Genomic DNA, 287,650 nt, shown 5'->3' with positions numbered 1-287,650 from the left:
ATGATCCATGTCTTCAGCTGACTGAAAACTGAGCAAATAAAGCTGAACAACAGGATTCGGACACTGTTTACACACCGAACACAGACGATGAAGCTGGAATGGGTTTGACCTTCTCTTCTCACCCTTCATGAAGGTCTGCTCTCTCTGGACTCTCATTCATCTCTGTTGGGGAACACTGTTTGTATGCAAATGATCTGAGCTCGTATAATGGCCTTCCATCTGTCATCACTCGAGCAAAACTTCCCAGCGCAAGAAGAGTGTGAGGCTGTGTTACAGTGATTGCAACACAATCAAGGGCTGTTTCAGACCAATCAGAAGCACCAAAAAGTTGGTGTAGAAAGTGTTTTTGGGTGGTTGCCAGTTCAGTACATTGATATTTAGTTGCTAATGTGTTCTGAGTGAAATTACTGCATTGCTTTTTTTTTTTTTTGATTTAGTATAATAAGGTTCAGATCACTAACATTATAATCAGTGAAACAGCAAAAGTGGCCACCATGAAACTAGAAACGAGTTACAGTTACAGACTTGTCGTCACAGATGGAGGTTTGCGTGCGTTTCCTGACGTGTGCATCCACTTCTGATCCCGAGGAAACAAGGAGAGGCATGTTGTATCCAAGCAACAGCACGGTTGCCAGGTGACAGACACAGGTCCTGAGAGCAGAAAGGGTGTGTTTCTGTTTCAGCTCACCTCTGTGTGTTTAAATAACCCACTGATTCAATGAGATCGCTGGTGAAGTCAGAGATCCAGCATCACTCTTATAATGAGCCTCCCATGATGCTCTGCTCTGATCTGACTCAGCTACACGCACAAGATCACATGTGCTGTTGAGTTTGACATCATTTATGATACAATTACTAGTTTCCAGACATATTTGTATTCGTTTTTTAATGTACTGAAACAGTTTCTCTTTCCGCACATTTTCAATTAAAGTTTTGGACTGTGTGGCATTTAATACTAATGGTAACATTTATTGTAATGACGTATTAGTTTTTCATATCTCTTTTTTTCACTCTGTAAAATAATTTTAATCATGTTTTTAAGGAGTTAAATGTTATTGGTATATATGAAGTGAATGATATATTATGAACAAACCTCACAGTTAAAAACCTTCAGAATATAAATAAGTTTTGGTGAATGTAAGTGGAGAAACAAAGTCAGGACGTAAAATAGCCCCAAACTGACCAGTGCTTAAAATCTATTTTTAGTTATTACTTACAGTCATAAATATAGGCAAATGTAAACTATTGTTCTAAAACCCAATGAGACGCTTTCTGTTTGAGTTTGATGTGGAGTGTTGTACTGCCCTCTGGTGCTCAGTGCTGGAACTGCCCCATGCGGCTTTGGCTTTGGCTGCTGTTTGTGTTTCTTTATTGGAGAAAAGAGATCACTTTGCCCCAATATGCCACTTATTATACTACAGTTGAGTTTTCTTTTATTAAACTTGTTTCCTGTGTAAATGGATGGATGACATGCAATATTTGTGCTTTAAAAATGTTGCCACACCACAGAAACCAAAAATTTAGGATTAAATTAGCTTGTAATTTCTATGCATCTGTAATGAAATGTCAAAAAGTAGAGAGAAGATGCCATAAGAGAAATGCCAAATTCATATTGATGTTTTTGATAACAGTCTGCTGCAAAACAAAAAAAGCATGAAAGTTTTTCATATGCACAATATCTTTTTAGCTGGATTTCAGTAGTAAATCCATGACATTATATAGATTATAAACCCTTTTTACATTTCTGTGTTTTTCAGAAGCGCAAATTGTCAATGTTTGGTAAACTTCTATAATCATGAAAAGGGTTATAGTCAACTAAACGCTAAAAAGAAATGAAAATTAAACATATACATTTTTATTTTTATTTCAGCTAGTTCCAAAGGCAACATTTCTTGATTTAGCTAAAATGACAAACTGAAACTATACAGAAATATAAGAAACCTTGTCTAAACTACTTTAACTTGAACTAAAATGAAAATGGAATGTATAAAAATAAAAATACTGATAAAAACTGTATTCGAATAAGTTTCGAATACAGAAACGACCACAAATTGAATTTGTTTTTAGAGGTTTCTGAAGTGAATCTTTGTAATGGAGACTTTAAGAAACAGACAGGAGTTCCATTTAAACTTTTAATGATTTTTTTGCCATGCTACAAAAATAGAGTTGGCACCGATGGCAGGGATGTAATGGTGTACATATCACAAAATACACAATATTCTGTCTTTTTTCAAAAAAATACAAACATTTTACTAAACTGATATCAATACCCAATATATCAAATGCAAATATCAAAACTAGTTTCAGTACAACGTCCATAATGGTGAAATACTCGCTTAGGAATGTAACCGCGCGCGCACACACACACACACGCACACACACACGCACCTGAAAGATCCCGACAATCATTCAATTCCTCAGATTTGGCAAATGATCTTGATTTTTACACATTTATTTTCTTTCTAAACCTACTAAGTGTTGTTTTGTACATGTGAATGTTCCTATATTTGCACACTCTCTCAAAAAGGTAGAAAGTAACATGATAATAATGCAACTTGAGCATACGATAAACTTTACAATAGAAACTTTACATAAAGCGGCCGTCTAGATCAGTCCGTCTGCTCATTAACAGATTTGTGTTTTGTTTGGAAACCCCTCTGAACATCGGAGCGCGTGCAGACGAGCGATACAATCACATTTGGCGCTCTGCAAACATCCTCCAGCTCCTTCTGAAAGCATGTGAGGATCTGAATGTTTCTGTTATCCATCTTTACAACACTGATGTGTGTTTGTGAAACGTCTCGCATCACATTAGTGTTTGACAGGGACGCACTGATTCAGTTCATCTGATACATGGCCAATATTATGAATATACACTGTAAAGAAGATTTTTTTGGAGTCGTAAAGGACAGAATATTAGAGTATGTTTAACAAACAAATACTATTTTAGGCTTTCTACTACAATTTCATGTTTAATTTGCCATTTCTTTGTAATTCAGAAATGTATACATTTTCTGAGTGAAAACTATTTTCTGTTTTTGTTTCTATGCCCAGATTTTTAGTATAAACTATAAACTATATATATATATATATATATATATATATATATATATATATATATATATATATATATAAAAATGTTTGTACACCATTTGTTTCAGAGTAGTTTTTTTGTGTTCAAAAAATTAATAAAGATGCTTGTTAAAAGATTTTAAAGAAACTTATTTCTTGGCCATTTTTTTTCAGTGTTTTTTTTTTTCAAATGACAAGGAACCTCAAATTAAAGTATTATCCTTTTCATGTAAAATTCGATTTCTTTCATGTGTAATAACACTATAGTTAAGTATATTTGCAACCTGTTATAAAAAAAATATTTCTTAAACCGTGTAGGCTATTTATTTTTTTATTACTTTTATTTTTGGGAAATCGGTTTAAGTTGAGGGAAAAATAAGCCCTGATTTTATCCTCTTCCAGTACAGGCTGATAATATTGTCCATTACCAATACAGTCGGATATGCACAGTGCATCATTAATATTTCTACACCTGAAAACCCTTTTAAAGCACCAAACGCTTATCAGATATCAGGGTTTCTTAGCAACTGAGAGGCGTGTGAAAGAAAAGAGCTGCTCTGAGACGTGTGTTTGGTCGACAGACGCGAGCGTACGGCTGAAAACACTCCTCTGGGCTCACGCTAGCAGAAGGGCTGTGGAGGGACAGCGAGCGTTTAAAGTGACTGCAGTGTACCATGTGATTCTAGAATACCGTAGTGAGCATCTTTTATTGCTCTCAAGTGCAAAACGAGTGACTTACATCGACGCAGTAACCACAAGAATCTCGAACACTTCAAACATCACAGCATTGGTGAATGAGGTCTGCTGAACCATCGCAGTGTTTCCTCATCTGTACCTGTTTGACTTGACCATCTCAGACCTGCGCTTTTATATCTCCTATATACGAGCGAATCTCACAAAACGTGTCCCTTCTAGGTCATATTTCACCCCAAATAATAATAAATTAAAAAAAAATATGAACATATTTTCCATAACAAAACTGAAGCTTGTTAGTGTTTGAAAAACTTGAGATTGTAAAATGGACAATTTTTGAAAATCATTTTTTTTAATCACCAAGGCTGCATAAAAAAACTGTAAAAAGAGCAATATTATGAAATATTATTACTATTTTAAATAACTATTTACTGTGTGATTATATGTTAAAAAGTATTTTATTTCTGTGATCAAAGCTGTATTTTCAGCATCATTACTGCAGTCTTCAGTGTCACATGATCTTCAGAAATCATTTTAATATACTGATTTGCTGTAAAATAAACATTTCTGATTATTATCAGTGTTGAAAACAGTTGTGCTGCTCAATAATTTTTGGAAACTGACATACTACCATTAATAAGTTTGTAGTGGGTAAACAAATTTATAGTACTAAAAATAGTAATAATTTTTTATTATTAACTTGCACTTTTTTTTATAATGTTAGCTAAATAATTAGATTTCAAATAAATGCTGTTCTTTTGAACTTTCTATTCATTATAGAATTGTGATAAAGAAAATGTTTTACGGTTTCCACAAAAATATTAAGCAACAAAAACATACTGATAATAACCGAGCAGCAAATCAGTATATTGGAATGATTTCTGAAGATCCTGTGACACTGAAGACTGTAGTAATGATGCTGAAAATACACAGCAATAAATTACATTAGAACAGATATTCACACTTACTCAAAATTGTAATATTATTTCAAAATGTTCCCTCTATTTTTGTTCAAATAAAGCAGCTTTGGTAAGAATGGTGAAAAAGTGTGCATGCATAAAACAGGCTTCATTTGGAATATAATGATTTATGTGTCTATATTCAGTAGTGAAATGTGACCAAGACGTGTTTTGGAGAGACACACTGTGTTCTGGCTGCTCGGGTCACATGGGCAGGTCGGTACTGTTGTGTCGTGTTTTCCTGGATGTGCCGTCGTCCCGCGGCTGGGCTTTCTGCAGGCTGGACATGGCTGCGGTGCGCTCAATGTCGATGACGGCGTACAGCTCCGTCCGGCGCGTGGGGGTGGGCGGCAGGGGCGTGGAGGGTGTTTTGGGGGTGTGCGGCCCGCTGGAGTCTGACACTTTGTCCATCTCCACCTCGATGTAGTTGAGCTGGCCGAGCCTGCGGAGGTCGAAGTTGAATACGGTGGGCTGAGTGCTGTGGAGTTTGTGTGCGCTGAGCGGCACCGTGACATTCTCCGTGTTCACATAGTTGTGATCGAATGAGTGGAAGCCATTCAGAGACGGAGATTTGAGTTCCTCCACGTCCTCGCTGTTGGGTTTGCGGGTCTCCCAGACGGGCGGCAGCGCCGGGAGGTTCTCGTAGTTGAGCAGCGCGGTCCGCCGCTGGGCTGAGTTGTTAGCGTTGTGGGCGTCTGGGAGCGGAACGGGAGGTCTGTTGCGTCTCGCTCCAGATCCTCCGTTATGAGTCTCATGCGGCGTCTCCTTGCGCTCGTCGCTGTCGTAGCCCGTGTCGCAGTCTGTGCCGCCGTTTACAGTTTTTGCGGGAGAAGCGGCGTTAGTGCTTGGGCCCACCGCTACTGTGTCCTGCTCGCCCAGCTCTTGCTGTCTCTCCTTGAGCAGCATCTGTCTCTGGACAGGCGTGGGGCCTAAAACAAACTTTACAGCCTCCAGCTCTAGAAGCACGTGTGGCTCCAGCTCATTGGGCGATGCTGGGGCTGCACTCTCTGGATTGGACGTCCGGAGCTCTAGAGGGGCGTGGCTACCGCCCCGAGAGGTCCGCTCCTCTTGTAGACCCGTCGTGTTGACATAAGTGTGCACCTGCGCAGAAATCGATCATCAGATACAGAAAAGATTTTTATTGATTCTTATTAAATATGAGCAGCACTTGTCTGCACAAAATTTGCTGCCAAAACAGCATTAAATTATCCATTTATAAATGACACAATAAAATAAATACTTCAATCAATCAATCAATAATAAATTCATATTATACTTAAAATAAAAAAAATACTTAACTCATGAAAAACACAAAGTAATACTCAATACTTACATATATAAAATATACAATAATTTATTTTAATATTATTTAATATTATAAAATCTAAAACGATAACATTATAATTAAAATTATAAAAAATGTATAATGTTTTATTATATCTAACTAATGTAGTTCAGTGTGTGTGTTGCGTACCGTCTCGTCGAGCAGCAGTGGGTGTGTGGACTCCTCCCCTACTGAGGGTAAACGAGTGCTGCCCACCGAAGGGTGACGGCTGGACGGCCGCGAGGAGGCGTCGCCGAATGATGGGTAGCGGCCGATCCCATTGGCTACCGTCGGGACGGAGTAACCAGGAGCTGCAGAGAGAGCAGTGGAGGGGTCAATGAGAGCCTCCAGTCTGAGCGTGAGCTCTCGAGCGTGTGTGTGTGTGTTATTACTGGTAGGAGTGTGAGGCGTCACTGGAAGCTCGGGCTCCAGCACCGGCTCCTCCACCACACTGATGCTGTTGTTGTGCATGATGTCCTGCAGCATGTTAAAGATCTCCTCTGCCCGCGCGCACTTGAACGCAAATATCCCTGAGAGGAGAAGAGTGAAGTATGAATGTGCATGACAACCATATCTGATAGCAAGGGTGTCAAAAAGTACCAACTTTAGTACAGAAATGTAAAGATGAGACTATACCGGATTCGTTAACACTGTTGATTGGCCACTGTGTTCTCGTGCTCAACAGATAAGTCTGTGATTGGCTACAGTGATCATGGCTTCACACTCTTCATTGAGTGCGGCTCACACTGACGCACACGTGAGCCTCTATCAGTGGATCTATCAGCAGATGCCTGATATATCTGCTCACCTTGCCCGGTTTGGCAGCGCCGGCCACTCTCGAAGGAGAAGAGGTTGGAGTCGTAGCCATATCGCCGCAGGCAAAGGTAAGGCCACTTCACGGCGTCTCGTTTGCGTGTGTGCAGAATCAGCTCTTCCTCCGTCAACTCCATCACACCCGAGCCCAGCTCATTACCGTCATCATCCACGTTTATCACCTACACACACACACACATCAGCATCTGCACACCTCTGAACACAGCTTCAAATACATGGTTTGAATTTTTAAATATATATTTTTTTCAGACACATACACGACAAGTCAAATCTTTAGACTAAATTTGTGTTTTGATTCTACTTAAATGCCTTAATTTCTAAACGAGACAATACTGTATACACACACAAACACACGTTTTTAATATAATAATACGATATAAAAACTATCATGTATAATTATTATTTATTTTGTTGTTGTTGCTGTTTTATAAGAAAAGATTTGGAGGACAGATATGAGAACTTCTGTCTCTCTTTACATTTACATTTATTCATTTAGCTGACGCTTTTATCCAAAGCGACTTACAATTGCTATATATGTCAGAGGTCGCACACCTCTGGAGCAACTAGGGGTTAAGTGTCTTGCTCAGGGACACGTTGGTGTCTCACAGTGGATTCGAACCCGGGTCTCTCACACCAAAGACATGTGTCTTATCCACTGCGCCAACATCACCCCATACTGAAGAGCACAGACATTAGATCGAAAGATGCTCACCTTGAATTTGTTGTGATGGTTGTCAGGGATGATCTCTTTATCGGGACAGCTACAGCAGCTCCCCATGGCGCCTTTAACACACCATCGGACCCCTGCACAAAAAATATGAGGGACGACAATATGGAAAGAGAAACATGAGATGGGGAAGTACAGGGGGAGAGAGTAACACTTCAGAAACATCAGACAGCTGTGTGTTTGTTTAGAGATTGATATCATCTCAAAGCCAAAATATCCACCCAGCCCTAAACGTGTCCTGTTTCTGTAGACGTGTGTTTGCTCTGATGGTCCAGCAGAGAGCGCTGCAGTGATCACCTACAACTGCTCCTCTGGACACACACCGGTGTCACAGATCCACATCACACCTCCAGCGGGACAGAGAGCCACTTCCTGTGGACCAAAACACACAGAACAAACTTAGAGACTCACTTTGTTGCACATTTTAAACCACATGTTTCTACTGAATAGATCAGAGAAATTATATATATAACTTCAAGAAATAAATATTTATTTTATATTAAATATATATAAATATACATAAATATATCTAATTATTCTATTTTAAATGCATATACATCCAGTAAATAAATATATAATTCCAAGTATTAAATATATTTAACAGATGTATTATTTATATTTATTATCAATTATTTTAAGTAAATATTGTTAGCCATTTATATATTTATATTTATATTCTAGGTATTAAGTTCAGGATACACGCACACACACACATAAAAAAAAAAGATTTTAAAAAACTGAAAAAATAGAGTATATTTACAAGAAAATAAAATTTTTGCTGTTCCCTTGCAATTATTTGTAAAATTTACTAGCTATTCCTGACTGAATACCGTTTAAAGTAAACCCAATTTTTTCCCCCAGTGTAGATGATTTAAATCAAGCATATGCAAAGACTGGATTCTGACTCGAGTCCCACGGCCGCCCTGCGCACGTTCATAATTCATGCACACATTTACATGAACATCTCCAGAAAAAAGGGCAAGAACGTCCCATTGCGGCAGCTTGTTTTTGACATTTTTGCTGGTTTAAACAAAAGGATGTTTGTGGTGTTGTGCATCTGATCCTTCTGTGATCAGTAACATTAGTCTGTGGTTCAGAGGTCGAGCACTCCAGCTACATATCTAATGATAGGGAAGTGCAAATCTAATCTGTCATTACTGTATAATTAGGCTCACATGGTTCATCCGATGGATTTCTTGGGAGGTTTTCATTTATGAAATGTTGTTGCATTCAAAAACTTCTGGACTAAATGCAATGCCATCTTTAAAAAAACGCGTAAAAAGCCATAATCAGTAGTGAAAAAAAATTGCCCTGATATACCAAAACTTCTTGCATCCCTGTAAAAGTAAATGATTAGGATAAAAAAAACCTTGGCTCAACCTTTCTTTTAAATAGCAGCAAAAAAGGCAACAGATAATGTTAAATATGAATCTGCAGCTCAGTTCATTATGGCCCCTCATGAGGATGAAACGTGAATAATTCATGAGCTCCAGTAAAGCTGCTCTAGTTTACAGCTCATCTTCCTGCAGGAAACAAACGCCCGATCGCTCAGATATCAGACGTTACACATGCTAAAAATGATTTCTTACACCACACACTCGAGTCTGGACAGCATGTTACATCGTCACTCCTCTTTTATGTGAGATGATCAACGCTTCGTTTGTCTTATATATTTCATGAGCGTAGGATGTAGGGTGCAGCAATTTCACAGGAAATGTGTCCCACCTGTGCAGGTATGAGGAGGTCATGTGACCACAGCCCACATCCTGCTCACATTCCCCATCAGCTTAACTTCCATCAACCAGAACAACTCGTGCACAAATCATGTTCACTTGTGTACGAATCAAAACTTTCAAAACCCTCAGATGTGTGTGAAGCTGTGATTTCATGTGAATAACTTTTGTTAAAGCTATTAGAAAACAAAGCACACAAGTTGTATGAAATACTTTCATAATGGTCTATTTCAGAAATATATTTTAAATATAACGTATATAAACACACACACACACACACACACACTCCAAAAAAGGTTTTGATATATTATGTTATCTATTGAAGTTATTAAATATTATTACTACATTTAAAAATACTATTTAAAATAATATCGTATATATATATATATATATAAAATGCGTAAATATTTTATAAATGTCAAATTCCATTTACCATATTTTAGTAAAATTTAGTGTGTGTGAATGTTTGTCTTTTAAAAAAAACTTTTAATATGTTATAAATATATTTCAAACATATACACATATTTGAAATATAATTATTTATGTTTAATATTTATTTATTACTGTATATTATTAAATACATGCATATGTATGCATTTTGAAAAATATAAAAATAATATAAAATATTAAATCAGGATACAAGTGAGCTCAGGATACATTTAATAACAATTAATTTAATAAAGTAATTGTAGTGAATGACCAGCTCATGATGTTTGAAAATTAAGAAATTAAGACAAAAAAACATTAGTATTGTAATTTTTAGAATATTGTAATATTTTTCTTTAATGCACAATTATTTTACAATGAAATATCAAAATAGAAATAATATCAATTTTAATATTTTCATTGGAGAATATTTACAAAGGCAATACTTAAGTCTTTATACTTCAACATTTCATTCATCGAGTGTGTTATTTGCCATTACTTTGTAATTGTTTGTATAATTTACTAGCAATTCCAATTCAGGTTAGATTGATACGAGTTAACGTATTCAACTCAAAACACCCAGGATAAAACTCAGAGCGCAGACCGTCATCTCAGCCGGATTAGCAGCGATCAGTCAGCAGCTCGCAGAGATTCACTCATGTTTAGGCAATTATCATCCCAATACCCCGCTAAACCGAGCCTGGGTCATATTACAGCAGCATCTCAGCTTTGGGAGGTCGTTATCACAGCCCTAACTGTACCACTCTGATACTGAGCCGTTTGAACGCACGGGTTGAATGCAGTTATATGTTTGATGCTGAATGAAACCAGTGAGGATCACACGATGGAAAAATGTTGAGTTATTTATGTCTCTCACTGCATTTAAATTAAACTAAGCACAACTCTACTAAAGCATACACTCTTATGCCATGATGCTAGAAACATACTAAATCGACATATTAATGCAGATGTTCATTATCTGTTAACAAATCAAATCATAATCATTTGGTTTCAATAAGAACACGTATTTATATCAAGTAATACTTTGAGCATAAAAGCCTAAATCAGCTATTATTTGGGATGCTCGATTAATTGAAATAAAACCAAGTTTAAGAGCCAAATATTTATTTTTAAGTAAATATTTGCGCTGCATGTTTCAGAATGAAGCGTTGTTGTTTTTCACACGAACAGCTCATTATGTTTGTTCTTTAAAATAAAACGATCATTATCATTATTTTTCTTAAATACTCCGTTTTCTATTTTAGTGAAACATAACAATATAAATATTTCAGTTTTGCATTTTCATTTAGTACTTTATTATTAATAAGAATTTCATTTTTTATTATTAAATTAATATTTGCACTACATGAGCTGCTCATGATGTTTGAAATTAAGACTAAAGATATTAGAATTGTAATATTTTAAATTTTTTGTATTAATATTGTAGTATATTTCTTGTTCTTTAATATTCAATTATCTTACAGTGAAGCAACACAATATAATTTCTTATTTTAATATTTTTTATTTAAGGTAAGCAGTAATAGCAGTAATGATAACAATAATATTAACAGTAAAATAATATAATATAAAAAAATAAACATAAAATATAATAATTAGTAATAATAATAAATAAAAAGTTGTGAGTAAAAAATTTAAGACCAAATTGTGTAACCCTACAAATAAGCAAACTGGAGATTATTTTTCATTTTGAATTGCAATTAAAAATGTTTCCCTTAAATCGTACATTAATGTTTTAAGACAGAGCAAGAAAAGCAGGCACATTTAGCGTGAAGGGCAAGGGGTCATGAGACATACATACTACATAGTCGACAAGATGGACGACGAGTCAAACACTTTCACTAAAAACAGGGGAAGTGCTGCGGGTAAGATTGCTCTCCTCTGACTTCATCACCCTCAAACACACACACACACACACACACACCCTTCACTCGTGTGTGTGTGTGTGTCAAGCGTGAGATGACTGAAGCCACTGTGTCTCTCCCCCGCACAATGTTCACATTCCACGGGGCACAGGGTGTGGAAACTGAGGTAGATTTTTTGGTCCGCAAAATTGCCTTTCTATCTGTCTGTGTTGATCTGGGACTCACCCACTCCTCCTGCACTGCTGCTGCAGAGGCTTGTCACACATTGGCCAATCTGTGACTCACTGCCTTTGCATTCTGGGAACGGTGTGGGGTCACTGGAGCACTCAAGTCTTATTCTGCATTCGTAAAGTATTCTAATAGTATAAACAGCGTGCTGGAAAGAATGAGTCAGGAGAAGCTCTTAACCAGCACGTTAGAGCTCGTATTAACAGCCGTGTGAAGCCGTCACACGCAGTCTGCTTCTGCATCTTGCCAATTTGCTCGTTACTCGCGGTCCATTGCATAAATTGATACGTACAGCTCTGACAGGTAACTGAACTGTAGCTTCTTTATTATTTACAGCTTCACAAATTCCAGTAAAAACTACATCTATTTATATCTGCTGAATAAATAAAAGGGCATTCAGAAGAAACAAATAAGGCAACACAACTATTCGGCAGAGAAAAATCTTTTAGTGTCTAGGCCACATATGCCGCTTTCCAGGGTGTTGCTATCTGGTTCAAAGTTATTCTGAGTGGTTTTTACCATGTCTTGATTGAAATCATGATGTGGCTTTAGTGCAAAGGATGTAATCAAATCACAAAGGCTGTGATTGTATTGAATAAATATATAGACTGCATGTTTCAGAGTGAAGCTTGGCTCAGTGTTCATTTAAACATGAGCGTCTCAGTTCGCAGTAAATGCTACTTCACACAACCTTCCCAAATGTGTAATTAGAAGTAGAGCTGAAACAACGAATCGATTTAATCGATTAAAATCGATTATTAAAATAGTTGTCAACTAATTTAGTCATCGATTCGTTGCTAAATAACTTCTATTTGCCGTAAGCGGCTCATTTCGTGCATATTTCAAATCTGCGGTGACCAAAGTGTGGCAGTAATGAGCCACCGGAGGTTTTACTCAGCCAGTACAACAGGAGAAGTAGCGAATAGCCAATAGCTGGCCTTGTTTTATGTCACGTGCTTCCCGAACAGCGTCTTTGCAGCATTCAGCATGATGTGGGAGTAATTTACTTTGAGCCATCAAAAAAGAAGAGTAACCTGTAAACTCTGCACTACTGCACTGTTTAAGGGGACGTTCACATATCGTGTCTTTTGCGCGCTCAAGTTCGTTATTTCCAACACCGCACCGCATCGAGTTAAAAACATTTCAACTTTTCAGAATGCGGCAAGCGCACCGCGGGTCATGTGACAAGAACTAACCAATCAGCTTCATCCTTTCCCGTAACAACGTTAAAAGCTCAGTCAAGAGGAACAAAGGAACAGCTGATCATAGTTGTATATGGATTTCCCTTTTGAAATAAATTTAGTAGCAGAGCTACTGCAAGCGATTTTTTGAGCTGCAAATCCATTTATCCTTTGCTGAAATTTCCGCGTCTTCAAGGAGAGAGCACGTCATGGTTGCTTAGCAAAGGCAGACGCCTCAGGGGGCGCTTCTGCCCGAGCGCTTTGGAAAGGAGGAGAAAGCGGTGCGCCTAGCGTTTTCCACGCGTTTTTAGGCGCGATATGTGAACGGCCCCTAAGACTTTCATTTGTGCAGATTCTCCAGTACAATGTTGTTTGCAAATGTTTAGTCGTAAAAGCTGATAACATTGCTTTTTAACAGTTAACATTTAAAGCTTTACAAACACGTTCTGTGATAAGTTTGTCGTTTACCAGTTCATAATTCAGTCGTGCAGCCTAATTATGACTGAATGAGAGAGGTAAATGTTTAAAGATATTTGAAATGCACTTTTTTTCTAAGTATTCACTGCTCTTTTTCACACAGCAGGTTTTTTTATGTGTCCAATTTTTTTTTCTGGACAACCTTCTGATGGATTTTACTTTAAATTGTGAGTTCCATTCAGGTTTCATACCATTGGCACTTTTTTTGAAGGATTGTTTACAATTTCACAGCAAAAGCTATAAAGCTGTTTCCCAGTAAATAATAAAATACAATGCACTGCAATTTTATTGTTTTATCCTTATTCTTCGTGAAAATATGTTCTGAAAGATTCCTTAATAAGCTTTGTTCGGGATGTTAAACTACTTTAGGAGCTCTAAGGACTGCTATGGTGAAAACATTGTTTGAAATCTCCTTGTGAAATTTGCTAGAGTATGGGTCAGTGTTCTGATTGCAGAAGAGTTTGACAAAGAATTCCTAACACAATAAAACAACTCCAGGTATATTTTTGATGAGGATATGACAGTGCAAAATGGTTAAAATCTCTTAAAAATCTATGCTGAAGGATAAAGATCATTTATTAATAATTTACTTGGGGACAAAATGGAAAAAACTAAAATACAAGTACATAAACCGATTAATCGATTAATCGTAAAAATAATCAACAGATTAATCGATTATCAAAATAATCGTTAGTTGCAGCCCTAATTAGAAGCGTTAATAAACCGGTTGTCTTCAACAACAGAAAATCTTTAAGGACTCCCTGTGATGTTTTAATTTTAATTTTATTTTTCAAAATAAAAGCTACATGGTTTGACATAATTAAGATATTATTATTAGCATATAATAACTATCACTAATTATACTCATTTTTATTTAACATTATATGACAATAATAATACTTTCTGATTTGGTTTAATTTTTTATCTATTATAATTTATTTAAAGGGGTCATGGGATGCGACATGCACTTTTACAAGTTGTTTGAACTGAAATGTGTGTTGGCAGTGTGTGTACACAACCACCCTAAAATTATAAACATCCACCCAGTGGTTATTTTTTAATCTACTAAAATCTACTGTAACCCTTTTCTCAAATCAAGCTGATCTCAGCTTCTTGTCTGTGTGATTTCACACAGACCCAGGCCCCTCCCACGATAGTTTGATTGACATTATCGTCCTATCTTAGACCTGCCCTGAGTGACTGTCATCAGTCTGCCATTGTTTCACTCCCGGAGCAGATGAAGACCAGATTGACTCATAAGCGATTGATGTGTTCTGTTGTTGGATGTAATAATGAACACAGCAGTCATCATTTACTCCCGACATCTGAGCCGCTGAAGACGTAGTGGATTACATTTGTTTCTGAAGGGAATGCGCCCCTGATATACTGTAATATAGTGTAACGGCCCCAATATACTTTAAACAAAAACGAAGAAGAACTTATATGAGGTCATTTCGAACAAAATCAGGGCGAAACTAAGTTTGTTTCAGCAGTTTGAAATAGCTGACCAAAGCTAACTTTCAGAGGGAGTTCATTTTGGCTACTAAACACCTTTGAGCTTCCATTGGTGCATGATGGTTAAGCAATCGTTGGGTGTGTTCTGAAACTCCACCTTCTTTGACGTACACCCCCCGCCCAGTTCGTTTCTCATTCAACGAAATTAATGAATTCCATAATCAGTCTCATAAAGGACACATAAAGAATCATATCTACTTGTGGAAAATGGGCATCCGATAGTGTTGTCACGATACCAAAATTATTGTTTCGATACCGATATCTTGTCAAGAATTGCGATTTCGATACTTTTCCGATACTTTTCCTGAAAAAGGAAAATACACTCTCAAATATCATTGCTGTGCTTTATTTTAAAACCGGGACAACATTCTAATCATATAACACACTAATAAATGAACATATGAACAGCAGATCTATTAAACATTTGAACAAAATATGAAATATCAAAATATAAAAAATAAATTAGAGCAATGACATTCCAGGTAAGGAAAGAATAAATTTAGCAGCATTATCTCAGTTATCATAAGAAACATAAGAGTAATAAATGTATCTTGATTCTGACTTTTGAATAAAAATATGAACAGCGTTTCATAAGTTTTGATAATAGCAATTTGCATATACTCCAGAATGTTATGAAGAGTGATCAGATGAATTGCATAGTCCTTCTTTGCCATGAAAATTAACAATCCCAAAAAAACCTTTCCACTGCATTTCATTGCTGTCATTAAAGGACCTGCTGAGATCATTTCAGTAATTGTCTTGTTAACTCAGGTGAGAATGTTGACGAGCACAAGGCTGGAGATCATTATGTCAGGCTGATTGGGTTAGAATGGCAGACTTGACATGTTAAAAGGAGGGTGATGCTTAAAATCATTGTTCTTCCATTGTAAACCATGGTGACCTGCAAAAAAACGCGTGCAGCCATCATTGCGTTGCATAAAAATGGCTTCACAGGCAAGGATATTGTGGCTACTAAGATTGCACCTAAATCAACAACTTATAGGATCATCAAGAACTTCAAGGAAAGAGGTTCAGGGCGTCCAAGAAAGTCCAGCAAGCGCCAGGATCGACTCCTAAAGAGGATTCAGCTGCGGGATCGGAGTGCCACCAGTGCAGAGCTTGCTCAGGAATGGCAGCAGGCAGGTGTGAGCGCATCTGCACACACAGTGAGGCCAAGACTTTTGGAAGATGGCCTGGTGTCAAGAAGGGCAGCAAAGAAGCCACTTCTCTCCAAAAAAAAAAACATCAGGGACAGATTGATCTTCTGCAGAAAGTATAGTGAATGGACTGCTGAGGACTGGGGCAAAGTCATATTCTCAGATGAAGCCCCTTTCCGATTGTTTGGGGCATCTGGAAAAAGGCTTGTCCGGAGAAGAAAAGGTGAGCGCTACCATCAGTCCTGTGTCATGCCAACAGTAAAGCATCCTGACACCATTCATGTGTGGGGTTGCTTCTCATCCAAGGGAGTGGGCTCACTCACAATTCTGCCCAAAAACACAGCCATGAATAAAGAATGGTACCAAAACACCTTCCAACAGCAACTTCTTCCAACAATCCAACAACAGTTTGGTAAAGAACAATGCATTTTCCAGCACGATGGAGCACCGTGCCATAAGGCAAAAGTGATAACTAAGTGACTCGGGGACCAGAATGTTGAAATTTTGGGTCCATGGCCTGGAAACTCCCCAGATCTTAATCCCATTGAGAACTTGTGGTCAATCCTCAAGAGGCGGGTGGACAAACAAAAACCAACTAATTCTGACAAACTGAAGTGATTATGAAAGAATGGGTTGCTATCAGTCAGGATTTGGCCCAGAAGTTGATTGAGAGCATGCCCAGTCGAATTTGGTCTCAATCAATAAACAAATATTATGAATATTATTATTAGTCATATTAATATATAATCCCCATTTTTCTCCCAAATCGTAAAGCCCTACTTTAAACACTCTAGATCAGAATTACGTTTACATTGTATATTTGGCAGATACATTTATCCAAAGCAACTTTGCATTCAAGGTATGCATTTTATCAGTCCACGCATTCCCTGGGAATCGAACCCATGACTGTAGTGTTGCTAGCGCTGCTCTCTACCGTTGGAGCTGCAGGAATGCATTAGCATGGCGCAGGGATGTGCTGTAAGAGTCATGAGTGCAGGATTAGTATGAACTAACCCCACACCCCTGAACATGCATTCCAGCCCTGGGAAAAACACATGGCAGATTGAAATACACATACACTCCTTCCCTTCATACTGGAATGTAAACAGCATTTAACACTGGCTTTCTTGGGCTTTCTGGTTTGGAAAAATAGGATGCAGAAATGCATGCTTGCTTTAAAAGCATCTATTCCCGAAGAAGAGCTATAGATATGACAGACAGCTCGTCTCCAACTGGCAAAGAATAAGCGCCACGGGCGCACCCACTCATTAAGATAGAGATTTATTTCTACTTTAATGGCTCTGACAGCAAAACCGTCCAGACAGGCAACACACTCTGAGAGGAAAAGGGCTGTAGCTCTTGCTCGAAACACAGGAGAATAAATCAGATCTATTGATCACAGACTCAGAAATGTGATACACGACATTGTAATAGAGCCCGACCGATATGGGTTTTTTGGGGCCAACAACGATACCAATATTAGGGATACATTTATTTTATTATTATTTTTTTTTAAAGGCCGATATCGATATATTGGCCGATATCCTTTGCATATATTATATTTGTTCAACGGATCACAAATCAGCAGTTTTCATTCACTTGAGACATAACTGACTGCGTTTACATGAATGATTTTTGAGATGGGTATTTAGTCATAGTTTTATGTGTATGTGTCTGGGATTCAGTCCGGTGTTCAAGCCCCGTCTGAAACGCGTGTGCGTGTTTCATGTGTGTGCAACTGTGCGCCTAGAGAACTGTGCACGAGTAACGAAGTTCCCTTTCGCCTTTTATCTCTGGAATTGTTTAAAGTTCGCTTGTGTGTGTAAAAATGAACAAATGATTACTCATGAAAATGAAACTTATACTCTATTATGGTTAAATTTTGCAATTAATCCGTGGATCACATGCGTGCAGAACCGTGGGGCTTGGATCTGTACTACGATCCGTTTAACCACTAGTATATTATAGTAGTATATTGTAGACACTTTCCCATTCGTGTCCAAACATTTGACCGGTACTATATATAGAATACAGTATATAAATAAACAATATATACATACTTTTCTTTTTTTAATCAACGCTATTCTTTTTTTTTTATCGATGCAGAGGTGGTCTCATTCGAAAGAGGACCTCTAGACGTACACTATGATTGCGTTCCAGATGGTTCCTCGAGCTGAAGGGTTCCCCGAATTTAGTGCGGATCCTCTGTGCTGTTATGGAGATATTAATAATATAAAAGCAATCATTATAATACTTTTTGTATATCTTTTAATTTGTTCAACAGTTCTACCGGATTATTAGACAGACTTCTATCTATATAAGGCAGAACTGACAACGACAGCAAATAAGAGGGAGAATGTGAGCACTGCGTCAAAATAAAAGTCCGCCTCAAACACATCGGCCAAGCATAAAAACTTGTCGGCCGATGCAGATATTTGAAAAATGCCAAATATTGGCCGATATATCGGCACTGGCGATATATCGGTCAACCACTACAAGAGTCAAATCTAAATGTATTATTTTGGTGCAAATTAATATAACTTGCTAGAAGCCAGTCAGTTTGACAGATTACAACATGAACGTGTGCTCAACCTCAAAAGCATCAACGGATTTATGCAATATATAAAAGAAAACAACCCCCAACAACACTGAATGTGAGTTACACAACCCATCTGCAATAGTTAAAGCAGCTGAGGCATACTAAACCAACATGACTTTTTCCTGTTAAAAAATCTGCAGTTGTGCTGTTAGTGTGTGTAAGAGCAGCTGTGAGTTTGTGTGGGATGGGTGGGAGGTAGAGAGCTTTTCACCAGTGTGTACACTTATATTGTGCTCTTCTGGCATACGATACGAGCGAGAGAGGGAGAGAGAGTGTGTAAGTTCTTCCTCGCACGACCCGGTCAACCTGGTAACCCAGCGCTCCCAGTATGGCCAGCTGGTGAACGTTGAGCGACTCGCACACTTCAAACCAGCGCCAGAGTTTACTTTAACTCCCACCAGAAACACAGAGGAAGAGAGACGGCCTGTCAGAGCGGGGGAGGAATGTAGAAGATTATTTTTTAACTCTACTAACTCTGGTGAGAGCGGAAAAAAAGGAGTGTAAATGGACACACTACTACTAGGCAGACATATTTACAATATCTGAGTATTCAGAATGGTTCATGTATATAATTTCTTGAATATAGTTTATGCTTATTAAAAAAAAAAGGTTTTATATATAAAAATTATTACTTGAATTTAGTGCTGGGCAATATATATATATATATAAATCTCTCGATATTGTCAAAAGTTGTACTTGTTCGATATATATCTCGATATGTTTCCATTTAAATAATAAAAAAAACTCTAGACTAAGTGATCACTTACTGGCTTTTTTAGTGCATGCAATTCACAATTTATACTGTGATGATCTGATCATCTGCGCATGTTTGCCCGATTCCTTAAAATAAGCAATAGACCAGTAAGAAAATGTATCTATGTAACAGCGAAGCTCAGATTCGGGGATTTGAACTCTTGAAAGCTGGCAACCACAAAGTAGAGGTGTGTACATCAGTCCGCAATAACACTTTCTGTTTTTGGACGCTCGGTGCGTTCTTTTGGGAAAGTATGCTTAAATTTGAAATATCCGATATTCACGTCAAAATTATTGCGATATCATCACTAATATTTGATATTGCCCAGCACTACTAGAAATTAAATTGTGTTCCATTAAAAATCTGTGTTAATGGAAAAATAAAAATTCTAACAAATATGTGTTTTATTTCAGCTAGTTTGAGCTATCATTTCTATCTCAAAAGTACTTAAAAAATAATTAGGTCATATTAAAAAAAACTGTAATAATAACAACAGTAAATCCAATATAATAATAACTAACAATGTAAGACATCCCATCTCCTTTATTGTAATAATGTTACAAAAACAATTTCAGGTCATATTTCAGCCTAAAATAAAATTAAATATAAAATAAACTGTGCATTAAAAATAACCTTATATTAAGATAAGTTAATTTAGTTTAGGTTTGTTGCATGCGAGAGTCATCCTGTAAACAGTGTGAATAAATCTAATATTTTAAAAAAGTTAAACAGAGAAAGAAAAAAGGAAACCTATTTTAAGACTAATACATTTTTATTTCTTTGTTGCATCCTGACATTATTGTTATTACATTTTAAACAATTTTTTTATTTGTGCACTGCAGTAGTGAGAATGTGGGTAAAAAAAAAAAAGTCTTTATGCAAAACAACATTTATCACTTTGGGGTGAAATATTGTTCACATTTCATCCTGTAAACAGAGTAAATAAATGTAATACAGGCCTTAAATAGGGCTACTGTATGATGTGTTCCTGTGCCTCAGTGGTAGAGCAAAAGGTTGTTGGTTCAATTCTTAGGGAAAAAACATTACATAAAATAAATAAAAATGTATAGCCTGAATGCACTTGTAAGTCGCTTTGGATAAAAGTGTCTGCTAAATGCATAAGTGTAAATATAATGATGAAAAGGTGGAGCCTCCAGTGAAACTCTGAAATAGTGGCTATGAGCTCTTCACATAGCAAACAAGCTTAAGCTTGTGTGGGAGGTGCAAGATCAGAAAGAGAGCGGCCGACCTCACTGCATGATCCTTCTCAACAAAGGACAAGAGAACAGGGAGGAGATAGAGAAAGTCCATCTGAAATACAGAAATCAAGCACAGGTCAGCTGAGTCAGTGAGGACACAGAGGCCGGCCGATGACCCGGGAGAGTAAAGCCTGAGAGTCCAGCGGCGGATCTTAAACTCCCACTCTGTCATTCCTTAAAGAGATAGTTCACACAAAAGTCAACATTCGCTCAAATTTGAGTCTATAAATCTGGGTAACTTATGAAGATGTTTTGAAGAACCCCAAACTACACAGACCCCATTGATTTCCATTTTGCAAAATAATAATAATATAAAAAAAATTTTTTATCTGAAATAAAGTACAAAAAAAACCTACTATATTTCAGCTTTCATGGTTTTTAACTTGGTTTTTACAAAAAATAGTAACAGTAATAAATTAAATAGCATGTAATATATAAAGCAGTAATAAATAACACTAACGTGGCAATTGTCAGCATCAATAATAAAATTTTGAGTAAAGAACTCTTAAAAGGAGCTCAGATGTGCTCCTCAAACAAAGACGAGGTGCTTTTTGGATAAAAATCACAAACTCAAATCAAACTGAAGGCTAAATGCTGAATAGTTCTGGTTGTCCATCGCGTCACTGAATGATTCTGATGATGATTCAGCTCAATTCTTCCATCATGGTTATTATGATGGAGGAATGAAAGAAAAAATGCAGAGCTGTTGTGAGTGTTTTCATAAGAGCAGCAAAGCTATTTCATCGAGCCTCTGAAAAGAACTGGACGGCCTTCAGAACTTTTGCTCTATTATCTGCAATTTAACACGGCCTCAAATCAACACATTTCACATTACAGAGTGGGGAAAAAAACTTTCTGCAATTAAACGAGCAAGAACTCGATTAACAGATGATAAAACATGAAGAGAGAGCAAGTTCACCCAAAATTGAACATTTGCTAAAACATTTACTCACTCTCAGGCCATCCAACATGAGGATTCATTTTTGTTTCTTTATCAGATTTGGAGAAATGTAGCATTCCATCACTTGCTCAACAATGGACCCTCTGCAGTGAATGGGTGCCGTCAGAATGAGAGTCCAGACAGCTGATAAAAACATCACAATAATCCACAAAATTTGTGGATTATAAATTTGTCCCTTATAAATATGCAGCTTTTGGATTCACAAGTTATTAACTGATAGATTGGAGTGGTTTGGATTACTTGTAGATTATTGTGATGTTTTTATCAGCTGTTTGGACTCTCATTCTGACGGCACCCATTGGTAAGCAAGTGATGGAATGCTAACTTTCTTTAAATCTTTTCTAGTTGAAGATATATATAATCACCTTGCTTTCATTTTGGGTGAGCTATTCATTTAAATGTTTTTTTGTAACTGATTTTAAAATCTATTAGTAATTTCTAAGTAAAAAGTGATTCTGCACCATTCATCTTCAGTGTGTTTAAAAGAACAGAAACCCAACAACTGGAACAAGCCCTAAAGTTTTAAATGCACAAATGAAAGCAACTTAACACAATATGAGCACACCAAACTGCATGACGTTGGCGTAAGTGTATACTTATATTAATGCAGACAACTTAATGCATTCAAAGCATCATTTCGCTGATAAGAGTATACATGGCACAAAGTGCGTCAGAGAAACCGTCAAATGCAATTGCACGGGAAATCACAAAGGCAGCTCTGACTCACTGGGTAAACAGGAGAAACACAGTCACCCTGTCGGCACACACACAGATTTGAGGGAGCATGTGTGGAAACAGACCTGTCTTTACTCTGCTTTTTCCACCTGGATCCTGACATTCATCAGCACGAGGCAGCATTAGTGCCTTCTGCCAAAGCTTTATCCTATGGGTGGTGATGCTCTCGGTCATCACACCCACAGCTCCTTCACTTTGTGCAATCACGACTGCATCTACTGCCTTGATTCAGGTGTGGTGACCTACAGTACACCACACCCATTAGAAAAAAGCCTGATGTGTCCTCCGTTGAGAGGAATATCTCCAATTCTGAACTTCAAAGTAAATCGATACCTACTCCTACACATACATTGGTCGACTCTATCGCCAAAATAACCCAAAAGACAAGGGGAATCTGCTGCTGAATCTGTTCAACATTCAGTCACACAGAAGAAGTGAAGGAGACACACAAGTGCTGCATCACTGCTGACCGCTGCTTCCCAGAAACGACACATTATCAGACTTCAGGAGAGGATCTGGGAAACACACAAGCCTCCAGGAGCTCAGAGGATCAATGCTGCTGATGAGCGTTATGAATCACGCCATGTTAGTTATGATATGTGCTGTATGTACAGTCAAATTAAGCATGAACTGCCTTGTTTACATATCCAAAATATTGATAAAATGTGAGTAAAGGATACAAAGAGCAGTAAATGTGAATGAAGGGACTCGGTTAAGCTGTGCCAGTTATCATAATCAGGTTTGTTCATTAATAATCATACTCTTGAGGACCGTCTGAAAGTCAAACTAGGGAATCGTGTGTTTTATTTAAAAACCAAAAATCTGAAATGCCACAAAATGTAACTTTAATATAATTATAGCTAACAAGCCTGGTAAACCAATCCATTAGACCAGTACTCTTTGACATAAAATCATATTATAATTAAATGTTTTGTTTTATATTCACACAGCATTAAATCCTCATCGCTTATCAGGATAAATACACAAACTAATTTAACTTTACCTATGAAATACTGTTTACTGTGCTTATATGAACGAAGACATCAGATATTAGTAAGCTTTTATCAGGATGTTTTTATAGACTCTATTTTAACTGAACATACACACACACACACATCAAAGATGTCACTTTATTACGTCAGAGGAAAAACAACTTTTAAACTCCGTGTTTGAACCACATTAACATACCAAGCGAAGAAAATATGACAATTAATGAGACCTAAAGTCTTCGTTGATTTGGATTCTATAATAGTTTGCGAAGCTGCTATGCTAATTGCCTAGCCAGCTAACAACTAACCACAGCAGAAGATATTTGATTTATGAAATATGAGGTAAATTAGTACTTACTATAGTCATATCTCCACTGGCTGAGTTTAATAAGTGGTTAATTGTGCAGATGAGCGCAGTAAATGAGTGTTTTTCCAGTCAGATGTGTGAAATCTCTTCGCGGGACTCATCGCTCTCGAACTCCCTCAGACACCAAAAACAGCCAAACTTTTTCATCTATCCATGTCTCGCAGTCCAGAAATCGGGGAGAAAGCTGGGAAAACGCTTTGAAATGATAATCCAATGCTGATTGTGAAGTCTGAGCAGTTTTCGCAGCGCTTTCTATGGGAATAAACTTGGTATTTTGGAGGAGCAGCAACAGAAAGTCAAGGCGCTCGAGAAGAATCAGTGTAAGCTCGCGCAGCTCCGCTCTCACTCTCCTCAGGCCCGAGAGAGAGAGAGAGAGAGAAACAGAGAGAGAGCGAGCTGCCCATTACTACTGCATCCGGGTCACGTGTGTGTGTACTGTATGTGTATGAAAAACTACAGAAAAACTTTTCAAATGAGGAATGTAGAGGATTTTTAAAGAAATTCCTACTGTAAATATTGTTATGTGCTCGGAAAAATAAAAATAAACTTATTTGCCAAATACTAAAGCCAAGTAAATTTTTTAATTTTATAAAGTTATCCTGTAAATTCTCTATATATGTTTTTGCATCCAAATAAATAAATAAATCATCTTTTTAATATAGGATAATTTATTGTCACGATACATTATGTGAGATACTAAATACCGTCTGTGGCTTGAAATATCTTCCTTGTCCAATGCTGTGTTTGTGCTTTAGCAGCCTCTAGTGGAGGATAAAACTTTTTAAAGCATTTATTAAATTATTTGATTTGAAAATTTTATTTTATTAAAAAAATTGTGTTAAATTGTTAATAATAATTAAATTATTTTCAAAAATGTATATTTATAAAAAAAAAAATTATATTATACATAGATATGTGATATTTCAGAATGGGCTAATATTTAGGGATGATATTTAGTAAAGCTACTTGAAAGAATGTTTTAATAAAACAACTTTTTTAAAAAACTGGACAGTAATCAGACAATATTTCAAAAAAAAAAAAAAAAAAAAAATTATTGATACAAAACAAGTCAGTGAGAACTACAAAGGTTCCAGAGACAGTCACATATTTGCACACATTCTGACAGTTGTTCACTACTATACTTGACTTACTATGCTAAACCAGAACTGTGAACTGATCAATCCCACTAAATCACGCATGCTTGTGTTCACCGTCCCGCTACAGGACATTGGTCTGATGATGCTGAAGTCCTCAGTGGTCCTTCATCTGGTCCTCCTCCTCCAGTCTGCGGATCTCTCCCTTCAGGAAGTTGATGTTTTCTCTGGAGGCTTTCAGTCGCTCCTTCAGCTCTGTGATCTCCAGGCTCGTCGTCTTCTTTGCAGCTTCCACTTTTTCTCGTGTCCTTAACTCCAGCTCTGCAACTGAATGATTTGTTTGCACGATTAGAACTGCTGTAACTCTCGTATCTATAAAGTACGCTGTCTGATTCACAGTATTTTCACATGCTGTGAAGGTAAGCAAAGCACTCACACTCGGTCTCGTGTTTGTAGGCACCTAACGTCAGCTGTCTGGTGGTGTTCAGGAGCTGTTGCATCATGGCTGTAGGGTCTTGAAATATCTGCAGATACACAGATTTTAGGCTTTAGGATTGATTGTGTTAATACTGTAACGTCGTGTTGTGTTCTTCTGTTTAAAATCACATCACCATCTCGTCGTAGAACTCAGACACAACGGTCTTCTTCGGCATGGCGCTGGAGTCTGACTGGAAGAGCTTCAGCAGATGATACAGCGTGACCTGAAGACAAAAACTCCATCAAAACATTGCTGTTTTACAGGGTTTCAGACTGGTGCTATTCAATGCAGTTTCTGCTCTATAGCACTTTTACAATACAGTGCCATGGAAAAGTTTAGAGAAAAACTGTACTAATAATTGAACTTTACTAATAAAAGTATATATATGCATATTATATATTATATAATACACACACGCATATATATATATATATATATATATATTTGATTCAAATGACAACTGATTAAAGTACATAAAATCTGATTTAAATAATTACAAATGTATAAATGATACTATATAATAAAAATAAGATTTAATAAATTATAAATTATCCAATAAAATGTATTAAAATTAACAGAATTGGAAAAAAATAATAAATAGATATATAAACTTGGTTTAAAAAAAAACAACTGAATAAAATATTAAAATACTAAGTAAAAATTGATTGAATTAATGAAAATGGCTAAATAAAAAATAATTAATTTAAAAAATTTAATAAATTTTTATTTAAATAACATCTTACAGTTCATTACTATACAGCGTAAAAATTGTAGTGTAACATATTAAATATTTTCATAATTTAAAGCAATTTTATTTAAAACTAAATATTTTATGTTGCATTTTGTATTTATTAAATTATTATTATTTATTTTTTGTAACATAATTATTATATTTTACACAGTTTTAACAGGATCTTTATACATTAATATAGTACATAGACACATTTGATATTTTTGGACAGGGGTCCAATGAGGATGATTATGTTTTGAGGATCTGTGGCATCCAAAAGATTAAAGATCCTGCATTAATTTACACAAAGTAAAAAAAAAAAAAAAGGAATTTAATGCAATTTACCGGTCTCTCATTTGGATCGATGAAGAAGATCTTTATGATGATCTCAAACTCTCCCCATCCAGTCTCAGTAATCTCATACGGAGGCTTCGTAACCACTTTAATAATACAAAGAGTGAGTTAAAATCAGCGAGTTTTAATTTTTGATATTACACTATAAGATAAGATAAACTGAACTGCACACCTCTTAAAGGGTTCCCGTAACTTTCATGCAGTTTGAATTGTATTTTTTTGACATAAGCAGACATATCCTGGGAATATCAGCGGGGAAAAACAACAAAACAGCACTTTGTTAGTATAACACATATTCAATTTAGCATTCATATCCAACACTTATAATGAAATAAGAGTCAACCTCATTTCTGTAAGGCTTCACATAAACTGTCCACTGATGAGTGTGACCATCGTCTTCTCTTTTCTTGCCAAAATATCGTGCAACGTTTCCAAACACGATAGGTTTCACGATAGTCACTCCCTGGATTATAATAATAAACGCATAAATCCACGATCAACCCTGTTATTGTACATGAACATTAGCATTAGCATCACGATCGCTAACCTACCTTCATCCGACCCCCCGAATCTGGGCCAAATTCAGCCATCTTCTTAAACATAGTACACAGAGAGTCCAATGTTTTTGTCGTATTGGCTTCTACGAAGTCATTACAGTTTGGAACTGAACTGAATTACTGTTCGGAGCAGCCATTGAGCACAAAATACATGTTTCTCTATGAAGAAAGCCTCTGTATGTAGGACGCCGTTTTCGGTTGCAAATTAAGAGCTCCGACAAACGTTTACTTGGAAAATGTGTTTCTGTTCTGAAACAGTGGGTTTTAATGTCAGTATTGAGCTATGATAACATTATTAGAATTTGATATAGTTAACTAGCAGGTATAAAAGCTCGATTAAAATAAAAATTTTATGATACCCAGCAAATGATTTTGAAAAATAAAAATAATTTAAAGATTTAAACATAATCAGTCTCTTTTTAAGCTACTATTATAAATGTATAAATACAATATTATATAATCAATTTTAGCACAACGTGACAGGTGATAAAAATAATAATAATAATAAAAAACACACACGCTTCAAAATTCCGTTTTATTTTGAAATGCGTGAAGCTCACAGAACGTCGTCGGTTTTTTTGGGCGGGAGTTCCTGGCTTCACGTATCGGCGTCTCTTCTTCGCGCGCAGCGCGGGCACCGAGGAGGAGGGGGACACAATGGCGGACGGAGTCGACCACATCGATATTTACGCCGATGTAGAAGAGGAATTTAATCAGGTCAGGTTCACTCTGAGCATCTAAACTTGCTTAATAATAACTATTTTAAGTGTTGCACGTACAGACTGAAAATAAGCCCACAAGAAACATGCAGCGCTCTCTGGGGATTTACTGGGGCGTCTGCAAACTCTAGCAGCTAACGTTAGCTAGCTAGCGAGCAGCGTTTGTGTAACTTACACGGTTATAAAAAAGGTTAACTCGGTTACACATCTTATTTGTTGTTGGGTATCTATATAATAGTTGTATTACGTTACTATTTGTATTTTTGAGCGCAGGTTTGTGGCGAGAGTCGGAATTCATTGCGTCGCGTGCGTTCATTGTTCGCGCTCGTGGAGATCTAACGTTAGTAGGCCGCGCGCTTCAACCAGACAAATCAATGCTTTATGATTAAGATTAATACACCTGAAATTTAACGTTTTAAAGAACTCAAAGAATTGCTTGTAAGCTGATGCAGGTTTAACTCTTGCACAGACGCGACGCTGGGCCGTTCGTTTGCGTAATATGCAAATTAGCTTCGCAAGCAGGAGTTCAAAGGGAATCTGGATTTATTTGTAATTTAGAAATATTTGCGTTTAAAGTTTGCACATTTTTGTGCGTTTTAAAATATTCCTGGTACATTTATACTTTATTAATAAAGGAACCATTTTCTAAACTTTTAATCTAGTATTTGTTTTATAATGCTTTTATGAGATTGCAGAAACCGTTAGAGAATTGATTACTTGAAATAAAATTAATTGTAATTAATTAACTAACTTAATGTTCTAAATAACAAACTGAAATAAAAATGCAATAATTTAGACATTAAAAAAGAGACTAGTAAAATGACAACAAAATTACTTAAAAATAAATACAAAACAAAAACTAATATATATATATATATAGGAAACTAATCAAAATGATGAGCACGTCACAAATTTACTGAAACGAATAAAAATTAAAAAAATGTATATTATTTAAAACGAATTAAAATGGCAAAACTAGATTGCTAAAAAAAAATTAATTAAAAAGTTAAGTTATAAGTTAATGCATAAAAATAAAGCTTATTTATGTATTTTAAGTCATACATTTCTATTCATAATCATACATTAAGTGACCAACACAACAACATTACTGAAATGTAATCTTAAATGTAATCTTAAATCTTAAACTGGGGAAAGAATGAACTAGTATCTCGGTGATGGCTCATGGTTGAGATGCCTGTCCTGTGAATACTTCTGAAACATGTGTTTGTCTTTCTGCTGCCACAGGAGTCTGAATATCCTGTTCATGAGCAGATTGACCTTTATGATGTCAGCTCACCATCTGCCAACAACGGGGACGCACCTGAGGACCGAGATTACCTGGACAACCTGCCTGCGCCGGGGGGATCTGAAGGGAGCAAAGGAGCTCCACCGAATGTCGTCTTCACCTACACTGGCAAACGAATCGCTCTGTACATCGGCAACCTCACATGGGTCAGTCTTGTACCCTCCCTCTCTATTTATTTATTTATTATGGGTGGAACAGTTTCAGTACGGTATGTGCTATGTTTAGGGAAAAGTTATATTGTCAAATAAAAATAAAGAAAATGAGAATAATCTGACTACAAGCAACAGCAAAAATAAATACAATGGGGTACACAAATAAAATAAATGGTGATTTAAAAAAAATGTCTTTAGGTAAGTCTAAACATTCGTTTTTAGGTACAGACATTGAATGAAGTAATCAAATGTAAAATAGCATTGCATATTTTAATGTATAAGTTAAAGATTGATCTTTAAGTTACAAAAGCTATTCAATCACGAGCAGTGAGTGATTTCCTTGTTGCTGTATAATTAATATTATGAAAGTTCTGTCACTTTAAGAGAATGCACTGATGCATTACTTTCAGCAAGTTATGTCTGCTATAGGATATCGTTTTGACAATTTTTGTGTGAATTTTCCATTCAAACACAATACTTCAAAAAGAGCTACATATTTGTAAAATAATGCTCTGAGGCGTTGGTTTGCGTGCTTCGGATGAGTGCACGCTTATTTGCATCTGTTTTAAAGCCTTGCTGGTTAAACGTTTCATTCTCATGCTGTTCTGTTGTGTGCTTTTTCTAAACATGTGCATCTAAAAACCCTGTCAAACAGCACCTGATTACTGAACTGTTATCAATTGCGCTAATACTGTTAAAACACACAAGTAGGGCTGGACGATTAATCGAAAAGTAATCGAAACCGAAATTCAGAACCTCTAACCAACGTAATTTTCCTATGTCGGTTATTTCGTTTTTTTTAATCCTGTTAATAATTCCCCCTTAAAAGTATACTACCGCGTGTGTAGCCACATGACTGCCCCGTGCAGTCAGTGGCATAAAAGCAAAACACGGAGGTGAACACCGGTTCAACATATAGTGATGGCCTTGCGTCTTCACTTAGCTTTGTCAGTTGTATTTGTTTTATGGTTTGGACATTCAAGTGATCAGATGATCGGATGTGTATTATTATATCGAGCTACCATGTCACGTTAGGGATGTCAAAAATTGGATGTTGCATTCGAATTGTATGGGTCCGTTAAGGAGGCAGCTTTAAGGCCCTTATGAGACACATACACGCGTACATACACACACACACACACAATGCATAGACAGGGCGCCAGAATCCAGTTCTCTTAAGCGCTTGAACTAACAATAAACATCCCAAAGTGCCAGTTTTGTCGATTATCCTCATAAGAGCAATCTTAAATAATTTATATAAAGTCTAAAATGAATAAAAATAGTTGTGAGAGAATGAGGCGAGATCCATAGACAGTATATAAACAGTGAGATCCGCGTGTCTGTCTGCTCTTAAAGGGACAGCAGCCAATAAAGCTTCCTGTCAGTAAAGTTAAAGAACAAAGGGAACAGAGAAAATGACTCGCTGCTCTTGACTAAATAACTTTTGTAGCTTTAATAAGGATTAACGGTTTAATTTATAGTTTATGCAGTGCAGACTGCATATAACTTTGATAACTTTATTAAATTTCTGTATATTTCCTAACTGTTAAGACAGGAAGGGCAGGAGTAAACATGACATTTATTATGGGTTTATCTTAGCATTGTTTTAAGTTTACTTAAATTAAAAACTGTTATATTTTTGAAGCCTAATAATAAATGTAAAAAACAAATCAGTAGCTGTATTAATATCAGTAATACTGGCCTTCATTCATAAAAAGATGCCATTTAAACAAGTATTTAAAATATACTGTCTTTATGTTGTTTCTACATTAATTTGATTAACTGTGAAATTATTACATTAAAAAATATATTAAAAACGTACAAAAACATTTCTTTTTTTATTGCGATTAATTGCGATTAATCACAGAAAAAATGTGTGATTAATCTAGTTAAAGTTTTTAATCGATTGACAGCAAAAAAAAAAAAAATATATATATATATATATATATATATACATACATATATATATATATATATATGTGTGTGTATAGTATTATTAGTTTATCTAGATGTGTGTGTATAGATGGATAGATAAATATATGTATATTTATTACACGCATAATGTAATTAATATTTGTTTTCCTCTTTACAGTGGACCACTGATGAAGATTTGACCGATGCTATTCGCTCAGTAGGCATCAATGATGTGCTGGAGATCAAGTTTTTTGAGAATCGAGCAAATGGACAGTCAAAAGGGTAAGTGAAGCCTGAGTTTTGTCTCCTAGGTCTGTATAAATATACAGATCAACCCTGTTGTGATGCTCGGTTACATGGTTTTTATAGAGATCAGCATCAAACATGACCTCTCTGTGCTCCACAGGTTTGCTCTGGTCTGCGTGGGTTCAGACTCATCGTCCAGGAAGCTGATAGACCTGCTGTCCAAACGGGAGCTGCACGGACAAAACCCAATCGTCACTCCTTGCAACAAACAGTCGCTCAGCCAGTTTGAGATGCAGTCGCGAAAAAGTGAGACTCAAATTCACAGGAAATTCAACACATCTACGGATTGAACAGAGTTTTGTGAACTTGCTGCTGTGTTTGCGCTGCAGGTGTTTTATGATCAGTTTTTGTCCACTCAGGCATACAGTCCGGGCAGATGTCCGGAGAGGGGAAGGCCGGGCCTCCAGGCTCAGGATCTCGCAGTGGATTTCCTCCTGGCAAGAATCGTGGGCGCTTTCCCACCCCTCCTGGCCCAGGAGGAGACCGCTTTCCTGGATCAGGTGGACCTGGTGGACCTCCACCACACTTCCAAGGTATGAGTCTATCTTAGAGCAAGAGCAGAAATTAGCTTTTCTGTGAAGGGTCTATATTTCCCCCCCGGATGAGATTTAACAGGTGTATTGTTTTATTTTTGAATGGTCAGTTTTAATAAGTTTTTTTATTACATTTGTATTTTTTTTTGTCATATTTAAATTAATTCAGTATTGAAGAATTCTTTAGACTGTTGCTAATTAGAAATTTATCAACATTCACAAAAGCTGTCTTTAAATTGCCTAAGGTGGCACATTTACACAACAATTGCATTAAATAGACTTAAAGTATATTTAATTGTTTTATTTTTTCCCCTCAAATGTATTTTATTTTTAATCAAGTTCTGTTTTAATTGGTTTGTTCCATTTTAATAGATTCATTTTTTCATCATAAAGCATGTCTTATAAATTGAATTCATGGTCAACTTAATTTTTATCAATTGCATTAGTTGCAATTTTTTACAAATGCAAAAAAAAACAATGAAGAAAGTGTTTGATGACTGCAGCATGAGCAGATCTAAATGTAATGTCATAATCAGCATTTTATTAATCTCGTATTGCTCTAGTCTAGTTTAGTAATTTTAATTTGTGCAGGGGCATTTTTTGCCTCTGTATCTTGACTTTGTGGGGCATCTTTGTTTATTTTTTGGCATTTTGCCCTATTTTTTAGGCTTCAAATTGATGTTAATGAACTACAAAATTGGGTTTGTAAGTTGATAAAGCTAATTCATAAATCAATCATATAAATGTAAAAATAGTCAATTAATTACTTTAAAATAAAAAATAAAGTACCATATATTCCGGACTATAAGTCGCCCTTTTTTTCATAGTTTGGCTGGTCCTGCAACTTATAGTCAGGTGCGACCTATTTATCAAAATTAATTTGACATGAACCAAGAGAAGACATTACCGTCTCCAGCCGCGAGTGGGCGCTCTATGCTGCTCAGTGCTCCTGTAGTCTACTCTGAAAACATAGAGCGCCCTCTCGCGGCTGTAGACGGTAATGTTTTCTCTTGGTTCTAGATGAATGCGACTTATGTTTTTTTTCCTCATGACATATTTTTGGACTGATGCGACTTATACTCCGGTGAGACTTATAGTCCGAAAAATACGGGTACTTAAATTATTGAAAACATTAAGCTCTTACTAAAATCAATGTTAAAATGAAACGAATAAATATTAAGTGTAATTCAGAGTCAAGTCAAATGGGTTCGCCTGCTGTCTTTGATCTATGTAAATTTAGTTAATTTTCAAACCCTCCCTTTGCAGGTATGCAAGGCCCGCCGCGTCCCCCCTCAGGCCCACCTGGGCCTCCAGGACCCCCTGGCCCCCCTCTACCTGGGCAAGGTCTGCTGCCGCCCCTCGGAGGTCCTCCTAATAGAGGAGACCGTCCTCCTCCACCCGTCATGTTTCCTGGTCAGTTTGGTCAACCTCCTATGGGTCCGATGCCTCCTGGGCCTCCCCCACCTGGATACGGGCCTCCTCCAGGCCCCCTTCCACCTCAGCAGGGTCTTCCCCCTCCGGGACCCTTTCCTCTCCGTCCACCTGGGCCCTTAGGACCCCCGCTTGGCCTTGCACCTCCACCTCATATGCAGGGACCCCCGCCTGGAGGTCCACCGCCGGCCCCTCACGTCAACCCGGCCTTTTTCCCACCACCCGGAAACAACAACATGCCCTCGTCCGACAGCAGGGGCCCACCGCCGGGTGACATGTACGGCCGCCCCCCTCCATACGACAGAGACTTTGGCCCTGGTGGCAGGTAATGAACACCTCCCCTTCACTGCACTGTTAATCTCACACCTAACAAGGTCTCCGTCCACACCGGTCGAAACTGAACTGGTTAGATTATATTGTAGGGCTGCACAATTTCAAATATAATTTTTTTTTTTTTTTTGTCAAGCGCAACAAGCTCCAGGTTTAATCACTGCTAAATTTATTAAAGTAACACATTGTTTCATTAATGTCAATTATTTAAAACGCAACTTATTTTACAGTAATTTTGTTAAGCTCCATGATTGTATGGCTGCAAAATTTGGTTAAGTAGAAATACTAACAATAATAATAGTTGTAGTAAAAATAGTAGTTTGTTATTGCTAAATGAAAATGTTAATTAAATCTAAGTAAAAATGTATTTAAAATATTAACTACTTGTAGCAGTATAATTATAACTTATTATCTGTTTTTAAAACATTAATAACATGAAGTGTTTTAAGCCATCATAAAAGAAATTAAAACGGTTTTATTGCACTTTTTTTTTTCTTTTCTTTTTTTACTGTTTTTATGTGGAAACATGCTGCACATTAACTATTACAAAAATATCAATAATTGTAACTACAATAATCATTGTAACTTCATATTTTATATTTTAAATACTATAAAGCTTTGTGGTCTTTATTCTGAAGCATGCAACATGTATTTTAACTATAACAATACTGATAATTTGGCTGCGTGCGGCTCGTGCGCAAAACACGTACTAGTGGCTGTGAGTGACGGTGACTGTATATAAGCTAAATGCATCATCATTCATTCATAATGTACAAATTAGGCTTTTTAATGTGATTTAAACTTAAAAAGTAGGCTACATTAAAATAGAAAGAACACAAAGTTCTTCAATATGGAAAGCAATAAAAAAATGTAGTAACTAAAGCCTGGCTCACACTACAGGATTTTTAGCCCTGATTTCGCCCTCCCGAGAATTGGAGCAAACATCTAGTCTAGAACCTCGATCTGTCCCGATGTTCTGCACGGATTATATGGTAGTGTGAGGCGTTCACCGATCGAATCTTGCACCTCCCGATCTGCTCGCACACACATCAGGGCAACCCTGATTATTATCAAACATGTTTGAAATTTAGAATTTAAATCTGGATGATGATGGCTATATGATTACGTCAGCACTTTAACAGCCAATGCACAAAACTGCAAAACAGCTGATGTACGACTTCAATGGATAATGGAGATAGAGAAAACATTTTTTTGACATTTTATAGTAACACGACTGTCTGTATAATGTGTCGAACGCATCACAACCGTAAGGAGAATTAAAAGCGCTGGAGTGAAATCGCCGTTTTGAATCCACCGAGTGCAGAAAGCTACTAGCACGCTAAAAGAAAAATCAGTGACTATCTGCTGCGAGATCACGAGTGGTGCAACCAGATTTCAAAATCGGTTATGATTTTAAAACTCCTGTAGTGTGAGCTCGGCTGAAGTCATTTCACCAGATAATTATTTCATAATGTGGGCTTTGCAGGGCTGCAGGACACAGTGCAGATAGTCTATTCATTCCTACAACTTGTTAATTAGTTCCTAAGACTTATTAATTTGTGGCAACTATTCATGTTTCATTACTTTTGTTCCTTAACCCATGATTTAACTGAATTGAGGGAACAATTTAATACATGGAACGAATTCTTAATTCATGAAAATATTTAATGTTTTAAGGAATTGATGAAAAATGGGATGCTTTAAAGAAAATGCATAGTCTAAGTAGCATGAGTGTAAATACAAAAATGCACTTCATAATCAAACATTTAGGTGAGAAATATATATTTTTGAAAATTCCCTTTAGAAATAAAAAATAAATCCTCCTCGCAAGAGTCCCCTACAAGAGCAATTCCCCGCATTTTGAATGAAAATCCAGGCCCTGAATAAATGTCTAAAATCCTGATAGGAGTATTACTATAAATAATTGTACATGATAAAAATAAGGCTTCAAGACCAGGAAGCAGATACTGCTTTCTGTGATCGGCCTCAAAATCCATATAGGAGCACCCCTATTACAAATAATTTTGGTTTCTAAAATTCCAGTGCATCTGCTTTTTCTCTTTTAGGGACATGGATTCGTCTCGTGCTCCTCTGAGTGAAGCGGAGTTTGAGGAGATCATGAATCGTAACAGAGCGATATCCAGCAGTGCTATCTCGAGGGCAGTGTCCGACGCGAGTGCAGGTGCATACACTTAACCCATAGTACAAATCTTTGGTTTGGTTTGTCAGGTGGTAACTAAACACTCTGTTTTTGCAGCTGATTACGGCAGTGCTATAGAGACTCTGGTGACCGCCATCTCTCTGATCAAGCAGTCAAAGGTTTCTGCTGATGACCGCTGCAAAGTCCTCATCAGCTCATTGCAGGACTGCTTGCATGGAATAGAGTCCAAATCCTACGGATCTGCATTGAAGTAAAGATCTTGTGGATCTGCACCTTATTTTTGTGTTTGCTGTAGGGGATGCATCATGTTTGCATGAGTGAAATGTATTTTGAGATCACTTTTCTTCCTATTTAACCAAAGTAATGAGTGAGAGTAAAAATCTGATTGATAATTCAGATTAAAACGATGCAGTTCCACTATATTCTGTTGAATGTTTAAGTATAAAACGATGAAAATGAAATTGCTTAAAATTGTAAAATTGATGCATTGCATCATAAGTTGGTGCAGTGTGTAAAAATGAATGCAAAAATAATGCATGCAAAATTATTTAATGTAGCCTATTAATGCATTGCAAAATTTGATGCATGAAAAACATGCATTGCTTAATTATTTGGTTCAACAAAAAAATAATGGATGCAAAAATGAATGCACAAAATTGTTGCCGTACCTCAAATAGTTTTGCAATGTATAATTTAGCCTGTATTGGTGAATTATTTCATGCATGTGAAAATGATGCAATGCAAAAATAATACATCAATATAGTGTTAAATGTATTGCAAAATGTCATACATGCCAACTTATTTTATGTATGCAAAATTATTTGACGTATTACAAAATTCACCGCATGTAAAAATATTTGCATTGCAACCACTTTTATTTGGTGCATTGAAAAATTATTTCAGAAATGAAAAATTATTTGATGCAATACAAATTATTTTGATCCGTTGCAAAAGTAGTACTTGCGATTTCATATTCTCTTTAATGCTTTTCGACCTAACGCAGACGGGAACGGTCCAGGGAGAGGGACCACAGTCGCTCTCGTGAGAAGCATCGCCGCAAGTCTCGGAGCCGAGACCGACACGAGGACTATTACAGAGAGCGCAGCCGCGAGAGGGACCGTCATCGTGAGAGAGACCGCGAACGTGACCGCGAGAGAGACCGAGAACGTGAGCGGGAGTATCGCCGTTAGTTGGAGAAGGTGTGTATCCTGTTTGTCTCTGTCTTTGTTTTTCTTTCATCTTAAGGATTCAGATGTACATGCATCTCATCCTGCAGAGATCGGGATCACAGGTACGTGATCAGAAAAGGTGAGTCCCTCAACCTATAATGTAATCAAGTACTGTAATTTTTTTTTTTTCTCCCCTACAGCTAATTTTTTTTTATTTATTTTTTTTAAACAAATGTAGTGTGATCGGAGTACTCTGATCCTTAAAACTTGTGTACCTGGTCTTGAAGCCGTTTAATGTGCAATATCAGCTCCTGCAAACTTAAACTGTCCCACAGTTGATGATATCTAGTTTGTCTTTGAATGGATTTTGTGTGTATTTCAGCGTTTTATTTTTAAAAAAAAAAGTATATATGCTTTTGCATTTAAACTGCACTTATTTGTCCATTTAACTGAGATTTGCTGCTAGTTTTGAGACTATGCCAATGTCAAACAACACTTCACTCCTTATTTTGCCTAATTGACCAATTGTTTGCCAAAAAAATTAAATTCAGGATGTTTCATGCCTTTAGAATTGAGATTATGAAATATAAATTGAACATGTGACCATAAATGTATAGAAAATTGGTTGAAGTTGGTTGAGTTTGAGAAAATGAATGTATTGAAAAGAGCAAAATCGTTTCTCCAGTTGTGCGTTGACATTCCTGCAGACGGGTTTGATGTTAACAAAGGTTGTCCTAGTTCTGGTTCAGTACCTCAGTGATTTGTTGTGAAAAGCAAATGAATGGAGTCAAATTGATCTGCTTTGGCATTTAAAAACATGAAGCTTGTAGTCTGTCAGTTTGAGTTGTCATGGTGTAGACAAATTACATTTTTTATGTTGAGCACATCTGTACAGTATAATTGAAAAAGAAAAAAAACAACGCATTATGAATGTCCTTTGTCAGAACAAGCTAAATGTATTTTCACTGTCAAGGGTCATTTTATTAATCCTAGTATTTCAGTCACATTTGCAGAATTTTAATAGCTAGTCAAATTGACATGTTCTCAGTTCATATCGTTATTCGCTTATTTTCCATGTTTGTTAGTGTTACATCCTCTTAGATGCTGCAGATGTAGCAGTTCTTCACCATTTTTAATGTTTGTCTTTAAATGTAAAATAAAAGTGAAACTACAGTGTCATAGTAACACCAATTATGCATTTATTTTTTATCTGCTCCTTTAATGCTTAATGAATGAAGAACTGCTATATTGCTTTTCCAGAGCTAACATTTTTAGCATTTTTATGCTTTTTTTTTATTCTCTAGGTAAACACCCATGTTTGTGATTTTAATTATTTTAGTTTGATTTAATATGCAACAGATATTTAATATTTTCACGATCAATATTTAAATGAATGCAGCACATGCCCTCAGTTCAAACCCTGTTGGTCTGATTTTAGAAACTCATTACTGTCTAACCTGTTGCTTCATGGCTCTGCTGTGTGATGTTTTCTACAGGCTAAATTTGTACGTAAATGTAAATTTGTACATAATTTGTATGTAAATGCTGAGGACACTGTAATATCATGTGTGATGCATTGTGAGTGACCGCACATATGCTAGATTTAGATGCACAAAAAATGCTCTTCAAGTTCAACAGTTCAGTTCAACTAAAATGGCAACTCGGGTTTAGCAAATGGATTGTAAATGCACAACTGCATTGTTAGTTTTGTTAAATGTAATTCTGATAGCCTCCAAATTGTTGTTCTGGCCTCCTCCTATCGAAAAAATTGCCAATTATTCAGGTGTTGATTTTAGTTTTTCTCTCTTCTCAACTGTACAACCTAGAATTGTAGCAACACCATTCAGAGAAAGTCAGCAATGCACAATTTGCATTTTGTTTTGTTCCGCTGTTATTAATTCAGAAATCATGTTGCACTTTTAAATACGTGTTTTTAGTCTAAAGTATGCATCGGGTTCGAGATTTTGAATAGAACATTTAAGCACTGCAAACTTAAATGAATTGAAAGCATTTGCTCCATGCGTAGAGCCCTGTTCCAGGGGATTTATTGGGATTTTTGGATGTAGTGCCTATCTGTCTGGAGTTCTGCAGAAATGACTGTTCCTAGGTTATTTGTGTTTTTCTGAAGTAATGGTCCTGACATGGTAATAAATCACACCCCTCTTCCTCTGTTCACTATTGTGCTTTATAAGATTGTCACAGGATTGGACAAACTTGTGTTTCTGGGATCATTATCGTTAATTGTAATTCCAAACACAAACTACAGTGCAAGAATTTCCATGTGTTCATGTCTATCTTGCTAATTATTTCTTGTATTAAAATGGGCGGAAATACCCGTGAATGACTAAAGACACAAACTAATGTTTTAATAGGAAATCGCATCTTATGTACGTTTTATTTTTTGTCGATTTTTCCTGACTAACAGAAGGGTAAAGTATGACTAGTTGCTGAATTTCGTCCATCCCTGTGTACTGTATCTCCAGTGTCTAGTGAATCACTAGAATAAAGCAATTTGGTACAGAACTTAGAAATTTAATTTCTGTTCAGTAGAAATGATGCTTAAAATGGTAAAAAATTGTAAATAGTTGCATCTTAAAAACAATTGCTCTTTGCATTGGGGGTGGATTGAATTTGAAATGTGGATTTGATGCTTGTTCTCAAGAGGTAAAGTGGACACTATACTTTGTGCTTTAAAATTAAGATTTTAAGAGTTAGTATTTTTCCTGTTGTAGAAAAAAGAAATACAGGTTTGCATTTGCAGTTTTGTTGAGTTGAAGTTGAACAACTAGTTAAATGCTCTAAAGAATCTTAAATGATTGGATTATCGATTCATTCAGAAATTCATTAAAAGCCATCATAAAATGTGTCGTTTTTAAATATCTTTGTATTTTGGCAGTTTACTATGTGGACTTATTGTCCATTTGAATGTTGTTTTTGACACCCTGTTAGATGTGGTTTTCCATTACATATAGATATGAATTCTTCAAAATGAGTGATTTGAAGTAGATCACATCTGCTTTTATTATTTATTTTACCTGTGGAAAAACAAAACACTCAAAAGTAATTACTGTTTAACCTTGTTTGAAATCATAAGAGGTTATACATGTTTTACATTGAGAAAAATCAATCAACCAAATTCATGACATTCAGTATCATATAGGGATTTTTATGCAATTTAAATTGCATATATCCATAACCTCTTATTCTACAGATGCAACTTAAGCATGCACTTTTTATTGCAGTTTTTCAACTTTAACATAAAATTTTTTTTTCCTTTTTTTTTTAATCCTCATCTTGTTCCAAACCTGTATTATTTTCTTTAGTTTTTTGGCTAAAATGTACTTAAAAAATACAACACTACCAAATGTATTTCAAATCTCACTCATTCAGATCTTGTGTTGGTAGTACTGATGCTGATTTGATTTGGTTGATTGCTTTCTCGATGGAACTAAAAGCTATATTTTTCATATAAGGCATATTTTGCCTATTGATCAACATGGATTACAGTTTCGATACTAAAATACTATTAATTTTATCTTTGTCATTGACAAATAATAGACATCATACAAGATTAATATCCAAAATTTTAAATGAGCTGAAAATGTGTTTTAAGCCATCCAGGATGTAGATGAGTTTGTTTCTTCATCAGATTTGGAGAAATTTAGCATCACTTGCTCAACAAATGGATGCTCTGCAGTGAATGGGTGCCGTCAGAATGAGTCAAAAAGCTGATTAAAACATCAAGCTTCATAAGAAACAAATCTATAAAGATGTTTTTATAACTTTAGACTGTTGCTTCCTTATTTTAACAACTAAAGTATGAGTCCATAATAACGCTTCCTCTAGTGAAGGTCCACTGCTACTGTCCTCTCACTTTAAAATCCACCTTCACATTTGTTTTTTGTTTTTTTGGACCATTTTCACTAGTAAGCATTGCTTGATCTGTGCTTATTTCTATTCCCATTCAGACAAATTACTTTTTCATTGGAGGAATCAATATTTCAGATAAAGGACATGTTTGAAGTTACATTTCTTTACCATTGAATTGTTTTTGTTAACTGATCGACGGGAGTGGTGTGGATTTACGTCCAGTGATTTGGACTCTCATTGTGACGGCACCCATTCACTGCAGAGGATCCATTGGTGAGCAAGTGATGGAATGCTATATTTCTCCAAATCTGATGAAGAAATAAACTCCTCTATAACTTGGATATCAAATTCCACAAACTCTCAATCCTGGTTGAACTATTCCTTTAAAGTTGAGTTGTGGTGTTGAGTACAGTGTTTCATAGTTGTGCATGCCAATGTCTTTATGATTGTGTTGTCTATTTAGACTATTTATACACTGAATCCAGGGGCTTGTCTAAAATAGTTTTTTTTTTTTTTTGATTGCAGTTTATGTTGTACTTTTACCAAATTCTGTGCTTTTGTGTAACTACTACAATTAAATATTGCTTTAGACCAGGGGTCGGCAACCCTTTTGGCATAATGACATTTTTTATTTTTCTGGTTAACCACTGTGCCATCACCCCCTCCCCCCATGCATTCTGTATTTATACAGTTCATAAACATTTTTAAATGATACAATAAAAAATCAATAGGCATTTTCATGCAGGTAGTTTCTGAAGATTTAAAATTGTTTTGAACTTTCTGAACACCACTGTGTGTTTGTATGAGATGAGGCCAATGCATTAAGACAGTTTAGTTTAACTAAACTCAGCTTCATTGTTTGTAGAGAGAGACAGACGCAGATCATTTACACCCCTCTCTCTCTCTGAAAACTCCCTATAGGCAGTGTGACGGAATTGTTACCTTAATGTACATCAGTATGCAGTTTTCCCTATTGCTCGCATGCCATTGATTTATCCCTCTGCATGCCATATGTTGCCGACCCCTGCTTTAGACCATTACAGCAGTCATAACTAAGTTTGATGCTGTTGAAAATTGAAAGTTGTTTGCATGCTTGTGTATGTCGGGGACGGTCTGAGCTTGTGTAGATGTAGAGGGGAAAGCAGCTGTGTGTGTTTCTGGGTTCTGTGCCCCAAAACAAACTGCCACCTTCATTTTGACACCTTTCAGTCGAACGCAAGAGGAGGAGGAGAGACGTCGGGAGCATCATGGATTCATGTCGACAGCGTCCCTTATCGCACAGTCACGGAGAGCGCCGGACTCCAGACACACTCTGCAGAGCTAAAGTAGAGTTCTGTAAAATATTATAAACTCACTCTTAATTCCTGACCGCTCTTTTTAGTTTTTACTTTTATTTCAAATTAGCTCTGTGCTAAAGTCAGTTCAGTGAAAGAGAATTATTTGCCTGCTTGTTCGAGAAACAAAACCACTTTCTCACAGCTATGATGTTGTAAATTGTCAGTTAGCTAGGTTTGTTTTTATAGGATCAACTTTTTTTGGTTTCATGTTTCTTCCCTTTTCCCCTCATCCATATAATGTGTAAGTGTCTTTTGCCTTGATTATTAAATGGAATGTGTTGTAATAAAGTGTGTACTTGTTGCTTGTCCATACTTGATCTGATAGTTTAGGTTACGTTTAGCCAACTTTATTTATTTAGTTGTTCATAATTGTGTATTTTCAAAACTTGTCCTACTTAGATATCAGGATAACTGGTTTAAGAACCACATTTCAGGTTGACACATTTACTTTCTATAAACATTGTGCCTTTTCAAATTTTGCCTAATTTTAAGAGTTTTAATACAATATGGATTAGTTTGAGTAGTTCTGTTAATTGCTGTTCATATTCCAAATCAATTGGCAGTTCCTGCAGGGTTACATTTTCCATAACTTTTTTATTAGTTTTCTTGATTGTAATTGGAGCTATACAGTTCAAATCTGTGAAACATTCTCAATTTTGTTTTCGAGTCAAATTAATGAATTTTTTTATGGTTGGTAAATGATAAAGATATTCTGCATTTGTAATGTCTATCTGACATCCCTGCTCTTTTGTGACCCTGGAGCACAAGACCAGTCTTAAGTCGCTGGGGTATATTTGTAGCAATCGCAAAACACTGCATGGGTCATAATTATCGTTTTTTCTTTTATGCCAAAAATCATTAGGATATTAAGTAAAGATCATGTTGCATGAAGAGATTTAGTACATTTCCTACTGTAAATGTATCAAAACGTAGTTTTTGATTTGTAATATGCATTGCTAAGAATTCATCAGGACAACTTCGAAGGTGATTTTTCTCCATTTAGAATTTTTTTTATTTTATTTTTTTCCCATTCCAGATTTTTCAAATAGTTGTATCTCGGCCAAATAGTGACATATTAATAAACCATATGTCAATGGAAAGCTTATTTATTCAGCTTTCAGATTATGTACAAATCTCATTTTGAAAAATAGACACTTATGACTGGTTCTGTGGTCCAGGCTCACATATTTGTGTGTATATATATATATATATATATATAGGATTTACTGTAATTTGTCTCTCAAAAGGTCTCTTATGTTTGCCTCTGCTAGATTTAGAATTTAAAGGAATCGTTCACCTAAAAATGAAAACTTGCTAAATATATCCACCATCAAAGATGTAGATGAGTTTGTTTCTTCATCCTATGGAGAAATGTAGCATTGCCTCACTTGTTAACCAGTGGATCCTCTGCAGTGAATGGGTGCCGTCAGAATGAGACCCAACAGCCGTTAAAAATCATTTTGATTCTCACAAACATACAGCATTTGTCTTCACACAATGTTAATTGATGGACTTGAGTGGTGTGGATCATTGTGATGTTTTTATCATCTGTTTGGACTTTCATTCTGACGGCACCCGTTCACTGCAGAAGATCCATTGGTGAGCAAGTGATGCAATCAATGCTACATTTCTACACTACTACATTGTAGGTGGCCTGAGGGCATTTACATTTAAAGCAAATTTTCCTTTTCAGGTCCCTATTCCTTTAATGCAAATTTTGTTCCATAATTTCATTGTACAGAGTTTCCCATTTTAAATTTGTAGACTGCTTATGGCCGCGGTTTTTGCTAGTGATAAGCAGTGTTTACACATGCAGGTCTGTAAGGTTATCTCTGCTTACTGTAAATATTCATGCACTTTATTTTGAGACTTTGAAGACAGTTGAGAGATGTACTTCTTGGTATTTGACACGTGATCTATGCATTGGTCACTTTGCATCTGTTTGAATGAAAGATTAAGGTTCATGTAAACTGTTACTCGCCTTAACCTGTGAGCTTTTTTTTGGTGTTTTTGACGGTTTATCATTGTAATTAGAGCAAGTTCAATGTTGGAGTACCTCTAGTGGTTCTTCAAAGCACATCATCTGCTAGTGAAGTGGACTGACATTGACATTGTGGGTTCCTGTTCTCTAATAGACAACTGGACTGAGAGGTAAGTCTGTTTTGCCTTTCAAATCTTATAGAAATTGGTACACTTGTGCATTTTGTAGCTTTGTGTTTTTTGAAGCCCAGGGCATTGCAGCTTGTTTTTTTTGGATCTTGCTTTGTACCTTTGATACAGTCGAGTCCACACATAATTATTCATGATTGATGTGGCCTGCCTGGTGTAATATATTCAGATTTACTATTAAAAAAAAATATTTTTTTGCCTATCAATAAATTTTTTCACATTGGATTTGTCTTTTGTTTTGTCATGTACACGTTCTATTTTTTTAGTTGAGAATATAAAGGCCCATAGACGCTGAAATGATCATTCTAATGCTTGCGATGCCTTATTTTAAACGGTTATACTATATTAATTTTAGTGTAGTTATTGCTTCCAGTAATTATGAGAAGTCTTCAGTCAGGCAAATTCGATTTAATAAGCGATTTCAATATAATGTCAGTGAATGGATAAGTGAAGAGAATGACGTACTGTACTTATCGTATCTGATTGGCCGAATGAGGGCGCCATTGAAACACAAAGTACTTGCAATGACATGATTTAACCAGCAGAGGTGTTGTGAACTGAGTGCTTTGGCTCGTCTTATTTGTTGAAATGTTTGAATGAAATCTGATCCCTGGATATGGGTCAGGTGTACAATTAGACAGAACAAACCACTTTATTTAGGTGCTTTGCATTTAATTTTCAAAACACTTCAGATGTGATCCATGTTTCATACTGGCGCCACTTTTATATATATATATATATATATATATATATATTTGTTCAAACAGGTTTTAATTGTATTTTTTCAGATCGTGAGTGGGATGTTTAGGGAAGTAGTCCTGGGGGTTTAATGAAAATATGGGTGTGAACGTTATTACTGAGAAAATGTTTCTGCTATAATTGCACCTTGAGTACATGCACATAAACGGGTGTCCGTCCTTGCGGTCAATGCACTTTTGACTCCCATTTGCTCGTTTAGTTTATTATACGATAATGTGCAGACCTACGGACACTACACTAACATAAAGCTCTATATATTCCCAGGTAGGACCCACAACTGGGACTGCTGTAACAGGTCTGTACTAGTATGGGGGTCAGCAAGTTTGCTTCCTTAAAGTAACAGTGCAGGCATGTTCCTCTAGAAGACCATCTACAATTAAGCGCCCTCATTCTGAAGCAAACAGTTGACATTGTTTGTGTGCTGAAGAACCTTTCCAGCTGACAAAATGTTCTAAGAACACTTGTGTGTGTGTATATACAAATATATATATATATTAATCTTGGTTATATTAATGTTACAGTAACATTCCATTTCGTTTTTGCAAACATGGGAATGTTACTTATGAAGGTTTTAAAACAGGAATGTTCCAACTAGAATGTTGGAACTAACCCATAAAAAAGTTTCTTGAATGAATAATGTTAACGTGCTTAATCATTATTAAAGACCAGAGAACTTTGATAAAATGTTCTATTGGCGTTACTGGGACGTTTTCTAACATGTAAATAAAGTCTAGACTAAAGAACAGACTCAAGGAAGCCAGTTGGTAGCTTTCCGTTTGGTTAGCTTTATTTTCGAAACATGATTCTGCCTTTAAGAGATTATAGCTAAAATTATATCTTGTTGAGAAATAGAAGAATAGCTCCAGCATTATTCGGATATGTACTATATTGTCTTGTGGCCCCACAGAAACAGTTCAGTCAACTTTGTCAGTTGCTCCGTAGCGTCTGTTATTGAAGCATCGTGTCCTCTCCTCACCCATCCAGCTTGTTTTCCGTCAGGCTGTTTGGAATTCCGCTATGATTATCATGCAGGTCTTTTGCATAATGTGGTATTCCAGTTCTCACTTCATCTCAGATTGTTTGGATTGCAGACAACGTAATGGAATTAGAAAAAAAAAAACTACAACATTCGGGCAGCAGACAGATTTCAGATAAGACCAAAACACTGCTAAATACTATAGGTTACACCATTATACTGTTATTCATTGCGCTTTATGAATTATTTTTATGATACTTTATCGTTCACCAACTTCACTGCTAAGAGGGAATGCTTTCTGGCAAGTTTCAAAGATATGAAGAAATGGTCTTACGGGAACATTATAGGCCTATTAGCACATAAACTTGTCATGTATAGAACTTATGAACATTTTGGTGTTCATCAACGCATTAGGACTGTCTAACCCTTCAATATGTCTTCTGTCAGAAATAAAAGCCACTTTCGTTTTCTCAAAAACCTATGGAATTTATTCACGCAGTGGTTTCCAATAAAAAAAAACATTAATACCGACAAGTCCTGTATGAGGAAGTGCAAAGCTAAACACTTCGTTTTCGTGTAGAAAGAGTATTGAGTGGTTCTGTGTGTAGTCACACCCAGTACACACACACACACACACTCGTGTCTCCATCTGCGCTGCGCCAGAGGCGCGTTCACTGCAGCTCTGTGTAGCGCGCACGCAAGAGAGACGCGCTGCTGCGGCTCGGAACATCTTCACCGGCGTGATTCATGATCAAGGTAAGGCGAGATATAATGCTTTCTTCTGGTTTAGGAACCAAATGTACCTTAACTTTTAATCCCGGATGTACCGTTATAAAACAAAACGCGTCGCGATGTGTTGACGCATCATTGAGGAAAAGAATGTGCTCTGTGTTTAATCATGACGGTCTGGATGCGTTCACGTGCGCTTTGAAAATCGATCGAGGGTGTTTCGGATCTGTATTCTTCAAGAGTGATGGATGTAAAATCGACCCGGAGCAGTTCTCAAAGCCTACAGGAGGACGCGATTTCGTTGCGTTCCATTCGCGGTGCGTCATACTGGCATCTTTCACCGCTCCGTTTTAAGACGGTGTGTTAAGAAGTACGACTTTGATCATCGAAGCGTTTAGTTTTTGATTATTTGAAACACCCGCACGCGTTCTGTGCGCGCGACGCGGGTCTGTCGCCACCGAGATGGACGCATCATCAGCGGCCACGCCGCTCTCACTAAATAATCCCATAGGTCTTGTTTCTCACTGTGTTTCATGTCACATCAGTGTTTAAATGTCTCTGCTGCGGCGGGTAAAGCGGAGAGAACGCCTGAGCGCGCGGCGCCAAAGCTTCAGTTCAAATGTTACAGTGTAGCACAAACGATTCTTGAATTGCTGAGGTTTGGCGCGATAGAATCATTCTTGCTACATTGTTGCACTTGAACGTCAATCCTTTCCGTTTTTTTAATCTCAGAATCAAAAGAAAAACCGCTTTTTTTCAAATGTGCTCAATCATTACATTGACAAACACTTATTTTAACAAATAATTTTAGTTTAGCGGTCCCAGCTAACAAAAATATGTTCTAAGAACGTTTTGTTAACATTCCCATTAAGTTACAAAAAAGTTATTTCAAAACTTCTAATTTTTTTTCTTTCTTTTGGGGTCATTTGACCTTTAAGGGAATTTTCTGTTGTATTATTTTGCAAACATTATGGGAGTGTAAGCTACTTTTGAATGTCCTCTGAACATTCTGAAACAAGTAGCAACGTAAAAAAAACGGGAGAATAATGTTACGTTTTGAGAACATGAACTTTGAACCAATGTTATATTAAAGTTACTGGAAGAGCGTTTGTTCATGAACTTGCCAGAATATTCTTTGAACATTATAGAAATTTTATTTTTGAATGTTCTCTGAACGTTCTGAAGGTCAAGTCATCATTATTTATATATCGCTTTTTTACAATGCAGACGAAACAGTTTAATTCTAGGCTGCAACAAAGACTGCAGAGGACTCGTATTCCTGTGGTCTTGTCCCGATGGTCGTCTAGGGGACGAGTAGCATCATTTTCAACCAAAAACGGGAAACATTGTATGTGTTTGCCTGGTCGTTTACACTACTGTCAGTCGTATAGTTTTGAATGGGGAAATGCAATGCTAAATGTGGCCGCTCAATCGCAGGAAGCCCCGCCTTCTGAATGAAAGAGTCAATCGCTAATCTGTTCGATTCCACAATTTTTGGAATTGATTCCAATTCCTGATCCTGGAAATTATAGCAATTAGAAATTGAAAGGTCACGTTTTTAGAGAGGGACTCACAAAATGAAAAACAAAAGACAAACAGCAGAAAAAAAAACATAGTCCGTAAATTCCCAGCTATCAGGTTATTTATAGCTGATGATGGATTAAAAATTGTGAAACAGCAAGCGGACGAGGCACATGGAGCAGGTTAAAAACAGCACCATAGTCCACACAGATTTTGTTAGTTTGATTAGTTAATGTATGTATTTAGCTTTTTGTGTTTGAACAAACTCTATATATTCGCTTAAGGGTTGGGAAATCACCCAGTTGAAAAATGTCAATATTGTTGCGCGTCATGATGTAAACTTATCAGTTAAACGTGTTTTAAGCATTGTGGTTTAAAAACAAATGGTTTTAAAGCAGCGGGGCAGAATTCATGTTGTTAAAACGCAAGTGAAGACAGTTTTAGCCAGGCATGCACCTGTTTGTACAGCGCCTGTATTTGACATGTATTTAACATGTTGAATACACATTTAACATGCTAAATTTTTTTACGCGGTAAATACGTGTCGTTTACGTGTTTAAAGTGTTGTTGACACGTTAAAAATTCATGTGTTTTTGACCCTTTTGGCCTTCCATAGTGTGGCGCGCACCTGCTCGTGCAAACGCCTGACTAAACATGAGTTATTTTTCAAGCCTTGTGCTTAAAAGTTCAAATATACATAGTTATGTGTCAAAATCATAGACTGTATAAAAACATGGACGTTGTGCCAGTGACGACACCTGTAGACTCCTGATGAGCGTTTTTGAAGCTCAAAGTGGGCGGAGCGGCCCGTCGTCATCTTGGCAGCATGTAACTGTGCGTCACTCCCGAATAATTGAAAATGGGCAAAAAATTCACCCCCCTCACAGTTGTAATGAAGGGCAAAATTAGCTAAATAGACCAGTAATTTTTGAACCAGGCTGCAAAGGCATTTTTCTGCTGTAAAGTTGGGAATTTTAACATGGGGAGTCTATGGGATTGACTCCCTTTTGGAGCCAGCCTCTAGCGGCCAGTCGATGAATTGCAGTTTTAGTCACTTCCATGTAGGCTTCACGAGAGAGAGCAGGAGGTTGCCACTTGGTCAAAATCCCCGTCTTTGTGAGTATCCTCGTCAACACAGTCATTTGTGTCTTACATGGACGTTAATATTAAAGATAACGCATGTGTAATAGTTGGCTATGTGAAACGTTTTAAAAACGCAAGGGAAAAACTTAAGTTTTTGACTACATTGTTGTTTTATAAACGTAGCCTGAAACAAACTACAACATTTTTAAAACATTAGATGAACATCCAGCCAATACTTCAGGGGAAAACATGTGGCAAAATGTTTTTGTGCTAATGTTTTGAGAACATAGTTAACTTTAAACAAATGTTCTATTAATGCAGAGAGTTCTGAGAACATTCCCTGTTAACCACTGCTTGGGGGTGGACATGTTTTTAAAAGGTTTTGAAAGGTTAATGTACAGTAAATTACACTAGTTATTTATCATACATTAGTTGATGCCTCAAGGTACATTTGCTGCTGTAGCAACATTAAACAGAGACTGTTCGACTCTCTCACATGCCAATATATATATAGAGCTGAAGTACAGTAGAGATATGCCAGCAAGTTCATATGGTCACAGCATGTGCGTAACACTTTGCAATCTTATAGAGCTAAATATGATGTCTGGACCTTGACACTGATACTGCCACAGACAGACAGGGCCATCGGCAGACAAATAATGAGCCTCTTTTATGCAATCTGCCTGTTGCTCGTGGCATTTTTGAACCAGTTTCTCACCATCAGTTCTGCATGGAGGGAGTTTTTATACTAGGCCTGTTACTTATGCACTTGTTTGTTGATGAACTGATCTACGTGTGACCTTTAGTTTGATCCGTGCGCTCCACAGTGCGGGATCATTATGAGAGCTGAAGGCGAGGATGTTGAGATTAGGGCTGGTTTTGATGATCAGCAGGCCTTCTTGGGTCACACTGAGAGCAAATGCAGGAGCCGTGTATTTACACACACAAATCTGCGGCATTCGCTGTGAAAACAGACACGCAATTAAACAAACCAGACTTCAATCTCACATCTACACTGTAAAGATGGTCATACATAGCTTTTCATTTACACAGAACCAAAGAATAAAATCTGCGCTTGAACCAGGGTTATTATAGGTAATTAAGTAAAACTAAAATGTTTACTGAAGTAAAAACTGAAATAGTATTAGTAATATTAACAATAATACCTGAATGAACACTAGGGTTATTTGACTTAATTAAAACTAAACCCATAATTGAAATGAAATAGAAATATATATCTATACATATACACACATACATTTCAGGTATAGTTGTTGAGGCAACATTTCTCCATTTTCATTTTAGTTTAACTTGATTTAGCAAAAAAAAAAAAAAAAACTTAATGTATATAACTAAAACAAAAAATTAAGGTGAAAGTAAATTGTTTATACAATGTATATTATATATATTTATATAATTAATGTAATAATTGTATAAATAAAATATTAAAGCAAACTATTTAAATAATACTTCAACTGGGTTATTAGTTACCTAAAACTAAAATGAACCTAAAATAACGGCTACCTAAAAAAATAAACTAGATCTAAAATAAGAAACTATTTTATTTTTGCCAAGGCAACAGTTTTCATGTTTGTTATGATTTTATTTAGTTTGTCTAAAACTGAAAAAAAATACTACAGTTTATGGAGATAAAAAAAAACGCATCAAGTTCACTTGAACTAAAAATATAAAATGAAAACTAATTACAATTATTAATAAAAAGTGTAAAGATATTTAAATGATGCAAAAATAACAATTTTTTTTAACTGCAATTAAAACAAATTAAAACTATATAGAGATATTTAAAAAAAAACTAACACAAATGATCAGAAACTAATAAAGTTTATAAAAACTTAATAGAATTGACGTGATACTGAAATAAGGCTATTATTTAGTTCCTTCAGTGTAAACCTGGATGGCCTGTAGTTATTCACTGAGGATGTAAACCCAGCCCTGGTTTGATCACTGTGTTCATGCCACAGATTCTATATTTACACCGCTCACTTCTCCTGTTCTCTTTTTACTCATAATAGATTTTGTAGTCATTTTAACTGTGTATTTCCCTCTGGACTGGGCTAGAATTAATGTGACTTGGAACTGCTATTTATACTACAGGCCTAATTATCCAGAACCACGTCTGACAGAAACCCTACACCAACAATCCACTGCTGCCCTATTAAACAGGTGAATGATTGCTTGATTTATAGAAAGTAGCCATTCAGTCATTCCTTCATTCAGATAAATGTTTACTTTTTCTGAAGAAGCCGTGAGTGTTGAGAAGTTAAATCCCTGCTTCAATTATAGTTTATGGGACTTTTCACCTGCTTTCTTATATACATCATAAGTCACAAGTCATAATGGTAAAGTGCAAAACAAGGTTTATTTGTCATTTTATTTATATATCCTTAGTTTAACAATAACGGATATTTTGACACCATAACTAATTGTAATAAAAACAGATGTTCACCCAATATGGGAACAAAAAAAGAAGATAGATATCATTGGTTGATGTCTTTATTTTTATGCTTGGCAAAGCAATGTATTTTTGTGAGTGTCCTATATACCGCACAGCTTCACATCAGTTTCTTGCAGAAAACTGTTACTTAATAAAAGTGATGAATGTGCAAGTTTTCATGTAACGCAATAAATCCATAACCTCAAACAGTCCTGCTCACTCTTGTGGATGTGGGCCAGTTTCATCTTTAGTGTCTGATAGTGCTAAAATGCTTTAGGATTGATTTCTAAGAACGTGTGATTTACAGTAATCTCAGGACATGGCAGTGTGTTTGTCTGTAGCCTCAGGTGAGTGTTTCTGTGTTTGTGTGACTTTCATGCCTAGAGGCATCTTGAAGCGTTGCATTCTCTGATGTGAGGGCGCGGATGTTGTGCCGTTTCCTTTGGCATGTTGTGAAGTTGGTTCCTGTTTAGAAAGGATTTGGGACCATTCCAAAACGTACTTTAAGATTAGTCCACGAAAACTAAATGAGTACTTTCTGATTAGTGTACAAATATATCATTTTATACACTTTAAGATAATAGTGCACAAACATTTTACATACTTTATGATTAGTGCATGAAAGCTACATTTTACAGACGACTTAGTGCTCATTCTACATAATGCACGGAAATATTTTAAATACTTTTGATTAATGCACAATAACATTTGACATACTTTACTGCACAAAAGCAACATTTTACATGCATTAAGATTTATGCACGAAAACATAATTTTACATGTTAATTAGTGCACGAAAAAAACATTTTACATACTTTAAGATTAAAGCATGAAAACATTTGTACATTTTATGAGCATCAGTAAGGGTGAACCCCTCTGATAATGTTCTAATGAGATGCCATTATTGGCCGTCTCTTGATGTACATGGAGCAGTGAGTGCTGGAGTGATGCATTAGCTAATGATCTGCTCCCAGTGCTCCCAGAGGATGTTCAAATCACTCAATGTCTCTAATGTGACTAATGGCAGTAAATCAACATGCCTACTATGAGTAGTATTAGTTCAGAACCTTTTGAACTTATGAAAAAATGATATGTTTGTGTTGAAATGTATTACTTAAGATGTACTGTATATTAGACTTTAGTCAATCAAATGCATTGCTGCTTTTTGCTTACTTGCATTTTCCCTCCAATATGATGTCACATGCTGGAGCATGATAAAGTTTTCACAGTCAATCATTTTGTTGTTACATTTAAAATGCGGGTTTGATTTGTTCATTATGTGATGTATTTGCTGAAACATTGTTTCCTTTATTTTGACTTTGATCTCATGTAAAACTTTGAAAAGATTTGTCCAAGTTTAGTTTTTGATATTCTTAACCCCACTTTTTCTCAGCGTTTAGAAACATAAAACAAAATAATATTATATTAATTTCATTTTAATTTTGGCTATAGATCACATAAATGTAATGTATGGCGATTTAATTTGAAGATACCCTAAAGATTGACGTACAATTAAACATTTAATTGCATGACAAAAATGGCATCTTCTCAAACTGAAAGTGCTTTTTCATCATTCACAGTTGTCATATTGTGTTAAAACAAAAATAATACCATTTCCATATTTAAAAATGATACAGCATACACTATATTTAGACACGTATGATAATGCAATGAAACTGATCTCAGCTCAGTAACAGGTGTCACCAATCACTTTAGCTTAAGCTCAAAAGCTTCAAAAAACCTTTATTATCATTTTTTGACATTATACATGTCTTTACTGTCACTTTTGATCAATCCATCCGAACATTAACCAAGCTTCTGAATGGTTAAGTATCTCAATATATCTGAAACCCTCTTCCTGTTTGGGTATGTTGTTTCCTGTGGACTCATGTGTAGTTTCTTTTAACTGGTTTCGGCTGCACTGAGGTGTTGTTTGCTGGTGAGAGTGATTGTTCGTTGGGTTGCATCATGTTTGTTTCTTCATTCCTGGAAGCGAGGCTGAAACCGACACTTCTCAGCAGATCATGTTGCTCTCGTCCACACTTCCTGTAATTCAAGCCCAAATTAAAGCGGTGCATTGTATCTGGACTGGATCAGATCGCAGCTGGAATATAGCTTGTGTCTGACACTGTATAATAAATCCCTGGTGTAGTTGACGTCCAAGTCATAGCCGTGTTCGTGTGTGTTAAGGCTCCACGGGTCACCTGTTTGCTTTCTGGGTGGTGGTAATCCTATACTGAGGACTGTGTGTGTGTGTGTGTGTGTGTGTGTGTGTGCGTGTGTGCGTCAGAATTGAAGAGTTGGCTTCCTTTGAAATGAACAAAGTTGAATTTGAATTCAATTGGCCACACACCCATCTAGAAGGTGTATTGGAATGACAGGAAGATGAATTTAGAGCACTATTTGTATTAAAATGTATAATACAATTTCCTTTTCGGCCTCCCTGTGACATACACATTTGCCTAAGGTTCTTCAAAACAGTGCAGGAAAGAGGATGTTGTGTCACGCTTGACTCCTGAAAACCTTCAGAAACGCTCGGGAGGAACTGATCTACTTCTACAACTTCCCAAACTGAGCTCCACACATCAAATTTGATCAAAACACGAACTTCTCTGTAAAAACACAGAAGTGTGCAGAACTGTTATCTAGAACTTTTTGTGAATAAATCAATACTTTATCAAGGATGCATTCAAATAATCAAAAGTCACAATAAAGACATTTATAATGTTATAGAAGATTATTTCAAATAAATAATGTTATTTTGAACTTTCTGTGCATCAAAGAATCCAGAAAAATACGATGTATCACAGTTTCCTACAAAATTATATAATAATCAGCTATTTTCAACATATCAGTTGTAATAACATTTTATATTTTTATTGTATTTTTTTAATCAAATAAACCTCCCTTACTTCAAAACTCTCTTTCGTATATTCATTCATACATATATTTATTTTGTATTTTATATTATTTTATATTTTGTTTTATATATTATTTGTATATTTGTTTATATTTAAATAGTATATTTATTAGTATTTTTATATTGCATTTTATATCATTTATTTTATATATTTTATTTTATGTGTTTATATAATATCCTCCAGTGAAATTATGTATTTGCGTATTATTATCCAATGAAAGCAATTGACCTGAACTAACTCAAACTTAAGCAGTCCATTGGTTTTCTGATAAGAAAGTTTGCTTTCAGTTGTTGCTGCTCTATCAGACGTCAGTCTCTGAGTGTGTGTGTGTGTGTGTGTGTGTGTGTGTGTGTGTGTGTGTGTGAGTGAGACAGAGGTATTAATCCTCTCTGACCTGAGGCTGCTCGTTCCGGTCAGTCATGTTTTCAGTGTCCCGTGTGATGAGGAGATCACAGAGGACAGATGAGGATACGTCTGATTTGATTCACTTCAGTCCGGAGGAATCAACTGCACTACACTTTACTTTCTTCATTTGATTTGTTATCCAGTTTTATATATATATATAAATGTATATACATAATTAACTGATTGACTGACTGACTGTAGGATTATAAGATATATAATTTTTAGATATACTCATAAAAAATTATGGAATATAATTTTTGTTTATGAAGGAGAAAATGTAATATATCTTGCACATTTATTATTAATATTATATATAATATTAATATAGTAGTATTACATATACATTTTTAAACATACATTTTTTTTAATTGTTTTACGTTAATGACATATAATTGAATTTCTTCTTGTGTAATGTTGCGTTGTCTTGTTGATTCAGGTAATAGCGGCAGGAGATACTCTTTCTCTTCATTGATGAAACACACTGACTCCAGGACAAATGAATCCATCTAGACACACCTACTCCTGCTTTATTAGTCAAACATCACTGATCTCTCTAACGAGCGTGTGTGTGTGTGTGTGTGTGCTCTTGTTTTTGTGTCATATCAGGACACAACTCTGTATAATGACATGGGTATGACACAGGTATTACAAGGAGAGGGTGACTTATGAGAACATAACCCATGTCCCCATTTTTCAAAACGCTTATAGATCATACAGAATGAGTTGTTTTGAGAAAGTAAAAATGCACAAAGTTTCCTGTGAGGGTTAGGGTTAGGTGTAGGGTTGGTGAAGGGCCATAGAATATACAGTTTGTACAGTATAAAAACCATTACGCCTATGGGATGAACACACTTTTCACAAAAACAAACGTGTGTGTGTGTGTGTATGTGCAGTTACTTCACTGACGCATGATTTTCACCTCTAAGCACTTGTAAGAAACATCCCATCAACCTTTTGGCAACACATTCCAGTTCCCTCCGAACACTTTGCATACAGTATTGAAGCGAGGAGATCACAGCAGTGTCCAGGAGTCAGACTGTGTCCTGAGGAAGCAGTGGGCTGTGAGTGGATCAGGTGAATGGGCCGCTCATCCTCTCTCTCTCTCTCTCTCTCTGTGTGTGTGTCAGTGTTCAGGAGAAGCACTGTCGTCATGGCCTCGATCTCGAAGTGGTACGCAGGGAAGAACGTGCTGATCACCGGAGCCACGGGCTTCATGGGGAAGGTGCTGATGGAGAAGCTGCTGCGCTCCTGTCCGGACGTCAAGGCCCTCTACATCCTCGTCCGGCCCAAAGCGGGTCAGTCCATGTCCGAGCGCGTCCGGGACATGATGAAGTGTAAGGTGAGAGCTCACAGGCTCACATTTATTCACCATCCTTCTCTTTACAACTTGGAGAGAAAAATGTTTTCTGAATTGTTTGTTTCAAATATCCTTATTATTTTTAGGCATTTAGTATCAATATGACTTTTAAAAAGTGGTAGTAATCATAATATAAGATAATAATTGTAAAATAATGTTAAATCATAATGAAATGAAAGTTAAATAAAATGTATTAAATGAATATATCAAACAAAATAAACATTACTATAATATATATTTATCATTTGTAAGTCGCTTTGTTAAATGACTAAATTTAAATGTAATTATATGTGTGTCTGTGTGTGTGTGTGTGTGTGTGTGTGTGTGTGTGTGTGTGTGTGTGGCTAATATAATAGTCTAATAGTAGTATTTTGCATTTCAACTGTAAAATGACAGTAGCAATATTTAGAAAATTTTATTTTTTTTATATAAAATATTACTTTTTTTTTCCCCTAAATTTTTTAATGCCTTAATTTTCTTCATTATGAAGAAACTAGGAGCCTGAAAGCTTCTCCTTTGTCATTGACAGTCGCCTCAAAAGTGTTTCTTATTACAATTTGAAATGACATTTATTGAATCAAATCTCAGCGATTATGATTTGATAAGCCAATTCCTGATCTCAGGTTTGGTTTCTATTAATCGAGCAGCTCTTCTTTATCATCAGAACCATGTGTTTGAGACACTTTATGAGGACATCTGGAACCTTTCTACAACATTGTGCTTTTCTTCTTTTCTCGCTTTTCAGGTTTCTGTCATTAAATATCTCAGTCTTTGTGATCAGATGATCGCGTCCAAACTTCAGTTAACTGCGTGTTGATCTTTTAAGTATTTAGTTAGGTCAAAGTGTTCAGAACGGTGAAGGCATCTATTGTTTGCCTGAACTGGATCGTCTGGAACCTGCTGCAGAAGTTCATGCGCTGCGTTCCCTCGGCTGACAATGGCCATGGAAATCCCACCACAAACGCCATCCACATGAGTTATGATCTGTATTTCCATACGCGTCTGATGGAGCTGTAGGTGTGGCTTCATGACTCCACAGAGACAAGTCTTTCTTTATGTGAGGATGGTGAGTCACGTCCACCTCCTCAACTTACTCACATTCACTTAGTTTGAGCAGAACCTTCCGGAAACAGAAAACTATATAAGATTATTATAATCATTAAAAAATATTATTTTTAAAATATGCATGAATAATAATTTTCTATATTATAATTTTTATAATCAGCATCAAATATCATATATTATGTCAACAGTAATATCCTAGCAAAATGTTTATTTTTTAACGTTTTTATTATATTAATAATATGTTAAAGTGTTTTAGTTAAAAAAAAAAAATTTTTTTAGTAATTCGTTGTGTTTTTTATATAGATTTGATATTTATTTTGTTCATAGAGATTTTTCGATATTTATTTTTTTCCTAGTCAAACTAGTACATCTAGACACCCTTAATAAAACATGACAAATGTTGCCTTGTTAACTTTTTCTAGTTGGTTTTATTTCACATGTATTTTATTTCCAGTAATCACTGCTCTATGGTGGATTAAATCACTAAAGCTCATCTCATGTGAGTGCTTCAGTAGTTTGATCTGGTCTGATGTGAGATCAGTGAGAAGCTCAGCTCTTATGAGACACAGATCAGCATTTTGGGTCAGACGAACAGATTCTGTCAGCGCCGCGCAAACTCTCTGACCTCTGATATAAACCTGTGTGTGTGTGAGGACCAAATGTCCTGATTAATATTGTGAAATACTTTAATAACGCACTAGTGAGACACTTGACTGGTCCTCAGTAGTGAGAAAGACGTGTACATCAGCCAGAAGATGTTGTTGATGTGAATCTAGTGTTCTGCAGATGCTAGCAGATAGAGAATATCATTAACCTGACAGAAAATCAGTGGAAGACTATGGAGTGTCCCCACTGAGATAGCCAAGCAAACATGAGTGTGTGTGTGTGTGTGTGTGTCCAGTAAAATTAATGTGGGAGGCCATCTAGTCTTAAACAAACGTGTCTATTGTTTTGTCATTTAAATGGCCTTTCACCAGTTTCTTAAATAATTAAAGAGACAAGCGTTATATAGCTTTCATTACTTTGTCATAACATTATAGTTTAGGTAAATGAAAAATTATCATGATCAAAAATTAAAATGATCTAAAATCGAATTACTTATATATATAATATGTGTGTGTGTGTGTGTATGTCTATACATGTAGATATAAACAATAAAAATATTGATTTGATTAGTGAGGATAATTGTTTATTATATATATTATTTTGGTCAGCAGCTAAAATAATAAAAATTGTACCTGTGTCTAAATGTTTATGGACCTGACTATACTGTATATATGTGTGTGTGTGCGTTATATTATTTTTATCACTTTTTTTATGGAATTGTATTTTTTATATTTGTTCATTGTGATTTGTGTGTGAGTGCTGGACGTCCCGCTGGTGAATTATTCAGTGGGTTCAGGAAGGTGATAAAGCAGCAGATCTCTCCTTCAGTCGGTCCAGTCGACTGCGTTCTGCTCTCTGCTGTTTCTTCAAGCGTGCGTGTGTGTGTGTGTGTGTGTGTGTGTGTCTCATTCACCCGAAGCCACAGCAGTGCAGGGACTGAAGGAGTACGGTCTCTCTCTCTCTCTCTCTCCCACTCAAACACAATGGGGTTTTTTGTGCCAGAAGGCCCGGTGGAGACTGGCACAGAGCGACCGCTGTCCCACAATGCACTGTTTGCTCTTTATACAACAGAGAGAGCAAATGTTTACAGTGCTCGACCCCGGTGAACCCCTGACCTCAATACAGTGAACCTTTATCCGCGTGTCACTTCCTTTCTCTTACAGTGTAGCTTTAATCAATGAGTTTGAACTGTTTCCAAATACACCAGCCATTAAATACTATAATAGTTTTTATTAATATTTTAAATTACTTTAAAATATTTTTATATTTTCAGTTATGATATTATACAAACTTACGTTAAAATGTATTTATTAATTATTCATTACTTCATTATTAATTGCTGATTATAATTACTTAAATATTTTAAGTAATCATTTTTATTACTAATTAGGTAAAAAATTGTCGCTGTTAGAAATGTTATTGCATCAACGTAAACTTTCAAATTTCATTTAATTAGCTATTTTCACTTAATGTCTTTTTTAATTTCAGCTTTATTTCTAATCATTTGTAAAAATCTTTTTAGTAAACCATAATAAACCTGATGCTGTTTTAACTAGACTGTTATTTTTATTCTATTATAGTTGATTTTAATAGTTTGAATTACCTTTTATTTTATAGCTTCACTTTCTATTTATTTTTAGTAAATTTGTTTTATATGTTTGCCATTTTTAATGTATGTAATGTATGTAATATGTAGCTTTATTTCAATGAGCAGTTGAGTAGGTTTGAAAAGTTGTAGTTTTGATAGCAGTAATAATGCTGATGTGCTGTATTCTACTGTGTGAGTGTGTGTGTGTGTGTTTGTGTGTGTTTGTTTGTGTGTGTGTGTGTGTGTGTGTGTGTGTTGGTGTGTGTGTTTGTGTGTGTGTGTGTTTGTGTGTGTGTGTGTGTGTGTGTGTGTGTGTGTGTGTGTGTGTGTGTGTGTGTGTGTGTGTGTGAGTGTGTGAGTGTGTGTGTTTGTGAGTCTGTCTGTGTGTCTGTGTGTGTGTGTGAGTGTGTGAGTGTGTGAGTGAGTGTGTGTGTGTGTCTGTGAGAGAGAGGGTCTTCGCTCTGGCAGTTCTGCAGCAGCATATGGAGCTTCATCCCATGCCAGCATGCGGGTGTGTGTTGTGTTGTTGTTGTCCGGTGACACAAACAGCGGCAGGAAGTTTGGCTGAAGCGGCTGCGCTCGTTTTCCTTCATTGTCTGATATTGACCAGGTTCTAGTTTTGTGCATCTTGAACTTTAAACTGTTTTTCTGTCCAGCACTGACTGAACTCTCTATAAATGTGTGTTTGTTTGTGTGTGTGTGTGTGTGTGTGTGTGTGTGTGTGTTGTCTAGACCCCTCTCATGGCCCATATGTTGTCTGATCTGTCCAGTAATCTGTGTTAATGGCCGTTATGACCAGACTTATGTGTTCAGATGATATCATTAGGGCTTTATTCCTGTAATATTTGCATGTTTGAGTGTGTGGGACATGCTCCCCTGATGATTTCTCATATTAAAATGATGCACTTTCATTTGCATTTGAAAATCCTCTGGTTGTAAAAGAAAAGAGAGTTGCTTTATTTGTGCACACAAGCTTCATATTAGCCAAATAAGTTGTTATGTCTTGTTATGGTTTCTGAAGGGCGTTCATGTGCTCTCTAAATGATTAATAATTAGTTTTTATGATTTGTTTTGTATTTGTACTTTGTTTTATTAATAATTGTATTATTGTTTTATTATACTATTTACTTACTATTAGTTTTAATATTTTGAAATAGCTTGAATCCTATAGTTCCAATTTATATTTTAGTTTTAGTTTAATTTGAGTAATTATGTTTTTAACATTTTCATTTTTATTAATAATTTAATAATGTTACTATTTAGATTTTTTTTTCAGTTCTACTTTTAGTTCATTTTTAGTTTGGCAAAAAAAAGTTGGTTTGTTTTTGTTTTTTTATTTATAAATATCATTTATTTGATTAAAAACTTTTATTTTATTTCTTATCTTTATATTTTTAGTTTTTTTGTTAATTATAAAGTTTAATATTTAAAAAAGTAACTCAATAACTATAAAATATTTATGTATAATATATCTAGATTAAAATATATTTTTAAATTATTAATAAATGCATTCACTTTTTTGTATAGATTAATATTTAAAAAATGTCTTGTATAGCAACAGGACCAAGTGACATTTAGAGATTTTTTTTTTTTTTTTTTTTTTTGTATAGCGCTTTTTACAATACAAATCGTTACAAAGCAACTTTACAGAAAATTATGTTTCTACAATATTTAGTAGTAGCTAGTAGTTTGTGCACGTTTGACAGGATTTTAGAAAAATAAAAATAATAATAATAATACAAGACGTAGTCAGCTAGATGATGAACTATAAATATTATTAATTAATAGTAATTATATGATGCAGTCACACATGTAGCAATAATTGTTAGTTCTGTTTGTTGATTCAAGGTTAACATCATCTGGGGTCCTCTGAGGGTCAGCATCATCTCTTCTCAGGTCTTCTGGATCCAGACTGGAGCTTGTGTAAATCCTAGTTACATCCCGTGGCAAAACATAGAAACAAAATAGAGACATCATTAGCATAGCTGCTGATCCAACAAAGTAAAATTAGTTTAACCCAAGCTAAAGAATAAAAATGTAGATGCAACTACACTCACAATTTAAGAGATACATTATTCGAATGCTTGGCGAAAGAGATGCGTTTTTAATCTAGATTTAAACAGAGAGAGTGTGTCTGAACCCCGAACATTATCAGGAAGGCTATTCCAGAGTTTGGGAGCCAAATGTGAAAAAGCTCTACCTCCTTTAGTGGACTTTGCTATCCTAGGAACTACCAAAAGTCCAGCGTTTTGTGACCTTAGGGTGCGTGATGGGTTGTAGCGTGGTAGAAGGCTAGTTAGGTACGCAGGAGCTAAACCATTTAGGGCCTTATAGGTAAGTAATGATAATTTGTAACTGATACGGAACTTAATAGGTAGCCAGTGCAGAGACTGTAAAATTGGGGTAATATGATCATATTTTCTTGACCTGGTAAGGACTCTAGCTGCTGCATTTTGGACTACCTGTAGCTTGTTTATTGACGAAGCAGGACAACCACCTAGAAGTGCATTACAATAGTCCAGTCTAGAGGTCATGAAAGCATGAACTAGCTTTTCTGCATCAGAATCAGATAACATGTTTCGTAGCTTGGCAATGTTTCTAAGATGGAAGAATGCGGTTTTTGTAACATTGGAAATATGATTTTCAAAAGACAAATTGCTGTCCAATATAACACCCAGATTTCTGACTGTAGAGGAAGTAACAGTACATCCGTCTAGTTGCAGATTGTAATCTACAAGATTCTGTGTGGTGTTTTTTGGTCCAATAATTAATATCTCTGTCTTATCCGAATTTAATTGGAGAAAATTATTTGTCATCCAATCTTTTACATTTTTAAAACACTCTGTTAGCTTAGATAATTGGGAAGTTTCATCTGGTCTCGTTGAGATATATAGCTGAGTATCATCAGCATAACAGTGGAAGCTAATTCCGTATTTTCTAATAATATTACCAAGGGGCAACATGTATATTGAAAATAGAAGGGGACCTAGGACGGATCCTTGTGGCACTCCATATTTTACTGATGATAAATGAGATGACACCCCATTTAAGTAAACAAAATGGTAGCGATCGGACAGGTAGGATCTAAACCATCTTAGAGCCTGCCCTTGAATACCTGTATAGTTTTGTAATCGATCTATGAGTATGTCATGATCTATGGTGTCGAACGCAGCACTAAGATCAAGTAAGACTAGAAATGAGATGCAGCCTTGATCTGACGCAAGAAGCAGGTCATTTGTCATTTTAACAAGTGCAGTTTCTGTGCTATGGTGGGGCCTAAAACCTGACTGAAATTCTTCATACAGATCATTTTTATGCAGGAAGGTGCTCAATTGAGCAGACACAACTTTTTCTAAAATTTTAGACATAAATGGAAGATTTGAAATAGGCCTATAATTTGCCAGTACACTAGGATCTAGTTTTGGTTTCTTAATAAGAGGCTTGATAACCGCCAGCTTGAATGGTTTTGGGACGTGACCTAAAGATAACGACGAGTTAATGATATTGAGAAGCGGTTCTTCGGCTACAGGTAACAGCTCTTTTAGTAATTTAGTGGGTACAGGATCTAATAAACATGTTGTTGGTTTAGATACAGTGATAAGTTTATTTAGCTCTGCCTGTCCTATATTTGTAAAGCACTGCAGTTTATCTTTGGGTGCGATGGATGAAACTGAAGTGTTAGACGCTGTAGAATCTACATTCGCTATTGTATTTCTAATGTTATCTATTTTATCAGTGAAGAAATTCATAAAGTCATTACTATTTAACGTTGGTGGAATATTTGAATCAGGTGGCGTCTGGTAATTTGTTAATTTAGCCACTGTGCTAAATAAAAACCTTGGATTGTTTTGGTTATTTTCAATGAGTTTGTGTATATGCTCTGCCCTAGCAGTTTTTAGAGCCTGTCTATAGCTGGACATACTGTTTTTCCATGCAATTTTAAAAACTTCCAAGTTAGTTTTTCTCCATTTGCGTTCAAGACTGACTACGAGTTACTTTCTTGAGAGAGTGAGTATTACTGTTATACCATGGCACAGTACGTTTTTCTCTAACCTTTTTCAATTTGATGGGGGCAACAGCTTCTAATGTATTAGAGAAAATAGTGCCCATGTTGTCAGTAATTTCGTCTAATTCATGTGTATTTTTGGGTACAAATAGCAGTTGAGATAGATCAGGCAGGTTATTTGCGAATCTGTCTTTGGTGGCTGGAACAATAGTTCTGCCCAGACGGTAACGCTGAGACATAAAGTTAATATCAGTTATACGCAGCATGCACGATACAAGGAAATGGTCTGTAATATCATCACTTTGGGGTACAATATCTATAGCAGTAAGATCGATTCCATGCGATATAATTAGATCTAGTGTATGATTAAAACGATGAGTGGGCCCGGTGACATTTTGCTTGACTCCAAAGGAGTTTATTAGGTCAGTAAACGCAAGTCCTAATGTATCATTTGCATTATCAACGTGAATATTAAAATCTCCCATGATTAGCGCCTTATCAACTGTAACTAGAAGGTCTGAGAGGAAATCTGCAAATTCTTTTAGGAATTCTGTATACGGCCCTGGTGGTCTATACACAGTAGCCAGAGCAAGAGATACATTAGATTTCTTTTGCATGTCTGACAGTGTAACATTTAGCAGAAGTATTTCAAAAGAGTTAAACCTGTATCCTGTTTTCTGGGTAACATTGAAAATATCACTATATATTGTTGCGACACCTCCGCCACGACCAGTCTGACGGGGCTCATGCTTTTAACAGTAGTTTGGTGGAGTAGACTCATTTAGACCAAAATAATCATTTGGATTTGGCCAGGTTTCAGTCAAGCAGAGTACATCAAAACTATTTTCTGTGATCATTTCATTTACAATAACTGCTTTGGGTGTGAGTGATCTAATATTTATGAGCCCAAACTTTAAAAATTGTTTTTGTTCATTTACTTTACATTTTTCTGGTTTAATTACGATAAGATTTTTTCTAGATCCTACATTATATTTTGACCTCACTATTCGGGGAACAGACACAGTCTTAATAGTTTTTACAGCACAAGTACTTTTATCATTTAAGCGGGTGGAACAAAAGTCATCATAATAGTTATTAGAGAATTGTCTTACTAGTCACATGGAGCGAAGTGTCCTGGAGATGTTGTCAGAGAGCAGCTCCGCTCCGATTCTGCTGGGGTGCAAGCCATCAGCGCGAAACAGCCTAGGACGCTCCCAGAAAAGATTCCAGTTATTAACAAATAGCAGTTTCTGTTCTTTACACCATGACAACAACCATTCATTTAAAGCAAAAAGTCTACTGAACCTTTCGTGTCCTCGTCGATACGTGGGTAGTGGTCCAGACACGACGATCGTCACCGCGGGCGTCGTGCTGCGAACCGTCTCGATCAGGCTGCTGAAGTCCCTCTTCAGCATCTCCGTCTGCCGCAGCGTGGTGTCGTTAACCCCGGCGTGAAGCACGACCGCTCTGGGGCTCTCGTCGACCTTCAGGATCGCGGGTATCTGCGCAGAAACATCGAGAACACGAGCACCAGGCAAACAATGAGTGTGCACTTTACCTTCGGCTAACGTAGCACTTACGTGTCAGACGATGGAGTCTCCGATGATCACAGCGTCGCGTCCTGTCTCGCGGAGGGGAGCGAAGCGGTTCCGGATGGAGATGTCGAAGGCAGGAGGGGGAGAAGTCGTCGCCCGGGACCCGGCTCGCGTCCTCCGCTGTGGATGCACCCAGGGTCCGTGGTGTCCCGGCGTCGCAGTGAAGGACATCTGGGAAGATCGCGTCCTGGGTGCACCGGGCCTGTGAAGAGAAACACACGGAGTAGACGTGGTGGGACTGTTAGCAGCACGCTGAATACTTACCCCGGACTTGTGAGCGTCAGCCCGGGATGATTCCAGCGCGGCTCTCCGCTCTCTCAGCTGGGCCTGCCTCACCTCCAGGTCGCGAATCTGCTTTCCCACGGCCTCGAGCTCGAGCTGCACAGAGTGGAGACATTCATCCGCCATTAAAGCAAGTAACAGTGAGTACAGCAGTGGTAATGTGTGTGAATAGAGTATTAGCAATGTAAGCGCAGTTAGCTGCAACCACGCCGCTGATGCTAACGGGCTAAAAGCTAATAGCGGACCCGGGAGATCAAAATAAAACTAGTGATAGCGAGGCGCTCTGATTGTTTTTGTTGTAGAATACAATAGAGGATATATTCACACGTTATATAAACAGAAACGATGATGTATAAAATTGATTTTTGAGTTAAAAATAGTCAATGAAAAGAATATAGTGACGGAGCTCAAACGCAGTACAGCCGCCAACAACAAACAGGAAGTGACGTAATTTCCCAGTAATTGTGGAGGAAAGTGAGTTTCTACTGAAACATGAGTGAATGTGTACATCTCACACCTTGTGATAAACGTCTTGAATAAACGAATGCATGGCAAAAGCAAATAAAATGATCCGTGTCTCAACATGCAAGCAGACTTTGTAACACGCCATGCTCTTCCAGACAATTTCACAGCAATTCCTGGGAAAAAGTCAGGAAGAACTGGATTGTGACGTGTTTTTCCAGCTTTTGTCCTTCAGGAAGGTTCAGATGTGATGTTTAAATGGTTCAGTTTATTTGCATACTGAATGTGGATTGGTGCTTATTTGCATGCTGACTGCTGATTGGTCCTCCTCATTTACACTGATGACTCAACATCCTTTTAGTTCTGATATGTTGTTTAAATGTGTGCTCTCTAAATTATTACATTTATTTTTTGTTTTTGTTTTCATTTACATGAAATTTGATTAATATTTTGTTATTTTTATTTTATAAAGATGCTGTTGTTTTTTTGTATTTTTAAATAAAATGTATAGTTTTTTTATTATTAAGGTTTAATACGTTTTTTTAAGTTAATGATTTTGTTCTTGATTTAATATTTCAATGTATTTGACCTGTTTTTAAATAATAATTAATGCAATGTTTTTGTTTTACTTTTTTGTGAATTAAATTTATTTGATTGTTATTTAGTATTTTGTTATTAATAATTAGTTTTTTAATGATTACTTTGTTTTATTTTTATAAATTATATTTATTGGATTATTTTGTACGATTGTTTTATTAATTAAATTAAGCAAATTAAATTAGTTTAATTTTGTTTAAATAGTGTTTTAATTATTTTAATTTGTAATAAATTATTATTTTTTTTTTTTATAATTTTGGTTAATAATATTAACATCCCTCTTGGATGAATATGCATTGAAAAGCGTGACTGGACCGAGAGGCTCAACAGCTGTCAGCATCTGTCCGGCTCTCGGCAGGCGCCTGCTGCTGGGGTTACAGGGGGTCACATGTTACGTCCAGAACTGATTCTGATTGGCTGCGGCTGCAGGAATGTGCTACTGCCAGTCCCTGGGAATTGTGGGTAACATAAGTCAGCACACGTGTGTCAGAGAAGACGACAGTCTCTGCAAATCCTCTTTTGATATTAGATTACAGAAATCACAGCACATTCATCAGCTATGAACCTCTTCAAACATGTGTTTGGATATGGTCAAGAAATATCTTATTTATTCACTCTGCAGTTTTCTCCTTTACATAACCGCTGAAATCTTTGACATAAAATGATGATATTTGTCATTTGCATCCTGCGGTTTAGCCAACAGAAAATTACATAATGTTCTGAAAGGATGAATTCTCATGTAAACGGACCAGATCAAAAGAAATGAGATGAGAAATTGCAGAATAGTGTGGAGATTATACTTGTTTTAGAACCATATTGTAAGGTTATTTTTATGGACCGTTAAAAATGAAGTGCATTTCCAATTTTTGTAATTAGTTTATTTTATTTCTATTTATCAATGGTGATTCTCATTAGGTTTTTATATAACAATGAAATATTTGTTATATTTAAATTAACATGATTAACATGAATACTTATAATAATTAATGATATTGCAATCTTATTGTCTTGTTTTTGCTCTGCCAGGAAGTACATTATTATCATACATTATTTATCATAATCTTGATGTTTTTTTAATGTTTTATTGTGTTTTATTTTATTTTATATTTTTATTTATTTATTGTAGATATTTTCAGAGCTTATTTTCATTGAGTTTTCAAATAATGCATAATTTATTTATTTAAATTAGCTTATTTTTATTTACTACCCACTTTCCTATTTTTGGAATGTTCATTTATTGTACTTATTTAGTCTCACTGGTGGTTCTCATCATGTTCCCAAATAATACTGTGTGTTCCATTTAAATGAGTGTAGCTGTAACTTACTTCCTTCATGTGTGAAGAATGATGATTGTCATGTTTTGTGTTATGATAGTGACTCCGCATCTCTGCCGTGTTTGTCTGTGTGTGTCGCAGCTGTTCGACCGCGTGCGTGAAGATAATCCAGACTTTCATCTGAAGATCATCCCCATCAGCAGCGAGCTCACGCAGCCTGTCCTGGCCATCAGTCCAGAGGATGTACAAACACTCACTTCCTGTATCAACATCGTCTTCCACTGCGCCGCCACCATCCGCTTTGACGAGCCCCTGAAGTGAGTCACACCACATTTAATGAACATATCATCAGAGGTGTTTCCTGAGCGGTAAATCAGCATATTAGAAGGATTTCTGAAGGATCTTGTGACACTGAAGACTGCAAAATTCAGTTTTGATCACGGGAATAAATTACAGTTTAACTGATATTCACATAGAAAACATTTATTTTAAATTCTACTGTATTTTTGATCAATAAATGCAGCTCTAGTGAGTATGGAGACTTTAAACAGATTAATAAACCTTACAGAACCCACATTTTTGAACATGAGTGTGTGATGGAACTTGAAAGCCATAGCTACACTTGTAAAGGAAGAGAGGAAATGTGAGAATAACAAGAATAAGAGGAAGACATACACACACACACATACAGTATTTCTGCTGTGTAATGAGTCTCCGGCTGAGGAGCAGATGTTCTCACTGCTGGAGGAACGAGGGACTCATCGGTGAACCACTGACTTCAGAGCAGGAACGAGTGAGAGAAAGGTTTCATCACACACACACACACCTGTTCACAGCGACCTCTTGCTTCATTGTCTTAAGGAAAACAAAAACAGCATTAGTGTCCTAATGTGTTTTAAGAATGCAGTCCTCTTACTCCAGTATCAATAACATGCTATTATATTTTTTATATTAAACAAATACTGTTTTAATTTTTAAAAAATGTTTAATATTTTATAAAAACTATTTTTGTTTTAATTTTTTTTTTATATTAGTTGAAATAATTTTTTAATTTTGTCATTATTTTTTTTATATTTATATAAAATTTAATACATTTTTATTTCACTTTTACTTTTAAGTATTTCATGATAAACAAAAATAAAATAAATAAATGATGCCTTGGCAACTAATAAATGTAACTTTTATTTTATTTCAAGTAACTTTTTTTTTAAGTGAAACTTCATTACCCTGTCACAGACTTTCATTTTAGAAAATAAATAAATACATTTCTTTCTTTTAATAATTTGTATTATTTAGTTATTTTAATCAATTTATTATTTTTAAATATGATTTAATTATAATTTGTACATTTTGAAATAATGAAATAAGTATTACCTTATTACTTTTTCAGCACACTATAGTACTGTACTGAGATAAATATATATTTTTCTTTTCATTTTTTGATTTAATCTTTATATATATATATATATATATTTTAAATATTATCTATATATTTTTGGTCTATGCCAAATTATAATAATAAATCATTTGTTATTATTATCTTGTTACTTTTTCCCAGTCATTACAGTACTGTGCTGTTAGATGTATTACATGTGCATTTTATCAGGTTTTTATTGAATCTTTTTTTATTATTAATGTATTTAGTGTATTTTTATTATTTTAATCACATTTATTTAATTATTCATATGTTTTTTGGTCTAGATTGCCTGCTATGCATGTCTTATTTTCAGCATTATTTAACTCTGATGTTGTGTGTCTCACACACTGTACTGAGCCTGAAGCAGAGCAGTGATTTCTGGATGTTCTGTGTTTTGTATGGTTTATAATGTGTAATGATGTACTGTATGTGTGTCTGCGCAGGCATGCGCTGCAGCTGAACGTCATGGCCACGCAGCAGCTCCTCTCTCTGGCGCAGCAGATGCAGCACCTGCAGGCCTTCATCCACATCTCCACCGCCTACGCCAACTGCAACCGCAGACACATCGACGAGGTCATCTACCCTCTTCCAGTCGAGCCCAAGAAACTCATCGACTCTCTGGAGTGAGTGCAATATATCATCCTCATCTCTAACTCACTTCCAGAATCTACCCGGCAACCACAGCCATGAGCTCCGACAGAGCTGACACAATCCAGTGTGTATTCAAAACCAGACTTAAGCTAATGCCTTTAGAACTAAATTATGGAATGCTGAAAAATAAGCCATGAACACCAGTGTTATTTTAGTATCAAGATACTTTTAGATATTTTGATAAATATTTTGAATTAGTTTATATCTGTGTATGTGTGAAGATTTTTTTTTAATGTTTATGTCTATATAGTTTTTAGTTATTTAGATCAAGTTAAGCTCAAATAAAAACAAAGAAATGTGTTCTTGGCAACTAGCTGAAATAGTTTAATACTTTTTTCATTTAATGTTTTTAAGTAATAATTTTCACTAAATATATATATATATATATATATATATATTATTAAATATGTCCAAATATTTGGGGAATATTTTGTTTCTATTACATTTACATTATTCGTTAGGTGTATTATTTATTTAAATATGTTCTTTTGTTATTCATTTTAATCTATATTTATTGTTTAATCATTTATTTTAATCAGTATTTTTTTTTATAAATGTATTACTTCATTTAATTTATTTAAATACATTACTTATTCTACTCACTATAGTGCTAAACTTTTTAGATTATTAAAAAAAAATATTTATTATGTATTTGTAAAAATAATTTTTTTTTAGATTTTTTAAATATTTTAGTTTATTCATTTTTTTTTTTCCTCTAACCTTTACCAAGAACCCCAGTCAGTTTGAAAACACTTAGTTTGTGCCACTGGTCATTGCATGTCTGATTTTCCAGATTATTTGACTCAAAGTCAAAGTCATATCGCATCAAGCCATGAACTGACCCTGAAGCAGAGCAGTGATTTATCTGTGTGTGTGTGTGTGTGTAGGTGGATGGATGACAGTATGGTCCGTGACATCACGCCGCATCTGATTGGTGACCGGCCGAACACTTACACCTACACCAAAGCGCTGGCCGAGTGTGTGGTGCAGCAGGAGAGCGGCAGACTCAACATCGCCATCATACGGCCGTCCATCGTGGGAGCCAGCTGGCAGGAGCCGTTCCCCGTGAGTGAATTAAAATGAAAACAGAAAATGTAAAAATTAAATCTAATTAAAAATATTAACAAGAACTATGAAATTATCTAAATTATATTAAAATAACATGGTTTGGACTCTTTTTAGTCCCGAACAAAAATATAAAGTTTAAAATATAGTTTCTTTCTTTTTTTTTTTTTTGGTCATTATCTTATTGTCATATAGACTTTTATAGATGACATATGCTAAAACAGTTATGGCTTCTTCTGTATTTTACAGGGTTGGATAGACAACTTTAATGGACCGAGTGGTGTTTTCATTGCTGTAAGTATTGATTCATGGTGTGCTATTGTAGATCTGAGAGTTATAACAATCCTGAACCCCACAGAGAGCGATCTTAACCTTATAATGCTACTTTAAGTGATTTTCAAAAGCCTCTAAATGATCGACATGATCAAGACTACTGCTGATAAACTACGATCTACTACAAGCCTTAGTCATCTCACAGCCAGACAGAGGCATATGGTGCGTTTGGCGTCCTTTCTGATGAAGCGTGTGGTGTTTGTGTCCCGGTGCAGGCTGGGAAGGGCATCTTGCGCACCATGAGAGCCAGTAATGACGCGGTGGCCGATCTGATTCCTGTAGACGTGGTGATAAACCTGACGCTGGCTGCCGGGTGGTACACCGCGGTGCACAGGTCAGCTTCATCTGTCTGATTTGCTTATGCGAGACCCGCAGGTGATTAATTAAACAGAGAACATTAGCATGAAAAAAAATCTCTCTGTTGATGTATTTGCATGAGGGGGAAATGTGTGGTTGTGCTCATGCGGCACGGTGTGAGCTCCTTGTTCTGTGTTTTCATTTCAGACCGAAAAGTGCACTCGTGTACAACTGCACAACCGGAGGCATTAACCCTTTCCACTGGGGAGAGATCGGTGCGTAACATGCTTTGATATCCGGTGTGAGCGAGTTATGGTTACTGCATACTCTATACTGTATACTACACTGAAAGAAATGGTTTTCCTCATCTCACAGTGCAACGAGTTCAGGACATACACATGCATTTATGAATGTACTGTATAAAGAAATAAGGAATTAGAATAAATGGAAGATAGTATATAATAGAGAGAATACATTTTGAAAATACATATACATTTTGAGATAAATACAGAAGCTCTACAGTAGATTGTATTACATCTTCAGTTCCAGCCTCAGAAATAAAATTGATCAAATCACAAATAATTACAAAGAAATTAAAATAGCCTGTTCATTGCTAGTCAATTTCACAACTAATTACGAACCAAGGAACGTATTGAATTAAATATGCCAAACATGCGTTTATTTGAAATGTAAATATTTTTATATTATACAATCCAATCAAAAAAAAAAAGCATATTAAATAGTATGTAGCATGCAATAAATGTTTAAAACATTATTATTTTCACCGTTGCATGTGTAATTCCAAGCATCAAGGCTCCTCTCAAAAATTGTAATTAAAATAAATCATAATTGCATAACTTCAGGTTCATTGAAAATACAAAAATAGACATAAACAAACAATGTAAATGCTATTTTTAATAGAAAAAGCATATGAAATATGCAGTATGCATAGCTAAAAGTTTAAAAGAGTATTATTGTCACTGTGTTGCATGTTTAATTTTATATGTGCAGACTGATAAATCATAATTGCATAACTGCATCTTCAATTGCATTGCAAATAGAAGCTCAAGTCAAATGCATGAGTAGTTGTTTTGCATTTGTAATAAAACCCTAATAAAAGGCTAAATATAAGACCTTAAAAAAAGCACAGATAACATTTCAGGGTTATTCGTCACACTGGAAGTGGATTGAGTGAATTGCATTGTGCACATTTCAGCAGATGCACGCTACTATGTTTCAAAAATAGCCCAGAGTGCATCACTGGGATCACATCACTGTACTCTACTGTATGTGTGCTGTGTGTTGGCGCCGGAGGGCAGATCACTGGTCAGAGCAGCTAAAGCGTTTCCATGGTAAATGGCTTAGTTATCATCTTATAAACAGTATCTTTTGCTTTCCAGAGCATCACGTGATGTCCACGTTTAAGAGGAATCCTCTGGAGCAGGCTTTCCGTCGGCCAAACGCCAACATCACCTCCAATTACCTGATCTACCAGTACTGGATCCTCGTCAGTCACAAGTTCCCCGCGCTCATCTATGACCTGTTCCTCCGACTGTCTGGACAGAAACCTCAGTGAGAACTAACAACATCATACTGACATGATCTGGAAATGGCATGTATAATTATAATATATGTCAAAAGAATATATTACAAATAAAAATACACCCTTGCTGATTAAAAGTAATAATTATTTTAAATTCTCATAGACCCCTATCATTTGAATGTTAATGTAAAATATATTAGAGAAATAAAATGAAATGTCTATAGAAAGTATATTATATTATAAAAAATATGTATGTTAATAAATAAATTATATCATATTATGATTATTAACAATTATAAATAATTTAACACAATATATAATATTTTATATTTAATTATATAACAATAGAAATTGAAAAATAAGGCCAAATATATGGTAAAAATAGAATTATATTGTATTATAGAAAGAAATCTAATATGTATTGTTAATATAGAAATACAAATATGGGTAATTATTATAAGGTATTATGATTATTAATGATTTAATACATTATATACTACTTCATATTTAATTGTATAATAGAATAGAAATGGAAAATAAGAAAACAGGTAAAATTTTATATTATATTGCATATTATAGAATTAAAATATCTGTAGACATAAAGCGATATGTATTGTTAATATATAAATGCAAATATTATTATTATTGTGAATAATTATTAGAAATAAAATATCTATATAAAAAAGACATTCACAAGAAAAAAGATAAATAAGGACGTTTTGGTAACATGAATATATTATATTATATATATTATTATTATTATTATTATTATATATTCCTCTTCTCTATGGACAGGATGCAGTGTGTTTGTAGGCCATACCCCCATTATTTATTCAACGTCATGCAAAACTCTATGACCTCAGAAGACCTTGTAATGCAGAAAAAAAACTATTGTTAACTATTATATTATATAAAAACAGCTTATATATATATATATATATATATATATATATATATATATATATATATATATATATATATATATATATAGTTAATATTTTAATTATTGTATTATTAATATAAAATTTTGGTCATAATAATTCTGAATATCATTTAATACATTATATTATAGAAATAAAATCTATAAAAAAGTAGTATAATTGTCATAGAGGTGCTGAGTGTGTGATCTGTGTTCATTCAGAATGATGCGTATTTTCAACCGTCTGCACAAAGCCATCGGTCTGCTGGAGTACTTCAGCAGTCAGGACTGGGAGTGGAACTCAGAGAACATGAACATGCTGATGAACCAGCTGAGCGCCGAGGACAGGAGGGTACACACACACACACACACTCACACACACACACACACACTCTCACTCACTCTCACACACACACACACACACACACACACACACACACACACACACACACACACTCACTCTCACACACACACACACACACACAATCACTCACTCACTCACTCACTCACACACACACACACACTCTCTCTCTCTCACACACACACACACACACTCACTCACACACACACACACACACACACACACTCTCTCTCTCACACACACACACACACACTCACTCACACACACACACACACACACACACACACTCAAAGACACACACACTCACTCACTCACTCACTCTCTCACACACACACACTCACACACACACACACACACACACACACACACTCACTTACTTTTATACTTATCAAACTATATTTTCTATCCCCTAACCCTAAACCGACTTATTACAGAAAACCTGTTTGCATTCTTACACTATCGTATAAACATCATTTAGTCAGGCTGCAGGCTGGTCCTCACTTTGTCAAAAATTGCAGGGTTTTTTTTTTTCCAACTTTATTTATTGAGTTGATTTTACATTTTTTCCCAACACCAGGTGACAGATGTATAGGTAACAATAAACATTACAAAATGGGACCGAAGTGACACCTGGACCCGATCCCCTCCCCACCCCACCCCACCCCACCCCACCCCACCCCACCCCACGAACTAACCCAACACAGGCCAAAAACGAAGACAAACACACAAATCCGAGCATACCAACAGACATTCATCAGAACAGACACACACACACACACAAAAAAACAAAAAACAAAAAAGGGTAAGTAAATTAAATAAATAAGTAGGGATTCAAACCTCCAAATCAGGGGACAGATTGAGAGAATTAACCAGCCCCAGGAAAGGGCTCCACGTTCCCAGAAATGCTGAGGTAGTGCCTTTCAAAGAGGATCTAAGCTTTTCCAACCTCAGATTGTCAAGCACTTCTATAATCCAACGATCATGTGTGGGGGGGCGGGGAAGCTTCCAGTTGAGCAGAATCAGCCTTCGGGCTAGCAACGATGTAAATGCCAGGGCTCGCTTCAGCGCAACAGGGAGGTCAGTGTCTGGGGAAATGCCAAAAATGGCTGACAAAGGGCTGGGAGGGATCGTGTGTTCGTAGGCTCTACTCAAGGTGTCAAAAAAGTTAGTCCAAAAGTTGTCAGTATAGGGCAGGACCAAAACATATGCGTATGATTGGCAGGGGACTGGTTACATCTATTACAGGCGTCTCGGACATTAGGGTATATTTTGGACAATTTTGCATTTGTGTAATGAACTCTATGAAGGATCTTACATTGGATTAGACCATGACGGGCGCATATGGAAGAAGAATGAACCATAACCTGAGCATGGCCCCACTGTTCGTCCGTAATAGCCATGTTCAGGTCGCCCTCCCACGCGGCTTTGGAAAGGGCACCAGGGTTTGCAGAGGTCGATCCCAGTAACTGGTACAATACGGAAATGCATTTTTTACTATTGGGGTCTATCGCCAAAAGGGAGTCAGTCAATGTTTTTGGAAAGTGGGGAAATGTTTTCTTAACAAAATCTCTAATCTGAAAAAAGCGGAAGAGATGTGATTTTGGCAAGTTGTGAAGAGATGAGAGCTCTGTGAAGGATGCAAATATGCCATCCTTGTATAGGTCCTTAACACTAGTGATACCATTACTATGCCAGGCCCTGAATGCCAAATCTGATCTTGAGGGGGTAAAGACATGGTTTTGGAGCAGTGGTGTCAGGATGGAGGGACCCTGCAAACCTAAGCACTTCCTAATCTGACTCCAGATCTTGAGTGAGAGGGATACAATCGGGCACGAGCCTGCAGGTCCTGAAGGCAAAGGGAGTTGGGAGCATAGGACAGACCGCAACGGGAAGCGTGCGCTTGATCGCTCCAAATGTACCCAGGCAGGAGGAGAGGGGTCCCCACTCATCCAGTATAAAAGTTTTTGCATGTTAGCTGCCCAATAATATCGTCTAAAGTTAGGGAGGGCCAGGCCCCCCTCGGACTTAGGGGACTGTAAGATCGTTTTGCGGATCCTGGCAGGTTTGCCGCCCCAAAGAAATTTAGATATCACTGAATCCAGTTTGTCAAAAAAAGATTTGGAGATGAGTACAGGGATGTGCTGGAACAGATAAAGGAATTTGGGGAGGATAACCATCTTGATCAAATTTGCCCGGCCTACGAGGGAGAGTGGTAGGACCGCCCATCGGTCGAAATCACTTACAGTTTTTGTGACCAGAGGTACGAAATTTTTACGGAACAATTCAGACGCAGTCGTTGTTATATGAACCCCCAAGTAGATAAATCCGTCGTTACTCCACTTAAATGCCGATAACGAGCGTGGGAGCTGCTTTGCCAGAGAATTTATCGCCAAAAGCTCACTTTTTTGGTAGTTGAGTTTATATCCGGAGTATGTACCAAACCGTTCCAAAACATTTAAAATGACAGGGAGTGAGATGACAGGGTTAGAGATATACAGGAGCAAGTCGTCGGCATATAGTGAAACTTTATGAGTTACGCCAAATCGTGTGATGCCCTTGAAGCCTTCCTCCGCACGGAGCCAGATGGCTAGAGGTTCTATTGCTATGGCGAATAAGAGTGGAGACAGGGGACAGCCCTGTCTAGTGCCTCTCCGAAGTGGGAAAGGATGGGATAACACGTCATTAGTTTGAACAGAAGCTGTCGGGGATGAGTATAATAATCTGACCCATAAGATAAAGTTCTCACCCAGACCGAACCTATCCATTGCCGCATACAGATATCCCCACTCGACCCTGTCGAATGCCTTTTCGGCATCGAGGGACACCACAATTTCCGGGATATTATTATTTGATGAGTGAATAATGTCGAGTAGCCGTCTCGTGTTATGGAAAGACTGTCGGCCCGGCATAAACCCTGTCTGATCTGGCAAGATAATGGAGGGCATTAACCTTTGAAGACGGAGTGCAAGAATCTTTGCGAGAATTTTGAGATCTACGTTGAGAAGCGAGATTGGCCTGTAGCTGCCACAGAGCAGGGGGTCTTTCCCTTTCTTAAGAATTAGGGAGATGGTGGCTTTAGATAGGGTATCCGGAAGGCGACGCTGATGAAAAGCCTCGTTGTACATATCTTTTAGGGCTGGTGCGAGAAAAGCAGAAAAAGTTTTGTAATACTCTACAGTGAAGCCATCCTGCCCCGGGGATTTACCGCTCTGTAGGGAATAAATGGCTCCCTGAACCTCAGCAGTGGTTATAAGGGCACCTAGGTCTTTCACTGATTCTGCGTCTATTTGGGGGAAAGTCAAATCGTTAGGCATCTCGTCCGCAATAGGGGGGCAACCAGAGGTATATAGGTCAGTGTGCAACTCACCTGAGCTGGCTCTAATGGCAGGAATAAGCCTTGAGGTTGCTTCAGCTCTAGCCTGATGAGCCAGAAGCCTCCCCGCTTTATCCCCCGATTAAAAAAAACGCTGTCTAGATTTGAGCAAACGGAGCCTGGCTTTGTTATCAGATAGGAGATCAAAGTCTGTCTGAAGTCTAAGACGCTCTCTGTAAAGGATAGGGTCTGGGTTAACCGCATATTCGTCATCAATGCTCTTAATTTTCTGTAACAGGTCTAACGTTTGTGACGCTTCAACTCGTTTTGAGTTAGACACAAAGGAGATAAGCTGTCCTCGAATATAAGCCTTCAAAGCCTCCCAAATTACACCTCTGTTTGTATCTGGCAAGTCATTCAGCTCAAAAAAAAGTTATCTGGGAGTGTATAAATTGCTTATAGGAATCTTCCGCTAATAAAGAAGTGTTAAACCTCCACTGTCTGAAGGGGCTGGCGTGAGTACGAAAGTGTAAGTCAAGGGAGGTAGGAGCATGGTCCGATATTGCGATACTGTGGTAGTCACTGGACTTAATCATGGAGAGCAGTCTGTCATCTAGAAGGAAGAAATCTATGTGTGTGTAGGTGTGGTGCACATGAGAAAAGAAAGAGAATGTTTTGGTCATGGGAGAAGTGTGCCTCCATGGGTCGGAGAGGCCCAGTCGTTTGGCGAAGTCGTGTAAAATTTTGGCAGATTTGCTTACAGAGTGCGGTTTGTTTGACGATCTGTCTAGTATGGGGTCTTGATCTTGAACCAGATTAAAATCCCCGCCTATAATTATATGATGATTATCAATGTTTGGTAACGACGTGAATAGTTTGGATATGAATGAACAGTCATCCCAGTTAGGACCATAAACGCTGGCCAAGATGACGGGTGTATTTTGTAATTTGCCAGTGACGATAACAAATCAACCATTAAGGTCTGATACCACTTTACCTGGTTCAAACATGACGTTTTTACGAATCATAATGGCGGTGCCTCTGGCCCTTTCGTTAAATCTGGAGTGAAAAACATGGTCAACCTGTTGCGCAGGTGGGTCTCCTGAATAAAAAACACATCACCTTTGAGTTGTTGTAAGTGGGTCATTATCTTATCGCTCTTAGTGGGGCCACCCACCCCCCGCACATTCCATGAGATAAATCTAATTATATTGTTCATGCTTGACATATCTTATTGATATTCCTTGAGAAGGCGAAGCAGGATTTGGGGGTGAAGGAGAGAAAGAGAGAAATAAGGGAAAGAGAGAAAGAGAAAAAAAAAAGGAAAAAAGAAAGGGGGGGGGGGCACACCGGATGACAACCACATACACAAACACACACAAACAACCCTCTGGCCTGGAAAACCCCAATAACAAGCAATATTTTCAGTGTCCATTGCACAGCGGTGTGTCTATTACACTTCCGCATGAATTCCTAGTGTCCCCAACTCCCTGAGCAACAAAATAATCCAGTGACAGAACATTACCAAAACAAACCGAAACTCGTCATTCAAACAGCATCTTTCTCCATAGTCCGCCAACACGGCTTAACAAGAATGCTAATGTAAACCATAAAATCGAACTCAAACATTGACCGTGAAAGAAAATAAATAAATGGGTAAATAAAAGTAAATTAAAAAATGAGCTCTAGATTAAGAGAGAATTACATGTATATGCATACATACACACCTATGCACACATATACACACACACACAAACGTAATATGTTGCAAAAGAATGTAGCGCGTGTATACTCACACCGGTCGCGCGCACGCACATGTAAAGTTGCATTTCCACCCCCACATCTCTATAGTCACATAAGCATAGCTGGTAACATTAGCTGTTTATGGCTAAAAGTCCTGGAGCAGTCTTACCAGCTCAATAAACGATAAAGCAAGTGGGTTGTCGTGTCTTAGTCATCCAGTAAGTTAGTTAAAAGTGGACCACATCCGAGGGACCTCAATTTACAGTAGCCCTTGGAAAGGGAGTGAAGCTGGCACAGTAAACCACCAGTTGTGTAGGTCTAGCTCCGCCGTCTCAAAGCTAAGCGAGCTACGTTACCCGTCCTCCGTGGGTCCCGCGCTGCTTTGACGTTGAGAAGCGATGAAGTCCTGAGCAGCTTTCGGGGAAGGGAGGTGGCGTCGCGGCCCGGTTTCGGGCCTGATGAACAGCCTGGCCGGGAAAAGGAGAGTCGGTTTAAGGCCCAGGTCGTATAGCTGTTTCATCACGGCCCGGTATTCAGAGCATTGTTCTGCCACTTCAGGCGAGTAATCCTCGAAGATGTGGATCTGAGAGCCCCTGTAGTTTAATCTGCCCCGTAAACGTCGAGCTTCACGCACAACCAACTCCCGCTCTTGAAACTTAAGAAAGCGAATGATGACGGGCCGGGCTTTGCCGCCAGGCCCCGGCTTTGGAGCTAGGGTGCGGTGGGCTCGGTCAAGTTCAGGGGTAGAGTTCAATATTTGATCGCCGAGAATCTCCACCAAAACCTGAGAGAAAAAAGCCGTGGGGTGGGCGCCTTCGATGTTCTCTGGAAGGCCCACTATCCTTATGTTGTTTCTTCTAGAGCGGCCTTCCAGGTCAACAAGCTTAGAATGTAGCTTAGCGTTCGCTTCAGACATTGCGGTCAGCTCTGCTTCCATGGCCTTCATGTCTTGGCTCGTGGAGTCTGCAATTGTCTCCAAAGACGAGAGACGCTGTTGGTGGTCGAGTAAGGTATTCTGGAATTTATCAACCCGCTCCTCGAGTTTGGAGAACGCAGTGTTAAATTCCGCCTGGAACTTTGTCATCAGAGAAACCTCGTGTTTAGCTAGCATATCTGCTAGCGCGGGTAGCACGGTGTTCGGAGGGTCGTTCTCTCCTTTCTGGTCCCCTTTTTTCGATCTACTGGTCATTATCTCAAAGCGGCGATGCACTGTCGAATATATTTAAACGTTGGGGATCGTTTTTAACACTTTGGCTGGACTGTAATAAAAGTTATAAACGTAGAGGTTGGGAGCAGGGCAGAAACGCGACTCACTCTGTCATTTCCTACACCGGAAGTCCAAAAATTGCAGGTTTTAATATCCTTGTGGGGACACACAATGTAGAATAAACAAGTACACACACACACACTCACACTCACTCACGCTCACTCACTCTCTCACACACAATCTCTCTCTCTCTCTCTCTCTCTCTCTCTCTCTCTCACACACAATCTCTCTCTCTCTCTCTCTCTCTCTCTCTCTCTCTCTCACACACACATACACACACACACACACGCGTGTGTTTGTTTCTGTGAATTGTGGGGGCTTTCCATAGACTTCTATTACTTTTATACTTATCAAACTATATTTTCTATCCCCTAACCCTAAACCGACTTATTTCAGAAAACCTGTTTGCATTCTTACACTATCGTATAAACATCATTTAGTCAGGCTGCAGGCTGGTCCTCACTTTGTCAAAAATTGCAGGTTTTAATATCCTTGTGGGGACACACAATGTAGAATAAACAAGTACACACACACACACCTCAGAAGAAATCACACAATTTTACTGACAGTCTGTGAACTCTTCCTCGTGATCTTTCAGACCTTCAACTTTGACGTTCGCCAGCTGAACTGGCCCGAGTACATCGAGAACTACTGTATCGGCACCAAGAAGTACGTTCTGAACGAGGACATGTCTGACATCCCGGCCGCCAGACAGCACCTGAGGAAGTACGTCCATCTGATGACACCTACACACTTACTGAAGCTACACTGAGCTGAAGAATCACTCCACTGCCTCCTGCTTTACAGCTCTACAGCTTTACAACCCAAACCCCAAACTTTTGAAGGCTTGTGTGTGTTATATTAAAATAAAATATCTATAGAAAAATCTGGAAGTTAGAAAAGTAAAAGAAAATAGCATGTTTTGATAATACAGAAATATAATTATTATAAATGATTAATAATTACTATTATTATTATTATTATAAAATTTTTTTTACTGTTCTTCCTTTTATATTAAATATAGAAAAAAATGAGAAAATGAAACAAAATAGCATGTTTTGAAAATACAGAAATATTTTTTATTAATTGTTATGTGATATAAAAATAACATTATGTAAAGGTATTATTCGAAATGTATTTATTGCAACTTTTGATATATTTAATTCATCCTTGATGATTAAAACCTATATTATATTATATTATATTTTATTATATTTTATTATGCTGTTTATTTTCTTTTCTATTCTTGGGTTTCTGTAAAACATTTATAATATAATTAATAATACATTTCTATTTCTATATCTCCAAAACATACTAGTTTGTCTTGTTTTCTAATTTCTATTTCTTCTACAGATATCTTTTGTTTCTATAATATAATATAATATAGTTTTTTATTTTTTTATCTCTCCATTACCAAAGGTCTTCTGAGGTCATATGAGAGTTTTGCATGAGTGTGAATAAATAATGGTGTTGTGGCCATCCTGTCCACAGAGAAGAGGAAGCTTGATTAAACTCTCGTTGAGTTTGCAAGTTGATAGTCAGTAAGAGTGTTCGGTGTTTCATTGAATTATTGATCCTCCATTCACAGGCTGAGAAACATCCGATACACATTCAACACGGTGCTGCTGGTCTTCATCTGGCGTGTCTTCATCGCTCGCTCTCAGATGGCCAGGAACATCTGGTACTTCGTCGTGAGCTTGTGCTACAAGTTCCTGTCCTACTTCAGGGCTTCCAGCACTCTGACCCAATGACCGTAAGCAACAGGAAGTGTGTGTCCCCGTCCTCCGAGCACTTCCTCCTCCAGAGGTGTCTTCAGCCATCCACACACACAGGTGTTTCTTTAGCTTTCCTCACCGGCCGCTCGCTCCACCTGACTCCTCCATGTGCAGTTTTTAAAGGTGTCCTCTTTTATAACGACTGTCCTTAATAACGATTATATATGCAACCACACTTTTTTCACTTTTAGTGTTTCTCCTTTACATTCTCATCACCATCAAACATCAAACATGGAGATGTTGCCTTTGTGTCTTCTGATGATTTTAGCCTTCTCTTCTAAAGAAAGTGTTTAGGAGCATCAGATCTACCGCTCAAAGCTTTGCTGTTTGTGTCTTTTAACGGTTCGTTTGTGTCCTGTCTGTTCTAATACCACGTAATCCAGCCGGCAAAATCTCATACCGTGTGGTACTAAAAGCCTTCAAGAACATAGTCTTGCATTTTCACTGCATTTTCGGTTGGTGTTTTGTCTTTTTTCTTGTTTTGTTTTTTCATTTGCTGCGTTCGGAGGGAAAGGCCAGTGAACTGCAACAGATCGGATGCATTTATAACATCAGACATTGTTTTTCCATAAGAATACATCCACACGTTTAAACATGAACACCCAAAATATAGAGAAAAAAGTATATAAAAAAAAAACTGCAGCCTATTTCTAAGGAATTTAAAAATAATTACTAAAAGTTTTTAGTTTAACTTGACAATGACAATTAAGCACGTTCCCCAAAATTTAATGCATTTTTAATGAATCTCGAATTATGCTTAATGGCAATTCTCATGACTGTAATACAGTATTTTTAGTGTTGCTGTAGAAATAACTACTGTTATATTACATTTTAAATATTAAATAAATTTGATCAAATAATTGTTATATGTAATATATATATATATATATATATATATATAAAATATTCCCAAGGATACATTGTTTATATTATATATTGTTTTTATTATTGATAACATTTAGAAAACATAAAGGGACCTATTTTTTTTGGTGTGAAATATGACATAGTCGACACCATGTATGTTTGTACAGCAGTTTAGCATCAGACTCTTTTTGCGATTGTTAGATGAGGATATTTCAGTCTAATGACGGGCATAAGAGAGTTTCTTCGGTCTGTAAATATTCTAGATATATAAATATATTCTTTTTCAGATGATATACTTACCAAAAATGTACAAATGTATATTTGCGAAGGTGAATCAGATGGCTGGTTAAGAACATCTATTTCCAGAAATGACTGCGGGCTTCCCATATTTTTTAAAGAAAAGCAAAAAGTGAAGAAAAAAAAGCGTAGAGTCTCCATTTCAATGTTGTTTTATGTGTATGAACCTCTCTTTAAAGTGCTCTGAATCTAGAAACGTAAAGGGACTTTGGTCATTTCTATGCAGCACAACCCGTGCTTCTTCCTTCTAAATGTTTCTTTTCTAGTTTATCATTTGCTTTTTCATGTTTCTGAAGCATTTTTATTTCTGTTTGCTTGTTAGAAGAACCAAAACGAGTGTATTTCTAACGTTTTATGAATCTCCTACTCGAATATAAACTTGGCGGCTAATATTTCGTACGGTTTTACAGCATCGTGATCAGTCGACACTATTTGAAGATCTCATGAGTGAACATTTTTCTACACTGCCCCTGGTGGTCTATTGCCAAACTGTATTTTTGGATCACCGTTTCTAAGAAGTTTCTGCCTTCCGTCGTCCGTCTTTTGTATGTCGCACACAGTATTCATGTTCCTCGGTAAGCGCACGTCTTCCTCGGCTCGTTTAGCAGTAGTGCAGCGATTACTTTAGATGATTTGAGATGTTTTTTTCTCCTGCACGTTATGAGTCTCAGTAGAGAAAGCACACGAACACTAAAATCTCCTCTTAGAGCATTCCAGACATGAAAAACACAGCAATTTTTCTACTAGAATCGAACACCTTGGTGTCTTAACAACAGCAACCCTTCGTTTTGAGCCAAGCTGAGCTTTCAAATAAAGCTTCTACTGCCAACGTGATCTTTACAGTCTCCAGTGTTTGTGCTCTGCACTGATGTTTGTACAGATGAGGTGACTGAGCTGTATTGGGTTTGGAGTAAAATGATTTTTTAACAAAGTCCCCTACTGAAATTTTTTTCCATATCTAACACGTGCATGTTTGCTTTTTACATACGAGATTTTCACAGCAGTGAAGTAGTGGCAGACATGGATTTTGACCTTCCTCTCAACATTTGTGGCCATGTTGAGCTGTCAGACGTTGTTCGGTCGAGGTCTTTGAATGGAAAACTGTACTTTGATAAAATTGTGTGCTTGACTGTTTGTTGCAAAAGAGTTCATGAGAAAATAAACTGAAAATGACTAAGTTCCTGTATGTCTTCATCCTTTTTCCCCTCATATGACTGTGAAACAATATGAAAGGAAAATGAAATGATGTTCTTTATCTGAATTGGTTTTGTTTATGTTCCAGGTCAGTTTTACACATTAAAAAAAAATACAGTTAAGAATGTTTTTGTTGAAATCTCTATTACAAATATGCTGTTAATTTCTGTTATGATATTAAAAATCATTTTAACCCGCACATTTTTAAAGGCAGGTGCAAGGACAATTTAAAAATAAAAACTATTTAAATATATATACATATTTCATTTCACCCACACAAACATGCTATTCATGATATTAAAATTTTGTGGGAAAAAATCTTCATTTAAATTTAAAAATAAGAATAAAAAAATGTTATCTAAATGTTACAATTAGAATTAAATATTTTAAAATATATTTGAAATCTTTATAATATTCACATTGTTGACAATAGTTGTTATAATGCAGTTTTTAAAAATCATGTTCTCATGTTATTTTTTTATTTTTTGTTAATGTGCTTTAGGATTTGCAGTGAAACAATATGTACTCAGAAATTGCTAGCAGATTGCACTAATAATTACAAAGAAACAGCAACACATTAACATAAAATTAAACATAAAATAAGAATTTTTTGTCATTTACAATTTTACCCCCAAATTTTTTTTTACTGGGAATTAATTACAAGGAATTTGTTTGTGACAAGCTTCCAGTGCACAGAGACAACAACACACAGACAAAAAAAATAATCATAATAAATTGGCAAATAAATAAGTGTATAAACAATTGTGCCATAAATGATAATGGAATAGGATTGAGTAAGATGCAGGGATGTACTAGGAAGGAGGGACAACAACATTTAACTGTTCATGAGGTAGATTGCCTTGTGCCTGACTGTTCTGGTATTTGCAGCTCTGAGGCGCTGGCCAGATGGCAAAAGTTCAAAGATGGGGTAACTTGGATGTGAGGGATGCAGAGTGATTGTCTGAGCCCTTTTCCTCACTCTGGATGTGTACAGTTCTTGGAGGGTGGGCAGAGGACATAGATAACAGGATTGTAACTGTTACAGTCTTCCTCTTTCAGTAAGACAGACTAATTATTGATTGACTGCAACGTTACAATAGATTCAAATGTATAATGAGAATGTCGTTCTATTCTGTACATTGTCATTTCCAACCACTAACGTGTTGTTACAGAGTTGATTTGAGTTAAATTTTTTGATGTTTTTACATAAAACGTTAGGCCACAACTTCCGGTTACAAGAAAACTGAGTATTAAACCATTATTGGGTGCTTGAGTGTTAAACTTGTGTAAAGATGGCAGCAGAGAAAGACCGAAATTAGTCATTCAGATCGTATGCGCAATTTATATTTAATGAACTTCAAGATCAATCAGGATGGATTTCAGTTAAATATGATTCTTGATGATTGATTAATGATTTATTATCACAACCATTCATGATTACAGCAGGATACAGACAGAACTAAAACTGTTACAAAATAACTATGTGTTTAAGATAAATAATTAAATGTTCTATGTGTGTGTGCTCGAGCATGCGTTCCTCATCTCAGAGGTAAGTGGTTTAAACTCATTTTTTCATCAGAATTTTTATTGTTTTGAACTTCTCCCGCCCAAGCCTTTATGGAGCCCTAAGCAGAATTTTATTTGGGGGCCCCTCAGTGCAGTCAATATGACCAATATGTTTTTTTTTTTGCACACTATAAATCTGACACCCACAATTTTATTTTTGTTGTAGCTGTTCTGCTTGCATCATACCATTTTTTTTTTTTTTTTTTAGCAAACTCACATGAGTGGTCGGGTGTTAATTTGCACTCAAAGTCTTGCAGTGCTAAGTTGCATACTTAATTTGGTATTCTGAAAAGTTGCTAAATAAACCAGGAGACAATGCATTTACAGAACAGAATGTTATTTTAACAACTTAAATTATTAAACAGCAGCAAGTCATCTGTAAAAAAACAACTCTTAATCTATACCTATAACAATATATAAAATAATATATAATAATATTGGAATATAATAGCAAAGACCTCAAAGGTTGGCTATATAACGAGTTTATATACCAAGTATTCATATACCAAGTTTATGAAACACACACACACAACCCCAAACTGACCTTTACCCACTATTTATTTATAGTGAACAGTTTTTTAACACTTAAAATATTCTGAAGCCTATGCAGTAAAATTCACTTAAAACTAATCCCCCCCTCCCCCCCAAACATGTGTTCTGATAAACACCTTAAAAAAGCTCAGCTTTTCTGTCCATCGTAATGTTTGTTCACTCATATATGGTTTGTGGATAAATATGAAGATATAAGAAAGTTGAGAACCAAATTCATGATTGGACTCCACTCCACCCAAGATGTAGGTGCCTTTTTGTTGAACCAGTTCACCAAATCGTACTGAAGTGCTGAAATGGTACGTGGCTCGAGCAGCACAGATCTACAAGTTGCTCAATCACAACACACTTTCAGACGCCTCACAGTCACTCCGACTCGAAATTACACAAAGTAGTGAAGTTTCTGATTCCTGAGAATGTTCTATTGTGTGGTAATTGTAATTTTTCGGATGAACTATCTAGTAAATCGCTCTATAAAACCTAAAAAAGTTATTTCTTTCTGTAGCGATGGCTCGTGTTTTCATAAATCACGTCTTCTGAAGCCGGTGGTGGCGTGTCTGTGATCTCTGCTTTCATGTTGTGTTTTTTGGGCTCTGTCTCCAATGTTGAGATGTTGTTCTCTGCATCTGTGGCTTCTGCAGAACGATGTTGGACCGCAGCGTATTCACTGGTCAGCAAGGCGATGCCCCTGATCTCTTCTGACTGTGATTCAGTGTTTGTGAAGCCGATGGAGGAATAATGAAGAGATTCTGGTGCACTCTGTGTGATGGATGACAGCATGCCGTTATCATCATAAATAAACTGAGCAGCATGATCCAGAGCAATGGCCTGATGGAGAAAAAACAGCAAAATGAATGAAGATCTGCTGAACAACTGTCTGTAATGTCTTTTAGAATGAATTACTCACTGTTTGAGTCAGAGTGAGTCCAGATGTGTCATTTTGTCTGGTTTCTGAAGGTTTTTCTTTACTTTTTCTGAAAAAAAAGTTTCCAGATCATTTATATATATCAGAATATATATCAGGATTTTCAAATATTGCCATTATCTGACTGATAATGCGGGACAAAATTCATTGAGTCAAGTCAGACAATTACTGATGTTATAACACAAAGGGAAAATGTGTAACGAACACCTCGCAGATAGGCTACAAACGGGGTAAGTAATGTTTTATGTTTTGATTAAAAGATAATTAACACTAAACGCCAGCGAAACCCTAACAATTAACTTTTTTTACAATAGTGCTCTCATTATAACGTTAGTCTTTATGACAGTAGTTATTAATTTTCAGCATTTCTGTTTTGAGCTGTGCATGCTGACGATGACCAGTAGAGTGACGCATTTGATAGAAATTTTTTAATTAATGGGATTAAACTCATAATTTCATAAAGAATACACTTTATTTATACAACATAACGTAAATATTAGGACTTATATGCTATCTGCAAAAAGGGCCCGAATGCACTCCTTTTGTAGACGTGATCTTCACGCAATAACGTGCAGAAACACGGCAGCTAAACTAAAAAAAAATTCATAGCATTTTATTTTAATGGTGTTCAAGGCTTTGAATCGGCTTTTCCTAACAATCTTCCCAAAGCTGTGGTCATCCCAGTTGCTTGTGCACCTTTTCCTACCACACTTTTTCCTTCCAGTCAACTTTCTATAAATATATTTTGATACAGCACTCTATGAATAGCCAGCCCTTTCAGCAATGACCTCCTGTGACTTGTTGATGATTGTCTTCTGGACAACTGTCAAGTCAGTAGTCTTTCCCATAATTGTGGTTGCATGTTCTAAACTAGTCCAAGAGGTACCCAGTATTTATACTCAAAATTAATCAAAACTAATCAAGCTCAAAATTTAATATTCTAAGTTTAAGTTATTTTCCTGAGCTGTAAGTCATAACCATCAGAATTAAAACAAAAAACCTCTTGAAATATTTCAGTTTGTGTGCAGTTAATCTAGAATATAAGAAAGTTAGCTTTTTAAAATTAAATTACAAAAAAATAAAGACCGTTCCCATGATATTCAAATTTTTTGAGATGGACTTCATTAGTCGACTGTGAGATAGTCGAATCAGTCGAAGCGAAGCCTTGAATCAACGACTATTTGGGGTCACCACTAATATATATTATGTAATCATGTTTTCTTCTTGTGTTTAATCAGAGGACATTTGTACCCACCGTTCACAGTAGAGCTTCATGATGCACACGATCAGCATCAGTAAAACACCGACAGCAGCTCCGAGCAGCACTGATGGATAATGGAAACCTGGAAAGCAGAGTTTTATTGCTCTATTTTATTGAAGTTGGTCTATCATAGCTCAGGAGATCTCTGATATGAAATGAATATAATTACATATTGCACTTTTTAAAATTGTACCTAAGTGTCTTTAACATAGGCATGTAACTGTACTCTGTCATTAATATATTATCTGCATGTAGTTTTTTCAATAGAATAATTCACACATATTTTTCAAAAGGGTAAAGATATCATTTGTAATCATGTCAGTCAAATAAAGCTGTTGTTTTGTTTCTCACCTGTCTCTTGTGGCGGTGGGATGGTCTGAAACTGTTGACTAGCGCTGCCGTAAATGTTTTTGCTGAAACACTGTAGGACATCTGTGTCTGTGAGGGACTGATGGACGGTCAGGACACTCTTCACTCCTGTGCTTCCTAACATCTCCTCACTGATGGATGTTTCTGTAGAGTTAGCGAACACATGTCCAGATAGACGCCACTCTAGTGTAGGACAGGGATTCCCATGAGTCTCGCAGACACATGCCATTATGCTTTTTCGGCTACAAAAGCTGGAGATTTTGGGCGCAACTGAAATAGACAATATGATTGTTAGGATAAAGAAGATCTCAATGGTTTCTACAGTGTAAAACATGTTTATTATTTTATTGATAAAACACTAAACATGTCACAGTAAAACCATGTTAATGGTTTAAAGTTTCCTTACTATAAACAGTGAAAAACTATCTCAAAAAATTTAACTGCTTCATGACTTGTATGAACATCTCACTGTGGGTGAAAACAAAAGTTCATGACAACAACAGAAGAAAAACATAACCGAGTACAAATAGTTTGCTGAAGTAGGAAAGAGGAACAAGCCACAATTTTAAAGTTACAGTTAGTTCATATAAGTCTACGATAATGCCACACTGGTGAAAATGGCATTAATGTGTTGAAGAGCTCATTTTACTTACAGTAGAACTCAATTATAAAAAGTCTTTAATTTATATAAACCACCCAAAAATAAACTGTCATTTACTCACCAAACCTGACATGACTTTATTTCAAATATATATTTTGGAGAACTTCGGGATCCAAACAACACTGGACCCCATTGACGTCACATTGCATGGACGAAAAGATACTGAGACATTTCTCAAAAAAGTAAGGAAGTCATGCAAGGTCTGGAATGAGTAATCAACTTAATCAAATAACTTTGGTGTAGTTTGTTGATTAAACATAATTTAATTAGGCCTAGTTGTCGTCATGACTCAAAAGATTGATGCAAACTGTACTTTTTTTTTTTTTTTTTTTTGCCAAAAAAGTGTTTAATATGCAGATTCTAATGCTTTTGTTTGCCTCAGAAAATAATTTTAACCCCATTGTTTGGTCACTACATTTCCATTATAGAAGGGCTGCTGACAGTTTTTTGTAATTTCACTGGTTTAAGAGCAGTTTCAAAGACGTTTTATATTGGAAACCTTGCATTTCAAAATGCTGTGGCATGACTTGAACCTGTCGATCTGTTACAAAATCATTTACAAAAGGGGAACCAAATCTCCCTCTATCTTCCCATATGCATTTTCTGACTGTATATTGTCAACCTTTTTACGATTGTCAGCATATTCTTTAGTAGAGTATTTTCAGTGCTGAAATTCATATTTTGACTGTGTGAAATGATGCTTTTCTTGCATGCTTTTATTGTAAAATTGCAACTTTTTCATGCCAATTTGCATTTATTTCCACCATAAATAATGCACTTTCCATTCAAATGCAATGCAGTCTAGAGCATATAGCAAGTTGTGGCCTAATGGTTAACGATTTGGACTTTTGAGCAAGGCACAGAACCCCCCACTGCTCTGCACTGTAAATAGCTGCCCACTGCTCTGTGTGTGTGTTCAATGCTGTGTGTGTGCACTTTGGATGGGTTAAATGCAGATCACGAATTCTGAGTATGGATCACCATGCTTGACTGTATGTCACGTCACTTTCATGTTTGCTGCAGTTATTGTATGTTATCTGGGATCAGATTAAGGTTATCAGATTAAATTAATTTGAGTTCTGTCTTTTGTACTCACACTGAACATCAAGTTGAATTGTTGTGTTGCATTGGCCATGCTGGTTTTGAGCAATACAGCCATACCATGCTCCATGTGTAGGGTTTGTCACAAAGTAGGTGTGATGAATGTCCACAAGATAACTGTCCACATCATACTGGATGCCCAGCAGAGCACTTTTCAGCTGATTATAAATTACAAATTACTCTCACTGGATGTCCACAAGAGTAATGACTTCTTTTTCTCAGATTTAACATTTTTTTTAGTCCATCTATAAAATAACACTAATGGAAGTATATTAGCTATCAATTAAGACTCTTAAAGGGGTCATCCGATGACCATTTTCTGCAAGTTGGAATGATTGGGCGAAGTCGTGGCCTAATGGTTAAAGAGTTGGACTTTACCCAAACCCAAAAGGTTGCAGGTTCGAGTCTCATGCCATCAGGGATTGTAGATGGGGGGAGTGAATGTACAGCACTCTCTCCACCTTCAATACCATGACTGAGGTGCACCAAACCCCCAACTGCTCCCCGTGCACCGCAGCATAAATGCCTGCCCGCTGCTCCGGGTGTGTGTTCATGGTGTGTGTGTGCACTGTGGATGGGATAAATGCAGAGCACTAATTCCGAATATGGGTCTCGTCACTTCAACTTTCTTCACTGATTCTTTAGTGTCTTCATGAAATGTCTGCAACATACTTTTGTTGAAAAATGTCCTTAAAAAAAATTATAATGAGCTATTGCTCACCTCGCCCCTTCCTTCTAATCCGTCCTCAGTGGCTCTTATGTTGGGAGGAAATAAAGACTTTTAGTACTCACACTGGACGTCCAGCAGCTCTGATGTGTTCTGAATGCCGTGTTTGTTCTCAGCTCTACAGTAGTATCGTCCTCTGTGTGACGGGTCGGTGTTGTTGATGGTCAGGTTTGGTCCGGTCTGAACTGGATTCAGGAGTCCTTCAGTGTCTCTGTACCAGGTGTAGTTCACTGCTGGGTTTGCTTCACTGCTGCAGCTCAGAGTCACAGAACAGCCCTCCAGAACCAAACCAGCTGGATTTATCCTCACCGATGTGTTTTTAGGAGCATCTGATGGAGGAGAAAATCATTCAGACAATTACTTTATGACATACAGCACTAATTATAGTTGGTCATTGAGCATAGATTGTCCTCTCTTACACTGAACTAGTATTATCCAGGACTCTTGTGTCTTGATCGGCTGCTGTAGCTGATGTGTTGCAGTGCAGGTGAAAGTGACTCTGTGATGACGCTGAGAAACAGTGAAGTTCAGATCAGAGATGAGCTCAGTTTGGTTCTGATACTTCTGTTCTGTGACGTTCTCATTGAGAGATGAGCTCCATCTGAGAGATGGTGGACGAGACGGACAGAAGATCTTAGTAGAGCAGCGCAGAATCACTGAACTTCCCTCAATCCACTCCATCATCTTCATCACCTCCTGCTGATCCTTAAAGAGACTCAGTGTGGGTTTGGGTGGAGATCCTGAAACATGCATAGAAATGCAGTTAAATATTGCAAGATAAAATGAAGGTGCATTGCTATTGTACAGTAGTAGATTTCTTTTTTCAAAATGTGTTTTGAGTCTCTCTCTAGAAACAGCATGAACAATATGACACTCACCTAAGACGGCAATTTGAACTTGTGTGTGTTTAGGTTCTTTGTAGCTATATTGCAATAAAATGCTGGCTTCAAGTCTGAAGTAATATGACCCATTATGACTCTGATCAACATTATCGAAGCGTGTGGTGCAGTTTTTCTGTGTAGCAGTGCCAAATATTTCTCCTTTTAACAGTCCAGTGTTGGGGCTGCTGGAGTCAAACACTTGTTTTACAGCATTAAACCATTTTCTCTTTACAGTGTTAGTGAGGTACATGCTAAGCTGTGGATCGATGTCAAATGAGCAGGGTATGAAAACACAGGATCCTTGTAGAGCTTCTACTCTCTGTGGCAGACTGATACTGTAGCCACAAAAAACACCTAAAACAGATGAAGACAAACAAACAAAAAGAAGTAATCATACAAAGTTAATATGCAGGACAAATTTCTGCAGCACTTATTGCTCTTTGAACTCATGAAGGTCATGCGGAAGTGCTTTCATAATATTTCAGCTTGTTAAAAAAAGAGGAATAATCTATAAGAAAAAGACCTTGTATCAGAGATCCAGTGAGGAGGAACGTCACCAGTGTTTCCATCATTTACATGCACTCCACCTCACAGCAGAATATACAAATAAAAACATTTTAATAGAATGAAAAAATAAAAAATGTTGGACTTGTTTTTGTTGTGTTTATCCTATGCACCTATCAATCACCTACCTACGGTGTGCAATGGCAAATGTTAATTGATAGAATTAAAAAATAATTTATTGTGTCTGAATTTATAACTCTTTCTTGGAATATAAACTCTTTATATCTAAATTTCTAGATTAAAGTTTTAGATATTTTTCTAGATTTTTACATTAGAATACAGAACAATACTAAAGATTTAAAACAGGAGATGCTTATCTTGAATGTTTCAAACCTTAGCACTTCAGAATCTCAAAAGTACAGGAGTAAGAGTAAGTTTGACTGTGTTGTGTGTAAATAACTTACCAGAGAAGAGAGTTGAAGTCTGAAAATCCTCTCAGAGCTCAAGATGATGCTTCTACACTGAATGAAGGGAGAACTGTGTGTGAAAATACTTCTCCTTTAGTCTGAACTTTAGTGACAGTTGCGTGACTCTAAGAAATCTATCCAAATCAGTATGGATTCCATCCCAGTTGCTCAAAAAAAACGTTTGTTCTTTATAAATATTAACATATATACATAAAAATAGAAACATGAACACGTGTGTGTTTGTGTTTGTGTGTGTGTGTGTGTGTGTGTGTGTGTGTGTGTGTGTGTGTGTGTGTGTTTGTGTGTGTGTGTGTGTGTGTGTGTGTGTGTGTGTGTGTTAATTTACACAGAGCTGGGTAGTAACTGATTACATGAAATCTTGATTATGTAATCAGATTCCAAAAATTAGGTACTTGTGATTAGATTAAATAACATTTTTACTCGCAAAAAAAAAACTCGTAATCAGACTACAGTTACTTTTTTATGGATTACATGATTGCATATTATTTACATAGTAGCAATAATTTATTATTTATTATTTTTATTAACAATAATTAATTTATTAACAATTAATAAATTTTAATACAAACTATTACTTTTTATTATTATTATTATTATTATTATTATTACGGGAATAGGTGCTGTTTTGTACATTATCTGGAATATCTGTATTGAAACGGTCTGCATTATGGTGGCCCTTATTGGGGGTTTATTTTACTTTTTTTTTATATATAATAATGTTAACCTCTTACCCCTTTTATTTGTTACTCCACTAGAAGTTAGTAATATATGCAAAATTCCATGCAGATAATTTGTCATTTAGGGTGTGCTCACATAATGTATCTTTTTATCCACAGGTACTTCAAGAGCTGATGGTTCGAGAGTCAGACTTGTAACCTGAAGGTTATGGGTTCGAGTCTCAGTACCAGTAGGGATTGTAGGTGTAGGTGCGCTCACTTCCACCCTCAAAACCACTGAGGTGCCCTTGTACAAGACACCGAACCTCAAACTGCTGTAGTTGGGGCTGAAGCAGGGATATGTGTATGTGGGGTATGTGTTCACAGGTTGTGCTGTGTGTGTGCATTTTGATGGGATTAATGCAGAGCACAAATTCTGAGTATGAGTTAGCATACTTGACAACATGTCATAACAATGGCAGAACACTCTTAACTTCTTCATTACGAGTATTTGTTCCATAGGTCTGTGAGATGAGACTCGAACTCAAGGCTGTAATTTACCATTTAAAGACTAACAACACTGTTCTGAGTTCTTGTTTTTAACATAATAATTCACAGTTTACTAATGGTGTCATATAAGTATTAATTATGTGGTGTTATTTTCATTAAGATTATATGAAGAATTTCAACTTTGCCCAGTTTCTGCAAACTTTGGTTTGTTTCCATTTCTCAGTAAGGAGAGTTGACTGGGAGGGTGAACCCAGAAGATTTCAAAAGTCCAAAAATAAGGACCACCCTAGCCTGTAATGATGTCAGTCATATGAAAGTCTCAGGCTGAAACTGAAGACGCTTCTGCCTCCTAGTAGAGCGGATGGAAACTGCACATCAGGTCCTGTGATTACGATAAGTAACACTCACCACCAAAGTGTTATATTATGTGCTTACAAATAGTAATAGTGATTTTAGACCATATATTTTGTAAAGCGTTTTTTTTTTTTTTTTTTGTAATGGGACCTTTATTTGTAAATTCCAACTTCCAAAATTTCACAAGCATTAAAATTCTGAATATCAAACTTAACAGTTCTGAATGTCTAATCCTTTATTCATAAATGTTGAACATCCATGATTGTGTCAACTTTATATTCTGAGAGGCAAATTCTTTATTCACAAATGCTGAATGTCCTCCTTTGTAAAAGGCTTTCTATAACAAACGTGCTCTTTCAATGCCTGTCTTTATATAATGTTGTGGTAATATGAAAAAAAAATTACAAGTTCAAAAAAAATCATTTATTGTTCAGAATGACATTTAAAATCAAATAAAATATAAAACAAAAATTCTGAAAATTGAATGGATTTTTTTCATTTCATGCAAACTTGAATCCTTGGGTAAAAATCTTGAAATTTGTCAGAGAAAAAGTGATGTATTACACACATTTTTTCCATTTGAATTTCAAAAGATAAATTATTTATTTGCAAGAATGTCAAATGTTTATTTGTGAGAGTTATATACATTATGCTCAAAACTCTTTCCTTAACATAAACTCTTTCCTAGACAACACAAACAGTCTAATGCCATGTCATTTGTTCTGTAGCAAAGACAGAGTTTTTCAAAGAAAGCCTGATGACTCTGCGTGTGAAATTGGTAATTTAATTAAAGTAATTTAATCAAACATTTAAATAAGACGTTTTTCTTCCAGACGTATCAGACTGGAAGTTCCTCATGCCTGCTTCTATATCAGTTTCAGTTTAAATTTCAGTTTAGAAATGATATGGACTTATTACATAATAATAATTATTATTATTATTAGCAATTGTAGCCTACTCCTTTTGCAGAAACCTTTTAATTAAGCTAAATTACTTAATAATACACTTAATAATTAAGATTTAATGAAAAATAAAAGTAGAAATAGTAGTACATATATTTGAATAGGAAATAATTAATTACCAAGGAAAAATCTTTTTTACTGTTCTATTGAAGAAAAAAGTCACCTACATCTTGAATGGCCTGAGGGTGAGTAAATGAACTGCAAATTTTCAATTTTGAATGAACTACTGTCCTATCCAGGAGGTGATGTCCCTGATCTCTTCTGACTGTGATTCAGTGTTTGTGAAGTCGATGGAGGGATAATGAAGATATTCTTGTGCACCTGGTGCAGTGGATGACAGCATGCCGTTATCGGCATAAACAAACTGACCGGCATTATCCAGAGCAATGGCCTGATGGAGAAGACACAGCTAAATGAGTGAAGATCTGCTGAACAACTGTCTGTAATGTCTTTTAGAATGAATTACTCACTGTTTGAGTCAGAGTGTGTCCAGGTGTGTCTTGTCTGGTTTCTGAAGGGTTTTTTTTCCTTTTTCTGAAAAAAGATAATTAAAACATTAATGCTTATACAATATCTCAGTAATGTAATCATTCAGGAAATGAAACAGTATTAAGATTTAACACACACACACACTCATACCTATGTATGTATAGAATATTTATATAGTATAATCATGTTTTCTTATTCCTCAAAGGTCATCTGTACCCACCGTTCACAGTAGAGCATCACGATGCACACGATCAGCATCAGTAAAACACCGACAGCAGCTCCGAGCAGCACCGATGGATAATGGAAACCTGGAAAGGAGTGCTTTATTGCTCAGAGGTTGGTCTTCATAGTTCAGGGAGATCTCATTAAACTATCATTAAAACCATTAAACTATTTTATATGTTTCTAAGGAGGAATAAAAATAGATCCAAATGAGTCAACAGTTGTGCTAGTAGAAAATACAGAGCTATAAAATTAATGTTGATTTGATGAGAAATATTGAGTTCATGTTGAGATTTTAGATGTGTGATTACAGACTTAAGTGTCTTGGCAAATATGAACACATTTCTCAGGATTAAAGTCTGTTTGGGCTCCATTTGATCATCACTTTGGCATCACTAAGTCCTCTAAGAAGACAGCAAAACGTCCCTGAGACAAGTGATGTTTTGCTTCCACTCTTTTGGTTTCAACGCATTTCTTTGCCACAGTCCAAGGGGATGAGGATGAAGGATGCTTGGCTTCCTCATGCTTCCCTTGCCGTTTCACTGTGGGTTTTAGGGAAACAGGTAAGACCTGCTTCTCTGCATCTACTTCGGGACGCTATGCTTCCTGGGTTGGGCACTCTTCCTTCCCCCGTCACTTCACAGTGGGTACTTCGGATATCTGTAGTCCCGAAATGGGCATGGCACCGTGGCACACATTGGATGATTGTTTCTTCAGCTTGTCATTGTCTTTTCAGCCCTTGGACAGACCATGCTTTTTTTTTACTGGTAAGGTTGCCCAAGGACCAATTGTCGAGACATGCTGTTACAACAGGCAAGCTGCATATTTGGCTGGACAGGACATGGCAGATTTCACTGGCTTGTCACAGGCTGCAATAGATACTATAAAGAGAGGAGGCAGTGGACTGGAAGATCATTAGGGAAGCATGACCTGATCATCAGGTTCCCATGGTTGACATGGGCCTTCTACAAGTATTTTTATTTCAAAAAGTGAAACTTTCAAATATTCTAGATTCACTGCATGTAAAGTAAAACATTATACAAAAAATTATTAGAGCTTACAGCTCATTAAATAAAAAAAATCTCAAAATATTAGAATAATTCCAATGGACCAACACCAGCAGACCAACAGACGTCACGGTACCCCAAATTATCACTGACTTTAGAAACTTCACACTGGAGTTCAAGCAGCTTGGATTCTGTGCCTCTCCAGATTCCTCCAGACTCCGGACCTTGATTTCCTAATTCCAGGTAAGATTCTTCTGTCGTTTTTTCTGTTTCAGAAAAGGCTTTGTAACCCTTTACCTGATGACGTCTGAGCATGGTGAATCTTGATGCACTGACTCCAGCTTCATTCCACTCCCTGTGAAGCTCTCCAAAATGTTTAAATCAGCTTTGCTTGACAGTATTTCAAACTTGTGATCATCCCTGTTGCTTGTGCACCTTTCCTACCAGATTTCTTCTTTCTAATCAACTTTGCATTTAATATGCTTTGATACAGCACTCTGTGAACAGCCAGCCCTTTCAGTGATGACCTTCTGTGACTAACACTCTTTGTGGAGGGTTTCACTGATTGAAGTTGTCAGCAGTCTTCCCCATTATTGTGGTTTCAAAGAACTAGAGATACCCATAATTTATACTTTAGGGATGGTCACTACATCCCCAATGTTTACTTTATGATTTCTGTCTCGTAATGGGCGTTGGGTGGGTTATTGATGGGCATGGCATGTTATTGTCCCTCATGCCACAACCTTGAACTGAGCTGAATGCCAGGATGCTTTCTTAGTTCTTCAGCAAAAACTATATATACCGCTATTATGTATGGGGAGAGGCTTGGCAAGCAAACTATATGCGGTAGTAGTCATCGGCCATTTCTTGTTACAGTCAGAGGTGATTGGGGCTCCCAAATTAGACCCCTAACATCAGTGCCGATGTAAGGTCTCTGTTCCCTGGGTTACATAACAAAACTGAGACATTCTGTTTAAGTTTTAGTGAACTATAATAGCCATGTATTGAGTAACACTAAAGTTAAAATTTAAATCAAGTATTGACATTATTACATACTGGACATTTTAAGTGTACTTAAGTGTCTAAAACATAGTAATGCAAGTGAACATGTACATAATACATGTACATAATACATTACTTGCAAGTAGTGCTTTAAAAGATATCATTTGTAATCATGTCAGTCAAATAAAGCTGTTGTTTTGTTTCTCACCTGTCTCTTGTGGCGGTGGGATGGTCTGAAACTGTTGACTAGCGCTGCCGTAAATGTTTTCGCTGAAACACTGCAGGACATCTGTGTCTGTGAGGGACTGATGGACGGTCAGGACACTCTTCACTCCTGTGCTTCCTAACATCTCCTCACTGATGGATGTTTCTGTAGAGTTAGCGAACACATGTCCAGATAGACGCCACTCTAGTGTAGGACAGGGATTCCCATGAGCCTCGCAGACACATGCCATTACGCTTTTTCGGCTACAAAAGCTGGAGATTTTGGGCGCAACTGAAATAGAGAATATGATTGTTAGGATAAAGAAAATCTCGATGGTTTCTACAGTGAAAAGGCCTAAAATGTTTTTAACATATTTTTATTGTGAAGTTTTGGCAACTGTGACCTTTTTTTAACGATAAACTTCACAGATTGCTTCTTTTTTGCATTGTAGATAAAAATCTCAGACGAACCATGAACAGTTTTATTTTTTTGAGATCCTACACAGTCTCTGTCAAATCATTTAGACTCGTGCCCCAGTGTTTGATCATTGTATTGCTGACAGCTTCTTATAGTTTCACTTGTTTAAGTGCAGCTTCACAAGGGTTTTATATTTTAACCTTGCATAACAAAATACTGTAGCATAATATTAACATGTTGCTTTGTAACATGACTGTTTACTAAGGGGGGCTGATCACCTACCATCTTCTCATATGTATTATCTGTAAATTATGACATTTTTCACAGTGCTATGCCCATTTCAAAGCTTTGATGTACAGCTGACTGTATAGTCAATCACTTTTAACCAGTTTATCATTGTCACCATACTCAGTGATGCACACACCATGTAAGATATTACACCATATAGCATGCTGTAGTGTAGTTTATATTGTCATCATCTTTAGTTACATGTAAAGTTTAAGTCATTTTTGTGGGGTTTGCATCTCTTTAGTAGTCTTATCAGTGATGAAAGTCATATTTTGACAGTTTGAAAGTGTTTCTTGCATGCTTTTATAGTAATATTCAATCTTTTTCATGTCAATTTGCATTCACTTTCACCATAAACAATGCACTTTTCATTCAATTGCAGTGCCGTCTAGAGTTGTTATATGTTTGCTGCAAATACTGCAGTTGATGTACTATGTTTACAGTATTTATGTTATCTGGGATCATATTAAGGTTATCAGATTATATAACTTTGAGTTCTGTCTTTTGTACTCACACTGGACATCAAGTTGAATTGTTGTGTTGCATTGGCCATGCTGGTTTTGAGCAATACAGCCATACCATGCTCCATATGTAGGGTTTGTCACAATGTAGGTCTGATTATATCCAGTCTGGAGGAGCTCAAATTGAGATACGGTTTCTCTGAACCAGGTGTAGTTGAGCTCTGTTGGGTTTGCATCAGTGCTGCAGTTCAGAGTCACTGATTTGCCCTCCATCACTGAACTGGAGGGAAACGCTGACAACGATGTGTTTCTGGGGGCATCTGAAAAAAAAAAAAAAAAAAAGAAGTGTGGTGTAGAATGTGTGGTTTACAGTTCAAGATTTTAAAGGCTGCAGATTTAAATCTCTCCATTGTACAAGTTCAAGATGCAGGCTACGTGTTGAAGCATGTGTGACATGACATTCAGCCAAGTATGGCGACCCATACTCAGAATTTGTGCTCTGCATTTAAGCCATCCGAAGTGCACACACACAGAGCAGTGAACACACACACACACACTGTGAACACACACCCGGAGCAGTGGGCAACCATTTATGCTGCGGCGCCCGGGGAGCAGTTGGGGGTTCGATGCCTTGCTCAAGGGCACCTAAGTCATGGTATTGAAGGTGGAGAGAGAACTGTACATGCACTCCCCCCACCCACAATTCCTGCCAGCCCGGGACTCGAACTCACAACCTTTAGATTGGGAGTCCGACTCTCTAACCATTAGGCCACGACTTCCCCTGTGCAAGCATCTACAGTAGGGCAAACAAAACACCACATATCTGTATTTTACCTATTACCAGTTTACTTCACACTAGCTGTGCTGTATAAAGGTTTAAAGGGGTCATAAAATGAGAAATCAAAATTCAATTGATCTTTTGACAAGAGGACATATAAAAACATTCTGCAATTTCGGAACTCAAAACATGATTGTTAGTCTAAAATCAGTTTATATTGAAGCCTTAGATCTACAGCACTGCCTGTTTAGCCCCACCCACTGATTCACACACTTATATAATATATATAAATAACAAAAATATTATAAAATAAATTATATAATATGTATAAATAACAAGGGCAGCATACGCAGGTCAATGCAGAAACCAAACGATAAAGATGTCTCTGGAGACAAGAAGACACTCTCCGGTGAAGTATTCATATTAGATGTACTGCAGATTACCAAAGATTCAAATTGGACTCTCAGTAGATTACCAAATTCTCGCACTAGATGCCAAGCAAGTTACCAAGTATTCACACTAAACATACAGCAGAATACCAAGTATTCACACTAGACGTACAGCCAAGTACTGAGATTGGACATCTAGAAGAGTACTCGCACTGGGCATCCACTAGATAAATAAATACTCACACTGGACGTTCAGCAGATTAACAAGTGCTCACACTGGATGTCACAGATTTTTGATCTAGTAGTAAAGACAGCAACTATAAAATAACACAAATAGAAGTATGGTAAATAAATAGTTGCAACTTTTAGTACTCACACTGGACGTCCAGCAGCTCTGATGTGTTCTGAGTGCCGTGTTTGTTCTCAGCTCTACAGTAGTATCGTCCTCTGTGTGACGGGTCGGTGTTGTTGATGGTCAGGTTTGGTCCGGTCTGAACTGGATTCAGGAGTCCTTCAGTGTCTCTGTACCAGGTGTAGTTCACTGCTGGGTTTGCTTCACTGCTGCAGCTCAGAGTCACAGAACAGCCCTCCAGAACCAAACCAGCTGGATTTATCCTCACCGATGTGTTTTTAGGAGCATCTGATGGAGGAGAAAATCATTCAGACAATTATTTTATGACATACAGCACTAATTATAGTTGGTCATTGAGCATAGATTGTCCTCTCTTACACTGAACTAGTATTATCCAGGACTCTTGTGTCTTGATCGGCTGCTGTAGCTGATGTGTTGCAGTGCAGGTGAAAGTGACTCTGTGATGACGCTGAGAAACAGTGAAGTTCAGATCAGAGATGAGCTCAGTTTGGTTCTGATACTTCTGTTCTGTGACGTTCTCATTGAGAGATGAGCTCCATCTGAGAGATGGTGGACGAGACGGACAGAAGATCTTAGTAGAGCAGCGCAGAATCACTGAACTTCCCTCAATCCACTCCATCATCTTCATCACCTCCTGCTGATCCTTAAAGAGACTCAGTGTGGGTTTGGGTGGAGATCCTGAAACATGCATAGAAATGCAGTTAAATATTGCAAGATAAAATGAAGGTGCATTGCTATTGTACAGTAGTAGATTTCTTTTTTCAAAATGTGTTTTGAGTCTCTCTCTAGAAACAGCATGAACAATATGACACTCACCTAAGACGGCAATTTGAACTTGTGTGTGTTTAGGTTCTTTGTAGCTATATTGCAATAAAATGCTGGCTTCAAGTCTGAAGTAATATGACCCATTATGACTCTGATCAACATTATCGAAGCGTGTGGTGCAGTTTTTCTGTGTAGCAGTGCCAAATATTTCTCCTTTTAACAGTCCAGTGTTGGGGCTGCTGGAGTCAAACACTTGTTTTACAGCATTAAACCATTTTCTCTTTACAGTGTTAGTGAGGTACATGCTAAGCTGTGGATCGATGTCAAATGAGCAGGGTATGAAAACACAGGATCCTTGTAGAGCTTCTACTCTCTGTGGCAGACTGATACTGTAGCCACAAAAAACACCTAAAATGAACACAAACAGACAAAAGATGTAATTGTACAATGTCGACATTCAGAACAAACTTCTGCAGCACTTATTGCTCTTCAGTCTCACAAAGGTCACATGTAAGTGCTTTCATAATATAAATTCAACTTGATAAAAAAAGAGGAATAATCTATAAGAAAAAGACCTTGTATCAGAGATCCAGTGAGGAGGAACGTCACCAGTGTTTCCATCATTTACATGCACTCCACCTTACAGCAGAATATACAAACAAAGAAATAAATTATGTGTATGTAAATAGGGCTGTCGCTTTCTAATCATTCATTGCGATTAACCACAACCAGAAAAAAATTATATTTATTTGTGTATTATATATATTTATGTCACTTTTAATTAGAATGCTTAATTGAGAATTGAGGAAACTAAATGTTAAAGTTTTGCATGCAAAATTTTTGTCCAATCTCACTTGATACAAGACTTGCATGCAGAATGAGAATGAGACCTGGCATTGTCTTGATCTAATAACTATGAGCTATCCGGCAATCCACAGTGTGAAGTTGATGTATTTCCTCAGCGACCAGCATGGATCAGCTCTAGGCATGACGAAGTGGATATCATCCTCTTTTGGAAGGCCAAACAAAGTAGTTTTCACTTTCACAATAAAACGCAGTATCTGCACAACATGGTGCCAGCGGCAACAGAGAGAATAAAAGGTACTCCTCCTTTCTTTGTGTGAACATGTGGGCGCCATTATGTAAATCTTCCCACACAGTGATGTAGACATGTGGGGGCATGTTTCAAGATTATATATAATATATAATATAAACAGTTAGGTCATATAAACATGTGTATGTGTGTAAATATATATATATATATATATATATATATATATATATATATATATATTTGGACACTAACACAATTTTCATAATTTCGGCTCTGTTTGCCACCAGAAAATAACTGGAAATGAAACAATACAGATGAATCTGAAGTGCAGACTTTAAGCTTTAGACAACAAGAAAATGTTATATATATATATAAACAAAAATATAACATTAAGGCCCGGTTTCACAGACAGGGCTTAGACTAAGCCAGGATTAGACCATAGATCAATTAGGACATTTAAGTAATTTACAGGCAGTGTCTCAACCTCTGAGTACCTACCTCCAAGTCTGCCTTCTGGAGAGTGTTCTTTGGATGTTGTGACAGGGTTTTTCTTTACCATGGAGAAGATCCTCTAATCATCCATCACTGTTGTCTTGCTTGAACACCCAGGCCTTTTAATGTTGCTGAGCTCACCAATGCATTCTTTTTTTCTTAGATTGTACCACACTGTTGATTTGGTTTCTGCTATCTCTCTGATGGGTTTGTGTTGTTTTTTGAAGCCTAACAGTTGTGTGTTTCACTTGTATGGAGAGCTCCTTTGACCACATGATGTGGTTCACAACAAAAGCTTCCAAATGCAAATGGGACACTTAGAATAGACTCCAGACCTTTTAGATACTTAACTGATGAAATACTGAAAGAATAGTCCAGGCCTGTCCATGAAACAGTTTTTGATTCAGTTGTCCATTTACTTATGGTCCCTTGAAAAGAGGGGAGGTTCATATATATATATATAAAAAGCTTTAATTCCTTAACCTTCCCACCAATTTTGATGAAAATACCCTCAAAGCCCATATTCATTTACTTGAATATGTTTTGGTCAGCAACTAAAATAATAAAAAATTGTGCCTAAGTCCAAATATATATGGACCTAACTGTATATTGTGTATTTCTATTAAATATACATGTATATATAAATTTATTCAGTACACACACATATGTAAACAAACTTTTAATTTGGATGCGATTAATCACTATTAATCTATTCGACAGCCCTAATAAGTAATAACAAATCATTTCCTTATATATATTAATTTATAGCTCTTATGTTAATATAAACTCATTTATATTTCTAAAGTCCTACAGTAATTTTTAGATCAAACGACAAAACAATATCCAGAGCTGAGTAGATTTAACATTTGTAGTCCATTACTGATTACATGTTCAGACTACTTTTATCTTGCTTGTTTTAAACCTACCATAAAATGTATCATTGATATAAAAAGCAAAGAGAAAGAAAATATATTCCATTTTTTTTTATATTGTCATCATTAAATTCATTAAACTTTACATAAAACCAGGATCTCCCAAACTGGGCTTAGTGTAAGAACTTTACATTAAGGGTTTGCAAAGTGATTAAAAGTTAGTAATGAAATATGATGAAATGAATTTTTTGAATACTAAAAAAAGAAATATTTAATTTAACTGAATGCTAATGTGACCATTAAACCACATCAAGATGTTCAGAGATATTTCAAGTAAGTATGTAATGTATGTTTGGTTGACAAAAACATTTGGGAAAACATTTGCATTACATGAACAAACATTAATAAACATGAAAACAGCAATGACATTACACACCCGAAAGTCTTTCAGGTTTCAAAAATGTAATCCATACTTCCAGAATCAACAGTTATTGAAGATTGCTGGATATGATGAACACACTGTGCATAAGGAGTGTTTTTTTCCATCCAAATTAAAGATGCATGGTTTGCAAATGTATTTACATGACATTTACACAGCCATTCTATATTGTGAATATAGTCAAAGCTAAATGGTATGACACACAGTATATATATTTTTTATTAGAAAAATAAATAAATAAATAAATTAGGGAGAATCAATCAATTATGAATGATTTACTGCCCTTGTGTGAATATGGTATCATGTAAAAAGTAGACATATAATCTGATTATGAGCATTATAAAATGTAATATACTCTAATCCCGAGTACTTGATTTTTGGAATCTGATTATGTAATACAGATCTCCTACTACCCATCTCTGACAAGATTAAAAAAATATACAAAAGAAAAACAGGACACGCTTATCTTGAAGATGTTTCAAACCTTAGCACTTCACAATCTCAAAAAAAGTACAGGAGTAAGAGTAAGATTGACTGTGTTGTGTAAATGACTTACCAGAGAAGAGAGTTGAAGACGACAGAAATCCTCTCAGAGCTCAAGATGATGCTTCTACACTGACTGAAGGGAGAACTGTGTGTGAAAATGTCAGTTTATCTCGTATCAGAGATTCAATACTTCTCCTTTAGTCCGAACTTTAGTGACAGTAGCGTGACTCTAGGAAATCTATGCAAATCAGAATGAAGCTTTCTTCACATTTCTTTATATTTGCTTGAAACAAATCACTGTCTTGTGAGATCCAGTGTTGAGTTCTAATGTTGATAATAATTCTCAATGCTCCGGAATATGTTGAATTACTATAAAAACTGGAATCTGAGAAGACTATGTACAGGAAGCATGCTTTTTATTTCTTCTCGACTTTTGTATTTCATATTTGAGATATGTCAGAATTGTATTCCAGCAGGGGCGTGTGTAGTGTGTGTGTTGTCTAAAGAATTTAAGACCAGCTGTTGCCAGTCACCTTCACAAAACTTATTTTCATAAATTTTGTGACCGACACCGGTAAATAACTGCACTGGAAAAAAAAGATACAACATTTTTAAGTAAAGTGGTTGCAAACAATTTATTTTAGCTACATTCAAAAAAATAACAATAAAAAACCTTGAAAGTTAGTCAACTACATTTGTTAATTTAATTGTAACTAAAATAAATTGATTGCAACCACTTATCTTAAAAAAGATGTAGTAAATTCAATTAATCATTTTTTTTCAGTGCACCTGTTTCCAAATAGATCTATTAATTTAAATAACTAATGAACAAATTAAATATATATATATATATATATATCCCAAAGATGCTCTATTGGGTTGAGATCTGGTGACTGTGGGGGCCATTTTAGTACAGTGAACTCATTGTCATGTTCAAGAAACCAATTTGAAATGATTCGAGCTTTGTGACATGGTGCTTTATCCTGCTGGAAGTAGCCATCAGAGGATGCGTACATGGTGGTCATAAAGGGATGGACATGGTCAGAAACAATGCTCAGGTAGGCCGTGGCATTTAAACGATGCCCAATTAACACTAAGGGGCCTAAAGTGTGCCAAGAAAACATCCCCCACACCATTACACCACCAGCAGCAGCCTGCACAGTGGTAACAAGGCATGATGGATCCATGTTCTCATTCTGTTTACGCCAAATTCTGACTCTACATCTGAATGTCTCAACAGAAATCATCAGAGACTCATCAGACCAGGCAACATTTTTTAAGTCTTCTACTGTGCAATTTTGGTGAGCTCGTGCAAATTGTAGCCTCTTTTTCCTATTTGTAGTGTAGATGAGTGGTCCCCGTGGGGTCTTCTGCTGTTGTAGCCCATCCGCCTCAAGGTTGTGCGTGTTGTGGCTTCACAAATGCTTTGCTGCATACCTCGGTTGTAACGAGTGGTTATTTCAGTCAAAGTTGCTCTTCTATCAGCTTGAATCAGTCGGCCCATTCTCCTCTGACCTCTAGCATCAACAAGGCATTTTCTCCCACAGGACTGCCCCATACTGGATGGTTTTCTCTTTTCACACTATTCTTTGTAAACCCTAGAAATGGTTGTGTGTGAAAATCCCAGTAACTGAGCAGATTGTGAAATACTCAGACCGACCCGTCTGGCACCAACAACCATGCCACGCTCACAATTGCTTAAATCACCTTTCTTTCCCATTCTGACATTCAGTTTGGAGTTTAGGGGATTGTCTTGACCAGGACCACACCCCTAAATGCATTGAAGCAACTGCCATGTGATTGGTTGATTAGATAATTGCATTAATGAGAAATTGAACAGGTGTTCCTAATAATCAATAATTAAAATCTATACAATACAAATTAAAATAGTTTTGTCATATTATGAGCTCCATAATGTTCATGCAAACTGGGCATGCATGTAAATGTGTAAACAGTTATTCTTTACATCAAGGATATGCAGAGCAAATGTGGGCAGCCACACCATTGGTTTCAAAAGACTCTTCTTCAAAAACCCTGGAATAGTGTAAATGACAGGTCTAACCATAGCTAAAGTTATGCATTTTAAAATGAAAATGCACTAGTTTAGACCATAGACTGTGGTTTAAACGTAGCCTTAACTGGGTTAAAATCTTGAAACTTAAAAAAAATATATTTAGGGCCCAAGCACCAAAGGTACATAGGTACCTAATGTAATCACTGGCGTTTTCGTATTATTTTTCTTCCATTTCTTCATCATCATCATCTTCTTCTTCTTCTTCTCTCGAGTCTAGGCAGCCCATAGATCAGTTTGCAGGAAAGTTTTACAATTTAGGAACACAGATAGAGGACAATCTCAATTTAGCAAGTCTGAAGTCTCTATCTCATACCTCTAGCGCCACCAACAATTCAAATTCCAAATATGTTTATACTAATATGCAAAAAAAAAAAATTTCCTGTGATTTCTCAGCTCATGCAGAGTCGAATCCGCACCACAATTGAACATTTTATGGCTCAAGATTTTTCAAAATTTTTAATAGCTCAGAATAAAAACTACTTTTCAAACTCGTGCTAGACAGTTTGTCTGATTTTCACCAAATTCGAGTCAATTCATTTTCAGATCATGCTGCAAAAACGTTTCGATTAATGCGTAAATTAATTAGGAAAAATGGCCCTGTTTGAGCCATTTGAACGAATCAAATGAAGACATTTAGCACATCCTGCTGGCAGATTTAGTTTCTTATTTAGAGTATAATTTAATAAAAATAAAAAATAAACATTAAAGGGATAGTTTACCCCGAAATATAAAATTCTGTCATTTACTCACCCTCATGTCACTTCAGACCTTATAAGGTATTTTGAAGAATGTTGGTTACAAAGCTGTTTTGGTTACAATGACATTGTATGAACATTGAACAAAAATAAAATGCTTCTCAAATAATCTTCTTTTATATTAGTAGTTTATGTTAAGGCCGTTGCAGCCTAATTGTTTATGTGTAAAAAAATTATGCTGAATAAAAAAAAAATTAAAATTCTAAAGCTGCAATTTGTGATGTCTATATTTGATACATTCTCATTTAACACAAAAACGTCTTTAAATAATCTTTTGTGGGTATCTCCAATCAAATTAATTTTGCTATTATTTAGATTAAAGGATTAGTTCACCCCCACAAAAAATAAATAATAAATAAAAAATAGCCTTTGTTTTTCTTACCCTTGAGGCATCCTGTATGTGACTTTCTTCTTTCAGACGAATCCAGTCTGAGTTATATCAAAGATGATCCTTGCTCTTCCAACCATTATCATTGCAGTGGGTGGGTGCTTATGTGCAACAGTCCACAAGATGTCAAATAAAGTGCATACATCCATAATAAAACATGCCTCACACAGCTCTGGGGCTGAATAAAGGCCTCCTGTAGTGAATCGATGCATTTTTGTTAGAAAAATATCCATATTTTTATTCTTCTGACTGTCATATGTGCAAGCGGTTCCAGCGGATGACGTAGGACATATGCGCAGTTCACGCCTGTGAGATATGATAGTCTCGCGAGTTTGTTTACAGGAGCAAAGGAAGTTTTGTTTTGTTTTATCGCTGTGTTCGTCAATAATCACGTTATGCCAATGTCCTATGTCATCCGCAGGAGGGTGAGTAAAACAGGGTAATTTTTTTTTTTTAACATTTTAAATCAAACTTTTCACAGAAAGTCTTGTGATTCATAAAATTACCTACCTCATCTAATAAACTGACAACAGATCAGATATCTCTCACACCATTCTTCTCAGATAAAATAACTTGTCTATGAAAGTCTGATTATTTTAGAGTTTTTATACTGAGCATTCAGTTACACCAACATTTTTAAAGATATTTCAAGGGGTGCAAAACCAGAAACTATTATTATTAAATTACAATTAATCTTAAACGCTCTATTCATGAAGTCAACGTCTATGGCCTGTAAATTCCATCTTCATAACCATTTACTAATAGGCCACCCCTTTATCATGTTGTCAATTATTTGAAGGCCTCTTGGCTGAAACTGAAGCCTCTTCTGCCTCTTGGTGGACGGAACAGAAAATTGCACTTTGATTGTACCATTACGGTAAGTAACACTTACCACCACAGGGCACCAAAGTGTTATTTTATGTGCTTAAAGAGAGTAAAAAAATATTTTCGTAAGACGATATAAATTAAATGCCTTTTTATTATAGTAATGGGATAAATTAAATATATTTAACCATACCTTTTTCTTAATCAACTATCTACAAAACTATAGAGAACCTTTAGGTTTTATTATTATTTTTATCTCCATGTAAAATGTTTTTCAGGGTAACGTTAGTAGTATGCATCCTTTGCACTATTTCGTGATATTTGCATATGGTGTTATTGTATATAGACACATACTGACGCTTTTGCGTGCTAGGATCACCATTAGTTTCACTAACCATGGACATTTAAGTATAATAGAACATCTGATAGGGTTTTTTTTTTAATTATTGAAAGTCTATGCACACGCCAGTTACTCAAATCCCTCCGTAAGAGTTAACTCTGTGTTTTCAAGTTAATAATTTGCTCAAACAGTATACAGAGTGGCTAGTTTAAACAGAGCGATTAAATTACTAGTGACAGAAAAATATTATATGACTTGATGTACCCAATACCAAGTGTAAAAAGATGTAACATTACATAGACAAGAACCATGCGCAAACCAGAAGTCAAACATGATAGTGAGATATTATTGCAAAAGCGGAAACTAGAACATATCAACAACAACCACCTTTTTTTGCAATGCATTTACCCCGAAACCTTCTTCCGACCCCACCTACTTTCAGCAAGTTCAGACTGGCAGAGAAACTTCACGCACTTGGTTCTTTCTCACTCTGTGATTTCTAATATGTGTTTCTGGTGCGTGTCTCTGCTGTATATTCTCCTGTGATCATCTATTACCTGCAGCGTTGATTTCTCAATAAGTTTGTGACGAGTTTAAAGTCGCAGAAATGAGTGAAGCAGAAGACAATGACATTCTTGAGCTGGACTCAGAAACGGAAAACGGAGACGTAGAGATGACTTTAATGACAGATGTGGGTGAGTTTCAGCATATTTTCCTTTTTATTTATCTATTTTTGTATCTTTATAGCTTGTTCTGTTACAAGACTCCGAAAAAACAGGGCAGTTTGCTTTCTTTTTCGCTGCAGCAGGTCTGTTAGCTTATCAGAAGTCATATTTTAGAGATAATAACACATAAATAATGTGTCCAAAATGATTTAACATAAACAGCGAATACAGATTAAAGTACTTGAATATATTCGCACATGAAAGACGCTAAACGATGCAACACGACCCGTTGTGTATCTCACCATCTCTCCTAACTGATATTAGTGTTGTTTTCTGTTATAGTTATTTGCATGCTGGTGTTTAGTGTGTGTATTTTGTTATGTGTCTACTGTAATGCTTACCCTGCTAACATAAAAAATATGCTCTTGGAACGCTTTCCTAATATTGCTTAAAATGTCATTTTTTATGTTTTTCTGGGTCATGTGAACGCAGAGAGAACGTTCCATTGCGTCATTTTGCAAACTTTATGGGAATGTTACTTTTAAAATTTCTTAGAACGTTCTAAAACAAGTAACTTAAAAAACCGTTACATGGACGTCCAGCATGGAAGATGTTTAATTCATTTGTTCCACTTTTGATTCTGTTGCTTAACTGGATAAACATGCTGCAAACAACATGACAAGTTATTACATGTTATTTTCATTACGTTTTAGTAATAACAGTTGTTAATAATATATAATATATGGTGTAGATAAACACTATTCACAAATACACGTGTCTGAAACAGAGAAGTCTGAAATACACTGAGGGTGTTTTATGGATAGTTTTATTTCCCGTGCTGGAATGGGTGTCTGTTGTAGAGGTGTTATTCATGAAGTCAATCAGATGTTCCTGGACGGATGAGTTTTCCTTGTACAGGATGTTTTCAGGCCCTTGCTGTAGTCTTTTTCTGCTCAGCCAAGCAACATCTGATTTGAGTTCATTTTTTCCCCATTATGCTTTGCTCTCTGGCTGGTTTGTTTTGGATGGGGTTTCTCTTTGGAAAGTGGAAAGTGAAAGTGAAGTGACATTCAGCCAAGTATGGTGACCCATACTCGGAATTTGTGCTCTGCGTTTAACCCATCCAAAGTGCACACACACAGAGCAGTGAACACACACACACACACACTGTGAGCACACACCCGGAGCAGTGGGCAGCCATTTATGCTGCGGCGCCCGGGGAGCAGTTGGGGGTTCGATGCCTTGCTCAAGGGCACCTAAGTCATGTTATTGAAGTCATGTTATTGCTGTGAGTAAACATTAAATCAGAGAATTCCAAAGCGGTCACATGCTGTATGTGAAATAGTTTAGTTTGAGTGTAAGAATGTTTGGTACTTCATGTCATTAGCGTTGAATTTAAAGAAATGTCCTAACGCTCAGCTCATCCAACATGAGATGAGACTGAGATTACGTTAGCATTACAAATATAGCTCACCATTGGATCCTCTGTAGTGAATGGGTGCCGTCAGAATGACGAACAGCTGATAAAAATATCACAATAATCCACAAGTAATCCACACCACTCCAGTGTATGTGTTATTTTTTTTCAGCTGTTTGGACTGTCATTCTGACGGCACCCATTCACTGTAACTCACATGTATTGGCTTTTGAATGTTACCTTGTTATTTTGTTGTTTTTTTTTGTTTTTTTTTTCAGTTTATTCTGAAGAGCTGCCAACATACAAATCTATGCAAAAAGGTCAAGCTGTGCCAAAAGTGGAACGGGTTTGTTTCTTTTCAATCCGCCTTGATAAACAAAATATTATTAGACAAAACACACACACACACACACTTGTTGCTGTAGTAAACTACAAATATCATGTTTTATAAGTGGAACATTTATCTGAATTATTTCAGTAGCTCAAAGCTATTTATTAAGGAACATTTAAGTTTTTTTGCGTCACTTAATGGAGATGATTTTGAGCTTTCTGTAACATCAGTTCTCTGATCACAGGCTGAATTCAACGGTAACCCTGATTCACTATTTTTCAACGATGGAAAGAGAAGGATTGACTTCGTTTTGGTCTATGAGGATGAGTCTAAAAATGCACCTGAGAAAAAAGGCTCAGTTATGAGGAGAAGAGTAAGTCAAAGTCACTTTCACACATTTATTTACTTCAGCTGTTGTTTAACAGAAACTTCCAGCCCTCTGCTAGTGATCTGAGCAATTACCTTAAAGGCATAGCTCAAGAGATACACAAAAGAAGATATTTTACTAAAGAAGATACTTTAAAGAATGTTGGTAGACTTGCTTTTTTTCCCCCATACTAAGGAAGTAAATGGCTACTGTCATTCTAAATAATGAATTCTTTATTTAAACGGCTAAATATTTTTAATAAACTTTAACATTCGTAATATAAAGGTTGAAGTCCGCAGGTTTGTAAACTTTATGATTCAGAATGACAAAAACTTTATTCATAAATCCCAAGCTCCTCTGCTGTATAAGGCTTTCTGTAACAAACTTGCTCTTTAAATGCCAGGTTTTATAAAAAGTTGTTGGCAAAGTAAAAAAAAAAATTCCTAATATCTTTAATATGCATTTAGAAAGTAGATTTTAAGCAGCCTTAACTAGGTACAAATCTTGAAACTTGTCAAAGCACATTTCTGAGTGATAATCTGTCCATATTTTCTCTTTTGAATTTATAAAGTTCAGATATTTATGTGAGAGATGCTCAAATGTGTATGTGTGATGTTCACATGCATTATCCTCAAATCCTCAATCACTAACCCCCATGGAACCGTTTCCTTAAAGGCATAGTTCACCTAACAATTTAAATTTGCTGTTATACTTACTCTCAAGCCATCAAATATGTAGATGCCATTTGTCTTCAATAGAACAGTAAAGAAGATTTTTAGTTGACACTGTGCTCCTTGATGATTCATAAAATGCAAGTCAATGGGTACCGGCACTTTGAAAGTAAAAAAAACAAACAGATACAGGTAACACAAAATGAATCCCTGTGACTTCTGACAATATACTGAAGTCTTATGAAGCGAAACAATCGACCTGTGCAACAACAATGTCATGTATACGCCTCACAATCAGTTTTATCTACATTCCCTCTTATTCTCTAAATTATTCTCTAGAAAAGACGCAGAGAGTTTTTCGAAGGAAGCCTGATGAATATGGGTGTGGAATTGGAAGCGGCACAATCTGTAAGTAATTTAAATAGGACTTGCTATAGAAATGTTTTTCTTTCTGCCTGGTTTATATCAGTTATACCCGTATATATGGACTTCTTAGGAAAGGATACTGCGAGTCCTGTCTGAACCTGTTGATGTGATCTGCAGGAATGTTATTGTCTTCCTGTAGTGCTGATGGGAGAGTTTCCCCCTGTGTTTTGTAGGTAGTGGATGAGAAGCTCATCTATGTGAAAGTACACATGCCGTTTGAGGTTTTGTGCACTTATGCTGAAGTCATGCACATCAAACTGCCCATCCAGCCCAATGATCTGGCCCCGCAGTCATCAACGTACAACTGCTTCACGCGCCACTTCTACCCCAGTGAGGATGTCATCGCCAAGGAGCCCGACTTCTTCACAGCTCCTTTCAGAAAAGATCAGCTGAAGTGTTTTTATATGAAGGATAAAGAGCAGTTCTTCACGCCGGCCGTGAGGAGCAGAATGGTGTGTTGAACATCTCAGAGTCTCTGTGTGTTTCAGTGTTTACCTGTGTTTTACTGACATGCCGTGGGTTGCAGGCGTACTACATCCTCACCCGAGCACCGTATGAAGTCAAAGGATGCGCAAAGAAGTTTGGCATCAGTAAGCTGCTGGATGGAGGCGTGTATAAGGCTGCGTATCCATTACATGATGTAAGTACCATCCGTGTACTGATTAAACTAAATGAAAACTTGAAATGTTGAAACTAAAGAAAAAGAAAACACACTAGTACACTAATAAAAGTGTCAAAAGCACTAAATAACAAGTTAAGCAAAAAGTAAATCTGAAATTATATAAATAAATGTTTTTAAATAAAATATGACTATTCGTTTTCTTATTTTATTTTTTATTTAGTCATTTTATTATCATTATTGTCTCTCTCTCTCTCTCTCTCTCTTTCTATATATATATATTTATAAAATATATATAGTTTTAGTGATTCTAAAATATCAAGAAATTATACCTTGGTGATGTATATAATTTCAGTTAATGCTTTGCTTATATTATTTTAGCTCCAAACATTTTTTATTAATGGTTTTAGTCTTCTTTTTGGTCGACTATAATAACCCTGAGTACCACTGATCACAGCATTTTAAGACAATTGTTTAGTATTGCAGCTTTTCTGAAATGTTATGTTTACATACACAAATGAGGCATTATGCAATTAAATATGTACTAATCTGCATTGATTTCCAGACCAGGAATCTGAACACTGTTTAAAGCCAGGTATTTAGATAAAACATATTAAAGGTTTTTAAAGAGGGGCTTTTGGATTTCTCTTTTTATCACTCCATATAATGGGATAAAATGTGATATACATCAGGTGAATGTACTAAGAACAAGACCCTTTTTGAAATTTTGCATGCTTATCATGATTATTATGATAATTTTCAGGCAGTGCAAAAAGACATCCATTGAAGTGTTTATCAATCAGCAGCTGGAGTGATGCATGAGTATTGATGTGCTTTTGCCACTGTTTTTGTGATTTCTGTAACAGTGCAGATTTAATGTGAAATCTAAAGAGCCTGACTGCCCTAATGAGCGGTTTCTGCTGTATAATGAGTGGGCTCATCCCAAGAGCTTCTACAAGATGCAGCCGCTGGATCTGATCAGGTGTGTTTGTGTGGCTTTCTGCTGATGTGTTCATGTGTTTCTGGGTTTTCTTCTGCTTGTTAATATGCTCCTCTGCTTTAAGGAAGTATTTTGGTGAGAAGGTTGGCATTTATTTTGCATGGTTGGGTTTCTACACCTTCATGTTGGCTCTAGCTGCGACTGTCGGACTCGGTTGTTTTATATATGGATACGGGACCAGAGAGAGCAACACATGGAGGTACAGCAGACCTTTTTTTCTCCCCCAAGTAAAAAATTATAATGTCATTTTTTTTACATTTTCATTTAGTAAAAATGGTAACAATAATAATAATTATTATTATTACTAGTAGTAGTAGTTTTACCATTATTATTATTTTATATACATATTGCATATTGGCCAGAACATAAAAAATAAAATAAGTAAATGACATACAATTGGATTAAAATAAATAAATAATACCTCTAACAGTACAGTATCACTGCAGTGTGATGAAGACTGTCTAACTTCTTTTGTTAGAGTGAAAGTGAAAGTGAAAAATTAATTATTAAAAATTATTAAAATTAAAGTGAAATATGAATTATTTAGTTTTTAGTGATTTTTGTTCAGTGAAAATAACAGTAATTCTTAACATTATTACTTTAAAAACATTATTAATATGTTTGCTGTTATTGATATATAAACACAATTTTGGCCAAAACTAAATAAATTACAATAAATAAATACAAAAATCTGATGAACCTAAATAGTAAAACTTAAAATAAATAAATTAAATAAATAACTATAGAAAAAAGTATTATATTAAAGTGTATTAAAATAAATATAAATACAGAATGCCGCTAACAGTACAGTACTGTTGTTAGTAGGAAGAAAAACATTATTATGAAATGTAATAAAAACCAAAACATTTCCAAATAATATTAATTCATAGTAATAAATAGGGTCTTTTTACATACAAATACATAGCAAATTGTTCAACTCTACAAACAAACATGAATAAAAATATAAAAAAAATATTTTTCCTCAATTGCTGCAGTCTTGTGCAACACTTCTGTACTTGACTGATTATGACACTTTTTTGGCAGCAAAGAGGTGTGTGACCCTCAGCTTGGTGGAGAAATCATTATGTGTCCGCAGTGTGATCAAATTTGTCCGTACTGGAGGCTGAACACCACGTGCGAGTCGTCTAAAGTGAGTCAAAAACACAAACCCACAGCCTCTCCACTGGAGGATTGTGGGATTTGCTGTCTGATCTAAGATTTAACGGATGTTTGTTTTGTTTGCAAAATGCTCTGAAGCTGAGAATGTGTTTCTGCATTGGTTTTCCTCCACAGAGACTGTGTGTATTCGATAACTATGGGACATTAGTGTTTGCAATCTTCATGTCTGTTTGGGGTGAGTGATGTCATACGCTGGTCACATGATCCCATCTGCTAATGTTGCTAAACCTTTGTCTGCTGGCAGAAATCCTGCTCCACATTGCAGCTTATTCTGGCTAAGAACCAGATTGCAGCATGATTAGTCATGTTTGTTAAAAGTTTAGTTGCATTGCATAAGTATGTTTGGAGTTTCAACAAAGCTTTTATTGTTTTTGTATGCTATATGTTTCATTGGTAACACTTTACAACTTATGTTTGTTAACATTATTTACCTTCATTAATTAACACGAATTAACACATAAAACTAAAATTAAATTACATTATATTAAAAATATATTGTATTAATATGTGTTTAATATTGTATTAATTGTATTAATATAACTTCTAAAAATGACAAAAATGCAAACTAAAATGAAAAGGGAAAATATAAAAATAAAACTAAATAAAATTTTAGTTTTTAAACAAAATTAAAACAAAAGTAGAACATTTAAAAACTTATCAAATATTTAATTAATATATCAATATATTTAAATCTATAGTTTCTTAACACTTAACACCTAACAATGATAAATAAAGCTTTTTATAATCTTAATTTTATTTAGATTTTTCATTTTAAACCGTTTATTTATTACATATTAAAATATTTATTATTTCTGCTATTATAGTTTGAATTACTATTTTGAATCAGCTTTTATTTTCATATTTAGTTAAATTTTTATGAATACTGTAACAAATGTTTTGTTTATTGTTAAAGGGTTCATGAACTGGGATAACCAAATTTCCCTTGATCTTTTAACATATAAGAGGTCATTGTATTATAAAAACATCCTCAAAACTTAGTCATTAGACTAAAGACAGCTTATTTTGAAGGCAGTCTGCCAAAACAACAGCTTATGGAATGTTCTACTCTATGATGTAATACTGTGGATAAGAACCGCCTCCGCAGAAGATCAACACCTGCTTCTACATTGCTGCCTGTTTAGCCCCGCCCACTGATTCTACATCGCTGTCTGTTTAGCCCCGCCCACTGATTCTACGTCGCTGACTGTTTAGCCCCGCTTACTGATTCTACATCGCTGTCTGTTTAGCCCCGCCCACTGATTCTACGTCGCTGACTGTTTAGCCCCGCTTACTGATTCTACGTCGCTGACTGTTTAGCCCCACCCACTGATTCTACATCGCTGTCTGTTTAACCCCGCCCACTGATTCTACATCGCTGTCTGTTTAGCCCCGCCCACTGATTCTACGTCGCTGACTGTTTAGCCCCGCCCACTGATTCTACATCGCTGTCTGTTTAGCCCCGCCCACTGATTCTACGTCGCTGACTGTTTAGCCCCGCCCACTGATTCTACATCGCTGCCTGTTTAGCCCCGCCCACTGATTCTACGTCGCTGACTGTTTAGCCCCGCTTACTGATTCTACGTCGCTGACTGTTTAGCCCCACCCACTGATTCTACATCGCTGTCTGTTTAACCCTGCCCACTGATTCTACATCGCTGTCTGTTTAGCCCCGCCCACTGATTCTACGTCGCTGACTGTTTAACCCCGCCCACTGATTCTACATCGCTGTCTGTTTTGCCCCGCTCACTGATTCTACATCGCTGTCTGTTTAGCCCCGCCCACTGATTCTACGTCGCTGACTGTTTAACCCCGCCCACTGATTCTACATCGCTGTCTGTTTTGCCCCGCTCACTGATTCTACGTCGCTGACTGTTTAGCTCCACCCACTGATTCTACATCGCTGCCTGTTTAGCCCCGCCCACTGTAGTATAATAATGTGATGCGAACACAGAGGTCTACACAGAAACCAAACTATAAAGATTCTCTGAAGACAGTGAGGCACTGTTCAGTGCCAAGTTGTGGAAAGACCTCGTCAGTGAATTTCAGTCCTTTGTTCTCTTCATTTTACCACAGATTTGTTACAAACAAAGCACAGTTCAATGTGAGATTTTCAGAAAGACAGAAACTAAAACACGTTCCTATAATGTTGCAACACACAAGTACCTGTTTTCATTACGTGATCACTATTGCTTTGGCTCTTCTTACAGATTGTTTGATATGTATTGAGTTAATGCATTTTTAACCTAAATCACAGCAGCGTCCATCTGTGAGGAATGTCACTGTCGAACATACACAACTATTAGCCAGTCATATCAGTGGGAGTTTACTTTCGAGTCTACAAAACATCACACTATTCAAACAGATCATTCTTTCTGATGTTAAATTCTTGATAACATTATAAGTGGACCTCAGAGATCAGTACAGATGCAGTTCATGACCCCTTTAATGCATTAATTTACAGTTTACCAATGGTACCTTAGTGTTATTACTGTGATTTTGCAATGCAGTATCATTGTGTGAATCTTAGCATTTTGTATCCAACGTGTTTGGTGTTTGACAGTGACTCTATTTCTGGAGTTCTGGAAGCGCTATCAGGCCGAACTGGAGCACGACTGGGACACGGTGGAGTTTCTTCAGCAGGAGGAACAGCCTCGACCCGAATACGAGGTCAAATGCATCTATGAGAGAGAGAACCCTGTTACAAAGGTATGAGTTTCGCTATACGCAGCGCCTCTGTTCAGATGCATTCATTATTTTCAGGTTGTTGACATTAACAAAGAGTTTTTGTTTTTGTACAGGAGAAAGAGAAGGTGCCGCACACAGCCTGCGGGAAGTGCATGAGAGTGTCGTGTGGCATCAGCACTGTGTTATTCTGGGTAATATTGTGCTTTCTCTTTCATACATATAATTAAATATTTAAAAAGTTATCTAAAAAAATGAAGTAATAAAAGAGTACTGATTTCCATATTATAATCACGTAATTTTTCATCCATAAGAGCTTATTTTAGAATTAAACCTCTGTTGTTCAGCATTTTGTTTGCCCCCCAAAATGCAAGAGTTTGTTTAATTTTAATTTAATTAATAGAAAAATTTGATGTTTTATGTCTTCGTTTAATTACCAGAAAAATAAACAATTTATAAACAAAAATAAAAAATATATAACAGCAAAAAAGTAATAAAAGATTTTTGATTATTAAAATTTACTTAAATTATAAAAATTAAATCCAGAAATTTTTTAAATGGAAAACACAGAATTTGGGGCCCTAACATTTTTTTTTTTTTTTTTACTTTTAAAATATTGTTTTTGAATTCTAATCTATTATCGAGTAGAATTCTAATCTAATTGAAATATAAAGACACAGAATAATTAAAACACAAAAAATGGAATTTAGGGAAATAAAATAATAAAAAGATACTTGGAAAAAATGATTTGAGAGATTGAATGTATCGTGTGTCTGTCTGATGCTTTTGTTATAGGTTCTGTTGATCATAGCGTCAGTGATCGGCGTGATCGTGTATCGTCTGGCCATGTTTATCACTTTCTCTTCAAACATGCACATTGAACTGAACAACAAGGAGCTGGAGCCGTTCAAAGAGTATGTCACCCCTCAGATGGCCACGTCCATCACGTCCTCCATCATCAGCTTCATCATCATCATGATTCTCAATAACGTCTATGAGAAAGTGGCCATCTGGATCACAGATTTCGGTAAGTAAACCCTTTCACTCACACTAGTTTGGTGATTTTTTAGACTAATGATTCCCATCTGTTTTTTGTTAGCTGAATCCCTCTGAGTGATAATATTGTTTAGGTAATAATTAATATTTCATTAATTAAGCAATATGCTGACATCAGTGTTATTTTAGTACTACTTGTATAATTATTCTTTAAATAATGGTTTTTTTGTATAATAATATAAATGAGTTTGTAGTAAAAAATAATAATAATAATTCTATCATCCTCATCATATCAAGGCAACATTTCTAATATTTATAGTTTTTTTTGTATTTTTGTTTTATTTCAGATTTATTTCAAACAAACAAATTGTCAAAAAAGGTTTTTACTTTTATTTTTCCTTTTTGCATGTTCTTTTTTTTTTTGTTATTATTATTATTATTTAAATATTAATATTTAGGTTACATTTTTATTTCAGTTGTTTTAATTTGAGCTTTTAATTATGTTTATTTAGTTTTTATTTATTTCCAGTTAGTAATTTTATTACTTCAACTTCAACTTAATTTTGCAAAGGCAAAATGTCACTTTTTTGTTTATTTTTTTGTTTCATTGTTTCATTTAAGCTTTATTAAAAATATGATAAACAATAAAAAGCCCTTATTTGTATTTTCACAATTATCTAATGTCAGTTAAAGGTCTCATGGCATGCAGGTAAACAAATAAAATATTTAATTATTTAAAAAAAAAAAATTTTTTTACTGCAGTTTGTCATTTTTATGATTTAACTCACCCCAGTTTAAGAAATCCTGACCTACAGAAAAAAAACATTCATTCTGTGTGCTGCAGAGCTGCCACGGACCAAAACAGAGTACGAGAACAGCCTGACGCTGAAGATGTTCCTCTTTCAGTTTGTGAACTATTACTCGTCCTGCTTCTACATCGCTTTCTTCAAAGGGAAGGTGGTGGGATATCCGGGACAGCCCGTCTACTGGTTTGGTGCTTTCCGCAATGAGGAGGTGAGACTGCTCTGTGAAATGAAGAGGTACTACAGGCACAAATTGGCATGAATTGATATAGAACTGTGTTCCTTGAATGTAACGTGTAGAATGTTGGTTTCAGTGTGATCCTGGCGGCTGTCTGACTGAACTGACCACACAGCTGTCAATCATCATGACAGGAAAGGCTGTCTGGAACAACATACAGGAAGTCCTAGTGCCGTGAGTTTCACACACAAACCTCAAACTGACTGATGACATGCTGACATTATCACAGAAAATCATTCAACCTGTCGCTCAGTTTGTAAAAACATGCTTTGGAGTGAGTTGAAATAAAATATATATATATTAAATTTTTTATAGTTTATTTTTATAGTTTTTTTATTGCTTTTTTGTATATAACTGTTAAGATAATTTTTTTATGTATCTATTTATTTACAGTTAATAATTTAGTGCTTTCATTTAAATTTATTCCAGTTTCTAAAACCATTTTATTTTAATTAAACTGTAATTCAGTTAACAAAAACGTGTTATTAGTTTTATAGTTTAATGAGACTCAGTGTCGTTGTAGTAAAGTATAGATTTTATAAATATTTTGCATTTGTTTTTATATTTTCTGTTTTAATTTTAAAGTTTTAGTAATTTTGTTGCATTTTATTAGTTAACCATCAGCACTGCTCTAAAGTTGTTATAGTTTACTTGAAATAATATACATTTGAACTGAATTAACTGTAACATATTAAAAACACTGCCACTGATTATTAACAGACTTTAAAGCGCATCGATTAATAACCAGTGGTGTTTCTAGGTGGGTGAAGAATCTGATATTTCGTCATTGCACCCAGGTGGGTTCAGAAAAAGTGATTCCTCGCTGGGAACAGGACTATCAACTCCAGCCGATAGGAAAGCTTGGCTTGTTTTATGAATATCTGGAGATGGGTGAGACTTTACACACACCTGAACCATGAGATGCTGCTGTATATTAACATATTTGTCTTAAAAGGATAGTTCATGCAAAAATGAAAATTTGCTGTTCATTTTCTCACAAGATATTTTTCATTTTCTTCAGTACAATATTAAAGAAGATTTCTATCAAAAAATGTGGTTCTTGGTGATTCATAAAATGCAAGTCAATGGCTACCAGCACTTTAAGAGTCAAAAAAAGCTAATACAAGCAACACAGAATTAATACCCATGACTCCTGATGATATATTGAGGTCTTATGAAGAGAAATGATCGGTGTGTGCAAGAAACTGAACTTTATTTACAACATCTTTACCTGTAATCCAGAGCCTCAAACAAACAGAGAAATCTGATTATTTTCTGTGAACTGCTTCAAATAACTGATTTATCAGTTTGTTTACATAATCACATGTAAAATATACTAATTGTATTATTAAAACACCCAATAACGGTGTGAAACATGGATGTTTTGCATATCTAAAGCATATAAAGCAAATAAACTAGCTCACCTTTTTACATAAACATTGAGAATCCATAAAAACTTTCATTTGGCCCTTTCATTAAATTGCACATATGAGCGGCTCATCGGTCTTCTGTCTGAGTCAAATTGTTTCCTCAGTTCAGTGACAGAGTACTGAATCAGTTCATTCTTCATAGGGTCAGATACAATAGTATTTTGACTCATTTCGGGTCGGAGTGACTGTCAGGCATCTGAAAGTAGTGAGTTTAGATTGAGTAACTTGTAGATCTGTGCTGATCGAGCAACAAACTGTTTCAGACAATAAAGTCCAACTTGGTGAACTGGTTCATTCAGTTCACTAAAAAATGTTCATTCCAGTCCGTTAGCCTTAGGCTCTGGATTACAGGTGAAGATGTTGTAAATAAAGTTCAGTTTCTTGCACTGACTGATTGTTTCACTTCGTAATACCTCAATGTATCAACAAAGTTTTAATTTCATGTTACTTGTATGTGCTTCTTTGACTCTCATAGTGAAGGTAGGCATTGACTTGAATTTTATGAATCACCAATGACAATGATTTTAGCTAAAAATATGCTAAAAGCCACTTACATCTTGGATGGCCTGAGTGTGAGTGAGTTAACTACCCTTTAATATATATATATATTTTTTTTGGTGTGTTTGCAGTGATCCAGTTTGGTTTCGTGACTCTGTTTGTGGCCTCGTTCCCATTGGCTCCTCTCCTGGCGTTGTTTAACAATCTGTGTGAAATCCGCGTGGACGCCTGGAAGTTCACGACTCAGTCTCGACGGGTCGTTCCAGAAAAGGCCCAAGACATCGGTGCCTGGCAGCCCATCCTGCAGGGGGTGGCAATTCTAGCGGTGGCCACAAATGTGGGTAGAGAGGAAGTCGTGGTCTTTGCATCTTGTGTAACTAAGGTCACATTCACTCACTGTAGGTGTTTCCGCTTCAGGCTGCCATCATTGCCTTCACCTCTGACATGATCCCGCGGCTGGTTTACTACTGGGCATTTTCTGTCAGCCCTTATTCAGGTGGATCAGAACACACTATGAAGGGCTTCATCGACAGCTCGCTCTCTGTCTTCAACATTAGCCACTTCAATAACCAGAGCAAACCTACTGTAGACACACCATACTGGTTCAACAACAGCGCTACATGCCGGTGAGCTGGTAAAACATTACTAGTTATGCACTAAAATGCTTTCAGTTTATCATGCTGCATGTTTATTTGGGAATGACGGTGTAATACACAGCAGGCATGTGTATTTAGAAAAGTGAAAAGAAAGTATTATAAGTGACTTGCAACACCTGTATGTTTGGATCATTGATATAAAACTATCCAAGCACATAAGACATCAATAGATTTGCTAAGAAGAGAGCTAAAGCTTGGCTAATAATATGGCAGGTGGCAAGAGATATTAAAGAGAGATTGATCTGTGGTTTTTGAGGTGGAGTTCAGTGAAAGGTTATTTAAAACCAAAACAAGTTCTACAACCGATTACAAAGCAAAAAATAAATAAATAATGAATTAAAGATATTTTTAGTTCTGTGGAAAAACATCTGCTGATATGATTACTGAATAATTCGTGCAGTTTTTAGTGAGATCCATTGTCGATTTAGTGTAATATTAATACATATTTTAAAATACTTTTATATATTATGTTAATTTTAGTTAACATTTTAGTAAGCATGTTGTGCTTTTTTAATTGATTAGATTTTTCAATATCTATATGCTTTTTATTTTAGTTTTAGTAACTTATTTTAGTCCAACATGTTACTCTTAATATAAATGAGAACGGTTTAATTTAGTAATATTTGATTTATTATTTAGCCGTTTATCTTTTTGAAGTGATTTATTTAAAGAAAATAATGAATGTAGTTAAAAGTTTATTATTTAAACATTATTTATATAGAAGAACCTTTATTTTTTTGTACTTCTACCTAAGAGTATTAGTTAGGGTTCTTTAAATTATCTTTAATATTTTGGCAATACTTTAAAACAAGGTTATATTTGTATATATACATATATATATACACACAACAAACAATAGTTACATTTTTATTAATTAACATTTAATAAAGATGAATAAATCTCAATAATCTAAGATAATGTTAATGCATTAATGCTATCAAAAGGAGCTTTATTGTAAAGTGTTACCTATATATATATATATATATAAATTTTCCACAAAACATTTTGAATTATTTTAATTTATAATTTTTTTTAAACAAAACAACAATGTTATATAAAGATCAGTTGTCAGTTGCGGTTGTTTTAACTATGACTCGTGTATTAATTGACTTATATTTCAGGTATCGTGATTTCAGGAATCCTCCCGGTCACCCTAATCAATATGAATACAGTATACATTATTGGCACGTTATTGCTGCCAAACTGGCTTTTATGATTGTGGTTGAGGTAAGTGACTAAATGTGATACAACTAATGATAACTTAATTGAACATGTTTGTTCTGTTTTCGATAATATGCTGTTTTCTTCTCCTCGCAGCACATTGTTTATTTCACAAAGTTCATACTGGCCTACATGATCCCGGACGTGCCGGAAGCTCTGAAGGAGCAGATCAAACGCGAGCGTTACCTGACGCAGGTCATCCTGCACGAAACCAACATCAGACACTTCAAGGAGCTCATGAAGCCCATTGCTGACAATCTTCAGGATGAGATTGAAGAACCAGAGTTGGATCTGAGACTGTGAATCCTTAAAATTGAAAACTCATGTCAAATCTGAACCGACATCAGTTACCGTCCTTCACCTTAATGCCTGAACTGAACCCCATCTTGACCAACAAACATGACCAAGAATGTTTGCATAGTCATTTTCATTTTAACAGACACTTCTCATGCTGAGTGCTGTATAATATGCTCATGGTTTCTGGATGATGTGATTCACTTGCTGCAGATAAAACTTTAACCACTAAGTTTAATATTTTCAGAAATTGCTCTTTATGGGTGAGAAACATCATTAGAAGCTTCAGTTTGTTGTAGACAGCCACTAAAAATGATCAGCCTTAGTTTTGACAATACATTTGATTAATATTGTTACATATTATCAAAACCAGATATGTGATCATAAACAACTTTTTATTCAACTAATGCTCATTATCTGGTATAAAACAATAAAATATATTTTTATTTTAAGTATTATGCTGACAAATCGAGTTTTTTGTGGAGTTTAAATAAAAAAAACTTAAATTAACAATGCACTTAATGTTTTTTAAAATAACCTATACTATCAAAAAAATGTAATGCCATTTATTTTGGACATTCGTGTACCAGGGTGTTTGTATAACTGTATGAATGAGGTGTTTGTAATTAAGGTTTATTATGGTAATATGAAAACATCATTGTACCATGGTACTATCACACATGCTAATGTAAGCATAAGACGGCATAAATTACAATTTGTATTAATATATTGGGCCAGCTTACATTTCAGTCATGCTCTGTATGTGAATTTTTACCGTTTTGTGTTACCAATTTGTACAATACGATGTTTACACGTATAAACATACCTATATTTGCACATATTTACTACAACATTTTTATATATAAAAAAAATAAATGGTTAATGTACAATATTGAGCGTTTACATCATTTTAGCAAACATGCATTATTTTACAACTTACCCCAGTAAACGTAAAATGCGTGGTAACCCTTGTTATACAGCTATTGTGTGTGCGCGCTACATTAAATTCGTTTTTTATTTTTGCATTTTCAGTTTTAAAATGTTAGTCATATTTTAAAATATAATTGTATTAATTTTTTTATTTCAGTTTTAGTTATTTTAGTACATCGGTTTACTTCCAGCTCTCATTTCTATGGCTCGGCGCGGGTGTGACGTCATCAGAGCGCGTCGCAGTGACGACTGCAGCTCGAGGAGTCCTCGTGTGTTGTTTTATCTTCGTAAACCTGTACGAATCAAGCATGAGCTCTCAAATAACGTGTGTCGGATGGGTGAAGCGCGGAGTCGCCAAAGAAACGCCGGATAAAGTGAGTCTGTCACGTTGTTGTGTTTATACCACGTTTCTGTCAAATCGCACTCGTGTTTGGGCTTTAACTCGAATTAAATCGTCGTTACAGGTTGAGTTGAGCAAAGAAGAGCTGCAACGCATCATATCAGAGGCTAAAGAGGGGCTAGGGTGAGGTTTGATTTGTTGCACTACTGTTTTATAGCAGACACGATTTAAAACGCGTTAGATTTTAAAGCTGGTTATCAGTAAAAACAATAATCTCGCCAGTCTTAAACCAATTAAGATCAGCCCATCTAGTGTGATCATGTCTGTAGGTTAATTTGATGAATTTCCTGTCTGATTTCTCCAGGGATCCTGGTGATGGTGAGGATGATGAGGAGGTAGATGAAGGTGTCAGTGAAGGAGCATCAGCTGTTCCTTCTGATAGTAAAGAAATTAAAGAGGAGAAGGATGATAAGGAAGAGGATGATGAGCTTGCAGAGTACGGACTGGACAAATATGATGAAGAAGACCTCGGTATGTTATCCCTAATTGATTGATCTGTCTTCAACTCATGACGTGTTTACATCTTTGAAAGTTTAACAGAGTTTGAGAAAAGGGTAATAGTCATTCATTGATTTATCAACCAATGGGGTGCTTTTAGGGCGGGGCTATCTGTTTGCCTGACCAATAGAAAGCAGCAGTCTCTGCCCACTTGTTGTCTTAACATTGCTGGTTCTGTTCTTTTTTTCTCCATTCATTTGATTTTTATAAGCCAAAACAACCATCTATAAGGTGAATCACAAGAGTAAAAAGTTGAATTCAATAGAAATGTTTTTGAAAATCAGACAAAAAGACAAGTCCTCATTCAGTGAAAGAACTATAATCACATGAAACATTTCTAATGACAGGGAATTAAAAAGTATGGAGAAATCTAAAATGATACATTTCAAAGTTATATTGAATATATATATATTGAAACTTTTATTTTACGTTTATTGCACCGCTTCATGTGAGTGGGCGGAGCTCAACACTTTTTTTTGTTTGCTGCGACTCTGATTGGTCGAAATTTCTTTACAGCATTATGGGTATTGTATTTTTTCACCAGAGAATGCATGGTTATTTAAAAAAAAATAAGTACGGTAGAAATTATGTGGGCTGATGGCTTTACAAAAGCATATGCTGTTAATTAACAGCCTCTGAGCTCACAGTAGATCTGTGTTTAACAGTTTTGAAGTAATTATTAAAAATAAATTCACCAAGGGAGAAAATAAATGGCATTTTTACTGCCCTTACCTGATTATTGCTCTCTGTAGCAGACAGAGGGAATGTAAGAAACCAGATTGATATTTGATGGTGCAGATACTCACTTTTTGCTTTTTCTTCTCTTCTGCAGCTACATCAAACCTTGGGGAAAGTCTGGCAGGACTGACGGTGTTTGGCACCAATGAAGAGGATCCATACATCACCATCAAAGACACAGTGAGACACACTCAACAAACTCAACTCGAACAATATGGCGTTTCATAGTTTATCTGATTTACCTGTGTGTACTTTAGGATCAGTACGAGCGGGAGGACTTCCAGATTAAACCCACTGATAACCTGATTCTGGCTGGACGGGCCGAGAAAGACTGCTGTAGCCTGGAGGTCTATGGTAAGAAGTGTTAGTGAGACACTGTATAACACTGCTGTGGACTGGAGAGCTCGTCTGATGGTGATTGATTGATTGTTTGTGTGTGCTGTCAGTTTTTAACTCCCAGGAAGACTCTCTGTATGTGCATCATGACATCCTGCTGCCCGCGTATCCGCTCTGTGTGGAGTGGCTGAACTTTGACCCCAGTCCAGAAGAAGGACAAGGTGAACATTTGAATATCAGTCATCAGATATTTAAGTAAATATTTTGTGTAGTAGGAAAATTTGCTTAAAAGATACAGAAAGGAAGTGGGTTTTCAAAATCGAAAGCATAGAAGCTGCTTTGTCATAATCAATAATCTTAATCAACCCATATTTGATTTCTGTGATACTGTGCCGATATCTTGGATAGCTGAAATTATGGAAGAAATATAAACCACAGTACTTTAAAAACAGTAAAAGAAAAAAAAAACGCATAATTGCTGAAATGTAATTTTATTTTAAATAATATTTACTAAATTAGAAATAATCTGAAAACTGAATCTAAAATATTATTTGTATTTGATTTTTTTAAAATCTGTAAAATAGGAAGGTTTATACTTTAGATTGGCAACTTTTTTTTTTTTGTAATCCTATTATTGTATTAGTCCCAAATATAAAGGAATTAAATAGCAGTGCACTCAGTAATCTGCTAAACTTGTGTGAAATGGGAAAGTTTGAGAAATTAAATATTTATTAGATATTCATATGCATGCATGTTTGCCCAATGCTAACAACAGATAAAAAAAATATTATAACGTTTACCAGTCTTTTACTTTTACTATTAATAATAATAGAAAAGCAAATACTATATATTTTTTTTTATACGGTTTACTTGCTACATAACTAAAAGTTAGGTGTAATAGTTAATTATTCTGAACCGTGCAACGGAGAGAGTAAATGAATAAAGTCAGAGAATAGCATCTCTGTGCGCTCAGGTGCTGATAGCGCTGTCAAAATAAGTTTCTGACTGATCTGCCAATGCTGAGATTTTTCATAAAAGACTGAAAGAACGTAATCTTATTTTATTTCCGTGAGCTGCGAAGGCAGGATTTCTCCGTCTGATACAGGGTTTGTGGATGTGTTGTGATCTGCAGGGAATTACGTGGCTGTAGGGAACATGACGCCTGTGATTGACGTCTGGGATCTGGATGTAGTTGACTGTTTGGAGCCGGCCTTCTCACTCGGCAGCAAGAAGAAGAAGAAGAAGAAGAAGAAGAAGGTGCTCATACTCAAGTCTCTTAAATGGTTCAAAAGCTCAATCTTGGTATTTCGTTGTGTTGAGTTCAGGATTCTGAACGCTGCACTTTGTGATGATGGGAGATGTTCGAGTGATTTCTTGGTTCAGGAGTGTGCTGTGTTTGTGTTTTGAAGGCGGCTGAACCCGTGGACGGACACACGGATGCCGTGCTGGATCTGTCCTGGAACAGACTGGTCAGGTGAGACCCGAGTGTTTCTGAGGAGCAGAGGTTTGTCTTCACGCTGTCTCTGAGTCTGATGAGTGTCTCTGCTGCAGGAATGTTCTAGCGAGCGCGTCTGCGGATGAGTCTGTGATCCTGTGGGATATGGAGAAGGGAAAACCAGCGGCGACTCTCACAAAACACACAGATAAGGTACAGATCGCTCACCAAGGGCTGGCTTTATTTGATCAAAAATACAGAACAGTTGTGAAATATTTTTACAATTTCAAATAATCAGAAAATATAAAGTAAATTGAAATGTATTTCTGTGATCAAAGCTGAGGTTTTAGCATTGTTACTCCAGTCTTCAGAAACCATTGATTTTTGCTTCATAAATGTTGATCTGGTTTGCTATCGCAGGTTCAGACGCTGAACTTCCACCCGTTTGAGGCTCAAACTCTCATCAGCGGGTCATATGACAAGTAGGTTATGATGTAGAAAATGACTTGACCAATCAGAGCGCAGCAGGACTGAGTCTGACCAATCAGAGTGTTGTGTGTACAGGTCTGTGATCCTGTACGACTGCCGCAGTCCAGACGACAGCCATCGGATCTGGCGCTTCAGCGGACAGGTGGAGCGAGTCGTGTGGGATCACTTCTCTCCGTGTCACTTCCTGGTGAGCGGCCGAGCCGTTCGGTGGACTTCCTCTGAACTCTGACCTGTGATGTGAATGATGTGTGATGTGTGTTGCAGGCGAGCACAGAGGACGGCTTCATTTATTGTCTGGACGCTCGTTCAGACAAACCCGTGTTCACGCTCCGAGCTCACGATGGAGAAGTTTCAGGTCAGTCGCACTCGCACTTACATATTCATTACTTCAAATTTTAAAAAATTAGGCTTCTTTTATTTCAGTTAGTTGCCAACTTTTATTTAGTTGAGATATTTCACTTCAAGTACTAAAATAACTAAAAAACAACAACATAAAAATAACAGAAAATGCTAAACAATATTGCTCAGATTTGACTTAAAATAAAAACCTTCATAAAACAATAAAACAATTCATAATAAAACAGAAATGCTATAATAGTATATCAGTGTTACTAAAATAACACCATCTTTAACTAAAACTCATACCATTAAAAAAAGTTACTTTAACAAAAATAAAATAAAATATATAGTTTTTTTTTTTTTATTCAGCTAGTTTCCAAGACTGCATTTCTTTTATTTTTATTTTTTATTTATCATTTCATTTTTTATTAGTTAAACTTGAAATAAAATAACTAAAATTGAAATAATAATAAAGTGGACATATAAACAAAACAAAAAACAGATGGGGAAAAACACAGATTAAAAACATTAAGGAAAATTTAAATGACACCAGGAAATATAAAAACTATTTCCAAATATTGATTAAAAACTATAAAAATATATCAATTACATAATAAAATAACTCATAAAGCAGTCTCCGATCAGGGCTATTACTGTTAGTAAAACATCAATATAACATTTTTAATTCTTAAAGTAAAACTTTTTACAGTAAAACTTCTTATGCTTATTTTATTTTAATTGTCTGTCAATTACAATAAATATATAATAATAGGTTCCACTTTATTTTAAGGTTACAGTATAATAGTGTAATTCTACATTCATTATATTACAGTCTAATTTTACATTTAAGTACGGAGTAATATTAATTAACTGTGTACTTCCTGTTTGTTTAAGGTTGGCATTAGGGTGACTTGTATGTAGTTATTCATAAATTATTGTAATTATAATAGTAAGAGAACATGTAACGTGTAACAAGGACACCTTAAAATTAAGTGTTACCTTCATATATCTGATAGTAAAATAAAAAAAAACTTATTTTATTTCATTTCAAATTATCATTTGATTTTAGGTTATTACTAATGTAACGTAAACTACAATAAAAATGAATAACGGACAAAGTTAAAAACGAATACAAATGACAAAATCACACACAAAATGAAAACAACATATGAACTATTCTTTAATAATATTCATCTTAAATGTGAATCAAAACTCTAATAGTGTAGGAATAATAATAAAATGCCTCTCTCTGATGGTGGTGTTTCCTCAGGGATGGATCTGAGCAGTCAGATCCGAGGCTGTCTGGTCACGTCTTCAGCAGACAAACATGTGAAGATCTGGGACATCCTGGGAGACAAACCCACCCTGATCCACTCCAGAGACATGAAGATGGTGCGTATCTGACACACGAGCGTCTGCTGCATGAGAGCGGCTTCATAACACGTCTCTGTCTCTCTGTCAGGGAGTTCTGTTCTGCGGCTCATGTTGTCCAGATCTGCCCTTCGTCTATGCGTTTGGAGGACAGAAGGACGGGCTGCGCGTCTGGGACATCAGTGATGTGGCTGCAGGTGTGAATCTCAAGCATCTCTTGAGGATCTATATATGTGTGTGTGTGTGTGTTAACTGTAATCTGTCGTATCTCCAGTCGCGGAGGCTTTCGGCAGCCGGGAACGTTTGGTGGTGAATACAGTATCCGGAGCGTCCGGCAGTGTCATGGACATCTCATAACCACCAGCACAATAGACTGAATCATCGACGGACAGAAGACTGAGAATCCTGGATCAGTGCTTCATAATGAATAATATAAACAGCATCTGTTAATATACAGAACAGAGTTATCTTCTGATGTATATGTGCTGATGTCAGAACTCTGCTGTCTTTGACATGTCTCCATATTTTCTCAGTTTTCTCCTTATTTTTTCTTTTTTAGGAAGTGTATAAATAATTATCGTAATTATGATAAATAATTTACTATATAAACCCAAGGCATTTGGCTTTCTCTGTATTCCAGAATTATTTCTGTCAACATTTAACGATTCCTAACTAATCAGTTGTGAAAAACAAACGCTTTAATGATTTCATAAATGATTGATGAATAAAACGATATCTCTGGCAGTGTTTCGCTGCCCTCCAGTGGCGCATGGCGGTATTGCTGGTGTTGATAAGTTGTTTTTGTTTTTTGTTTGCCCCTTTAAAATATTTTATTTCACGATTGTTTGTGATAATCAATTGGCTTCATGATTTTGTTTTAAACTAATTATTTAATTTTATTTTATCCATGACTTTATTTGATTCTTGATGAAACTATATCTTTTTGTTTGTTTTTTTTCTTTAAAATATTATCTTTCATAAATTTTAAGTTAAAAACTAATTGGCTTCATTATTTTACTTCATCCTAGTGAATACATTTTATATAATCCATGATTTTATGAATAAAACGATATCTCTGGCAGTGTTTCGCTGCCCTCCAGTGGCGGATGGCGGTACTGTTGGTGTTGATATTTTTTGCCCATTTAAAATATTGTCGTTCTTAAATGTTAGTGAAAACTAATTGGTTTTGTGATTTATTTAATCCTAATTCTCTGGGATAGTCCATGAAATATAGTAATTTTGGGAAAGTGGAACCGCAACTAGATATTTTTTGCCGCCAGAGGGCGCCCCATGCATTGCAAAGTTGATACATTATAATATATGAATAACAATAATGAATACCACATAGCAAGAAAAATATTTAAATTTCATTAAGTCACAGTGAATTCTAGTTTTATTAAAAATATATATTTTTTATTCTTCTAAAGATGGTTTGTAACGCGTGGGCGGCGAAGGACTGCAAGATGGCAATTTATTTTATCTGTAAATAATTCATATTATTTATATATCTTATTTTATTATTGTATTGCCGGTTTTTACTATGACTATGTTTTTATCGATTAACTAAATCAATGGGACCTGAACGGCCACCGGCGCGGATTGTTTCCTACCCGGAGGAATATTTATGTGGCGCATGGTGTGTAATAGTTCCGCTAGAGGGCACTCTAAAGTTCAAAAACAGAATTCCTCGTTGAACTTCATAAAAAAAGTCGGGGCGTATTTTGAGTCGAATTCCAAGACAGTTCGGTATAACGACAGGACTAAACAAAACATACAAGAAAGATAGAAATTATGGATTAATTTAATAACATAGTCCAAAAACGTGTCTTTGTTGAGACGTGGTGTTACCCTTCTACAGTTTCATTTCTATTAGCGGAAAGCATGGCCTCGGGTCACATCAACAAGAGTTGCTAACCTGTTTAATCGAGTTAACAACAGCAGAAATATTAGACAGTTCAGAGGTGAGCTCCCATAATGGAAAAAGTAACATTTTGGTTATAAATAAGATTAATCTGTGTGCATAACTACTGTAAATGTGCTGAAAACACAGCCAGAGTGTAGGACTGTGCTGTACTGTATAACCAACATTTCTGCCCTTATGAATTCGAGTGATTTGGTGCTGGTTTGGCTCGTATGTATTAACTTTCAACTCCGAGATTATAAAACAAACGACAAAAAAATGTGCTGTTTTTCGATTTTCAGTTGGAGCGTTTCTGTCATCTCACAACAAATCTACGGTCAGAGGTTCATCCATCAGCTACAACAGGTCAGTGTTTCCAATGCATACATAATAATCTTCATAAATGCACTCTTAATTGTTCAGTTACTATCATGCATCTGCAGTTATTGCATGCCAGACTTCACCCGAGTGTCATTACTTGTTTCTCTAAAATGCATTGTTTCTCTCTCAGTGATGTGGAAATCGCAGTGACATCTGATAGAAACAGTAGTGTGTTATCATCCGACAGAAGACGTACCCTATGAGCTCACACAGGTGTGTATGATGGTTTGTGAAAGTGCAGAACAGACAGGTTTGTGGAGATGTTGTGAATAAGTGTGTGTTTTGTTTGTTTGTTTGCTGTAGCCGATTGTCAGGCCGGACGCCATCAGTAATCACGCAGAGATGCAGGAGCAGGTGCTCAAAGCCAGACTCGGTAAAGAGGTTTTAAATAACAAACCATCTTACTGAGCTCCTCTATGGTATCACACAAGACGCAGAAACCCAAATCCTCTCAAAGACCGATAGTCCTCGAGGGTTTTTCTGTCTTCCCTAATGTTTTTTGTATATGTATTTCTGCACACTAAATAAACCCTTCCTTCAGCTATTGGTGTAATGTATTGTGTATCATAACTTATTTGTTATCAATCATATTATAATTTACTTGAATCTTAAAAGAAATCTATATTTGAAATAACATTTTAACATGAATTGAAATAAAATATATATAATAAAAAAAAATAGTTGCCAAAGCAACATTTATAATTTTAATTTAGTTTAACTTGTATAATAATAAATATTAAGAATATAAATAATATAATTATAAATAATTAAAAAAAACTAAACGAATAACCTATGATGAAACATGACAACAATTTTTTATATATAAATGAAAACTAATTCAAAATAATTTATGTTAATGTTAACCATATCAAATGAATAACATGAATGATATCTTTTTATTTTCTTAGTGTAGTATAATGCATTCTAAAAAAAATTGTGAAGTCATTAATTTGGTTAAAACCTATTTAATAGATAGTTTACTTGGGTAAAGCAAGTTTATATAGCAAATTTCATACACAATTTAAAGTGCTATACATAAAGAGGAGTTTAAATTAATTAACAGATGCATAACAACTTAAATGAACAATGCAAAAGTAAAGAAAAAACGTAATTTAAAATGTATTAAGAAGGGAAATTATGTCAAAAACAATCATCATGAACAATTAAAAAGTAAAAAAAATTAATAATAATAATAATAATTTATTTAAAATATATTAAAACAAATAATAAAAGAATAGAAGAATACATGTACAAGGTTATACAGTGTTTAAGGGGGGGGGGGGGGGGGATATTGAAAACACACAAAATTGTAGACACTCACTGAAAAAACTACATTTCCCAGAAAAACTATTTGGAACAGACGATGACGTTTTTTACCGGAAGACTTGTACGCATGCTCTATCGACCTCAACGCGAGGAGCAGGGACCGGGCCACGGCGCAAACCGCATTAATAAAACGAGATGGCTGGATTACCCCGCAGGATTATTAAGGTTTAATTCTCATAATGTTTATCTTGTGCGTTCCGTTGCGGTATTTGTGTGCGTTGCGAAAGCAATGCGTTAAAAATGAAAGAAAACGGCACGTGCTGCTGCTGTTGGCCCGAGCTCGCGCTGCAGCAGGGAGGCTCCCTTGCGCTCACTGTTTTAATCATTCACATTGCATAAAATATATGGGAATAGCCTTCATAGAAAGAGCGACAGAGCAGTGGCATCAGAGCTTTCTGGATTGTAAGCGAGCAGCGATCAAGCACGCGATGCGCTGGCAAACACTCTGAAAATGTGTGCATGTTTTAGCAGAATATTCAGTGCAAAGAGAGTTTGCATGCAAATAGGAAATGAATTGAACCGTTTTGAAAGAGTGTGTGTCGTAAATATGTGGTTAGTGAATTTTAACCACTTGTTTGCGTTTTATCCACACGGTTCTAATCTTGCATTACAGAAATTTAATTGTCAGTGAGTCTGATCCACACTGCATCTTATTCTGGCCAAGAACCGCCCACTTAAACAGGAGATCGTCGTCTGATAGACAGTTAAACAGACCAATCACAGTTCACTTTCACAGTCATGTGCCATTTTGGCTTTGGTTTATCTTTAATGGATTATAACACTAATTATCTGATTTACACCAATCTAATATTGTAAATAACAGACTGGTGTAAATCAAATAATTGTCATCACATAAAATGACAGGAATCTCCATCAATTGTGAAAAGTATACATAATATCTTTGTGCCTCTCTACATTTTTTAAAGCATTTTATGGACAAGCTTTATCAAAAGTATTCAATGCAGCTGCGGGTACTTTCTAAATGGATTTTGTAAACATCCAACTGAAAACGAATAGAGTTCATCAGTATCATTACTTTTTTATTCATGCATTTGGCAGATGTTTTTTGTTATCTGAAGCGACTTGCATGGCATTCAGGGTTTACATGTAATCAGTTCATGCATTCGAACCCATGACTTTGGCGTTGTGTTTCACACGTAAGTGTTTCGACAGGAGACGCAGCGCTTGTTGGCCGAGCCTGTGCCTGGAATCAGAGCGGAGCCTGATGAAGGAAACGCTCGGTACTTCCATGTGGTGATCGCTGGGCCGCAGGATTCGCCCTTTGAAGGCGGGACGTTCAAACTGGAGCTGTTCCTCCCAGAAGAGTATCCCATGGCTGCTCCCAAGGTCCGATTCATGACCAAAATCTACCATCCTAATGTGGACAAACTGGGCAGGATCTGTCTGGACATCCTGAAAGGTGATTATAGTGTTTGTAAAACCTGACATATGAAATAATAGTCAGATTATTTGGAAGTCTATTTAAATTTGCACGTTTTGTATCATATTTGATATATTAGGATTTGATGGTGTATATAATACGATTCAGTGAGAATATAGAGGGAAAACAGCTCAATTTTAGTTTTTATAATATATATATAATAATATATCTAAGGTGATATTTACTTGATCAAAACATATAATGCAATGTAATCCAATTGTGATTGAGAGATGAAGAAATATAGGCTCCTCAGAAGATGTGAGATGATTTGGAGGGTTGGGAAGATCAGTGAAAGTAAAGCTTCTGGAAAAAAACACTTCTCAAAATATCCTGGTGATCAGATTTGAGACGCACAGATTTTTCTAAAAAACGATGGAAGGAGAATCAAGTAAAGCAGAGCAATAAGTGTTCATTTGGAAATATTAGTACAGTTATTCTGATGTTTGCTTGATAGAATCAATCAAGATTTGTCAGCCAAAATACAAGTGAGTCTGAAGGTGCATGTTCGTACAGTTATACTAAAATAGCTTTTACGTGCTTAAAAGCGACCAATCAGACTACAGAAGGCATGCAGTAAATTACGTGCAACAGGTTTAACAGCAAAGTTTTGATCATGCTGATCATTTCGAGAGCTTCATGTATCAAATACAATGCTGTAGGCTTTATAGGGCTCATGGTCCCATGTCTGTCTCTTCTCTCTTGTAGATAAATGGTCTCCGGCTCTTCAGATCCGTACAGTGCTGCTCTCTATCCAGGCTCTACTAAGCGCTCCGAACCCTGATGACCCGCTGGCTAACGATGTCGCTGAACAGTGGAAGAGCAACGAGGCTCAAGCCATTGAAACAGGTGAGACCTTCTCATCAGCACTAGCTAGACGTTTATGTTGTTGTGTAATTACTTGTACTTGTTTGGAAGAAATTATTATTTATTCTTATTACCCATGTAATGACGTTTCATCACGAGGCCAAGACGAGGAAGAATATCTCCTTTATTTCATTTCAACTTTCTAGCTTCAGATTTCAGCATCCTTACGTGTTTTAAGTAGTGCTGGGTAACAATTAATTGCAATTATTCGAATCCAAAATAAAACTTTTTTTGTACATAATATATGTCTGTGTATTGTGAATATTTTATTATGTATATATAAAGACACACACATACAACATGTATGGAGAAACTAGTTATTATAATAGTTAAAATAGCAATATTTTCTCATAGTTCAATCTTTTTTTCTTCAAGTTTCTATCTCTCAAAATTGTATTGTTAATTATTAATTGTTTTTTTTTGTGTGTTTTTTTTTTTTGTGGATAAGGGCTTCTAAATAAAAAACAGGTTCAGCTCAATTCACTCAGTAATCAAAAGGAAATAATTATGATTTTTTCTTTCTTTGTCATTTTTGCAATTCCAGTTTTTCTGATTCTCATTACTGCTTTATGAGATCCACCCAAATCAAATCAAAATGATCTTAATTAATGTCCTGGAGGGTGTTTTTCTCTCTCTCACAGCCCGAACATGGACCAGGCTTTATGCCGGCAACAACATTGAAGTTTAGAAGAAGGAAGCGGTGGCATCACGTGAGAGAAGTGGAACAGTCTCCTCCTGTCTTCTTTTGCATTTAAAGGACACTTTCTCAGACAAATTAAAACAGCAAGCGCAAAAAAAAATTAGATTCAAAAACAACTACTGCAGCCCTTTGGGTGAGTGTCGGTGTGTTCCTGGTCAGAGCTAATGTTCGCTCCACTATATGATCCCTCTGCTTCTGGGTTCGGCCAGGAAATGACATGTGGTGATGGCCTGGGGTTTCCCAGCTTCCCTTGCGTGGTCACTACACTGGACCCTGTCAGAATGTGTAGTACAGTCTCTATTACAGTCATTAGGGCAGTGGATTTCACTGCAAACTGATTGTAAGCTCCCGGCCCTGCATCCAGGTGGATGGTTCATTTTTGTTAGTTCATTTTTATGTTTCAGGGTGTAGAGGGAGGGCCTATTAAACGTGGGATGCATATATGCTGCTTTTCGGTCGGGGACAAAATGATGTGAATTTTTTCCTTCTTCCTGTGAAACTCAGTTCATTAAACGCATGTGGTTAACCCGTCTATATCATTGCTTATCTGACAGAACCTGCTCTGACATTGTTTTATTCCAAACGAAACATGCGTGAGTGTGCGTGTAAAGGTTTGTGTTTCGGCTGGAGTGGAATCTGTATACTTGTCTGGGAAAATTAAATCTGTAAATGTTCAGTTTTAGTAAAAATATTTTTTGTTATGTTATTTGGTTTGTTCTCTTTATTTCTAAAGGTTTTTTTTAAAGTTTCTAAACTGATTATGATAGCTTGTAACTGCCAAGGAACTTAAAAAAAATGTAGCAGTGAACTTTATCAGACTTTTTTTCTCAAAATTCCGCATCTCACAGTTTTGCCTTTTTTTTCGGAATTTTGAGTTTTTATCTCGCAATTTTGACACACTTTTTTTTTTTTTTAATTCTCAGTTAATATCTTGCAGTTGACTATTCACAAAGACCCACCCTCCTTAGTTACTGTTGCTATCGCCAACAAACAATGCCGCTCTCACACTACTCAAGTTCTCACGCAGAAGAAAATACATCCCAGAGTAAGAGGAAACTGACAATGCGCCAACAGATGAGACCGAGCAGGTTACTTCTGGTATGAAACAAGGTTTGTCTCAAAGCGCCATGTGAACTAATCGTATTTCCTATACTTTAAACACAAAATGAACATGAAGTCCTGTACTCTCTGCTAATGGTCAATTTTGGCTTTTTTGGAAATCTGAATTTATATTTCAGATTTAGTTTTTTCATGGGATTCTGAGTCTACATCTACCAATTTTGACACTTTTCTTGAAATTCTGATTTTATATCTCACCATTTTAGCTCTTTTTTTTCTTTTTTCTTTTTTAAGTCCAATATATTCTGCACAAAATTATAAATGCAACACTTGTTTTTGCCCCCATTTTTCATGAGCTGGACTTAAAGATCTAAGACTTTTATCTATGTACACATAAGGCCTATTTCTCTCAAATATTATTCACAAATCTGTCTAAATCTATGTTAGTGAGCACTTCTCCTTTGCCGAGATAATCCATCCACCTCACAGGTGTGGCATATCAAAATGCTGATTAGACAGCATGATTATTGCACAGGTGTGCCCAAAATAAAAGGCCACTCTAAAATGTGCAGTTCTACTGTGTTGTACCTTATTGTATCCGAAAACCAGTCAGTGTATTTAGATGGTCTAACACATGGACAATTGCAGTTTTTTTTTTTTTTTGTTAATTAAGAGCAAAATCTTATGTATGTAATTAAAAATGAAAATAAGGTGCATCCACTCAGCTGCTCAAGTTTATAAAAATATAGGCTTCATATATTTTGTTTTAATACAAATGAATAATAATAATTTTGGACTTTAAATTAAAAGTCAGTTCTCCAGTACATTATATAAAGTGTGTTCTGTCTCTCTTAAATGGGACTGTCTCAGACTTTCACTTTATTTGAGCCGAAGTGATCTCTGACAGAGCTTCATTGCTGGATTTATAAATCAAGCTGTCTGAGAACCGCAGGACGGTGGCTCTTATCTCTCTTCTGTTCCACATGACTCGGTTCTTCTACCAAACACACATTATATAACTCTGAGTAGCAGTGTTGCAGAGCTGCAAGTTATTTCTGACTTCCACATTTCTCTGTCCTGCATGTTTGTGTGTGTCTGCTGCCCGTTTATAGGATTGGGCCATCGAGAGCAATCAAAACACTCTCGTGTTTGTGTTTTCTCATATCTAATGAGCTGTTTATTATGTCTGCAGTGTCTGAATGGCTACCATTACGTCGTTTCTATAGACCTTGGGAGAATAGCTCGTAATAATGTCAGAGTGTTTGTATATGGGCACGAACAGAACTGATTACTGTTTACAATTTAGCACTGACAGATGAGTATTTTCTGAGCAGTAAATGTTCATATTCATTATGAAGTTTCAGATTCTACAAAAACAAGATGGTTACCCTTGTGCAGCTCAATAAATGTGAATTAAAAGTCACGTTCAGTGAGTGTGTGGCAGCTGTTGCTCCGATCAGATCCATATAATCTCATTAACGCCGTGAACAGATTCACACTTCTCTGTTCTGTCTCAAAATCTGTTGAGCCCATGGCAAACATTTATTTCCATTGAGCTGTTGTCTGATTAATGTGCTTAACAGGTCTGGCCCATGTTGAGTTGAGGTTGTTTTCTACGTCAGCATGACACATGTTAGCGTTAAGCTAATGCAACAGATTTTAGAGCATTCCTCACTAATCAGATGTCTGTAATTCACTCAGACATGACGACTGCAGGCATGTGCGGTGATCCCTGTCTTAGGTTAATAAATCCACCCAAGAAAAAAAATTCTCTATAATTTTGATGAAAATATTATAGAGAAAGTTTTCCCAGTAACTATTTGGTTTGAATTCAAATGTCCAATTACACTAATGATTTTACAAGTAAACCTACCTTGAAAATAGTCTTTTTGAGTGTTTATCGTTAAAAGTGCCTCTAGTTTCACTCAAATCTGCTAATGACAATTTCTCTCCCAAACTGTTTCTTCATCTTGTTTGCACAGTGATAACAGGAAAAATGCTGTCAGATTATTTTGTTGTCAAAGTTAAACAATGTTATCATCGAAATTCAATCAGATCAGTATCTATGCCAAAGTCCAGCATTCCAGGTTGTCTTTAACAGCACTACATAAATGAAAAATGTACAAATGATATTACCATGGTATTACTTAATTTTTATTTATTTACACTATTTAATTTACATTAATGCACTGCTGTATAGGCAACTGGATGGGAATGTTGTACAGTATTTATTTAGTATAAATTCTGTATTATTTACATTTATACATCTATTTTCTAGATTATGTAAATGTTGGGAACCATTAAAGAAACGTTAATTTTTTTTCATTATGCAAACATTTCAGGAATGTCAAGAATTCACAAAAATTTAAAAGTAACATAAAAAAACCTAATCAAACATCCAACTAAACGTTTCATAGACATAAACATTTTGAAAACGTTGTTAAAAACCAGCTAAAAGCTAACATTGAACAAACGTTCTATTAACGTTACTGGAAGAACGTATATTCATAATCTTGTTTGATTAATCTTGCCAGAACTGATTTGTGTTTGTAATCAATGGATGTGTCTATAGATAATGTCTACAGTGAATTATCTGATGCTCAAATTACGCGTCTTGTCTAAACAACTAATTTATATAGGCCTATTAACATTAATGTTGTTAATTTACTTTAATGTTAATATATAAATATTTGTGAATAGTAAAAGCTAAGGCAAATTATGTCATAACTAACGTTACCTGCAGGCCACGCAGTAATGCGGTAACGGAGGAGTGCGAGCGCAGTTCATGGATTCGTCTGATGGAGGTCTCGAGCGCTGCGGCCGGTGTTTACAAATCCTACTACGGCCAAGGCGTCGCTCATGCATATTAATTAGTGTGTGATGACGTCGAGGAATTGCCTTCCAATGGTGAACGCTATTGATTAATATATGCTGACGTTGTCTGGTAACGTTCCAATGCTGACGGTTTATCATGAATATTAAGTACCAGTCCGTCAACATACTAGCGTTAGTAATTTCGCACCCGGCCCACCGCACACGTATATATATATATATACCAGGAGAAACAGAGATATTTCGCCCTGGGAATGGACAGAGGTGTGCAGAGTTGTCGTTAGAGATTCGAATTGGCTGGACTAAACGCGGAGGAATGATTTAAATTGGATTTAAAACCAACGCAAAACCGTAAACTCGGTCCAGCCCGGTACTGGTCCGCTTCTTGCCGTCGGTGGTGACTCACGGAGCTCGGGCCGTTCACGGAGCATTGCTGACCGGTCGGATAAATCCACGGAAGGACTGACGGGATTCCAGCATGAAGTTCAAACCGAACCAGACGCGGACGTACGACCGGGAAGGATTCAAGCGGCGGGCGGCGTGTCTGTGCTTCAAGAACGAACGGGAGGATGAGGTACGGAGATATTAACGTCGTTAACTAAACCAGACATGATGCTCGGATGATAAATCGGTGTCTTAACACGCACTGACATTTTCACCTGTGGTCCAGCCAGAATATATGTGCGCATACAGATATTTGAAGAGTAAATATAAATATATTGCATATGCAAGAGCTATCAATCAGGTGCTAGTATGATGTCATGTGATGTGTCATGTAGTACATCAGTTCTGAGTTTCATCATGAATGGACACGTAAATGCATAGACTGATGATATGACTTGGAAATTTGCAATGCATCTGGATACAATACATACACAAAACAAATAATGCACTGTACAGACACACCAGACAATGTATGGATTACATCTGGAGTGCTAGAAAAAAATCTGAGTGGTCTTAGAAAGTGAAGTTTTTGCAGCATGCACTGCTCCGATCAATTTACAGTGTAATCTAGAGCACATCTGTTCATTTAATTCTCATCCAGGGCTGTAATCTCTGTCACACAGCCCTACTCTGGCCAAAATCCCATTGATCCTCATTAGTCAAGTAAACCTATTTCAGCTACATAATAACCCATTAGAAAACTCTGTCTAACTATCTATCTATCTTGTCGTTGCACACATGTTCATCCCCTGTCACCCATGATGACTTAAAGGCACTTTAGACTGTCGGTCACTGGGCCTCCGTAGTGCAGTTATGCAATAAAAGCACGTCAGACTGCAGCTCTCTGAAACTCCCTGTTAATGCATGTATACAGCTGCACCAGGTTCCTCCACTTCTGACAAAGGACTGTCATGAAAAGTCATAAGACTAAAAGGCATCTAACACCCAGTGGCATCTTTTGAAAACATTTAAAAAACAATACAAAAAAACATGAGATATTTGTTGTTGTAAAGGTTTGTTGCTGAATATCTTGAATCAGCTCCAAAGAGAGCTGCTTTTTATGTGTCTAATGTGTCATTAATATGAATAGAGACAATAAAAGAGTGCAATTACCTTATGGACAACCAGTAAAGCCTTGAGTTCATCTTGTAAATAATTAATCACATCATAGACTTGAAGATATGTATGCGTTGATGCACTCTAGTGAATTTTGTGCTTAAGGGAATAGTTCATCCAAAAATTAAAATATCAGAAAATGTGTTGACTGTTGGAGATACAGATGAGTTTGCTTCTTCATGGTAACAGATTTAGAGAAATCTAGCATTTCATCACTTGCTCACCAGTGGATCCTCAGCAGTGAATAGGTGCCATTAAAATGAGAGCCCAAACAGCTGATAAAAACGTCGCAATAATCCAAACATCTCCAGTCCATCAGTTAACAACATCTTGTGAAGCCAAAAATTAAGAAACAAATCTATTATCAAGACTTCAAACTGTTAAAATGTGAGTCCATAATTTTGCTTCCTCCAGTGAAAAAGTAATCTGGTCCGAATCAGGAGAAAAATATGCATCAAGCACAGTTTACAAGCCAAAACAGTTGAGTTGAGAGACTTTCTCACTGGAGGAAGCATTGTTATTAATTATGGACTAATTCTTTTGGCCAGAAGTAATGGTTTGAAGTTAAAAACGCCTTAATGATGGACTTGTTTCTTACAAACACGCTGCTTTTAACTTTTAATACATTAACTGATGGACTGGAGTGGATAACTTGTGGACTATTGTGATGCTTTTATCAGCTGTTTGGACTCTCATTTTGATGGCACCCATTCACTGCAGAGGATCCATTGCAGAGCAAGTGATGCAATGCTGAATTTCTCTAAATCTGATGAAGGAAAAAACTTAACTGCATCTTGGATGGCCTGAAGGTGAGGACATTTTGAGCAAATTTTAATTTTTGGGTGAAAGTTGATTCCTTTCAAGTGGCCAATTCAGAGGTTTCTGCTTTTCTAATAATCCTTCATTCTGTCACTTCCTTGTATCCAAGTAACCAAAGAGAAGAATCTGAGTTGTTGGAGCTGTCTTGTGGGATTGCTGGTGTAAATCTGGAGTTGCTTCATATCCACTCTGTAGTCTACGCTCGCTCATGCCTGCTGATCTCAGAGCAGCTCTACAAACAGCCCTGGCACTGCATGCCAGCTCCAGACTGATCCACAGTCAGTGCATGTCTGTGTAAGTGAGGGGGAACTCATTTGAAATGGCTGCCCTTTGTGTCATAGTGAAAGAGGGTGAGCAGGGGGCATAGGATCAGCGATCGCATGAGTCAAAATCCCTCCCATTCAGTACACTTCATAGACTCGGTCTCTCGTCACAGCAGCGATCAGCGACGGAGAGACAGAGAGAGTGTTAGCGGAATTTAAACATCATCCTAGTGATTTGTCTTGTGTAAAAGCTTGCAGTTGTTCAAAAATGCATGACTATAAAATGCTACAGGTGTCTAAAGAGTCAATAGCACTTTATACAGAATAAATTGGTTGAATTAATAATCATGATTGTTTTCATTTGAGAAATTAGTTTAGGACTTTCATAAAAATATTGCACATTCATGTAAGCATAACTTAAGAAAACATCAACTCATGTGCAAGTGTATCTTTCTACATAATATACAAAAAACTCCTAAAGGGATAATTCATCCAAAATTATGTGATTATTTTCTAAAATTGTTTCAAACCTGTATGAATTTATTACCTTTGTTAAACACAAATACGATATTTTGAAGGATGTGTGTAACCAAACTGTTTCTGGTAGCCATTGACTTCCATAGTGTGGGAATTTTTCAATGACATTTTCAAAGTCAATGGCTAATAGCAACTATTTGGTTTAAGAACATTCTTCAGAATATCTTCCTTTGTGTTCAACAGAAGAAAGAAACTCATAGGTTTGGAACAACGTGGGGTGAATAAATGACGACTGAATTAATTTTTTTTTAGATGAACTCTCAATTTAAGAGGTTTCTCTCAAATTCCTAATGTTAATTGCAATAATTCCAAATGTTAATATGTTTCTATGTTTTTCTGTAATTAACAAAAATGCTGTGCGTTGTACCTCACGCCATTTAGCATCATGTTTATTATTAAACGCAGTGATGTTTTTTTCCAGAATCTAAGTTATTGTAAACATACAGCAGATTAAGAATAACTGTGACATGCCACTGAATAGTCACATTCATACACACTCAAGAATGATTTCAACCACATTGTTCACTGTAGTCACCTGGCTTTTATTGCGTGATATCTTGTCTGGGTCTGTTTGTGGTGTGGTGGTTAAGGCTGGTTAGTTCAAATGAAATGCACTGGTGTGTCCTTCCTTAAACAGGACACTTAACCTCAGGGTTGCTCCAGCGGGTTCGTCCTTGTAGGAAGTTCATGGTGCTGTGCTGCGGTGACATTGAGTGGAAGTCACAGAAACCGGAAAACTCTGTTCCTGTCATGTCATGTGTCATGTCTCTTCATGTCAACATGAAATGACATTCACCATCCATTTTACTGCAGCAATGTGATGAATTTCTCAAGAAGAAGAAAAGACTTCATTATCTCACGAATCAATAGATCATAAAAGGTAGATTATAATTTCAAGATGACTTTAAGACTATGAAAGGGGAAAATGTGTAAAAAAACTATTATATTAATATGTATGTTGTAATAAATAATAAAAAATAATAAAAAAAATATCAACTGTATATTATTTAAATAATGAATTATATGTGCAACACAATTTCTGTTTTATTGATTTTTGATGACTTCATGTAAAAAGTTAGAAATTAGAATCACCATTGAGAATAATTTTAAAATGAGATATACAAACATTATAAATTAAAGATGTACTTAATTGTCATAAAGATAATGTTATAAATAATAATGCAAATATATAATGCCCTTACATCTAGCTGTGTGTTTGTGTGTATGTGTCGGCATGTGTATATCAGTCTAGAATAACTTTTATTATTACTTATTTATTTTTGGTTAGTTATTCCAGACTGATTTTTACATCCATGCAATAAGATACAAAACCCCTCAATTTTGAATCATGGGGCCGGTTGCATAAAAGGTAGTCAGCTAAATTTTTTCTTATTCAGTTACATAAAAGCATAGATTAATCCAAGCTGAATTTAAAAAATAAGATTGATTTCACTTTGTCTAACTGCTAGCTGGTCAAACTTGTACTTAAGACATTGACTAAACAAGAAGGCTAAGTTTATGAAACTGACCCCTGATCACACCATTTCAGAGTTTATTTTGCAATAATGATTGGTTGACCCTTCATTATCCTTGTTTTATTCTTGTTGTTCTGGGGTTAATTATGATATGCATGTGTTTTCATGAGATTCGGCAGGGTGGAATTATGGGACTGTAAAGTACAGGTTGTGTTTGAGTGATTCTCAAACCTGTTTGTATAAGACGTTTCATTGTCATGTACTTTTCTTGAACTATATGACACTGTACTTCATCACTGAGTGACAAGAACACACTGGATATAATTGTTTTGTTGATTGAGTGGTTGAAAATAAGCTCTTTTGTCATGTGTGACCGGCCCTGGTAATCTGTGGGAAACCAGAACATGTTTCAAGAAAACGACTGTTTCAGGAGAATTGCATGTAAACAGAAGGATTGTGAGTGTGTTTTGAGCACACAAACTTAAGATGCCGCATATATTCAAATCCTGTGTACAGAAAGCTTTCTTTTGTGCTTTCACCATTTGTGGTTGTGGTTTGCTCTCTTTAAGCAGGTGACCCGTTCCTCGTGGTTAGCTATGCAGCACGTCGTAAAAAATAACCTCAGTCTGGCCCAGAACAAGCCAGGTGACAGAAAGTGTCATGAACTTGACAGATGCACGTAATGTCACAATGCCACCAGCATCAATCCCACAATCCTCTTAGTGTGGGCACACCTGAGGGCCGATCGGTGGCTGGAGGATTAGCCAATCAGAGATCAAGATGTAGCATCACAATTGCGTGTTCCTGTAGCTCAACTGGTAGAGCATTGCGGGGTCCGATTCCCCGGGAACATATGATAGGTAAAAATTGATAGCCTGAATGCAGTTTAAGTCGCTTTAGATTAAAGCGTCTGCTAAATGCATAAATTTAATTAAATTTTAATTGCACTGTCAGAAGTTACTCACACCAGGGTTATTAATATCTGGAACTATTAAACATGTTTAACTACTAAAACTATTAAGCTCAGGAAAGCAATGCAAACATTGTTGTTTAATTTGTGCTGTCTTTACTTGTAATTAATGTTAAATGTGATGTATACCCATCTAATGCTCTGTAATATATTTTGTTTGTATTGTATTCCTGCTCATTTCTGAAAAGGTGGTCAAACCAGGGTCATCATCATTAACTAAAAAGTTAAAACCATACACAAGTATAAATAAATGATAATATAATTAATGTTTAAAAAATATATATTTATAAAATATAAAAATAAGAACTAACCCAAAATAATAATTAACACTTATGTATATAAAACAACACTGAGCCAGACTCCAAAGTATTACATATACAAATTCAAGTACAAAAACATATAACAAAATAAATATCATGTGATCATTAATTAATTAATTAATTAAATTAAATACAGTAGGCTTGTGTGCAAACCTTAGTTATTTTACCACAAAATTTGCGTCAAAATAATTTTTATTAAACCCAATAAATGACTGCAGTGCAGACAGAGATTGGTGTGTTTAGATGAAGGATCTGTGACAAACCAATAAATCACAATAGTCCTGTGCTATAACCACTGCCATTCATCCAGGCTATGGTGAAAAGTTCTGCTTTTCTGATGCAGAAGTGTGATAAAGGCCTACTGCATGGCAGCAGGGAATGTGTTTACAGTAAAGCACTTACAATGGAAACTACAGGCTTTAAAAGCAGTCATCTTCTTGCCATCTATCCCACATTTCTCTGGGACTGAAATCAGTTCTGTGCTGGTTTCTGCAGGTGCTGTTGGTCAGCAGCAGTCGAAACCCGGATCAGTGGATTGTTCCTGGTGGAGGAATGGAGCCGGAGGAGGAGCCGTGTGGAGCTGCTGTACGGGAGGTCTTTGAGGAGGTGCCAGATTGTCATTTTACATCATTTCTAGCAGTCAGGGTGTTATTTAACTGACTTTGGGAGATTCATGGCTAAATGAAGGATTGTTGTTGATTTGATCTCTATCTCTCTCTCTCCTTCAGGCTGGAGTGAAGGGTAAATTAGGACGTTTGCTCGGTGTGTTTGAGGTAAGGCGCTTCTCTCTCTCCTGATTGGACGGTTGAGACTCCTGAATAGATGTAGAATGAGATGAGGCGATTACAGTCCCTCATACTGAAAGAGTTTATTTTTCATCAACAGCAGAACCAGGACCGGAAACACCGGACGTACGTGTATGTGCTGACGGTCACAGAGACGCTGGATGCCTGGGAGGACTCGGTCAGTATTGGTGAGTTTGTGTGTGTTTGTGTGCTGCTTCTTTTGTGCTGATCTGAAGGTATTTAGCCCTCACGGTCTCATGATTGTTTAGATATTTCCTGAGTGCATGTGACACACACACACACACACACACACACACAAACACACTGGTTCCATGCTGTGGAGTCTATAAATCTGAGACCACGTGTGAAAATTTATCTATTAGCATTTGTTTTAAAATTATTATTTTTTTTATTTAATTTACTTCATATATGTATTGCAAAAATATAAACAGGATCTATAGGATATACAGCATATATTTTTCAGCTGCCTTCTTATACCCCATAAATAAAATTTAATTCAGTTCAGTTGATTTTGTTAAACTATATCTTTTTTGTAAAGCTATAAAAGAAAACAACAAAATATACAGACATATTTAATGACCTCATTCTTTCCCTGCTCCCTTAGTTTAATTTTATTTTACAATTTAATTGAAAACATATCATTGCAGAAAGGTGAAAGATAAGAACATCCCCCGTCAAAAAAAAACTCAATATACATAATATACACAATATACATTGTTAACTGCTTTCCCATCCTTTCCTGCTCCCTAAAAATAAATTAATCTTTAAAAAAATTTTTTTTTTATTTAATTTAAATAATATCATAATTGCAAAAATATATAGGATAACAAAATGTACATTCAACCTTATCGTTATTGCAAAAATATGAAAGATTAGAAAAAAATCTCAAAAACCTTATGTGCATATATTTTAACGCCCTTCCTATCCTACCCAAATATAAATATTTTATTTTATTATCTTTATTGCAAACATATGAATGAAAAAAAAGTTACACATTATTGTTAATTATTTTCCCCTTTAAACTCTAAATCCAAAATTCTCAAAATTTAAATTCTAATTCCAAAACATGAAAGATAAAAAGAATATCTCCCAAAATATTTTTTTATTATTTTTATTTACATTTTTATCTTTAATCCATTTTATTATTCAATTGTATTTAATTAAATTTGTAAACATTTAATTTAATAATAAAACACTATTGCATGATGATGATCCATGTTTTAAGACCGTTTTAAGACCCCACAATATATGAATTCATAATGTTCTAATATCTACTGTCTTTGCAGTGTATTTTGCTCATGCTGCAGTTTTTGTCCCGTAGGCCGGAAGCGCGAGTGGTTTCCCATCGATGAGGCCATCGAGGTCCTGCAGAGCCACAAACCCGTTCACGCTGACTACCTGAGACGCCTGCGGATCAATCGCTCATCCACCACCACCAACGGAAACCTGCTCCTGCCCCAAACATCTCCCAGCACCCTCACACCGCTCTACAGCGCTCAGGCGTCAGCCGCACGCAGATAGGATACACACACACTCCCTACAACACACACGTCTACATGAACCACCCACACACATCTCCAGGGCTTTTATGACCCTCACAACACCTCATGGGCACCTTTGGGACGTTCGTTAGAAGGACAAACCAAAGACGTGTGGGATTTCCAGTGAAGAATGCCTTAACCATTTAGTTTTTAAGTCAGTTACTGTCAGCTGATAGGTTTTAGTTGTTGTAATGGAATAATAATTATTGACCAGCTTTATATAGCAGTTACATGGATGTGCACTTCCACTATTTCTCCATCACACTCACCCACAGAGCTCGGCATTCTGGGATTATGACGTGAGGAATGTCACTTTCATTCCACGCAGTGTTATCAGCGTTTGACCTCTGAATTCAGTCGGTTAGCGCTGTCTTGACCCCAGACTTCCCTTTAAGACTCAAACGAGCCCTTTAAATGCCCCCTTCACTGCTGCTCCTGAACGGATAACTGGATTCCTGAAAGCATCAGAGATTCCGGTCGATGAGATTCCTGAGAATTAGAGGGTGAGCAGAAGGGTCGTAATCTCATTTTATGCTTTGATTAAAAAACAAACGTTTGTAAATATACTGAAAGACTGAAGATGACAAATGATGTATGATGCTTTTTAACTACAATGCAAATGTATTAATCTTTCCTGCTCTTAACTCTTTCTATGAAGTCTTTCTTTAGGTGATTTTGAAGAGAACAGAACTGTGAATTTTGTCAGAGAAAAAAAATAAATGTTAACGGGTAAATCTCATGGAACTGGTCAAGAACATGCACAGGTCATATATATATATATATATATATATAATTAAAGATAAAGTAGCCTTTTTAAAGATCATGAGAATTTTATGACACATTTTCCTATATTGTTATTACTATAGTGCACAAAGAATTATGTTATTTAAATTATATTGTATTTATGCATTGTGGTATTATTTGTTTTACTGCCCTTAATTCATGCTTTTTTAATTTTAAACAATATTTTGTATCATATTACAGTAATCGAAATCTAATGAGTATAACTATAAAAAATGTCCAAGTGGACACTGAAATGGGCTTCAGTAAAATGTTATGTATATATCTTTAAGTTTAAAGATGAAATATATGTATATATATAAGAAATCATTCAAATAAGTTTAATTGTCTTTATGCAATAATATCTCTCTATTTATATCTTTATAGATCACTATATAAAAAAAAATTCATTAAAAGTCATTAAAAAGGCTACATCAAAAAATATACAGTATATACATGAAATAGGAGCTGTAAATGTTTCATGAGATTAACCCAAATTGATCTTTGGCACCAGCAAAGCCTTGAATATCTGTCAGATGTGAGGATTGGGTGCCTTTTTCCTCTTTTAAAACTTTAACAACACATTACTGTCACTGTTTTTTTTGAAACACTGATGAATATTTGTTGATGGCTGCTGCTCTGAATGCTGTGAGTGGGCTGATCTGAGATCTGCTGTAATGTTTTGATGTGTGAAAATGAACAGGTCAGCGCCAGTCGTTCGTTTGGATTGAGCGGATGTACAAATAACACTTTCCTTTAGATTACATTGAGATGTGAAGTGTCAACAGCTAAACTAACTAAATGTACATTTCCTAAAACATTTGGATCTGATACTTCGTGAGGCGTGAAATGTAAACTGCTTTGTGCCTCAGGAGTGTTTTGGTAGATTTACAGCTTCGTGAGTCAGACTGTTTCTTACCTGTTCTGAGATGCCAACGGGTCCACAGTTTCTGTATGTTTACTGTAATCTGTACAGATGTTCATAATGGGTATTTTTTATTTGTCAATAAAGATTGTATCACAAGGAAGAAATGTGAATTGTGATGAATTATGATAACATTTTCTGATGAACCATGGGTCAAATAATGCCAATTTCTAATCATTCATCTGCCATCTTAAAACCTTAATGGATATAATAATAATAATAATAATTATTATTTTTTTTAATTATTATTATTATATAAATCACAACACACCAACTGATTTCACTTTTTTACAGCAATGAGTTTAAATTGTAGAAAATGTACATCTTATTCTTGGTTTTATGCATATTTACAAATGGTTACAAATAAAATACATATAGAAATGAATGAGTTTGCCATGATTTCTAGCAAAATGCCATCAATAAAAATGTAGTGCCATATTAGTCAGGCACTGTTGTAAAGAAGAATGTTATTTTGCTTTTTAAATTGATATAGAAAAAATTAAATATATATTTATTATGGTTTTACTGTAGTAATATGAAATAGAAAAGCACCTTTTTGTTTGTTTGCCAACCGCAATAAAAAGCCAGAAGAAGAAAATTAATTCTGTGGTAGCGGAACCAAATGTCATCGAGCTGCAGCGCGCCGGAAGGCTGTGAGTGTAACACAGATTCCCGGCAGACAGACAGTTTTGCGGGGCCCATGTGGATCTGAAAGACCCGTTCGAAACAGCGGTTCAAGAATCCCTGACTCAAGCCGATCTTTCACGCTAATGCGAGCTCTTTAGGTCGTCCGTGTGTGTGAACTAGTGAAGATGCTGAAGGAGGCGTCAGACGGGCAGCTTACAGCGCTTTATAACGCGGTCCCCGGTGAGTGTGACAGTAATGATGAGGCACAGCAGATCTGGACACATCACACATACTGGAGATATTTCTCATAGTAACATATTGTGTTGCCATGCTCTGTCGCTGAAATTTCATCTCAAACTGAGATTAATATAGACACAGTAGAAACAAAGGATCACCCTATCAGTCACCAAACCTGATTGATTTTAATTTATGTAAAGATAAGTTTTGTCTAAAACACTCTCAAAATAGAATGAAAACTAAGAAAAAAAAGCAATGTTGCTGTTGAAAAACAGACATATATAGTTTAGAGCAAGATGGACTCTCTTTACACAATAATGATGGGTGTGAAAAAAATTCCTTGAAGTGTTATGTTATGATACATGTACTAATAACTGTATTTTTTGTTTTATATATATATATATATATATATATATAACATTATTAATACAAAAATGTATTATTTTAATTTCTAAATGTTGGGGTGGGAAAGTTAACGATAAATAATAAGTAAATATAATAAATAAAGTAATAACAGTAATTATTTTGTTAAAAAAATAAAACATTTTTAATACATTTTGTTAAAAATTATTGAAAACAGTAGTGCTGCTTGATAATTCTCATTTTATACATACATGTATATATACATACATGTTTGTTTTATAAATAATAATATTTATTCATAATTTTAACATTGTTACATGTTAGGGTAGTTAAAATAGCTTGAAATTATAAGTAATAAAACTAAATAAATAAAGTGCTAAATAAAATTAACATAATTTTAACATAATAATACATTACAATACATAAACATAATAATATGTATTGAAATGACCTTCAGTTTTCTTTTTTCTTTTTCTTTTTTTTACCATACAAGGAAATACTGTTTATGCAATGGGTTTTTGCCTTGTGTCTTGTGTCTTGGTCTCAGCTTCGGAGCAGGTTCAGTTTGAGCCGGTGGGTCGCTGGTTCGAGGCATTTCTCAAACGCAGGAGTAGAAATGTGTCTGCCTCGTTTCAAGAGCTGGAGGAAGAGGAGGAGCTGTCTGAGGAAGAGGAGGACGAGGAGCTGCAGCTGGAGGAGTATCCCATGCTGAAGACACTGGACCCGAAAGACTGGAAGGTGTGTAGAGATGTGTGTCTGTGTCAGAGCCACGAGACTCTGAACTGAATGCATTGACATTCTTCTCTTGACTTTACAGAACCAAGATCACTATGCTGTTTTAGCTCTCGCACACATCCGCTACAAAGCAACCCAGAAACAGATCAAAGCTGCTCGTAAGTTTGACTTTTTGTGTGTTTCAAAATCTTTGTACAATAATGGTCAATAGTTTTTAAGTACAATTTTTTTTGCATGTCAATTCTGCACATTAAGGCTGCTTTTATTTGATCAAAAATGCTGACAAAAAATGTGAAATATTATTACAAGTTACAAATAACTGTTTTCTTTGTGAATATATTGTAAAATGTAATTTATTTCTGTGATCAAAGCTGTATTTTCAGCATCATTACTGCAGTCTTCAGTGTCACATGATCTTCATAAATCATTCTAAAATACTGATTTACTGCTCAAGAAACATTTTATTAATACTGTAAACAGCTGTGCAGCCCAATGTTTTTGTGGAACTACCGTTCAGAAGTTTGGAGTCAGAAAGTTGTATTTATTATTTATTTTTTAATGAAATTATATGCTTTGATTTACCAAGGATACCTAAAATTGATCAAAAGTGACAGTAAATACATTGTTAATGTTACAAATGATTTCTATTTCAAATAAATGCTGTTCTTTTGTTCTTTCTATTCATCATTGAATCCTGAAAATATATATTTTTTAATTAAAATATTCAACGAATTTTAAACATTGCTATTATATAATAATCAGAAATGTTTCTTGAGCAGTAAATCAGCATATCAGAGTGATTTCTGAAGATCATGTGACACTGAAGACTGCAGTAATGAAACTGAAAATGTATCTTTGATCACAGAAATAAATGACATTTCGACAGATATTCACAAAGAAAACTGCTATTTTAAATGTAACAATATTCACAAATTTTTTACTGCGTAATAAATGGAGCTTCGGAGAGCAGAAGACACTTTAAAATGGTAAAGAGTATTTCGCGGTAACATGCTGTTGTTCTCCACAGATAAAGCCATGGTCCTCAAACATCACCCAGACAAGAGGAAAGCAGCAGGAGAGCAGATTGTGGAGGGGGATAATGATTATTTCACTTGCATAACAAAAGGTTTGGACTTAATTGCTTTATCATAAGTGAAATGAAAGGGATGAGAATCATTCTTCAGGTCCTGTATCTTCTCTGGTGTGCTGCAGCAATGGAGATGCTGTCGGATCCGGTGAAGCGGAGAGCGTTTGACAGCGTGGATCCCACGTTTGACAACATGGTTCCTTCAAAAGCAGAAGGCAAAGAAAACTTCTTCGAGGTGTTTGCGCCAGTGTTTGAGAGGAACAGCAGGTAAATGCCTCATAAGACTGATACAGAGGATTCAGGTTCAGTGCTGGAGATCACACTGCTGTGTTTCTCTCAATCAGATGGACTGTGAAAAAACATGTCCCGAGTCTGGGAAGCATGGACGCGTCTTTTGAAGAGGTGGATAATTTCTATTCCTTTTGGTAAGTAAATATCAGATTTATTCATAGATTTTGAGGCAAACTAAAGCTGGAAGAAAAAAAATATATATTTTTTCTCTTTTGTTTCTGAAGGTACAACTTTGACTCGTGGAGGGAATTTTCATATTTAGATGAAGAGGAAAAGGAAAAAGCTGAATGGTAAATAATGCTTTGTATTTTGTAAAATTTTAACAATTACTGCATGTGGTTATTATAGGTGACAAACTAAACCATAAAAATCCTAGTTGCCAATATTTTATTGAATTTGAGTAAAAAAAAAAAAGTAAAAAACAAAAGCTAATGAAAATTGCATTTACAACAAAATTTAACTTTAATTAAAATTCTGAAAACAGAAAATATACAGATGAAACCAGTTCAAAATATAAAGAAATGAACACTAAAATTACACTTTACTACATTTGATTTAATAAATTAAAATTAATCTGAAAAGAGAAACAATTTATTAAAATGATGCCATTTTAAAATGAACTAAAAAAGATTAAGAAAAAATGACAGTGAAAACAAAGTTAACCGATTTAAAACTATAATAGTTTCCATTTACAATAACTCTTTCCTTTTTGTGGTGTTTGTGTGTGATTTTGCGATCAGTCGAGATGAGAGAAGGTGGATTGAAAAACAGAACCGAGCCTCTCGAGCTCAGAGGAAGAAGGAAGAGATGAACAGGATACGGACACTCGTTGGTAAGTTTGGGATGAGACACGAGGAACATGATCTCACTGTGAGCGTCTGTGTGAATGTGTGTGTGTGATGTGATGCAGACACGGCCTACAACTGCGACCCACGAATAAAGAAATTCAAAGAGGAGGAGAAAGCCAGGAAAGAGTCGGAGAAGAAGGCCAAAGCCGATGCGAAGAAACGAGAGCAGGAGGAGAAAGAGCGGGTCAGGATCTGTCTATCTACCTGTCTATCTATCTATCTATCTATCTATCTATCTATCTATCTATCTATCTATCTATCTATCTATCTATAATTTAGAATAAATAATTATATTGATTTCTTTTTTTGTATATTGCAAATGTAATATATTATTTGTATTGTATTTGTTTGTAGTATGTAACTTTATTACATTGCCAATATATTGTATGTTTTAATATTTTTGGAAAGAAATGAATAACTAAAAAGAATGATATATAATGAAGCTTAAGTGAAATAAAATAAAGATGCCAAGGCAGTATTTGTAATTTTAATTAAGTTTAAGTTGATGTACAAAATCAACCAAAACTAAATTAAAAATTAATAAAAAAAACTACAGGAATGTCAAAAAAGAGCTAATACAAATGATAGTAATGCACTACAATTTGTATATCTTATATAGATTTTATTATGTATCATGATTGTTATATTATAATTTACATATATAATTTATATTATTGTATTATTTATAACTTTTTTTATTATCTTTTTTTAATGCCAGTTTATTTGCCCATCAATCAATAGCTGTGCCTGTTTTTTTTTTATTATTGTTATTTTCTGTTAATGGAACCACATTTTCTTTTTTCCCCCAATTCTAACTAAACGCTGCAGTATCAGTGTTTCCACGTCACTTTCGTAAAAGAGATTTTTAATTTCAGAAAGCTTTACTTGGTTAAATAAAGGACGAATAAATAAAGTATCACTTTATTATACAGTCAAGCTCATAATATATATACTAATTATAGTCATTAGAATGATCTTAACCCATATTAGGGTCTCGGTAGCTACATTACTTTCTTATATAAGTATCCTTAAGTCACTTTAATCTGTCGTATATATAGTCATACTCTGTTATGTTTTATGTGTGCAGGTGCGTCAGGAAGAGGAGGCAGCGGCGCGGATGCAGAGGGAGAAGGAGGAAGAGGCGGCGCGACAGGCAGCACAGCAGGCCAAGAAAGAGAAAGAAGTCCAGAAGAAAGCCATCAAGAAAGAACGGCAGAAGCTCAGGACGACCTGCAAGGCAGGAGACCCTCCACACCATCTCACACATTCAGCTCCGAGAGCTTTCCGTCCTCATCTCTGTCTCTCTGCTTCTTCTCTCAGACTCACAGCTACTTCACAGACAATGAAGCCGACGGCGTCAGGATGATGGAGGAGGTGGAGAAGCTCTGTGACCGCTTGGAGCTGACCAGGTGATTATTGTGAGTTGATTCTCTAAACTCAGCTGCACGTGGGAGAAATATTGAGTTTTGGTTTGATTTGTAGTTTGCAGATGCTGAATGAAGCGCTGGCCTCTGGGAATAAAGAACAGAGTAAAGTAGCTCTGGAGAAACAGGTGAGAAACACAGACGGGTCAAAACCACCGTTTGCTTTGTTAAGCTCTAAATCTGTGCATGTATGCAAATGTTTGGGGTCTGTATGATTATTAAAAGAAGTCTCTTGTTTTCACCAAGGCTGCATTTTTATTTGATAAAAAATACAGTTAAAATTTGTCTTATATTATTACAATTTTAGATAACAGTTTTCTGTGAATATAAAGTAAAATGTAATTTATTCCTGTAATGTAAAGCTGAATTTTCCAGTCTTCAGTATCACATGATCTTCAGAAATCATGCCGCTCAAGAAACATTTCTGATTATTATCAGTGTTGGATATTTTTGTGGAAACTGCTATACGTTTTATTGTTTTATTTTTTGATAAATAGAAAGTTTAAAAGAACAGCATTTATTAGAATTATAAATTATAATACTAATACTTATAATTTACCATTATCATTAATTATATCGACAAATCTTAATATTATTTTAATGTATGTTAATAAATATTATCATACATACACTCTTATTATAATGAAAGCTGAATACCAAAGCATTATTACATGTTAGAAATAATGACAAAAAAATAAATAAAGCAATAACAAATATTATTAAGGTAGATTTAGAATAAATTGGCAAGTAATATTAATAAAAATATTTGAATAAAATTATATTAGCATTTAAAAAAAATAATTCTTATGAACATTATAAACATATATTAATAATATTTGTATAATAAATATACATCTTAATATTTTTGTGGAAATTGTGATTTTAAAAAAAGATAGACATTGTATAAGAAGTGCAAAAGAACAGCAAAAATACCTATGATAATTATTAGTGATAAATTACAATTACTAAAATGATTTAATATAATTAGTTATTATTATTATTATTATTTGGAGACCATGGTAATAATTTTTAGGATTACTTTGATGAATAGAAAGTTCAAAAGAACATTTATTTGGAATATAAATAAAAATACATCTAATACTTATTAGTAAAGATGTTACAATTACAAAAACAAATATTAAAGTAATTAGTAGTTTAATAATAATTATTATTATTAATATATTTTTCCGATTTTTTTAGCAGCATCATAAATGACTTTACTGCTGTGTTTGATCAATTTGCATGCATTTAAAAGAAGTCCCTGCCGAGCCCAAACTTCTGAAGGGTCCTGTAGTTGCTCTTAGGATTTGTTTCTGCGGTTGCAGGTGCAGGAGGTGAACGTTCAGATGCAGAAGGAGAAGGAGGCGGAGATGCAGGCGCAGCAGGCGGCGCGGGGGGCGGAGCACACCAGCGCAGGAGGAGGAGGAGGAGCCAATAACAGAGGCTGGAACGAGGAAGATCTGCAGCTGCTCATCAAAGCCGTCAACCTGTTTCCCGCCGGAACCAACGCCAGGTGAGTCTCCATGCAAACCATTCAGATGTTCCAGTGTTTCTGTGGAATCTAAGGAAGTGATTCCATGTTCCTGTGGCTCAGTGGTAGAGCATTGCGTTAGCAGCGCAAAAGGTCATGGGTTCAATTCCCAGGGAACACACATACTGATAAAAAATAAATAAATGTATAGCCTGAATGCACTGTAACTCGCTTTGGATAAAACCATCAGCTAAATGCATAAATGTAAATGTAATTTACATTATTGGCGGATCCCATATTTTGTGCTGGATTTAAAACCAATAATTTGTGGAGTAATGTTGATACTCTACATTGGTGTGATCTCTATATACAATAAATAAGCTCCATGAAATTAGTCCCAGTGTTGGAAAAATAATACTCTTCCAATTTTCCAAATGATGGGACCAGATTGTTTATTCCGACTTTAGATTTGGTCTAAACGCATGTTTTTAATTCTAGGGTAAGATGTTTCTTTTATGCATTAAACATGTTTAATTAGATTTTTATTCAATGCACTCTTTAGAAGAGAGTACCGTTTTGGAGCTTTTAGCAAAAATATATAATAAAAACATGATATAGTTCAGCCATAATATTTCCTGCCATGAAAATAGCCACAGAAGCTGGAATGGCGTTTAATGCAAACAAACAAACAAATAAACAAACTGACTGAGGTGTGCTGTGATTGGACAGATGGGAGGTGATCGCCAGCTACATGAACCAGCACTCCAGCAGCGGCGTGAAGAGAACGGCCAAAGACGTCATCAATAAAGCTAAAACACTGCAGAAGCTGGGTACGTAACCGCGGTTTGGGTTGATGCTGTACGCTGGATTGAAGTTGTACAGCTAATTTTCTCGGTTCTTGGTGGCAGATCCTCACCAGAAAGACGAGATCAACCGAAAGGCCTTTGAGAAGTTCAGGAAGGAGCATTCAGTTGTTCCTCAGACGGTAGACAACGCTGTGCCATCAGAGAGATTTGATGGTAAGTCACATGATACTTGTCCTGAGTATTGATAAGGTAGAATTCGAAAAAGCTTGCAAGTAAATAATAATACATTCAAAATAAATTAATATTTTCTCAATATTTTATGAGTACAATTCTTAATATTAATCATATTATTAATAAGTATTATTATAATATTCATAACCCAGACACTCTTATTATAATGCAAGATGATTGCCAAAGCATTGTTACACAGAACTATTAATAAAATATTAATTATAGTATTAATATTGCTTTTTAGAACATACATTTATAATATTTGAAGTTGATTAATAAAGTAGAATTTCAATAAGGTGCCAAGTATTATATATTAATAAAAATATCTCTTTTCCTTTTAAAAAAAAAAAAAAATGTATATTACTATTAATAAATTAAAAATACCTTAATTTTAATATTGGGGGTTATCACTTCTGTGACTCTTTTATTATAATGCAAGCTGATTAATCAGGATTTTATTAATTATTTAATTATATATTATTAACGATTTTATTGTTTTCATTCATTAAGAATAATTGCTCACAGAAAACCATGTGAAAGAAAACAAAACGGGCTGTATTACACTTATTTGAGCAGTAAATAACAAAATTATTTTATTATATAAAATAAAACGAATAATAAATACAAAAAAATCACTGGCAGAAATTTGTTTTTCTTAAAAATCTAATTTTAATACAAAAAACAACAACAAAATTATATATATATTTATATATATATATATATATATTCAGGCATTCAGGCAATACATTTTTTTAACAGTATGTGTTCCCTGGGAATTGAACCCACAACCTTTTGCGTTTGCAAACACAATGAGCCACAGGAACACATAAATGGTGGCCAGGTTGGGAATTTAAAGGAAACCACTGTGCAGAAAATGTGTTGATTGGGGGATTTAATCATTTTCATCAGCCATAAAAGGAGATTTCTTACCAATGCAAGATAACGCAAATTCCAAATTAAAATTACAATGTTTTCTTAATAAATAACCAGCAGGCAAATATTTGAGAGGAGCATAATGATTAAAATGGGATTTATCGTTGTCACAAAAACAGTCCTGTTCTGAACACAGTCACTCATCCAAATGTTTCCTCCAGCTGTTAGCGCCGAGTCCAACTCCTCACCCTGGACCACAGAGGAGCAGAAGCTTCTGGAGCAGGCGCTGAAGACGTTCCCGGTGAACACGCCGGAGCGCTGGGAGAAGATCTCGGACGCTGTGCCCGGACGCTCCAAGAAAGACTGCATGAAGAGATACAAGGTATGATCTTCTGCATCGTTATTCATCAAAAACTGACAGGCTTGTGTAACACACACACACACACACACACACAAACTATAGGGTCTTTTCTTAATTCAACAGACTATTTTGACATAATTGTTTACGTACAGCATTGCCCAAGAATTAATGTGCAGAACAATGAAATGAGCAATAACACATATATAAAAGGTAGAATTAGAATAAGTTGTCAATTATATATTAAAATAAGGCCTTTATATTATTAAATTAGTAATAATGTTTATACTAACCATAACAAACAATTATTATTAATATAATTGAAATAACTTTATTACTTGGATATTACACGAAACAAATAATGACAAAAATTTAAATAACAAACGTACGTTAGAACTGGAATAAGGTATGAAGTAATACATTTGTTTTTTCTAAATACAAATTATTATCTTAATTATTTAAAATTCTAGAGTAATATTAAATAATTAACCACATTTATAATATATATTATACACTTTTACATCGGTTTAAATAATAAACATCTTAATTATATAAATTATTTAATATCATTAATATTATAATGTCTGTAATTCACAATCTTAAGAATGAGGTGCAAAGTAATTTCTTTTATAAATATCAATATTTACAAATACCGTACTTATGCTAATAAAATTTAATATAATGCAGGCTGATTAATAAACTAGAATTTTGGACAAGGTAATACATTAAGTAAATATTTTAATAAAATGTAAAATCGTAATTAAAATAAGTGTAAATGTTATATCCGTAACACACACATTTATTACAATGCATGCTGATTAATGTAGATTTAAATGGTGCCATGTAATTAATGAACCAAAAAAATTAATCTTTGTAATATTAATAATTATTATTCATGTTTAGTGTTGTTACTAACAATAAAAAAAATGAAATTAAAAATATCTTCTTAATACTGTGTGTAACAGCTGTTGATGTGCTTCTCTCTGGTGTTTCTGCAGGAGCTGGTGGAGATGATAAAGGCTAAGAAAGCTGCCCAGGAGCAGGTCACCGCTAAAAACAAGAAATGACAAACGTGCTGCAGGGAAAGAAAACACACACACATGCACACACACCATGGTCTTTTAATTTTATTGTGTTGTTCTTTATTTTATAATAAAATAAACAGGAAAAAAAGCACACATTAAATTCTCTTGTTTCCGTAACTGTTAATGCACAGACGCTGTACTGCTTCACCTCCTCACGTCCGTAACCAATGCATGCCGCTGCAGATGCCGTTATAGTCCGGGAGCTGCTCGATCGGACCTGAAACCATAGGTATCTGGTTATCAGTCACTGAAAGCAGCGTTTTCTGTCGCTCTGCTCTCTTTCAGGTCCTGGAGTGATGAGTTCAGGCAGGTGCGTTTAGTTATGAAGACACTCCAGGACCAGAGCTTAGAAATTACAGAGAAAATATGAATACTCACCAACGGCTGCTATAGCAGGGGCTTTATTAAAGATGTATTTCATACACACGTCTTTGATGGTTGTGGCGTCTATGGCCTGAGAGAAGAAGCAGCAGCATTCAGACTAAAGCCCTTGTCATGTGGACAGAAGGTCATTTCTACATTTACAGGAGTGAGTCTGTGATTTTATTGCTTTTCGAATCCTGAATGTCAGTGTTTTTCTTTCCAATAATAATGCAGGCGTTTTAAAATATAATGATATACATTAATATTAGGGCTTGGACAATTAATTTTACCAGCCAAGAAAGTTAAGCCCAATATCTACCTTTTTTCTAAAAAAAACAACCACAACGTTACAATCATCTTGAGAGATAAAATGCAAGATGAAAATCCATTTAAATCATAGCGTGTCAAATCCAGGCAGACTTTTTCCATTATTTCAGCTAACCTTCATATCCTATTTGTATTTAAACATAGGAAAAAAATATTATTTTACTATTGTTAAATAAGATGTTCTTGCTCAAGCAATAAGAAAGTTCTCACCTCATGCAAAAAATAAAAGTTTGCATTAACTTATTTCTGCTAATTTCCATATTTTATAATATCCATCATTTAAAAGAGAAAATGGAAGACAGCGCAAATGCAAGATCATTAAGCCAAAACATGTCAGTTTTCCTATTTTTCAAGTAGTTTATATTGCTTTCCTATTGTTAAATTAATAATAATTAAATTAATTATTTTTACATAACACGTTTGCAGGATCATAGATTTCACTTGCTCACCTTACAAAGTTGCATGTACGAACTTTACACAAAATTATTTTACAGTCACCCCCGTGAAAAACAGTAACTGTCTGAATTAAGCAATAGATGAACAGCCGTTGAATCTGGTTCAGATATCAGGTCAAAGGTCAGCTTGTATGTTACTCACATCTATTCTGGCCTCCAGCTCGTGCAGAGGAATCCTGCGGCTGTAACACAGCATCTGCCGGCCGATGTCCTCACAGATGGGAGTGGATCCTACACAAGACAACAACAACAAAAGAGATTGATTGGGTTTCTGCAGGTCTTAATCTTAAATCGCCCTTTCACAAATTAAGGTCTTAAATTCAAGTTAAAAGTCTTACAACAAATTAAATTTAGCATTCACTGCAAAAAAAAAAAAAAAGTATCTTTATCAGTATTTTGGCTTGTTTTCCACTGCAAAACATCTGTAACTCATGATACATTTACTTAAGATGCAAAATGAAGAAATCTTATGAAACTTAGAGAATTTATACTTAAAACAAAAACTTGTATAAAAACTTGTTTTCTCTTAATTAAGTTTATCACTCCTTTGGCAGATATTTCTCCTTTTTTAATGACAAATTCACTAAATTTCACAAAACTAAATTTTTTATATATATTTTTCGCACTTCTCTTTAAGACTTTTGCACACACAAAAAAACCAAGACAAAAACACATATTGCAAATATACAGTAATTATTTCCATATTCTAGCTTTTCAGTTTGCGGTGTGTGTAAAATTAAAAAAAATTTAAATCTTAAAATCTATTGGAAGTTGTATTTACAATTGCAATTGTCTTTAAAAGGTCCTTATTTCCTCCATAAACCCTGTTCATCGCGTGCTGCTGCTCTTACCGTCCAGGTGAAGCAGCATGTTTGTCCTCAGCAGGTTTTTGGCTCGGTTCACCTCGCTTTCAGTCACACTCGTACACAGAGACATCCTAAAAAAAACCAGGTGTTAGCTGCTCATCTTTCAGCTCGACAGAAAGCCAAGTGAACGTGAAGCTCTCACCACTCCAGCTGTGTGAAGCGCATCATGTCGCTGACGGTCCCTGCTTCACACACCATGTAAAGCCCCCACAGGCCCGTGTCGGTGTAGCAGGTGTTGAAGGACTGGAAGCTGTGGCACAGGTTCCCCTGACACGCCATCTGTGCCAGCTTACTGGACAAGTTCTGATTGAAAACAAGGTGTGGTTAGTTGGGATTTGGGTCTTTTTTAGTTGAATGGTTTAGTGAAAGCGCTTCTCACCATCCCGCTGCCGAGCGAGCGATCCCAGTTCCCGATGAGTGTATTGGCCACCATGAGCGGGATAGTGTCCGGATGCGACCAGCCAACGGTCTCCACGGCGATGGCTATATGAGCCAGAGGCATCTTATCATCCCGTACACGGATCTGTGAGGAATCAAGAGCACAACTCCAGGGAAGTCTTCTAAAGTGGCTGTTTTACCGGTTCATTCAGCAGGTATATATAAAGTGAGCTCATTTTTCCAACAGAAAACTACTGCCTCGTTTGTAGTCCTGCCATTAGTTCTTTTTATTAATGAAAATAAACGTAAATAGTAATATTTGTAAAAACTAAATTGACAAAAGCACAGAACTCCCTCTCTGCAACAAAGTAAAGCAAGAATTTGAGCCTGGTTTTATATAGTGTTCAGATTTGTGTACTGGAAATATATGCAAATTAGTACAAATAATAAATATATGCTTTCTATATTCAGACATGGCATTAAAAAAAAAATGTAATTACCGAAAGTATATTTTACAGAGTTCCCTCTGTAAAAATAAATAAAAGCATTTGAGCCTGTTTGATCCAATGTTCAGATTTATGTTTTGGGAATGTATGCAAATTAGTGCATATAATTATATAATCATTTGTATATTCAGACAAAACATTTAAGGAAACTTAAAACATTGCTCTAATGACATGCATTATCAACAACAGGATGTAAGAAAGCAGGATTATCATAATTAACAAAAACTATTAAGAACATTTGTATACTGACTTAAGGCTGAAATACAAAACTTAATTAGAAATGTTGCGTTGGCAACTAACTGAATTAGGTTTAAAATGGTGAAGCATTAAAATGACTACATGGAAGTAAAAACTAAAACTGAAATAAAAATAAACTTCAATATTTAACAAAAGCAAATAATGTCCTCTGTAAAATCCTTTCATATGCAAACAAAATAAAACATTTTTAACCAGAACCTTGAACCACACCTTAAAGGGGTCCTATATATGACTGGGCCAGCTGACCAATCAGAGCAGACTTGGCTTTTCAGAAAGGCGGGGCTTAATGAGACACTAAAACTAAAATGTATCATGTAAATGTATTCTAGCAGTTGCTGAAAATAAAGTTCAGATCTTTTAAATGAGCTCAATTAAAGCACTTTACTAATCGTCACTCAATTCATAAAGTTGTATTCACAATAATACACTTACAATAGAATTCTCAGAAACTGTCACAGAACACAAAGAGAGGAATGACTCTAAAGTGCTGTCTATCATAACTGATTTTCGTGTGTGTGTAATGAACTGGATCGGTGTTGTGTTCACCTCGCTGCCGGTGAAGTGGCAGGGCAGTAAAGCCTCTCCGCTGTATCTGGCGGGCAGCTTTCCAAAATGAAATTTGGCCAAATCAATAAGCTCACTGTGTGACACTCCTGAACGACAGAGAAACAGTGCTGGAGTATTAATGGTCTAATTCTGAGCCAGTAACAGATCTAACGAATCGAACCAAGGAAGTGATGCTGCTTTACCTCCAGCTGCAGCTAACACAATCCGTGGCCCTTTGTAGTGTGTTGTGATGTATTCCACCAGATCCCCTCGATTTATAGTTCTGCAGAACATAAATATGTTAAGGCAAAACACTACATTAGGGTTTTTTTTTCTCAATCATTGCTCAATTTTGCTTCTATAACATCCAGACAAGTGGAAAGGAAAAATCCAAAATACACACATAAGAGTTCATTACATTTTATCTATTTGCATCTGTAGATTTGATAAATATAAAGCCTCATTTGTACAATTAAATACGTATAAGATATATACTTAATAATAAGTAAATCAATAAATTAGATAGATGGATTGAGATATTTAAAATTAACCAATAAAATGATAAAATTAACAATCACCAAAAAAATATATATATATTTTGCCAATTTGTCATCAAAAATCAGATCCCTGTTCTTAAAATACTAACATTTCCTAACCCTAAAACTATCAAAAACATTTTTATTAATTGAAATTATACAAATACAATTAGATGAAAATCTTGAAAAAAAAAATCTTGCCTTGGCAACTAGACAAAAGTTTAAAGCTTTGAAATTACAAAAAAAAAAAAAAAAAAACCATCAACAAAATGAAACAAGATTTTTAATCTACCTTTATGGTCTGAAAATCTATGCAAATTAGTGCATATTCAGATAGAATCATTAGCATCATTAAACAATTTCAGAAAACTTGTCCTAACGTACCATGATTAATCATTTATATTTTTTCTGTCCCTGTTCATCTTTGGTGTCTTAACAGAGGACAGCAGGACTGTAAACGAGTGACACGTACTTGATGTTCTCCGTAGGCCCCAGGATGGTTCTCCCGAGAGGCGTGTCCTGATAGGCTGTAGCGTGCAGGTAATCAAACACCACTTCCTGCAGGTTGGTCTCCACTTCCTGCATCTCTCGGAGAATGACGCCCCGCTCGCGCTCGATCTCGGCCTCTCCCAGCGTGCTGTTCTGAATGATGTCCGCCAGGATTTCCACCGCTGCCAACAGAGATGCATTTACAGCACACCCATAATGCCGTTCTGCCCGTCATGATGAGTTCGTGTCTGCTGGCTTACCTCTGGGCAGATCTTTGGAGAACGCTTTGGCGTAGTACACCGTCTGCTCTCTGGAGGTGTAGGCATTCAGGTGAGCTCCCATGTTCTCGATCTCAAGCTCCAGGTCCAGCTGCGACCTCTTCCTGGTGCCCTGAAACACAGCCACAGATCTGATGCTTTCTACACTCCATTGTTTTAATATTCAGACATATTTCTAATCGTTTCTCGTACCTTGAAAGCCATGTGCTCCAGGAAGTGGGCTGTACCATTATTGCGCTCATTTTCATACCGGCTTCCAGCATCAATCCATAGACCAACCTGCATCATGTGATCAGAATAAGGGAAATTTAGGAAAATGGGGCCATTTCCCCCCAGTCATCTCAATGGAAATAAGTGTGGTTTACCTGAATTCTCCATATTTTGATTTTTAGGATGAATTCTGTGATCATTTACTCTCTAATAGAACTTTTTTTCACAATTCTGCTTTATTTTGTTTATTATTATTACAGATTTTTCATTATTTATCTCATTTAATATTTTTTTATTAGTTAATATTTATATCAGCTGTATTTAATGCACAGTTTGGAGCTAATGAGGTTTTCATTTCACTGCACGTTTGTATTCTGTAATAAAACAATAAAACAAATTTAAGTGTATCTAGCTATAATTTCTGCTCACATTTTTATTCAGATGCTCTAAAGAAAATGCATTTTTAAATAAATGAAATTGCATGTTTATTATCATTAGCCTAAACTAAAACTATTAAATTATTTAGTTAAATAAGGATGAAATAAAATTAAGTGAAAAGCAAAGAAATAAAATTAGAAATATTGCAAATAAAAAAATAAAACATAAATATTAATATTTAAAAATGATTAAATAACGCCTAAATAAAATTATTAAATGAAAACTTAAAGGAAAATTTGAAATGTTGCCTTGGATATCCAAGTTAAAACACCAAAATGGAAAATAAAAGTGGAAATATAATAAATTAAGCATAAATAAAAATCTTCAAACTAATAAAATTAACAAAACTACTACCTGTATATGACGACATGATGCTAAAATACCACTGGGAAGAAGGAGGTAAAATTATTGTTGTTCATCACATTGCATAAAACATTTTGATACAAACACCATGTAAAAATGTGTTATAAAATTTCATTGGGATCCATCGCTTAGCTGTATTTTCACCTATATTTTTTTGTTAATTTGCATTTGATTCTGCACAAAAATACAAAACTCACTTGGCATATTAAGATGTGACTCTACTATGATATGCAATAAAATAAATACATTATGTTATCCATATTTCAGACATAGGTGTGTGGAAACCTCCCACATTATGTCAAAAAGAAGACAAGACCCCAACACGATTTTCAGTCACCCTAATTTTAATGTTGGATACTCATCCACCTGATATCAAACAAATCAAGCCGATTTTGATGGTAAACTCACCGTGCATGTGGACAGGCCAGAGTCTTCAGAAGCCACTCTGAGCCCGTTCTCAAGGGTCGTGACCTTTGTCTCAGGTACATTTAAAACCACGTGACTGACAGCCTGAGTGGATCTGGTCTGAAACACAGACAGCACGCTTTAAATCATGCGACATAACCATGATTTACTCCGCAGCATATACTAGGTAAATCTACGACTTTGCTAATTAAATCAAATGTTTTCGCATGGTAATGTTATATTATCATATACGTTTTCATCACTGAGACCGCGCCAGTCTCAAACCGACTGTTTAAATTGATTGCCAGGACATGGTTTTCAATATCTTGGCAGTTCTAAATGATATTAATGATGTTTTTGTAATCTCTCACCCTGTTAATGGTTCTTGTGTTCAATAAATTCTTTATAAAGTGTCTCCCCGCTGCGCCGAAACGATGCACGGACGCCGCCATGCTGCTTGGATGACGCAGTTGAAGAGACGCGTTCGGATTGGACAGAAGTATGCTTACGTCATGCGTTTTTCAACGTGCTTTCGCTACAGACTAATATCCTTTTTATTATTATTATTATTAATAATAATAATAATTACATTATAAAATTAAGGTCACATGAAGAATTGGTTTCAGCCTTCACCTCAGCTTGATCTTCTCATTTTACGCCGTCTTGTGGCGAAATATGAAACTACATGTTTCAGTTTACTTATATGACCAGCAGATGGCAGCTCTGAGTCAAAGTAAAAAAAAAAACACATGCGCCAGATTATTTCTGTGATATTTATTCGATATTTTTGCAAATGTGCGGATCGCAGATTATGACTCATTATTTTAATTGAGAAAATACATTGAATATTTGGCAGACATGTTTATAAACGTTAGTTAACGGACATCTTTACTGGATGTAAATAATACTAAAATAACAAAAGTTCACTTATAGGACCACCAGATGTAGTATTATTTACATCATTGTCATTTATGTAAAAACTAGCTGATTTGCTATTATTTACATGTCGCCTTGGCAACTGTTAAAGTTAAAGGACCGAAATTACTAACGGAAAATAGCTAAAGCTGAAATAAAATTTAACCATATATAGTATAAAAAATCTACTAAAAATTAAGAAAAACATACAATTATTAAAATAAAAATCTAATTTTTGTTAATTTATCTTTGTTTTAATGTGGTTTTGTTTATATTGTATTCCTTACTCGGAGCTGCCATCTGCTGGTCATATTAAAGTGAAGTGACATTCAGCCAAGTATGGTGACCCATACTCAGAATTTTTGCTCTGCATTTAACCCATCCGAAGTGCACACACACAGAGCAGTGAACACACACACACACACACACTGTGAACACACACCCGGAGCAGTGTTCATCATTTATGCTGCGGCGCCCGGGGAGCAGTTGGGGGTTCGATGCCTTGCTCAAGGGCACCTAAGTCGTGGTATTGAAGGTGGAGAGAGAACTGTACATGCACTCCCCCCACCTACAATTCCTTTTATCCAATAATGACTGGTCACTAAAGTTTATAAATGTTTTATTTTGTGTTAAAATTTTTTTAATGCATTTTCTAAATGAAAATAGATCATTATAATTTTTCAAACAAATCATGCCATGCAGTGCATGGAATATTTAGTGATCAAAATAGGATCCAAAAAATACAAATAGCAATATAAGTTCACTTATTTGACCACCAGATGGTAGCTTTGAATAAAAGTAAAAAATAAAAAAAAAAAAAAAAAAATACACCTGTCATAAATATCACTGACAATCATTGAAACTGTTCCATTATACTTATTACAGTCATTATTGTTTTCAATGTTGCACGTTTATGGTTATCATGTTCTTGCATGATGATCATATCTTTATGACTATGGGTTTTTGTTGTTGTTGTTGTTATCTTGTTTATGTAGAGCGCTTTGAATTCTCAATGTGTATGAAATGTGCTATAACAGGAAACTGCTTTGCATTTGTCCTTTCTAATCTTGAATGTGTTTTGCACTTTTAATAAAAGGTACATAATCAAACATGAATGTTCTGATGGAAATTCATAAGACTCCAAAAAAAAGAAGCATTTTCAGGTCTGAATGAGTCTATAGTGTGACAGTAGTTTGTCACAGTTGCGTTAAATACTTTAAATGTATGTACTTTCTGTACTGCAACCTCCTGACACCAAGATTAATTAGTTGAGTGTAAAAACACTTGGCAATTCTGATTCTGACTCTCAATTGGAAGGCAACAAGTATTTTCTCAAAGCATTAATAGACAGTTTAGCTTTCTTTTGGGTGTTTCTGTTTGTAAGACAAGAAAAGAGACAATGGACAATATACTAAATAAATAAGCTGTTAGTCTCACAATTAAACATTCAGCAAAACTAATCGGAAATGCAATGCAGCTCGTCTCTGATGAGTTCTTGGATGTATGTAGTAAAAACTGAACAGTCAATTCACACTTTTGAAATATTCTACTGTTTGTCCTTTGCCATGTGTTCATGTAGCTAAAAAAACCTTTCCAGTCCTGTGTATACGGGTAAATAAGCGTTGTTGTTTTATGCACTGTTCACATTATTCAAAATTTTTGCACTGTGTACATATTCAAAATTAATTGAATATTGGTTGAATATCTTCAGAACATTTAGGCTTTAAAGGGATAGTTCACCCCCTTTTAATTCACTCACCTTCAGTGATAGGTTTGCACAAGACTTCAGAAGTGGAAAGTAGGACATTTTTGATAACATGTCAAGGCAGCATAAATCACACCATTGTACAAACCTTGTCTCCACGGAGAAATTACTAATTTATCAGTATTTTCCTACTTTTCATACAAAGGCTGTGTAAAGAAGCATTAGCAAGAAGTTCACTATAAAGACATCAGGATCACGCATTAGTATACAGTGTGAAAAGTATAGAGTACAATTAACTTAAGCTAGATCTGTTCTGTACTATGGTCCTGCCTTTAAGAAAAATGTAATGGATCAAGTACTGAGTTTTCTTTTGTTTGTATGGAAACCATATAGACTCAAAACATTTCATTACACAAGATGTCAAGGTTACTGGCCTGTTCTTGTCACTGCTTTCAAATATTTTTTTAGGACTGGTAGAAAATTAAACTTTGTTAGAAGATCTCTGTCTGTATTTTGCAAGTCTTACAGGTCCTGTAATTAAAAAAAAAATTACTTTGAGACAGTACAGTACATACAGGAAATGAAATTAAGTCCAGCATAATACATCTTTAGCATTATTTACACAAGAAACCCACTAAAATGTGATAAAATGTCAGGCATATTTAGAACAATAATTACTAGATAACATTATAAAAAAAACTATACAGAGCAGCCCCCAAATAATAATTAACTGTAATTTAAAAAAAAAAAAATGAGACAGATTACAACCTTCATAATTCAATTTGCAAGGAGTAACGAGCACTTTTTTTATTTGTTAAACACAATGACAACATTTTATTCAAAATAAAATGAACACCGCATGATCCTGGCATGAAAAAAAACATCATTAAATATACAAAGACCAACTTTCCCGGATGGGGACTGTCTGATGGATGCTGAACATTTACGGTTATCATGAGGTCAGAGGTCATATAAACAAGACATGTGATGGGAAACAGTGGGCACTTACAGAATGAAATCAGAATCATTCTTCAGTCCAGAAACAAACTGTACATTTAACACAAGATCTCCTGTGACCCATGATGGATGAGTATAAAATCCCTGCTGTGTACAGATGATATAGTCCATGTTTGGTTGGGGTCAGTTTGCTGTCATGACTCTGGCGCTGTCGACTGACTCGGGGCTCCGCTGCGTGTGCGTAGTTGTGATTGAGCGATGTCTGCTAGAGCTGACTGGATCTTCTCCAGAAGCATGTCTCCTCTGTAAACTACTTCCTCCAGACGGGCCGCAGCTTCCTGGTTCTCCTCTTCCAACTGCCTCAGACTGGCAGCCTGTGAAACAAATTTAATAACAGGATAGAAAACATATAAGATTAGGCTTTATTGTAGGGATGTAATGATCCACTCCACTCACAGAGCGATACTGGTTTCATGATACAATTTTCTCATGAGTTTTTTAACAAAATAAGATTTAAGATTTAATCATTTTATTATTTAATAAATCTTATCTAAAAAAAAATTTGTGAAATTGAAATGTCAAACAACAAAACTAAATTAAAACCTAAAAAAAAAAAAAAAAAGAATCACAAATGAATAAACCACTGAATTTGAATCATGATCCAAACAAAAGAATTTCAAAATTATACAATGTAATTTAAATTAGAGCGTTTAAAAGTGTTTACAATGTTTTAAATATTTAAATTTTTCTTACAAAAACACATGGATTTGCTACAGGAGGCCTTGTCATATACACCTCGGATAGTTTTGAGGGTGAATGGGCTAATTTACATTTTTGGGTAAACTAACCCTTTAACTGTAATTGGCTCTGTACTCACATAACATATAATACAGTAAGCACAAAGCCAGAAGTGCAATTTAAATAATTTACGGTGATATGCAGGGATGTATATGGGAGGTAAATATTCCATTTGTATACCATGATAAGAAAAAACACACGTTATGTTTTATGTTATTAAATCATTGAGTGGATTAGCTTGGATTTGCTTCATGGTATGAGTAGTTCATTGCTTCAATTTTTCTTTTTTTTATGAATAATAATAATAATAAATAATTTAATAATAATAATTTTTAAAATAAACATAGATTGACAATCTCTACATAATATAAACTAATATATATATATATATATATATATATATATATATATATATATATATATATATATATATATATATATATATATATATATATATATGAATGATAATATTATATATGTCTATATAATATAGATTTTTATTTCCGATATAGATATTTTAGCACAGAATAGTTAGGCAACTAGCTGAAATTAAATATAATTTGTATATAGTTAAATATTGATTTTCTTTCAGATCTTTTGAGTGCCACTTCACAAATACAGAAGTGCCACCCATATTTTAAAACACAGTTGGCTTGGATAAATATACACATGTCAAGGAGCCAGTCACACTGTCTGTGTATAAACGCACCTGCAGTGCGGCAGTAGATTCTTCACTGGGCAGAGAGTCAATCAGCACATCCACATCTTTTGCTGTTCTTGCTATGAGTGCTGCAAACAGCTGAGCGTATTCTAGAAGAACGCATTAAAACATGTCAGTCAAACAACAACACAGTGCTGCAGTAAACTGATGTTTGGTACAGATCTGCGCACCTTCTGTGGGGTTGGAGGGCTGGTCTTTGTTGATGGTAGTCTGGATGTTGCTGAAGGAGGCAGGTGGAGCGCACTGCTGCAGGACTCCAATCGCATTACAGAACTGATCAGCCAGCTAATACACAAACACACACCATATTAGCAATATATCAAACACACAGTGCATGCATACATGCAACATATCAAGCACACAGTGCATGTATGCATGCAATATATATAACACACAGTGGATGCATGCATGCAATATATCAAATACACAGTGCATGCATGCATACAATATATCATGCATACAATATATCAAACGCACAGTGCATGCATGCATGCAACCTAATATAACAAAACAACTTTGCATTCGGTTTGCTGGACTTGTCTTTACTATTTAAACATGACTTTAAAAAAGTATTAAAATTAAGTTCTAATATTATGAATAATGTGTCACAAACGCCTTTAATATTTTTTAAATGTAAAAACAAGAGTACATAACATAACGCTTATAAAACATTAGTGGTACGTCACAACAAAAATTTAAATAACAAATGCATTATTTTACATATTTATTTCTAAAATATGTAAAAACAAGGGTACATTATGTAACATAATATTGTGGTATATTTTATTTTTTACAGTCTATGGGTATATGTCACAAATAAATAAAAAAATACATTTAATTTTTAAGTGTGTGCTGACCGCGATTTAAATTTCTTTGACTTACTTCCAACTTCCTATTTAACATAACATATATTTATTCAAATACAGTATTATTTTTTTCTTTACAAATAAATGCGCAAAAAGTAATTGTTATTCAAAACTGCATGCTATGCTAAACGCTTTTTACGCTACAGTACATTTATGCAATTTCTTACACAAATAACGTGACTTCTTGTAATACATGACTAAATACATTTGATTTTCCCACGTCTGACCTGTTCTGCAGCTTATAAATCATAAAATTAACATTTAAATGAGTCTTACGGAGTTAACGGCATCCTGAAGCTGCGTTAGTCTGTCCGCCATGTTGGCTCCTCTTAGCCTTTTCCGTTTCCGCCGAGCGTGCTCAAAAGCGTCCTCACGTGACGCCATACAGCCACGGTTGCGTGCTACAGGCAAAACGCGCGTGCCTAAAAACACATTTGTTGCATTGCAGCGAACCCAAGAAGCGAGAGACACTTCCGGAGTCTAAACGAGAAGCTTCAGCATGAGTCTCAAATCTGATCCCTGCTGCTAGAGCGTGTTTATGGACTGGACTGATCCGGGAAAATGCCGCTGAAGAGAGAATGTTTGGTTTTGCTCGTCTTGTCGTGGGTCAGTTCCCTGCGCGCTCAGGATGAGAGTGAGTAAACAAAACATCTTCTTCAACACTGATGCAAACGCAGGCATGTAACAGGACAATTGGTTGGATTACGAGACAGATTTTTACCGACACCTGAATACTAAATTGATATTGATTCAATAATGGTGATCTATAAAAAAATATGCTTTTATGACGAACCAGGGTGATTTCAGTTTCAGCGTCATATAATTCAACGTAAACCTCCATTTAAATACACCCTATTATTTCTATGTGATACTGCAATATCTAATTCGATGGTCTGAGGTGTATTCATGCTTTCGCATGTCTCTTACATTAATTTACTGCCTGGAACTAGACTAAACTCATGTAAGATAACATCAGCTGAGCAGATTTGCTCACTAAACCCCTTGTGATGGTCTTAAGCATGCAAAAAAAAACATTTTGTAACACATCAGGCTTTCATGGCTCAATATAGTAGATACTTAAAATTATATAAATAATCCGTTGTCACTCTATAATTCCAATAATATGTCTTTGTAAGATGACATTTAGATGCTTAGTTTAAAATATATAATGCAATCCAGTACAATGCTGATTGTTTTGGATCTCTGCAGACCTCAAAACTTAACGAGGCCCGGGACATTAAAACTTTTTGCTTAACAGTTTAAAAAAATGTAGAACGAGTTTTACAGGAAAAACAAGTAAATATTTAATGGCTTTCGAGCTTATTGCTAGAAATGTTGAAAGTGAAAGTGACATGACATACAGCCATACACTACGGTAACCTATACTCTGAATTCGTGCTCTGCATTAAACCCATCCAAAGTGCACACACACACACCGTGCACACACATCCGGAGCAGTTGGAGGTTCTGTGCCTTGCTCAAGGGCTCCTCAGTCGTGGTATTGAAGATGGGAGAGAGCACTGTACATTTACTTCCCCCATCTATAATGCTGGTACAAGACTCGAACCCACAGCTCTCTAACCATTAAGCCACGACTTCCTCATAAAATGGAAACACACAAATTCCTTTCTACATCCGTGTACCGCAAGAAAATGCATCATCTTCCAGGATTTGACACAGCATGATTTTTACAGTGCAGTTTTGATGTACAGCAGGTGTGAGTCATTGTGAAATCAGCTGACTTAATAATCATGTAAGATTTCATGGTCGGGCAGGAAGTCAGAGAAACCATGAGCCAACATCTTTCTACACCAAATCACAACTGTCAAAAGCCACTTCCTTTTTTGAAGCGTTCACTGTGTTCTCTGGCCGCTTTCAGTTTAAATGCTTTCAGTTTATATATATATATTATACTATATATATTATATATATATACACATGGTTTATGGTTAATAAAAAATATGATATAGCTTCTGGGGTCAAACATTGAATCAGATATTGATTCAACTGTGTTCTTGTATGTTATATTTTGCAGACCGTGTGCTGTTTTCTCTGGGAATCTTCCAGAACGTGAGTGTCCCAGTGAACGGGACGGTTCAAGCTGTCGTTTCCCGGATTCCCGCTGATGTTTCCTTCTTAACAATGCAGTTTCATACACATCACCACAATGTTACACTCTCATATACACAGGTAAGAGATCACACACACACACACAGCACTGTAATGCACTGTCATACAAAGAAAAACACACACACACACACACCCAGCTGACCCAGTTCGATGGGTTGATCGAGCAAGTCTAATTACAAGTTCTGATCTCCACACACACACACACACACACTCCTCCATGCGTTCTCTTCATAATGTCAGCAGTCATGTACCTGTAATGCTCTGATACAAACCCCAGTTCAGACACAGAGCTGAAGTCAATATTAAATGCTTTACGAAACAAATGTTGTGTCTAGAGTGTGCAATTGTGCTGCCCACTTTTTCAGTGGCCTTGGTTCTAGAAGTATTTTTTCCTATTTATTTTTCACATGGATATTAAAAATGGAAACACTTTTAAATAAAACTAAAGCAGAAATAGTTAAAAACTTTGTTAAATAAATTAAATACTTATTTCAGTTGTTTAGTTTATCTACAAGTGCTAAAAACCAACCCTGAATTTGAAAAGAAATTAAATCGAAGTTAAAAAAATAATTAAAAAATGTAACAAAAAGGAAAAGTGAAAGTGTTAAAATCAGGTTTGAATGTATTTTCTTTCTCATTTCCTCAGGGTGAGTGTCTAATAAATCAAGTCAAATTATTAATAAAAACTGCAGTAGTATATAAATAATACTAGTCTCTGATTGGTGGAGATTTCTCTGCAGAATCATGAATAATGGAATTCTGTTGAGATAATTTCTTCAGAACTTGCAGTACACCCGTCTTTAATTTATCTTTAAGTTATTTTTAAAATTCAATACTCCTATGGAGAAAATGACTGTTGCATAGTCTGGTGTAAATCCAAATAAAACCGAGTGAATGTAGGACAGGGCTTGAATGGTTGCACTTTGCTTGTATTTGTTGCATAATATTCCCCACCTGAACCTTATCCCTCTCGAATGTGTGTATGTGTAGATGTCCATTCATAGGTGGTGTTTTTTGTGTATTGGTCAGATCCCACTTTATGGTTTTTCGGTCACGGCAGCAGATGTTGGTCTGTTATCAAACTTGACACTGAATCAGACCACCGTCTCCTGGTTCCTGAAGACCCCCGACGGGAGCAGCGCAGCAGGAATCGGTGTGATTCTGCCATACACCAGCACCGGTTAGAGAATTAACTCTACTTGCATGCCAACATGAGCAACACATATACTCTCTTTAACAGACTGTTGACTGCAATACAGTACATTCAGTGTGTATGTGTAATGTGTGTGTGCAGATCCAGTTCCTGGAGCCTGTAATCAAGAGTTCCCTATGGAGATTGATCCAAACATCTACCTGCAATACAACCTGTTTGAGACCATGATTACATTTGCACCTGCTAACATCGGATATAGAAGGCGAGAGGAATTTAATAAAATCATGGACTTTTAAAGGGTCATGAAATCCCCTATTTCAGCATTGGTTATTGAGTTAAATGCATCAAATATTCCTTAACATGCATGTTGAATTTTGCAGATACATGCAACAGAATGAACAAATGTGTTACACATTGGTTTTTAAGCTCATAGTAAATTACACAGATATATATATATATTATATATAATATATTATATATATAAATATATTATTTATTCTGCATAATAAAACATACATATATTCCAAAAATATAATATATTTAAAAAAAAATTATAATAATAATAAAAAAAAAAAATACATTTATATATAATATATACAAAAATAAAAATATAAAAAAATATAAAAATACAATATATATATATACATTTAAAAAACAAAAACAAATTTGTTATACATTGGTTTTTAATTTCATAGTAAATTGACACAGATACACAAAGATATTATTTAATGCACAAATAAATGCACAGCTGGTTGTATATATGAAAGCACTGTTGCTTTTATAGAAGCTTTTGACACTATTATTTTGATCTCACAGTTTGAGTGTTTTCATAAATAATTAAGAATAGCACCATCCTTTAAATATTTATGAGGCACTGATGAGTCATTGATTAACTATAATGTCCTAATGAAGACTATAAACCTAGAAATTGTGCTTAAAATTAACCTGTTTTCTCCTACAATTAAAATTAATTGATGCTAATATTGCTTTCTGTGATGCTAAACACAAATAATGCAGTTTAGTGTTGGCTCTATAAAATTGTGTCTTCCAGGCCTGAAAGATCAAATGTTCATTAGTCGATCAGTCTAAATCAGATGATGTTTTTCAGAGGGGAGACTCCGTCGGCGTGTGATGTGGACGTGAGCTCCAGCACTCGTTGGCGATTGGTTTATGAGGTGTATCAGTACTTCCTGCCGGAGGGTGACCTGTCGGAGCAGAGTCTGATCAGCAGTTTGAAGAGAGTGGCCAATGTGCAGAACGTGCAGGACAACAGCAGAAAGGTGTGTGAAATCTTTTTCTGTCCTTCCTTTCCACTTTCTGTTATCTGCTGTAGCGGTTATCTTTTTTTTTTAGTGAGTTTATAGCAGGGCTTGAAAACAAAAAAAAAATTCAATCGGTTCACTCCGAGCAGAATCGATATTTTAACGTTTCTGTTCTGCGTTCCTCTGATAATATTACCGTTCCGAAACCGGTTCGGGTGGAAGAAATACCGGTTAATAACGTTATTTTTAAAAAACAATATTATTTGCCTAATAATAATAATATAATGATATTAAAGTATAGCGTTTTTTTTACTCAAAAAGAAAAGGAAAATATAGAGATCTAAGGCTTAGTCACAGCCAATAGGCTACAGCATCATCATCTCTAGATTTTGGCCAAATGTAGGCTAAGCTACTTAAAAAAAAAAAAAAAAAAAAAAAAAATTAACAACACTTTAAAGACAAAGTATTTTTAAGAAATTTAAAAATGTTTGCTGCATTGTTAAAAGAAAAAAAAAAACAATATAAGATTGCGTTTTTGAGTGTAAAAAAAAAAGTTGCGGCTCACGTTGCATTTTATTAGCACTATTACTTCCGAAATAATAAAGGCTAAAATGCCTGTAATCTAAAGGAAAATGTTTAAAAACATTATAAAAACAGTTATTAGTTTAGGCTATAAAAACGTCAATCCAAAAACAAATTAATCTAAGGTGAAGCTGATGCCTACCTCTCTCTTTCGGCACGAATCCAAATGTTTCCATGTTCCGGACGTATCTGGATGCTAAAATTTTATTTAATATAAAGAATATAGAATAATGGTAAATGTATAATAAGTAACGCTGTATATGCGTCCGAACGTTGGACTCCAACTTTCATTCTAAGAATTATTTTGAGTTTAATATAGCAAATGAAAACTGCTTCCGGGAAATTTGAGAAGGCTATTTTAGTTTCCATCCCTCCACAAAAAAATCATTTCAATTAACAGTATTTAGAAAAGAACAAGAATTAAAAATATAAGAAGCTATAGCAATATTAACGACAAACCAAAACGAATTAATTTAGACTAAAACGAAACTCTTTTGTCATCGCTGTATCTTTCTCAGACGTTTCCAAATGTCGAAATTGGTTAGCGCATCTATCTGTGCATTATGATGTCCAATGACTCCGGTGAGCGGGTAATCACAAATACTGTTAGTTTAGGGTAGCTGTGGCACAAGCCTTACATTGGGTGGTGATGGTCTAATACATTTGTTTAGCACTGTATATACCCATTGATAAAGTTCTCCTAAAATTTACCTTCAATATATCTGTAATTAAGTCCGTTTCCAAACAAAGCAAACGATTTGCAGGTCTGAAAACACCTTAAGTTTATCATTTAATTTCACTCTTTCAGGTGGTGTCTTTAACCTCTCATGACCGAACGCAGTTCTCCTTCAGCTCTCTTCCCGGTCAGGGTGTGATTTTCTCTGTGATTGTGAGAGATCCAGTGTTGAACACGTCAGCGTCCTACATCCCCGTCCACACGTACGCCTGCAGCTTCAACTCCACGCTGGACAGATGCAGCGATTTAGGTGAGAAGATCTAAATGAATGCTTCATTATTTGATTCCTAATCTCCTTTCGTATGTGAGGTCATTTAAATCCTACTTGAAAATATATTTTGTCTTTAGTTTTTGAACAGTTTCTGTGACAGGTTTAGGTTTATGCGTTTTTTACATTTATTTTCTTTCTCATTTTCTCAGGAAGAGTTTCTACTAAAGTGTTTTTCACTGTGATTGGTTTGGCTGGGCTGTTTGTGTGTTTTGTGGGACACCGCTTCTTCAAATGTGGTGAGAGAGGTTTTTCTTAGAAACACACCACGTTACTGCTATTAATAACTGTCAATCTACTAAATATGCACCAAGTATTTTAGGTTTGGGAAAGTCTTTGCTAGAGCTTTAGAGAGTCAGAGGTGAACAGATGATATAGTTGCATCAGTGCTGTTTTTAAAGGGGTCATATCATTCATTTATTTCCTGATATCCACTTGCAATGTTAGTCAAGGCCTCTTGCACAACAAACAGTGTTTTATGACAATTTCAAGCTTTTCTCCTTTTGAATGAAACGTTTTTTTTTTTTTTTTGCAGCTGTGTTTTTAAGCCTTCTGTGTGAACATGTAAAATTATAATTATGTGAAGCTAAAAAATACAGTGAAGTTTAAAACTAATTATTTGTGCAGCTTAGTTTCAGTAAATGGTCTTTTGTGCAGCTTTAAAATCGTTTATTTAATTTAGATTTTTAATTATATGACCTGTTTAAATTTGGAGCCTTAAACACATTGAAGATCTGTATGCATGACTCTTATGTTAACTACAAACAATGAATTTTACATTGTTTTGTTACTTGAAATAAAATAAACATTAACTAAAATATATAAATATTTTTTAAAACTTATTTTATTCCTGCTAGTTGCCAAAGCAAGATTTTTTTTATTTTAATTTAGTTTAACTCGATACACTAAAATAACTAAAACTAAAACTGAAATAAAATAAAAACTATAGACATAATAAACAAAAAAACTAATAAAAATGACAAAAACACAACAAAATTATTAAACTAAAATTGAAATAAAAAAAACTAAAATAAAATTTTTCAAAATATTAAATACGTTTTATTTTTTTAAATCTTTGTTGTAATGAAATAAATGTTATAAAAATTAACAAATGTATAATATTAAAACAAAAACTTATTTTATCTAAGTTTGTTTAGTTTTAATTTAACTTTAGTTTAAACACTTAAAAACTATGTAGATATAAAAAAATCAAAAGCAAATAAAAATTACAAAAACGTAACAAAATTACATTTAAAAATGATATCATCTAAAATCTATATAAAATGGAAAAAATTAAACTACATCAAATAAACTAATGAAAGTTATTCAGAATAGGAATAACTATAATGACATATAATAGTAGTGATACTAAAGTAACACTGATTCAGACTGATGGAAAGTATTGCATGTAAACACCTATTGTTGCTGTTAAAATGTCTATTTCTGTGTTTTCTCAGAGCTGTTCTGTATGGGCTTCGGCTTTACAGCGTTTGTTTTCTTTGTCGTGATCACTATAACCACACCGCTGGAATACAACAGTGAGTCCTTTACAATCACATTACAGAGTTACACATGCACTGAATCACTGTCGAAGTAGACGACTAGTGCTCACTTAAACCGATCTGAAGTTTATGATCACCTCTTCGAGCTCTAATGGATTTGAATCAGCTCTGTAATGTACCTCAGAGTTTCACGTCATTCTGGAAGATTTGCACTGTTTACACTGAGCTGATGTCTACATACCCACAAAGTTTTTCAAGTTGAATTGGACTGAAGTTGGCTACACAAACTGGTTCTGCCAGCAATGAATCTCAACAGCCATCACGAGTGCAGAAAGCAGCTCTCGTCTCAGAGGATTGGGATTATTGTTGTGCTGTAACTCTCTGAGGATTAGAGTCATGTGCTGTGGATTTTAGCTGGAGGTATCAAAGCAGCCTGTCCCAATCAAATGCATCACATGGAGCTGTTTGTCAGCTGTTTGCGTGTTACAGGACAGGCATAGCTGAAATGAGGAAGAGCACTTTTGATTTTCTGAGATCGATAACAACTGATGACATCCTACAGCTGATTAATCAGAACAATCATAGCTCAAGTTTGTTTCTTAAGCACTTAAAGTCAAGACATAACAGGCAAAACCATAGTTTTTCATGCAGTTTTGGGCTGTTTTGCATCCACAACTTGTCTTTTGTTAGACTAGTGGATAGAAAACATTTAAAAGTTTATCTCATAGCCCTTTATCTATCTGAGGATTTAAAATGCAATAATTATCTTGAAAAGCAGTTTTTTTGTTTTCTGTTCTATCAACATTCTGACAGGTTATCTGTATTCTGAATGTTTTTACGAAGGGGTTTGTTCATATATCATTTGCTTGATCTACATAACATTTTACTTCTTAAAATATGGTGAAAATTTCCTCTTTTTTTCTGATTGTTATATTTTCTGATTTGTGGGGAGATACAAAATCACTCATGTCATTTTTAACCTGGGTTTATCCAATGTTTGGTTCTGTAAAAGCATGCAAATGAGCGCATAATTAAATAATGTGTCATTTGCATATTTAAATGTAACATTTGTATTACTAAATAATGTCTTAATGTACTCTAATTCCTCAACTGATATCTATGTCTTGTTATCTGATGTCTTTAAACAGTTTGTTGACTGACCGTCTCTCTGCAGTTCGATTGGCTCTGACAGCGCTGGTGGGCGTGGTCGGGGGCGTGGTCATGGTGATGAGCTGGTGGCGGTTCGGTTCGGTCGTGGCCTGTGTGTTGGTGGTGGGACTCATTCTTGGATTTCACATCTCATCCATCGTCTTCTTCACTCCGCTTGGTAAGAAATCATGTTTGAAAAACCTTCATGTATCATCGTTCACGCAGTCAGAAATATTGTTTCTGCATCTGTTGAGAATGATCTCTTTATAATCTCACTTCATAATCTTGCTGGATGTAGATTGTTGAGTTATTTAATAGTTATCATTTTATAGATTTGTTGTTTAATCTCTTTCTTCAGGTGATCTTCCTATATTCCATGATGATGTGGTGTTCTGGGTGGTGTTCGCTTGCATTATGATGTTTGTTCCTTTGTTCTTCATCAGGTGGCCTAGAGAGGTGAGATGCAGAAAAATACATTTGATATGAGCTCATATCCAACAACTAAATAAAATGCACACTTTATCTGTATGTTTCAGGGCAATATAATTACATGTGGATTGGTTGGTGCTTATACAGTGGTCCTGGCTGTCAATGCCTACACCTACACCAGTCTGTCCTACATCACGCTGGACGTCCTCAAACGCCTCCTCAACCACAACTTCAGCCGAGCGTTCATCTCCGTCCCGCTGCAGGACATCGGTAGGTGTGCAGGGAGTGAAGTTGTAGGCCATGTATGAGATCAGTATAGACTAGGGTTGGAAATTAACAGGGGCTTTGGGCAAAATGTCTGTAAAATGAGCAAAAATTAGTGTTAATCACGATTAATCGCATAGAATATAAAAGTTTTTGTTTACATAATGTATGTATGTGTACAGTGTATATTTATCATGTGTATATAAGTACACACATACAGTATACATTTTGAAAATATTTACATGTGTATATACATTTATAGATTTGTATTCCTATTAGTGTCGTCAAAAGACCCGGTACTTCGGTACAAATTCTGTACAAAATTTTTTTTTAAATAAATGAATTGTGAATCTAAAATAGTTGTGCATGAGAATGTACAAATGGTTGACATTGTGTCATATCACTCAGAAAAGCAGTTGATTAGTTGATATTCTTGGCTTTAAAATTCAAAAGCCCTTTAAAAATAAATATGTACTCAGTTTGGATTAAATGAAAGTACAGTAAAAAATATATATATATTATTAACATGTTTTTTTGTTTTGCATTGGTACCGAGAACCGTGGATTTTCACTGGTATTGGTACCGAATACTGAAATGTTGGTACCGTGACGACACTAATTCCTAATTTTTATAATAAATATATTTAATATAGAAACCTGACACATTTTTCTTAAATGTATACATGCATCTATATATATATATATATATATATATATATATATATATATATATATATATATATATACACAGTATACATGCATATATTATGTAAACAAATCCCCAAATCCAAATCCAAGATAAGGGCCCAAAAAATGCTCCTGCACAGTTGAGTGAAATCAATTACGACTGCCGCTATTTAACAGAAATGTGATGGGGGAAAAAAAGCTTTAACATTAGTCACAAGTTAAATTTGATGAAATCACTAGATTTCTTTTTTCAATGTAAGAGAATCATTGACTATTTAATGGGAGTGACTGAAGTCATGATCTGTTTTTTGATGCTAATATAACCTGTGTGAAGTCTTGAATTTGTAATGCATAACAACACAAACTAATTCATAACTGGTTGCACATCTTGTTTTGTCTACATTATCCCATATACAAAAATCAATCATTGCCATTAACAATCATTATTATAATGCAGTATCAAGGCACTGTAATGATGCATACATTGAAACCACTTTGAAAGTCCTTAAAACGCTGTTGTGCTTGAGTGTTTAAGAAAGGTGATGGACAAAGGAAAACAAAATCTTTATTTAGTTTTGCTTTAAATCTTGGGTCTCACACCCAAATGTATCAATGTATTGGTCATGTCTGATGTTTCATCTCTCCAGATTTCATCCTGATCACCGTGTGGGTTGTTCTGGGGATTTCGGGTATTGTCGTGCAGCTGTATCGGGAGAAATCGCGGCCGTTTTTCCCCCCGAGCCCGTATGTGATGTGGAAGCAAGAACGAGAGCGCAGGAAGACTAACGTTCTGGATCCCAGCCACCACAAGCCATCTTTATCAGCCCAAATCCTCGGACATATTCGCCAGCTCACACAGCGCACAGAACCAGCCGGCGAAACCACTCCTCTACTGTTTTAACCTTTGGCTTTTGACTTGAAGTCAGTTCATGGTTATCCCTTGCCCTCCAGAACACGGCTGCTCAAGTCTGTGGAGACCTATAGCAACATACATGAGGAATGAGCTCGATTTTTAGAGCCAAAGACTCGATGGAGTTTAAAAGAGCAGTTTGCAGACTGACCATGTGCAGTGCTTGATCCCATTGCTGTTTTCAGATAAATGTCAATCAACTGACCTCTACTATATACATCAGCTGCCACAGCATGATTTTAGATGCATTTTAGCAGCATAGAGGAAACGTTCAGTGGAGATTATTTTAACACTTTTACTATGTCTAAGTACACGAGAGAATTAGCTATTTTTAAAGACATTAAAATGAATGTATAACAGACTGGGATTGCAGACCAAATGAACCAGTGTTCATTAGTAGCCACTGTAAGCCCTGTATGGCTGATGTTTGATTGTTTTCTGTGTCTAAGTGAGTGCGTATGGGTCTCAGTGCATCCTCACCGAGTTTTGGCATTCAAGTTAGAAATACCAAGCTAAGTTTGACCCATGCTTCACTGCTCTAGTGTAACACGTGTAATGAGGATTTTGAAAGCAGCGTAAGAGGAATATTGAGAATCTCTGGAGATTAAAATGTTTTTCAGTCATTTTCTGTGATTTATAACTGGATATGTAGCTCTTAAATCTCCAGCTTTTGCTAAATCAGTAGTATTGCATTATTCATTAAAATACTTCTGGTTTCCTCTCAGGGTTTCTTCATGCGATCTTTGTGTCTGTCACAGAAGCAAACTTTTTCTAAAGCATATACAACAATAATGTAAGTAATGTTAAAATAGTTTTTAAGCGGTAGCAGTATGCGTTAATTCTGTTTTGTATGAAATTTAAATGATTGTCTAAATAGTTAAATGTTTAATAAAGTTGTCATTTGTGCCATAACCTCTAAATGAGATCGTTTTCTATTCCAAGACCGAATGAGATCTGATGTTTTGCTTTCATTGAATGTGAGAAATGTGTGAACTTTTGATATGACAGACCATCATTAATTTTATTAGAGTATTATGTAATTGCAAGACATTTTGTGATGTAGTTGTGAGTGAAACGATGAGAAATGTCAGACAGGACTTTATTTTATGGATTTTATGCATCTGGAAATAACTGGATTGTGAAACCAATCAGATATATTTATTTAACCATTTATAAAAATATGGTAAAAAAAAATACAATTGTATACATTTGTTTACATGTTATATAAAATTACTGAAAATTTAATATTTATATTTTAAGTTATTTTAATAGTATATTTAATTATTAACTGTGAAAAATCATTTGCAAAGTATTTTATATGCAATATAAATTTACATGCAATAACACACATAATTGAATACTAAAAGTTGGTGTTAAACCTGAAGTGTTGAGTAGTTATTCAATACTCTCAGTGCATGAATCTAGAGAAGGACATAGCTAGTTCAATGCTTTTAATCACTTTCAATGCTACTTCCTCTCATATTCACATAAAACAGTTACGAACGCAAACAAAAAATAAAAGAAACAAGCTTTTTCATTCAAATGGCACACTGACATTCCCTTTACAAAGTCTAATGTTCAGGTGACGTAATCATTCACAATATGCCAGTTTTACTGTTCCAAAAATGATTGTGTTTTCATGTGGCTGAAACGGTCGATTTGACTTTTCCAGAATGAAGCCATGATGATGGAGAGATGGAAAAGTAATCGCATCTCAGTGTTTGACAGATTCCACAGGCCCTTCCTGCAAAACCCCTCATGCAGAATGACTGATGGACATCCAGGTTGCGCAGTGAGTGTGTGTGTGTGACCCTGTAATGGAGGATTGTGGGATTTGTAGGGCAGCTCTGAACGATGGTTTGTAAACTCAAGTCTCTGACGGCCTTTAGCTCTTCCTCAGACTGACGTCTGTGCTGGTGAGCAGCGGCGAGAGAGATGTGATGTCAGACGTGTTGTCCCTCTTCAGCACCAGAAACGCCTGGCGGCTGATTCCCAACAGCTCTCGCAGACTGCTGTTCTCCAGCTGCACAATAAAGCATCAACATATAAACCATTACAAGTGTCATGTTTATTGCAGCTATAGGCGATAAATGACTATGTAATCTAGATAATGCAATCAGATTTAAAGAAATAATTACTTGTAACTTAATATTACGTTTTAAAATATTCAATAATAATCAGGTAAATAAAAAAAATTCAATAATAAATAAACTGAATAAAATAAACAATAAAAATGTAATACATTATATATATATATATATATATATATATATATATATATATATATATATATATATATATATATATATATATATATAAAATTAGACTAGAGTTTCTTTATTGAATGCATATTATTCACACAATAGCAGTAATTTACTTTTTGTCTGCCAAATCCCTTGGACCTAGAATACTAAATATTTTAATATGAGATTTAAAAATTTTAATATTTCAATAATAAGAACACCACAATATATTCACAGTTCTTGGATGCTGGTTAATGGTTGCATGGTATGCAAGTAAAAAAAAATATCTAAAAATATTTTAGAATTACATAAAAATTAAATATTTTATATCAAACTATAGAAAAATTGTATAATGTATAAAATTCATACAAATACTGTATAAAATTAAATGTTATATCTGATTGTTTTTATTATTTATTTATATTGTACATTTATATGATTTCATTATTATCTTTTATCCTTTGCTAACCTAATACATAAGTTTAATATATAAATTAATGTTTTATACTCTGTTGCTAACACAGAAAGGAATATATTTATCCATGTATTTTTGTATCAATATGACAAGACTTTTAAATCTGTGTTTTAAACAAGTAAATCAAAAGTAATGAAAACGTAGTCGGATTACATTCCCTAAAATGTGTAATCTAGTAGATAATGTTACTTACTACAATTTTCTTCATGTAATTCATAATCTGTAACAGACTACAATTTTTTTTTAGTGCTGATCATGACTTCAAGTGATAGCCTAATACAACAGTTTATTTTAATCTTTCTTACATTGATTTTGTGCCACGGTTTGCAATATATTTTAATAAACACAATGTGGTATATTTAGTGTGTCTGACCTCCAGACGTTTGATTCGCTCCTCATCCTCACACAGTCGCCCTTCATCCACCTCAATGGCTTTCCTCATCACCGTGGCCATTTCATTTATTATCTCAATGTGCGCCTGCATCTCCTGTGACATAAACACAACGAATGACTATTTGGACATCAGAATTAGAGAGAATCACATAAAAATGATCCGCTAGACTGACATTAGTGTGCTGTTCTCTGAGCTGGGTGACGATAGCAGGATCATCTCTCTTGCTGGCCATCAGAAGGCGAAACACCTGCTCTCTGTATTTGCTCATGATGAGTGCCAGCGCAGACTGATGCTCCTCCAGTGACATTTGCAGCTCTGATTAGACAAACGAGCGGATTTAGATTTAAAAACAGCCTTCAAAAGACATCCAGTGACCGCTTCTAATTGCAAACCCTTCCGAACACCTTTGTTTTCCTGCTGCAGTTCCCGTATTTGCCGGTTTTCCTGCTGGATGCCCATGACCAGCGTGGAGCGGGGCCGGTGTCTCGCCACCTGGTTCAACACCTCAATCTCTTCCTGGTACTGAAAGAACAAGGAGCATGAGTAAAACAACTCCGATCCCCATCAGAGAGACTGAGAACTGACTCTGATACCTGTTTCATGGCCTCCACTCTCTTGTTCAGCAGCGTAGTTTGTTCGATCAGGATCTCAGCAGCACCGTCATGATCCCGGAGACGCTCTACCAGTGATTTGGCATCGGCCAGCACCTTCTCCAGTGTACAGGTCATTCCTGAAGAGCACAGGAAACACTTGGACTGTTACTTAACTCATGATTCCTTTCATAAACACATCATCTTAAATTCTACAAATGCTTAGATCAGTGGAAAAAGCTGATTTGCTGCAACTAATACTGTTATGTTGTTGCTTATTTATACACATTAACGTAACGCTATATGGCTTGATTTCAGAAATACTTAAAGGTAACGTTAGGTGTCAAATGTTTTGGTAGAAACCTAGCATTAGCCTCTACGAAAATAAATCCGCTAGCATTAATTGTTTTTAATAAAATACCAGAGCGTGTCAATAAATACGAATATGAAGCTACAAACACTTTTTGTATTGTAAAATTCTCGAATAAAACCGTGAATAATTTTAAATGAATAGAAAAGCTTACCTTATCTTAGAACAACTGCTCAGTTGAAACACTTCCTGTTGCTGCGCCCGTGACGTCACGCGCGAGTGCTTCTGGGAGATGTAGGCGCAGACTTTCCTCCGTACACTGTCCGCATAGTGGCGCAATGGACTAACTTTCTGAATGTTTAAAGTGCAGTTAGTAACATGAACATGATTTATTTTATTACTGTAAAACCTTTCGCAAATTTCTTTGGTGAAGCTTATTAATCTCTCAATGTTTGGCCTCATTGTTCCATTATGTGCATGTCTGATCATGTTCTTTTATTAACTGAGTTTGAGGAAATCTATAGGTGGAGAGAGGCCAGTTTAATCCCGTGTGACCCAGAGGGTGTAATCAGATTTTACATGTGCAAACAAATCCTGCTTTGTGATTATGAGTCAGTTTTATATCTAATATTATCCAATCATAACTGTAACAGAGTTTTTGAAATGAAGGGAGGTCCAGGGAGATGTTTTGTCATATGAAAATCACATGACATTTTTATTTTAGTCTTTGAAAGATTGTAATTCCTGAATCAAATTTTTATATCATTATATATTATATATTTATTTAAATAAATATTTCTATATAATTAAGTAATTTCTAAGTTTTTTTTTCTTTTAAAACAAGCAAATAATCATCAAATAAACTAAGTACCCTCCTCCCGTCATTTATATATTTTATTTTAATATAAGCAGAGAGAGATCTTAAATATTTTATTATAGCATTAATAAGAGAATAATGTGACATTTCGATGTTATTTTATTTTTCAACTTAAAATATTTTAAAATAATTCTTATATAATTATATTTTATATATTATGTATGTTATTATTTTATATAACCATGCAATCTTTTGACTAAATAATTAAATACTGTTTTGAGGAATTAAAAAAAAATATATTTTATCATTGGCGCTTAAACTGAAATTTTTCTATATTATGTGTATAATGTTTCTATACATTCTTTTGGTTTTATCTTGAGATATATAGTGCATTGAAACGGGACCTCCCACTTGCTCTCACGTCCCCGCCCCTTTCCATTGAGTCTTTTGATCTCTGCTCTGATTGGCTGATTTAAACCGCGAATCCTTCTCAACTGAACATTCCAAGACGCGTGCAGGAAAAGCAGCTCCAGCTTCAGCTGATGCGCGTCAACGCGCGCGCACCCCTGCAGCCGCGGAGCGAAGAGAAACAACTACAAACAACTAAATACACACACTGAACTCTGGTGAGTTTATTCGTGTTGTTTTTTCATCCCCAAAATCTCGAAACCGGAGTAGTAGGCCAGGGAGAGAGAGGACTTTGTTTACTTGGTCATTATATCCTTGTTTTAAAAGATAATCTTATTAGAAAAGGAAATAAAATGTCAACAAGGCTGTCTTAAATCATAAAAAGCCGTTTTCTGTTGTTTATTTTTGCCATCTACACTGAAAGATGAGAATTGTTAATAAGTCGCATGACTTCTCCACGGAGAATGCGTGATAAATCAGCCACCGTTTAAAAATACAAAACGCATATTTGCTATAGTGTATCACTTTATAATAGTTTGAGTTTGAATGGTCTTAAAATTTGAGCTGTCTGTCTCTGAATGTGTCAATTATTAGTGGTGACTGACAGATACGTGTTCCTACAGGGACATTGAGATGTTGCCCAAACATGTTTCATATTCAGCCACGTATCTCATTAAAACTGCTCATTATGATGATCATCTGAGCTTTAGACTGAATGTTATAGCTTCATCTCTCAAAGATGTGTGCTAAATATACATCCAGCTCCAGAGGAGGGGAAAACTGCAGGTGTTTCCTGATGGAAACTGCAGCCATAAAGTTTTCAGCATGTCCTTGAGCTCTGGCAGGGAATTCTGTTTACCGCCAAAGATTTTCTTGGTCATGATGAAGTGCTGTTAACAGATTAAAATGCCAGTAAAACATTTCAGGAAGCTGAGTTATTCTTTTATGCCTGGCATGTTGTGAATAACTTGCATTTATTTATTGAGTAGACACTTTGATGCCAAGCAGTTTACAATGAGAAAAGACCGATTTACCGTCCGATATTTAAGGATATTTGGACATTTTAAAACCATAGCAATTATTTTTCTTATAGATATTGGGTAAAACATGTGTGTCTGTTGCCACACTTTTGTTGGCATGACTAAACTGTTCTCATATATAAATAACATAATTTTAACAGTTTTATCCGCAAACCTGCTTTAAAGATATCTTTGTTGGCATTGGCCATTGAAAACCTCTATTAATCAAGTACTAATATGGAAACAGTGTTTTTTTTTTGTTTTTTTTTATGCATGAGAAAATGCATTTATTCTTTACCTTTTTTATATATATATTCTGATATCTTCTATCGTTTTCACCAGAAGGTCCAGTTATACATTTTGTTTTAACATTACAAAACACATGCATAGATGAATTGTTCACAGTAAGCTCTTGAACATGCATTAAGAAAATATATTGTGAGAATTTCATACTGTCTTTAATTGTATGATTGTTATTTTTGTGTAAACTCATGTAAGCCTCCCCAAAAACACCCCAACTTTACCACCATCTGTCTGATAAGCTGCATCAGGGGGTTCTTGAGCTTGAGAGGAGGGAGAAGGGGGTAAATCCTGAAATAAATGAATGGTGGGATTAATTTCCAATGATCTCTGGTGCACATGCTGGTCATTGTTATGAATCTTGGATTACTGTTTGTTTATTAATGACCCAGAGCAGATGATTAGTGGGACGGGGGTGCGGCAGACCCTCTGTGCTTGCTGCTGCTGACTGCTTAATTGTTAGTGTCTTACAGCATTGCATCACCATGACAACGGCTTCTGTTTACATTATGCCAGGGAGTGTCTCCATTGGTTTTAAGTGCTTGCCAGCATTGTTGTCCTGCAATCTGAAATCTAAAGGTTCTTTATTGGCATTGACGGTTCCATTTAGAACCTTTAACCTTCGTGGAACCTTTCCATGATTCATTACGGTGGAAAAAGGTTCTTCAGATTTAAAAAATTCTTTAAACTAAGGAAAAATGGTTATTTTAAGAATTGTTGTCTGAAAAAAACAAAACAAAATAAGAATATATTTGGAGCCCTTATTTTAATGAGTGTGAATCATTGTGGTCTAGTCATTATGTTGAGCTGTGTTGATTGCTTTGTTTTGGTGAATTGAGAGCTTTGTTTTGTAATTGTAGAAGCTTGAGAACATAGTTTTCCTTTTTTCTTTTCAGTAGGGATAAACTGTGTGAAGTGACGTGTCCCAAAATGTGTGTCATTTCTCTAACTAGACAACATTTTGGGTATTTTACGAGCATGTTTAAACATTTTTGCAACTGAATGCACCTAATGTTCTCTTAGTAGGGAGCTCAAGACACTCAAGCCAGTGTCCGTTAAGTGAACGGTTTACCAAGAAATGAAATTTACTCACCCTCAGGCCATCTAAGATGTAGATTAGTTTGTTTCTTAATCAGATTTGACGAAACTTATCATTACATCACTTGCTCACTAATGGATGTGAATGGGTGCCATCATTTGTTTAGAACTGTTTTGGCTTGTAAATGCTGCTCGATATGTGCATATTTCTCCTCTGATTCAGACAAGATAACTTTTTTTTGTTTTTTTTGGAGGGAGCGTTATGGATTATCGACTCGTATTTTAGCAACAGTTTACAGTTAAAAGATTTTTGTTTCCTTACAAACACATCTTTTTTCATTCTCAAGACATTCTTTTTGGACTGGACTGTATGGATTGCTTGTGAATTATCGTGATGGGTTTTTTTTTTTTTTTTTATCAGCTGTTTGGACTCTCATTCTGACGGCACCCATTGGTGAGCAATTGATTTAATTCTGCATTTCTTCAAGTCTGTGATGGTGTGGAAAAAATAACTTTAAAAGTGTGATGTTTGCATGGTTTTTTTAGATAACTGTTCTAGAGCTGGTGGCAGGTGTATAATGTAAAGAGGGGCTTTACTCTGCTTCATTGGGGATTGGCTTCTGACCCATGGTTTATCGGACACCCATCCTCTCTGGGACCATTCATTCTGTGTGTGTGTGTGTGTGTTGATAGCTCTGCCTACTAATGAAAGCAACTGGCAGGCCAATTAAGATCACAAGCAATGCCACAAAAGAGCAGAAAGGGGAGGGGCTTTGATTGATGGCCGGCTATTTTTGGGACCCATGTGCAAGCCACTGGTGCACACATACATGCAAATAAACACGCATTTATGTGCCACGTGTCGACTCACGTCTAGAGGGAGGAGGAGCAGCCGGCCAACGGGGATGCGTCTGGAAGCGTGATCCTCTTACGTGATTATGTGGTGACCTGAGGAGCCATGTGGACACCCCCAGTCCTCGCTCCCTTTGTGTCGTCGCATTTAATTAAAGCGACAAATCGACTGTTACTCACGCAGACGTTCATTATAGTAAGATTACAACGTTAGAGTGCTTTGTGTTTTGTCTGATGTTCCACCCAGCCTCATTTCTGCAGCACGTCACTGTCTGGTGTTTTTTTTTTGTGGGTGTATCTTTTTTCAGGGCGAAGTTTAAGTGAGCAGATCGTCTGCTGAGAAGTTACTCATGCTTTTATCAAAAGATAAAAACATGAGTAATAGAATTTTATTTCAAAAAGTGCTGAACATTTCCATCAAAGCGAATGTCATGTTACATAAAAAATTGTCATATACTAGACTCATGTACTAGTACATATAATTATTCTGAAGTCATACTATAATTAATTTAAGTCATTATTCTTTGTTGATTTTTATTCAACTTGAAGTTTATTGCAGCTATTTGTTGTTGTCTACTTTTGAGAATTTAAGAAGTTATATTCAATTAAAAAAATATAGGAAATATATGATTGACTAAGGAAACATATGATTGGACTGAAACATTAAATAGTTGTGTTTTTAGTGCAATCCTTTCATTTATGCAAAATCATATAGTTTTAAATGGTGTTCTTTGATGTTCCGTGAAACTTAGAGGGAAAGAATTAATCAAATTTTATGTACTTTTCCATCAAAGTGATTTAAAATTAAACAGGGACTTTATAAAAGTGAATTATAAAACCAAACCAGACTCATGTACTAGATTCTACAACATGTAATAGTTAATTAGTCATTATTTGTTATTATTTATGTTTAACCGCTCTGTCACTTTCTATTTTTAAGAATCTGACAAATCAGATTCTTGGAATTATAAGGTTTTATCTGCATTCCGAGTAATTTTGAGATATTGACCTTCAAAGTTTTTGCATTCCATTCGACTGTCTAGATAGAAACTTTTAGTTTTTTAGATAAAAAGTCTCAAAACAACATAAAAAATTATGTAAATCACATAATATAAGTAAGTTGTCACAGAATAAGAATACGTGAATAACTAAATTTGGACAGAAATGTCAGATACGTAGAACTTTACAATTCCAAAGGGACGAAATGTAATCATTTTCATAAAAGGAATTATGTAATTTAGGCTGAAACTTTAATTAGACATGTTTTAAAATGGATCTTTTACTCATGCATCATAAATCCAGTCCATATTTAAATTCTTCACCAATTTTAAGTCCTCATTTACTAATGCTTTTTTTGTCCCTTTGAAGCTTGTCAGCTATTTGTCACCATCTACTTTTGCAATCTGCTAAATATCTTCTTGTCTGAAAAAGATAATTGCATGTTTTGGAACAAGGTCAGTGAGTAAATGATGACAGCGTTTTAATTCAGACCGAACCCCCTTTTTCCTTTAAAGAGACACGGTTCATTTTAGAGGCACACTCTGTTGTAAATAAACACCGAGTAGTTGGACGTGTCTCTCGGCCAGCGTGTCCGTTAGTGACGGACTCTTTCCACCAGCAGTTATGTTCTGACAGAGGAATGTGGCCCTTGAGACCCGGAGCCACACTGCCACCCACTTCATAACCCACAGACATCAATTCTGGGTTTGTGTGTCCTCCGCTGTTCTCCGCAGCTTGACATTTTGTGGGCTTGAAGTGCACACAAGACGGGCTTGATTTGAGCTCTCAAGCTGTTCCTCCAGTAATTAACTAGTTCTCTCCCTCTCTGTGGTTTCTTGTGTCGTGGTGAAGAGAGAAAGCGATTGTTTATTCTCTTGGTGCCCTTCAAAAAAATTTCCAGATTCTTTTGTGTGCTGTCATGGAGGAGTTTGTTGTGAAGGACTGAGTGCGAATGAACCTTGGACTGTGTGTGTGTGTGTGTGTGTGTGAACGAGGGGGTTGTAACAATAGGACCATTGTAAATGCTTGGCTGGGATTGGATGGGGGTTTGCTGAGCGGCTTCATTAGTCAATCTGTGTTTCTCTCTCTCTCTCGTGCGTGCTCGTATCCTCTGCCAGCGGGTCGTTGCAGGAGTGTGTGGTGGGATATACTGCGTTGAGGTGTTCAGGTGGATTGTCTGCTGGCAGCTGGACTGGATTCGTCTCTGTGTGTGTTTCTCTCAGGTGAGTGTCTCTCACTGAGGAGATGATGGAGATTTAGGATTCACATGAGCATGTCATTGACAAGCGTGTATGTGAGTGTGACTGTTATTGTGTGAGTGTTAAGTGTGTGAGTGTGTGTTTAAGGAAAGGAGACATTTGCTTTGTTTCCTCAGCTGTGCTTATGTTGACTGAACTGTCTTAATCTTGCTGCTTGCTCTCTGGTATTTGGTCACAGTGATTTCTTCCTTTTTTTTCATTATTAAACATTTAACAGTGAGCTGCAGGCGATATTAACCATCCTGCATTGGGATGGACAGTGTTTAAGTGGAGTAAACTGACATGAACTGTATGTGTTTGTGTTTAGTTACAGGAAATAACTGGTGTGTCTGAGCTGATGTGTGTCTGTTTTAACAGCGTTTTATCTGTCTCTCTTTCAGAATGTGGACGTGAATCTCTCCTTTAACCAATGATGGCAGTTCAGGCTGGTTTGCAGGTATGCAACTTTATGAATTTATGCTTTTGTATATGTGCTTTTGCATGTTTATAGAATTGGAGGGAGAGTGGATTCGAACCTGCATCCCCAAGATCAGCTTTTTGTGTGTGTGTGTGTGTGTGTGTGTGTGTGTGTGTTGCAAGCCGCTGTGTCACTGTGTTATAGTTTGAATATGGTTTTTTTGAAGAAAATTATGTTGGTGATGTTGTGGGTTAAAATCTTAGATAGTTAGAGAAGAGTTTCATGTTGAGATGGGTGATTGACAATAAGTCAAACCATAATGGCATTGTCTTATGGTGCGACTAATACATACTCCATGTAACATTTGAAAGACGGATAAAATAAATTATTTCATGTTATGGCAGATATCAAAATTCTATACTCTTTTTGTCAACATAAAAAAATAAAAATGTAACTTTAAATGCTGCGTAACAAACATTTTGTACAGTTTGGATTGAAATGGATGACATTCATCATTTATTTTGTCAAAAACAATAAACTAAAATCTTTATTTTTTAATGCTACATAAACATTGTAATGAAAAATTTCTTAATTTGGATTAATATGGGTTACTTTTAGCACTGTTATTGAATCAGTAGTATTTATAAGATCAACTGTAAGTGAGTGTTAGGTAACTAAAAAGCTAATCTAAATGTAAATTGAGCATTAACCCTCTCAAGGCAGGCGTTGCTGATTTGCAACAGTTAAAAACTAAAAACCTTATTACTCCAGATACATATTTTATGTATCTGGAGTACTAAAAACTTTACTAAAGGTTACTAAAGTTACTAAGTTACTAAAACTTAATTTGAGCCTGAGAGGGTTAAATGCATGCACAAATGTATATCTAATAATGACTGATACTAAATAAATTTTCTTCGATCAACTGATAATGTAACAAAAATGGTGCATCTCTAACCTTCTTCATGCACTACACACACACACACATACTTTTAAGCTATTATCTGTTGAAAAGAGCTACTCAGATACACCTGCTTTTTTCTTAAAGAGGAAACCTGACTCCATACGGCTCCAGGGCAATATTTCCCGCCACTTGTGTTCTAAATCGCTTTGAATTTGATGTTTGAATGTTAATAATCTGTTGAACATTCCAAATAGATAATCCCAGACATGTTGTTGATTTTACACCTTCCTGTCTGAGTCTGAAGTGATTGGTAATTCAGAATGTGTCCGTCATGTGTGAATGTAATGCTATTGCAACATTTGTGTGATTGATTGAACATGCCAGACTGTTTGCATTTGAGTTAACAACCATAAGTGAGAATTAGAGCGGTCCGCAAGCAAACACTTGACAGTGCATTTCAATAAAAGTTTAACCAAGCAGAGCTGACTGTAATCTTCTATGGAATGGTAATCTTGGATGTCTTGTATAATATGAATAAAACCCCCCACAAGGAAACGCTTTCCTGTTTAATTAGTCAGGCTTTGTGCACAAGCAGAAGAAACACTCCATATGTGTGTTAGTAGGAGCCTGAAGCTCTCACTCGCTCTGTTCCTCATGGGAGTTTGATGCATGTGTGGGAACAGCAGGGTTCATGTACAGAAAGGGTTATGGGATTTCTCTCGGAGTGGGCTGCCTCTGTTTTTTTTGTTTTTTTTTTTATAAATGGTTATTCTGTTTTTGTGTCATTCCCAGCACAGCAGTGTGATTTAGGCTCTTTTAAAGACCTGGTCGTGCAGAGTATTGGTAAATGTTCCTATGGTTTTGTGGTTTGTGTGTTTCAAACAGATGTTTTACATCAGTCTCGGTCAAGTCACATTCATTTCTATAGTGCTTTATACAATACAGACTGTTTTAAAGCAGCTTTGAAGTAATAAACAAATAAATTAACAGAATTAATGATCAAATTCTTTAAATACGAGACAAATCCAAATTCTGTTATAAAACAGCTCCAAAAGACAATAGTGTTATAGTTGGTTCAATTCATGTTTATGTTGCAAAATGAATCTATTTGAAACTAATTTGATTCAGCTAAAAAGCAGCTCCCCAAGTAAAAAATGTTCTTATAGTTTTGATTAAACATTCTTCCAGTAATATTAATATTCGTTCGTGTAACATTTGTAAAAAAATGCTACTGCTTGTTTTGGAACATTCAGAAAACATTCATATAATGATTGCATAATTATAAAATGCAATGTTTCCTTAACATTTGCGTAAATGTTTTTAAAACATTTCACAAAAAACATTTTTATAACATTGTCACTGTCCAGGTCAATTCAGTGCAGTCAAATCAATAAAAGAGTCTTTCAATAGTAGTATTACTCATACTCATGGTGAAGGGTTTGTTTGAATACTTAAGCTTTAATTTTTAACTTCAGCATGTTTGTGTGAAGTTCTCTTATGAGAGGGTTGTTTTATATAAATGTTATTACTCTTTGTTTGTGTAAATTTTCATTTGTTTGATTAGTCATGTTTGTTAGTGCTTGAGTGTTTGCAAACTGCCTTGATCTCAGCAGGGTCTCTGTCTTTCCGGAGAAAGAGCGTGGAAACTGTGTGAGGGGGTCACTGTGGCCCCAAGACAGTTTTGTGTGTGTTTCTCTGTGCACATGTTGAACTGTCTAGTTTTCCTCTCTCTAGGCTTGCTTCGGCGAGAAGTTTGATGTCCCGTTACAGAGTCCTCGCAGCCTGCGCTCTCCCCGGCCCGGCCCGGGTCTGGCTGATGTGTTCCAGTATGACCAGTGGTTGGCCGTGCGGCACGAAGCCACGCTGGTGCCCATGCAGGAGGATCTGGCCATCTGGCTGAGCGGCATGCTGGGTAAACCTGCTCACGCAAAACGAGCCTCTCTCAGTGCATGAAAGCAAAAAATTACTGCTATTATTAGTCTAAATGTATTTTCCTTTCGTCTGTCAAATTACTAAAACCCAAAGACTCGTATATCAAGCAAAGAAGTGTGGAAAACGACGTCGCTCTCGTATAACAGTGATATACGACCCCCGAAACAAGAACTCAATCTCTCAGTCTTTGTAGAATAATGGAGGGTGTTTCCCTTATACCTGTCTGTCCACATGCTGAGCATGTTCACCGGGGCCAAAGAACATTCACCCATAAACCTATTGCTCAGTTTGTTTTTTGTTTTTTTTACATTAAGTCCTTGTAATCCTATAGTCCTCTTACAGATAATACACTAAATGCGTTGTGGAATTTGAACAAAGTACTCTAAATATGACTGTTTTGTGCTGTTGACCTTGTTGTAGTTGTAGTTTTCAGTCACGTGACTGACGTGGAGACCTGGAGGACAAAACAGTCATAGAAATGCAGCATAGGCCTGTCAATTTTACATGTATGCCTTTAGCAGATGCTTTTATCCAAAGCAACTTACAAAAGAACACAGCAATTCGTCTGCAAGGGGCAACTAGATAAAGGCAAGATTAGGCAAGCTACAAAAGAGGAGAACAGACGGAGTGAAGGTTTTGGAAAGTAACTTTTTGCCTCATTGTAAAGGTTGTCTCGTTCCAACTTGTCCTTAAAAGTGCTCTGTGTAATATTTTGACTGTACTAAAGAATAAAAACCAAATTTGCAGATATTAAAGAAACATGCCAAGTTCACACATTTGTTTCTCCCCCCCCCAAAAAAACAGTGCTACAGCCAGTTATTCTAATGAATCATATGAAATGTGTTCTGTGTCGGAATGTCTCTTTTTTTTTTTTTTTTCTTAATCTGTGACTCCGCCCACTGCCAGTTTACCCAATACAATTTTGACACCCCAGGTTGCCAGATGGTGCAAAACACACCATATTGCAGCCATGTAAACCAGATCGCAGATTCTTTTTGACCTATAAACCCTCAGAATCCAGTTAAACATGCAGTATGGAATTTTTGGCCACCAGGGGTCACTCAGTCAAAACAATAACATGAGACGTACTTTGATGACGTTGGGAAAGAGCGTAGGCTCATGGGAGTTGTTGTTCATTGGAACACGCACTCTGTCGCTCCCCACATTCCTCACTCATTTTAACTGAGGCCGGCGACACACTGGATGCGTGGCGCAAGCGTCTCAGCTGCGTGGCGTGTCAGTTTTTAATTCGGCTCCCAAGTTAATAGGTTAGAGCTTGCAGACTGCCTGCGTGAGACGCGTGTCTCAGGCGCGGCCCGAGCCGTGCGGAAAACGTGTGCATGCTAGAAATAGAACCGACGTCCTTTTTCAGTAGGCTTTATATTTGTTCAACATGAAGTATAGATATTGTTGTCATGAAGACAAGAGCCTGGCCTGTCGGTGGTCTCCCTCTATGTCACCTACAGCAGCAGCAGCCGCCACGCTTCTGGCACGCAGCAGAGCAGCACGCAGCCAGTGTGTCACCGGCCTTAGTATTTTGACAATCACGTATTTTCGAACGGAGAGATATATGAATTATCAGACCCCTATCAAATCAATATTCCATCTAGCTAGTAGTAATATATGTAAAAAAAAAACACGGTTGCCTTTCGTTAATAATTATAATAAGGCTACGTTTATACTATGATATCGAACAAGATAGTGAACTGCATTTGAAGCTACTTTATACTCTACATGAGAGCTAGTCCGTCTGCGTTTTACACAAGACATCATCGTTTCACAAAATATACAGATAGATATAGTTAGCTGAATGGATGCATACCTGTTTATTAGAATGCAAGCATCTTTCTGTAGTTTCAGCTTGTCACGAAGCTCTCTCTATCTTGGAAATGCAACTCCAATATTTACCCGTGTGTCGTTTCATCTTTGTCCCAAAACCTTCTCAGGTCATTTATTTCACCCGTACGTTTGCGCTTCACAGAACGTGCAGGCAAAGCATAATCATGATCCATAACTAAGTTATTGATTGAAGTATAAATACGAATATAAACAATATAAATATAAAATATAATAGTCTCGATCAAGGCTAGCTACTACTTTTTCTTCTTCGTCTCATCTTTGCTTCGGTTCACCTTTGTATTTGGCGGTTCCGCAGGAAGTTAGATAAACTAGAGGGGTCAAAGTTTATATGACGCCATAGACGGGCGACAAAACGGAAATAAAGAAACGTGCCGTGTCTTCTTATTAAACTATAATTTTCTCCGGATTTTAAAGTTCGTGGAAACTGTCTGGATAATGTAAGTACACAACAACAAAAAAAATATAACATAGATATAGTGATATCTGCTATTTTTAAAGCAGAAAAATTACATATTGTGCCTTTAAAAAGCTCTATGACCAGAGGAATAAAAAGTTCATTTCTCTTGTGAATTCTTAATCTGCAACCCACATTAGTGTTGAGTCAGTCAGTCTGCCAGACGGACTACTTACTGCACCTTTAATATGAACTTATACAGTGATATTAAAAGATAACATTCAGTATACATTTCATTGATAATGCGTACTATATACAAGCAAGCAGATGAACTTTGAAAAACAATGTAACACATTAAGCATTTTCCAATAGAAAACTGTGGAAAGAAACTGCTTAACATGAAACTTTGGGCATTGCACTCATATTCTGGGCTCATGTGCTTAGCTGTATATAGTATGCTTAATTAACATAGTGTATAGTGGATCTGGTTCCCCAAAATCACTGTCTTAATGGATTAAGCCACATTAGGCTTTTTTATATAATTGTTTTCAATGTGAAAAGCATATTGAATTACTTGTGTTCCTATTCTGAGTACATCTGTATAACTGTATATAGTGTGCATCATCAGTAAGATTTATACTGAATCTGGTCACTGTTTTAGTATGTAAGTGCTAAGTACAATCCTGGCAAAAATAACAGGTAGGAAAGCCTTGTTTTGCCCTCTACGTGAAAACGAAGATACTGAACTCCTCAAAGCCAGCTCGGGATGACATGATGATGTTGAATTCAATTAAAGGTTCTGAGGTCATTGGAAACATAGATATCTGTGTTTTCGTAGGTGAGCAGGTGACACCCGAATGCTTCATGGAGGAGCTGGACAACGGTGTTAAACTGTGTCGTTTGGTTGGAATTCTTCAGAGTAAAATCCCACAGGATTCGGAAACACAGGTGCGTAAGGAAGATATGATGTGTGGTGGCCGGCAATACAGCTCGGATAACCGAAGGAGTTACGGTTCGTGTGTAATTTACGTTTTGTTAACAGCTGCTGTCAAAGAAAATCCAGTTCAAGAAAAACGCCTCCCCTGGATCATTTTTCTCTCGGGACAACACAGCGAATTTTCTGTCCTGGTGTCGTCACATAGGAGTGGACGAGACATATCTGTTTGAGTCTGAGGGTTTGGGTAAGAGATCTTTTGATCTGGTGTCTAGGTGCAATGTATAATTAATTCCCCGCTGTGGTTAACAGTTAAGTTATTGTAATATTCATTCATAAGCAGAACTGGATGTTTTGTGCATCGCCTAGTTTCTATTTCTGTCATGATGAATGTACTGCCACATCAATCCAACATCCATCTCTAGAGAGCTCTGTATAATATTTAAAACAATGTTGCTTGTTGCATTAAAACTAAATGAAGTGATACTCTGCTTAGAATATCGTTTGGAATATCCTTTTTATGAATATCGTGCAATGTTTCAAACTTTTCCACTTAACCATTAATTTTCATAATACAAATCTGTTATGCACAGGTTTAATCAGCTTTATTTCCCTTTTTTTTCCATTTGATTCAAATATTAAAGGATTAATTAAAATAATATTTTATGCATTTACAAACCATAAAACACACATCACAGAATTTCGGAAAAGATAATACACAATTCATAGTATTGTTAATATTTTAATAGTATATTCAATTGTTAAAATTGTATGACTTCACTTGATGAAACATGTTTTTTGATTATTACTATTTAATTAAGGCATTAAAACAGAATCCAAATTTTTTTACTGGAAAATGGAATTTTGGAAAAAAATAAAGCAATTCATAGCATTGTTTAAAATGTTAATAAGATATTGTTAAAATTGTATAAATTCACGTAATTAGACATGCTTTTTGATTGCAAAAAAAAAATAATAAAATAAAGCTTTAAAACAGAATCCAAAGAATTAAACCAAAAAAATTTAACCAAATTTGGGAAATCACTAAACTACTGGCTTCATAGATCTGCGTGCTACGATTCATGATTATTTTTATATCAATATTACAAGAAAAATTAGACTGGGTTGAAAGATTTGGAGCGGCTCTCCAGATTAGATAGACTTCACCTGTCTCTCACTATCAGTCCATTAGAACTGGACTTTAATCATGTTGGTTAAATTAATGTATTTAAACCGAGACCAGCGTCATCCTGTCGGTCCTCTGTGCTAGTGTGTCTCTCTCTGAGCTGTTTAACAGGCCGTAATTGTTTCAGAGGATCTGTGGCCCCGCACGTCCCCGGCTCTCCGTTAATCCATGATGTTAATGAGTGCGAGTGATCTGGGGTGTAAGTTATTAACCTGACGGCCCTAAGGCTTGCTGTCCTGAAGAGCACCAGTTATCAGTCCGTGTGTCACCGTGCATTATGGGATGCAAACTGACAGAACTCAGTGTGATCTTTAATCGGGCTGGTGTGAGAGAGGGGACAGCAAGTTTCCAAACCCAAATGAATTTCAGTGGTGCATGTGGCTCAAACGAGACTTTCTTGAAGTTTTTTTTTTTTTTACATCTTGAGATTATTTCCAAAATTATGATTGGCTGACCTGTTTGCATTGAAAATACTTTTACTACTGAGTTTACTACGGAGTTGAAAGGTTAAATAATGATCTTTTTGGAGTTTTAAGACCCGAAATTATGAATATTTTGTACTTTTTAAATTTGAAATTATTTGATTTTCATTATATAAACCATTCAAGTCAAGAAACTAGTCAAAACCATTTTTTTTCATGCACTGGCCATTGGCTTCCATAACATGCCTTCTTTCAGACTAGTGGAACGTAGTAAACATTGAAGTCATTTTTTTTTTTTTTTTAACTGGTGACCGTATTTTCTGATTTATGAAGACCTAAAAAAACATTTGACTCTTATATAGCAAAATAACCCCCCCCCCCCCCCCCCTCCAAATATTTAGATTCTTGTTTTGGAAATGTATGCAAATGTGTGTATATGTAGTTATATAACGAATAATTTTGCATATTTAAACATAAAATTGCAGGAAATAGAACTATCAAATGAAAATGCATTTATATGAACAAACTGCTATAATAGAGTTATAATTATTAAGTAAAAATATTTAAAATATTTTTGTTAATTGAAATAAGGATGACATAAAATTATACTTTTTGGATGAATACTAAATTTATTAGAAGTTTAAGTTAAAGCACCAAAATGATTAACTGGAAATAAATAAAAACTAAAATAAACATTAATAAATTAAACTAAAACAGTAACACTTCAAAACAAGCTAATAAAATGAACAAAAGCACATAATCTCCTCTGTAAAAAAACTTTAAGGGAATTTGTTTATCAAATATTACTTAACTTGCATATTTAAAAAATTGTGTTTTAATGTACTAGGATTAATTGTTTGCATATGGTATCGGTTGTATCTGTAGCCTTAATAACTTTTGACAATGAATGATTGCTGAGTAATTATGGTAACGGCTCTCTACCTTCCTCAGTCCTGCATAAAGAGCCGCGGCAGGTGTGTCTGTGTCTTCTGGAGATCGGGCGGATCGTCTCCAGGTAAGAGAACCGGCTCTGATGATCCCGCAGGTGACAGATGTCAGGTTGTGCTTTGGGGTCAGAGGTCAGGGCTTGCTTTAGGGGCTTTAAAGTTGGGTGGAGGGCAAATTTACAGGAATTTCACAGGATTTAATTGGCTTCAGTGCTTAGAGCAGCTATTGTGCTGTAGAGAATCTAAAACAAATCTGAATTTCTAGAATTACACAACGGTGACTGTAAGTAAGGGCCTTATTTTGCAATAATGAACATCTGAATGTATATTATCTTGACTATTACCTTGAAACTTACCAAATACATTTAAAAATTCTGATTTGAGTTTGACATAATTTTATTGTTTGAGAAAATCAGCAGTTATTTATGGCATTTAATGATCATTGTAGCAAAGTTAAGTTAAATTGTGATTAGCTAACCAGGACAAAAACCCAAAGTAACATGTAAAACATTAGAATTTACTGTTAGGACAGTGTGTTGATGGGTTTTTTGTTTGTTTGTTGGTCTAGGTATGGGATAGAACCTCCGGTTTTGGTTAAACTGGAGAAGGAAATTGAACTGGAGGAAAGTCTAATGATGACGGATCACGTGTCTCCAGTAAAAACATTCACTGTGTGCTGTCAGCACGGAGCCCTGTATCACGCCGTGAGTATCACACACTGTAGCACACTAAGGTCAGGCTTTTAGTTTGAGTTGAATTATGATCCTAGTGTTTTTAAAGTTTGTTAACCGTATGTATAGCTGGATCTGTATACATGCATTATCCAGATGACAACCTGCAAAATGTGCATTATACAACAGGACAAGCTCTGTGTGTGAGTGTGTGTTAGTGTTGTCAAAAGACCCAGTACTTCAATACCAAGTAAGTACTAAAAAAATTAAAATGTCAAGGTAGCAGGTTGGTGGTACCGAGTACCCGATCAACCCGGTTCTTGATGCATATCGCTATGATTTCCACTAAGCAGAAAACGCGGACGTAATCTCAAAATCCAGTCATGAAAATGAAACTTACATTTTAATATGGACAGTCACGGAATTTGTCAAAGTTAGCATAAATTAATCAAATCAAATCTCCATATGCCGCAAAAGTTGGTTGAAATATAAATCCTGCATGTTCTGCACGTCTCTGTGTGAATGAATGAATGGTTAGTTTACTACAGAGACTGAAGCGTGTGACGCTTGCAGTAATTTCAGCATTTGCTGTCTCGATGAGGATATAGATACATAAACCGCATCACCAGAAATGTTCTGAGTCACTTCACAAGCATTTTACCGTTTCATTTGCGTAAAACCAGTGTCAATTTAAAGGTATTCACGGCATTGGGCTAGAAATATTACTAAATTGGGTAAAACTTGTTTACTGTTTTTAATAATTATATTACTTGTAAAAAAAACTTTAAACACAATTGTAGATAAGTATAAAGAATGGCATTGGTTTTATTTTTAGTGATAAAAACTGTATTTTATTTTTTTTTATTAACATATTTTTGTGTTTTGCTATGGTACAGAGAACCGGGGATTTTCACTGGTATCTGTACCGAATACTGACATTTTGGTACCGTGACAACACGAGAGAGAGAGAGAGAGAGAGAGATACTGAGATACTGTTTTCCTCAATTTCAGTGTAACAAAAACTAGAAGTGATAAAACGGAGTTCCGGTCCTTGATTCTGATTGGTTGAACCGCATTCAAAGCTGTTGTAAATTACTCTACAAACATACACCTTTGTTTACTTTGTGTTACTTGGCAACCACTTTGTTGCAACCACAACTGCTTCTGAGGAGCTACATTGTTTGGGGGAAGAATACTGTTTTTATAAAAAAAAACAATGCCCCTTAGTTGTTATAAATTTACTGTAAACCACGGCTTCTTGGGGCTTATTGTTTCATTAACAATCTTTTTATATCAGCTATTTTACCTAGAATTGTATCAAGAATCCAAAATTTACATTTACATTAAGTCATTTAGCAGACGCTTTTATCCAAAGTGACTTACAAATGAGGACAATAAAAGCATTCAAAACTAACAAAAGAGCAACAATATATGTGCAAATGTGTAAGTTTGTTCCACATAATATAATGTATATATATTATGTATAATTCCGTATAATATAATGTTAATACCATAGACTGTATAAAAACATCGACGTAGTGTCCGTGACGTCACCCGTAGAATCCTGAAGAGTGTTTTTGAAGCATAAAGTGTGCAGAGCGGGCCATCTCTATCTTTGCAGCGCGTCACCGCGCGACTCTCCTGGACAATCGAAAATGGGAAATAAAGGGGGGAGTTGGTTGCTGAAGCCATGCCCACCTACCTTGAAAGTGGTGACGGCAGCGGCAATCCACCTGTCAGTCAAGTGGCCACGCCCTTAATTATGCAGAATCTTACGGCTTAATATAATTTAAACGGATGAGTTATAAAAAAATTCACCCTCACAGTTGTCATGAAGGGCAAAATTAGCTATATAGACCAAAATAATTTTTGCACCAGGCTGTAAACCTTTTTTTCTGCGGTAAAGTTGGGCATTTTATCATGGGGAGTCTATGGGACTGACTCCATTTTGCAGCCAGCCTCAAGCGGCCAGTCGATGAATTGCACTTTTAGTCACTTCCTTGTTGGATTCATGAGAGAGAGCAGGAGGTTGCCGCTCGGTTAATACTAATGTTTTCTGTAGAAATCATTACCCATTTCACAGTTTAATTCTAGGGTTAGTCTAGGGTTATTATTGTAAACTGAAGCTAAAACCATAAAAATCATATTAATTAGTGTGTTTATTAAAAAAAAAAAATCATTTTTTTCACCTAGTTCCCAAGGGATAATTTCTCGTTTAAGTTGAAGTACTATAATAACTTGGTTACAAACAATATAGACATATTTAAAAACAAAACACAAACATGAGAATAAAATAACTGAAAATAAAATAAAATGTGGAAAATATACAAATAAAATAAAATTTAATATAATAATAAAAAACAATAATAGTATCTCAGCGATACTAAAATAAGACTGGCTTAATCTGAAATATTGTACATGTTCAGGAATATTACAGGTTTGAAGAAAATGTATTTTATTTGTTAGATTTTCTTGCATGATGAGGCTCAGCATCCTTCTTCGTTCTGACCCAGTTATCACACATCTCCATTTGAGTTTATTGTTTGAGTGTGTAAACAGCAGCTGTTGTTTAGAAACATGCTTCATATCGGGCACCAAATTCACTGTCAGTCAGCCAAATAACCAGTGGGACTTCCGCGGGTCCTGAGTTCAGCGCTAAAAGTTCATACATCATCTACAAACTAGCTGTTATCTTTGCATCTTGCAAATGAGTTAATTTTTCTCTCATTTCACCTGAACAAACTCTTCTGATTTGTAGGATCGTGCGGACCAGGATGACCCTCCATGTAACTGCACACAGAAGTTTTCCATCGAGTATCTGTCTGAGGGACGCTACAGGCTCGGAGAAAAGATCCTGTTCATCAGGGTAGGAGCAGCTTTTAGAGACTATTTTACGAGTCTTTAAAGCCACAATAAAGTGGAAGTAGCAACAGATCTTTTCTTGCATATAGTGTGTGAGTGTGAAGTGACATTCAGCCAAGTATGGTGACCCATACTCAGAATTTGTGCTCTGCATTTAACCCATCCGAAATGCACACACACAGAGCAGTGAACACACACACACACACACTGTGAACACACACCCGGAGCAGTGGGCAGCCATTTATGCTGCGGCACCCGGGGAGCAGTTGGGGGTTCGATGCCTTGCTCAAGGGCACCTAAGTCATGTTATTGAAGGTGGAGAGAGAACTGTACATGCACTCCCCCCACCCACAATTCCTGCCGGCCCGGGACTCGAACTGACAACCTTTCGATTGGGAGTCCGACTCTCTAACCATTAGGCCACGACTTCCCATATATAATTGGATATATAATTGTGATTATATATCCGAGTGTAAAAGATCAGAAATGATAACTGTAGGCTGGGACTTGGTTCTATGTATCAGCTGTTGATTGGATGTTGAGATGTGGGCGTGGCTCTGTAAAGCTCTGTAAAAGAGGTTTAAAAAAAGGTTTAGGAGCACTAGCTGTTTAGAAAAGCCCTGCAAAGAGAAGTGTCTTTCACTGGAAGATCCAGTTATGACATTTTGATCAAAAATAAACACATGCATGGATGAATTGTTCACATTCATCTATCAAGATCTGTAAAATGCATTTAGAAAGTAGGTAGGGTGAATTTTCGTTTCATGCTTATTATTAGAATCGGCACTGTTTTACATGATCTTGTTTTCATTCTGTTAAAATCACACTGCAGATAAACCGTATGCAAACACACTCATCCGAGCACGCTTGGCTCTCATTCACAACCACTGTAGCAATCCGCTAAAGCCAATCTAGTTTGTTTAACCAGCATGTCCTGAACTGTCATAACATTCGCTGACACAGACACACACATCCAGATTAGGTAGAACATGCACATACACACAGACGCCGTGTGAACATGTTCTTCCTGATTAAACACTGCGGTCAAACTACATGCCAATAAATCAAGCCAGTTTAATCGAGTTGCAACGAAAATGTATTTTTTGTTTCAGCCTGAACCGTTTTGGAGGAAGGAAATCATCTCTTCCTTATTACTGCTGGTTATAGCATGAAATAAACGTGAATGAACATTAAAATGTATATTGAACTAAACCGTACAACTAAGTGAAATTATTCATGTCTCATGTAATTGTTCAGTCAGTGTCCACAGAAAGACAAAAACATCAGATTTACCTCAGAAAAGTCATTCAATATCCATAAATTCATTATTTAGTTAGCTTATTAAAAAAAACTCTAGAGAGGAGCATTATGATAAATATATGCACTAAATTACGTTTTCCTTAGATTTTTACTTTTCCTGTTGACATTAATGTGTATAAATCTGTCAGGAAAAACAGGCTTATATTGCAGACATTTTTTTTATATTTTTGTATTTCAACAACAAATTAGTTGAAACATAATTATACAATGAAAAAGTTCATATAAAACTGGCTAATGTGGAAGTTATATGTTAGTACAACTTATTTACATGCTGATTATTAAATCAATTAGATTAATTGATTATAAAAAATATATATATTTGAGTTTTGATAACTGGTTTTGTGTAAAAATTGCTTTCGGTGCATCAGTTAAATTTTTTATTTCAGTGTTGATTATTCAATTTAATTAATTGATTATTAAATACATTTTATTTTAAAAGATCTAATATGTAAAATCGAATAATAACATCTTCTACATATATTTACATACATGCACAATTTACATATATATATATATATATATATATATATATATATTTTATTTTTTTTTTTTTTTTTTAATGTGGATTATTAAATTTGATTAAATTGATTTAAATAAACTTTTTTGGCTAAATAAAATAATAATAACTGTTTTGTTTTTAATTTACATGTTTAAATACTGTACTATTAGTTTTAATTTGAGTTTTTTTTTTTTTTTTTTTTTTTTATTAAGTAATTGACTATTAAATGTTTTTTTTTTTTTTTTTTTTTTTTTGCTAAATAAAAACTAATAAACATTGCCTTGTGCAATTTACCTATTTATATGCATTTAAGTGTTAATTGTTTTATTTGATTTAATAATTGATTATTAAATATTTTATTTTCTGTTTTTGGCTAATAAAAACTGTATTATGGGAAGTTTGCATATTTATAAACATCTTTAGTTTTAATTTGGGTGTTGATTTATTAAGTACATTTGATTATTAAAAGGTAATTTCGGTGCATCACTACTATTCATTATATTGCGTACTAATTAAAGTCCTCCCTCTTAGATGCTCCATGGCAAGCACGTGATGGTGCGTGTCGGTGGAGGTTGGGACACTCTGAAAGGGTTTCTGATGAAATACGACCCTGACCGCGTGCTGCAGTTCACCACTCTGGAGCAGAAGATTCTAGCCTATCAGAAAGGCCCGTCCGGCTCGGGCCCCGCCCACAGCTTGCAGGCCACACAGCCGCCCACAATGGACCCCATCGCAGCCGTTAACCTCCTCCCAGAATCATCATCTTCATCGTCATCCTCCACAACATCTGTGTCCAAACCCAACACGCCTACACCCGCGTCCCGTGGTTTCACCCAGTCGCCCGCTTCCACGCCCTCAGTGCCTCACAGAGCCGCGGCACCCAAGAAGATTTTTCACACGCCTACCGCTTCACCGAAAATGACCCCTCTTTCATCACCCGTCCCGAAAAGAAGCCCGCTTCCCCAGTCAACCCAAAAAGCCCCTTCCGCTGCATCCAAGACCAAACTGCGTCCGCGTGGATCTCCGTCTCAGCCTCGCAGTCCCGTCTGTCCCGAACCCACCTGCAAGCTGCCTAAACCTTCAGCCCCACCGACATGTGTGCAGAAACCGGCCCGCCGTGACGCACGCCCGCCTGCTGTACCCATCCGCTCGCAGCTCGCCCAAAGACGCCCTCCTTCCCCTGCCTCCGCCCTGCACATAGGGTCCAGGGAGGGCCGTCCCATTTCCCCTCGCTTGGTTTCAAATAACCCCAAACAGACGATTCCTCTCGCAAAACCTTGCAAGAGTAAATCTGTAGAGCAGAACACAGCTGCTACACGAACCGTTGTGTCTGTCAACGCTAAAACAACCCTCAGGAAACCTCTGGTCAGCAGTAACCCTCCCGTCCAGACACCCGCTGTGAGCAGCACTACTAAACCAGCGCCCAACAGCACTACCCACAAATACACGGCACGGACTAAACCCAGCAAACGTGACGAACCCTATTTTGAGATGAACAATAAGAGAAGGGTAAAGAACTAAGAAGGCTGGGATATGTAGCGTCACGCTTCACATACGGATTTATTCAGATGCCATAATTAATTTAAAGTGATAACGAGGCTGTGATGTGATTGTTGTATTTTTTTAAATGTTGAAAGTACATTTTTAAGATAGGCTATATATCTAGCCAAACTATGAAAATGAGACTTTTAATTCAAAACAACCTTTTAAACGTAATGCACATCTGTGTTTGACAGCCTCATCATTTTCATTTACGTTAAGTTAATTATGACATCATCTGTTTGTTTGTTTGCTTTGCATCTGTCAAAACTTCTCCGGCTTTCATTTGTGCTGGGATATATAGAGGGTCATATACAAATGTGTTCAGATGCTATATTTAATTTAATTTAAATAAAACGAAGCTGTGACGTGTGCAGTCCATTTAATTGGGTGTCTGTTGTAAACATTGCAAATACGTTTCTAGTGGCCGAGCTATTTAAATTAGGTTTTTAATTCAGTACAATTAAATGTATTGCACATCTGTCTTTAACAGCCTCTTTGTTCATTTAAATTAAATTAAATTTGCCATAATCTGTTTGTTTTCTTGGCATCTGTCAAAATGTTCATCTCAAGCTTTCATTTGTGCCATACAAAAAATCATCAGGTTATGCCTCGGATACATTTTACACAAATTATCACGTTTTTTAATTCTTCTTTAGCTACTGTAATTATCATTATTTTAGCTAAGAGTTTAGGAAGCATTTATAGGTTTAGTTTAAGTGTTTGAAATTATGCACGGTTATGCAAAACTCATATCATCATCTTTTTTGTTTAATATCCGTTACTTTTTTATGTGATCTGATTTGACTCCTGATTGGGTTATAAATGTATTAGTATTACTTATTGACACCGTAAATCATTTATTCACTGTATGTCAATGTATTCTGAGCTCATAAGAAACACTAGAAGAGTGTTGGAAAGGTAAAGCGGTAAGTGTGTGTGTGTGTGTTTAAACTAATGTCTGTCTTTATGTATAATGTGCTGTGGGGCACACATGCAAAGGTCTGCTGTTCTGTATCCACTTCATATTTCCATTGAGAGCACTGTAACTGTATTACATAAGAGACATATGTAGATGAATCCACTTTTGTTGTCCGACACCCCATAATATGCAGAAACACCCTCTCTATGGCAACCAAAGTGAAATTCATGTTTGAATCTTGTATTGCATCATTTTAGAGCACATTTTAAAAACTATTTTAGAGTATTTAGGGTTTTCGACGTGCCTTAAATTTGTTTGTTGAAATATAGGTGTAGTTTATTATCAAACGCACTTGAAGAACTGTGTTTAGTCAGGATGGTTAGTTTGGCAGGTATTGCAGTTTAATTTGTATGTTTTAAGTTGGTCAGACAGCCAGCTGTTATTAAATGAAATGCTACCTCCTTTACGCCACACGAATACTACTGACTCAGTCATGCCCATAAACACCTGAGCTTTTATTACACTGTCCAAGACGATGCTAAATATTTACCAGTTTGTTCAAGAGTTACAGAAAGGTTATTATAAATATAAATTTTACGTTTAAGGGTAATCTCTTTTTTTCGGATGTGGTTCTTTTAATTATATATTTGTGCGCCAGATCGTGTGAGAGAGATTCTTCCAGCACTTTAAGAAAAAGTTTGTTTTGAATGTAGCTTGTTTTTGTTGTTTTGTTTGTTTGTGTCTTTGCATTCTGTCAAATAAAGATCTATACAGTGTATACTTTGCTTGTGGCGTACTTCAACAGCAACTTATTTGTTCAGAACACCAGGTAAGGTTACTTTATATTAATTTTTGTACTGTCATTGTGTAAATATCAGGATAATATTACAGTGAATAAAATGAGTTTTACTACATCTATCTCTTTGTTCTCATCCATAAAATGCATTGATATGAGATTATAATAGCTCATGTGTGTGATAGTGCTGCAGCCTAGTGGCTAAAAACACAAAACTACAAACTCAAAGATAACCAGTATTTTATATTTAACTAATCTAATCTAATTTGTCTAATCAGTAATATATGCCATGGATATTATAGTTAACTAAAACCATAAAAAAAAGACTAAACTAAAATGGTAACTAAAAAAAAAAAACATTTTGTCTTTGTAGTGTAAATGTGTACAAAACTTTTTTTTTTTAATTCAGCCAGTTACCAAGAAATCTCATCTTAATTTAGTTATTAACTTAATTTGCTAAAATAACTAAAACTGAATAAAAAATTCTAGACATTAAAAATACAAAAAATGTCAAAATTATTAAAAACTTATTTAAATAAATATTATTCAAAATAATAATAAAAACTATAATGCTATCTCAATTAAAATAATTGTCAACATGCATTTTGGTGCATCAAGCATTTCCACGTTTATTTAAAAAGTTATTTTCAGTCAGCATGCTCAAACATATAATCACTTTTTAAAAATCTAACAATTTTTGTTAATTTTATTTTTAGCATTTCAACATAAAGTAAGCATGTATTTCTTTGGACCAACTCATGCAAGTCTTGGTTCAAACGATTCAATTGTAGCAATTTAATACACACCATTTTCGATGTTTAACCACATCGTGGCGCTCTCTACCCACTTTTATGGATCATATCTGACTACGTACGTACAGCTTTTCCCCGTTCAAAACCTTAATACGCTGCTTAATATCTGGGGTTGTCTGAGTTTATCAAACTCTGGATATATCATTCTGTTTTGCTCGTGTATCCATCAGATGATAGACTAATATTAAAAAGATTAGTTGGATAATCTGGTAGAGTGGCTTATGTCTAATAACTTCTCTGATGATGCAGGTTTTTAGTCGCTGAAGTAAAGGTGCATGTAAACTGAATCCTTCAGTTCTGTCTTTATGTCTGTGCATTTCTAGATGCATTTTTTTGTATGGTTCACGCATGACACCTCCAGTCCTTTAAGATTTGTCAAAGGAAAAAAAAAGTCATTTTAAAAACATTGAATTTGGAAAAAGCACAAAATAATCACATTTAACTATTTACATCACATTTATAGGCCTAGATTTTTTTTAATCCCGATATTTCCAGGTATTCCATCACCGTGAGAATCCAGTATATAAATGCATGGTTAACACAAAATTAATTTCTTAGCAGACATAAATATACTACTTAACACAACACTTTAGATATTAAGATACGGAACAATAAATGAACACAAACTAGGTTTACAAATCGAACTAACCAGAATATGAAAGAGTCCAATATCTTCCAGACTCCAGATAAAATGATTCCCCATCAAGTTTATTACGTGTATTTAAAATATGATACAAATCTATTGTAACTAGAAAGAAATATATTCTTGTGTCTTCACTCGCGCAGCGCTCGTGCTGCGTCAAACCCAGAGCGCGCGGACATTATTCTCCACCGCGCGACGCCACAACATATCAGCAGGCGCAGCCAAACGCATCCCAAACTCGCTCGAAATACCGTTAAAAACACAAAACTCCGCTTCCTTGAACTGTTCTAATCATCTGCTTGACAAAATGGGGTCTTTCGCGTCGAAGCTCCGCCATTTTGTGGCAGAATAACTTGCGAGAGGGGTGCGTGTAATGGTTGAATGTAGTCACCCCCGTGTCGTTTATATCCGCCCGGCGCTTATTACAAGGGACAGGGAGTAAATTACGGTCCATCCGCTGCAACAAAGCGCAGATTGTGCTCTAACTGCAGACAACACGGTTTAACTTAAGCTATTAATGTTTATTGCAGAGCAGCGCTCTGTGTCAGATATATGGTGTTTAGTCACAGATTGCAAGACTTTTGGTCATGCATTTTTATTAGTCACTATGAAATATATAGCAAAACGTAGTAGTTCAAATGAAAAGTGACTTTGTTTTAATAACAAATATAAAAAATCGATTCGTTTAAACTTCTTTCTCTAGTTGGTGCGTCCCAAATCGCATACTTATGCACTATTCTATGAAGTTTTGTAGTACAAATCATAGATTTTTGACACATTTGACCGATCCAGATACGTTGACGTGTTCGCTATTCTGGAACGGTCAATTTGATGTCATTTACCATAATAATCAATTAATACTCAAAGATATACATTTGTATAACTTGCTGTTGTAGATGCTCACAGTCAACTTGCACTCGAAGGTTCGCAGATCGTTCCAAAAACGGCGGATGGTTTATGTATTGCGTTCACACTGCGGAAACAGTCACTAATGAGGCATCTATGTGTGTATATATATATATATATATATATATATATATATATATATATCAATGGTATAAATATTGCAAGTAGTGTGTTCACATTGAAAATTTCAAAAAGAAAAAAATTCACTTTAAATACCTGGATGATGCACTTAAATAAATGAAAAAATGTGGAATGTTGAACTGCATACAAAATTATGCACTATACACTATGCACTTATGTACTATGTACTTATATACATAGTTATACATAAATATAATTTGTACTTATGCACTATGTAATCAACCATGTAGTGTATGATTTTTTATTATTATATATTTAAAAGGTTATTTTGTCATTAATAATCGGAGTCTGATAGCCCCTTAATGACATAATTAAAGCTGCGACAGTTGAGTACATTGAAGTCCGTGTGAAACAGAAGTTGCTGCCGACTTTATTTCAGTGTAGTGTATTTCCATCTGAAACGGAATATTGAATATTTTTGCGCCCCTCCTCTTTGTCTATCTCTCATTGCACACTAACAGTTGGAGGGGCGTGGTTAAGGATATTCGGAACAAGCCGTCAAACTGACGTCATCAGAAAAGGAATACCATTCCAGAGCTGAAGTAAATGTTGAGATTTTGATTAAAGATTTCCAAGACGAGCAATTTTTGTCAGTGGATTAACTTACATGGATTAATTGTCCACATCAGGATTAGCTATGTGTGCTAGTAAAGTTAATAAAGTCCAATTTAATATAATGCCGACTTAAAGTGTACAACTTTCCACACTTAGTTTAGTCATTTGGGACGCTAGTGCAGGCTGTCAGTTCCCTTCCCCCAACCGACGCTCATGACAGGCTTCCGTTTTTAACGGTCTGTTGGAGTTTCGTGACTCCCCCTTCGCTCCAGCGAGCTCCGTCTATTGTTCATGAGCGGCGCTGTGGCGGTTGCAGTACCGACGCTTGCCTGATGTGGGCGCCGCTGAGCCGCGCGGCCTCGGGTCTTTTTGTCTGAACTGGATCCCTCTGCCGCTTCACAGTGTGCGCGATTAAACCGGAGCCGCGTCCGTCCCGCACTGTCAAAAAACCCACTCCAAACCCCAACGCAGGCGCAGCCGGTACCGTTGTTTTCCCGTGCAGCCATGAGCGGTGCAGCGCTGCCGTTGGACTGAGCTCGCTCGGGTTCGCGGGCTGCTCGTGCTGCCGTTGGAGCGGGTTTCTCCACTCTCATCCTCCGTCGTTTCTTTAACTTTTCAAACACGCAGCCGCGCCGGAGCGGAGCGGACCGGAGCATGGGATCCCCGGACTCTTAGGAACCGAATCTGAGCTGGGAGTTTGACCGAATTTCAGCGAAACGATGGCGAACTCGACGGGGAAAAACCTCCCCGAGCAGCGGAGGAAAGGACAGGCTTTCCTGGACGAGCTGCGGCAGTTTCACCACAGCAGAGGGTGAGCGGGAATCTCGCTCTTATTATAACTTGGGTGACCCGCGCTGGGCGCGTGAGGGGTCCGGACGGTGTTCATTTGGGCTGTTTTTCTCCACAGATCTCCGTTTAAAAAGGTTCCCGTGGTGGGTGGGAAGGAGCTGGACCTGGGCGCTCTGTATATGAGAGTGGTGTCTTTAGGGGGCTTCGCGAAGGTAAGTTCCTCACACACACTAAACTTAACATTTCTCATCTCACACACACTCTTCCAACTCAACTTCTTTGCTCGTTTCGGTGGATCTGTCAGCGGTTCTGCCGTACATCGGCCTGTGTAAGTGTATGTATGTATGTATGTATGTGAGAGTGTGAGTGAGCGAGTGAGCGTATGTGTGTGTATATTTGCCCCACACACACTTTCACACACACTCACTTCAAAATTACCGGGCGGCTTTTACATCAATTACCCGTACCGAGGCTGAGGCACCGAACCCCGTCCGGACCCGCCGTGTACATCACCGACTTTATCCCACCCGTGTGGCGGAGGATTGAGCGACTGTAGGCCGCACTCGGGCCTGTGTATGTCGCGCTGTAAATACAGCCGCAAACCGTGCCAGATCCGCGGTCCAGACGCGGGGGTTCGGACGGGTTCGCCTCGGAGCACCTTGTTTCCCGGCTACTGGTTTGATTTATTCATTTCACATGGGAAAGTGTAAGTTAGCCGGAGTGCTAATGGGAGTTAGCATGCACACACACACACACACACACTCAAACACACACACAAACACACACAGACACAAGACATACTCTCTCTCACACACGGTCCTGCATCGGAACCGAACCCCTCTCACCTGTCTCCTCACCCTACAGGTGTCCGACAAGAACCAGTGGGGCGAACTGAGCGAGGATTTCAATTTCCCCAGATGTTGCTCGAATGCTGCTTTTGTTTTGAAACAGTACTACCTTCGGTGAGTGTTTCTTATTCAGTTTCTCTCTCTGATCAGCTCTGGCACATGTGCTCAATGTTTACAGGCGCCTCTCTGCTCTGATGCTCTCAAACCTGTGGCTCGTTCTGACTCAAATGCGTGTGTTTTGGAGGAGCCTATGTCCGTTTTGCTGATTGCATAAAGCAGACATTTGACTGTTTTTAATATCAGCTTACGTTGTGTTGCTAATGCAACATTATGTTGCAAAACAACTTAAATCAGGGAGTTTTTACTGTGATGAATGGTTCTTCTGGACTTTTGTTTTGTTTGAGTCACTTTTAAGGATGCATCTGTCAGTTGCAGTGAAGTATTTTTGCTTTAATGGCAGGGTCTGTATACTTTAATAATGGACAAATCGCTGTAATAGGATGTAGTTTAGATGTTTTTTTATACCGTTTAGCTTCAGAATTATTCTACTTCATAAAATTCTCTAATGCAACATTTCTTGTATTTTCAATATAAAGGTATTTTAAAATCTAAATCAACTTTTTACAGTGTTTAGATGGCTATTTTGGACTTGGGTTACTTTTAAGGATGCATCTGACATTTGCATTGGTCTATTAGAGTTTTTTATTATTTGATATTTGGTATTTTTATATACCGGTAAGCTTCACATCATGCATGTGCTGATACTTGTATATTCAAATATGAGATGAAAACTAAATGAGGCTTTGGTTTGTCACCACTTACTGAGACCTACACATGGTTCTGTATAAAATGTTTCAATGCAACATCACTTGTGTTTTAATATGGAAAGATTTTTAAATCTAAATCAGGAAGTTAGAGGGTTGTTTGGACTTGTATTTGGGTCACTTTTAAGGATGCATTTGTCACTTGCATTGGTCTATAGGAGTCTTTTATTTTGTAGGCAGAGTTTTGTCTTATCTGGTTTGAGAAGTATTTCTTATTGAAATTTTATAACATGCAAGTGCTGTGCCCTGTATATTTAAATAAGAGACCGTTTCGATCTGTGCTGGTGTGTTCAGTCTTCAACTGTCACTTTATTTTGCAATACATAATGTGTTGTGTGCTTTCTAGGTTGTTATCTGTGTGTTTATGAATGTGGTTAATGGTTTTTTACAACGTGCACAAAGTCGATTCGTGTGTAAACCACCAAAGACGTTTCATCAGCTGTAACACATGCAAAATCTTACTTTTTGATATATATTTGTTGTAGTATCAGCAGTGAGGAGTGCTGCGGTCTGTTCTGCTGGTTTTCCACGTGCGTTTCTCTCTAGTTTAGTAGGTTATGGGGGGGTGAGACAGACAGACCAGGCAGCAGGGAGCGTTTAGGATGTGTGGGCCATTAGAAGACGTACACCTGCCATACAACAGACTAATCGTAATGACCATTCTGCAAAGTCTCTTTTACCATCCTCACAGTCATTGCAAGAGAGGTTGTTTGTTGGCGACGAGAGCTCAGAACGACGAGGGATGAAAAGCGCTGTTCTCTTGTGTGTCTTCCTCATGAGAGCGGCATACGAAGGACAGAATTAGTGCTCCACGGAGAGATTGCGTGAGCTTTAACTGGTTTTATTTGTAGCATATTCATGTTTTTATCAGGCATGCTCTCTTTGGGTTTTATTTTCATAATCAAAGGTCTTAGTGCTGCTTAATTCTCTTAATTCCAGTTGTTTTTGAAATCCTGGAGAGGTTTGTGTCATGTTGAACTGTATCCGTCTCTCAGGGAGTATGAAGCCATCGGTGGAAGAGAAGCCAACGAGTTTAGACAGACATTTATTCTGTGATGAATAATCTTTTTTTTTTGCAATCTAGAGAGAATCTCTGGATGTTTTTTGCAGTCTTACATATTTAGCCTGTTTTTTAAACAATATATCAGACTACTTAACGCTCAAAACTAGTAATGTGATTTGTGCTGCAGGTGTTTTGATTGGATCAGGATGGTGGACTGGTTTAATAACAGATGTACTTTACAAAGATTTAAGGTTTACCTCAGGAGCATCCCAAGTACATCACACGAGGGAAAAGTCCTGCAGGCCTTTCTCAATTAGTCCGATTCACTCGCACCACACAGACAGAGAAACGCTCGCTGGCTCCAAAACATCTAGTTTTCTCCGCTAACACAAGTGTGAGTCTTCAGACAAAAATGAAGGATTTGAGTTGCACTTGTTTGATGGATTGCAGATGAACAGGTGTCTCCATTAGGACACCATTGTGTAGTCTAACTCTTATCACTCATGCCGAAAAAAGGACTTCGGTTGTGTGTTTACACCGTCGCAGCTGAGGAAGAGCTGGCGAGGGAATTGAACTTGGGTCTTTGGGTGTGTAGTGTGATGTGCTTACTGCTCAACCGCTCAGCACCGATCGGCGCATGTGAAATGAGTCATTTTAATGTGGCATCTGCAATCAGGCCCTCTTTCTGACAACTAAAGATGGGAGAGCAGCTAAACAACAGATTTCAATGTCTTAATTGGCAAATGGTTAGTTTTTAAGGACGGCAGCTTTATTTTTTTTATGCACAGCGTATCGGAGCATGTGTACTAGTTTTCTGAGGCAAATTTTTATTCACTCTGATTCATTTTAGCAAAGTTGATTCGGTTCATTTGGCTCGTAATATAAATATTCCCTGTAACATTTGCATGCCTCCCTTTTTTTTTTTTTTTTTAAGAAATTATTGGTAATGCTTTATTTTAGTGTCCTTGTTACTTCTAATAACAGTAAAGTATGTGTAATTACAAGTAACTAACCCTAAACCAAAGCCCAACCCTGTAGTAAGCATTTGTTAATCAATATATCTCTGTACTTAATTGTGTAATTACACTGTAAGAACGACCACCTGTAAATAACTGGTCAGTCTGCTCTCACCTAAATGAGTGTTCATTTTGCATGTAAATAATGGTCATGGTCATGTTATGGTAAAGTATTAATATTAGAAATTAGTTTGTTTTTTTACTGTAATTTTTAGAAGCTGCATTGCATTATACTCAGTTTTGAAGATGTTTTTTGCATAACTGTTGTCTCAGGTCCTATTTGATTTTCTCCTAGTCACAGTCTATATATTCAGCAGCTCCTGCAGGTTAAATTTGACCTTTTTCTTCTGTGTCTCCAGCAGAGAGCAGTAATTCTCTGTCTGGACTTCAGTAAAGGGGCTGTTCACATGAGCACTGACTGAATGCCATAGTTCCTCATGTCAGCTGCATTTCTGTATTTACATACCCGGTTTGCTGTGTTTTTTTACCATTTAGGTTTATGAAAGAAAAGAAAGAACTGGTTGTTGGAGATCTGCCTTCAACATCTGTTTGTATTTAGTCCTTAATTAGCTGGTTCAGGTGTATTTGATTAGTGTTGGAGCTAAACACTGCAGAAAGGTAGATCTCCAGAAACACAACTAAGTTCCCCTGACTTAAATTGTACATAGTAAACCTGATGCTTTCACAAGGTCCTCATTTAGTGTCTCGAGAAACATCAGCCTGTAATCAGCTTTGGGTTTGTCTGAACTCACATGTTGACCAACCTGAGAAAATTTCATCAGCATCTACATTGTTTTTTGATTCATTCATACATTTTTCAATAATAAATATTCAGGTGGTGAATATTGTTTATATACAATTAAAAGGGATAGTTCACCCAAAAATGAAATTTGTCGTTAGATTTACCAACCTTCATGTTATTCAAAAACTTGTATGACTTAAACGTTAAAAGTTGTTTTGAAGAATGTTGGTAACCATTCAGTTTCATTTCCTATTGACTTCCATTATATGGGCAAAAAATACAGTGAAAGTTAAAGGGAACTGAAACCGTTTTGTTACCAACATTTGTCAAAATATTTTCTTTTTGTGTTCCATGGAGACGGAAAAGTCCATACATGTTTGGAAGCAAATGAGGGTAAAAAAAAAATAACATGGGTTTTATTTTTTTGGGTAAACGGTCACTCTAATTGCTGTAAACAAGTTTGAGATTTTAAAAATGAATCTGACTTTTGGAAAGGGAGAGCATTTCTGGATTGGTGGATTTGGTTATCTGCTGGTTATCTTGTTCAGTGATACCAACTATCACTAATTAAAATCGTACAATTACACAGTCCAGTGAGCGAATGTCTGTTCACGCTGTGTGTGTCCAGTACAGTGTGTTGGTTTCTACTGTTTATGGTGTGCAGATAGCTATTTATAGTGTTTGTATTGTAGCATGTGGGAGGTGTGTGTGTGTAAGAGAAAGCTCATTCAGTTGAGGGAACCACTCATGAGTCATACTCCACACTGTGAATATTACTATTAGACTCACAGTACGGTTGACCCCTGATTCTCTGGAATAAACAGCTTGTCTTTCAGTTTGTGAGGTTACAAAGCTGTGTGAGATGGTAAAGTATGCAGTTAACTTGTTTTAAAGGCCGTGTTGCAGGGTTAATTTTTCAACGAATTTGTGCAATTTGCTTGTTGGTAATAAACATTTAAACTGTTATCCATTGTATTTTATGTTGTTGGGTATCACAAAACGGGATATAATACGAAATAGTAGGTACTATCTTACAGTGGTTTGCAACTATTCTCCTTTCCCCCCCATTGCATTACATCACGTTGAGGAGAGAATTTACCAAAGCCTGCATTGAGAGTGACTAGAGAGACGAGTAGTACACGAGAGTATTCAGATAGCGCAGATTATAGATAAATACATAGATATAGATAGACTAGATATATAGACAGATAGATAGATATCGACCAACAGCGACCAAAACGCACTCACTTCCCTACAGCACAAGCTTTCCAACGCAGTTTCCATGGGACGGCACCCACACAAGCACCTGCCAAACACAGCAACAGACACGCGGCTACGTTTGCAACAACATTTTCGCCGGAGGAAGAGATAAACGCTTAGAAACACCCATATAACTAGCATGATGCCTTCTATTTCAAGACGACAAAGTTGACCAGTACTACGACACTATGACAAAGGTTACCGGTACTTATCTGAACAAACGTCATGATCACTGCAACTAGATATAAAGAAAACATTGATTTTTTTTTCACTCTGTGCTACTCAATGACAGTAAAAAAAAAAAAAAAAAAGATGTGTCATTTATTGTGCACTGCTGCTCGTAGACTAGCTCCAGTGCTCATTGCTGCGTTGCTAAATGATAGCAACTCACCAGGACACTTCACCAACTCTCCACTCGCTCTCCTCGGACCATGCATTTAATTAGCTTTGACGGCCATCAGCTCTTGGCAATTCCTCATTTGCCCTCTCACGTCTGGCTGTTTCTAAATTATACGGCTGTGGGCCATCATACATGTTGGCTCTTGCCACCTCTTCCTCATCCCAGTCAGTCGCTATAGTTCTGATGCTGCGTTCCAGGCAGGTTTTTGAGCTCGTAATCACTATTTCAAGCCAAAACTAACGACTTTGTACCGTTCCAGGCAAGTTACGCCAAACTTTCTGAGCGCAAGGAAATTTAGCTAGATTATTATTTTTATTGCAACGTTTCATTGAACTAAAATCGTTTTTTCAACGTGTACCACTTGCTTAAACACTGCGTCCGTAGGCAGTATTATCCGTAGGGGCTGTCATTGTTGTTTTGCGTGCTGTGTAAAGTCGGAACTCGGAGTAAATCAATCTAATACGAGTTCACGGGTGGGAAGTCACAGGTTTGACTCCCATTCCAGTGCACTTTCATGGGTTTAAGGTTGGAATAACACTGGTTATGGGTTGCCTGGAACACGGCATCATGCCAGGCTGAGGCTACCTTTCCTCCACTTCTCCCCAACGTGACGTCATCAACGATTTGCGTAAAACTCAAGAAATGTATATCATTTTTAAAATGTCTCAAAACGTTTTTGATATTAACGTTTTGAGAGATTTTAAAAATGATATACATTTCTTGAGTGATTTATGTACCCATTAATCGACAGTGGTGGTTAACCTGCAACATGGCCTTTAAGTGTTTTCAATGAGGATTGAATCAAGTGTGATTTATGTTAGGTTGCAAACTGTGCAGACATTTGCATGCATGTATTCTCTTTGCATTTGACTGACTGATTAATCTGTGTCAATGCTTGTTTGGCTGATTAACATAATTTCTGCATAGTGTCACTTCTGAAATCCTGTCAAATCTAAATTAAATAATGTGTAATGTGTAAATTTCCTCACTCTCAGGCCATCTAAGACATAGATTAGATTTTTTTTTTTTTTTTTTTTTATCAGATTTAGAGAAATTTAGCATTATACCACTTCCTCACCAATGGATCCTCTGCATTGAATGGGTGCCGTCAGTATGAGAGTACAAACAGCTGATAAAACATTGGAGTAATACACTCCAGTCGATTGATTTATGGACTTGTGAAGCAAAAGTTGCATATTTGTAAGAAACATCCATCAAGGCTTTTTAAAAGTTATTATTTAAAGCTAAAGCTTCTGGCTAAAATATTGTTCCTTAAAGTAGGGCTGTCGCGATAAGCGCAATATTGTAATACCACGCTATTGACAAGCAAACCGCAGAGGAAAGATAGCAACCGCAGTGTTCAGTTTTTTTTTTTTTATGAGGCTGTGGCCTTCTTGTTTTTTCAATTTGTCACTGTGCATTCAATGTTAAATAAATTAATGATACAGTATGGTTACGACTGTCTCTTTCTCGCGAGTCGTTGTAGCTTTATGGTGCTTCGTTTGTTTTGAATAGTTCGGCTGAAACGATGGTAGGCGCTTGATTTCGTCCCAAAACCTAATGTCACGTCGCCAGTTTGGGAACATTTTGGCTTTAAACCCAAGGAAAAAGGGCGAGCCAGCGAATATAGAGAAAAAGGCTTAACGTGTTAAACGATTTGCCATGATATTCAGGGCTCATTTGATTTTTTTATAGATAGTATACTTTATTAGTATGATTTTTAGTGAGTTTGGTCTGTTAATATCACTGTCCATTAAGTACATTAAGCCATGTTAAGCGTTTTTCACGGTAAGCTTTTTCGAGTGTCCCCTGTCATCCAGCGCAGCTGCCCCTTCAAGCACCAGGTCGCGGAGCAACATCAAAAAGAACAGCTGAGACCGGCCGACAGTTAGGAGTAGCTGAAGCCTTTGCGAAATCTGTAAAATACAGCCGTGAAAGTAACAGGCATACCTGCTGAAGTCACGGACAACCTCCGCGTCAGTGCCCATTATACCCAAGAGAGCGTGAGCAGATAACGAGCTCACACACTATCTGCTTGAGGAGTGCATCGACTCCAACGAGAATCCACTGTCCTGGTGGAGTGGTGGCGCGATAATCCGTCTAGATTTCCGCTGCAGTCGCGCACAAATACGTGTAATACATTTTAGAATTCTTTGATTTCTTTAAAAAAAAAAATTATTGGAAAACGCATGTTCTTGTTGCTCTTTGGCATTTAACAATAAACAAAAATGTTTTAAAATGTGTCTCTCTGTAAGTTAAAAAAGCAACAATATATGCTACATAACTCAACGATAGAGCTTTGTATGCAGCAAAATCAGGATAAATTAGTTATGTAAAAAATAACGGCGGTAATACCACATATCGCGCTATTGAGCCACCCATAATAACCGCAGGGGAAACTTCTTAACCGCGACAGCCCTACCTTAAAGCAGGTTTGTTTAAGTCTCATTTACTGTCATTAAATTGTTTGCTATGTATGGTTATTATATTGGCAGTCAGCCCTTCTACTCTCTAAATTTGTTTTATTGGCATAAATCATAAAAAAAAAACTGTAGTAACTAAAATGCTAATGGCTTTTCTCAGTCCATGAGGCACACAGATTTGTTATTTGTTATTTTGGTCATTGAAATGAATGATGTTCACACGTTATCCCTCCAAACAGTCATCTAAATGCAGAAACCGATGTCTGCACATTTAAAACATGCTCTGAGAATGTATATAATAATATTATAACCACTCAATCTTTTAAACAGGTGCTCACTGGTCAGTGAATAAATGTGTCTGGATGTTTAATTCTTCATGTCTCTTAAATTTCCGCTGGGATCATGAGTGTGTATCCATCTGTCTGTCATTCTGTGTGCTGATGTCTTTTTCTGGTTTCTCTGCAGCTATCTAGAGAAGTATGAAAAGGTGCATCACTTCGGAGAGGAAGATGAAGAAGAGCAGCCGGGGAATCCTAAACATTTGCTTCCGATTGGTGCAATACCCACGTCATACAACTACCAGCAACACACTGTATCAGGTACAGATGAGCCCTGTCTGCTTCTGACACACACACACACACACACACACACGCGCTGGCTTAAAAGGTTAATGTGTGTTGGAGCTGCACCTGTGAAAACTCTTAATGCCATGAAGGAAACAGTACTCCTGCCACTGCACTCCTTTCATACAGACGGATGATATTACCCTTTACATAAGGGTTGGGGTAAGTTTTAGTCTGACTACATGAGGACAAGAACACGTGAACGTCATCTCCAGAGCTGCTCTGAGAGTCACTTCACCAGCATTTCACAATTTGGTTAAACTATCAGCAGATGCACACAAAATCAAAGACCTTTGTGACAACCTGCCAAAATAAGTTTGGTTTAATTTGAAAAAATTGACACGCATTACTTTTGTATAGTAGATTGTACTTCTAATAATAATAAATAAAGATAAAATAATAAAAGTTAAATTAAATTAAAAAGGAATTAATAAAGAACTATTTCCTGAAGGGATCACACAATAACACAATTTTTCGTCTAGGTTTTAATTTTAACAATAAACCTCTGATGTGCAGCACGTTATTTATTTAAAAAAAAAAGTAAAACTGTGTACAGTTCATCAGAAGAGTTGCAATTAAGAACCTTTTAAATGTTATTGTTCTTGAGTTTGCCATGAATATAGTCTATGCTGATATGGCAAAAAAATAAGGTAAATTAAGTTTTATGCGTTAGTTTTAAAATAACCATGTGGTTATTTTTCATAATACATTTGTATTAAATCATAAAGCACAGAATCCAGAAAAATTACAACCAACGACATAGAGCACTGCTGTTAAAGTTTTATATTTTATGATTTAAATTGATGAGATGTCGTCTTTTGCTCATTTAAATTTTATATAAAGGTTGCACTATTTTTAGAGTATGTGCATTTACAATGTACTGAAATACTGCGTAATGTAAGGTAACTACACTGGGTTAAGAAAATGTTTAGGGTTGGTACCTATTTATCACACAGTTGCTTCAGTACTTCAGTAAGTATGTGTAAGATGCACATAAGTGAGATATGTAAGTATGTACATGCAGAAGAGGATTGTAATATTAAATGCAATCAATATTTAATAGGGTCAAACCCCTAACTTCCATATGCTGATCTTTTTTGGGAGAAGTGAAGTTTAGAGATGTGGTTTGAACAACCAGATTCATTCACACTTTGTTGAGTCTAGTTTTATATGAGTCTCAAGCAACCTCCAAGACACATGGCCAATTACCGCTCACAATTTCTTCATGAAATCTGTAGAAATATATAAAAATCTATTTTGCTTATCCTTTGTTTGACAGACTATCTCCGCCAAAGCTATGGGCTGTCGATGGATTTTGTCCCTCCATCCGATTACAACAAACTGGTGCTGTCTCTCCTGTCTGGGCTCCCGAACGAGGTGGACTTCGCCATTAACGTGTGCACGCTCCTGTCCAACGAGAGCAAGCACGCCATGCAGCTAGAAAAAGAGCCCAAACTCGTCACACTGCTGCTGGCACACACGGGAGTCTTCGACGACTGTATGCTTAATACTGCATTTTCTATAGCACTCGCACTTCAAGACTGCATGGGTCTGCTAATGTTACATATGTTTGTCTTTCAGCATTAGGCAGCTTTTCTGCTCTATTTGGGACAGACTGGCAGGAGAAAACGTCACGAGACTTTGTGAGGGTAAGAGAAGATGTCAACTTGCTTTTCTTGCACGGTATCTGTTTTTGTGCTCTTAACTCTTATTTTTATTTTAGTTTTGGAAAGATGTCATTGAAGACAATGAAGTGAAAGATCTCATCTCAGACAAGAGCTGCACACCCCAAAGTATGTGGTTGTTTACGTCCCGACTACTCTCGTTTCCTTTGATGTGGTGAAGATGCTGAATGAAGTGTTGTTTCGTTTTGATTAGTTGATATGTTTTAACCGAACATTACTTCACACTAAGTGTGCATTGTCATTTTTTCAGACGGATTGGAGATGAGGGACGTCTGCACTCCTCTCTTCCACCCGACACGTGCCGTAGGCATCGGAGACGTCGAGGGCCAGCGGGTGTTGCAGGTGGCAATGATTCTGAGGAACTTGTCCTTCGAGGAGGCCAACATCAAACTCCTGGCAGCTAATCGCACATGTCTGCGCTTCCTCTTACTGTGTGCGCACTGTTCCTTCGTCCAGCTGCGGCAGCTGGGTCTCGACACGCTCGGCAACGTCGCCGGAGAGGTTAGAGTCCACAATCTACATCTCTATAGAGTGCTGCAATTATGACACATTTTTGTCAGCAAACAATGTAAGTTAACATCACCAAGTTTCCTTTACCAAAACCCCAAAAGGAATATTCTATTGGTTTTTGGAGTATTGCAGAAAATAAGCTCTCTCAACAACAAATGTTCATGATTCGGACATTTTGTGGTTTTGTGGACCTTGAAATCTAATTTTACACCATCAAACCTGAACCCATTTTAGATTGGTCTAGGGCTGCAACTAACGATTATTTTGATAATCGATTAATCTGTCGATTATTTTTACGATTAATCGATTAATCGGTTTATGTACTTATATTTTAGTTTTTCCCATTTTCCCCCCAAGTAAATTATTAATAAATGGCCTTTATCATTCAGCATAGATTTAAGAGATTTTAACCATTTTGCACTGTCATATCCTCATCAAAAATATACCTGGAGTTGTTTTATTGTGTTAGTAATCCTTTGTCGAACTCTTCTGCAATCAGAACACTGACCCATACTCTAGCAAATTTCACAAGGAGATTTCAAATAATGTTTTCACCATGGCAGTCATTAGAGCTCCTAAAGTAGTTTAACATCCTGAACAAAGCTTATTAAGGAATCTTTCCGAACATATTTTCACGAAGAATAAGGATAAAACAGAATAAAATTGCAGTACATTGTATTTTATAATTTACTGGGAAAAAGCTTTATAGCTTTTGCTGTGAAATTGTAAACAATCCTTCAAAAAATGTGCCAATGGCATGAAACCTGAATGGAACTCACAATTTAAAGTAAAATCCATCAGAAGGTTGTCCAGAAAAAAAAAATAGGACACACACAAAAAACCTGCTGTGTGAAAAAGAGCAGTGAATAATACTTAGAAAAAAGTGCATTTCAAATATCTACATTTACCTCTCTCATTCAGTCATAATTAGGCTGCACGACTGAATTTTGAACTGTTAAACGACAAACTGATCACAGAACATGTTTGTAAAGCTTTAAATGTTAACTGTTAAAAAGCAATGTTATCAGCTTTTATGACTAAACATTTGCAAACAACATTGTACTGGAGAATCTGCACAAATGAAAGTCTTAGGGGCCGTTCACAAATCGCGCCTAAAAACGCGTGGAAAACGCTAGGCGCACCGCTTTCTCCTTCTTTCCAAAGCGCTCGCGCAGAAGCGCCCCTGAGGCGTCTGCCTTTGCTAAGCAACCATGACGTGCTCTCTCCTTGAAGACGCGGAAATTTCAGCAAAGGATAAATGGATTTGCAGCTCAAAAAATCGCTTGCAGTAGCTCTGCTACTAAATTTATTTCAAAATGGAAATCCATATACAACTATGATCAGCTGTTCCTTTCATCTTGACTGAGCTTTTAACGTTGTTACGGGAAAGGATGAAGCTGATTGGTTAGTTCTTGTCACATGACCCGAGGTGCGGTTGCTGCATTCTGAAAAGTTGAGATGTTTTTAACTCGATGCGGTGCGGTGTTGGAAATAACGAACTTGAGCGCGCAAAAGACGCGATATGTGAACGTCCCCTTAAACAGTGCAGTAGTGCAGGTTACTCTTCTTTTTTTAAAGGCTCAATGTAAAGTACTTCCACATCACGCTGAATGCTGCAGACATAGACATCATATGATGTCTATGGCTGCAGAGACGCTGTTCGGGAAGCACGTGACATAAAACAAGGCCAGCTATTGGCTATTCGCTACTTCTCCTGTTGTACTGGCTGAGTAAAACCTCCGGTGGCTCATTACTGCCACACTTTGGTCACCGCAGATTTGAAATATGCACGAAATGAGCCGCTTACGGCAAATAAAAGTTATTTAGCAACGAATCGATGACTAAATTAGTTGACAACTATTTTAATAATCGATTTTAATCGATTAAATCGATTCGTTGTTTCAACTCTAGATTGGTCTCTCTTAAAGGATTAGTTCACTTCTAGAACAAAAAATTACAGATAATGTATTCACCCCCTTGTCTTCCAAGATGTTCATGTCTTTCTTTCTTCCTTCAGTCGTGAGAAAGTATGTTTTTGAGGAAAACATTTCAGGATTTCTCTCCATATAATGGACTTCTATGGTGCCCCTCGAGAACTTCCAAAATGCAGTTTAAATGCAGCTTCAGACAGCTCTAAACGATCCCAGCTGAGGAAGAAGGGTCTTATCCAGCGAGACTTATTTTTCTAAAATAAAAATTCCAATTTATATACTTTTTAACCACAAATGCTTATCTCATGTGCATTCCCGTTCCCACTTTCTCCTTCAGCTTCGTCTTACATCGCTGTTTTATCTGTTTTAAGAAAAGTAAAATCCTAAAAGAAAATCACAAAGAGGTATAACTGATATGTTTTATGTCATAGAATGAAATGTCAAAATCTTGAGCTGTGGTTCACCGGAAACCTTAATTCAAGCATTTTACAAAAAACTCATTCAAATAACCCATTGACTTTAAAACGATGGAACCGGAAGTGCTAAAATTCTTGTTTCTAGGTTATAAATATGTTATCCCTGCAGCACTCTATGAAATGTATGCTTCATGTTTGGATTTGTTGGCAATTTGTATCTTTTGTTAAATGTCTATTTGTCCTTTTTTAGCTTCAGCTGGATCCAGTTGATTTCCGAACAACGCATCTGATGTTTCACACCATCACAAAGTGTTTGTTGTCACGGGATCTTTTTCTCAAAATGAGGGGTAAGCATCTTTTAGGGTGAACTGTTCATGCCGTTAAACCAGGGCTCTAGACTCAATTGCTGCAATATGGCATTAATCAACTTTTATCATACTTCATTGTAGGGCTGCACGATATTGGGAAAAAATGACATTGCGATATTTTATTTTTCTGCGATATATATTGCGATATTTTTTCTTACAAACAAAAATGGGGTGAGCACACTTACATTCTCATTTTAAATGATTTAAACATCGACACCATCTTGTCAATTGATTAATATGCGCGAGGGAGAGAGAGCAAGACAGCGCTCGTGTTGTTTGAAAACGGCTCGCTCTCTCTCGGTCTCTCTCTCTCTCTCTCTCTCAATTCAATTCATATTGCTTTATTGGCATGACATACAAAGGTACATATTGCCAAAGCATTGTACATAGCAGAATAGAAACAAACAAAACAAAAATACATATATATTCATAAGAAAAAAAAAATTACATGCAAAATAAATCCATATACATTTCTATAAACATTGATGGTACTTCTAATGTACTCTCTCTCTGTCTCTCTCGCGCGCTCTCTCTCTCTCAGTCTCTCTTGCACGCTCTCTCTCTCTCCCTGTCTCTCGCGCGCTCTCTCTCTCTCTGTCTCTCTCGCGCGCTCTCTCTCCCTGTCTCTCGCGCGCTCTCTCTCCCTGTCTCTCGCGCGCTCTCTCTCCCTGTCTCTCGCGCGCTCTCTCTCCCTGTCTCTCGCGCGCTCTCTCTCCCTGTCTCTCGCGCGCTCTCTCTCTCTGTCTCTCGCGCGCTCTCTCTCTCGCGCTCGCTCTCTCTCTGTCTCTCTCGCGCACGCTCTCTCTGTCTCTCTCGCGCACGCTCTCTCTGTCTCTCTCGCGCGCGCTCTCTCTCTCTCTCTCTCTCTCTCTCTCTCGCGCGCGCTCTCTCTCTCTCTCTCTCTCTCTCTCTCTCTCTCTCTCTCTCTCTCTCTCTCTCTCTCTCGCGCGCGCTCTCTCTCTCTCTCTCTCTCAAAATACAAAAAAGATCAATTAAATTTTACAATCACTTAAAATCAGTTAACCCCCAGACATATCATCACAAAGCTCTCTCTCTCTCTCGCGCGCTCTCTCTCTCTCTCTGTCTCTCTCGCGCGCTCTCTCTCTCTCGCGAGCGCTCTCTCTCTCTCTCTCTCTCTCGCGCGCGCTCTCTCGCGCTCTCTCTCTCTCTCTCTCTGTCTCTCTCGCGCGCTCTCTCTCTCTCGCGCGCTCTCTCTCTCTCTCGCGCGCGCTCTCTCTCTCAAAAAAAAATTCAAATTAGCTTTATTGGCATGACTTGTACAGTATTGCCAAAGCATTGGCAATTACATAGGCAATGAACAAATAATCAATAAAATTAAACAGTAAACAAATGTATGAATACATTTATACAAAAATGAAAAAAAAAAAAAATATATATATATATATATATATATATATATATATATATATATACACACATACATACATACATACATACACACACACATATATATATATATATATATATATATATATATATATATATATATATATATATATATATATATATACACATACATACATATACACAAATACATATCTACATCAAACAATCAAAATATACAATTATTTATCCATCTGAGGTTCCACTGGTTGTCCTCATTTCATGGCATGCAAAGACATACTTTGCAGCAATTATCTCACATTTGGGCATTTCTCCCAGTATGTATGGGAGTTTCTGTGTGTCTGGTATGTTTTCGAATTCAGGGTATATTTGGGAAATGTTTTCAAAGTGTTTTTGTCTGATTGTATTGTATTTGGGGCATGAGGTCAGAAAGTGCAGCTCTGTCTCGATCTGTCCCCGGTCACACTGGGGGCAGAGTCTCTCCTCCGGTGGGAGCCAGCTCTGTCTGTGGCGACCCTTCTCTATGGCCAGGCTGTGTTCACTCAGTCTGTATGTTGTCAATATTTTTCTCAGTTTAGGGCATTTTATTGTTCTCAGGTAATTTGCCAGTGTGAATTCTCTTTTTAGGGTCAGATAGCATTGTACTTTACTTTGTGTTTTGGTGTATTCTTTCCAGTATTCGATATATTTTTCTTTCTGCTTGTTGCTAATGTGGTGTGGTCTGCTTGAGCTGGCGCTGCTGTCCTGAGGCTGCTGGGCACTGGTGACTGCAGAGAGTCTCAGGACCAGCTGGCTGAGGGGACTCTTCTCTGGCTTCAGCTCCTGCAAGGTTAGGGCTTTAAGTGATTGTAAAATTGAATTGATCTTTTTTGTATTTTGAGTAAGAGGGGGTAATGGCCGAGCTCTGCTCTGCACAGGTTATTGGGTGTTTTTCTCTGCACCTGTAGGATGCTCTTACAGAGCTCGGTATGGAAAGATTCTATGACTGTTTTGTCCCATTTGTCAAATTCATTATTAAGTTTTGGCCCCCAAATTTCACTACCATATAGAATTATTGGTTCTAGTACAAATTGGAACATTTTTAGCCAGATTTCAATTGGAATATAGATTTTAATGTTTCTTTTTATTGCATAGAAAGCCCTCCTTGCTTTGTCCCTCAGATCTTTCACAGCCATGTTGAGGTTCCCTGTGTATGTAATGTTGAGGCCGAGGTAAGTGTAGTTTTTTGTGTGTTGTAATTTAGTGGTGTCTAGATAGAAATTGTGTGTAACCTGATTTCTGTATTGTTTCTGAAAGATCATTATCTTAGTCTTCGCTGTGTTTACTGTCAGGGCCCAGGTCTGGCAGAATCTCTGCAGGAGGTTAAGGTGCTGCTGCAAGCCTTCTTTAGTAGGTGAGAGCAACACCAAGTCGTCTGCATACAGCAGAGCTCTGATCTCGGTGTTGTTCAGGGTGAGGCCAGGTGCCGTGGAACTCTCTAACTGGTTTGCTAATTCATTGATATATAGATTGAAGAGAATTGGACTGAGATTGCACCCCTGCTTCACTCCCCGGCCCTGGGAGAAGAACGCTGTTTGTTTGTTTCCAATCTTTACGGCACATTCACTTTTTGTATACATGTTCTTAATCAAATCATATGTTTTTCCTCCAATGCCACTTTCGAGTAGTCTACAGAAGAGGCCTTCGTGCCAGATGGAATCAAAGGCTTTTTGGAAGTCAACAAAACAGGCATATACCTTTCTTTTCTTAATGTTTAGTTCTTGATCAATTAGAGTCTGGAGTGTAAATATATGGTCCGTTGTGCGGCAATTTGGCAAAAAACCAATTTGGCATTTATGTAGAATATTGTGGTCATCAAGCAAGTTGACAAGTCGTTTATTAACGATGTTGCAGAATATTTTTCCCAGGTTACTGGATACACATATTCCTCTGTAGTTATTTGGGTCATATTTATCTCCGGATTTATGAATTGGGGTTATTAAGCCTTTGCTCCAGATGTCTGGAAAAGTTCCAGTTGATAGAATTGTATTGAATAGTTTTAGTATAGCCAATCTGATTTTATGATCCGAGTATTTGATCATTTCGTTGAGGATTCCATCTACACCACAAGCCTTTTTTCCTTTCAGGGACTGGATGACCTCTGCTAACTCTTGTTCTGTGACAGGGTAATCTAGAGGGTTTTGGTTGTTTTTTATCACCGCCTCCAGAGTTTTCAATTTTGTGAGTATCTTGTACTGATCATAATTTTTGTAATAGTACTGTATAAATCACTAAAGTGATTAATCCAAGTATTTCCATCTTGAATGGCCAATTCATCCTGCTGGGTTTTGTTTAGGTTGTTCCATTTCTCCCAGAACTGGTTGGACTCTAAAGATTCCTCAATTTCACAGAGTTGCTTTTTGTTGTGTTGTTCTTTTTTAGTTTTTAGAGTGTACTTGTATTGTTTCAGAGTGGCCTCATATTTACAGCGTATATTGTGGTTATCTGGGTCCCTATGCTTTTCATTAGATAATTTCCTTAAAGTTTTCCTTAGGTTTTTGCATTCAGTGTCAAACCATTTGTTACTGTTCATTTGTTGAAGTTTTGGTTTGGAGGCTTTCAAATTAGACAATGAAGCCAAATGATGAAATATTGAATTGATTTTGTCCACAGCTGAATTTACACCAGAACTATTCTGGGGAAATGTTTCATTTATAAATAAATGAGTTAAATCATATATGTTTTGATTTTCCAGTGCCTTTTGGTACGCGCCCACGCTGTTTGGGGTCCATCTGTATGAGTATGTGCTGTTGAACAGTTCACAGGCAAAGGGGGCTCTAGACTTAGACTGGGCCCTTTGAAGATATAGTGTGATTTTGCTGTGGTCTGAGAGGGGTGTGAGGGGGCTGACTGTGAAAGCTCTGAGAGACACTGGATCTAGATCTGTAATGAAATAATCTACCACACTACTGCCAAGAGCTGAGCTGTAAGTGTAGCGACCCAGAGAGTCCCCTCGTAGCCTGCCGTTGACTATGTACAGACCCAGTGTACGGCATAGCTGTAAAAGCTGCACACCGCTTGTGTTGGTAAGCTTGTCAAAGCTCTTTCTAGAAGGACATTCAGGGAGGGGGAAGCAGGTGCTTCCAGGTAAGTGTTTGTCTCCCTGGGTGTTCATAGTGTCAGCTCTTTCCCCTGTTCGAGCGTTCAAGTCCCCACAGATTAATACATTTCCCATGCTTTTATAATGGTTAATTTCCTCCTCAAGAATAGAGAAGATATCTGGGTTGTAGTAGGGGGATTCTGATGGAGGTATATAGATGGCACATATGTAGACATGTTGCTCAGCACAAATCATCTGTTTGTTAAGTTTCAACCATATATAAGATTCTTCTTTTTTAATTACTGTGATGGATTGGCTCAGTTCTGATTTACACCATATAATCATGCCTCCTGAATCTCTGCCTTGAGTTATTGTGGGATTTTTTGTTGATGATATAATGATCTCAGTGTAGCCGTGAGGACGACCAGTGGAAATATCTTCTCTGCACCATGTCTCCTGTAGAACTATGATGTCAGAGTCTTTTAACTCTCTATTAAAATCTGAGTTTCTGCTTTTTAAACCAAAAGCTGATGATCTCAGACCTTGAATGTTCCAACATGTTATTGTAAACGATTTCATCTCCAAGTGTAATCTGTTCAAAAATTAGACAAACACCTTATATCCTAACTAACACCTAATAGTAAACTAGATATTAAAACAATATAATAATAATAATACTAGTAACAAACGAGAAGAAAAAAATAAATAAATAAATAAAAGGAAAATATTGTTGTAGGTAAATTAACAAAATATTAAACTTTGAGTGACATTTTATAATGTATCATGTGTGCAGTGTTGGGAAGGTTACTTTGGAAATGTAATAGGTTACAGATTACAAGTTACCCTATTTAAAATGTAATAGTAGTGTAACTTTTTTAATTACTTTAATAAAGTAATGTAACTAATTACTTTTGAGTACATTTTGATTACTTTTATAAATTTCTAATGAATGTTAATTTGCAACTGTTAATCATCTTCAACCATTTTACACCATGCAGGTTTAACCTTAAAGTAGTGCTCAATACTGTCAGACTTTCACCATCCTTCATCACTTAAATTAAGATGATCACATTTGAAGACATCCACCACACAATCAGACTTTAGTAGTGCCTTTTACTTAGAGATTGATCTGAAGTTCAAAGCAGATTTAAAATCAAAAGAAATAGTTTATAGATACTGTTTTTGAAACCAAATCTTTGCATAATTACAGGCATCTAACTGCATCTAACAATGGTTTGGGGAAAAATAGTTAATAAAAAAATAAAAGCATATACATCAACTCAAATACGGTTATCTAATAAGCATGTGTCCTATTTTGTGTACTAAACTCCTGAAACATTGGTGTCTTTTTGAAACACTGCTGTCTCTTTGTATATGATATGATGATAGTTTCTCAAAATAAGTAAAAAATGCTCATGAAGTGACTATTCTAGAGATTAATTTCCATGAGAAATGGGGAAAAAAATAGGCTGGGAAATCTCACACTCATACACCCACAACCCATTCTGAAACATGGACAACCCTATTTTTTTTGGACCTGACATCAAAAAGATTTGAATCCTTAGGTTGGGGGACTTGCAACGTAATTAAGAGTTCTCTCCTGAACTGCACCTTCACTTCCATTATCCATCCATCTCTCTCATGACTTTAATACTGAAGATTTTTATTTGACTTTTACCATGTTTTGTAAGTGCAATTTTGTTTTTTTGGCAAATGAATTACCACTTGTATTTATTTTTACTACAAATTCCATAATTAAACCACGGTTAGTGCCATACCATAGGCTATATTAATTTTCCTAAGGGTTGTGTTTTTGTATCCACTAGCTCCCCCTAAACCTATGATAAAATATGATGATTTGTCTGCTAACTTACTACTGTAACATTACAAAAGATAATAATGACGTCGTTTATACAGTATTTTGAGTGATTGCGAGCAAAGTGCTGCTGCTGCTTGACTAAGTAAACAAAGACAAAACTACATTAGCATATTTACAGATGAAACTGACCTGCACCTGAAACCCTGAACAGAAGTGTCGCTTCTCTGCTCCAGCTGTGCGCTTACACAGTTCACTCCAGTCTCTCTCTCGCATTGATTACTCGGAGTCTGATCCAAACCGTTCGGCGGAGGCGCGGAGAGCGCGCGAGCCCAACCATTGCCAGTCACGACTAACCGATTCATGATTTATTAGAAATTTAATTATCGAATGGCGGATTCGGAAATAATCGCTTTAGTATATTCGGCCTGCAATTATACAATAACAATATTAAAGTAGAAGGCCAAATCGTCTGCCAGGCCACCGAATAGTCCCGGTTCTCCCGATGTCCAGTCAGCGCCTGATTTCCACAGACACGCAGAACGTGTATGATTCATATTCAGTCTTTTTGCGGCTTAATATTCACAGACATCAGTCCATATCGGGTTTTGATTCAAGTGTACTGACCTACTTTTGATTTATTCGTCCAAAATGTGGCATATTGCGTCATTATAGGCTGAATTCCATTTTTATGACTCGATTCTACGAATGTGTTTTCCGCGTCTCGGAGATTATGGGCCATATGTCTTAGTGCAATTTGGGAAAGAAATAAGCTGTATGTGGATGTGTGTAAATATTCAAATGTAATCCTCTTTGTAATCGTTACAATTTTCATAAGTAACTGTAATTTAATTACTCATTTTTTCTTAGTAACTGTAACTGATTACTGTTACATTTATTTTGTAATTAAATTACGTAACGCCGTTACATGTAACTAGTTACTCCCCAACACTGCATGTGTGAGATATTGTTAAGAATTGTCCATTTAAAATGATATCTAATATGCTATACTATGAATTATTGATTTGTCTAAGAGACCTCTGCTCTTCATCCTGACGCTATATGAGGCGAGAGCAGAGCAGGTTTAGCATGTGTAATATGTCTTTGAGTTCACCAGAGGGGGGTGGGGTTGTGGCTCTTCTCGCCGCTGTAGCGTAGCTCAGTCCAGTAGGCTGCTGCTCCTGTAGTCTTGGCTCTGCCGTTGGGATGAGGGGGGTATAGGACCTCCAGGCTGGGGGGCTCTCTGGCTGGGTATCGGGGGCCAATGTTGTGTTGGCTGTGGGTTGTGATGTTGGTGATGTGGTGGGTTTGGTGGCCTGGCCGTCCTCTCTGATGGCCGGGGGTGGGTGTATGGTGGAGGTCTGGATGGTCTGGATGGTCTTGAAGGTCTAGGAGGTCTGCGTGGGGTCTGTGTTGTGTGGTTACCCCTTGGAGTGGTAATAGAGCTCCTTCCAAGAGCAACATCCTTCAGGGTCCTAGCTAGGGTGGGGACTGCATTTCTGTGTAGGTGTATGTTATCATACAGGCAGTCCAGGTGGAGGGTCGGGTGGTGGGCTAAGAACACGTTGGGTTTGAGGGCACAGTCCCTGGAGAGGCTGATATTCACTCTGTGAATGGTGTGGGGGTGGAAGTCTCTCCTGTGCAGCAGCGTAGATATGACTATCTTGCTGGTAGGGAAATTTGTGGATGCTTGCTCAATGACTCTCCTAAGAGAGTCCGCCAGTCTGTCTTGCTGGGTCCTTAAGTCGTTGGTGTCTGTGTGAATGATAATGTGGCTAGGTGAGCCTAGCTCAGGTACTGTTAGCAGCTCCAGGGCTCTCCTGGTGTTGGGGCACCAGATCTTCTCCGTTCTGTGCCTTGGGAATAAGGTCTTTTCATTTAGGAATTTTCCATTAGAGTCCATGAGGAGGATAATGTCCGCCCTTCTGCCTGTGTGTGTTTGTTCATTCTCAGCTGTCGGGTCTGGATGTGGAGCTGTGGTGGTGGTTTCAGGTCTACAGCTCCTAACTGGAGTCTGGTTAGAGGCAGGACCTAGGACAGGTGCCGGGTTGTGACTGGTGTCTTGGCTTGGGATGTTTGTATGGAGGCAGCTCGTGAGAGGGAGGGAGTCCTGGAGGAAAGGGCTGCGTTTTCTTCCAGCAGGTGTAGTGGGAGTTTGGTTGGATGTGGTCTGGATCTGAGAGGTGGGCACAGGGGGTTGTGTGGGGTTCAGTCTGGCTTGTAGGCTGAGCCTGTCCTGTAGCTCTTCTCTCAGAGTAGCCAATTCAGTTCTGCAGTTGTCTCTGTCTTTCCTAAGTTCTTCCATCTCCTCACTGAGGTCATCCAGCTGTCTTCTCTGACGATCTAGTTCTTGTTGAAACTCTCTCAGCTGTGAGTTGACACTGTCCAGTTCTTTTTTGGCCTGGAAGTCACTGACGGTAGGTGTTGTAGGCTGCTGTTGGTCCAGCTGCTCTCTGATCTGTACCAGTTCTATCTCCAACTGGGAGAAGTGTTCTCTCATGATGTCCAGGGCCTCAGAGTGCTGTAGCAGGGGAGGATCGGTGTCATCGTCAGGCTGTGTGTCTGGAGGAGGGACAGAACAGGAGGCTTTGACTCCCAGGGTTGGTGCGATGCTTGCGAGGACCTCCTTCTCCTTCTCAGCTCTCAGTCTCATTGCAGGAAAGTCACACTCAAACTCTCTCAGGTCGCCTTGTATCATGGTAGTTCCATTTTTGAACAGGTTCACTGTTATTCTGGTGGTGTCAGAGTCATTTTCTTCCAGTACACTTATTTTCCATCCATTACAAATGCCTGCTCTCTTTATTGCTGGGTAGTGAGAGCTGAACACATTCAGCCAGGCATATGGTTCATCAGTCCAGAAGATTAAATTACAGGACCTTCCATCTTTGTAATGGTCCAGGAACAGGATTTCTGGTTTCTCTCGAAGTATTGTCTGTTTATATTTTCCTCTTGCAGTTTTGCTTTTGATAGCTGGGGGATATTCAATGGTGTCAGCGTGTGTAGACATCATGAAACAGTTGTTGATCTTCAAACTTCTGTGTTCCTTGTTTAACAGCACAACTGCCACTACTGATGTTATTGATGCCGTTGCTAGGTAACCACAGTCCAATGTTAGCTTGTTAGCTATTAGTTTTTTTTTTTTTTTCAGTTGGAACTTGTTTTATAGTAATAAATGCAAAAACTTATTAAAACTTATTAATGTCAGTGTCCAGTTACTTGCTGTTACTTGCTTGAGTCCCTCTATCATCTTCTTCTTCTGGTTTGTTTTTGTTTTCTCTTTGTTTTCTCTTTGTTTCTTTTCAGCTTGATGCTCTGTTTCTGAGCTCCTTCTTCCAACTGTATATTTTTTTTTTTCCTTCTGTCTTTTTCTTTCTCCTTCTTTTTCCTCTCTTTCTCTCCTCTGGTGTGTTGTGGTCACTTCTCTTACATTTTCCTCATAAAAATCGGTGTTTATCTAATTTTTGGACCGAAAACAAGCATTTTGTCTAGCAGCACGTCTTAAACATGACTTCTCATGTGTTCTCTCTCTCTTGTCTCTCTCGCGCGCTCTCTCTCTCTCTCTCTCTCTCTGTCTCTCTCGCACTCTCTCTCTCTCTCTCTCTCTCTCTCTCTCTCTCTCTCTGTCTCTCTCGCACGCTCTCTCTCTCTCTCTCTCTCTCTCTCTCTCTCTCTCTCTCTCTCTCTCTCTCGTGCTCGCGCGCGCGCTCTCTCTCTGTCTCTCGCGCGCGCGCGCGCGCTCTCTCTCTCTCGCGCGCGCTCTGTCTCTCTCGTGCACTGTCTCTCTCTCTCTCTCTGTCTCTCTCGTGCACTGTCTCTCTCTCTCTCTCTGTCTCTCTCGTGCACTGTCTCTCTCTCTCTCTGTCTCTCTCGTGCACTGTCTCTCTCTCTCTCGCTCTCCCTGTCTCTCGCGCGCTCTCTCTCTCTGTCTCTCGCACGCTCTCTCTCTCTGTCTCTCGCGCGCTCTCTCTCTCTGTCTCTCTCGCGCGCTCTCTCTCTCTCTGTCTCTCTCGTGCACTGTCTCTCTCTCTCTCGCTCTCCCTGTCTCTCGCGCGCTCTCTCTCTCTGTCTCTCGCACGCTCTCTCTCTCTGTCTCTCGCGCGCTCTCTCTCTGTCTCTCTCGCGCGCTCTCTCTCTCTGTCTCTCTCGCGCGCTCTCTCTCTCTCTGTCTCTCTCGCGCGCTCTCTCTCTCTCTCTCTGTCTCTCTCGCGCGCTCTGTCTCTCTCGTGCTCTCTCTCTCGCTCTGTCTCTCTCGCGCTCTCTCTCTCGCTCTCTCTGTCTCTCTCGCGCTACCTGTCTCGCTCTCTCTGTCTCTCTCGCGCTACCTCTCTCTCTGCCCTGTTAAACTTGCATGTGGTTTTCAGTCCTGTCAATTATAAACTTTCACTCTATGATGGTTAAGCTGTGCAATTAATCCGCGAATCACATTCGTCAAGGGCAGGTGAGTAGCTGGCCCGTACAGTTAATGAATAACGGATCAACTACGACAGCCTACATCGCACATCCTGCGATGTGACTATCGTGGATTCGTACATCGCGATATCGATGCTTAAACAACACATCGTGCAGCCCTACTTCATTGTTATATGGTAACGAAAGTGGTTAACATTCAACCCGTTCTTTTTCATCAGTTTGATTTGAATTTTGTGAACAGGAGTTCCTCTTTTGCTGTGTTATAAGCCGGGCTTCGGATGCTTTCGAATTTGCAATCTTGTTGTCACGTTTTACAAGAAAAGATCTCAAATCTGACTCCTGCTACAATGTTTCATGCCTATGCAACGCGTGCTATATGGAGCCGACACTTTGGAGCAGTACAAACCATGCACAATGTGACCACGTTAAATTTTAACTCGCACATTTTCAAAAAATGTTTGCAGTCTAGAGCCCTGCGTTAAACCTGTCCTTTTCTTTTGAGAGTTGCTAATTATTTCCATTGCATCCTACAGCCATGGAAATTCTCGGGAACCTGAGCAAAGTGGAGGATAACGGCGTTCTGATCTGTGAGTATGTGGATCAGGAGTCGTACCGAGAAGTCATCGCCCTCCTGACGCTGCCGGACATCATGCTGGTCATCTCCGCGCTCGAGGTCCTGTACCAGCTGGCCGAGCTTGGGGAGATCACGTGCTCTAAGATCTCCTCTGTGGAGAGAAGCATAGGTACACGTTCACGCGTTTTGGTCAATGATTTCCTCCCTCCAAAAATTGTGACGTTTCAGCCCAAAAATTTAGTTGCTGAATTTTGTTGCACCACTAACCGTCAGGAGCAGTGAACTAACATGGTTTGCATGTTCATATTTCAGATCTTCTAGTGCGGTTGGTGTCAGTGGACCTGCACACTTTCGGACCAGACGCCCTTACGGCAGTAAAACTCATCGAGCATCAGGCCTCGAGCAGTCAGGCCTCAGAGGTTCGGCCGCAGCTTGTCGAGCACATTTCCCCGCTTACACAAGGCACTCCTGGCGCTGGTGAGTGTCCTGTGTATCCGCTGTCGGATTTTGTGTGTACTAGAGATGTACAAAATTGCATATTCAGATATCACAAGAAGTACTTTATCTTTTAATTACCGTCAAGAGTAAGTGATTTACACACAATGCAAGATAGGACAGATGCAATATGCATTAACGATTTATTTTACAGTGTCCTTCTTATAAATTACATGTATTTACTATAGTAATAATATACTATGCATAGGTTTTTTTCCCCCTCTTTTTTGGAGGTAAAAGGAATGTTGTTGTTTTTTTTTTTTCAGTTTCATGATACAATTCCCTCATCAGGGTTTATGATATTTCACAAAATAGAAGATAATTTTTCTTAAACCGATTACTACTGCTTTAAGTCTCAAGTTAGGGTTTAAAAATATCCATCAAAAATGTGCATTGAAATGGAAAATTAATGAGAAAGGAGTTTATGTAATTTGTATTTACAGTGTTTTTGGGTTTGTTTCTTTGTAGTGAACAGGGCGCCTGTGCAGTCTACACCTCCACCTGGGATTGTGGAAGTAGATGGAGAGAAATTCACAACTCAGTGGTAAGATTTACATCTTTCTTTCTTACATTTCTCAAATCTGTTATGTTTTGTGTTTTATGAATGCTTTCTGTCCTTGTTAGGCTAAATGCTCATTTTGAGGTTCATCCAGATGGTTCGGTCTCTCGCTCTGAGATGTACTCTGAATATCTGGCGACCTGCAGCAAGATGGCAAGGGGTGGCGTGTTAACGTCCAATAACTTCTACAAATGCCTGAGGTGAGACCAATGGAACTGTTGGGCAGATGTTGTGAAGTTGCTTCTGTGCTGTCCCAAATGGTAAATGTTGAATGCTGAAACTCACCACTCAAACATTAAATCAACTCTGTGCTTGTGTGCTTCTCAGGACGCTGTTTCCTAATCACACGGTGAAGCGTGTGGAGGACACACGGCTGAATGGACAGGCTCAAATCCATGTGGTTGGTGTGCGGAAGAGGCCGATTCCTCTTCCCGTACAGCTTTATTATCAGCAGCAGCAGCAGGCCATTCCTGCCCCAGTTCCCAAACACGAAGCTCCTCTAGAAACCCCTCAGCTCCAGTCAGGTAGAAAAACTCTTATTATTGTCTCAAGAACTCTCATTCTAGCAGTCTAGAAAGATGCTTTACACTGCATTTGATCTTGGTTTTAAGCTTTTTAAACCTTGTTTGTTTTATGATTAAATTCAGATTTACTATTAAACATGGTGGTCAAAAAAATTGCTGAAAATAATAGAATAGAAAAGAATAGAATAGAAATTTGTTATTGGAACAAAAAAAAAACCATGTAGCATCTCTTAAAAAAAAGTGACGTGACATACATCTCTTCAATAGCAGAATACCAATATGTATAAATAATAGGACAGTTGTAAAAATGGAAACACAGTTTAACATAGCCATAGAAGCTGACATGGCATTAAAAAAAGAAAAGAATAAAAAAATAAATTAGTCCATATCTTGCCATATTTTGATTTGGCCAAATTCTGTTATACAGCCAATTCCATTTTTATGACTTTTATGAAATGTTTTCTGCATCATGAAAATTGTAAGATCCTAGTTCACCCCATTGTGCATTGCTGAACTTGAACACTAGATGTAATTTACCCAGGTGTGAGAATAAAACAAAAGCCCATCCAGGGTTTAATGCGTTAAGCCAGTTGCATTTATAGATGATTTGTTCCATCTTGTGTGTTCATGCAGCGCTGTCTCCTGGTGTGGGAGGGCAGCTTGTCCGGACACCAGCACCAAGCCTTACTGCCGGCCAGGCAGCACCACAGGTGGCCTTGACCATGCATGGAACTTCGCACACCAACGCTCCCAGTGCTCCTGCTCCAGCCCCAACTGTTCCACGACTCCCCATGAACCCGCCAGGACAAGCTGCACTTCCTTCTCCATGCCCTCCCGCCACCGCCCCAGTTCCCATACAACCCAATGACATTCTCAAAACGGCCATGATCCAGAGCTCCATCCCCACGGCAACCTCTGCACCTGTTGTTCCCAACCACAGCGGCTTGCCTACCCAGCAGCCCTTGCTCCATCATGCTCCCGTTACACTGATCCAACAGGGGCCGATGCCCCAGGGACACGTTTTTACAGGTCGAGTGCAAGGTGTTTGTCCTTCGGTGGCCCAGCAGCACCTGCAAACCCCTCAGGGACAGCAAGGTGCCCCTTCCCAAGAGTCTGTAATGCTCGCGCCGCCTCAGTATGTCAGTGCACCTTGCACTTCGCTGATGGCAGGAGGGCAGGTCGTGACTGTCTCAGGCGTGACTAGCAACCGCATCGCGTTTCAAAATATCGCCCCAAAACCTGCATCGCAGTCGTCACAACCTCAACAACCCCAACAGCAAAGCTTAGTCATCGTCAGTCAGAATCAACAATCCAACACCGCATTCGCCCCAGCCATCCATCAAATCATACTGACCAACCCCAGTCCTCAAACCATCCAGCCACAGTCCACTCAGTCTCCCACTTCCCCAAATGCACCAATCACTAACCCCGCCCCCATGCAGCAAGCCCCGCCCAACACAGTCAGCCACATGCTGTCCGTCAAGCGGCAGTTTCAGCAGACTCCGCCCCCTCCTCCACCCCCAGCCCAACCTACCTCCACAGAATCCAGTCTGATCAAACAGTTACTGCTTCCGAAACGTGGTCCTTCTACCCCAGGTGGAAAACTCATACTCCCTGCTCCGCAAGTTCCCGCTCCTGCAAGCACCAGGGCGCCAAGCCCGCAAGTCGTATACCAGGTGACCAACAGCGGTCCAGTGGTGTCTCAACCACAGTTGAACGTGCAACTTATGCAGAGCCCCTTGCAGGCGACCGGTGCCGTTCCCATCTCCATCCTCCCAGGGCAGATCATCTCCACCTCCACCCCTGGCACCCTTCTGCAGGCTTCACCCAGCAACCAAGTTACCTTCACAGTAGTGCCAAACTCTGGCTTCCCTGGCCAGGGAGCGCAAACCCCGCCCACAATCGGCCTGCAGTTGACTCCGCCTCTGCCAATTGCGGGAGCCACGCCCATTCCACCTTTCCGAGGTGACAGAATCATCTGCCAAAAGGAGGAGGAGGCCAAGGACACCACGGGGCTCCACGTCCACGAACGCAAGATCGAGGTCATGGAGAACAACTCCGTCACCGATGGTTCGGCCAAAGCCAGTAATGGTGAATCCGCAGAGGTGGATGGACCTGCGGCAAAGCTGCTCAATGGGAGGAAGTTTGACATGAGTCTACCTCCATACCACTCAGGGAACAGCCAAGGAGAGGCCCTAAATGGCCCTGTGGCGCAAGGCGGCGACAGCGGCGTCCCTGGGAAGCAGACACCCTCTGACCCTAAAAAGCTAATGGTGAATGGGGTGTGCGACTTCGATCGATCAGACGTCACCCATCCGAGCAAAAACATTCCAAATCACAAGGCTTCCAAACACATGGGGAACGGCGAGGTGTTGTCGCCTCAGAAAGCGCACGGGGCTTTGGGTCTCACGGACTCTCTTGCTGCTCCTCAGCAGGACACTGCCAAAGCAGAGCAGGCCGAACGCTTGGCCAACGGGCCCAGCCACGGTGCGGAGATCTCCAATGGCCCCAACTCAGAGACATTGGGCCTAAGGCAACAGCATCCACCTCATAACCACTCCCCACCTCCGCCTGTTTCCGAGCCTCCGCCACCTCCTCCTCCCGCTAACGGAACTTTGGAGAGCCGGCCGTTGAAGAGACCGCTGGAGGACGGGGACAGAGGTAGCTCTGGAATCCCCACAAAAATGGGCGTACGCATAGTGACTATCAGCGACCCTAACAATGCAGGTAACTGTGCCACCATGGTGGCCGTGCCGGCGGGCGCAGACCCAAGCACAGTAACAAAAGTAGCAATAGAGAATGCAGCGCAGCAGAGACCAAGTGTGCCCTCGCCGCTTCCTGAAACCAATGCTCAGGTAATGCGTTTTTGACTTTACAACGTAATGCTTGTTTCATATATATATATATACATCTGTTGATTACAGTTACAATACATATGGTTAAAGGAGTTTTTTTCAGCACTTACACCAATCTTTAAAGTTTTATTACTGAATATATTCAAATGTTTTTTAAGGTGGGGTTTGTCCATTATAACATTTGCTTGGTTTATTTTTAAGTTTTTTTTTTTCTTTTTCTGCCTGTTGGTAGTTTATTAGATTTAATGTAAATTAGATTAATATAGATTAATTGAGAGAGAGAGAGCAATCCAAAATCCTCTCTGTGCAAACCTTTAACTCTACAATGTCAACTGATTGATTTCATTGCTAGGAAATTGAGCAAATTAATTCTTATTTAATTAAATTATTCATCCTTTGCATATTTAACGTTTCAGAAAACTTGTTGCACCAAACAGTTGTCTTGCTGTGTACAGCTGATTTAATCAATTGATGAAATATAATATCTGTAAATGTTTACCCTGTTCCAACTGTAGTAGTGCTTTACTCAGAAACCAGTTTAGTTACTTGTTGATTTCTCATATGCTTGCTAGATGTTGATTTAGTTGATGTGAACTGACATCAATTGTTCAGCCAGGATATTCCAGTAAATCTCACAAATTCCTGTAATTCCAGTGAGATTTATTTTAACGTTACAGAAATGAGAACTTGCATGTGAAATTACCTAGCATGCAACAATTATTATAGTTAATCTTAGTTTTTCTGTTATTTTTGGGCTGAAAAACATTCTTGCTCTTAATTAGTCTCACATAGCCAGACCGACGGCTGAAGGTCTGGATTCCATGGGAGCTTTCATTGGCCAAGGCCCGCCCATGAGACCGTTTGACTGACATGTCAAACAACCAATCACACTTCATTTCATTTCAGCGTTACGAGGTGTGGAAATGTTGCCACAATAACAGACGGGTGTGTAAAACTGACATATTTTCAAGATTTTATGCCGCGAACTTTAAATATTTCACATACTTTTGAGAATCCAGTGTTTAGTTGATCCTGATAAGAGCTCATCGTCACAGTTGTAAACACAACAGATTTCTTCTTTTCGTGAGGTGGTTTGGCACCACAGCGTCTATGTTTCCAGGCAGAACTTTAAAGAATGCAACACACACGTCTCCCGGAAATCCTGTATAATTAAACCAATCCGATGACGACTTCGAAACTCGAAGTTAACGCATTTTACTGACAACCCTAGTAAAAACAAGAGCTGTTAATAATTAAAAATGCCACCCCTGCAATTGAGAAATCGAAATGACAGAAATAGTCATAAAATAATCAAAGAAAACACAAAGTTCTACATAAAAAAAAATCATCTTACAGTGCATTTAGGCAAAAACAATTTACCTAACGTGTTTCCTGGTAATCGATTTGACAACCTTTTGTGCTGTCAGCGCAATGAGCCACAGGAACATGAAAAAATTTATCCAAATGAAGGGCCCAGTTTGAATAAGCGATATTCATAAAATTTATTTTGAGATTAAGTGCAAGGGGAAGAAATTACATCTACAAAATTCAGCTATATTTTTATTTCTTGCTTTTACTGTAAAAAAAAAAAAATATATATATATATATATATATATATATATATATATATATATATATATATATAAAATTAATTCACAACATGATTGTCATTGTACAAACTTACAGCCGATGTCAGTGCAGACTCCGCCTCCAGTGGATCCGACTGTACAGGGAACCAATCAGAGTTCTCCAGCACCCGCCCTCTCTCCAGATCAAGCTCGTAAACCTGGACAGAACTTCAGATGTCAGTGGCAGGCATGCAAACGGTGAGGATGCATGTGATGAGCTTTGCTTTGTATATGTCTGTCTTGAGAAGGCTGGTTCATGCTAACTTGGTGTTGTTTCAGGTGGTTTGACACGCCATCAAAGGTGTTTTACCATGCAGCTACCTGTCATGGCAGTAAAGATGCGTACCCAGGGCAGTGCCAATGGGAGGGCTGTGAACCTTTTCCTCGCCAGAGACTATCCTTCATCACACACCTCCAGGCAAAATCCCATCTTTCTCTCTTTCTGTTGATGCGGTCATAATGACATCTATCCCAGTGTTTGTTTGACTAATCAGAGTTTGTGTTTTGCAGGATAAGCACTGCTCGAGGGAAGCGCTCTTGGCTGCACTCAAACTGGAGGAGCAAACGCAAGGCAGCAAGCCCAACACTTCCAAGTGTGTATGGCTTCTTTAGCTCATGCTGGTTTAAGGTACTAGATGATTGTGATGGAGATTGTGACTGTGTTGATGTGCAGGTCTCCTCCAGCGGCGGTCAGCAGTCCTCCACTTCCTTCCAGACCACAGAAAGCGCTCGTCAACCACCCCAGTGCAGCTCTGATGGCGTTACGCAGGGGCTCGCGAAACCTGGTGTTCAGGGACTTCACAGTCAGTATTATTACCTGGTGTAAACAATGATCGTTCTGCTGCTTATAGATGTGTCAAGCTTGAAATATATATATTTTTTTTGGTCCTGCTCAGGATGATAAAGAGGGACCAATGACCAAACACATTAGACTAACTGCTGCCTTAACGTTAAAGAGCATCGCCAAGTACTCGGATTGTGGACGGAAGTAAGTCAAATATTTCAGTGTGGTGGTTGTGTTAGATTTCATGCCACAGATCAGAAATTTCCATGTATAAATCTCTCTCTCTCTCTCTCTCTCTCTCTCTCTCTCTCTCTCTCTCTCTCTCTCTCTCTCTCTCTCTCTCTCTCTCTCTCTCTCTCTCTCTCTCTCTCTCTCTCTCACTCACACACACACACACACACACACACACACACACTTTCAAGTATTAAATAGGTTTAAACATTTAGATAATTTGATCATTGCAGTAATGGAAATCAGAACCATTTCAAATATTTATTTTATTCATTTCTTAAAAAAAATAATTTAAGATTGATTTAAGAAATCTTAACTATTTATTAAATTTTTACATTTTATTTAAACATCATCAAAAACAGTGTTCAGTCAGATTTCACCTTTGTTTTATTCCAATATGTAAATACAAAAGCACACTGATAAATATAGTGATCAAATTATCAAAATACTTTTAAGAATTGGATTTTGGAGTACAGACTACAGTACAAAAATGTCTGCCCTTGCATTAATGAAAATTAGAGTACCATTTTTTTTTCCTCCAAATATTTTTTTTATTTTATACAATTTCTATAAGATTTATGTAGGGAATGTTTAATTTAACAGTGCAGTTTTTTTCATATTTTTAAGACTTAAAATGGTCTTTTTGGATTAGAATGGATTAGTATTACTGTTATTATTAATTATTATATTAATAGCAATACTGTTATTGTCGTTCTCAATGCAAGTAATTTTTTTGTTTTGGATTGAAATGTGACTTCTAGCATGAAAAAAAAGACTTCATAAATGTAATCAGTGTCTGATTGTTGTGTGTTTGTGTTCAGGTTGGTCAGGCGGCATGAAAATCATCTCTCTGTGCTGGCGCTGAGCACTATGGAAGTCTCCACCACGCTCGCCAAATGCCTTTACGAACTCACGCGCTCTCTGCAGACCTGAGCTCAGCTCAACCCAAAAACCTTCAGAAGGAGACGAGAAGCCCATTTCCCCATTCTGCTGCCACACAGGTCGCCAGCGTCGTTGGGTCGTCTCCCTAAACCCCCCACCCACCCATACACACACACACCCTTCTCTCTCTCTCTCTCTCTCTCTCTCTCTCTCTCTCCATTCCACCCAGTCCCTCTCCTCCACCTCCCTCACAAACTGCCACGGGTCTTCCACCAGCCACTCAGAAACCAGCGCCTATCTCCCTCTTCTGACCCCCTCTTCACGCCTGGCCCAACGAGCACATTTTTATAGTTCCCGGAGGAGCGTGGGGGGGATTCTGTGGGCGGGGCAAGTGTGGCAGAGGTGTGGCTAGATTTAGTTTTTTCTTTACAACTTGATAGCTTGGTTTTCTTACTTGAGCCGATTATATTTTCACTTATTTATTATTGAAATAAATACCAATATGAGTAAATGAAAAGAAAAAAAAATTGTGTAAATATTTGTGAATAGATATAAAGTTAAATCTCCCTCCTTCATGCCGCTGCTGCCCGCTGGTATCAGAAGCATTACGTTAGTAGGTTCAGACTTGTTTGAGATGTGATTCTATACTCAGCAGTGGATGAATGTACTTAAACCCTGTAAATATTCTGCAAAGGTACTGATGCTGTAAAGTTTTGGGAGGGCTGGCGGAGGGCTACAGGTTTTTTTTTTTTGTGGAACTGTGATTGTTTTTTTTGTTTTTCTCCCCTTTTTTGTACTGTTATAACTTGTAGAACTCATTTTGCTGGCTGAAAGAGTATGAAATAATATATCATATGTCATTTTGTAGAAGAGACAAACATATTGAAGGTATTCCCCTCAACCTGTATTCACTGTAAGCGTCGGAGTACGAGCCCGACCGCGCGTACGTGATTCTTTTTGTATTTGTAAATTGGTTTAAATACATGGAGTTTTATACAGGTTTTCTCCTGTGTTATTTGCTTTCCGTGCAGGTATGATATTTTCCTCCAGACCTTTTTTCTATCTTAATATAGTGTGGGATTTTATTGTACTATTTTGGGTTTTCCATATATATTTTTTTTTTCATCCATTCTTACGATCACGCCACATTCCGGCTCCCGGACCCCAGGCTGTCCTCTCTGCTGTGTGTTGTGTAACATTTATTATTGCCTGTTGTGTTAGCATCCCAGCGGGGTCACGGCCCCTTCCCCTCCCACCCCCTCACCATTTCTGCAGTGTCTGTAGGGTGTGCGATGATGCATATATCTAACAGTCTGATATAGATTGGCTTCATTTACTTTGGTGACTGTTTATAGTTTTTAAATAAAAGACTGAACATTTTTGACACACTGTTGACATGCCTTTTTTCCCTTGGGGATCCCTCAGTCATCTGGATTGAATAATTTTTTTTTTTTTTTTTATAGGTATGTACGATTAGGGATTTCAGTAATAGAAAGTTAATAGAAAAATATATATCATGACTTTTATTATGCATATAGAGAAATTGGGGTGCAGATAAGAGCTACACAATATGCCCATGTGTAAAGTATTTAAATATCATTAAATATTTAGATAATTTGATCATTAATGATTTCTTTGTTTTTGTAGTACAGTACAAAAAAACAATCTACATTGCAATAATTACAAAACTCTGAGAACCGTTTCTACACTTTTGTTTTCTGTAAAGAAGTGGATCCATTTATGTAAGATTGATGCAAGCAATTTTTACCTGTCAAATTTAATGCAAATAATATCTTTATGTATTTTATTTATTTACATTTTTACGTTTTTCAAAAATTGTCAAGAACATTGTTGGGTCTTATTTCATCTTAAAATAAAAAGGTATTAAAACAACCAGTTTTATTATTCCAATGTCAATTTACAAATAGTTATATAAATATTTAGATAATTTGATCTTTACATTAATTTTATATATATATATATTTATATTTATATATATAATTAATTCCGATCAATAGAATATATTTTTTAGCAAGGAAATAGCCGTAATAAGAGTAATTCACACAGTTCACCACAGGATTTACCTATCATGTGTTCTGTAATAAATATATATATATAAGATAATTCGAGTCCGGGCGCCCTCCTGTGGTGAACTGTGTGAATTACACTATTACGGCTATTTCCTTACTGAAAAATATTTTCTAGTGATAGTAATTAATTAAATTAATTATATATATATATATACATATATATATATATATATATGTGTGTGTGTGTGTGTGAACAGGTCATTTGCTAGTTGTTGTTTTTTTTGTCGTCAACAGTTTATTATAATACATTGAATCACTACAAAATAATGTGATTCAAGATCTACAGTACCTTGATTTATATCTGCAGAAATAAATTGCATTAGTTATATATATATACATATTCTTACAGTTCACCACAGGAGGGCGTAACGACTCGAATTTTTAAATGTATATTAAAAATACAGTATCTTTCTATTAAAGAAAAAAGTAATTAGCTTTTAGTAATTAGTTTTGTACGTTTATTTATGTATTCATGCATTCATTCATTCATCTGGCTAAACATAATTTATTAGAAATGTTATTTCCTCGTTCACCACAGGGGGGCGTTTCAGTTCAGTTGACTTTTTTCTTTCTTTTTACTATTTTATGTATTATCCATTTTTAACAAATGGGAGGTATAACAATAATACTATTAATATCAATAGTATTTTTATAATCTAAAATTAGTTTAAATGATATAGTCTAAGCAATCATTTATCATATTTTCTATGTTCAAGTGTTCTAAAAGTTTTAGCTAAAGTAGCAGCAATTTATTTCACAGAATTCACCACTGGAGGGCGGTCGTTTCTTTGACTGGCATTATATAGATTTATTTATTTACAGTCTGTTTTTTTAATTAGTTTAATTATCTTATTAGTTTTCTCAATAATAAGAACGTTTTCACTGCGCAGAATAAACACTCATTTGTAAAAACTAATCCGATTCAATACAAAATCATGTAATGCAAGTTTCCATTTTAACCCGAGATTCAGCAGTAGACATACGCTGCATTTATGTAATTCACACAATTCACCACAGGAGGGCGTTGAAACTCGAAATGTAAATGTATATTACAGGTGTACTATATATAAGTGAGTTGGTGACGTGACATTCAGCCAAGTATGGTGACCCTATTTCTAGGTAAACCGACTGATTTTTTTTTATTTAATATTTCAGAACAAAATAATTTAGTGCCATGTTTTCCTCTTATTCGAGTTACAACTTTAGAGGAAAGTAGTAGCCGTGTAATTCACGCAATTCACCACAGGAGGGCGCTTAAGATTCAATGAAAAAATAAATTCCAACTAATGTAAATAGATAATCTAACAGATATTTTGTAATTTACAAAGTTAATCACAGGAGGTTAAGTTCACTTGCCTTTTTAAATTACACATGGGAGGTAGAACGCAATAGTACCATTAATATTAATTGTTCATTACAATTATAGCTGAAATAGCAGCAATGTATTTCCCAAACTGACCACAGGAGGGCGCTCTGACTCGCAAAATTTATATTACAGACATTATAATGTATTTCTACTAAACTCAGCAAAAATAGACAATTTGCCAGATAGTTTATTGCTGCACTGATTACACATAAACGTGAATCAACAAAAAAATGTATTAACATTTTCTTCAGGTTTGAGTTTTAGCAATAGAAATGGGTTGCATCAGGGTAATTAACTCAATTCACCACAGGAGGGCAATTAAACTTTAAAATTGTCAATAATGTGTGCCACAAATGTACAAATATATTTTTTACTAAATATAAGGGAGTTAATTTCACATGCTTTGCTGCCTAAAAACAAGGTAAAGAACAATTTATTATATACTAAATCAACGCAATATAATTCAATGCTAAAAGAAAGTAACAGTAATGTAATTCACACAAAGTACCACAGGAGGGCGTTTAAAATCGAAATAATTACCAGTAATGTAATTCAAACAGTCCACCACAGGAGGGCGTTCGTTTACGGTCAGTTGGCTTGCCTTTCTTTTCCGACAAAATAAATCATATAAATTTTAAAAACCTCCAGTGGCTCAGTGGTCTGCTCGTTTGAGATATCAGAGGTCTGATTCGACTCAGGGAACACAAACTGATCTGTCCTCAGTAAAAAGACAAAAGATGAGATTCATGAGGCATATTTCATAAAACAAGTTTAACAAATATACCAGGCTTATTTCAGTTAGTCTGATTTATTTTGAACCAAATCAACTGAGTAAATCAAATTAACTGAAATAAGCCTGGTTTATTTGGTAAACTTGTGTAATGAAACAGCCCTCTGGTTTATTTCATTGCTTCTGAGAGGGTAAACAGACAGTGATTGAACTGCATAAACAGAATTACAGGACTTTAACCTGGATATGACAACAAAATCATCTCGGCTCACCAGCAAACTACCCGTGTTCTTTCCACGTAAGGTTATGACTGAATCACACACACTCAAACACACATTCAGCATCTGCAGGGAATAATAAAGCTAATGCACATATACTCCAGATTGTTTCGATGCTTCTAAAGGGAAAAGTCTTTATGTTTGACAACTGAGAGAGACATAGAGACATAGACATAGAGACTGAGGGCGAGACAGGACAGGTCCAGTTGTACCACTTGAATCATCAGCCTTAATTATTCATTATCTTTGTTACTTTAGAAGCAAAATGCAATTAGAGCGACACCATTACAGATCTTTGATGACCCCCTCCCCCCCAACACACATACACCCACCCTTGAAACACAATCCAATAAAGGGCATTTGCACTATATCAAATCCAAATTAAACAAAATATGTAATCTCTAGAAAAATCTTCATCCTTGTATGTAAATGAGTTAAGAACGGCTCCAGTCAGTGACACTGGCAGCGGCCCGCGGTGGAGGAATTGCACTTGTGCAGTCAGCAGATCAGCGACCCTCAGCTCTTCTCGGATTTGCTTTTGCGGATGCATTTGTATTTGTCAACATACGCTTTCACCAGGTTAGCCACCTTGTCGGCGTTCACCTCGCCACTTTTGCTGTGACACACCTGAGAGCAGGAGAAAAAAATAATTACTGTGTGCATTTGTAAAGCTGTTTGCACAACGTAAAAAAATTGAGCAAAATATTATGCTGAACAGAGGAAAAGTTACACTAAAATTAAAATGAATACAAAGTTCAACTGTGATCAGTGTTGGGAAGGTTACTTTGGAAATGTAATAGGTTACAGATTACAAGTTACCTTGTTTAAAATGTAATAGTAGTGTAACTTTTTCAATTACTTTATTAAAGTAATGTAACTAATTACTTTTGAGTACTTTTTGATTACTTTTATAAATTTGTGAAAATTAAAGAATAATAAAAGCATATACATCAACTTAAATACAGTTATCTAATAAGCATGTGACGTATTCTGTGTAATAAAATCCTAAACATTTGTGTTTTTGCTGTCTCTTTGTATATGATGATAGTTTTCTCAAAATAAGTAAAATGCACATGAAGTGACACAGAGCAGTTCTAGAAATTATGTTTATGTGCTCGTGTACTCCTATATTGAGGCAGCAGAGGTTGAAAACACTGCGAGCTTCAGTAGGCCTATGTGTAGTAAATGAAACCATGTCTTTGCCATTAATTTACAGGAGGGGCGGACTGGGAAAAAAATTCAGACTGGAAAATTCAAACTCATACAAACAAATTCATGGACAAAACTATTTTTTGTATGGACCTGAGATAAAAAAGGTTTAAATCTTTAATTTGGGGAAATGCAAAATAATTAAAAGTTCTCTCCTGAACTGCACCTTCACTTCCATTTTTCTCTTCAGTCTCTTTATTTTGCCGTTATCCATCTCTCTCATAACTTTAATACTCAAGATTGAACAAAACTATACTTTACAATGCAATACTCTACAATACTACAATATCTTTATAGAAAAATCCTAATACTGTACACGAGTCATGTTTTTCCCTTACAAAAATTAACCTTGCTTTTATTAGCCTATATAAAAGTAAAATAACCTTGTTTTTTTTGCAAATGGATTTTTAAATAAATACATTTGTAAAATAATTTTACATTTTTGGTTACCACAGTTAACCAATAGTAACCATTTTCTCTGGATTTATAGTTAAATATTAAAATGTTAATTTTCGTAAGGGTTGTGTTGTTGTCAGTCGTAGCTCCCCCTAAACCTATTAAAAAAATATGATTTTTTTTTCAGCTAAATTACTACTGTAACATTACAACAGATAATAATGATGTCCTTTATATAGTATTTTGAGTGATGACTGATGAGCAACGTGCTGCTGCTTGATTAAATAAATAAAAAAACAAAGACAAAAAAGCATCTTTACAGATGAAACTGACCTGAAACCCTGAACAGTAGTTCTGCTTCTCTGCTCCAGCAGTACACTCTATTCTCTCTATTCTCTCTCTCTCTATTCTCTCTCTCTCTCAGTCTCTCTCTCTCTCTCTCAGTCTCTCTCTCTCTCTCTCTCTATTCTCTCTCTCTCTCTCAGTCTCTCTCTCTCTCTCTCTCTCCGTCTCTCTCTCTCTCTCTCGCATTGATTACTCGGAGTCTGATCCAAACCGTTTGGCGTAGGTGCGGAGAGCGCGCGAGTCATGACTAACACTTCATGATTTATTAGAGATTTAATTATCAAATGGCGGATTCGCAAATGATCGCTTTAGTACATTCGGCAGGCAATTATACAATAATGATATTAAATAATGGGGCAAAATCGGCTGCCAGGACTCCGGGAATTGTCCCGGTTCTCCCGGTGTTCAGTCCGCGCCTGATTTCCACAGACACGCAGAATGTGCAAGTCATATATTGCATTTTTGGGGCTTTATATTCACAGACACTAGTCCATGTCATGTTTTGATTCAAGTGTACTGACCTACTTTTGATTTAGTCATCCAAAATGTGGCATATTCCGTCCGCGTTAGGCATTTCGTTTTTATGACTGGATTCTACGAACCAGACTGTGTTTCCGCATCCCGGAAATTATTAGGGCGGTATGTCTCAGAATAGTCAGTGCAATTTGGGAATGAAATCAGTTAAATCTGTATGTGGATGTGTGTAAATATTCAAATGTAATCCCCTTTGTAATCGTTAAAAATTTCATAAGTAACTGTAATTTAATTACTCATTTTTTCTTAGTAACTGTAACTAATTACAGTTACAATAATTTTGTAATTAAATTACGTAACGCTGTTACATGTAACTAGTTACTCCCCAACACTGACTGTGATTTACTTACTTTTTCCACAGCTTTCCGTACAATCTCTTTATATTCCTCCTTGTTGATTTCATTCTTCTGATAATATGGCTTAATCGCTGCTTTCACCTCATTGATGGCCCGCTCCTGAATCTGCAATTTCTTGAAAAGGACAATGAATTTTAGGAAGTAATATCAACAATAGCATGGATTAGTTTGCTTAAATGTGCAACACTTGCCTTCTCTTTCTTCGAGCTGTCAGCGTGGGCCTTGCTGTGAGAGGCAGGTTGAGTGGTGATAGAGGATGGCTGGGCCACACGGGGCGTCCCGACAGGAGGCGGCGGCACAGCAGCTACTTTGGTTGGCATGGGTTTGAACGAAGCTTTGCCTTGTACAGGAAAACTGGACATCACCTGCTGTGAAGTATGCAAATGTTACAACCAAAATGGCTCATACATAAATTCATTTAAAGGGTTAGTTCACCCAAAAATGTACATTTTGTCATTAATTACTCACCCTCATGTTTTTACCCATAAGACCTCCGTTTAGCTTTGAAACACAAATTAAGATAACGAGTAATCAAAGACGGAATAATTATAACATAATCATTGTGCTTACCTGAGGCGGGTAGCTTTCAGACGGTGCTGCGGTGAAGCAGCTCTGTTGCACAGGTGGAGGCGGTGGTGGAGGTGGAGGCAGTGCCTGCACAGACATGGATGGGACCTGGAGGAGCGCCCCAGTGGGGTGCAGCTGAACTGGCACTGGAGGGGGCAAGCTAAACTGGGGAGGAGGTTGCAGACCCACAGCTGGAGGTCTTGGCAGCAGAGGCCCCATGGGGTAACGAAGGACCCCCATCACACCCATCTGGTGGGTCATCAGGGGAGGGGGCAGGGCTGGGACCACCTCTGTTGGCAGTGGTGCATTTGGCTCATTCTGGGGGGGGTCTGGAATATGGAAAACAGACATGAATGTAATGGAGATGTTAAAGTGACCCGAACATGCTAAAGTGGGAATGCACACCTGGCAAGATGGGCTTTAGATAAACTTCACTGTCTATGCACTAGAAACACAAATTTGTTGTTAAATTAGTATTATTTGACTAGAGAAAACAGAGAGGAAAAAATGTCAACAACCCATAAAGTACTTTTGATGGAATTGAGTAAAATGGAATTTTTTTTTTTTTAAATGATTTGGATTTATGGCCTTTAATTGGATAAAGACACACCTGCTTGTTTTGGGACTCCTGGTACACCTTGGTCCTCCTCTTGTCTGTTCCAGGCGTTGTTCCCGCCTCCCCGATCTCTGCGCGAGTAGTAGTTCTGCACATCAGCCGGAAGAGTTCGGCGTACGGCCCAGCTGGACGCCGATGACCATCCGGAACGATCCAGCGGATTCTCAGTGCGCTCAAACTCTTTTCCCTTCCCTCCAGGTCTATTGTCATTGAAGCGATTATAAGAATCTGCATTGTTTGTTGTCCCTGAGAAAGAAGTACGTTGCCTCCAGTTATCTGCTGGCTCGCCCTGCTGGCTGGATGTCCAGTGTGTGCCTCCTCTGCCACGGCCAGCGTTCCAGCCACCTCGAGACCAGGACTCTGCAGGCAGATCACCTGCATTTTCGTCCCTTCGTGGCTCACGTCCTCTGGAATCAGTGTCTGCCCAAAGCCTCTCCCTCTCTTGCACCCAATCCGGGTTCTCGCTCCTGCCTCGCTCGGGCGATGCCTCATGGAATTTGCCGTTGTCAGACGAATCGGGCTCTCTTGATGAGAAATGCCCAGGTTTCTCTGCATTGTTCCTCCAGTTGGAATTGCGGAAACCTCGTCCATCGCCCCTGCTTCGCCAGCCATCCTCAGCCCAAGACTCTCTCTTGCGTGGAGAGTTGCTTCCGTGATCAGCGTGTTCCTGGGATGGGCTCCGGTGTCCGGATTGCTTTCTGTTTCTGGAGCGACTACGTCGCCTGCGACTCCGCTCCCTACTACGACTACGGCTCCGATTCCACCTGCCATCCCGCACCTCCTCTTGCTGTTCACGGTTTCGAGACGTGGACCGTCTCTTGTGGCTACGATCCCGTGATCGAGACCTTGACCTGCGAGACCCTTCGCTCTTAGACTCCCTGTTGGGAGACCAGGTGGTCGTAGGCGAATGAAAGCGAGACCTGCGGGATCGTCGCTCCCGCTCCCTCTTATCTGAGACTTTATCCTCCTTACAAGAATCAAGTTTGGGCTTTGGATCATCCACCTGAGGCTCTTTCGCAGTAGGATCCATCCCAGCTTCAGCAATGTGGGCTACAATCTCGGATGCAGGAGAATCGCACTCCATAGGAATGAGGTCAGTGTTATCCTGAGGACAACTTGCATTAGTGTCCTTTGATTCTGGCACGCCTTCCTCTTCTGGAACCGACAGTTCATCAGCCTGGTCCTCTTTGAGAGGTGGAGGACTACTGGATTCATGCTTGTCCAAACAGTCTTCTGTAGTGTCAGGCTCTGATTTCCGATCTACAGTCTGGTCTGTAGCATCTGTAGGAGGTTCAGCTGTTGTTTCCACTTGCAGAGATGATTCTGCGTCCTGGGAGTCAGACTGAGACTCTTCTAGTTCTGCACAGGAAGGAGAAGGACAATCTTGCTCTTGTATTGGTGGAACATTCACTAATTCGTCATGGTCTTCATCATTTGTCTCCACTTCTTGCTTGCTATCTTCTTGTGGAAGTATCTGATTGTCTTCAACTTCAATCATACTTTCGGTCACCACTTCTTCTACTTTTGCCGTTTCCTCTTCCTGGCTACTGGCATCAGGGGAAGCACATTCATCCTCAGTTGGACTCATCTGATTCTCCACCTCCATCTTCTCTTCTGTATCGACTGGCTCATGATCACCATCGATGTGATCAGAACTTGCTTTCTGGTCTGTTTTTGATTCTTCAGGTTCTGTTTCCTCTGTGACTCCATCTTCCGTATGATTCCCAACCTCAGTTTCTTGCTCCTCATCCTCAGGTCTTGCCACCTTCATCTTTTTTGGACGTCCTCTTGTCTTTGCTCCAGGCCTTGGATTGTTCCCCTGCTGCCCTCTGCTTGTAGATGCATGAGTATCATTTATGGTTTGTGGTGTAGAAGACGTGGTATCTGAATCTGTTGGCTGTGACTGTGCGGCTGAGGAATCCTCTGACTCAGAGCGACTGTGTCTAGAGGAACGCCTGGTAGCAGCAGCTTCTGCTGGTTTCACTGAGGTCTTTGACCCAGAGCCCCTGGTTCCCTTTCTTTTCTCACCTTTGGGGCAAGTGACGGCACAAACTATGCCATGAGGAACTAATAAACATAGGAAACAAAGTGTTAATAAAAACTAAAAGAAATTAAAATTTAAATAGTAACATAACTGGGAAGAATTGAAACTAAAATTCATTTTAGTTTTCATTTGTAATACGGACTAAGAACTTTCATTATTATAAAGATGAAACCCTTTAAAAAGTAAGATATTTACCAAAATCTCCCTTTCTCTCTTTCCCACTCTCTTTCTCTCTCTCTCTCTCTCTCTCTCTACATATATATATATATATATATATATATATATATATATATATATATATATATATATATATATATATATATATTTACACACGTACATACACTAGATAAGTATCTATAATAAAAGCAAAAAAAAAATTACAAAAAAGAAAACTAAATTGCCGAATATAAAAAAAGACAAGAGAAATGCTTAAACCAGTTAGAAAATAAAAAAAAACTACAGGGAAACTATTATTATTATTTATTATTTTTTTTATTTTTTAACAAAAGCTAATTAACCCATACATCAGTAAATTAAAAAAAATTCAGTAACTTAAAATAAAATAGCAATAGGAAATTTTTGTTTATTTATTTATGGATACAAAATAAATAATACAACCTTTATTATTATAATTTTGAATGTTTTATTAAAATAAAGTACAATTTAACAGCATTATAAAATGTATAATGCTTGTTAGGACATATAAAAAAAATAAAATAAAAACCTTAAAACTAATGTAGAAGCTAGAAAATTAAAAATAAACCAAACAAAAATTAATTGAAAAGATAAGGTAGAAACAAAAAGTACAAATAAAAACTAAAGAACAAATTTCAAATAACAACTTGAGTATTATGCATGTTCTTTCATATAACTTAAAGACAACTTGTTTTTTTCGAGTGCACATACCTGTGTGTTCAGAAAGCAGCAGATTCAGAGAGGCAGAGACAGCTGACAGAAGCAGGTGAGAGCGGAGTGATACCCTTAAAGTCGATAAGTAAAAGTTTCGTAAGCCAAAACAATGGACATGCACACAGAAGGAAATAGCAGCCAAATTTCACATATACTACATTTCACATTCACATTTTCAAAACAAAAGCTGATCGAAACATGCTTCTCACCTGGGCACACCTGTAGAGAGGATCGGTACAGAGGCAGGAAGCCACCTGCGTTTTCTCTCTATTCTCCTCCACTGGACGCCATCTGGTCCCTCCTCAGAAACCCCAACAGATCCTGTCCTACAGTGTAAAACAGAAAACACTTTAACATGCATCCTAGAGACACTGTTCAGAAAAAGAAACAAAAGTCACATGGTTTTCTGTCATTATGTCAGTGTGTGCTTACATGATCTGTGGCAGTGTGCCCACCGTCGCTTCCTGCTGGCTGGGAAGTGATGACTGAAAATGCTTAGTGAGCAGAAGAGAGTGGCATGAGTCTCCATTCACCTGCACACATAAGCAATGCTTAACACTTCCTGTTTTGTTTATATGTGATAGGACTAAACGAAAAACAATTAGTTTAAGACTAACCTTTCTGTTTTTATCCACAGATGCATCCAAATCATCTGCTGAGAGGGAAATTGTTTAGTTTTATTTTGACAAGTTTGGAGAGTTTTCAAGTCATTAAACATTTATTTTTTTTCTGGTCTGTTATACAGAGCTCATTACGGCAATCAGGTAATAAATACAAATCTTTAGTTTATATGCAACAGATCTCTTACTAAAAAAATAAAACATGAAAACATTTACAGTATTACAGTTAAGATGAACTATATGGGGAAATATACTGTGCAGTACCAGATTTTTTTTATATTAATGTAAAAAATAAAAATATATTTATATCAATAAACATTTATTTTTTAATATTTAAAATTGGAAATTATATTATTGTTCTTGTTGCCTTACATGTTACATATACATATTAATATTTAGGTTTTTAAATTAGTTATTTTTAGATTTTTCTATTTACTTTTAATTTTGTTTAAAGTTGTAGTAATTTGTTGCAACTTGTTTTTTTTTTTTTTTATAATGTTTATATAGATTTTCCATTTTTATTAATTTTTTATTTTATTTATTTTATAATGAAATATCACACTTTCACAACCATGCAAACACTTCATGAACAAGACAAGAATTTATATTGAAGCACATACATTTTCTGTGGCATTTCTGTTTGGCAGTAGCTGTTTTCTCTTGCGATCTCTCCGTGTTTCCCGTCTCTCCCCTGTTAACGACACAATTACCTATTTAATTATCAGATCAACTACATGCGCAGCAAACACAATCACACTGCACTTACACTGAGATGCGACACATTCGTTGGCCCTCCTGACTGCAGCACTTGTGCGGCTCTGACGGTCTGGGTGCCTTCACAGGAAGCTGAAACACAGAGGAGAAGCTTGGCTCAGTTTCATCAGGAATAAGTGCCTCTCACCATGACATACAAGACATCAGAAGGGCATCTGACCTTAATGCACTGCTGCGAGGAGCCCTGCAAATAGATCACACTGAAGGGTCTGCGGTCCACCGGGCAGGACTGAACCATCTGTAGCCCATCACATACAACATTACACATTACCACCTGAGCAGATTATACAGACTGATATATCAGAGTCACTATATTGACTGTTTTTGTGTCTGTGAAAATAGTTTCAAACAAAGCCACAGCAGAACATTTTTCAACTCCAAGCAACACACAACAGTTTAATTACTGATGCATTCAGCGTTTTTGAACAAATCGAGTCAATAATTCAATGACTCACTTATCCTTCATTGAGTGACTTGCTGCCATCTACTTGGGGTTTGGATTCATATGTTGTTGATACTGATTACATATTGTTCTAACAGAATTTATAGATTAAATTTAAGAATTTGACATGACAAGATAACTCATATCTTATAATATTTTCGGTCAAACATTTTACAGTCCTTCACCTTCCACAGCCGATATAAATACATATAAATACATTTAGCCCCTTTAAATAAGTGATTGTAATTGGAATGTGAAGAAACCGTCAACCAGCATAACAAAACTTTTTTAACCAAATCACAAAAATTAGAAGTTTTAAAAAGGTATAGAGTGTTCTAGAAATCAATTTAAGGTAGCAAATATCACAAATTAAAGGAAGACCTGATAGAACACTGATATTAATACTGCTTCAGAATAAGAAAAACAACAACAAAAGCGATATATATGCATACACATATATACACATACATTACTGTTGTCATCTTTAATGTTATAGTATGGTTTATTTTTTTAAATAAGTCTCTTCTGCTAACCAAGGGGGTGTGTACTTGTTAAAAAATACAGTAAAAACTATAATATTATGAAAAATTGTGGCAATTTAAAGTAGCTTTTTTCTTTGTGATTGTATTGTAAAATGTCTTGAGTGCCACATGATCTTTCAGAAGTCATTCTAATAGGCGGATTTGCTGCTCAACTCCATATTTGTGTATGCATAAGGTTTATAAATCAGAAGTGGCAGCTGACCTGAGCCCAGCGGAGGATGCAGGCCGAGCAGTAGACGTGTCTGCAGCAGTCTGGTCTGGCTCTATCTGTCCGTCTGGTTCGGTTCAGACAAATCGGGCACCGCTGAGCCTCCTCATCCTCCAAACTCTCATCAGAATTCTGCCCGCCTGAACAAAATACCACAGAGTTTCAATTAAAACATTTTACTGAATGATGCAGTCAAATATAACATGCATCTCCCATCCAAAACCAGCAACCCAGCCCTACATGCCTAGTTCACTTTAGTGTGTAAAGTTACAAAAGCATCATTTCCAGATATGAATAAACCCTGCTTACCCTTTCCTGGCCCCTCTTGCATCTTTGGCTCCGGTTCACGGCACCTCTGAGCCCTTATTTACTGTACCAGCACATTTAAAGAAGAAACATGTGTAATAAAGCACACATTAAGATAATCATAATGACAGCGCAACTCGGTCACTGGGTTTTTATCTGCTGTTTGTTTACTCTCTCAGAACAGCTAAAGTTTTAGCTGCTCTTTAGGAGCCTTGAACGATAATATGGGCTTTTATAGTGCTTAAGTTAGTCCTTTATGAATAGTTAGTGTGGGTAATACGCAAAGACACACATCGAGCTACTTACACGTCGTGTTTATAAGTTAAGACTCTTGTTTATTAGTGTGAAGCGGCTAGCTGTGTTAGCATCTGTTGTAATTAGCACACACTCACCTCCGCGCGCGTCCCTCCACGGGCTTCAGATCATATACTAACACGCAGGACACACCTCAGCGCGAAATAACACACACTTTTCGTGCACTTTCATGAGCATTTACGCTCGAACTTGCGATGAATTTAGGCGTCCGGCCACATGTGGGTCAGTAGCTGCAGTGCCACCTCTTCACCGCTGGGTGGCGCTGGACCGGGGCATGATGGGAGACCCACCGCGTCATCACGTGATAGGGTTTAAGGTTCACAGAAGAGCGGCTGATGCTTTAAAAAATTTAAAATAGTCCACAAGAGGGAGCTCCTTTTGCTCAATACATTTTAAATTATACAACATATATATATATATATATATATATATATATATATATATATATATATATATATATATATATATATATATATATATATATATATAATTTGTTATTTACTAATATGAAATGTTAAAATAATATGTAAATATAGCATAAAATGAAGCTATTTCTCCACAAGACTGAGAAGTAGTGATACAAATATTTTTTCCATTAATAAATTCCTATAATTTTTACTGATATATTATACTATGGAGAGTTACAGCCAAAATAAGTCCTGCTTGAGTATTATTTTAGATCCCTTGGTATTTTGTCGATTAAAATTATATTAATTGTATCAATAACGCTGATTGGTTCCTTTAACATAAATTAGAATAAACCTGACCAATAAGAGATCACGTCGCTCCTGTAGCGTTCCTCCTCTTTTGGTTTTGCTTAGTTTGCTTTACATCGATTTTTTTTCCCTAACATTCCATGACTTCGAATCTAGAGATTATTTTATGCAATTATGATTTATTATCAGTAATGGAAACCTGTAATACTTTTTCATGATTCTTTGATGAATAAAAAGAAGAAGAAAAAAAAAAAAGAACAGCATTTACTTAATATATAACTTTTGTAACAATATACTACCGTTCAAAGGCCTGAGGTCAGTATTTGTTTAAAGAAATTAGTATTTATTAAGCAAGGATTTGTTAAATTAATAGAAACAGTAAAGATTCTATTTTGAATAAATGCTGTTCTTTTAGATTTTTGTTAATCAACGAACCCCCCAAAAGTATCACAGGTTACAAATAAATAAATAAAAAAGCAGCACAAATGTTTTCAATATTGATAATAAATATTATTATCATATTAGAATGAGTTCTTAAGGATCATGTGACACTGAAGACCTTAGTAATGATGCTGAAAAATCAGCTTTGCGTCAAAGAAATTATAATTGGAAAAATATAATTATAATTAGAAACTATATTTAAATAGAAAAACATTATTTTAAATTTCAACAATATTTCACAATATTTCATTTTTTCCGCTGTATTTTCTTTTATCAAATAAATGCAGGTTTGATGGACATAAGACACTTTCATAATGCTCACTCCATAATTATAAAAAATGGTAATATAATAAAAATCTTTTCACGTCACCATTTCGCCAGCCTACACTGTAGGTGGCACTTGGGCTTCATTAACTATGATAGTTTCATGAAAGATATGTAAAAATAAGTAGGAATTTTCAGAATTTTGATCGAATAATTATTTTTTTTGTATACATCGTCATGTTAATTAAAATGCATTTTGTTTTATTGACCACAATATCATTGCTATTTGTCTGAGAGGGGCACTTTTTAATAATTTTGGAAAAGGGCATTGTATTGAGCCCCAAAAGCACCGCTTCTGCACGTGCCTGCTTAATATTGATGTATGCCTTTTAAATGCAATACAAGTAATTAATACAAATATGCATTTATACATGTTCTAATAATAATGATACATTAAAACGTACATCTAAATTTCAACATTTTATGAAATTTTCAGGCATGTTTTAGCTTTATTATGTGTAATCACTGATAAAAATCCTTAACTAAAACAATGTGATTAATCGTGATATATTTGACCTTGTGTGACCTTGTATGAAGCAAAGAAAATATAAATGTGTAAAACAATGTGAGCTTTTCTAAACAATATGAAATAATAGTTTTCTATCAAATAAATTTAATGACACATGGATGGGTTGTCATGAACCTTTAATAGACATTAATTACACAATATACATACAGTGTTTCATTGAAACAAGAGCGTATCATTCGCAGGAATGGTCTCTTGTACATATCCCCCTCTCGAGTTTGAGTACAGCATTTTAATAGTAATCTAAAAGGATTGTGTGTGTGTGCGTCGGGGCCAGTCACAAGATGATAGGAATCTTGTGCCCAGTTTAAAATTCACAGCCAGATGAAGAAAGGCCAATCAGGGCCCCCGACACACAGAGGTACAGCTAAAGCTATTTTCATAATTCAAACATGTTGAGCAAAACTGAGAAAAAACAAGAATGACAGCATATATACACTTCATTTTGTGGTATCTACACATATATACAATATATATATTTACACAAAATACAGTAAAATAGATTAAATTACACTGAAGTTTTTCCATAAATAACGGCTGGATAGTTACAGGTTGGATGACACATGAGGTTTAGCTGCTGGAAGCACAGTGAGGTGTGTGTGTGTGTGTGTGATACACGGTGGTCCTGTGACCTCTCCATTCACAATACTCATAACAACTGATTGGTTGACGACACACACTCCTCTGTCTGTCTGTCTATCTCTCTTTCAGGGAATAACTTCAAGCTGCCGATGGCAAACGCTGAATGGTAAGTCAAGTTGAACACAAACAGTTTAATTTCCCCTCCGCAACAACGATCAGCCATTAGATCTTGCGGTTTACAAAGCAAAAGTAATGACAATCATACTGTGAAGCTTTAAAGTCGACATGAAACAACAATCAGCAAATCGTTCATTAATGTGACGTATCGCAGAGTGGAACAGGACACTTTATTAAATCATTATTAGCTATTATTGCATTTTTATTAATTAATTTATTTATGATAGTTTAAAAATAATGATTAAATGGTTATTTGACTTGATAAACATCGTCTTTATGTGACGTCAGTTTAATAGTTGTTTCAGATATTTTGCAATAGTTTTAAATTTTCATAATTAGAAACAAGAATGTGTATAAAAAGTAGTTTGATAAAGTTTCAAAATTTTCATTTTTAATGAACGTTTTTTGTTGGTTATGCAAATGTTAAGGGAACATTCAGTTTATACTTTTGTAAACATTACGGGTAAGTTACTTTTGAATGTTCTCTGAACATTCTAAAACAAGTAGCAGCATTTAAAAAAAATGTTACCGCAACATCCAACCTTGAACGAACGTTCTCTTAATGTTACTAGAAGAACGTTCATTTAAAATTCTGAATGTTGCATTTTAGTGTTTAAAAAATGCTAGATTAATGTCCAACTACAGTGTTTATCAACGATGTATAAATAATGCTTTTACACAAATATTTTTAGAGACCAGAGAACCTCAAACAAACATTCTATTAACGTTACAAGAATGAACATTCTGTTAGAGTTTGTTAATAACTTTAAGGAAAAAATTGCCAGAAAATTCCGCAAACATTCCCTGTTAGCTGTGTCTCATGTTGACTGTAAAGCACCCATCGCTGTCATCCCGGTTTAAATAAGTTACAGTAAATTAATTGAGCCGTTCCAACCGTCTGAAATCAACCACTACAAATCAATATTTGTTCATTAGTAGATCTACACGACAGGCCAAGGTGACTCAAGTAGTACAGTATAAATGGCATCGTAACAAATGCGTTTAAAAGCATAGCCAAAATGTACGAATTTACAGTTTTTTCACATTTGCTGAAAAAGAGTAAGTGCTTTTCAACAGGCAAACACCGATATTTTTGGCAAGGGTACAAACGGATCGAACACGCATCTGCAGGCGAAGCTCCGCTCAGTGTTGATCGTGAAATGGATTTGGTTGTGTGTACAAAACGCCTAACCTGAATACGGAGAATGAAGCACGTGTTTTTCTGTGCGACGTACCACGGAAAACTCAGCTGTAACGGAAGAACAACACAAAAGAAAAGCAAATGGACCAAAAAAAGCACAACAATACGAGTGGAGTACCATCTGTGTGGCCTAACAGTATACTGTACAAAGTTCAGGACATTCTCTCAGAATGGGATGTTTGTCTTTGCTCTGCGCTGAAAATAGAGCAGCTTCTTCTAGTTTTCAGATGGATTGTAAGTGGCTTGGCTCCGCCCATCTGCCTGTCAATCAGGGTTAGGACACGCCCACTAGTGGCCATTGGTGTGCTCCTCTGAAGATCCTGCGTTGTGGATCCAGTCTGCGACGATCAAAGCCATGCTGCTGAACATCACGATGATTCCCATGATGAGGAACAAAGTCGCCTGAGAAGAAGGAGAGTGTGATGAGACACACTGAGTGTGGTCAAGAACACATTTGTTTGGTCAGATCATGTCTTACCCCAATCTTCTGGATAGACTTCATGGACTCCTTCTTCACCAGTTTGATGTAGAAAGCCGAGGGAAGGATGAAAATCAACATCGCAGCAGCGGATGCACCTGCAGAGACAAAAAAACATTAAAAAAGAATTTGAATTAAAATAAAAATTAACTGAAATACATTTTGTATGTAATTAAAAACTTTAATATAATAAAAAAGTAAGCTTATTTTATTTCAACTTATTTACTAGGCACATTTCTAATTTATTACTACTAAAATAACTAAAACCCGAAATAATAATAAATAAAACTATAAAGACATTAATAAATGAAATGAAATTTAAAAGCTATTAGAAAATCTTGAATCTACAAAAATAATTTTATTTCACGTGGTTAACAAGGTAAAATTTAGATAACATTTGTTTACTAAAAAAGTATATGGATGTTTTTTTAAAAAGATAAAAACTAATAGAAATTACTAAATTTTTACTGAAATTAAAATAAAATCAGAAGATATAAAAATAAAATAATTAATAAAATCTATAATAGTATATTAATGATGCTAATTATTATTGTTTAAAAATACATTTAGAATATTGAAATATAAAATTACTACAATATAAAACATGATATCACAATAACACTGCCAGTGCCACACACAAGTGATGACATCACTTCCTGTGCAACACCTACCGATGAATCCGAAAATGTCTCTGATGGTGGGAACGAAGATGACGAGAATGTTGACGCAGATGAGCAGAACGACGGTGATCAAGATGTGACGCGGCCAGCTGAAGTCTTTAGAGGCGCAGAGCAGATGGTTGACTGAGTTGCGGATCTGAAACGTTAAAAAGCGATTGGTCAACACTCCTGCAAGCAACGTCTGCGTATGTTTCCAGGCCAGTAAATGTGCTGGAATACTCACTGGGAAGAGAACCACGGGCACCGTCAGCGTCACGGCGGTCAGGACGGCAAAACGCACGATCAGAAGCACCATATCAAAGCTGTAGACCTTGGAGTAAGTGTGCAGGAGCTCGGGTTCAACGGCCTCTGCAGAATAAAAAAAAATCTTTAGTTTAGACTTACTATAGAATTGAAGTGTTAGTTCAGACCATTGAGATAATATCCCAGCTAATAAATCATTTGTCCAAGTTATCTGGTCTTAATAATGTTTACAGAACGTTTTTTTTTCTCATTCGTCTCACATTTTTTAAATGTTAAAGGTCGTTTTAGAATGTTCAGAGAACATTTAAAAATAACATTCATATAATTGTTTTCAAAACGTTCAAATGGAATGTTCCATTAACTCTTGCATTATCAAGGATAAAAAATTATGTTTTTGAACATTCAGAAATAACATTTTCTTAACTTAAAATTAATTGTTTATAGGTTTTTTTTTTTTTTTTTTATAAATATTTGAATTAGTTTTGATTTTAAAATATTTTTTTTTCTTCATTTTCTTTTTCCAAGACTTTTTGGTACTTATTTTGATCATTCAATAACTAAATCAATAAAATAAAAAATTAATTAACCAAATAAAAATGTGAAATTTAGCCCTTTCTACATTTGAATAAAAATCTTTCTTTTTTTTTCTAATTAAATTCTATTATTATTTTCATTCAATGTGTTTTTTTTTTAAGTAGCAAACATGTTTTTTTAAGGTTTAGATTTAGTTGCCATCCTCTGAATGATGAAAAACACTTTACATTTTATTGTCAACAAATTTGCTGTAACTTTGTTCTGCACGGTTTGTTCAAACAAACCATCCCACAAAAATTGCATAATGTTTCTTGCTTTCAGGTAAATGTAAAAACATCAAACACAGTGTTCTATTCCTGCTGAGGCAAGCAGTTGAACGTCTCTGACTCTCTCTCAAAACTTGCGAAACCGACCAGAGCCATGGAGAGATTCGACAAATCCGGTGTGCTCTAACAGACACACCTCAGTTTAAAACAAACACTGCCTCACTATAGATTTCAACCTGGCATTGGACTTTAAAATGTGTCGTAATGCGTTTGGAAGAGGTTCGGGCTCTGATGAGGCCTTGTGTCTGTTTTGCTCACCGTTGAAGGTCAGGTATCCAAACAGAGCAGCCAACAGATACATGACAAACATTCCCAGGAATGAGACATTTGCAACGCTCTGCATCTTCCTTCTGGAACGACTGCAGATAGAAAGTTAGAGAAAGAGTTAGTAAGTTTGTATAGCGAGGTTGAACTCACAAAATGAGTTTCATATCGAAGCATTAAAGTGGCACTCACTCTTTGAGCTCCGCGTACATGGGCAGAATCGCCGGGTGGCACACAAACGCAAAGGTCAGGATGGGCACTGCATACACAGTCTAATATAAAACAATAGAAAGTTAGATCACCGCACACTTTCACTCAAATGCAAATACCTGAATGCTAATTTCCGCCTCGTACCTGTGAGTTGAAGACGAAGTACTTGGGTTTGCAGCACTCTTCATCAGTAGTGTTGACCTGCGGCTGAGAGACGTTCACTGTGATGTTAATGAAGTTCTCTGGTAACGGACAGGGGATCTGGAACTTCTTGTAGATCACCTGAAGAACAAAAGCAGGAGGTATCGTCTCATCAGACTAACAATAGCAGCTGGAATGACACTCTCGCTTTCATTTGCGTATTTAATTTTATGTAAAAAAAAAAGAAAAAGAGCAATTTAAGGCAAATATCTCGGTACTCACCACAATCAGGAAGAACACCATGCACAACAAGGAGAAACCACTCGTGTATCCCAGATAACCTGAAACAAAAACACAAACCATGAGGATAAAACACTTCAAAATACAAGTCACCCACTTATATTTTACATTTTTCTAAAATTTTGTTATATTTATATATTATTTTATTACTTTTATAGACAATTCAACAAATTTTATAATAATAATAATAATAGTAATTATTATTTTATTCATAATTTTCACAAATAAAATCATTAATAAAAATAATTGTTTCTATTATTCTATTACTATCTGTCATGGTTTTCTTTTATTTATCATTTGAATAGTAATAATAATATAAAAATAATAATATTTGCTTTGAATATTTAATTAAAAATTAGTTTTTTATCAGCATAAAAACTGCCACGTTTCATCATTTTATTATATGAATTTGTATAATAATTTTATCTTATAACAAAAATAATTGTTAATTCTAATACTACTTTTATGTATAATTTTATTAATAATTTAATAATCTATTATCTGAAAGCTGTTGCCTGAGCATCATATATTACATAAATATTTTTTCTAAACAATTCTATTTTTACATTTTTTTATTCTATTTTTTAAATAATTTTATTTATTATTCTAAATTGTTTTTATAAAAAAACAAATCATATATTACAGAATTTTATGCTTGTACAGAGAATGGGCTAAATTTTCTGTGTGTAAAATATACTTTTATTACTTATTTTGGGGTATACTTTTATTAATTTGCCCTTCATTTGGGAACACTTACCCAGGTTTTTAAGCAGCGAGAGCGGCAGTATGACGGCCACAGTGACAATCAGCACCAGATAATCTCCGTTAGTGTACCACGAGCTGGAAAAAACACCAACACCACAGACATCAATTTCAGCATGCTGAGGAAATAACACATAGCAGTTCTGCAACATCCTGTTTCACAAACACAAACTCTATAGAGCGCATTTCAGTTTTGTGGCTTTGTGTGCCTTGGGGCTCCATGTAGCGCCCTGAATCTTGGATGTCAGTGTTTACTGCACACAAAGCTCTCAGTCGACATCTTTGAACAGACGTTCAGATCCCCCCCCCGAACGGACAGCTGTACAATGAAGCGCTCACACTGTTCTACACAGAGATGAAAAACATTCCAGTACAACAACAACAGCACCGACCCGTGCTGTCTAGTCTTTGCACAGCTCTGAACATCATCTAAGAGCCAGACGTGACGGCGATCAATAAAATCTTACTTGTCGTTAGAGTCCAAGAAGGCCTTAATGACGATGGGCATCTCGTACTTCACGATGTAGAGGTAGCTTGCCATAGCTGGGATTGAAAGAGAGTTTTAAAACACTTTAGTGCCTTAAACCAAAACAAAATATCACTTACTATCTGCACATTTCCAGGTAACAAGCTTAGGTTATAAAAAGGTTGCGAGAACATTGTTTTGAAATGTTGAAATGTGTAGTTTTCTTGTCATGATTATAAGTTACATTATTTAAAGTTTACAAAAACGTCTCTTGCAACATTCTATTTTTTTCCCATTCACCCGAAACATATGATCATTTGAACATTTATTTTTAATGCTCTAATAATATTTAGAACATTAACCCTAACCCTTAAAGAACATTTTGTCCTCACATTTATAAAAAACTGCTCAAACTCATAAACTCATACCTCCAAAGTTCTGCATGGTGATAGAGCAGGACGCTGCCAGTTTTCCGGGGATCCCGAAGGCCTTGTACCCCAGCTGTTCGTACACCAGAGAACCTGGACGGAGGGGGGAGAGCATTAAAACATACTTATCACGGTTAAAAATAGAAATATAGTTGCACAGAAAGCAGCTAACCTCCTTCGTTGGCCGTTTTGAGCAGCAAATGGACTGAGTAGAGAGAGAAAATAGCCACGGCCACCAGCAGGATCCTGCAGAAACGAACAATACACAAGCTGAATTATTAAAATCGCTCTCAAACTCACGCCTGGCCTGCCTTGCAATGCTCTCTTTAACCATTTATAAAAAAAAAAAAACAGTTTCATATGAAAAACTGTGCTTTCATTAGAGATTACAATAGACAAACTGTGCACAGAAAACCCAGGAATATGCATTAAGAAAAACAGAAAGCTCGTATTGACTTTCAGTGTTAGAATGTAATGAGTCACGTTATAAACAAAGCACACAAACACAGATTTGTTCATAATAGAGGGAGGTGACTATAGATTAGACCTGATTACATTCTCACACACTCATTCATTCCCGTCTGGAGCTCTCTTGTTCCCGTTATAACCTGCCTGACCTTCAGTAGATTTCCACTTCACATGCCTGGAGCTGACGGTCACATCTTTGCTATTTAACCCATTGCTCAACCAAACAGTAAAGGTTTTCCTTAATGCACTTAATGACTCAAATTCTGTGTCTAAAGTCATTAGGATTTTACTGTGCACATCCCATTTCAGTTGCATAAGAAGTCATTCTTTGATGGATTCCTGGCATCCGCTTAGCACTTGAACACCTTTACATAACCGGCAGAAACTCCTCTATCACCAGATTAACACGTACGGCTTTGTTTGTAAACACTTAGTAGAAGCACGACTTGCATTTACTTCCTTCACCAGAGCCGAACGACCGACTCAGATCAGCTGCACCAGATTCACACTAAACTGTTTTTGGCCGTACGGAAATAAAGAAGCACCTCGATAGTCGATACTCACACAAACATGGCGATGCCGGTGTTGGCCATGGCATAAGCAAGTCCAAGGATTCCACTTCCCATGATGGCATTACCCAAGTTAAACACAGATATCCCAAACGACGCCGAACCAGGGCTCTAAAAAACAGGAACAATGAGATTTCGGAGTGTAAAACCGCAGTATCTATTGAAACCTTTTAGACCAGATCAACCACTTACATATTCAGCTTCAAATTTCTTTTTTCCTAATTGATGATCCGTGAGAAAGTTCTGGCTTTCTGCGTCCACGTCTATATACGGCATTCTGTAACCACATCATCAGTGTATTAGATCAACATAAGAGAAGATTTATTAAATAATAGTGACACGTCTAGGTCAAGCGAAGCACTTTTTACCCATTTTTTATGGAGGGACAGTCCGGACAACTTGTGTACTCAGTGCTGTTGGAACTGCAGCTGTCTACGTCTGGAGCAATGTTTAAAAGAGTCATCTTTGTTTTCGCATGGGCTTTGGTCATTCTGTTATGTAAAACAAGTTTATTAGTTTAATATCAAGAGTTGCAAGAATTTGACCTCAAATTAGCTAAATAATATTATTACTGAAACATTTAAACACACATTGTCATTGTAGTCTAATTATGATTTGGTTTGTTCTTGTTTCAAAACCAGAAATAACCAATTTGACAGTCGATAGAAGGACCGTCAAATGTGTGCTCCTCATCGTTTTAAAATAATCCATGTTCACACATTGCTCAGGCATAGGTTTAAAAAATATTTTTTATATTCATATTTATATAAACACTTTGCACGCTAAGTCTAGTAGTTAAATATTGACTCATCTTTTTATTTGCATGGGTTTTGTTTATTCTGTAATGTAAAATAATTACATAAATACCACGTATTATGCAAGGATTTAGGTTTTGCTTAACCATTGTGGTGAAAATACACACCCATGAGGCTTTAATTTGGTGTTTTGTGAAAGAAATCCACAGGTAATTGGTTACTGTGAAGCTCTTCAAGCGAGAAATATAATATAGTCTATAGATTTGCACGTATATTACCTCAAATATGCTATGCAAACATTTGCTTGTCGTTTCATAAATTAGATATTGTAAAGCAATCTCCATAATGGTTATTTGACAGTCGATCGCGTTTCTCCAGAAATCTTCGAAGCATCGTCAATGCGCGTCTCCGCGGCCGAGGGCATCAGGTCACGTGACTCACCAAGCCCTGAGTGAGTGGAAAATTACAAACCGGCACCGACAACAGATATGCACGCGGATGCAGCCGCCGCATCGTCATCAAGTATTAATTCTCATCAGTTTACTCTGTATTGATACATTGGGAACCAAATGACTGAACATAACTAACGTGTATTTTTGCTGGGTGACTCGTTTAACGTATTTAATTCGTTTCTGATGCCATTTTAGACCGTGGCAAGGAAACTTAAGTATTAAATTTCCGTTTAAACTCCCAAACCACATGAATAATTGAATAACATTAAATAATAATGATAATGTATTGATAGAATGAAGGTAAAATGCAGACGTTCCCGCTTTTATCAACAACAACCGGGAAAATCAAACAACGCCAATAAGACCCTTTAAATTAATGTAACCTAATTTAATACATCCAGCTTTTGACAGCGTTTTCTAAAATATTAATATTTAAGATAATTAGAGATACGCAATTATGAGCGTGTTTGATTAATGAATGCATCCTTTTGAACGGATGTGTGGAAATAAGATGATGAAACACGAATCAGTCACGGCGAGGAACAAGACAAGACCAAAAATGAACAAAGAAATATGAAATAAACGACAACAACAGTGAAGTCAAACTGGAATGAGATCTTACCTCAATAATAATAATTAAAGACAAATCCGTTTCTTCAGCTCCGCTGTAAATGGAAAAAAACTGACCAAACCCTCCAAGTCGTGAAGATTGTTGCACTACAAAACCGATAACGATTGATCCTTCGAAAATGTACCGTGGTAGACAATAAATAAATAAATATAATAAGATTACTGGAGTACAAATAGAAACACTAATAAATTATAGACCCTACAAACTGTAACAATAATAGTAATGTTGAAGCTGAGCGGAGTTGTCCTGTGGGCGCGTCCGGCATCACAGTCGTGTTCTGATGCTTCTGAGATCGGTTTATATTCATCAGCCGGGTGGAGCCTGTGACGTCACTGTATACAAACAGACCTGACCCAGACGAGAGACGTTCCCAGCCTCATATCACAGCTGTGTCTCCTAGACACTGAGAGCAAATGGAAACTTTTTCCTGAGAGTAATCTGAATTACAGCCACGGTGATCTCATGTCTCATCAAGTTCTCAAAAATAAAGATTCCGAAGAACATTTCAGCGATCAGTTCTTAAAAGAACATTTTAATTATCATAAGAACCTTTTTTTTCATGAAGAAAGTCTTTTTCAATGACACAAAAGGTTCTTCTCGGTTTACTGAAAGGTTCTTTGAGAAACAAAAATGATTCCCTTTTATTTTCAAGATTTTATGGATGTTAAAGGTTCTGCATTGCAACTGAGATTCCTGTAAAGATAAGTATTTTTTTAAGAGTTAAGTATCTCTTAATAAGACAAAGATCTCAATACAAACTGCAAACTTTTAATATCACAGAAGCATCTCCTAGATAGCGCTGAGAGCAAATTAAGACTTTTTCCTGAGTTAAAGACTAATCTCACATTACAGGTATACAGTAATCTCTAATGTCTAGAGTTTCAGAATTTCTCAAAAATCAAAATTGTTCCTTAGAAGAACAATTTTAAGTTCCCCAAAGAAAAGTTCAGTGATCAGTTCTTAAAAGAACATTTTAATAATCTTAAAAACCTTTTGTGAAATGGAAAGGTTCAATAAAAGGTTTTTATTGGCATCGATGAAGAACATTTTGTCAAGTTCTTTTTGTTCCTTTTTTTAAAAGATTTTATGGATGTTAAATGTTCTTCCCCTTAAGAAAATTAGCCATGGTTTTACTAAAAAAAAAAAAAAAAGGTTGCTATAGTTAAACTACAAATTAACCATGGTTTTGATAAACTACCATGGTATCTGTTGTAAAAATGGTTATCAATTCTCCCCAAAAAACATGGTTACTACACTTTAACTACAATAAAACCATGGTTAATGTCCGCAAGGGTCAAGGGTCTTTATTTTAAAGAGTTAAGCATCTCAAAATGCTTAAAAAGTAAAAGATCTCAGTATAAAGTCTATTTAAATTAAACTTTAAATGATCTGAGCTTATGGGCATGTTGATTTTATTTCTCTGTTTGCTGGCTCTTTTTAGGAGAAACTAGTTTAAAAGAACTAAAAACTTGTAAGTTTCCTTCAGATCAGCATCTAAACAATAACATATTTCTCTGTGGTAAAAATGTCAAACAATTTTTGCCTTATATTGCCTTATATTGCTCAGGAGGTTTAAAAAAGTTCTCAGGTATGAATTAGCAATCATCTTTGTATCAGAAGTTCCTCCTTAATGAGTGGATTTTGAGATTACTTGAAGAAAAACACTTTATTTGTGTCTACTGAGATGTCAAAGACAATGACTTTTCCATGACAGTGAATAAGATCATGGGACCACATGATTATGAGAGGAGCTGTGAGGAACAAAAGGAGGAATTTTACAAAAAAGAGGAACTTCTGAGATGAGGTTAGACACAAGTGACAGATTAAATGAGTTGGGAATGAGTGCGGTCCCACGTTGGGAGAGCACGCCTGGCTTTGGCTCACGCCACACAAAGTTTGTTGTTTCTTTCGCTCCCAGCATAACTTAAACGAATCACTCGCCTGAGCACCTTCACACAGAAGTTCTTCGTCACCCCCTGATCGGCCAAATCCCTTAGTGGAAGTGGGACTCTGGTCTACGGTGATTTACCCTTGGATTAAAGGCCACTGCAGCCTCTGTGCTGGAGTTCACAAAAGAACACGGATGCTGGAATGTCTGACCTATTGAAACAAGCCCTGGGGCCCCAGGCGACGCCCCGACTCCATAGGTAAGACTGGATCAACAAAAGCATTTTTCTGTCTCCACTGTGTGAAAAATGTGCGGAAGAAATCCCAGCTCTGCCTTTGAAACTAGTAGCATCCATGGAGAAATGACACTCTTTGCATAGTAAAAATGGGGGAAACCATCAGATGCATTATCTGAAGATATAGATTTTCAGTCTGTTCATTCAAATATCACCTAGTTTCATAATGTTCTTCAGGGCCAGATTTATTGAACAAATGCTTTCACATACCAATTCATTGGAATTGTCTTGCTTTCTGGAAGAATGGTATCTAAAATCTAGTTTCTTAATGTTCTTCAGTGCCATATTTTAGTGAATAAATGCTTTCACCTGCCAATCCATTGGAAATATCTTGATTTCTGATGGAATTGTTTTTTAAATATGGTCTTAAAGTGTTTATATCTTTATTGAACAGATGCCTTTTGAGACCATTAATAATGCAGAACAAAAGTATCTTCCTAGGAAAACAAAAGAAGATATGTGAGACGTGTCGATGACATGAATTTTAAGTTTTAGGGGAAAATACCACAGTCAGAGAAATTTTATGTTACCAAAATGTTCTTTTGCATCTCATCTGTCCAAAGAATATTTGTCCAGGAGAGTGTCAGAACATCCTGGAAAGTCTCCTGCAAACATGAGATGGGCAACAGTGTTTTGTTTCTGTAAATCTGTGCTTTTTTCTGTGATAGCCTCCCACGAACATGGTTTTGTCAGTGTTTTTCTTATGTTAGACGCGTTATCATGTGTCTGGATATCTTAATCAGGGCAGATCTGTTGCGCTCCTCCTAAGGTTCTGTGTCACTTGTTTGAGGTTTTTACAGTTATCCTCACACTGATCTTTGTAGGGTGTCTTGTCCCAGAGAGAGGTGTATTGGTGCTGAATTTCTTCCTTAGGTAAGCTATCTGCCTGAAAGTGGACTAAAGGAGGCTCAAGAATAAAGAAATCCTTCTGCAAACCCTTACAGCCTTCTGAACTGGTTCACCTCTTCTCTTAACTACTTGGGTCTCAGTGAATCTTGCTGGTAACTGAAATGTTTAGTGTGTGAAAGGGCAAACTAAACCCATGGCTTTTTCTGAGCTGCAGCTGTTCTGGAGAGTAAATTGACCGTTGTTCTGTAAATACTCGAGGAAGGTTCTGTTTACTCGTTCGTTTACACAGGTTCTTTCTTTAACTGGACTGGTCCAAATGAACCCTTTTACAATCCTTTCAAATCAAATCAAAGTTAAATTACACAGTTTATTTCATCCTGTAAATGCTACACGCTTGAAAATAAAGGTTCTTTATGGGGACCAATGGTTCCAAAAAGAATTTTTAACATCCATGTAATCTTCTCATTCCACAAAAGTTTCTTTATAATGAAAAACGGTTCTTTAGATTTTTAAAATGTTCTTTACAGTTCACTGAAAGGGAACTTTTTTTTTGCCCAAAACTCAGTTTTGAAACTTTTATTTTCAAGATTGTATGTAAACTGACGATTTTAACTCTTATTTTTAGTTCTGTTGCTGTTTTGGAATAATAGCAACTACTTCACCAGACCAGGTATGATTCACATGTAAATGTCAGTGGTCAGATGTAAATTTTGAAACCAGATGTTCTTGTAGCTTAGTTACAATACAATATGCTTTTACGACTTAAAGCTACAGTATATTTTAATAGTTATATATAACTATATATATATATATATATATATATATATATATATATGTGTGTGTATTTCAGAAGCTCTAAAATCAAGTCACTGTAAACAATAATGTTGTTTCAACTTAAAGTAAACATTCATGCTGCCTTAAAAAGATAAAATAAAAAAGTTTAGTCAACTTGAAATGTGAAGGTGTGACCATTTGGAAAATCCAGGAAAGTTATTGTAAACTACAAAAAAGTGGTAACCTGCAATTGTTAATTGTTAACCCATACAAATTAGTTTTGTTACATAACTTTAATATAATAACATTTTATAATAATATAATATAATAACATCTTTTAATATAAACAAGATTATTTAAAGTTATCGTTTTTAGGTTGTTGTTTTTTTTTCAGGGTAATACCAAATTTTAAGTTGTAAAAGCTAATTGCAACAATCATATGTTATGCTATACAAGCCTTATTCCATTTTCAACTTTCAACATCTTGTTTAATGCGTGGCGAATGGCTTGGTATTCCTCCCAGGTAAACTTCAGAACCCCACTGCATAGCTGAAATGAAAGGAAAATTAAAATGTAAAGGAAAACAGACAAGAAGGTTCTGGAGCACGTCTGATGATTTCTTGATGTTTGGATCATGGGGGTCCGTGAGAGAGAAGACATCCCGCCGGTCTCCCGCAGAGCGGGGCAGAGGTCGGCTCATCTTCCCCCGGCTCCTGGCTCATTCTTATATAATCATTTCATCCCCTCGTATTAAACAAACAGCCGCCCGCTGTCCGCACTCATGGGAACCTGCCGAGAGAGTCCAACACTGAGATCATGCTATGCACTTCACTTCAACATCATAAAGCCCACCTGCCATTGCTCATAACAGGCCACGCTGAGGCCATTTGAGTACTTTATGAAATCAAATAAAATTTGTGATATGCGACAATGCTAACTGAAGATGATGGCACATATCCTCTTTCTCATGCATTATAATCACTTTTGTCTGTGTTATCATGTTTGCAATGTGTACAGCTGTAGCGGGAAGCTTCAGTGTGTTTATAACAGAGTTATCAGACTTGAAAACAAACGCTCTTGACACAGACAGGAAGTGAAACGCACATATGCTCATCTGCGTGTGAAACCATGCAGATGAGCTCGATGCATTTGACACTGATGTGCCTGCGCGTGCGTTTCTGAACAACTGCAAGCCAAGTTCTACACCGAGTGTCACTGTAAGATGAGATATATTTATGGACTGTGTATCTTGAATGCAATGCAAGTCACTTTGGATAAAAGCCTCTGTCGAATAAATTAATGTAAGTGGTTTAGGCCAAGAAGGTTGTGAGTGAGAGTATTTGGTGAATGGATGGTTCAGTGTATTGCATGTTCTACAGTGGTTCTAGTCAGGATTATTTTCATCAACTTAAAATAGTTTTTGTAAAAAAAATAAAAAAAAAAATAAAAAAAAAAATATCTAAATATCTAAACATGAAAATAATACACAAAAATGTGAAATGTTGCCTTGGTTATGAACTGAAATATGTTTAAGTTGATTTCACTTTTTTTTAATTAACTGAAAATAATAAAAACTAAAACTAAAGCTTGAAATAAAAACAAAACCTAAGTATTAATATTTTAAAAGAAACGAAAATGAATATAAATGACAGAATAACTGAAATTTGAATAAAAATATACAAATAAAAGCTAATTTAGATATGAATAAAAATGAAATAAAATCGATATTATTTAAAAAAAGGCTGAAATAGAATAAATATGAAGAAAAAAGCTGAAGCACTACAGTTACTGGAAATAATTAAAATTAAAACAAACTAAACCTTGATAGTAATATTTAAAATAACAAAAACGAATACATGTGTCAATTAAGCCCACATAACAAAATCACTACAAAAAAAAAAAAAAATTATATATCAATTATACATGATTTTAAATAAATTTGAAATAAAATCTAAATATTAGATGAAAAATTTTAACTAAATGAACACTGAACTAAGTTTAAGTTGAAGCGCTGCAGATAAATAAAAGCTAATAAAAAAATAAATCAACCCCAAATAGTAATATCTAAAATCAACAAACTGATAATAAATGATAAAAACACGTAAATCACTAAAGATTTCATTCAAATGAAAACAGAAAATATTATAATAAATACTATTTCAAAATATGAATTAAAAATACTGAAATAACACTTTTGCTATTGAAGTACATCACCACCGTCACCAAGGCCAGGTTGTAACCAAAAATGAACCGTGACATAAATCGAGGGAATTTTCCAGATGAGCCGCAGAAATTAGGCGATGTGAGCCGGGAGGAATATGGTCATCTTTTGATATGAAGCTTTGGGCCTGTAATCCGCTTTCATCTGAAAGAGCTCTGAATTCCTGGACCTGCAGGAGAAACTGAGACGAACCTCTAAACAGCATCAAAACTTTCCACTAATATTGTAAAAGACAACCTGGATCTGAAGCACATGAACCCGCTGACTTCAAGCGAGAGCCGGGGGAACCGGATTACAGCGGGTCTCCTGGATAAACTGTTCTCACATGAGACCCATTAAACCACAGAGAGCAGAGATCCTCTGTGCATCATAAAATCCTGCTGTGAGATAGATGACTGTATAACAGGGATGGAGCGTGATTTAATCTCCATGCCAAGCATATTTCTCTTATTCCCACAGGAAATATGATCGGAAATATGATCGCAATAAAACCACAGCTCCGCCTTATCTCATATACTTCTGTCGGTACGCTTCATAAAGGTGAATAACTCAGATAACAATGTTCTTACAATTTCCTGTGCAGAAATATCAGGAATTAAGGAAGTGATGGCCACAGACAGAAAGAATAACACATGCCAGAGCTCTGTGTCACTCTGTTGTCATTACATCATATTACTGACCAAACGAGATGGTCATTCATGTTGTACAGTCCATTCCATTCATTGAAACGGTCAGTCAATGAGCTAAAAATGTTGTTTGGACTGTAGTGGAGCGTGAGGTTCATTCTGACGGGACTAAACCGTTTCATTTGATTCATTTCAGTGAATAAAAATCAACAGTAATTGAAATTACAAGGAGAACAAAGCTATTCATTTTCATGTCAAGACTCATTTATGGAGGGTGAAAAAAAATATATTAAAGAGAATATTGTATGTTGTTTCCAAAATAAAATATATTAGTCTTTATTCACCATTGTACGAAAGCCTAAACAAATTATGGAGATATTACCTGGAAAATAAGTACTTTGTATAAGTTTGATTGATTAATATTTTTGACACAATGTTAGAATATAAGAAAAATATTTTTCTCATTCTTTCTGTTATACACTAATTAAGATAAGAATTATACTAAAAAAACAGTTATATTAATACAAAATTGTCAAATTATTCCTGGAAACAAAATTCTTATATTTTTCAAATATCTTGCATTTTTTTAACAACAATCATCAATATAGAGCTAATCCCTTAAAGCATTTTTTTCTAGATAATTTTTGAATATAAGAGACGTTTTTTTTATTTTTTTTTACTATGACCAAGATAGGAATTATAAAACAAAACAAAAATATTAATATGGTTACAAAATTGTTTCCAGATATGCCATTATTCCTGGAAATTAAATTTTAAAACTTTCAAATGTTCTGTATTTTCCTCATTTTTGACCACATGCAAAATAACACGCAAAGGCTTTAAAAAAATCTTGCAGAGTTAAAAAAAAAAAAAAAAAAAAATGTTTTTTTACTTAAATGTATTTACAGTATATGGGACATTTCATAATAAACGGTGTTCCAAACAGCTTTACCAAGTGCAAAATAATTACTTAACAAGCTAAATGTGTCAGATAACAGTGGCTAAAAAGATGTAAACACTAATACAAGCTATTCTTGAACTGATTTGCATTAGAAGATGAGATGAGGAACCAGAATATTAAGACGGTGAGGGTGAATGAGGGTGAAAAACCATCCAAAACATCCTAAGGACTATATAACATTGTCCTAAGATTCTCCCACAGCAACACTGCACTCAACCCTTTTTACTTCCAAATCTAGTCTCTTTCGCCTGAGAGAAACATCTGAGAACATACTGTGTGCAGTTCAGTGCGATTTATCCAATTATAGCAACCATGTATTTTCAACCCGCTACTTTTATCAGAAACTGTTTCTGAGTCATGTCAATTATCTCTGTGTTCGCGAGAGAAATCAGGAAGGTCACAACAAGACAGGCGTCATCGACTAGTAAATGTGACATCCTAATGACCCAGGTGCTGCAGACACAGATAAAAAGAGCTGTGTTTTATTTTCATCCGAATCACATGACAGCGCAGCTCAGCCCGTCCCACCTTTCCCTGTGCATTTGGGAAATTTCCATTCCCTGCTTTGCCTTTCCCAAGGTTATGTTCACAGCCATCGGCGAGCGTCTTTCTGCCTCTTCATGTTTTTAGAATTCAATGACCACCCACTGTCTGAAAGCAGACATGATGTTACTATCCTGTTACCTACGCAAATGTAAGAGAAGCACCACACTGGGTCACACTTAAGCCTATTATACAGTACTGTGGATTAACTGTGTCTCTCTTCCTCTTAAGTGAGGCCAAAAGACATGAACGCCTTGATCAGATGCTTACTGTGACATTAAGTGACAGCTTGATCAGGATTCATCTCGCATGTATCTCGCAATCGCATTCAATCTGAGCAAAGGCTGCTGGTTTAAAGGAACAGTTCTCCTAAAAATGAACATCCTGTCATCGTTTACTATGCCTCGGAGTGAAACACAAACGCAGAACTGCTCTTCTCCTTTCAGTGAAAGAATAAACAAAAAGACTAATGATGCTTTCACAAAAAAATTAATAATAATAATAAATAAATGCATGTGCTTGTTATCAGTATT

The 287,650-nt window shown here is 36.5% G+C and overlaps 19 protein-coding genes and 1 pseudogene across 30 annotated transcripts; 11 read left to right on the top strand and 9 right to left on the bottom strand.

Moving 5' to 3' along the window:
• Nucleotides 1-4,811: 4,811 nt before the first annotated feature.
• Nucleotides 4,812-7,685, bottom strand: frs2a (fibroblast growth factor receptor substrate 2a). Its single transcript, XM_059510601.1, has 5 exons — nucleotides 7,595-7,685; nucleotides 6,857-7,043; nucleotides 6,441-6,578; nucleotides 6,199-6,359; nucleotides 4,812-5,825 (listed from the first exon to the last, which is right to left on the bottom strand). Exons 1-5 carry the CDS (start codon nucleotides 7,658-7,660, stop codon nucleotides 4,929-4,931), a joined length of 1,449 nt encoding a protein of 482 aa, XP_059366584.1. The 5' UTR covers nucleotides 7,661-7,685; the 3' UTR covers nucleotides 4,812-4,928.
• Nucleotides 7,686-24,908: 17,223 nt separating this feature from the next.
• Nucleotides 24,909-27,282, bottom strand: yeats4 (YEATS domain containing 4). The gene is made up of 7 exons (XM_059510599.1): nucleotides 27,081-27,282; nucleotides 26,873-26,992; nucleotides 26,702-26,768; nucleotides 26,521-26,615; nucleotides 25,579-25,668; nucleotides 25,404-25,491; nucleotides 24,909-25,294 (listed from the first exon to the last, which is right to left on the bottom strand). Exons 1-7 carry the CDS (start codon nucleotides 27,129-27,131, stop codon nucleotides 25,125-25,127), a joined length of 681 nt encoding a protein of 226 aa, XP_059366582.1. The 5' UTR covers nucleotides 27,132-27,282; the 3' UTR covers nucleotides 24,909-25,124.
• Nucleotides 27,283-27,676: 394 nt separating this feature from the next.
• cpsf6 (cleavage and polyadenylation specific factor 6) lies at nucleotides 27,677-42,602 on the top strand. 4 transcript variants are annotated; one of them, XM_059510596.1, is made up of 11 exons: nucleotides 27,677-27,803; nucleotides 29,051-29,257; nucleotides 31,356-31,459; nucleotides 31,584-31,729; nucleotides 31,843-32,016; nucleotides 33,283-33,772; nucleotides 35,844-35,959; nucleotides 36,035-36,188; nucleotides 36,942-37,137; nucleotides 37,215-37,246; nucleotides 37,346-39,433. In XM_059510596.1, the coding sequence occupies exons 1-9, from the start codon at nucleotides 27,744-27,746 to the stop codon at nucleotides 37,126-37,128; spliced, it is 1,638 nt and encodes a 545-aa protein (XP_059366579.1). In that variant the 5' UTR covers nucleotides 27,677-27,743; the 3' UTR covers nucleotides 37,129-37,137; nucleotides 37,215-37,246; nucleotides 37,346-39,433. The 4 variants fall into 4 exon arrangements, with proteins under 4 accessions (XP_059366579.1, XP_059366581.1, XP_059366578.1 ...); XM_059510598.1 differs by lacking the exons at nucleotides 37,215-37,246; nucleotides 37,346-39,433 and adding an exon at nucleotides 42,187-42,602 and having other exon boundaries at nucleotides 29,078-29,257; XM_059510595.1 differs by lacking the exons at nucleotides 37,215-37,246; nucleotides 37,346-39,433 and adding an exon at nucleotides 42,187-42,602.
• A 4,216-nt stretch (nucleotides 42,603-46,818) lies between these two features.
• Nucleotides 46,819-83,736, top strand: LOC132105469 (fatty acyl-CoA reductase 1-like). Its single transcript, XM_059510594.1, has 12 exons — nucleotides 46,819-46,974; nucleotides 56,460-56,671; nucleotides 68,306-68,481; nucleotides 70,025-70,204; nucleotides 71,120-71,297; nucleotides 71,547-71,591; nucleotides 71,846-71,964; nucleotides 72,135-72,202; nucleotides 73,328-73,499; nucleotides 74,612-74,741; nucleotides 81,672-81,799; nucleotides 82,662-83,736. The coding sequence occupies exons 2-12, from the start codon at nucleotides 56,483-56,485 to the stop codon at nucleotides 82,822-82,824; spliced, it is 1,548 nt and encodes a 515-aa protein (XP_059366577.1). The 5' UTR covers nucleotides 46,819-46,974; nucleotides 56,460-56,482; the 3' UTR covers nucleotides 82,825-83,736.
• A 3,838-nt stretch (nucleotides 83,737-87,574) lies between these two features.
• Nucleotides 87,575-106,595, bottom strand: LOC132106222 (sialic acid-binding Ig-like lectin 14). The gene is made up of 10 exons (XM_059511853.1): nucleotides 106,527-106,595; nucleotides 103,689-103,752; nucleotides 103,165-103,521; nucleotides 102,706-103,026; nucleotides 102,352-102,615; nucleotides 99,646-99,933; nucleotides 97,427-97,514; nucleotides 88,226-88,292; nucleotides 87,689-88,146; nucleotides 87,575-87,625 (listed from the first exon to the last, which is right to left on the bottom strand). The coding sequence occupies exons 2-9, from the start codon at nucleotides 103,735-103,737 to the stop codon at nucleotides 87,808-87,810; spliced, it is 1,773 nt and encodes a 590-aa protein (XP_059367836.1). The 5' UTR covers nucleotides 103,738-103,752; nucleotides 106,527-106,595; the 3' UTR covers nucleotides 87,575-87,625; nucleotides 87,689-87,807.
• LOC132105355 (sialic acid-binding Ig-like lectin 14) lies at nucleotides 92,417-93,831 on the bottom strand. Its single transcript, XM_059510446.1, has 4 exons — nucleotides 93,767-93,831; nucleotides 93,241-93,597; nucleotides 92,782-93,102; nucleotides 92,417-92,691 (listed from the first exon to the last, which is right to left on the bottom strand). Exons 1-4 carry the CDS (start codon nucleotides 93,813-93,815, stop codon nucleotides 92,417-92,419), a joined length of 1,002 nt encoding a protein of 333 aa, XP_059366429.1. The 5' UTR covers nucleotides 93,816-93,831.
• Nucleotides 106,596-111,255: 4,660 nt separating the features above from the next.
• LOC132105466 (anoctamin-6-like) lies at nucleotides 111,256-127,198 on the top strand. Its single transcript, XM_059510590.1, has 20 exons — nucleotides 111,256-111,533; nucleotides 113,199-113,266; nucleotides 113,496-113,624; nucleotides 114,629-114,697; nucleotides 114,889-115,167; nucleotides 115,242-115,355; nucleotides 116,201-116,316; nucleotides 116,399-116,533; nucleotides 117,379-117,484; nucleotides 117,628-117,688; nucleotides 120,074-120,219; nucleotides 120,312-120,389; nucleotides 120,991-121,222; nucleotides 122,036-122,205; nucleotides 122,309-122,406; nucleotides 122,993-123,123; nucleotides 124,292-124,497; nucleotides 124,578-124,786; nucleotides 125,938-126,043; nucleotides 126,134-127,198. The coding sequence occupies exons 1-20, from the start codon at nucleotides 111,446-111,448 to the stop codon at nucleotides 126,338-126,340; spliced, it is 2,748 nt and encodes a 915-aa protein (XP_059366573.1). The 5' UTR covers nucleotides 111,256-111,445; the 3' UTR covers nucleotides 126,341-127,198.
• A 280-nt stretch (nucleotides 127,199-127,478) lies between these two features.
• pwp1 (PWP1 homolog, endonuclein) lies at nucleotides 127,479-133,766 on the top strand. The gene is made up of 15 exons (XM_059510592.1): nucleotides 127,479-127,635; nucleotides 127,726-127,784; nucleotides 127,966-128,132; nucleotides 128,992-129,077; nucleotides 129,155-129,251; nucleotides 129,344-129,454; nucleotides 130,366-130,490; nucleotides 130,643-130,707; nucleotides 130,785-130,881; nucleotides 131,089-131,150; nucleotides 131,233-131,344; nucleotides 131,422-131,512; nucleotides 132,767-132,888; nucleotides 132,959-133,064; nucleotides 133,142-133,766. The coding sequence occupies exons 1-15, from the start codon at nucleotides 127,570-127,572 to the stop codon at nucleotides 133,222-133,224; spliced, it is 1,449 nt and encodes a 482-aa protein (XP_059366575.1). The 5' UTR covers nucleotides 127,479-127,569; the 3' UTR covers nucleotides 133,225-133,766.
• A 982-nt stretch (nucleotides 133,767-134,748) lies between these two features.
• LOC132105366 (large ribosomal subunit protein mL42-like) lies at nucleotides 134,749-135,556 on the top strand (annotated as a pseudogene).
• Nucleotides 135,557-136,504: 948 nt separating this feature from the next.
• Nucleotides 136,505-140,185, top strand: LOC132105468 (ubiquitin-conjugating enzyme E2 N-like). The gene is made up of 4 exons (XM_059510593.1): nucleotides 136,505-136,639; nucleotides 137,648-137,894; nucleotides 138,621-138,761; nucleotides 139,421-140,185. Exons 1-4 carry the CDS (start codon nucleotides 136,610-136,612, stop codon nucleotides 139,465-139,467), a joined length of 465 nt encoding a protein of 154 aa, XP_059366576.1. The 5' UTR covers nucleotides 136,505-136,609; the 3' UTR covers nucleotides 139,468-140,185.
• A 3,372-nt stretch (nucleotides 140,186-143,557) lies between these two features.
• Nucleotides 143,558-152,674, top strand: nudt4b (nudix (nucleoside diphosphate linked moiety X)-type motif 4b). Of its 2 annotated transcripts, none has more exons than XM_059510589.1 (5): nucleotides 143,558-143,944; nucleotides 149,810-149,920; nucleotides 150,043-150,087; nucleotides 150,203-150,287; nucleotides 151,442-152,674. In XM_059510589.1, the coding sequence occupies exons 1-5, from the start codon at nucleotides 143,849-143,851 to the stop codon at nucleotides 151,639-151,641; spliced, it is 537 nt and encodes a 178-aa protein (XP_059366572.1). In that variant the 5' UTR covers nucleotides 143,558-143,848; the 3' UTR covers nucleotides 151,642-152,674. The 2 variants fall into 2 exon arrangements, with proteins under 2 accessions (XP_059366572.1, XP_059366571.1); XM_059510588.1 differs by having other exon boundaries at nucleotides 143,568-143,944; nucleotides 150,200-150,287; nucleotides 151,442-152,673.
• Nucleotides 152,675-153,977: 1,303 nt separating this feature from the next.
• On the top strand, nucleotides 153,978-163,896 carry LOC132105461 (dnaJ homolog subfamily C member 2-like). Its single transcript, XM_059510583.1, has 17 exons — nucleotides 153,978-154,233; nucleotides 155,141-155,331; nucleotides 155,411-155,486; nucleotides 156,356-156,454; nucleotides 156,541-156,682; nucleotides 156,760-156,840; nucleotides 156,931-156,996; nucleotides 157,447-157,538; nucleotides 157,617-157,738; nucleotides 158,642-158,791; nucleotides 158,875-158,963; nucleotides 159,037-159,106; nucleotides 160,304-160,491; nucleotides 161,179-161,279; nucleotides 161,358-161,468; nucleotides 162,581-162,741; nucleotides 163,716-163,896. Exons 1-17 carry the CDS (start codon nucleotides 154,179-154,181, stop codon nucleotides 163,782-163,784), a joined length of 1,863 nt encoding a protein of 620 aa, XP_059366566.1. The 5' UTR covers nucleotides 153,978-154,178; the 3' UTR covers nucleotides 163,785-163,896.
• LOC132105463 (mitochondrial-processing peptidase subunit beta-like) lies at nucleotides 163,737-170,748 on the bottom strand. Of its 2 annotated transcripts, XM_059510587.1 has the most exons (14): nucleotides 170,592-170,748; nucleotides 170,224-170,340; nucleotides 168,997-169,083; nucleotides 168,787-168,916; nucleotides 168,510-168,708; nucleotides 167,705-167,784; nucleotides 167,502-167,608; nucleotides 166,193-166,336; nucleotides 165,956-166,116; nucleotides 165,799-165,884; nucleotides 165,090-165,178; nucleotides 164,181-164,256; nucleotides 163,951-164,019; nucleotides 163,737-163,792 (listed from the first exon to the last, which is right to left on the bottom strand). In XM_059510587.1, the coding sequence occupies exons 1-13, from the start codon at nucleotides 170,670-170,672 to the stop codon at nucleotides 163,955-163,957; spliced, it is 1,422 nt and encodes a 473-aa protein (XP_059366570.1). In that variant the 5' UTR covers nucleotides 170,673-170,748; the 3' UTR covers nucleotides 163,737-163,792; nucleotides 163,951-163,954. The 2 variants fall into 2 exon arrangements, with proteins under 2 accessions (XP_059366570.1, XP_059366569.1); XM_059510586.1 differs by lacking the exon at nucleotides 163,737-163,792 and having other exon boundaries at nucleotides 163,832-164,019.
• A 2,919-nt stretch (nucleotides 170,749-173,667) lies between these two features.
• On the bottom strand, nucleotides 173,668-176,659 carry LOC132105459 (mediator of RNA polymerase II transcription subunit 21-like). The gene is made up of 4 exons (XM_059510580.1): nucleotides 176,459-176,659; nucleotides 175,487-175,601; nucleotides 175,305-175,405; nucleotides 173,668-174,171 (listed from the first exon to the last, which is right to left on the bottom strand). The coding sequence occupies exons 1-4, from the start codon at nucleotides 176,564-176,566 to the stop codon at nucleotides 173,992-173,994; spliced, it is 504 nt and encodes a 167-aa protein (XP_059366563.1). The 5' UTR covers nucleotides 176,567-176,659; the 3' UTR covers nucleotides 173,668-173,991.
• On the top strand, nucleotides 176,602-188,165 carry tm7sf3 (transmembrane 7 superfamily member 3). Its single transcript, XM_059510581.1, has 12 exons — nucleotides 176,602-176,816; nucleotides 178,218-178,372; nucleotides 179,342-179,492; nucleotides 179,607-179,727; nucleotides 180,574-180,745; nucleotides 182,118-182,295; nucleotides 182,466-182,552; nucleotides 183,771-183,851; nucleotides 184,990-185,142; nucleotides 185,323-185,420; nucleotides 185,501-185,663; nucleotides 186,991-188,165. Exons 1-12 carry the CDS (start codon nucleotides 176,744-176,746, stop codon nucleotides 187,242-187,244), a joined length of 1,686 nt encoding a protein of 561 aa, XP_059366564.1. The 5' UTR covers nucleotides 176,602-176,743; the 3' UTR covers nucleotides 187,245-188,165.
• A 522-nt stretch (nucleotides 188,166-188,687) lies between these two features.
• On the bottom strand, nucleotides 188,688-191,606 carry LOC132106221 (FGFR1 oncogene partner 2 homolog). Its single transcript, XM_059511852.1, has 6 exons — nucleotides 191,480-191,606; nucleotides 190,959-191,095; nucleotides 190,770-190,887; nucleotides 190,538-190,680; nucleotides 190,345-190,458; nucleotides 188,688-189,276 (listed from the first exon to the last, which is right to left on the bottom strand). Exons 2-6 carry the CDS (start codon nucleotides 191,091-191,093, stop codon nucleotides 189,139-189,141), a joined length of 648 nt encoding a protein of 215 aa, XP_059367835.1. The 5' UTR covers nucleotides 191,094-191,095; nucleotides 191,480-191,606; the 3' UTR covers nucleotides 188,688-189,138.
• A 956-nt stretch (nucleotides 191,607-192,562) lies between these two features.
• On the top strand, nucleotides 192,563-215,524 carry gas2l3 (growth arrest-specific 2 like 3). Of its 2 annotated transcripts, none has more exons than XM_059510585.1 (9): nucleotides 192,563-192,708; nucleotides 198,338-198,393; nucleotides 200,993-201,170; nucleotides 204,283-204,392; nucleotides 204,487-204,625; nucleotides 206,938-207,001; nucleotides 207,502-207,637; nucleotides 210,363-210,470; nucleotides 212,817-215,524. In XM_059510585.1, the coding sequence occupies exons 2-9, from the start codon at nucleotides 198,367-198,369 to the stop codon at nucleotides 213,804-213,806; spliced, it is 1,752 nt and encodes a 583-aa protein (XP_059366568.1). In that variant the 5' UTR covers nucleotides 192,563-192,708; nucleotides 198,338-198,366; the 3' UTR covers nucleotides 213,807-215,524. The 2 variants fall into 2 exon arrangements, with proteins under 2 accessions (XP_059366568.1, XP_059366567.1); XM_059510584.1 differs by lacking the exon at nucleotides 192,563-192,708 and adding an exon at nucleotides 198,228-198,246.
• A 3,365-nt stretch (nucleotides 215,525-218,889) lies between these two features.
• arid2 (AT-rich interactive domain 2) lies at nucleotides 218,890-254,025 on the top strand. 3 transcript variants are annotated; one of them, XM_059510578.1, is made up of 21 exons: nucleotides 218,894-219,410; nucleotides 219,507-219,600; nucleotides 220,253-220,350; nucleotides 228,370-228,503; nucleotides 229,807-230,025; nucleotides 230,109-230,176; nucleotides 230,251-230,320; nucleotides 230,463-230,713; nucleotides 233,320-233,416; nucleotides 244,641-244,850; nucleotides 244,994-245,158; nucleotides 245,645-245,720; nucleotides 245,801-245,935; nucleotides 246,063-246,259; nucleotides 246,893-249,114; nucleotides 250,801-250,940; nucleotides 251,022-251,160; nucleotides 251,253-251,335; nucleotides 251,416-251,545; nucleotides 251,639-251,730; nucleotides 252,579-254,025. In XM_059510578.1, the coding sequence occupies exons 1-21, from the start codon at nucleotides 219,319-219,321 to the stop codon at nucleotides 252,688-252,690; spliced, it is 4,824 nt and encodes a 1,607-aa protein (XP_059366561.1). In that variant the 5' UTR covers nucleotides 218,894-219,318; the 3' UTR covers nucleotides 252,691-254,025. The 3 variants fall into 3 exon arrangements, with proteins under 3 accessions (XP_059366562.1, XP_059366561.1, XP_059366560.1); XM_059510577.1 differs by having other exon boundaries at nucleotides 250,798-250,940; XM_059510579.1 differs by lacking the exon at nucleotides 252,579-254,025 and having other exon boundaries at nucleotides 218,890-219,410; nucleotides 250,798-250,940; nucleotides 251,639-251,734.
• A 2,808-nt stretch (nucleotides 254,026-256,833) lies between these two features.
• On the bottom strand, nucleotides 256,834-267,544 carry scaf11 (SR-related CTD-associated factor 11). 4 transcript variants are annotated; one of them, XM_059510575.1, is made up of 15 exons: nucleotides 267,364-267,544; nucleotides 266,975-267,035; nucleotides 266,660-266,805; nucleotides 265,634-265,711; nucleotides 265,466-265,545; nucleotides 265,320-265,390; nucleotides 264,697-264,734; nucleotides 264,512-264,612; nucleotides 264,289-264,405; nucleotides 264,077-264,150; nucleotides 261,121-263,193; nucleotides 260,514-260,839; nucleotides 260,135-260,311; nucleotides 259,938-260,048; nucleotides 256,834-257,730 (listed from the first exon to the last, which is right to left on the bottom strand). In XM_059510575.1, the coding sequence occupies exons 2-15, from the start codon at nucleotides 266,994-266,996 to the stop codon at nucleotides 257,620-257,622; spliced, it is 3,525 nt and encodes a 1,174-aa protein (XP_059366558.1). In that variant the 5' UTR covers nucleotides 266,997-267,035; nucleotides 267,364-267,544; the 3' UTR covers nucleotides 256,834-257,619. The 4 variants fall into 4 exon arrangements, with proteins under 4 accessions (XP_059366558.1, XP_059366557.1, XP_059366555.1 ...); XM_059510574.1 differs by having other exon boundaries at nucleotides 259,938-260,057; nucleotides 264,697-264,731; XM_059510572.1 differs by having other exon boundaries at nucleotides 259,938-260,057; nucleotides 267,364-267,543.
• A 2,927-nt stretch (nucleotides 267,545-270,471) lies between these two features.
• On the bottom strand, nucleotides 270,472-279,243 carry LOC132105456 (sodium-coupled neutral amino acid symporter 2-like). The gene is made up of 16 exons (XM_059510576.1): nucleotides 278,952-279,243; nucleotides 277,491-277,613; nucleotides 277,315-277,399; nucleotides 277,118-277,233; nucleotides 276,258-276,331; nucleotides 276,086-276,178; nucleotides 275,659-275,734; nucleotides 275,187-275,269; nucleotides 274,412-274,470; nucleotides 274,133-274,270; nucleotides 273,971-274,050; nucleotides 273,773-273,873; nucleotides 272,635-272,759; nucleotides 272,403-272,547; nucleotides 271,732-271,829; nucleotides 270,472-271,655 (listed from the first exon to the last, which is right to left on the bottom strand). Exons 2-16 carry the CDS (start codon nucleotides 277,610-277,612, stop codon nucleotides 271,542-271,544), a joined length of 1,509 nt encoding a protein of 502 aa, XP_059366559.1. The 5' UTR covers nucleotide 277,613; nucleotides 278,952-279,243; the 3' UTR covers nucleotides 270,472-271,541.
• Between the last annotated feature and the right edge of the window lie 8,407 nt (nucleotides 279,244-287,650).

This window comes from Carassius carassius, chromosome 26, assembly GCF_963082965.1.
Source record: "Carassius carassius chromosome 26, fCarCar2.1, whole genome shotgun sequence".
Classification (NCBI taxonomy): domain Eukaryota; kingdom Metazoa; phylum Chordata; class Actinopteri; order Cypriniformes; family Cyprinidae; genus Carassius; species Carassius carassius.
The sequence above is the reverse complement of the archived record's forward strand: the minus strand, read 5'-3'. Positions and strand labels throughout refer to the sequence as shown.

Bases quoted from the DNA above. Each gene is read 5' to 3' on its own strand.
- frs2a (XM_059510601.1), bottom strand. From the start codon at position 7,660: ATGGGGAGCTGCTGTAGCTGTCCCGATAAAGAGATCATCCCTGACAAC. The intron at 6,579-6,856 runs GTGAGCAGATAT...TTCTCCTCTCAG, and splicing joins GCGCTGCCAAACCGGGCAAG to GGATATTTGCGTTCAAGTGC. The intron at 6,360-6,440 runs GTAATAACACAC...CTCTCTCTGCAG, and splicing joins GACGCCTCACACTCCTACCA to CTCCTGGTTACTCCGTCCCG.
- yeats4 (XM_059510599.1), bottom strand. From the start codon at position 27,131: ATGTTTAAGAAGATGGCTGAATTTGGCCCAGATTCGGGGGGTCGGATG. The intron at 26,769-26,872 runs GTTGACTCTTAT...TGATATTCCCAG, and splicing joins TGAAGCCTTACAGAAATGAG to GATATGTCTGCTTATGTCAA. The intron at 25,492-25,578 runs GTGATGTGATTT...GTGTATCTGCAG, and splicing joins CTGAGTTCTACGACGAGATG to ATATTTCAAGACCCTACAGC.
- cpsf6 (XM_059510595.1), top strand. From the start codon at position 27,744: ATGGCGGACGGAGTCGACCACATCGATATTTACGCCGATGTAGAAGAG. The intron at 27,804-29,050 runs GTCAGGTTCACT...CTGCTGCCACAG, and splicing joins TAGAAGAGGAATTTAATCAG to GAGTCTGAATATCCTGTTCA. The intron at 31,460-31,583 runs GTAAGTGAAGCC...TGTGCTCCACAG, and splicing joins GCAAATGGACAGTCAAAAGG to GTTTGCTCTGGTCTGCGTGG.
- LOC132105469 (XM_059510594.1), top strand. From the start codon at position 56,483: ATGGCCTCGATCTCGAAGTGGTACGCAGGGAAGAACGTGCTGATCACC. The intron at 68,482-70,024 runs GTGAGTCACACC...GTGTCTGCGCAG, and splicing joins CGCTTTGACGAGCCCCTGAA to GCATGCGCTGCAGCTGAACG. The intron at 73,500-74,611 runs GTGAGAACTAAC...GTGTTCATTCAG, and splicing joins CTGTCTGGACAGAAACCTCA to AATGATGCGTATTTTCAACC.
- LOC132105355 (XM_059510446.1), bottom strand. From the start codon at position 93,815: ATGATGGAAACACTGGTGACGTTCCTCCTCACTGGATCTCTGATACAA. The intron at 93,598-93,766 runs GTCTTTTTCTTA...CATCTGTTTTAG, and splicing joins CACTGGATCTCTGATACAAG to GTGTTTTTTGTGGCTACAGT. The intron at 92,692-92,781 runs GTAAGAGAGGAC...CTCCTCCATCAG, and splicing joins CTGGATAATACTAGTTCAGT to ATGCTCCTAAAAACACATCG.
- LOC132106222 (XM_059511853.1), bottom strand. From the start codon at position 103,737: ATGATGGAAACACTGGTGACGTTCCTCCTCACTGGATCTCTGATACAA. The intron at 103,522-103,688 runs GTCTTTTTCTTA...TGTTCATTTTAG, and splicing joins CACTGGATCTCTGATACAAG to GTGTTTTTTGTGGCTACAGT. The intron at 88,293-97,426 runs GTGGGTACAGAT...CTTTTTTTTCAG, and splicing joins GTGATGCTCTACTGTGAACG to AAAAAGTAAAGAAAAACCTT.
- LOC132105466 (XM_059510590.1), top strand. From the start codon at position 111,446: ATGAGTGAAGCAGAAGACAATGACATTCTTGAGCTGGACTCAGAAACG. The intron at 120,390-120,990 runs GTAATATTGTGC...CTTTTGTTATAG, and splicing joins TCAGCACTGTGTTATTCTGG to GTTCTGTTGATCATAGCGTC. The intron at 124,787-125,937 runs GTGAGCTGGTAA...CTTATATTTCAG, and splicing joins AACAACAGCGCTACATGCCG to GTATCGTGATTTCAGGAATC.
- pwp1 (XM_059510592.1), top strand. From the start codon at position 127,570: ATGAGCTCTCAAATAACGTGTGTCGGATGGGTGAAGCGCGGAGTCGCC. The intron at 129,078-129,154 runs GTGAGACACACT...TGTGTACTTTAG, and splicing joins ACATCACCATCAAAGACACA to GATCAGTACGAGCGGGAGGA. The intron at 131,151-131,232 runs GTAGGTTATGAT...TTGTGTGTACAG, and splicing joins ATCAGCGGGTCATATGACAA to GTCTGTGATCCTGTACGACT.
- LOC132105468 (XM_059510593.1), top strand. From the start codon at position 136,610: ATGGCTGGATTACCCCGCAGGATTATTAAG. The intron at 136,640-137,647 runs GTTTAATTCTCA...GTGTTTCGACAG, and splicing joins TACCCCGCAGGATTATTAAG to GAGACGCAGCGCTTGTTGGC. The intron at 138,762-139,420 runs GTGAGACCTTCT...TCTCTCTCACAG, and splicing joins GGCTCAAGCCATTGAAACAG to CCCGAACATGGACCAGGCTT.
- nudt4b (XM_059510588.1), top strand. From the start codon at position 143,849: ATGAAGTTCAAACCGAACCAGACGCGGACGTACGACCGGGAAGGATTC. The intron at 150,088-150,199 runs GTAAGGCGCTTC...TTTCATCAACAG, and splicing joins GTTTGCTCGGTGTGTTTGAG to CAGAACCAGGACCGGAAACA. The intron at 150,288-151,441 runs GTGAGTTTGTGT...TTTGTCCCGTAG, and splicing joins GGAGGACTCGGTCAGTATTG to GCCGGAAGCGCGAGTGGTTT.
- LOC132105461 (XM_059510583.1), top strand. From the start codon at position 154,179: ATGCTGAAGGAGGCGTCAGACGGGCAGCTTACAGCGCTTTATAACGCG. The intron at 157,539-157,616 runs GTAAGTTTGGGA...GATGTGATGCAG, and splicing joins CAGGATACGGACACTCGTTG to ACACGGCCTACAACTGCGAC. The intron at 158,792-158,874 runs GCAGGAGACCCT...TTCTTCTCTCAG, and splicing joins AGCTCAGGACGACCTGCAAG to ACTCACAGCTACTTCACAGA.
- LOC132105463 (XM_059510587.1), bottom strand. From the start codon at position 170,672: ATGGCGGCGTCCGTGCATCGTTTCGGCGCAGCGGGGAGACACTTTATA. The intron at 168,917-168,996 runs GTACGAGAAACG...GCTGTGTTTCAG, and splicing joins TGGAGCACATGGCTTTCAAG to GGCACCAGGAAGAGGTCGCA. The intron at 167,785-168,509 runs GTACGTGTCACT...TATGTTCTGCAG, and splicing joins GGGCCTACGGAGAACATCAA to AACTATAAATCGAGGGGATC.
- LOC132105459 (XM_059510580.1), bottom strand. From the start codon at position 176,566: ATGGCGTCACGTGAGGACGCTTTTGAGCACGCTCGGCGGAAACGGAAA. The intron at 175,602-176,458 runs GTAAGACTCATT...TTTGTGTATTAG, and splicing joins TTCAGGATGCCGTTAACTCC to CTGGCTGATCAGTTCTGTAA. The intron at 175,406-175,486 runs GTGCGCAGATCT...GCGTTCTTCTAG, and splicing joins GCCCTCCAACCCCACAGAAG to AATACGCTCAGCTGTTTGCA.
- tm7sf3 (XM_059510581.1), top strand. From the start codon at position 176,744: ATGCCGCTGAAGAGAGAATGTTTGGTTTTGCTCGTCTTGTCGTGGGTC. The intron at 179,728-180,573 runs GCGAGAGGAATT...GATGTTTTTCAG, and splicing joins GCTAACATCGGATATAGAAG to AGGGGAGACTCCGTCGGCGT. The intron at 182,296-182,465 runs GTGAGAAGATCT...TCATTTTCTCAG, and splicing joins GGACAGATGCAGCGATTTAG to GAAGAGTTTCTACTAAAGTG.
- LOC132106221 (XM_059511852.1), bottom strand. From the start codon at position 191,093: ATGACCTGTACACTGGAGAAGGTGCTGGCCGATGCCAAATCACTGGTA. The intron at 190,888-190,958 runs GTATCAGAGTCA...TTGTTCTTTCAG, and splicing joins GAGTGGAGGCCATGAAACAG to TACCAGGAAGAGATTGAGGT. The intron at 190,681-190,769 runs GTGTTCGGAAGG...TTGTCTAATCAG, and splicing joins ACTGCAGCAGGAAAACAAAG to AGCTGCAAATGTCACTGGAG.
- gas2l3 (XM_059510585.1), top strand. From the start codon at position 198,367: ATGATGGCAGTTCAGGCTGGTTTGCAG. The intron at 198,394-200,992 runs GTATGCAACTTT...TCCTCTCTCTAG, and splicing joins CAGTTCAGGCTGGTTTGCAG to GCTTGCTTCGGCGAGAAGTT. The intron at 204,626-206,937 runs GTAAGAGATCTT...TACCTTCCTCAG, and splicing joins GTTTGAGTCTGAGGGTTTGG to TCCTGCATAAAGAGCCGCGG.
- arid2 (XM_059510577.1), top strand. From the start codon at position 219,319: ATGGCGAACTCGACGGGGAAAAACCTCCCCGAGCAGCGGAGGAAAGGA. The intron at 220,351-228,369 runs GTGAGTGTTTCT...GTTTCTCTGCAG, and splicing joins TTGAAACAGTACTACCTTCG to CTATCTAGAGAAGTATGAAA. The intron at 250,941-251,021 runs GTGAGGATGCAT...GTGTTGTTTCAG, and splicing joins CAGTGGCAGGCATGCAAACG to GTGGTTTGACACGCCATCAA.
- scaf11 (XM_059510572.1), bottom strand. From the start codon at position 266,996: ATGCAAGAGGGGCCAGGAAAGG. The intron at 260,312-260,513 runs GTAAGCACAATG...CATACTTCACAG, and splicing joins CTGAAAGCTACCCGCCTCAG to CAGGTGATGTCCAGTTTTCC. The intron at 260,058-260,134 runs GCAAGTGTTGCA...GTCCTTTTCAAG, and splicing joins ACAGCTCGAAGAAAGAGAAG to AAATTGCAGATTCAGGAGCG.
- LOC132105456 (XM_059510576.1), bottom strand. From the start codon at position 277,612: ATGACCAAAGCCCATGCGAAAACAAAGATGACTCTTTTAAACATTGCT. The intron at 272,760-273,772 runs GTGAGCAAAACA...TTTATTCTGCAG, and splicing joins TGGATACCTGACCTTCAACG to AGGCCGTTGAACCCGAGCTC. The intron at 271,830-272,402 runs GTAGGTGTTGCA...TTGTCTCTGCAG, and splicing joins AGACATTTTCGGATTCATCG to GTGCATCCGCTGCTGCGATG.